Source organism: Triplophysa rosa, linkage group LG1, assembly GCF_024868665.1.
Source record: "Triplophysa rosa linkage group LG1, Trosa_1v2, whole genome shotgun sequence".
Lineage (NCBI taxonomy): Eukaryota > Metazoa > Chordata > Actinopteri > Cypriniformes > Nemacheilidae > Triplophysa > Triplophysa rosa.
This window is the reverse complement of record NC_079890.1, coordinates 34,890,296-35,112,291: the sequence shown is the minus strand read 5'-3', so window position 1 is coordinate 35,112,291 and position 221,996 is coordinate 34,890,296. Positions and strand designations below refer to the sequence as shown.

General features: G+C 37.9%; 13 protein-coding genes across 22 annotated transcripts in view; 6 read left to right on the top strand and 7 right to left on the bottom strand.

Moving 5' to 3' along the window:
• Positions 1–1,106: 1,106 nt before the first annotated feature.
• LOC130552765 (inactive ubiquitin carboxyl-terminal hydrolase 53) lies at positions 1,107–47,446 on the top strand. Of its 2 annotated transcripts, none has more exons than XM_057331317.1 (18): positions 1,107–1,455; positions 9,408–9,642; positions 9,828–9,994; positions 12,022–12,114; positions 12,198–12,332; positions 14,560–14,673; positions 15,286–15,368; positions 15,466–15,565; positions 21,114–21,260; positions 22,605–22,754; positions 24,254–24,434; positions 27,696–27,845; positions 30,752–30,892; positions 34,155–34,857; positions 36,625–36,686; positions 43,531–43,582; positions 44,468–45,177; positions 46,436–47,446. In XM_057331317.1, exons 3-18 carry the CDS (start codon positions 9,851–9,853, stop codon positions 46,510–46,512), a joined length of 3,042 nt encoding a protein of 1,013 aa, XP_057187300.1. In that variant the 5' UTR covers positions 1,107–1,455; positions 9,408–9,642; positions 9,828–9,850; the 3' UTR covers positions 46,513–47,446. The 2 variants fall into 2 exon arrangements, with proteins under 2 accessions (XP_057187300.1, XP_057187311.1); XM_057331328.1 differs by lacking the exon at positions 1,107–1,455 and adding an exon at positions 3,198–3,304.
• Positions 47,447–47,593: 147 nt separating this feature from the next.
• Positions 47,594–79,144, bottom strand: frem1a (Fras1 related extracellular matrix 1a). The gene is made up of 37 exons (XM_057347650.1): positions 79,043–79,144; positions 71,210–71,658; positions 69,872–69,966; positions 69,471–69,784; positions 68,642–68,838; positions 68,232–68,555; positions 67,896–68,004; positions 66,709–66,840; positions 66,271–66,615; positions 65,885–66,027; positions 65,388–65,584; positions 65,133–65,223; positions 64,375–64,542; positions 63,136–63,344; positions 62,517–62,610; positions 62,171–62,423; positions 61,841–62,023; positions 61,015–61,200; positions 60,708–60,904; positions 60,325–60,547; positions 59,643–59,787; positions 59,211–59,352; positions 54,417–54,612; positions 53,949–54,213; positions 52,864–53,281; positions 52,580–52,781; positions 52,352–52,496; positions 52,148–52,277; positions 52,001–52,073; positions 51,526–51,672; positions 51,182–51,384; positions 51,062–51,109; positions 49,843–50,019; positions 49,532–49,663; positions 49,138–49,253; positions 48,715–48,800; positions 47,594–48,630 (listed from the first exon to the last, which is right to left on the bottom strand). The coding sequence occupies exons 2-37, from the start codon at positions 71,438–71,440 to the stop codon at positions 48,431–48,433; spliced, it is 6,516 nt and encodes a 2,171-aa protein (XP_057203633.1). The 5' UTR covers positions 71,441–71,658; positions 79,043–79,144; the 3' UTR covers positions 47,594–48,430.
• Positions 79,145–83,674: 4,530 nt separating this feature from the next.
• Positions 83,675–85,379, top strand: LOC130561515 (bone morphogenetic protein 2). Its single transcript, XM_057345913.1, has 4 exons — positions 83,675–83,977; positions 84,219–84,837; positions 84,918–84,992; positions 85,075–85,379. The coding sequence occupies exons 1-4, from the start codon at positions 83,716–83,718 to the stop codon at positions 85,202–85,204; spliced, it is 1,086 nt and encodes a 361-aa protein (XP_057201896.1). The 5' UTR covers positions 83,675–83,715; the 3' UTR covers positions 85,205–85,379.
• A 2,301-nt stretch (positions 85,380–87,680) lies between these two features.
• tspan5a (tetraspanin 5a) lies at positions 87,681–108,230 on the top strand. 2 transcript variants are annotated; one of them, XM_057337469.1, is made up of 11 exons: positions 87,681–88,024; positions 97,106–97,156; positions 97,442–97,588; positions 100,733–100,903; positions 102,101–102,226; positions 102,776–102,823; positions 104,033–104,149; positions 104,244–104,305; positions 105,296–105,389; positions 107,065–107,107; positions 107,213–108,230. In XM_057337469.1, the coding sequence occupies exons 1-9, from the start codon at positions 87,941–87,943 to the stop codon at positions 105,366–105,368; spliced, it is 879 nt and encodes a 292-aa protein (XP_057193452.1). In that variant the 5' UTR covers positions 87,681–87,940; the 3' UTR covers positions 105,369–105,389; positions 107,065–107,107; positions 107,213–108,230. The 2 variants fall into 2 exon arrangements, with proteins under 2 accessions (XP_057193452.1, XP_057193460.1); XM_057337477.1 differs by lacking the exon at positions 105,296–105,389 and having other exon boundaries at positions 87,682–88,024.
• A 649-nt stretch (positions 108,231–108,879) lies between these two features.
• Positions 108,880–141,703, bottom strand: rap1gds1 (RAP1, GTP-GDP dissociation stimulator 1). 2 transcript variants are annotated; one of them, XM_057341704.1, is made up of 15 exons: positions 141,348–141,703; positions 138,547–138,654; positions 135,250–135,372; positions 132,043–132,168; positions 126,398–126,544; positions 123,018–123,146; positions 122,782–122,907; positions 118,196–118,339; positions 115,856–115,987; positions 114,885–115,019; positions 114,643–114,768; positions 114,246–114,385; positions 113,226–113,352; positions 112,647–112,775; positions 108,880–111,183 (listed from the first exon to the last, which is right to left on the bottom strand). In XM_057341704.1, the coding sequence occupies exons 1-15, from the start codon at positions 141,349–141,351 to the stop codon at positions 111,056–111,058; spliced, it is 1,824 nt and encodes a 607-aa protein (XP_057197687.1). In that variant the 5' UTR covers positions 141,352–141,703; the 3' UTR covers positions 108,880–111,055. The 2 variants fall into 2 exon arrangements, with proteins under 2 accessions (XP_057197687.1, XP_057197697.1); XM_057341714.1 differs by lacking the exon at positions 126,398–126,544 and having other exon boundaries at positions 108,884–111,183.
• Positions 141,704–143,093: 1,390 nt separating this feature from the next.
• On the top strand, positions 143,094–157,041 carry slc1a1 (solute carrier family 1 member 1). 2 transcript variants are annotated; one of them, XM_057341882.1, is made up of 13 exons: positions 143,094–143,361; positions 145,550–145,690; positions 145,938–146,030; positions 146,156–146,270; positions 146,618–146,660; positions 146,762–146,863; positions 146,970–147,154; positions 148,093–148,200; positions 148,678–148,800; positions 149,702–149,896; positions 149,984–150,118; positions 150,716–150,958; positions 156,386–157,041. In XM_057341882.1, exons 1-12 carry the CDS (start codon positions 143,262–143,264, stop codon positions 150,954–150,956), a joined length of 1,581 nt encoding a protein of 526 aa, XP_057197865.1. In that variant the 5' UTR covers positions 143,094–143,261; the 3' UTR covers positions 150,957–150,958; positions 156,386–157,041. The 2 variants fall into 2 exon arrangements, with proteins under 2 accessions (XP_057197865.1, XP_057197857.1); XM_057341874.1 differs by lacking the exon at positions 156,386–157,041 and having other exon boundaries at positions 150,716–152,550.
• spata6l (spermatogenesis associated 6-like) lies at positions 152,569–158,856 on the bottom strand. 3 transcript variants are annotated; one of them, XM_057341895.1, is made up of 13 exons: positions 158,695–158,856; positions 158,395–158,532; positions 158,268–158,316; positions 158,139–158,180; positions 157,891–158,015; positions 157,435–157,518; positions 157,131–157,241; positions 155,198–155,312; positions 155,001–155,020; positions 154,689–154,852; positions 153,734–153,827; positions 153,525–153,616; positions 152,569–153,108 (listed from the first exon to the last, which is right to left on the bottom strand). In XM_057341895.1, the coding sequence occupies exons 1-12, from the start codon at positions 158,767–158,769 to the stop codon at positions 153,545–153,547; spliced, it is 1,089 nt and encodes a 362-aa protein (XP_057197878.1). In that variant the 5' UTR covers positions 158,770–158,856; the 3' UTR covers positions 152,569–153,108; positions 153,525–153,544. The 3 variants fall into 3 exon arrangements, with proteins under 3 accessions (XP_057197878.1, XP_057197897.1, XP_057197888.1); XM_057341914.1 differs by having other exon boundaries at positions 154,716–154,852; XM_057341905.1 differs by having other exon boundaries at positions 157,131–157,238.
• A 484-nt stretch (positions 158,857–159,340) lies between these two features.
• Positions 159,341–161,870, bottom strand: gabarapb (GABA(A) receptor-associated protein b). Its single transcript, XM_057334750.1, has 4 exons — positions 161,648–161,870; positions 160,579–160,657; positions 160,121–160,239; positions 159,341–160,042 (listed from the first exon to the last, which is right to left on the bottom strand). The coding sequence occupies exons 1-4, from the start codon at positions 161,735–161,737 to the stop codon at positions 159,977–159,979; spliced, it is 354 nt and encodes a 117-aa protein (XP_057190733.1). The 5' UTR covers positions 161,738–161,870; the 3' UTR covers positions 159,341–159,976.
• Positions 161,871–163,218: 1,348 nt separating this feature from the next.
• Positions 163,219–170,363, bottom strand: ctdnep1b (CTD nuclear envelope phosphatase 1b). Its single transcript, XM_057336073.1, has 7 exons — positions 169,738–170,363; positions 167,000–167,066; positions 166,662–166,780; positions 165,990–166,178; positions 165,760–165,871; positions 165,159–165,243; positions 163,219–164,723 (listed from the first exon to the last, which is right to left on the bottom strand). The coding sequence occupies exons 1-7, from the start codon at positions 169,849–169,851 to the stop codon at positions 164,663–164,665; spliced, it is 747 nt and encodes a 248-aa protein (XP_057192056.1). The 5' UTR covers positions 169,852–170,363; the 3' UTR covers positions 163,219–164,662.
• Positions 170,364–170,617: 254 nt separating this feature from the next.
• Positions 170,618–172,772, bottom strand: elp5 (elongator acetyltransferase complex subunit 5). The gene is made up of 8 exons (XM_057339626.1): positions 172,508–172,772; positions 172,368–172,428; positions 172,201–172,281; positions 171,842–172,053; positions 171,558–171,733; positions 171,381–171,476; positions 171,135–171,235; positions 170,618–171,014 (listed from the first exon to the last, which is right to left on the bottom strand). The coding sequence occupies exons 1-8, from the start codon at positions 172,560–172,562 to the stop codon at positions 170,906–170,908; spliced, it is 891 nt and encodes a 296-aa protein (XP_057195609.1). The 5' UTR covers positions 172,563–172,772; the 3' UTR covers positions 170,618–170,905.
• A 1,222-nt stretch (positions 172,773–173,994) lies between these two features.
• atxn1l (ataxin 1-like) lies at positions 173,995–185,648 on the top strand. Its single transcript, XM_057357725.1, has 3 exons — positions 173,995–174,129; positions 175,329–176,462; positions 178,627–185,648. Exons 2-3 carry the CDS (start codon positions 175,449–175,451, stop codon positions 179,872–179,874), a joined length of 2,262 nt encoding a protein of 753 aa, XP_057213708.1. The 5' UTR covers positions 173,995–174,129; positions 175,329–175,448; the 3' UTR covers positions 179,875–185,648.
• Positions 185,649–186,127: 479 nt separating this feature from the next.
• Positions 186,128–202,275, bottom strand: znf821 (zinc finger protein 821). 3 transcript variants are annotated; one of them, XM_057357928.1, is made up of 7 exons: positions 202,127–202,275; positions 201,854–201,958; positions 197,180–197,311; positions 196,149–196,261; positions 194,626–194,724; positions 193,425–193,588; positions 186,128–193,347 (listed from the first exon to the last, which is right to left on the bottom strand). In XM_057357928.1, exons 2-7 carry the CDS (start codon positions 201,891–201,893, stop codon positions 192,558–192,560), a joined length of 1,338 nt encoding a protein of 445 aa, XP_057213911.1. In that variant the 5' UTR covers positions 201,894–201,958; positions 202,127–202,275; the 3' UTR covers positions 186,128–192,557. The 3 variants fall into 3 exon arrangements, with proteins under 3 accessions (XP_057213911.1, XP_057214003.1, XP_057213824.1); XM_057358020.1 differs by having other exon boundaries at positions 201,841–202,275; XM_057357841.1 differs by having other exon boundaries at positions 201,854–202,275.
• Positions 202,276–207,422: 5,147 nt separating this feature from the next.
• Positions 207,423–221,996, top strand: part of ap1g1 (adaptor related protein complex 1 subunit gamma 1) — a 40,690-nt gene continuing 26,116 nt past the window's right edge. The window contains exon 1 of one of the 2 annotated variants that reach the window (XM_057336339.1): positions 207,423–207,520. The gene's annotated coding sequence lies outside the window, so the exon portion shown is untranslated. Of the gene's footprint in view, positions 207,521–207,676; positions 207,971–221,996 lie in introns of those variants that run through there. The other variant, XM_057336330.1, reaches the window with a different exon arrangement.

Below are 221,996 nucleotides of genomic sequence, written 5' to 3'. Positions count from 1 at the left end.
TAAACGTATGTGAAACTATGCAATGATACACATTTTACACAAATAAATGTCTTTGCCATATTGGATGTTTAATTCAGCAGGTGTAGTCCAGCTATAACGTAATAAATATATCTATTTTGTTATTTTATACTATAAAAATGGCTCTTGTCAGAGTTCACCCAAAAATGTAAATTCTGTCATGAAATACTCACCCTCTAGTTGTTCCAAACCTCTATGAATTTCTTCGTTCGGTCGAACACAAAGAAAGATATTTGAAAGAATGTTGTAGCAACTGACAGTTCTGGGGCACCATTGACTACCATATCAGGAAAAATTTAAATGGTAGTCAAAAGTGCCCCATGGACTGTTTGCTTTCATAAAATCCTCAAAACATCTTCTTTTGTGGTCAGGTTGAATACGCTGCATGATGGTACACAGCAGATTTAAATGTTGCCAAAAGATATTACTTTTGCATGACAGAGGGAACACCTAAATAAGAAATCGGAATTGAGGATTCTCATGCACACGAGGATTTTTGTAACAGAAGCAGAGACCTTCAGCAGCACTTACAAAGACAAACCATACAAAAAATAAGATGAAAAATACACACAAAAAAACCATACACAAGATGGACTATACCTGACAAAGCTTTAGTAAAACTATTCTAAATGTTGCAGTGACATTTCCCACTTAATGTTTATGGTATTGGCTCGTCCGTCTAAACATGCCATTCACCGCATCTTAAAACACATGCACAGTTGTAAAAAAAGTTATTTGCTCCACTGCCATTGAAGAACCATTTTTTGTTCCTCAGAGAATCTTTCAGTTAAGAGGAACCATTTATTTTCTACTTTTTAATTCTCTGAAAAAAAAACTTTTTTCACTACTATGAACATTTTGTGCAACATAAATTGATATGTCCTATAAAGCCCCACAAAGAACCCTTTATTTTTAGAAGTGTACCGCCACCCACAAAATGAGTAGTTGCAGTGTTTGGACAGAGCAGAAGAAAGTGTGAGAAAGCAGAGGAGAGTGTAACTCCTCCCTTCCCTCCTCCGTGCTGCATGAGTGCTGGGACAGACTGCAGTAAATACTGGAGCGTAGTGTGGAACAGAAGTGGGCGGGGTTTGACCTCAGCACCGAAACCAGCTCTAATCCAGAAATTCAGGTGCCTGCAGTCAGTCAACTCCAGAGCTCACTACTGCCTGTAACACACACACGGGACTGCTGCTGGGATCTCTCAATCCACAGTGTGGCGTTTTGGAGTAACTAGGAGAAGGGTGAAAATAAAACCAAGTCATACGAACTGGTGATTATAATGTTACGTTTGTAATCTACATATGAGGCGTCTGTCGCTTCCGCTTTAAAACGACCCTGCAGTTTGACGGCGAAATGGGAATATTTGATCGTCGCTAAATAATTTCACTGGAAACTGACAGGATTTGAGGAATACCGCTCGCGATCGTTGGTCGTAGGGTAAGTAGAGGTGCATGTTTGTACATTTTGTTTTGTTAAAACTTTCCTACGCCATGTTTCAGTTGTCAGTGCGCATGCGCGGAAATGCACCTGGATCAGGTATATCAGCCAGGCCAAGGGATTTTACAGCAAGACTGACAAAAATAACACTTCAAATAGTGTAAAAGTGTCCTTTTACACAATAAATCTAAAAGAAGACCATTTCGTTTTGCTAAAATGTTGCCTTTTAAAAATATATATAATGTTCCTTACGAACACTTGATACAAAATGTAAACTATGGTAATACAAATGGTAACGTTAGTTTGTCTGGCAAAGAGCGATTTCACTTTTACTATGGTAAAACAATGGTTAAATTTCTACGAGGGGGTATGGTTTTAACATTTATAACAATAAAATACGAAATAGAGACATTTACACGTCATTTGCATAAGCCTTTGTTTACATCACTTAGTATTTTATCTTGGTTTTTATATTTAGATGTAAAAAAACGAATGTTGTAAAGATATAAAAGTAAAAATAGTAAGAAAAGGTTATTTGTTGAGTTTAGATAATAATAACAATATACACTATTTTAATGACTGCTTACGTTTTCCTTTACAAATTTTAACCATGGTTTTATTGCAGAAACCGTAGTTCAATTATGGTATTTGTAGAAAAATAATAGTGACCGCAAATTTACCTTGATCTTACTACAATAGCCATAATTTTACCATAATATGGTTTTACAGATTGAGAACAAAAAACAATAGTTACTACACTTAAAGAAGTTGTCCTAGCATACTTTAAATCTTATATAACAAATAACCAGTTCTTCTTAAATAGTTTTTTGTGCTTACAAACTGAATTTAAATCTGTAAACATCAAAGTAATTAGCAAATTTAGAATTGTTTATGAAATCTTTGTTGTTTGTTTTTCAGAAGTATGTGTGTCAGGATGCAAACGTCATTCATTTGTTTATTCTTGGCTACAAACAGTAGATCTGATTAAATTCCTAATAGGGCTCTGCTGCACAAGCATTTCATTTGAACGTCACACAGCTTTTCATTGACTCTTTAGTAGTACATTATGAGAAATAAAAATTGCCATTTGCTTTGATTATCTTTGGATATTTATATGGTTAGTAGTATTTCTATGACAGATATGAGTGTTGTGTTGCCTTACTCCAACTCCAAGTATGAATTGCAGTAGTGACCAAACATTGCTTGTTTACTGTATTGTGAGAATAAATAACATTTATTTTATTTTCACCATGCATATGATTGCTCTGTTGTACAATTCTCTCCAAACCAGCAAATTAGAGACAGCGTACCGCACCACTTGCCATCTTCCACTGTCCTCAGTTCATCTCAGGAGAATTCTGTCTCACCACCTCCCATTCTTGTCATTCAGATTTGGCAAAAACGGACTCAGATCAGCCCGTATAGACACTCATTCACCGCTATATCTTGTTGCACAATTCGACAAGGTGTCTCCTGGTGGAAATGAATGGAATAGTTCAGGGAGGAGTTTCGTGGAAAGCTGGTTGTGCAGATCATGTAGCCCTTGTTTAAACACATGCTTTAGCTGTGTGGGTGTGTATGTTTGTGTTGCGTGACGCTCGTGTCTGCGTGAAGCACACATGACTGGTGTGCTTGCATCAGAGGAAAGGCTATGACTCTTCGTTCAGGCATAGCAATGATGTCATTTGTGAATCATGCTTACAGACGTTACAACATAAGCGTTCTTTTTTAAGGGTATAAATGGTCTTTTGTTGAAGTATGCACACTTGTGTAGTGTTAACTGGTCCGATGTTGTCATAATGATTACATTCATTCATTCTGTGTTGTGCATGGAGCTAGCAACGCCAAGGTAAGGGGGTTGATTCTGAGATACGAATGGTTACTGTAAGTGGTAAGAGATGTGTTGATGATGTCGCTGATATCACTGAATCGAAAAAAGACCTTTTCTCAGCATATTAGCCAGCTGCTTCATTTGTTATTGTTTACAAGGAATCCTCTTCAGAAGTGTCTGACTAAGCACTGCACTAATAATGGATGAAGTCGCTGAAGAAACTCTTGGAGGAAACTCAATTTTTCAGTGAGAAAATGAAAGGAAGGAGAGTTGTCGCCCGCATTGTGGCTTTGACATTTATTGGCGAGCTGTAGGGAAGAAAGGAAACGTTTAGGAAGTTGAGTACGCTTCACGGAGGATATTCCACTTCAGTCACTGATAAAAGACTTAAAAGTGAGGAGGTAATGTCTTTATGAATCCTGTTTTGTTTGAGAGGTTTGTCAGTGTTCATTATGTAATTGTTTTTTTTTTGCCGTTTGTGTTTTTAATGTGCGAGAGTCATTTTGTGACCTGTTCAGTGTCAGAGCGCTGCTGACCGTGTGCTGGAACGCGCCGCATGGCCAACAGGAAGCCCACACAGGAACCGGCCGCAGCATTGTTGCATGAAGCCAAAACAGCATTTTCAGATCCTCAGGGAATTCTGCCGCTCTCTCAGTGTTGTTTCAGGATTTTAGGAGCGTGTCGCGTTTTGCTTCGTCAGTGTGGCCCACCAGTCTTAATTTCAAAATTGTTATGGTGTGTATCAGAAGAGAGCGTGTATTATTCTTCACAGACTTGTGACAGTTCTTAGCACATGACATCTGCCTACTTTTAGGGCTGGGACATAATTAAATACTTATTTTTGCTTAATTAGCCATCTGTCAGTCTGAGCAACTCTTTCTCATACATAATTCTTCTCAGATTCTTAAATAAGTTGGGTATTTTTCATTTCACTTACAGGGAGGATTACGATACACAAACTGATGCATCATGACATTTCAGGTCGGTCAACTGTAGATTGTTGGGATCACTGTAGACATGTGCATTGGTTTGCATAATACGTTATTGCATGATGACTCGTACAACGATAATTTCGTCATTGCTCAAAGATGGGAATGTGTTGTTTTAGCTGGGTTGTGTTACAAAATTGTAGTGGTTAAATAGCACCGGTTATGAATCACAACTCTCCGCCTTATGTCATCTTTTCTGAAGAAAATACTGAAAATAGTATCCGGTTGCACACTTAAGGCAACAAAAGATGTTGATGTTCAGATGTTGTCAGGCCGTAAAGTAAAATCATCATAGATTTCAATAAAATTAGGCAGTGGTTTTGAAAAAATATATGGAACGACACAGTCGTGGCAGAAATATCTCTATTGGAAATTTGTTGTACCAACGAAAGTTTTCTGTTATATTTTCAAGTGTTATAATGTAGTAAAATGTTCTTTTGAGTAATTTACACCTGTAGGCACTTCATTATCCTGTAAATTTCTTCTCAGTTGGGTGCAGAGGGATCTGTACATTAGCATAGAGAAGATATTAGTAAATCAAAGCCCTGGATTAAAATCATTACAACACCCTGAGCTTCATACTGCAAATGAGGGGTTTATAATCTCATAAAAGAGCTCAAAGTAGCTCCTAATTTTATTCTATGTGTATAATATATTCAAGACTGAAAATAAAAAATAGCTAAGTTTAAGCATCTGTGGGGTAAAAGAGGAAGACATTTGTTTGATTCTGGTCTTTAGGCTATATATTAAGAGATTTTATGAAATAAATACATTTTTACACTATAGTACACTGTAGGGCAGTGGTTTTAAAATTAGGAAGTAGATCAAAGCTGTAATGAGAAGACAGGAAATGATGTTATCCACTGTTCAGACGTAATAGGTCTTTGTAGCAAGGGTGGGAATATCCTTACTAGTTACATCAGCTAAGAATCGATTGGTCGTAATAGCAAGTGCCATGTTCTTTTAGCCAGCTTTTTGAGTATTTATTGTTAATATTGTTTTTTGTTAATATACGTTTGTAAGTAAATATATTTGAGCATGAATGAAAATGTTGTATTTGTGTTGTATATTGCATGGACTGTTATTTGACACATCGCTTAGCCCTACCTTACAGTATATATTTCAGTACCATAAATACAGGAGGCAACGTGGCAAGTATTTAAGCCATGCATTCTCTCTCTCTCTTTCTGCTGCCTCAACCTCGCTCGTGCTGCCCAAGTTTGTGTCATGCATGGGATAAATGACCATGACCGCAGGCTTACGAGCTCGGGAGAAAAACCATCACCCATAATGTCAGCATTTTCCGCTCTCCAGTCCAGCTACATCATCACCTGATTGTGCGAGCTGTGATTCGCTCTGCGACACAGAGCTTTCTGTTACAGAGAGTGATGATAAGACCGCAGATGACTGTGGAGGTAAATGTGGACATGATGTCTCTTGAATTCTGCTGCAGAATTGAGAGGTGATTGAAATCTGAGTTCCTAACAGAAGTGTTCGTGAGCAAAGATATTAATATTAACAAGATGTGCCACTTGCGTAACGATGAATGGCGAGGAATGCAACGCTCAATATGGCCGCTCTAGCGAAGGAAGTCCCGCCTTCTAGTAAAACGAGCCAATCGATAAAGACTGGCGATTCTCTGGGGCAGGGCTCTCGGTAGTCGCTTGCCAGCCTGTGCGCAGGTGCAGTAGATGAGGCGACCTCGAAAAACGTGATTTTAAGCGCAATTCAAGCTTAGCTAAGTTATGATACAGTTCGTGTCATGTTTAATTATTGATCGGAAATATGCGGTTTTAATTGATATTTTAGAAATATCTGCCTTCCCCCATTCAAGTAGATAGGATTGTGTACTTGCTGCTGACGTAAATAGCTGCAAACATGGCCGCCGAGTGGCACGACTTCCGTAAACGGACTTTGTCGTGAGTCATGACAGTGTGGATGTAAGTCAGTCAACTTCTTGTCAAAATTAAAACAAAGAAACCGTGTTCTTGACATATTCAGTGGCCACTCCCCTTTTTGAAATAGCCAGTAGTATTTAGTTCATACCTCACAGCATTTTTATTTCATGGGGAAATGAATATTTATTTTCTTTCCCACTGTGTTTACATGTTGACACAAACTATGAATAGATTTTAAAGCATGTCCTGGTGCACATCATGTTCTGCCAATTTAGTTGTGGTTTCCCCAAGCACATTGATTTCAGAAAGAAAGTGAGATGTGTACGTGTAGGTGCATCTCTAGGGTCAGGCTCTGACATAATCCTGAAGACAAGAGCTCCCTAGCAACGTTACGGCTTAAGTGATCACACTGGAATGCTGTTGCTATGGTACACAGGGTACCTCTGAGCTTTTAGTAGACCTTGTTGCCAAGTTTTGCCTTGTTACTTACTGTTTTTGTTAAACCCCTACCAAAGAAATACTACTGTTGGGTTACTGGTCAAACTGTGCTCCTTTGGTCACCCTACAAAGTGGTTTCTAAATTGTTGGAATACCAACGTGGATAAAATGCTGTCGGACGGGTTTCCAATTGCGTGTGCGTGCAGACGCGAAGTCTGTGCAAAATGGCCTAATTCATTCAGACTTTTTTACATCTAGTGTCTCCTTGGGCGATAACTCATTTAAGTGTTTAATGCTTTAATCTTCTTATGCTGCGAAACATTTACTAGCATGTCTATTGTTTACATTTATGCATTTGGCAGATCCTTTTATTCAAACCAACTTGCGGTGCATTTCATCTATACGTAAATTTTATCAGTAGCTTTTTTTTGTTAAAGAGATATTATTTAAATATTATGTGACTGAATCTAAGCTGATCAAGAACTCACAATAATAAATAATCTTCCACCTTTCTTATTTATATTTATCGTATTTTTGGCTCATTTTTAACCAAAACGATCCGTCGTACCAGACTTACACACCACGGTCTCTGCCAAGAACAAACCATGAAACCAAGTGCGTGTGTGTGTTAGTTTTTCATCTAATCTTGGTACTCTGTGTTCTGTTTTTATTTTGTTATTAAAAGAATGTTATTGCAACATCGTCCCATTAAAAATCCCTTGTATGTAAAGTTTATCGTCTTGTTAAAGGTCCAGTGTGAATTTTTTTGAGGATCTATTGACAGAAATGCAATATACAGGGATGTGATTTTTTTGACCTCGCTGGGATCACCCGCATAAATTCGATTGATTTTAATTCGTGGCGGGATTGGGGGTTTGGGGATGTGCGCGTGGTAAACTGGCCAACAGGATCCTTTCTACGCTCTCTACGTCATGCACACGGTTGTTATAACCGCAGAGCGACCGATTCATTCAGAAGAACATCATTTTGGGAGTTATCTTTATGTTTCCAGAGAGTCCAAACAGACTAATAGAAGCCAAACATGGCTGTTTTGGTACTCAAAAATGTGTGGGGTGTCATGTCATTTTTAATTAAGTGGGGAACTGAACAGCGTTTTGTAACGTATACAGAAAATCCCGAGTCTGGAAGTTGAGACGTCTATATGATATGATTTAACATTAAAACATTATCTATATACAGAGACTAAAATAGGCCATTCCGTGATTGGATGGCTTGAAACTATACAAATGGCCGATCTAGTCACATAAACGCGTTGAAGACTCTACTGAAAGCATACATTTAAATTAACTAAAACCGCAACATGCATCGTTTGCAAAACCTGCAGATTAATTCGGAAAAAACGCTCTATGAATGACGTAGATGCGCCATCTAGTGGCTGTGTATGGAAGTCTCTTGAGGCCGCAATATTGTTTACTTTTTGTGTTCAATTATTGTTTAAGGAATTATTGCTGATTACAATAAAATTTAAAGTAGGCCTAGTATAAACTACTCAAGGTCAATTGTAAATGCCGTCTTATTTTACATTAGCATAAGAAATTTGCACAAACCATCAACCTATTGTTTTAAATATTGTTTAGGTGACTGTTAAACTAATAAACATTTGAACTGATATTTCCAAAATTGGCAGACGGAATTGGGAAGTAGTTTGTTTTTGCGTTACTAAGTGAAAATATCTATTTTTGGCAGACAGTTTCCTGTTTTTAATCATGTAACATTTAATTGGTAACATTAAAGACTATTTATGGGGAGGGGGGGGTTGAGCGAGGGTGCGTGCGGTCTTCCTTCTTTTTTGTCCTTGGCCGATCACATGCCTGAATATAATATACAGTACATGACAATGTCTTCAGTGGTGTATAAAGACCTTACATAATGAAGCGTTATGTTTTTATTACTTTAGAATGAGCTATTTCTATGTACACACAACGCGATTCTCCTTGCATGGCCTAACTATTTTGTGCACACCACAGAATATGTCTGGGTCGTGTTCATGATGTAAAACTCACCCGGCCCTTATATGCATCAGTCAGGGTGGTGTTGATCAATGTGAAACTCACCTCAGTCATGTTGAGGTGTTATGGGTGGTTGTCAGGGAGTGCTGCGCACTTGTTAGGGTGTTTAGTCGTTGTTAGGTGGTTGTTTTCTCTGGCTCTCGAAGGCATTCTGGTCTTTTTCTATTCCATTCACAAGCTTGGTAAGGCAACCTCTTTTCAGCAAGCGGCATCATTTTATGTCCATATTGTACAAATGCTGAGCTGCAGGTTACGAGCCAATGTTGTTTTTATGTCAATACATTGCCAAACTATTGAAGCTTTGAATATCACCAGAGTATTAGCATTGGCAAAATAAATTTAACTGTAAAGTTTCGCATGTTTTGACAATGTAAGAAACTACAGCCGTTGCATATGTCGTGCATTAAATGTTACATTATTGTCAGTTTGCTTCTATTGGATAAACAGATTGCTCTGATAGTATAAATAGGTTGTTCAAAGTATAGTCATTACAAAAAGCTAAACAATACCTTTTCCAAGCTGACCTAGTACTGACTTGTGCACAGTTTTCAGTATAGCCACGCCTCCTGCGGTGACACAACTCCTCTGTTTTGATAGTTCAGGGGCAATAAATAGAAGTGGCATTATGCCCATTGCACTTGCAGAGCTGTTTCGTTTAGTGGCTCGAATTGAAGGAAGCAATTGACATCTTTTAGATTTCAGTCTATTATGAGCTGAAAGAATGTAAAATGCTGAATGGATTTAAAGATGTCCCTTCTGTCCACAGGTTGAATTCTGTTGAAACCCAAGGCTGATGTCCTCAGTGAGCAGCGTCTTTGAGATGGATGAAGGTTGACTGATTCTCGCTGACGCCTCGTGTGCTTCATAACTATGCTGCAGGTCACCAGAGGCCTTACGGCCACAATACCCCACAACAACCCGCTGAATTCCCCAGCCTCACCCAGGGAATGATCAAACCGCCCTGTCCGGGTCATACACTTCACAAGACCTCTTTCATACCGGTCAGTAGCTTCTATTCGTGGCATTACTCACCGATTGATTTTGAAAATAGATCTTAAATACTCAAGTTAACTCAATGCCTCTTCAATGTAAACAGCACTTTTGCATTGATTGGTGACATGGCATGGTTTTCTACTCGAGGGTTTAATTCAACTCCACCTGCTTTAACAAGAAACTTTATCTGCAGGAAGACAGATAGCCCAAAATTCAATGGCATGGGTCAAGTTCTTCAAGAGACCGGGGGGCAATCTTGCCAGGTCGTACCAGCCCGGATCTATGATGTCTCTGGCCCCTACCAAGGGATTGTTAAATGAGCCGGGCCAGAACAGCTGCTTCCTCAACAGTGCAGTTCAGGTACTTTGTAAACCCTAAGCCAGAGTTGCATAACCATGTCTGTATTACACGCATAGTAACTTCAAACTTAGTTTGAATTTTTTGCTATTCAGAATTTATCAGTTATGTTTTAAAATTACTTGAATGGAATATAACAAAATTATAATATTATTCAGTGCCGTCGTGGTAATGCCATGCTTTTGGACATGTACTTTGTATTTACCATAGTAAACTGTAGTATACTATATTATTTACTCTAGTAAGATTTACAGCTCAGGAATATTATAGTATTTACTATAGTAAAAACTAGTATAATTCCTAGGTACTCTAATACTTACTATGGGAAGTTTGAAAAACACTAAAGGATACTATAGGATTTACTGTTGTAAAATTTACAGTACAGGAATTGTATTACAGAACTATAATAATCTGTAGTAAAAGTACATATACAAATACATTTTTGTAAGTGCCGACATGAACATAATGACATCACACATCATCATTAGCGCTTATGTGGTCAGGGTTTTTCCTGCATAGAGAAATTGTAGGCGGCCGCCTCCGTCAAATGTCGTGCCGCCTCAGGCTCTCGCCCAAATTATGTTGTGAGTCTTCACAAGAAATGCTGCGTGCATTTATCACACTGTCATTTGTAACTGCAGTTGCAACATTACGCCACAGTGGAGGCACTGTTTCGTTATCAGCACACTGAGGCGTTAAAAAAGAGTTGCAGAACAAGAGCCAGCCTGTGTTTCACGGCTGTTTGTTTTGCATCCAAGTACGTTTCATTTCTTAAAATGTCTTAAATTGTGTCTAATGTCTATGTGTCTAATGTCTAAATGTCTAATGTCTTTAGCTGTGCAGTCGGATCGTTGAATCAGCGTGTACTGTACGCAGCGAGTTCACCAGTATGAACGCACATTGCGTTCAGAACGACTCGGACATGAATGACTCATTTGAACCGATTCATTTAAACTATTGAACTTTTCATTCACTAGCGAATATAAGAGATCATTGAATCATTTAAAATGAACCACAGAGAATGCAAGATGTGAATGAGCTTTGCTTATTTAGTAAGACTGGTTAATTCAGTTGGCTATTGTGGGCTGAAAAGTTAGTTGAAAATGATAAAAAAAGATTTAGTTGATAAAAAAACATTTCTGTTTGGTTGAGTAAAAGTAATGTTTTATATAACTTAATAATTGTCATTTTTATCTAATTTTATTAGAACTTTTAATATGTCAAACGCGAAGTCACTTTGGTTAAACCACTTAAAGGTACAGTAGGCCTACGTGTGTGTGTACGGCACCACCTCCGTCCTCATTTTGAGCCAGGAAAAACCCTGGTGGTATATCGTATTCATGAACTGTTTAAGTTTTCACTAACCAAAATCTGTTACATAAGAGTTACAGTAACAGACTTTGTCACATTCTCTATCTTCACATCAGACTGTCAACTCCTCCTCAGTGCTCACTCAAGACAGCGCCCTAAACAGTGTTCTTACACATACCAAATGTTTACGGCACCCATGTAACTCCACCCATCAACCCCCAGATCTCACTCCCAGCGGACGCTGTCATGCTCCCGGCCTCCGCCAGTTCCTGGAAGCTTTTTCCCTTGAATGGGCTTGCCGACATTATGATTAAGTGCATCTCTCTGTTATCTTGTTCTTGGACTCATCACCGTGGAGTGAGGTCATGCTGACGGTATGCTCAGACTAAGTTGTCTGGGGCCGAAGGGAAAGACACATTGCTGGTCCAAACGCGCACACAGCTCTTATCCCCATCAATTGTCAACCGAGTGTCATTTCCCTTAAGCTCAGTCCAGCGAGCAAGGACACCGAGTCATATTTAACTTCCATGAGTTTTAGGAACAGAATGACCCAGGGAGAAGTAATGGCAAAGAAAACATGGCAGATGGCTGGCAGATATTCAAACTAAGTTTGAGATATTCAAGTCTTTGTAAGCAGCTTGTTAGGTTTTGGCACAGATCTGGAGTATACGTATGGTGTAGAAATCCAACTCATCATCTCCCATAATTCCTTTCATTAGGTTCTATGGCATCTCGATATCTTCAGACGGAGTCTTCGCCAGGTCCCAAATCACTACTGCTTAGGAGACTCCTGCATCTTTTGCGCTTTGAAGGTATATTGATGACTAATCAACTTATATAACAATACATAAATATGTGTTTTGTGCAGAAATTCATAGTCTTGTTTGTTTTGCAGGGAATTTTCTCTCAGTTCCAGCAGAGTCGAGAGCGAGCGCTGCCTTCGGATAACCTCCGCAACGCTCTGGCTGAAACCTTCAAGGACGAGCAGAGATTTCAGCTGGGCTTCATGGACGATGCTGCCGAGTGCTTTGTGAGTGTCTTTGTGTGCGCTAGGACAAATGTCTGTTCAATGCATACAATGTAAATCGATCATTATTAGGGTGGTCATCGATTCCCGATCATGCCGAACGTCACATGCAGAAACCGGTCTCGTTGCATCCGGTTCTTTTGTATCCCCTTTTGTTACATATAGAGCCGTTTTACTCAAAATGCCTGCAGGAAGAGAGACCAAATATAAGCTTAATCAATGTACATAATACATGAAGATTGATATTTAAAGAAAATGTTATTCTTCTTTTCAGTGTTATTTGAATGTAAAATTTTAATAAAATGCTAAAAATGAAAACAAAAGCAGGGTTACCTCAAAAATCAAAAGATATCACTGTTATTTCATAATGCTGTTCACATTTTCTCTGACAAACGGATGTAGCAAAACCTGTTTTCCGGTTCGGTCATAGGACGTTTGACATATACCCTGTTAAATAAAGTTGATGAGAATAATTACGCTTATTAGCATGTCAATATTTGCTGATAAATGATATGACACATACTACCGCCAAAAACTGGCTTAAAAAGTCAATATATTGTTTTTTCCTCATGTCTTTGGACATAAACCTGTGTGCTACTTTAAAATGCATGTAGAGGCCCTTGCGTTTTGCGAATTTTTTTACAATTTTTTACAGTCCAACATGTTTAATTCTCAACCATTAATGTTATACTATGCTCTTTTCCAAGTTTCTTTTTTTGTATTTGTATGTACTGTATATATGAATAATGTCCAGCCCGAATGCTTCAAGATTTAAAGGGATAGTTCACCCAAAAATCTGAATTCTGTAATCTGTTTAGTTTGTGTTTGTGTACCTGTATGACTTTCTTCTGTGGAACACAAAAGAAGATAGTTTGAAGATGTTGGTAACCAACAACATTGACCCCCATTGACTTCCAATTTATGGACACAAAACCACTGAGACATTTCTCAAAATATCTTCTTTTGTGTTCCACAGAAGAAACGACGTCATACAGGTTTCAAATGACATGAGAGTTAATGATGACAGAATTTTGATTTTCGGATGAACTCTCCCTTTTATATGCGCATTTCAGATTATTTTCCTTTACATACAAATGGACAAAAAGACAGGCAAGCTCATATCATCATTTCAAGCCTTCAAAACTGTTCACTTCGTGCAGTCAAGGCTGCATAAGCATCCTAACGTTTGGTTCGCTGGAAAGGCTGATGTAAGCATGTTGGCTCTCAGCCGTGTGTGAGATTTCTCTCAGGCTGCCTAATTGCAGTAAACCTGCTTAGTGCTGGGACCTGTAATCATTTTCTGTTTAGCACAGCAGGACTATAGAGAGTCAGTCATTACTTGAGTAAAGATCCATTTACAGTACTACCCTAAACAACACAATCAATGAAGGCTCTCTATCAAACCTGAGGTGCAAAGGAAAGCCAGTCAATAACAGCTTTTGTCTTTTTCCTCCATGCTGCCCTTTTGTTGTGATGTAGGGCTCGACTGTACAAAACAAACCTTATTCTTAATCTTTACTGGAGAAACATCAAATTAATCTCGCTAAAGGGCAGGTGGTGGCAGCGCTGTCGGGGTAAATGAATGCGTCGGTGGTTCTTGCATCTGAAAGGGTATGTTTAAGCAGATAATAGGCTTGCCGAAAATTACTCAAGCTTAGCATGCGTTCGCTTAATGTGAAAGGTATCATTGTACCGGCCCAGACAAATCTAATCTGTTTCTCGGGTACTGTGAGTCGAGGAATTGTTGTTGCTGGGTTTGACTGCGGCATAGTAACATAAATGTTTTTTTAAGAATGGCTTCCTCTAAAATTAAAAAAAGAATCATTGTTTACTTTACCCTCTTGATGTTCTACACTTCCATGTACTTTTTTTCCGAACACAAAAAATGATTTTTTTTAAGGAATCTAATACATTTCTGTATATTAAAGTGAGACTAAATACCAAAAAAGAGTCTTCTTTAAAAATCAAATATATGATGTTTTGCAACATGAACATTTATTTTTCGCATTTGGGTATTTAGCGGACGCTTTTATCCGAAGTGACTTACAAGAGTAAAACAAAGCAATACACCATAGTAATACAATATAAAACTTGAAATATCATAATGAAGAAATATTTCACAGAATTAAATTGCCTGCAATTGAAGGCATGCTTTGTTTTTGGTTCAGCATTTAAGTGATTGCTGTAAATCTCCCATGCAGCACGCAAACACGTTTGCCTTTTTTCACAGGAGAACATCCTAGAAAGAATTCACCTGCACATCGCACCTGACAGCGAGACGGACGCCTGCACGTCCAAGTCCTGCATCACGCATCAGAAGTTTGCCATGACGCTTTATGAACAGGTATGTCAGCCTTTGTATTAATCCGTCTCGCACGTGTACGCACACGCACCACTCATGTGAGTAATAGAGAATTGATCACTGTCCTACACCGGTGGCTTTCAATCAGTCGAGTACAGTGGGCGGATTACACGCAGGGAATACTAATGCAGAGAAATTTGCACGTGCACCACCTCCTTTGGATACATGGGCCCGAAGTATTAAAATGGTGGTACCACGCTGCGGTAAAGCTGTCTGACGGTAATACCATTTTACTTGAAAACTGAATATACACACCATGGTGGCATAAAGTCATCACTATTTCCATTCCACAGGAAGCAAAAGATGGTAATATAACCGTGATATGTAATTAACACATATCATGTTAATACCGTGGGTCATTTTTTAAAGGATGGATGATTCATTTTTGCCTTGCCGTAAAAAAGAAACGATGGGTATTTCCCTCACGTTGTACATCATAGAGCTTAAGTGATGTATGAGCGTAAAAAAATAGATTGAGACATCAATTACGTCACATTGTGTAATTAAGACCGTACATCATGTATTATAGCAGAAGTGACTTGCAATGAATCACTTTGTGTGCAATGAATCAATGAGTGTGTGTTTGGCTTGCAGTCGGTGTGTAGGAACTGTGGTGCATCATCTGACCCTCTACCCTTCACCGAGCTCGTGCACTATGTGTCCACCACGGCCCTCTGGTAAACATCTCGTCCAAAGAACATCCTTTTTTGATTATGTATTCCAAAACTGCGAACTATGTCATTTAGTTCTCTCACGTGCTTCTCTGCTCTTCAGCCACCAATTTTATGATAGGCGAGATGAACGGATGCGTCCGGACACGTTCGGAGAGCTGCTGCAGGCCGCCAGCACAGTCGGAGATCTGCGAAACTGTCCGGTAGGTGAATCATGCAGATCCACGTTGCTTGTGTTTGTCATGCTTTGCAGATCTGGTTTATTTTGTGACGGCATACAAAACTACACTTCCGGTCCAACGTTTGGAGTTCTATTTATTTAGGTTTTTTCCACATTTTAGAATTATATAGTAGTAAACTCATCAAAACCATGAAATAATGGTTGTAACTGTGGAGAGTTTGGTTGCAAAATGAGATAACTCCCGTTTTTAAAATTGTTCAAAAATCATGTTTTTAATATTGTAGCGAGTTCGTTGTTAGAAGGAAGGAAGAGGACAAGGTTGGCGAGTCTGACACAGCTTTATTCAAAAACCAAATGAAATAGAGCACCCAAAGTAAACAGTAGAAACGTCCACGGCTTCTCTCTCAGCCTGGCTTGTGTCGCTCGGAAGCCAGCGCAGGTCCTCCTGGCTGACTGGAAGGTTTGGGTCTGTGGCAGCTTGTGTTGAGTCCGTCTCTCCTCTCCCATTGTGCCTTCCTCTGGTGCTTATATCCTCTCTCCGCGCCCTTACTGGAACGAGACACAGGTGTTGGTCGTCTGTAATTACTCCACTCACTTACCGCTCGTCTCCCGGCTCTCTCTCCTGCTGCACACCTCGCTACACCACGCTCCCCTCGCCACATACCCCCACCGCCTGACTCAGGCCGGGGAACCGTCCGGCCTGCAGCCCCCCCATTCCTGGAGAGGAAGTCGGCTACAACCATTCGCGCCCCCGGTCTGTGGACCACCTGGAACTTAAAAGGCTGCAGCGCCAGATACCAACGGGTGATCCTGGCGTTGGTATCTTTCATGCGGTGGAGCCACTGCAGGGGAGCGTGGTCCGAACAGAGGGTGAACTCCCGGCCCAGGAGGTAGTACCTAAGGGTGAGAACGGCCCATCTGATGGCCAAACATTCCTTTTCAATAGTGCTGTACTTAGCCTCTCCCTTTGAGAGCTTGCGGCTAATGTACAGCACTGGCCGCTCCTCACCCCCCACCTCCTGTGCCAGGACAGCACCCAGGCCTCTGTCCGACGCGTCAGTCTGCAAAACAAAAGGGAGAGCGAAGTCAGGAGAGTGTAATAGCGGCCCGCCACACAGGGCAGCCTTCACTTGGGAGAACGCCTGCTGGCACTTCTCTGACCATTGGACCGGATCTGGCGCCTCCTTTTTAGTAAGATCAGTCAGCGGGCTGGTGAGGTCCGAATAGTTGGGCACAAACCGTCTGTAATATCCCGCCAGCCCCAGGAACTGTCTTACCTCCTTTTTGGTCTTGGGACTCGGGCAGGTCGCAACGGCTGCGGTCTTATTAATTTGCGGCCGCACTTGCCCGTGCCCCAAGTGGAAGCCCAGATACCTAACCTCCACCCGCCCAACCGCACACTTCTTCGGGTTGGCCGTGAGGCCGGCCGCCCTCAGCGCACCCAAAACCGCCCTCAAGTGTTGGATATGCCGCTGCCAGTCATTGCTATAAATGATGATGTCATCCAGATAGGCAGCGGCATATGCCGTATGGGGACGGAGGATACGGTCCATGAGGCGCTGAAAGGTGGCCGGCGCCCCGAACAACCCGAACGGAAGCGTTACAAATTGGTGCAAACCGAACGGCGTGGTGAAGGCAGTTTTTTCTTTAGATAATGGCGATAGGGGGATCTGCCAGTACCCTTTCGTTAAGTCCAATGTCGAGTAAAAACGAGCCGTGCCTAGCCGGTCCAGCAACTCATCGACCCGTGGCATTGGATAGGCATCGAATTTCGATACCGCGTTCACCTTGCGATAATCCACACAGAACCTGACCGAGCCGTCCGTCTTGGGAACCAAAACTATCGGGCTCGCCCAGTCACTGTTGGATTCTTCTATTACCCCCATCTCGAGCATTGCCGCTAATTCCGTCTGAACCACATTTTTCTTGTGCTCAGGTAAACGATAAGGCCGGCTACGAACCACGACGCCCGGCACCGTCTCGATATGGTGCTGAATGAATTACTGGGCATTAAATCGGTCCGTACCAGCGTCTTTCACCCTCAAACAGACGGCTTGGTCGAACGGTTTAATCGCACGTTGAAAACCATGATTCGTAAGTTCGTACACGAGGACGCCAAAAATTGGGATAAATGGTTAGAACCCCTCTTATTCGCTGTGCGTGAGGTCCCGCAAGCCTCCACGGGGTTTTCCCCCTTCGAGCTTCTCTTTGGACGCCAACCCCGAGGGGTTTTGGACGTCCTGAGAGAGACTTGGGAGGACGGACCCTCTAACAGCAAGAATGAAATTCAACATGTCCTGGACCTGAGAACAAAACTCCATACACTGGTGCCGAAACCCGGGAAGGAAGTAGGAGGGACACCGCCGTCATGCAGGCAGCATCGGGCACGCCGTTTGCGGACATCATCGCATCTCTCGCGGTCCTCCACCGCGAACAACACCAGGCCCTGCTGGATCTTCGGAGTGACCACGAGCTCCGATTCCAGACCATCTTCCAGGCTCAGCGAGAGGACCGCGAGAGCTTCCAGAGCTGGATGGGCCAGGGGGTTCGGGCAGAGGCGACCGCACCCGCGACAACCGCCGCGTTCCTGCCGCTATCGAAGATGGGGCCGGAGGATGACCCAGAGGCGTTCCTCGACCTCTTCGAGAAGACGGCGGAGACTAGCGGCTGGCCCCCGGAGGATTGGGCGAGGCGTCTCCTGCCTCTGCTGTCGGGGGAAGCGCAGCTGGCGGCCCGGCCACTGCCCATCCAGAACCTCCTGGTCTTCGACGACCTGAAGAGGGCCATCCTCCAGAGGGTCGGCCGCAGCCCGGAGGAACATCGGCAGCGATTCCGGTCGCTGGGGCTGGGCGAAAGCGGCCGTCCCTTCGTGATGGCCCACCAGCTCCGGGATTCGTGCCGCAAATGGCTGCTGGCTGGGAACGGTGACGTCGAGGACATCATCGACCGCGTGGTGCTGGAGCAGTTCATCGCCCGGCTTCCCAAGAAGACGGCCGAGTGGGTCCAGTGCCACCGCCCGACGACGCTGGACTCAGCCATCCAGCTGGCGGAAGACCAGATGGTGGTGTGCCCCGGGGTTGGCGAATCCCTTCCGGCTGTCTCTCTCTCCTCTAAGGAGGCTGTTTCTCTCTCCCCCTCTTCTCTCTCCCCCTCTTCTCTCTCTCTCTCTCTCCCTCCTGTCCCTGCACCCAGGTCCCGGGCTCCCGGTCCACCACGAGTGCCGCCGCGGCGACGGTTCCCACCGGCCGCGAGCTACCCGAGCGCGTACCGTGCTCCACCCCGCGGAGTCCCGGAAGGCAATGGGTCCAATTTCTCTCCGCGCCCGTCCCGTGCTCCACTCCCCGCCACTCGGATGGCGGAGACGCCTGGGCCGGCCTGTTGGCGCTGCGGGGACCCGGACCATTGGGTCGATCGGTGTCCAGTGATGGAGGTCGGGACGATGATCCGGGTTCCCGACACGCCACAGGCTGCCCCCGGTCAGAGCGGAGAGTACCAAATTCCTGTGAGTATAGGGGGAGGTACATACCCGGCTCTGGTGGATTCCGGTTGCAACCAAACCTCCATCCATCAAAGCCTGGTTCGGCCCGGGGCATTGGATAACAGCCGCATGGTTCGGGTACGGTGCATACACGGGGATGTGGTGAGATACCCTTTAATCCCCGTCTTTATTCAATTCCGGGGAGAAAAGCATAGAGTGGAGGTGGCGGTTAACCCACACCTACGACACCCGCTGATCTTGGGAACCAATTGGCCTGCATTTACGGAATTATTGGGGTACTTGTGTGCGGGTGTCGCTTGGGGTCCAAAGACACAGGGAGTCGGCGCGGTTGTACAGGCGGGAGAGGCTGTTACAGGGGAAGCGCGCGGTTCCGAGGGGCGAATCCTCTCGGAACGCGATGACTTCCCTCTGGAACAGTCCCGGGACGAATCCCTCAAGTTCGCCTGGGAACAGGTTCGCTGTGTAGACGGCCAACCCCTCCAGCCTGACCAACCGCGCTCCTACCCTTATTTCGCAATTATAAAAGACCGGTTGTATCGAGTGGCCCAAGACGCTCAAACAAAAGAAGATACAACCCAGTTGTTGGCACCAGTGTAGCGAGTTCGTTGTTAGAAGGAAGGAAGAGGACAAGGTTGGCGAGTCTGACACAGCTTTATTCAAAAACCAAATGAAATAGAGCACCCAAAGTAAACAGTAGAAACGTCCACGGCTTCTCTCTCAGCCTGGCTTGTGTCGCTCGGAAGCCAGCGCAGGTCCTCCTGGCTGACTGGAAGGTTTGGGTCTGTGGCAGCTTGTGTTGAGTCCGTCTCTCCTCTCCCATTGTGCCTTCCTCTGGTGCTTATATCCTCTCTCCGCGCCCTTACTGGAACGAGACACAGGTGTTGGTCGTCTGTAATTACTCCACTCACTTACCGCTCGTCTCCCGGCTCTCTCTCCTGCTGCACACCTCGCTACACCACGCTCCCCTCGCCACAAATATGTTATCATGTTTTTATCGTGTTTTATTGTGTTAGTTAGCTGTATTTTGTTACAAAACAAACCAACTGCAGTTTGATTGATATTAATTGGAATGCACAATAAAAAGACATGATTTTTGAAAGTAATCTCATTTTGTAACCAAACTCTTAAAATTATGTAGGGACTAAAAGCATCCAAAATAAATTAATACCATGTTATGTTTTAGCATCTTCAAAATTGTCTCCCTAAACAATTGTACTTCTGGCATTTTTACATTCAGCTTCTCGAGGTCTCACCCTGGGAAGCTTTTTAAAGAGCATTAAAGGAATTTCTGTCAATGCTGGACTCTTATTGTTTGCTTTTTATTTATTATTTGGTCCAAGTAATCCATTTCAAAAATATTTTTTAAATAATACATTTTGTTTTCAAATGAACGAAGTTAGTATGTTGGCACAATTATATTTGTGTCTACAACAGTAATTTCAAACATTAAAATATACACCTACTGTATAAACGCCTATAAACATTTTTGTCAAGTGTGTCTGAACTTTTGATTGGTTACAATGCATTAAAATGACGATGATCAGTGATCACATGCAAATGAATAAAATGTTATCGGCATTATGTAAGCTCACACACCTTGTGTGTAGCACATTCAAGTGATGAAAAGCAGTCGGATGACACATGAGGCGGTTTCTTTCCTCTCACATATCAACACATTCTGCATTTTTAAAGAGCCGGCAGGAAGTCACATGGTAGTACAGTAACTGTGAGAAGCTGCAATACATCTCACTTAAGTAATGCGCTGAACGGTGTTTGTTCACAAATAAAGTCTTGGTTATACAGTATGTACACACTGTTTAGTGCAAAATTGTCAACATAATTAAAGCGTAAAAAGGTTTGTAAAATCACATTCGGAAAGCATGGAACGTCAGCTCTTGTATAGCGATGAGTGCCATATGTGCCGTAACAAAACCGAGGACATCTGATTTTATGAAAATGATTTTATCCATTTTATGAAACACTTGAGTTTACTGGGTGAATCATAAAAGTTTCTTTAAAAAATACGCACATCATTATTTATTTTCTTTTTTAATCTTTACCCCGTCAATAGAGGGACTGTGGCCAGAAGATGAAGATCAGGCGCGTGTTGATGAACTCTCCAGAAATAGTGACCATCGGGATGGTGTGGGACGCTGAACAGTCTGACCTCACGGAAGATGTCATCCGATCTCTTGGATCACACCTCAACCTCTCAGGGGTAAGAATGCAACCCTAAATATTCTCAAATGCTCTGCTCCACCTGTTTAAGTTTTTAATTCAGCAAGATGCTTGGACCTACAGTACAGGAGGTCATGAGCCTGCTGTAAAGAGCATCTTTTTCAGTCCTAAAGTAAACATGGTTTGATGGGTTGGTTATAGGACTTTTTAATGGTTAATTCAGATTTTAAATGTATGTTATGTACTTATTCATCAAAAGTGCTTTGTTATGGAATCGGATTTTAAGAGATATACCATGGTACTGTGTGAGTATCATATTATAACAAGTACTTCATAGAATACAGTGAAATTGCAATGATGCATGTCCAAAAACATGCCATAGTACTTATGTTGTGCAGAGAATTTACAAGAAACTACATGAATATGTCAGCGAATGTCACATTTTTATGGGGACCTCCTATAAAAAAATCTCATTCCTGAACATCACATAAAATATAAAACTCATCGGAACCCACCACCCAGCTTAAACGGCTATAAAAAGAGCTCCTGACGTCACCACGGTTGCTCTTTGTTTTTCTATTAATTTTTTTGGTAGCCTCCCAGCTGGCGCTGGTGTCATTGAGGCTGATTTATATCAGAGACTGAGAGCATATGTGCAAGATAAAGCGGGAGTTTATCCTCTTTGTCAAACTGGCGTTGTGTAACTGCGTCAGATGCCGGTTAGCCCACGCCGGATGACCAGAAGTCGCTGCGGTGGAAGGTCACTTCTTTGATCACCGGGCCCATGTGTGGGAGTATACAGCTGCGTTTGGGACTTATTTACCACCTGCCGCTTTTTCGTCGATGTGCCGAAGCGGATGCGTGCGTGTTCTAGGTCACCACTGTCTTCTAATGTGAACCAGATTACTTATGTTGTCTTGGTATCAAAACCTACAAGTGAGCAAGATCTCAAGTGCTTGTTCTCAAAACAAGCAATGCAAAATAGCGTTCATTCTTGACGCCCACTTCCAGTACCACCCTCCAGCATTGGATTAGTCTCAGTTGAAACCCCCGGACAAGTACAATGCCTTTGATTCACTCCCTGCTTCTCCATGTGATGGTGGAGAGGAAAATAGCTTCCCGCCTGCGCGGGATCCATTGTTTCACGGGCCTCCCGAAGAAAACCAACTATTCAGGAACCAGGGGTGGAGGAACAAGTGTTGGTTACGCAATGTCTGCTTTTATTGAAACTTGCATACTTCTGAAGTCTGTCACCTACTTCTTGCTTCTCTGCTGGGTGACACAATGAGTTTATTCATAGTATGACAGCGCTGTGCATCAGTTGCATAAGAAATGCTGTATGCTTGCTTTGTGTTATGGTTTGATTGTTTGTGTGTTTTTGCAGCTGTTTTACCGTGTCACGGATGAGCGCGCGAAGAAGAGCGAGCTGCTGTTGGTTGGCATGATCTGTTACTCCAGCAGACATTACTGTGCCTTCGCCTACCACACCAAATCCTCTAAGTGGGTTTTCTTTGATGATGCCAATGTCAAAGAGGTGAGAAAGTCACGGAAAATCAGCCCCCACCTTTGTGTTCCCAATTCAGTGCTCGACAATGTAGATACCATTGACAAATTTGATAATAAATCTCAGAAATTCAGGTGCATTAGGAGTCAAATTAAGGTGCATTAAGGAGAAAATTTGCTTTCTTTAAATTAATTTCTCCATTAACAGAAAACCTAATGTCTCAAAATAATGTCTAAAATGTCAGTTCTTTAGATTCTCGGACAAAATGACCTAATGATGTTTGTATGAGATTCTATTCTTCTATTTTACTTTTCTGGTAATTGAAAACAAATAAAATATCTATGTAAATATTACACGAAAAACATATTTTTCTATTGGACATTTCTGGTAATTGAAAACAAATAAAATATCTATAAATATTACACGAATAACTTATTTTTCTATTTGACTTTTCTGGTAATTGAAAACAAATAAAATATCTGTGTAAATATTACACGTAAAACTAAACTAAATGATAATTGAAATGTTGCCTCAGCAATTGGGTCACTAAAATGATCAACTGAACATAAATTAAAACTAAACCTGAAATAAAAATATACTTATATAGCAACTTGCTATATAAAAATAATCAAACTGCCAAAAACGTAACTAAAATCAACATGAAAACGAAAAATATAAAATAATACAAATATCCATTGTGGCTCTTAAGGCAAAATCTAAAATTTACGGTATTATCATATACAGTATGTAGTATTAACACAATATAGGTTGTCATGGTTATTTATATCAAGGTTATTGTCAAAACCTATATATTGTGGGACCCCTTGTTACCATCTTTTAAAACTGTGTTATATCAAAGACTTCTGGCTGTTTTTAAATCTGAAAAGTGTGTGCGTGTTTGGCTTTCATCTCTTCATCAATCTATCAGTAGTCTGGGGCTTGTGCTTGCGTCTGCACTTCAGTTCTCACTGGGCTAGGGGGCCCGTTGCCTTCCGTCAAGATGGATCACCCCCACACAAACACAATATGTGCACTACACATCCAGCATTCTGCTGCTAACCTACAGCACACTTTCATACTTCATCAAGACTAATACAATTTTATTAAGTACTGTTCATATTTAAACTGATATTAAAGAAGTAATCCACCTATTTCCTCCCAGTCTCTCCCTCTCCCTCTCCCTCTCCCTCTCCCTCTCCCTTCTCCCTTCTCCCTCTCCTCTTCCCTCTCCCTCTCCTCTCCTCTCCCTTCTACCCTCTCTTCTCTCTCTCTCTGCCTCTCTCTCTCTCTCTCTCTCTCTGCCTCTCTCTCTCAAGAAGTAAAGGTCCATCTGTTTGCCCGGTGAGCCTTAGGTACTACAACTGTTCTGCGCACAAATCCCTACCTGAACCATCCTGAGGCATACACGCTTTCATGTTTAATTATAATGGAACACCTTAGATGCAAAGTTAAACCACGGTGTAGTTCACGTTTTACCATTCATTTGTACAATAGCTTTATTTTAATAGCTGCTGTTTATTATGTGATAGGTTGGAACCAGGTGGAAAGATGTGGTCGCCAAATGCATCAAAGGTCACTTCCAGCCTTTACTTTTGTTCTACTCCAACCCTGGCGGCAGTGCTGTGACCACAGATGAAGCCCAGCGGCCCAGCAGCACCACCAGCACCACCTCCACCCAAAACAAGAGCTCAGTCAATGGAGACGCACCAGGTACAAAACTACATGCAGTACAGGCTGCATGCAAACAATGTGTTTGGTTGGTTTTCTGTGTCATTCAACACAAAGCAAGTTGTGTAAACCAACGGTTCTCAAACTGGGGTCCCCGGACCCCCGGGGGTCCGCGAGCCATAGCTTGGGGGTCCGCGAAATAATTTGCAATAAATTGTTATGCCATATCGTTAAAAAATGCATAAGTACACATGGGAACCACTGCGCCAATAAAACAAAAATACGTTAGCTTTAGGCCTATCAAAACTCTCAAATGATTGTATCACGTAAATCTGACACACATCACTCACTCGCATCACTTTGCTCAGGACGCACTTTGCACAGCTCCTGCTGATGTTTAGCTAGCTAGTGGCGATGGATGCCTATTTAAGACTGTCCACTTCATCAAGTGATGCTAAGCCCAAACCAGCTAAACTGAGAAGATTTGTCGACAATTATCTCGAGCTTGGTTTTATTCAGAACAGCGATGGAAGGCCAAAATGTTTCGTGTGTCTTCAGGTGCTAGCTAATGAAGCCATGAAGCCGGCCAAGCTAAAGCGGCATCTGATGACGAAGCACCCGGGGCTTAAGGACAAAACAATGGATTTTTTCTGCTGAAAGAGTGAGGAATAAATGTTTCAGAAAACACGACTGGTGAACCTGGCCACAACTTCAGAAAAAGCACAGAGGGCTTCATATTTGGTGGCTCAACGGATCGCAAAAAGTAAGAAGCCACACTCAATTGGACAAGAACTTCTTCTTCCAGCGGCAGTTGAAATGTGTGAAGCTGTGCTTGGGACAGAGGCAGCTAATAAACTCAAATGACTTTCAAATGACACCGTGAGAAGGAGAATTAAAGAACTCTCGGCTGACATTCAGTCACAGCTACTGGATAGACTGCGTTCATGTGAGCAATTTTCTATTCAGCTGGACGAATCAACAGACATTTCCAGTGCAGCTCAATTGATTGTTTTAGCGCACCATCCCTGGGAAGGAGACATTTTGGAGGACTTTCTGTTCTGCAAGGAGGTGCCAGGCAGGACAACAGGTGAGGAAATATTCAGACTGCTGGATGCTTTCATGACTGAAGCGAGACTGAGTTGGGAAAAATGTGTGGCCGTTTATACGGATGGCGCAGCGGCGATGACCAGCCGAAAGAGTGGAGTAACGGCGTGGATAAAGTCTGTCAATCTGAGGATTATGGCGACTCACTGTATGCTACACCGGCAAGCACTCGCTTCCAAAGACATGGAACCAGATCTTCACTCTGTTTTGAACACAGCTGTGACTGCAGTTAATTTTGTGAAGTCAAGGGCACTGCAATCACGTTTGTTTGGACAACTTTGCCGGGATATGGATGCTGGACATGCTATATCACTGTGAGGTGCGATGGCTCTCTCGTGGTAAAGTTTTGCAGCGGGTGTTTGAGTTACGCAGAGAAATGGCAGAGTTTATGAGAGAGGAAAAACCCAACATCGCACAGTTTTTTACAGACCCGGAGAGTATGGCCAAGTTGGTATATCTTGCCGACATATTCAACATACTGAATAGCCTCAACCTCTCCATCCAAGGAGGCCACACATCCATCCTTGAAGTCAGCGACAAAATCACTGCCTTCATGAAGAAAACAGTCCTATGGAGAAGGAGGATACAAGACGGGTTAACAGACATGTTCCCCCAACTGAGTGAGTTTCTCCACACAAACAACTTGTCTGTGGCCACAGTGAGGAAGGTTGCGACCTCACACCTCACATCACTGAGCAAGCACTTCAGCTCATACTTCTCCAATGTGAACACTGATGCCTGGGACTGGGTGCGCGATCCCTTTGCACCAGCTTCAACAGCAAATGGCCTGACAGGTAAGGCAGAAGAGCAGCTGTTGGACTTATCCTGTGATAGGACATTGAAGGCCCAATTCCAGCAGGTTAATCTGGCAAACTTCTGGCCCTCCCTCTCACATGAGTGTCCCGAACTCACTGCTGAGGCCATGCAAATATTGCTCCCTTTTCCTACAACGTACCTCTGTGAATCATCATTTTCCCCTTTGACTGCAATGAAGAATAAGTACAGGGCTCGTTTACAAGTGGAGGATGATCTTCGAGTCTGTTTGTCAACCATCACTCCAAGAATAGGTAAGCTATGTTGTGAGAGACAGGCTCATCCTTCTCACTAATTTAGTGAGTTATTGATGTGAGTGATGTGTGAATTGATTTGTGTGTTATAAGACTTTAATAGAGCCTAATGCAAATGTTTGTAATGTCCATATTTATAAAAATGTGAAAATATGTCATCCTTATAAGGCTTGAATGGCCCTACCATGTAAATATTTATTCCTTTCCTCGAGAATGTGTTGATTTTTCAATTGCTGGTTTTATATAGTTCCTCAAAGCGCTTTAGCCATGAAACTTGAAAAATTAACTGTGTTCATTGAGACTTTGCCGGTCTTGTTACTGTTCATTTTCTGAAAGCTTTAAGATCTGGTATTAACATTTATTTATTCAAATTCAATTTAAGTTCATTTCTATGAAACTCGCCTTAAGTATTTAGGTTGAAAAGTTTAAAATATAAATAATTCCTACGGCATCTAGGAGTACAAATGTCAGTAAACATGTTTAATCGGCATGAGGATTATAAGGGGGTTCTTGGAAATTTTTCTCCCCTGTAAGGGGTCCTTGGCCCCAAAAAGTTTGAGAACCCCTGGTGTAAACCATTGAAACTACTGATATGCGGTTTCATTCATTCGAAATTTGAAACGATTTGTGATAGTTGTGATTTGAGATATTTTTTAACATCCCCAATAAAAATACTTTATTTCAAATGGTAGCTGACCAATGGGGCTCAATGTGCTGTAGTATTGGAAATGTTGTGATTATTGCAGGAATGGTACTGTGGTTTTTGTCTTCCCAATTTTATTGATATAATCTTGGCGCGCAAATGACAGATCAACACTGACTAATGTTAATATCGATTGACACTTATCGATCGTTGTTTGCTATTTATAGAGTCGGAACAGTCTGTGATGTATTACAATGCTAAACTAGTGTAACTGCTGTTGACCTTAAAGATTTAGAAAACAACTCGGTCTTTAGCTCTTCGTAGTTGAACCACTAACAACTTAACTGTTTATTTATTAAAAAGTATTATGTAGTTCTACCCTGATTTTTAACTAGTAGTACTTGACTTTCGTTTCGATTACTTTCGATTCTTTGGATTCTTTCTTTCTCTCTCAGAATCTTGTCATTTTGTTCATTCTCACTTTCTTAGGTACTCCTGTACTGGGTAGTAAGAAGTTGGAGTTGACTCGGGAGAATCTGACTGCGTTCTTCTCAAATCATGGTACTCTGAAGCCAAAGTCCCAGCCGCCCTCGGTGTTCAGTCGTGGCAGTAATCAGACCAGCGTAGGCAGAGGACCGGGTAAAACAATCACTCACAAACCTACACAAACTACAATTATATAAACCTACTGTCTACAGCTTTAAGTGTATGGTACTACTGTATATTTCACAATGACTTACAGATGACAACTAACACTGTTTAACATGGCATTGCAAGATCTCTATGCATCCGAATTTGGTTCGTCTTGGTTGACGTGAAGGCGATTTTCTGCTTGAGAGGTCTGATGTGCAATTCAGACCATACCGGATATGCTGTGCAATTGTTATGCATGCAGTCGGTTGTAATTCATGGAGCTTCGCCGCTATTTATGACATCATTTTCTTTGCATGCTTTGTGATTTAATACGATTAATTAAACAGCCCTAGTTACAGTTCATCATAGGTCATCCTCTAGAACATGTTCCCACTCCAGCGTGTGCTAAAAACGGAAAACGACAAGGTAATCAAGAATAACGCTACCTTGATTTACCTGCGTCAGACCTCATCCTTTTTTCATGAACATTGCAGTGGTCAAAACGTTCTCTGCTGGAGGCAACACTGTTCCCCCGCCGAGTGTTTTAATGCCCCGAGGATCAGAAAGATGCACGGTGTGTTTGCACAGAGAAAGACTTCATTCAGACGTATTACCTTTTACGCTAGAAGCCCACATTCCACTCTTAATACAGGCCGTAATAGCTCGATGCATCTCTCTTTTATTGTTCAAGTTCCTCTAAAGAGTTTCCACTAAAAGCTCTTAGATCATCTCTGGTAATGGCTTTCTGTCCTCAGGCAATAAAAATATTTCTTTTGGCTCTGAAAATTGCTGATAAAGCCTCGCAGAATGACTTTTTCATCATAGTCTGCAGCAATTTAGGAGCACGGCTGCGTTTTTAAATGAATGCGACGCTAATTTACTGCTAGTTTGCGTTATGTTTATTTCGGGGATAAAATTACATTTGTTTTGATAATATTGTGATGATATGCAGTAGCCTCGTGAAATCTGTCATACTTTAGCCACACATAAAAAGTATTATGTGTATTGCATGAAACACAAGATCAAACCAATTTGCATGTGTAAGCAAATGATGCTTGAGGTTTTCTGAGCAATTTTGTTATCCGCTTAAACAACTGAAGTTATTTTAAGATTTAGTAGGCTTGTCTCTAAATACTTCATCCTAATATTTGACATTTTATGATTTTAAATGCTAAATTCTTTTGTTGGGGTGTTTTGGTTGACAAGTGTGCTTGTAATTTCCGGCCTCAAAATAAATGAGGTTTCATTGTTTGATACAGTATCTGATGCAATAATGTTCATACAGTATAGCTTAAAGTCCTGGTAAAATAAAAAATGACATTGCCTATTTTTTTATGATATATTGCAGCGTTTATGGTAAATAGTTGATCAATGTGGGTGATTCTCTTTTTAAAATTCGTGTGCCCTCATAATCTTCAGTTAAAATCTGAAAACTTCTGTCCAGTAATGACTATGCATCTTAAATGACGTATGTTAGACGGCTTGGGCGGAGCATCCGTTAACTCCTCCCCTTCAACTGGCAGTCTGCTGCCAGTTCCATTTCAAAATGCAACGGCTGTTTTATACATCCAATCAAATCGCAGAGACAGACGAAAGCCACGGCCACTATTTTTCTCATTCGAAATTCCATTTCACTCGGAAATGCGTCAAAATACGGAAGTAAAAACGAACGTAACTTCCGGTTCACGGGGACTTTAAACGGATAGTTTGGCCAAAAATTAAAATTCTTTCATCGTTTACTCAACCTCATGTCATGTTTGGAAAACCTTTATGACCTTTTGTTCTGCAGAAAAAAAGATGATGATATTTTGAAGAATGTTGGTATCCAAACAACATTGTCCCCCATTGAATTTTTCCTAGTATGGGTAGTCAATGGTGGCCAAGAACTGTTTGCTACAGGCATTCTTCCACATATCTTTCTCTGTGTTCATCAGAACAAAGAAATGTATACAGATTTGGAGGGAGAGTAAATGATGACAGAATTAAAATTTTTGGGTGAACTGTCCCTTTAAGTGTCCAAATACGTAGGCCACTGTAAGAGTCAACTTTATATAAGTTCAGTAGGAGATCTTCAAAGTATGTATACTGAATGTCATACTGGATGTTATTACAGCTGCGTGAACCCGATTTGCCTCTCCTTTTTTTCGGCTGTGTTTCGTAACCCCTCACACTAATAGAATATTATGAGTATGGCTATGGTTAGGAGTGCTGGACCCCTGACTGGATATTGCTTTAGCTTTAGCTTTTCTGGAAAATAGATTTAAAAACTACAAAATTCTTATGGGTTCTTTGTATCCCACTAGCTACAGTTCGACCTTGGTTATGAGACCGCATCATGTTTGAGGGCAAGAAAGGTCTCTTTAATTTTCACTGTCCACTCTCTTTCTTTCTATCTCTCTCGCTCATGTAACACTTCATTGCTTTTCTCCTTCAGCGCAGCAAAAATCTGAAGCACACACACGCACAGCAGTTATCGTCCTTATGCGCGGCTGTCCTTCCCAGAAGCCTCAAGGGTATATTTAAGTAGTGCAGAGGCCACACTTTCTCACACCGTGCCCAATGATTCTTAACTTCTAGTGTACTCTGAAGCTTTATTTGAAGGGTGCTGCATATGGATTTTTACAGCAAAGCCATAAAACACACTTGACACATTTTTTAATGGCCGCATTAACATTTCAGAATTCCTGTATAGAAAAAAAACGCTATGTTCAGACTGTGACGTATGATCGTTTATAATTTTGGATAATGAATTCAGGCTATATAGTTTTAATACATCCGTGGGACCTCCATAACCGTAGAATCTCATTTAGAGGGGAGAAATGCTTATAACAATAACAATATAGCTGGTAAAATGACCACAGATCTGATGAAAAAAAAGTGAAATGTGTGCAATGTACTGTTTGTTTTCACAGTGAAGATGAACTTTGATCCTAAGAGTCACTTCAGAGAGATTTTGAGGGAGTCGAAGGAAGGTCGTCCCTTCAACCTTATCAAGAAGGATTCTGACAGGTCACAGGGCAAACCAGAAATACTGAGAACGCAGAGACAACACGGTAAGAGAACAGACTCACACTTGACAGTACATCATGACTAAAAGGGTAAAGATTTTTGACTATACAACCATAAGTGCTTTTTTCCAAGTGCTACCTACACTACCAGTCAAAAATTTGGAAAAATGTACGCTTTTTTTATTGATATTTTTTCCACCTTTTAGAATACAACTAAACTCGTCGAAACTATAGAGTGGCACAATTGTAACTGTGGGAATTGTTGCAAATAAAAACATAAAAAATAGAGATGCACAATACTACATTTCTCCATCGATACCGCTAGCCGATTAATCAGAGTGATAACTGCCGGTGGTTATATTAAATCGCAATAACTAAATTCTTAACATTTTCAAATTCACAAATTCATTGCATTTTCCCAACCTCTTTTGATTGACAGGATGTATCGGCCCTGATCATCGGCTGTTTTTATCTGCTGATATCCAATGTGCGAAAAATTGCTTTAATCGGCCGATACCAATTATTGGCCGATATATCGGTGGACCTCTAAAAATAAATCAACGCTATTTTATCTCATAGCATCTTCAAGGTTGCCACCCTTTGACTAGAATTTGCAAAATCGTTCTCTTGGCGTTTTATCATTCAGCTTCGTAAGGTCTCATCCTGGGAAGCATTTTAAAGAGCATCGAATGGGTTCCCGTCTGATCAAGGCTCTTATTGGCTGCTTTTTCTTCATTATTTAGTCCAAGTCATCCATTTCAAAAATACATTTTTAAGTAAAATGATTGGTTTCTAATGAAAGAAATTGATACATTGGCATCAATTTTAAACCTTTAATCATACACCGTGAGATTTGTGAGATTATCAAACATTTCAGTCAAGCGTTTCCAAACCATTGACCGGTACTTTACATATTACATTTTGGTGTGTATGTCACCCTGCATAATGGACTTTGAAGTCCCACGGTTATGAAAAACCTGGAAATATTTAAGTATTGGAAAAGTCATTGAAATCTAGATGACTCATTAAAATTGTGTGTCACATTGTGGAAAGGAGTTATTTTTATTACCTCTCATATAATGTATTATGAATATGTAAAAATATTATTCAAGTGACTTCTTAGTGTGCGGTTTACCCAAGCAGAAGTGCTTTGCATGTCTACAGCCACTTTTGCTCTCTTGTGCTTTGTAATACCCCTTTAAAGTCTTTAGACAAGCGCAGATTTATGGTGGTGACACTCGGAGCTTTTAGCAGAGCTTTGGAGTGGAATAAACTGGCTGAGTGTGATCTGCTGGTGCTTATGTAACCTGGGGTCAGCGAGAAGTGTTAAAAACACAGATTACTTCAGACGTGAGTCCACTGATCTGTGCGACTGTCACGGCCTGTGCTGTGGGCAGCAAGCTCTACTAATGCAAAGTCATGGGTCTTAATGGGTAATACAGTTATAGTTATATATATATTGTATTTAAATGGAGTTATGCAATAATATTGCCATGTGACTCAAAAAGATGCTAAATGCTCTCTCTGCTAAAAAGAATCTGCTAAATGAATAGAAGAGGTTAGTAGATCAAACTGAACATTTTTATTTAAGCTACTGTATGTGTTAATGTGGTGGTTTGTTAAATGTGTACAGATGCGTATGGTCATTCCCAGTGGCTCACCACACGGGTCATGTGACGTCCGTTACTATCTCATTAAGTTGCTCATAAGCAGTAAAATCATAGTTTGCAATACAAGCTGCTTGACTTTCCTTCACCATTTGTGAGCTGGTACATGTTAAATGACTTACTAATGGATCTTTAAGCCTGTAGCGTGAAGATCTTTGACCGCGCTGCCTTCCTCTAGTTGAGAGTTAACTATGTAGGCTGTTTGAGAATTAATCTGAGAAGGCAATTTGCATTTTCAATGTGTATTTTTTTTGGTTGCTGCATTAATGAGATCCTGTTTTTAAGGCTCATACTGCATAGCGACGTAGTGAACCTGGCAATGGGGCACAACAATTTGAGACGCGCGCTGCTGCAGAATATCTATGCCAGCCCAATATCAGCAGTGTTCTGCCCAAAAAGAGTCACTTTTCACTTTCACGGATAGAAAGGTCAAGCGGGCTATTAATGAAGGGTGCATTTGTGGGAGATGGATGGATTTTACCTGTAGACTAACTTAAAGCATTTGTATTTGAGCAATGACGTTGAGGATGGACTGTTTACCAGGATCTTCAACAGGGGGTCTGTTGTTGGTACTTCGGGGGTCCTCCGGTTATTGTTATAGCTGGTAATACTTTACATTAAGGTTCCATTTGTTAACATTAGTTAACTACATTCTTATACTGTATACTTATATGTGGGTTGTTGACAAATAAACCGTATCATGCGTCCTATGGTGTGACAGCAAAAATGTAGAAAGCAAACTGTTAATGATGTATTATTTTATTTTATTAAAATCTATATTTATAATATAAAATGGGAAATTAGGTACATTTATTTAGAAATTAATAAATTTAGAAATGTATCTTCATTTTTTTCTACAGTTTTGCTGTCACACCATAGGACTTTTTTTGTTTTATTTGTCAACTACCCATGTGCTACTTTTAACAGCACTTATTAATCTTTATTAGTTATCTTTATTAATCTTTATTAATCTTAGGTAATGGTAGTTTCAACATATACTAATCAAATAAAAGAACAAAAAACAAGTTGTATCTGATAACATTAGCTAATGCACCATGAAATGACATGAAGGAACAATTGTAGTTGTATTAACTAACATTAACAAAAAATAATAAATGCTGTAAAAATATGTTGCTCAATGTTAGTTCATGTTAAAAATGCTAAGCATTAACTGATGTTAATGAAAGAGACATTATTGTAAAGTGTTAACAAATCATTCAAAAGGGAAATTAGGAGGCGTCAAACAAAAATGCGATACGTTAATAATAAATATGAATTAAAAATAAAGAAGTAACATTCCCACATTAAAATCGATGAAAAAATTAAAATATACGATACGTTAACAATGAAGGCATACTATGGTCAAGGTTAAAATCTTTGGCCTGAATAAGTTTGAAGTCCACCGTTGTACATAATTTTTGTTAAGTTGAATGGTCCCAGATCTCTTAAGTCTTTTTAAGACTTGAAATAAAAATTCTGTAATTCCTTGTGGGTTGCATTGAAGATACATATTGTCCCAAGAGTTGGCTGTTATGGGCATCTTTCTAAATTATGAAACAAATCAAATTTTGGGATCGAATCATTGTTATATACTGTACTACAACATATGCATAAAGACCAAACTGTGCTTTTTGTTTCAGATTTACCTCCGGAGAAGCCCTATTCCCGTTCATTGTCCCCTCCAGAAAACGGTTTCAAGCATCTAGAGTCTCGACTCTACAGCAGTCAGGGAAGGGGCCCAACAAGGACCGAGTGCTCCCCCTTTAACAACAGCCAGCCCGACCGTCGGCCACGCTCCCAATCCCAGCCTCGCGTCCCGGTCCATCCCCCCAGCGGCGGACACTCCCGGAGGTTAGATCTCTACAACGGCTACGACACGGACAGCAGTCAGGACTCTCGCACCTATGGAGGGTCCCGCAGCCGATGGAGGCCGATGCGGGAGGCGCTCAACGTCGATAGCGTTCTCAAAAGCGAGAGTAATCAAAACTACCACAACACTCGCAGACAGACCTCGATTCAGGAGAGCGGGGAGTTGACGTGGGCCCGGTGCGAGGACCGCAAACCCAAGAGTTTAATGACCATCTATGAGGACGAGCAGAGGCAGGATATGGGCAGCAAGAGCTCGCTGGAGTCAGAAGGTCGGCCGCCTCCGGAACAGGAAAGGGTCAAGGGAACGGTCAACAGTCTCGTCTTTCGAAATGATAACTGGAAGATGCAACGCACAGAGTCTGGATACGAAAGCAGCGATCGTCTCAGCAACAGCTCGGCTAACCTGGACTCTCCCGTGGTGGAGAATTTGGGCAACAAAGAAATGCACTCAGTACCGGAACTGAACATGGCATGGTAAGAACTAAAGTAATTCAAAACATTCGCATTTAGCAAGACACATTGGGAAATGAATGTCACAATGAAGGTGACCTAAATATGATTATAATGAAATGATCAGTATGATTTTAACTCTAGTTGAATTATTTAATAAAATTTATATGATTAGTTGTTTTTTTTAACCTTAGATATTGATTCAAATTTATTTTCATCACTTATATCATGAATTTTTCTTTATTATGTGTCTCTATTATGTGTCTCTGTTAAATATGATTTAACAGAGGTGCGTGACAAGTATTAACCATACTGTATATGTTTTCTATGTTGCTTGAAATTGGGATGAAGGTAACATCAAGTTTTTTTTTGCGTACATTTGAATGGCTGTATTGGTTTAAAAAAACAAATAATTTTGCGGGTCCACCAGACAAAAACATCATACGAGGGTTAATGATCTAAAGCAATTTACACATCCCTAATAAACGGTCTTATCTCCATGGTGTCCTAGTTAGTAGGATTTCTTGCTTTAAAGGTGCTGTGTGTAATTTTTAGGAGGATCTATTGACAGAAATGCAATATAATATACATAACTATGTCTTCAGAGGTGCGTAGATCTTACATATTGAAGCGTTATGTAGGGCTGGGCGGTATGACGGAATATTCCGTTTACGCGGAATAAAATGTCAACCGTAAGAGATTTTTCTATTCCGTTGACCGTTATGATGAGAAAAAAACATGTGAATTAATCTACCCATAACAAATTAACAAATCAAATATTCTTTTGACCTTCTTTCAGACTGTAATTTCGTGATCCGCTCTAGTCCGGCGCGTTCTCTCTCACCCGCATTGCTCGTGCAGGGGTGCAGGGATCTGCGCGTGCATATAAAAAAATGCTCATTCTCACGTATTTCAGAAGTCAGGCTGCTTTGTAAAGCTGTTAATAGTTTTAATAAAGGTTAACTTTAGGTGAGCCGAGGCGAAACTTGCGCAATGATGCTTGTCGCGTGAGCGCTTTTAATGTGATGCGGTGCTACCTCCCGTTTTGGGAGACGCATGTGGAGTCACCAAAGACTCGCAGTGCAAAGACAAGCAGTTGAAGTTTACATGAGTATCAAATTTTTTTATACAGCAAAGAACACTTCCCAAGATGTAAACACTGGTACAGCAGCACTTCCGATTAAATTTTTTAAAGCTTACTGATGTCTGTGTTTTGTTGGCGCACGTGCTTTAGTTCAGCCTACAAAAACCAACCCTCCTCCCCCCCCCGCACGCGCCGTATGCTTTCGGAAATAATCGTACAGCTGTATCTATCTTTTATAAATGTGATCGAACTAAATACTCTTCGAAGATATGAAGTATGCAATACTACTCTATAGGTACTCAAGATTAATGTGAGATTGGCAGAAACCGTGTGTGTTAGGGTCACTTTAAACTCATATCTATGAATAGTCAATTGAGAAAAAATGAAAACGGTCTTTGGGATGGTCTTTTAATTTTTTCCGCAGCTGTATATAGTTAAATCTTAAAGAAATCTGTTTAACGTTTTGATTTGGTTATATATGTCCCGTTGGTTGTGTTTTGTTCAAATGTTTGTGCAATGTTTAAAAAAACTGAAACGGGAAGTTCTTCTGGACCAGCGTTGTCTCCAAAGTGGTCTACAGAGCTCAAAGATACAACACCATTAAAATGATATTTTTCGCCATGTGATACTTTAGCGATGTGAATTCTCTAAAATCTTCACTTAGACAAATGTATTGTTTTTGAGTTCAATGGGTTTTTTTTTTTTAGGGCTTACCAGCGGAGGTATGAAGATTCAAAGGCAGACATCTCACCTTCGTCCATCTTGTACGGTAAACGATTACACTTCAGAATAATAAGAAACACCAGACTAATGTCACATCAGAATTAGAATCATGGTATTATTAGCTTCTGGCTGGATGGAAACAGATTATGCGTAACAAATAGGAGGCTTTGTGTACAGAGTGTTTATGTCCAGGAAAAGTCTTGTTGTCCAATGTTTAACTTTGTTCAGCAATGTAATATTAAATAAATGAGGGAAAAGATTGCATCGAATAGATGAAATGAAGTTATACAGTATTTGGTGCGTGCCATAAATTATATAGAGTAGCAACGAGTATAAATAAATTACATTAAAAAGATTTAAGTTCCATTTTTAAATAGGAATCTAAAATTGACTGAATGTTACCAAACCAAAACAAACAATTCTTTTAATTTTCACATGATGGAGGCTGTTGTATTTTGCATAAATGCGAGAGTTTTCCTGCTGTGCCCAGTCAGACAGAATACTGAACTACGCTGTCAGGGAGGTGGCATTTGAAAACTCGCCCAAATAATATGCCAACGTGTGCCCGCGCCACCCCATCATGGGCTGTTATCAGACAGATAAACTGCTGAAGCGATGGGTGCAGATGGGGTCACGCTTGAGGACGAATCATTTGTACCGCTTGTCAGTGCCAAGAGGTGTTTGTGCATGTGTTGTGATGCTCGGGTGGGGGTCAGTTTACCCCAGCTGAAAGTGCTTTATGGGGACTTATGGCCTAAAGAAGGGAAGCAGAAAGGACAGCTCTGAGGGACGTGTCCTCTGTTTTTACATCGGCGTGAGAGTTGGTGTTGGTGGCCGTAGGGAGTAATGACCGAACATCTTCTTTTGAGTGGCGAATTTAAATGAGGGATGAACTGGTAATGGTTTTTGGGATGTATGTAATGTTTAAGATTTTTTAATCTTTTTTACTTAGCAATCTTGAGTTGGAGAGACATAAATGCACATTTCGAGCTTCTCTTCATTCCTGTTTTTTTTTCCAGTTGCAGTTTCAATATTGTATTGACAGCCCTTTCAAAATGCGTCTATTTGGCATTAGTTCAAATGCGGTGTCGGCTATTTATTGCCTCTCATATAACGCACTCGACTCATTTCAGTGGCCAACTTGAATTCTTTTGAAAAGTGCTTAAATAAGATTGAGGGAAAGATAAAAGAAAAAAATACAAATACTCTTGCCAATGGATTATTACATTGTATCTTAAGGTATTTGTACATTCAAGGCACATTCATATGTACTATATATATATATATGTATGGCATTAAATTAGATAAACGCTCATGACTGTGAAAAGACAACGTTTTCTAATACAAATAGAAAAAATAGTGTTTTTATTTAGAGGCATGTTTATCTGACCTTTTTAAAATGTACCCCAGAACATATTTTAGAGTTTTCATCTTGTATTAATCTTAGATGTTGTTATTATTATTATTATTTTTCTCTGAATGTTTCTTTTGCCATGAAAACGATGGTGTGGTGAATAATAAGAATTCATTAATAATAGTTATATTAGCATTACACTAACAAATTAAATGAACTATATACTAACAATACCATTAACATTACATTAACTATTCATTGAAAGCAAACATTTCACAAACTAAAGTTTGGTAGGTTTTAGAGGAGCAATGTGGAGATTTTAGCGGCATCTAGCGGTGAGGTTGCGAATTGCAACCAACGGCTCACTCCACGCCTACCTTTTTAAGCACTACAGAGGCTGACACGGTACAAAGATTTCACGTCTTTGCAGAAGGAGATAACGTATTTACGAAACACGCTCTGTAGAGCAGTTTGTCCGTTTAGTGCTACTGTAGAAACAACATGGCGAATTCCATGCAAGGAGACCATGGCGTATGTAGATAGAAATAGCTCATTCTGTCAGAGCCGATCGCCTCGTGGGCAGTGCTCTGACATGTGGTGCGGTTGCGCATCGGGCGACCCGGGTTCGATTCCCGTCTCGTGGTCCTTTCCCGAACCCACCCCCTTCCCTCTCTCACACTTAACTCTACAAATAACGCAAAAATGGCAAAAATACATCTTCATTTTTTTTTTATTGCTCATTCTAAGGTAATTCTGTGTAAAAACACAACGCTTCATTATGTAAGGTCTTTATACACCTCTGAAGACATAGTTATGTATATTATATTGCATTTCTGTCAATAGAGCTTCCAATATAATACACACTGGACTTTACACAATAGAACAGTAGATTGTAAGAACAGCTGAAAAAGGTTTTGATGTCATGGTTTGACATTACAGTTGAACATTGCCATTACAGTGTTTACCTTTCGTATGGCGGCCCACCATAGTCTCCTTTGTTCCGCCACAGTCTTAAAACGAGCCGAATTTTCTTATAACAAAATAAATATTTCTTTGAATTTCGTTGAATTCTGCACCATTGTTTCGTTGCTGTGCCATTGTTCACAGCTAGACGAAATGCGTCCCCCTCTCTGTTGCTTCAGCGCAATGTGGGCAGCACACATCCAAACACATACTACAGTACGAACGGACGCTCGCTACCGTTTCAGCTTTCGCAGTTGAAATGCAGACACGCGAACTGGCCAGGATTTGAGACGTTCAGCCATACTGAATACAACATCGTTTGAGCCAACAGATAGCATTACCTCATGGTGTTAGCATCATTATGTTCAGCGTCCATATTATTTCCAGCTAAAATAGCACTCTGTAAATAGGGACATTTGACAAACACCATTTTGTAGTTTAAAATGAGCAGCGCGTCTACACAACGGAGCTGAAGTCAAGTCCGACTGAAGCCCGTCGTGTTTTTTGTACCTCCGCATTACACAGGCTGTTGCAGCGATTAAAATAGTTCAGTTTTGTTTTTAATGGCAAATTATTAAAATTTAGTTTCGTTTCTTTATTAAGTTAATTTTGAAAAATGTTTGGAATATTTTTTTATTGTGGCTCAGCCAGGTGCACAACGCGTCAAAAATGTTTTTTTGTGGCTCAGGTGCAGAACGCATTGCCAACTGCGCTTTAACACGAATTTGAATTATGATGTGAATGACGCTGTTTAAAGTGTTAAAATAGTTTAGAATAAACAAATAGTTAACAAGTATTAAAATACTTTAGTTTTGTCTTTAATGGTAAATTATATTTCGTTTCGTTTCTTTATTAGGTTAGTTTAGAAAAATGTTTTCAGCATTTTTGTTTGTTGCTCAGGCACAGAACGCAGTTTTATTGCCAACCGCGCCAATTTGAATGATTTGAAGGCATGATGGGCATGAGTCTGCTTAAATTACTCCTTTAGCTTCGGCTGTCTCCGTAAGAAAAAATATATATACGGGTGCGCGACACACGATTACATGCTGCCCTTGTCCCTAACTTGTTAATATATTTGGTTTGTCAGACATCAAGCAACGCTACTCCGAACGATCGGCGTGTACCGCAAGAGAAATTGAATGGGCTCTATCTCTCTCTCTCTCCTCTCTACCTATAGCTGGTGTGTGGTGAGCGCACTGGCGCCGTTGTACTGTGGCTGCCGATGTATCATCCAGGTGGATGCTGCACACTGGTGGTGGTTGAGGAGAGACCCCCTCATATGATTGTAAAGCGCTTTGGGTGTACAGCAATACACAGAAAAGCGCTATATAAATGCCTCATTCATTCATTCAGAAAGCATCTGTCATTAACTGCTCTCGTGTTACTTTGATATAAACTGATAGGTCTGCGCAACACATGCATACAGTTGAAAACATAATAAATCACAAACTTAACTTTACTCTGTTGTGTTGAGAGAGTGTACGCTTTTCTTATGGGTTAACTCTAAACAGTCGCCGCATCATAATAATGTATGCATGCTCTGTTCCGGATAGTAAAGTGATATGCCATGTGGGGGAGTGGGACAATGGCACTGTGAAAAAGACCCGATGCCCCGCCCACGTTTTAATATATGGTAATAAATAAATTAGTTCAACTGTTAAACACTTTTTTGATGGCTCATGCTCTACATGTTTTGACTGTTCGTGAACTCCCATTTTACCATGTGTTGTTCCCCATTTATATATGGAGCCCATGATTAAATTACTACTATAGCTATTGTATTCTTATAGATTGAGTCATTTAAATTTGCTCTTAAAATGCACCAGATTGCAGCATTTACCTTTAAAATATGCAAAAATTTCTTACGGGGGAGCATGCCCCGGACCCCCCTAGAGGAAAATACGTTTAGCCCACATAGTCTCACTAAATTCTGTGGGAAACACTGCATTATGTAATAAAAAGTGCGCTGTATTGTCAAGCCTCGTCAGATTTTTTTTAGTGACCGTCTAATTTCCTCCACGCTCTCTTGTTTGGTGTTCATCCTGTGCTTAGAGTTTTCAGTGTGCCCGCTGTGCTTTGTGTCCTGTAAGATGTTTGAAAAGGTCAAGTCAGCGAGAGCTGCTGTGCGTTCAGTCTCAGCTAAACAGACTTCTGACTGTTGTTTGGTTTCCTTGGTTATACAGACAGACCCCAGCCATTCTTACACACTGCGTCCTTAAAGCGTTTGTAAAGGCCAAGACGCTTTAGAGACCAGTGCCTGTCTGAACATATTTCCACCTGTTATCAAATATTACTTGAATGCACCAAACTCTTTCAAATTGAATCAGGAACGTGTGGTGTTTGTTATTTTGAGAGCAGTGCATTGTTGTGATATTAGGTTTATTGTTCAAGAATCAAAATCTAGTTGCTTTACGAGTTTGCAGCTGTATGAAGCATTACAACTTTGAAGAGATGTTCTCCGTGTTGCATTTAAGGCTAGCCTATTGCACTGTGGAAAATATTTATTCTTTGACATCGGTAAATATTTTTGACAGGGCGAGAGATCCAGTTCAGTGATATACATATTGCGATATATATTTTTATACTATATCCCACGTGGAATCTTATTTCAATTAATTTTAGTTATTTAACACTAACTAAAATTACACACAATAATGAACATCTGTAATATTTATAAAGTAGTTTCACTTGTAGTGCATCTTTTGAATAATGTTCATTCCTCACATGTTTAGGGCTTTAGCAAACATTTAATAATATTATTAGTATTGTATTATTATATAATTGAATGAATCAGAGAATCAGGTTTATAATACAGTGCTTTACCAGCTGGTGTCATAAGACAATGATTGTTAATGTGATAATTGTGTAGTTTTGTCACCCATAATAATTGTTTACTTATATTAATATTCATTTTTGAGTCAGTTGTGTTTAATCCAGGCGTAACAACTCCTGACCTGTATGATGTTAGTAGCAATGAACCATGTATTTTTTACAGTATTAACCATTTCGTGTTGTTATTTGAATTTTTTTCTCATATTTTTCAAAGAGGAATTCAGATGCTGAAGCCGTCCACTTTATTGAGATAAAATAATGAGTAACGTTTGTTAATATTAGGAGGCGGAAATACATTTGTTCATGTTAGTTTACTAATGTTTTGATTGAAAAAATGTGTTTGCTGTAATTGCTGCTGTAAAAGTATTGTTCGTTGTTAATTCATGTCAACTAATGCACGGTAGATCTCTAATGTCAACGAACTGAATATATTGTATATTGTATTGTGTTACTGATATGTATTTATCAGCCTGATAAGATTGCAAGTTCTGGGCATCAAATGAGATTCTTTACATGGGGCTTAGCAGCTTTAACATGACAGGCCTGGACAAAAACTGTAGTCTGAAGTCCAATCCTCTCATAATTGCACGCTGGCAAAGGGATTAAGTGTTTATGCGCTGGGAAAAAATCAGAAGGGAAAGCAATGTGTGCTAATACAACACACAAAGAATCACATGGAACCACTGTGGCAGAGATCAAAAGCAAAGTGTATGACTGAATAGTTCTGTTGCCTGTTTTCTTTTAACGCTTTATGTTAAGTATAACTGAAATTGATGAGGATCAGTTTCTAGACATTGTAGTATTTATTATTACTTGCAGGGAAATTGCGCAACCACTATTGTGTACTTAAATTAAAGTGAATTACTCTTACATTTTTAGAAAAGACACTTAGGGCGTGTAGTCGTGCCCTCTAGTGTTTGTAGACATGTTCGTCCTCTTATTTAGATTCTGTTATTAGTGATTGATTTGATTCGTTTACCGTTTAACATCCATATTTTACCCCACCGTGGTTTGAAACAACCCAGCACTTTTAGTATTACATTTTTCACGTAGAAACATCTTAACATCGTGACGGCAGGTTTTGCATCAATTTGGTTTTATTGGAATTTGTGCTGAAATTGTAAATCTTGCCTGAGAAACGTTTTCGGTCGTGATTAAAATAAAATCAGCATTACGTTGTTTGAAGAGTTTTCACAGCGGTGGCGGCGGTGCCATGCTTGACAAATCTCTCTTGTTGCGTGTGAACATGTTTCTGGCATGCAGCTGTGCAGTCATACTTACCCACGTTATCCATATTATGAAAACTTTGCACTCTTCCCCTTAAAATCCATGTTTTTCTGACTTACTGCCCACTTGGCATGGTAAGGGCTCATTATGATCCAACCGTAGGGAGTTGACACAGAGGCTGGTTTGAGCCGGATGCCTAGCCTGGGCCTCTCTGCTTGGGTTTGTCTGGTTTAGACTCGCAGGCCCCCACAGAGCATTGGCCGCCTCACACCCCGCTGTGATATTTTTTCACCGAATCCAGACAATCCTCCAGCCCTGACCCTGTTATATAACATGTCTGTGCTCAGAATTTACAGTCTGATCTCGCCGGCCGCAACACATCTGTCAGAATTCGGTCTCGTTCGATGTGTTTTTAACAGTTCCTTCAGTGCAGAAACATTTCAACATTGTAATTGTATTAATAACTCGATTATACTACAGTATAAAGTAAACATTTACATTTTTATCTTGTTAGGTGACCATCAAAAGAGACCTCTGGGTCACTCCACGAGTCCTTATATTCCACGGTAAGATGTTTAAATAGCACGCATATTGACGGATGCATTAACTTTCACAACTGTAAACAAAAAAAATCACACAAGGTGATGTAGATCTTTAAAAACACACTTAAAAGACTTTTAAGTGGATACGTGATGTTGCTTTTGTTATTTAACACAAAATCAAACACACGGAAATCAAAATGACCCATACTGTGTTGAAATTCCATAACACAGATTGTTTTGAGATCTCAGAAAAAATAAAGGAATTGGAAAAAACGGAGACAGTCAAACACAGACTTTGTAATTTTTTTTTATTGGTTAAATAATGGGTAAATATTGGCAGAACTCGCAGGCAAACATTAAAAGTGACAATAATGATTTAGAAAAAAATTAAAATAACAAAACATGGAGGGAGATATGAGGTTTTCGCCCAACGGCTAAGATAAACAGAATACATAGGTGAAAATCCTTTCATTTTGTTTTAAATATTTTAAAAGTAATTTTAAATATTCATACATTTGCAATGTATAAATATTTGTACAGTTTGGTTTGATATTTTGTGATGTAATTAAATTCTTACATTGCCGTTTATGCCTTACTATAAATGTGCAAATAGTTTTTTGGTGTTATGTCATGTTAGTGTCGATATAAATATATAATGATTATTTAAAAATGTATATAAATAAGTTATACATTTATTACTTATTTATTTATATATATATATATATATATATTGTTTATATTATCTGTTTTAAAATTACAAATTAATATTTGCATACAATGAATACACATTACTAACACAAAATGCTACTGTTGAGGTCGGTAATGGAAGTATGAGAATACAGTTCATTTCTGTGTTTTTATGACAGCAGTTCTGTTGGATAAATCTACAACATTTGTTTCTTCCTGCAGAAGACAAGCACTCAGATACAACCCTGTTAAGGAACGGACTGAAAATACCACAACAGAGCGCGTAGACGTAGTAAACGGGAACCCCACTCCACCTTATTTAACCAAAACCAGCAGCTCCGAGTGGAATAGCTCGGATGACCTCGCTGGCCCCTTTTCCGAGCAGGAAGATTCCTCCTCACGCACCGATACAGCTCCTCAAGTTCCCGCTCGGAAATCACCCCACGCCACAGCTCCACCGTTACCTCCCAAACCCACCGTTCTGACTTCAGAGAACCGCCGACGCCTCGCGCAGGATCCCTCTCCGCCCAGCCCTCATCGTCTTCCCCGGAACGGATCGGCTCCGTCCCACGCCAGCCTGCAGAAGTGGCTGGAAAACTCATCCGACTCGAACATGCTCTCATCAGACACGAGCTCCAAATCGGGTTCGTCTGATCAGGAGAGGAATGATCTCTCGGCTAGTGAGGGTGAAGAGAAGTTTACCAACGTTCCTCCGTCGGGCTCTCCTGTCTTTCCCACCACGTATTTTTCTGTGGATAGCTGCATGACGGACACGTACCGTGCCAAGTATCATAAAAAGAGACCTGCTGTTTATATGGTGGCAGACTCTAGAGATCACACCTCATCTGGTGAAAGTGATTATGGGGAGGGAGTTTCACCAGCTCCTTCTGAAACACTGACAACACAGCACTCCAGAGCGATACCGGTACCAGGTAACATCAATCTCAGATACGCATACACATGTTAATGTGTAGAGGTGGATGATAAACTGGTTAGAATGATTATGTCAGAAAATGGTTTGCAATTACAAACTGGTTTTCAGTTCTGTTTTAGTTGCTAAACACACCAGCATCACATTCTATTCGACGATTTTAGTTACAAAAGCAATACTTGTTTGCTCTTGTTTATAGTGCTACAGAGAGAGTACCTTTATTTAATTTAATACATTTTTTAAATTTGAGTTTAAAATCAAATAATTAAAATTATATTATATCTTTATTATTATATTATATTATATATTATAAAAATGATATTGTTTTATTTTAATTATATTTACTTATTTCATATTCGGAATCCAAGCCTTGCTAATGTGTGTTGTTATGTATACATTCACTGTGTCCCAGTTTGCATACTATTCGTCCTAAACAGTGTTCAAATTAAACTATCGAGAACTTTAAAGACACTAAACTGAATTAATAACCGTGTTAAACACATAAGAAATAACGAAAGAATGATGAAAGAAGAAAAGCTGAAATGCAATTGCAAATGCAGTTGTATTTTGATGTGTGCCATTATGCATATTAGTTTCATCATGAAGTTAACTTCATGCTGTGTTTGTTTATCGGTCTGGCTAGTGGCTAATAATATAACTATTTATATTTTATTTATTTTAATGTTAATTTGTATTATAATTTTTTGTCGATTCATTGTATTCAATAAACGATTTGTTGAATTTTGTTGTGTTCATTTTATTAAATAAATTTGTTAAATGGGTCATGTAACTTTCACACGTTTGAAGAAACCGTATGGGACATTGACATCTAGTGGCTGAACTTGGTATCGCAGTCTAAATTCGAAATAATGGAGAGGCAAGTTTAGCAAAGTATCGGTTTCTTTTGCTTGTTATCAGAAATAATCTGCCGGAACTCTATTTTTTGCGGACGTGTAGCGGAAGCGGCCACAAAAGCGTGCATGCGTAGTAACACTTGTTCATGTTGTTGCTTTAAAACCGTCTATTCTTGCATACTTCTGAACTCTCATATACTCTCGTAACAAAAACAGTACATACTTTCAGAGCTTAATATAAGGATTCATAATTGATATGGATGTAACCTTGTGTCTGCCCATATTGCAATCTTTTATTGTGATTATAGTAACACAACACGCAATGCAATAGAATATTACTAGTATTTAATAATGCAAATTTAACATATTTTGTATTTACACATATGCACTTGTATTGTGTTTCAGTTCATGTTGCCAGTAAATCCACTGCAAAATGGAACCTTGTTTCTGTGAAAGGCTTGGATGAACATGGCTACCTATGACGACACATCTCATCCGTGAAATACACAGTGGTAACGAAAGCATAAAATGACATCCCTCTGCCTTTGACATATGGATCAACGGACTTTAAATTGCCTTCTTGTTTCTACATTTTGAAATTATGCATTTGAAGAGAGGGTATGTAACAGTACACAACTTACGTTTGCACATTTTCAAGCCAAAAAAAACGTTTTCCTGAAACACTCCTTAGGCTACTTAGATCTTTGATGTAGGAGGACTTAAGACTAACAAAACTAACACTGAAAGTTTAAACCGTACTATAAAACGCCCATCATACAGTTATTTGATGCTTCTTGTTTAGTCTTGAATGTTTTAATGGGTTTTTTTTCTTTTTTAGTTTGGGGGCAGAGCTGGTAAAATGTCTGATTGTATTTTCAGAGAGTGAAGCTGCTACACGTACTCATGTTTAGTAAGAACTGCCTTTGAAAAGAGAAATGAAGCCTGTCTTAATATATTTGATGGCCTTGGTTTGTTGGTTTGGATCTTATTTTTTATGAAGTTCCCGACCACTTTGGATAATTACATCCTTTTGTTGAGCTCAGTGTATTTTGACCAATGTGCACAGAGATTTATAGTCGACACTGGAGAATTAAATATACGATTACTGAGACGAATTTATACATTGTGTGAAAATGTTCAATTCTGAAATGATTTGGGCATACCAAAGTGCGTTTGTTTTTTCTTTTCATATTTGGAACAGAACAAGTTATACATTTGATATTTTTGTTTGGTTTGTATAATGATGTTTTGTATATTGTTAAGCGTACACCACTAAATATAGTGCCTTATTTTGTACGTAAAGATGGGATGATGATGTTTTTATCTGCAAACTGGTAACTTTTTAAATTCTTTTGTATAATGTAGTTCATTTGGGTTGATTAAGACCTTTTAATAAACTGATTTATTTAAGCATAACATCGTTTTTGTCGTGGTTACGACTCCATGTCATAGTTGTCATTTGGAGCATAGTGAATGTGGAAATCATAAATTGCATAATTTCGTACAGTCACTGTAATTGTAAAGAAACTAAAAGCACCAATAGCACATTTTCTAGACCCAAAATGTAATTTAATTTGATGTTAAATTTTAGGCGTACAGTCATTTTATTGATTTTTGATTTTTCAAGATAATTTATACATAAGATAAATTATACATACATGTCACACAGGTAGTTACTGTAAAAAATAATTTCTTGTACATTGTGATTTTGGTTCCATAACATTAATAATCTCAGAGCTTACAGATCACACGCCGTAAAATATGTACAGTAAAGATACATACAGTATTTAAAGTGTAAAATATATTTACATTAAATGACAGCCCTCAGTGTTAGCCAAAGTAGTCATCAAAAGCAACCATTTTTAAAACGCAGTTACAGCATATGACATTTCATGACCATATATTTTGGAAAGACAATTAAAGGGATACTTCACCCAAAAATGAAAATTTTGTAATCATTTACTCACCTTCGAGAAAGATATTTGTAACTTATAACCAGACAGATCCCCCCCCCCCCATTGACTACCATAGTAGGAAGAAATACTTTATCATTTGTTTTGTTCTGTTGAACACAAAAGAAGACATTTTGAAGAATGTAGGACCGCAAACAGTTCTGGGCACTTTTGACTACCATTGTATTTTTTCTTCTATGGTAGTCAATGGGGGGGAAACATCTGTCTGGTTATTAGCATTTGTCCCAATATCTTTCTCTGTGTTCATCAGAACAAAAAAAATGTATACAGATTTGGAACAACTCGAAGGTGAGTAAATGATGACAGAATGTTTGTTTTTGGGTGAAGTATCCCTTTAATATGTGCACCTAGTAGTCGTATGGTTTCGGTTTCATCCTCTCAGGTTGTGTAATATGGCGCTATGACTAAGTGTTTTGTGAGCGTTGACTCATGTTTTAACATTACACACGTAGCGATGTCCTTTTCCTTTCTTGCAATCTCTCATCTGCCATTTTGTTTTCCTCCAGACCAGTACACACTTTCTTGTTCCCTTCATCTTTTTTGGAGGGTTCCTCCTCCAGTTGGTGTAAGTAACAGGCTCTCCACCGACCCACTCCCACCTGCCTTTGCTTTCACGGTCATTTAGACCTGTGGATGATGAGAGAAACATGTTAAATTAGAAGTATTATGGGATATTGAACCCTAACTAATTTTAAGGCCAACGTAAATTACCAATCCAAAAGGGTTTTCTGTCGCCGAAGTCCCAAAGCCAGTCCATATCAGCTTTTGACAAAATACTGACCAGGTTTCCATTGAAGCTTGGGGAAAAAACATTTAGTTGCAAGTCAAACATTGCATGTGTTTTCATTTTAGTCATTAATAGTTATAGTTAGTATGAACAGCTTTTGTGCAGTTTCCCCCATTTTGTATATTAGATACTTTAAGCCTTAAAGGAACAGTTCAACCAACAATGAAAAGTCGTCATTGGTGGCCACGAAGAACTGTTTGGTTATAAGCATTCTTCCTTTGAGTTCATCAGAACGAAGACATATACAGATTTGGAACAACTCGAGGATGAATGATGATGGAATTTAAATTTTTGGGTGAACTGTCGCTTTAAATCTGCAGGTTGATCCTTTTTAGCACTAGTCTTACCTTTCTCTGCACGCCCGTGCTGCGCCGCTCCATGTGGCTTTGCGTTCTGTGCTCAGAAAGTAACAGTAGTTGTTGTGGTACGTCCATCCTGGAGAACATTTCTGTGCTTTCACAGTCTGGATACGTGCACAGAAGAGATGAAAATGTAAAAATCATCTCATAATAACAATAAATAGCAGTAAATGAATTGGACGCTTTAGAGACATTTCTCAAAATATCTTATTTTGTGTTCCACAGAAGAAAGTGTCATGAACAACATGAGGGTGAATTTTAAAAAATATGAATTTATTTATATTTTGGGTGAACTATTCCTTTAAGATACTGATTTTCTACACATGATGTCCTAGAGCATCATCGTCACGCATTGTACATATTAAAGTGTGATGGTAATGACCTCATTTGTAGGTGTCCAGGGCCTCCAGGTGTCACCATTACAGCGTAAGAGTTGACCTGAGCTCTCATCGTAATGAAGAAAGCCAGTAAGTTCTGGGCTACAGGGTTTAGAAGCAGGTTTAGATGGGATCTTCTGTAGGTATAAAGAAATGTGCGTTGATTTAATTTCCATTTTTTTAATTGATCTACTGTAACATCATGTGACAAACAGCAAAGGTTTGTTTTATATAAGAGCAATACACATTTAAGTTCACATATGCACAAGAGCATTTGGAACTGTTACATAAGGAAAACTAGGAAAAAAACTCTCACTTGTGTTTTAAAATGTTGTAGAACTTGAGTGTTTGTGTGAGCAGCCGTCTGTAGTTTTGCCTCTCTGACTGGAACAGAGCGCTGCTGCCCCCTGCTGGTCACCTTCACCTGAGCCTTTCTTCCTGTTAAGGACGCTGTGTTGTCTTCCTCCACTGCCAGCGACATGATCCCATGATACTGTAAAGTAAGAATATAATGATATTATTTCAAAACAAAGGAATTATGATACGTAAAACACCAACTTTAAATTGACACCTTGATGCATGAACACATTTTAATTTAGTATGCGTATCAGAAGTTTTGGATAAACAGCCGTGGAATCGATTAAGAGACCATTCCACATTTTCATTAAATCGGCATTTCTAGATGTATTGTGTCCATTCCAGTTCCGTTTCTGTTGAATTTCAACAAAATCAAACCTCAGGAGTGACAAAGTCATCCAACAGCAATGTGAACAAGACACACAAAAAACTGGGATAAAAATCCAGGTTACACATAAAAAAATGGATATTTTCCTAAATACATGCACAAATATTACTGTTGTGTTACTTAGAAGTAGGCCTGTCAAACGATTAATCGCATCCAGAATAAAAGTCTGTGTTTACATAATGTATGTTTGTGTACTGTGCATATTAATTTAGTATTTATAAACACATACATGTACACAACATGTATATATTTAGAAAATGTTTACATGTATTTATTTATATATGCCAATCATTTAAATCCCATGTAAATGTGTATTCATATTTTATTTTTTTCTTAAATAAATGCGCATGTTTTTATAAATACAAAATTAAAATGCACAGTACACAGACATGCATTATGTTAACCCAAACTTTTATTCTGGATGCGATTAATCGTGATTAATCGCTTGACAGCCCTACTTAGATGTAAATATGACCTTGTTTTCTTTATTTGAGGTCTGAAAAAATACATATATTTTCTGTTATTTTCACCTGTTTTCATTTTCTGCAAATGAATGCAAATAGAAGCAATATTTTTATTTGAAATTTGGGAGAAATATTGTTAGCCGTTCACAGAATGAAAAGAACATGATCATTTGACCTAAACACACACCTATAAACAGTCAATTTAGAAAAACTGAAATTGGTCTTTGAAACGGTCTCTTAATTTATATCCAAAACATGCTTGTACATAACCTACAATGGCAACATCTACATAATGTGACTCTTTTCATTGTTTTTATTCATCTTACTTTAAAAATGGCATCGGATCCTTGGCGAATAATTTCCGAAGGTTGCACCTGTGAATCATAGTTTCAGATTAGTATTCTGACTATCTATTAGCACTATAATTTTTTTTTTTTTAAACGTACCACTTTGACATTTCCATTGACTCGGAGCCTTTTCTTTGTAGCGACGGGAGTCTGAACTATTAAATCACCATCACCTCTGATATATCCCTGAGAAAAAGGCAACACCTCCACCTGGATTGAGCCGTGTTGAGGGTACGACCCCGGCTTCATCTCTGAACCTTGGAGGTCAGTGTTCACTTTGAAATTGTTTTCATGGCATTGCCCTTCAGAATGCGATCAAACATGCAACAAATCATTAGGACACTTCTAACAACATTACCTGTCATCGTTTATAAATATGCAACAAAAATGTATTCAGAGGTTTTCAGACGAAGCTTTATTCCTGTAATGTTCAATGGTCTCACCATTTTTGTCCATTATGAGGATGGTGGCTTTTGTGGTCCCTTTCAATACCGCACCCACTGGGAATGCCAAATTCACCTCGAATTTCTCCTCGGCCTCTTCCAAAGAGTCCTGAACTATCTCTGTTCTCCATACTCGACTGCTCGCACCTGGGGGAAAAAATCATTTGAATCTTTGTTATTTGTATACATCTCAATTTATTTCGTCAATTGTTTAAAGTAGTACTTTAACCAAAAATAAAAAACAATACAAAGCACAAAGGAATATATTTTGAAGAATGTTGGTATCCAAACAACATCGGCCCCCATTGACTTCCATTGTATGGCATTTTATTTTAATATCTTGGTTTGCGTTCCACAGATGAAAGTCATATACAGGTTTCGAACGACATACGGGTGAATAAATAATGACAGAATTTGGATTTTTAGGTGAACTATCCCTTTAAGTAGTTTAATACCAAGTAGATGTCCAACATACCTGGGTCGAACTGAATTAGAGATGAGGAAGCAGGAATAAAATCTTTTCCAGCAGATGCTGTTAGTTCTTTTACCTATGGGAAATAAAAAGTCTATAATATAAAAAATGTTTTAAGAAAAACACTGCAAGTCAATGAATACGCTATACCTGTACAGTTACAAAAGATGAGTCCTGCACATTTCCTCTCCTCTGAATGTTTAGAGAAACCGATCTCTGACTCTCACATATCACATAATCGCTCATGGTCAGCTCCACACTGGCCCAGCTGAACTCCAGTCTGCAGACGGGAAGGATATTAAACACTGTTCCTTATCATTTATTCATTATTCAGTACGTGAGGATGTACTGTACTTGTACGAGGGTCCGGTATTGCCCAAAGCATCAGAAACCGAAAACTCCAGACTGTCAGTCAGAGCATCCACAGCCGAGTTTATAATGTAGAGAATATTCCTTCTGTTCAGGTCCCTTTGAGAGAAACGCTGCCTTACAAACTCACCTGTAGTTCATGTTAGATTTTACGAATGTATTATACGACACAAATATCGAATAACAAATGTTTTCTCCCATTTTAATTCTCACCGTTGGTTGAATTTTCCAGGTACCCGTGGTAAGGTGCTCTGAGGATGTGGTATATAAGACGGTCGTCTGGCGAGTTTGTATCGTGAGCTTTGAGCTCTCTAGATGAAATAAAGATCCCATAACGTCCATCTTTCATCACCTCTACTTTCCACAGAGTTTGAAGCGTTACGATCTGTGGTGCGGAGCTGTCTAGAGCTTCGATCTGTGGTGGACACGTACGCGAATAATTACCATTCAAATTTCTACAGTCAATGAAATGCTAAATCGGTAATAAAACAACTAACTTGTAGTGTGAAGAAAGAAGGCTCGGTTTGCACTTTTCCATCCACCAGAAAGCCTCTGTCTGTGGTATCGGAGGCTATGAATGTATAGCGATCGATTTGAGAAGATCCACCCGAGTGTCTGTATGCAACATCCAGATCATGAATGCTCTTCTGGGTGAAATTACTGCCTGTGACCAGTGGATGGCCCTTCAGGAGCAGCTGGCCATACTGGGGAGGTTGGAGCACTTTGTAGATCAGGGCGGTGGGTGGGGTGTCGGGGTCAGACAGGAGCAGAACATCAGGAGATAAAGTTATGGTGGACCCCTGAGGAACCTGCAGACCGGCATTATGCACAAGGGTGGGCAGAATCTTATCAGTCAATTCCACAAAGATCTCCAAGGTTCCATTGCGGGTTGTTTTTCCGTTACTGACCACAAACCTGCAGAAAATGTAGCCATAAGGATATTATTAGTAAAGACAACACATCATTAAGATACAGTATTGATAACCATTATGTGGTTAAATATCGTTAACCATTATGATAGTCACAAATGCAGAGGAACTCAAAAAGTAAATAAGTAAAATAAAATAATATAATATAATATAATAACATTTTAAAAATAAAATATTATTAAGAAAATATTATTAATAAAATTAAAAAATAATTCAAAATAATTCAAAAAATATATATATAATATATAAATAAAAAATAATAATAATTAAAATTCTAAATGAAAATAAATAATATATATTTTACATAAATACAATTATTATTAATTTTTTTTGTCAAGGAATTGTGAAAAGAATACATTAGTGTTGAAGTTACTCTTTCTCTTTTAATGTTTTCCCCAAATTTTAGAATGACAGTAAACATGTCAAAACTACAGGTTTTTTTTTACAGATTTTTCACGTAATGATAAAAATGACAAATTACAGAAAAAGACATTTTCAAGAAAACATGTAATTTAACAGGAAAAAGCTGTATATTTCTGGCACCCCAGCAGGAAATTGTGAATTTTTTACTGCTTAAATCAAGCTTTTGTTTAATGAAAAATTATAATTTAGACCATTTCGTCAGGAGTGGTTTATAATGTATCAGTGCTTACCGCAGTGTCTCTTTGGGTGAATCTGCTCTGTTGTCGTGTACGTAGCACACCAGGTTTGCAGCTACATCCAGCTGACTGAAGGACCGAATGTGCACACCCGTGTGTTTGATGTACTCCACGTGTCCATGTGCTGGTGGTACAGCGATGACGTACAGAAGTTCCTCTGGCTTATCAGTGCCGTCCACAGCCAATAACACATCTGTGGTGAGGACAACTCGCTCCCCACGACCGGTTTTCACAGGCTTCACAAACAATACTAGATCTCCTGGAAAGCAATCACAGACAGATGGGATGTTGCTACAACTATTTTGCTTATTTTTAGGTCACTTCCAAATCAAAAAATTTGGTTTGCAACTTCAATACAGAAGCGGCCTAAAAATTATGTCCATGTATTTTCATGCGTCATATACAGTACCATAGGGGCACAGATGGTATGTTTAAACTGGTAACAATGAAGTCCCAACTCACCTTTCTCTAGTTCTTTGACAGTAATGTGGAAGTGCTGAGCAGGAGAGCGGTTTTTGCCATCAAACAGATGGAAGACAAAGAAGTCAGTAGTACGAGCTCCAGGTTGGCCGGTGTGAAGGTAACGCAACAGGTTCATGTCCAAAACCTCCTGAGAACAATTCATTCCTGCAGATAGAGTCACCCAGTCTGTGCCTCCCTAAGAAACATCAGAAAACAAGTATGTCAGGAAGGGAAAATGAAATGTGTCTCAATGGTCGATAAGTTTTCAGTAATTTTTATCCATTAGAAGGTGTGACCTGATTGGAGGGACAGTGTAGCACCTCAGAGTAAAAAACATTTAAAATATAATGATTTCTCTACATTTGATGAACACTAAATAACTGTAAATGAATGTTGTAGATGTGTAGTCTGATAGAAATCAGTAAATCAATTACTAAGAAAAGAATTCTTGTTGTATGCAGTTGCCACCTGGACTGTATGTATAGACCGTTTCATCGGACATGCGCGCCGGTACTTAAGTTAACTTCCGGTCTGTGTTTGGCTAGTGTCAAATAATATAACTATAATATTTTATTTAATTTATGTTAGTATTTATTTGGATTATTATTGTATTGTATAATAATTGTATTAAATAAACGACTTGTTGAATTTTGATGTACGTTCATTTTATTAAATAAACAATTTGTTGAATGCATGGATTAAAGTTCTCCGTCGCTACGACGGATTTCCGTTAATTGCAGCGAGTCTACCACGGATTTCCGTCAATTGCAGGGTTCCCGCCTGTCCTTAATATCATAAATTCACTTTTCATGATTTTAACCCTTTGACGCGTACGATCACACCGGTGTGACAAGAACATTCAACGCTATGACTGGCACTGAGCCAGAGACCGACTCAATCCTGCTACCTATCACAACCAGGCTCGAGAGAAGAGAGAATTTAAAAAAAATAACACTGTGCGACATAGAATAATAAGAATATGTGCATTAGACAGAGCTACGTGCTTGTGTGAAGTTCGTTTGTCGTTGTGCTTGTTTGTGTGTGACATTAATCAATAGCGCATCGCTCGCCGACACTGAATCCTGTTATTTAATTATGTCATCTGGCTGTGTGTCTGAGGGAATGAAGTGCACAATTTAACATACTACACAAGTGTTGGTCTAGGATTTGTCTGCGTCTGCACTCTGCACTATATGAGGATATGAACACATGAACTTCATCTCCAGAGTTGCTAAGAGTTTATTTTACCAGCGTTGTACTGTTTGAGTACGGAGCCCGTCTGATCACCCCTCGGAGAAAAAAAAACAAGACCCGCAAATCCGTGGCCACAGTTTTGTAATTCGTTCCCTCAGTTTACAAAACCGTGCTCTCGGATTAATAAACTGTACCCACGAGTTTACAATCCGTGCTCTCGGTTTTGTAAACCGTCCCCTCAGTTTTTGAAATCTGTACCCACGCTTTCGCAATCCGTGCGCACGGTTTTGCAAACTGTAGCCTACTCGCGGAATTAGCCTCTGTCTGTCAACAGAACAAGCTCCTTCCTACAGGAACATTAACCAATATTGTATACTGTTTTATATATAAATTGTCCTAATGTGTTTACACACGAGCGGGTGGCGCATATAAAGCATGCGTTCATTGCCGCGTTTCACTGGCATAAAGTTGGTTTGACATTAAACTTTCGTGAATTTAGGGACCATCTCTAAAGTACACATTAAAATACCCTTTTCCAACTTCAAAAGCATTTAAAGGGAATGATTTATAGCCACAAAACTAACTGTACAGTGTTCATGTGTGTGTCAGCTATTATGCACAACTTTTAGATTATGGAGTATTAAAATAAACCATCAAATCATATGTACATATTCCTATACGTATTGCTAGTGAGCTTTAAATAATGGTATATTTGTGTATGAGACCATTATACACATAGGAATGTTTGCATGTGATTTGACGGTTTATTTTAATACATATCAATAATCTAAAAGGTGTGCATTCTATCTCACACACACATGAACACTTTACAGTTAGTCAGGGAAGTCATTCCCTTTAAATGCTATTGAGCTTTAAAATGTGTATATTTATGTATGAGCCCATACAGCAGTGAAACACATAGGAATATTTGCATTTGATTTAACTGTTTATTATAATAAATATAAATAATCTAAAAGGTGTGCATTATATCTGACACACACATGAACACTGTACAGTTAGTCTTGTGGGTATAAGTCATTCCCTTTAAATGCCATTGAAGTTGGAAAAAGGTATTTTAATGTGTACTTTAGAGATGGTCCCTAAATTCACGAAAGTTGAATGTCAAACCAACTTTATGCCAGTGAAACGCGGCAATAAACGCATGCTTTATATGCGCCACGCACTCGTGTGTACATTAGGACAATTTATATATAAAACAGTATACAATATTCGTTAATGTTCCTGTAGGAAGGAGCTTGTTCTGTTGACAGACAGAGGCTTCAATTCCGCGAGTAGGCTACAGTTTGCAAAACAGATTATGAATTCGTGGGTACAGATTTCAAAAACTGAGGGGACGGTTTACAAAACCGAGAGCACGGATTGTAAACTCGTGGGTACAGTTTATTAATCCGAGAGCACGGTTTTGTAAACTGAGGGAACGAATTACAAAACTGTGGCCACGGATTTGCGGGTCTTGTTTTTTTTTCTCCGAGAGGTGACCAGACGGGCTCCGTATTTGAGTGAAGCTATCGTCAAAAACATATTAACTCGGGCGCCGTCTTTCCGACAAGTCGTCAAAATAAAAGTCCAGTTAAACTGAACACTCAGACGAAAAAATACTGTAGTGTACTATAGTATGTGCTATGGAAAATTGTAGTACCCTTGTAGTAAATTGATAAACTAGAGTAAACGCATAGTATACTATAATAAAGTTAAAAAACACTAGTATCTAGGAATTTTACTGCAGTTTACTATAGTAAATACTGTAATATACTACAGTAATTAATGTGGACAAATATACCACTATTGTATAGTAAAAAATTAAAAACACAGTAACGTTACTTAGAAATATTAAATAAAATGTAGATAAACAAAAAGATTATATATGGCCTTAATTTATCCATCTGTATGTAACATTAATGTCATTTGTCAGTTACCTGCCTATTCATGATGAACTGCACTTGCACATTTTTTAATGATGACAACAGACGTTTTATACTTGTGCTACGACTAGTGTTGTAGTACTCGAGACCGGTCTTGGTCTCGAGTCCGGTCTCAACCATTTTGTGATGGTCTTGTCTCGGTCTCAACGGTCTTTGGTCTCGGTCTTGTCTTGGTCTCAGATTTAGTGGTCTCTGGATTTTTTTTCAAGACCACAACTGTGGGGGAATTACAATAAAATGATGGTGCATTGTCTGATTTAAGTGTTAACATTATTAATGTGATTGGATGTAAAACTTTAATGCCCGGTTTCACACACAAGGCTTAAGACTAGTCCCACACTAAAATAAAAGTTTGATCTGTCTTAACTGGAAATAAATATCCCTGACATATCTTAAAATATGTCGTTGCCATTGTTTTGTCTCAAGATGCACACCAGCAGTATTTTTATCCAAGGCATTTTAATAAAAGTGACTTAAATATCCTAATTTAACTAAGGCATCTTTTAGAATTTTAGAGAGTACTAGTCTTTGTCTTGACTCGGTCTGCCTTGGCCTTGTCTTGGTCTCGGCCATTCAACGTCTTGGTCATGTTTTGGTCTCGACACCCTCTGGTCTTGGTCTTGTCTTGGTCTCGGTTTAGGTGTCTCGACTGCAACACTAGCTTGGCCTGTGCTACAAAACCCCTGTAACACCAGTGTTATGTAAAAGTTAACGTACAGCCCTGCCACTAATAATATTTACTGCTTGCCTTTGTTCTATAGCAAGAGTATAACCAACTTCAGACACTAGGTAAAACGCTTAGAAGCAAACTTGAGCACTCGGAATCCAAAACAATTATACTGACACTTCATATGAAGTTTTTTTTATGTTCGTACAAGTAGGCTATGACAAATGTACTTGTCCGAAGGACAACCACATGACAACGCTTAATGTCAAGCCCCGAAAAACATGCACTGAAGTTATGTAGATGGTTGATTATTTATCAATGTAAGTATGTTTTCATAGATTAAAAATAGCTTTTAAAATACGCAAACTGGCAATATGAAAGCGATTTAAAACATCTCCCCTTAAAACACTATATTGGTCTTGACTATTTAAATAAAGTGTCGGTTAAAGGAATATGACTTGGCCTTATAAGAAATTCAGTCAGAAGACATTTTTTCACTTTAATCCATGTGAATGGGTCCTGTAGTTCGGTCGCGTTTAAAGAAACCGTGTGGTACATTGACATCTAGCGGTTGAGCTTGGTATTGCCGTCTAATTTCAAAATAATGGGAGAGGAGTTTAGCCAAGTAACGGTTCTTCTCGTTTTTTTTGTTGTTGCTTCAGAAATAATCTACAGGCACTCTATTGTTTGCAAATGTGTACCGGAAGTTAAGTGCATGCAGTAACGTTTGTTTATGTTGTCACTTTGAAGCCATCTATATTAATGACAATTTGATACAAATATGACGTAATTTAATGTTCAACTAGTTTCACTCTGTGACACAGCAGGGTTTTGAGTCATAGCTATGCACTGCTGACAGACGATGAATGGTTCAGAGACTCTAGAACACTTTAATGGCACTTTTCGTCCAGTGTGTGACTTACTTAACTGTTAATTCTACAAAAAAATTGAACTTTGTACCATTCTTCCTAGACATTTTTGAACTCTGACCTTAATCTGAAGGACACTATGAGTGGGTACAGTCTCAAAGACGTAGATGATGTCACAGGAGGGAGTGTCTTTATCTTGGGCACTGAGTACAGCACTTGAGAGAAGTCTAGACTCTCCGGCCTCAATCTGAATCCCAGTGTTCCTAAAAAATAAAATAATCAAAAACAGAACCACAGACTGATTTACCTAGTCAGAAAAGGGCTGCTACCAGTTGTACATTTGTGATTCCAGCGTTCTGGAAAAAAACATTGCTATTCATCAGACCAGTTTTGGAGGAATTCGGTGCCAAGAACTATTTTCAACCATCCATTTCCCTTTCATTTTAAGGACTGGTTAGGGTTTAGAGTCAGGATTATTCAAAACAAAAAAGAAATAACTTATTAATGGATAACAGGAAGTATTCATTTTCTTTAATGATATACAGCATGTTACCGTATAATATGTGGTTCCTCGTCATTGACCGGCAGCACTTTCACATGCACACTTCTCTGGAGCTGGTGTTTTCCATCAGAGAGCTGAAGGATGAATATATCCGTCTGACTCTCAGAGTCATCGTGCATGTACATCACACTCATACCTAGAGTAAAACAATAACTTTATGTTGTGATATACTGTATGCATCTCATTTACCATACATAATCACATCGCAGGAAAATTCCTAATGGAAAGAAATTGTTTACACATTACACTGTTGTGACAAAAAAATCGAAAACTGTTTTATCATCTTTGGTGTAGTAACATGTTGCCTAAAATTTGCAGAAATGTTCTTTTGGCATTTTTTTCATCCGGCGTCACATTACAACTTGACCAATGGTTGGGTCTGTGTATAATATAATAAAAATGACATGAAAAATATTTTGCCTTGGGTGGACTTGAGTCCCTATTTGAATAAACTCTATTTGTTTGTTGCCTGGTTGTCTTATGTTGGTTCAACTGATGAGAAAAAAGATGGAGAAACAGATTGAGAGGAGTTGACATGTGACATTACTCGGATTGAGTTAGGCAGCCCAAAAATTGCATAAACTCAAAAACAGCTGTGCAGCAAATTGGCTTGAAAGTCAACTTATATATATATATATATATATATATTGCAAATCCTTAAAAGATTAAGTACCGTTCCTGAGATCATCCATTGTAAAGTGTTCTATTGGTATCTCAGATCCACGCTTGTTCTTGAGTCTCTTGTGAAACGTCACATCATTTCCGTGTGCCGCACCCATGATGGATCCATGTTGGGGCTGCTGGATAACGCTGAACGTTAAGCGGTCTCTAGGAATGTCGAGATCCACCGCGTCGATTACAGTTGGGTCCAACACGGTCATGTCTCCCTCTCTGACCTTAAAGAGAACATTTGTCCTGCATGCTCACACGCCTGAAACGACTACAGCAATGCTACCCAGATCAAAATATTCACTATGTGTTTACTGTACTTATTAAATCAATGAAATATTTCCTTGCTTAAGATATTCATGTGTCAAGCGTTTTCCTTAGACTGACCGTGATGTTCCTAGCCAGTAAGTCTGGAATCTCATCATTGGTTGGACTGATGATGATGTAAAATGGGACTGGAGACGACTGCTGTTTTCCGTCAGATACACGCAGCATGAACTGGTCAGTGGTGGGCTCCATCCTCTGGTGTCTGAACTGGACATAGTTAATGTGTCCGTTCAACACATCCCTGTGAGTAAAAGAAGCTAAAAGAAAAACAAATATTCCTACCATCATAATCATTCTTTTACTTTATTGTAGTTTTTAAACAACTTTATGAAATGTCACAGGAATCACAAGACAGGATTGCACTGACCAATACTGATTCCCATGTTGCTCTTTTCAAAGCCAGGGCTGGGTAGAATGTTTTCTATGTATCCAAACTTTGGAGGAGAAACTAGGATGAGCTCCAGATCTTCTGCACGGGTGTCCTGGTCTGTAACTCTCAGATGGGTCGCTGTGATAGAAGCTGACCCACCCTCATCCACTACAAAGAGTTCTCCTGATGTATGAACAGAAGATACATTTATCACAGGTAACAAATAACAATTGTTAAACTTTGATATATTTTAAACATATATACCCAAAAGGTGTTTGGACCAGAGGTATTACACGTTTGTTTTCAGTTTATAATTGTTTTGAAATAGCATTATTACATTCTTTTTTTATTAATATTAAGTTTCATTAGTGCTTTTGTCATTTTATTATATTATTATTATTATATTTTTATTTATATTACATTATTTATTTTTTTATAAATTTACATTAATTTAATTTCAGTGAATCCATTTTTGCTTAATTTTGGAATAATTGTATTGCTTTCCATTTATTGCTGATTCAGCATTTCAATTAACAAAAATGTTTTAATAATTTAAGTTTTAATGAAGGATAATAATATTGATTTGGACACATAAGACAGACCAAAAAATGGTCAGCTTTAAAAAAAATCTCTAAGTTTGTCAGGTTGTAAATACAACAGATATAAGTTAGGACAAAACTGTAAGCATTAACGTTAAATTGAGGGTTTAAACGTGTCATTTTTCTTGCAGATTTTGTTATGTAAATGGCATAAACATTTTAGAAATCAAATAAACACTGTTAAGAGAAATAAAGCACGTCAGAAGGAAATGTGTTTCCATTACTAGCAGCAATAGATGGTGGTTGGTTGTCCACAGGATAAACGGTGATATTAAGATCATAAAGCGGCAGGCTGTTTTGTAGACGAGGTGTTTGTCCCCTGCCATTACAACATGAAGGAACTGACTCTCCATCAGAGATCACAAATGTAATGATGTCATGGCGAGGCTGTAGCCCAATCTCTTGTCCTTGAGTACAAAATAAACAAATTTGTTTATGCAATTTATAATTATATATTTAAAATAACAAAACACATTCATCTAAAATGGGACCAAAAATGGCTTGCATTACTAGATCACTTATACAAAACTGATGCATGTAAATTAAAATATCACCTGTGTGCCTATAGGAAATTACTCCAGCAGTTATATCCGCTTGTCTAAAGCGATCCACAACGATGCCGTTCCTTTGAACAACCCCATAATATGGTTGCTGGGCGATCATTAACATCAGTGTGCTGTCGTCACTGTCAGGATCTGTGGCACAGATGTACTCTATAGTGATGACCACTTCCTGTCCCTCCGCGCAGGATAAAACGGGTTTTAACCCTGGGACTAGAACCGGTACCTCGTCGTTGATCGGTGTCACCTGTGAAAGTAAGTTTGTCAGACTTCTCCAGGTGTGTCTGTTATGATCAAATGTGATGCAAAAGTATTGCGAGATACTGTAAATCAATGATACCTTGACATGTAGCACAAAGTCGGCAGTATTGATGCCATCAGTGGCGATGAATTGAAAATCATCTTGTTCTGTCTCAGAGTTGTCATGGAGATACCTGTTAAGAAAAAAAGTTAACACAGAGCAACACAAATCTGTCATAGCAAAGCTTTGCCATGTACCGTGTTTGTGTTAAAATGCACATTATTCTTTAAAGATGCATAAAATGTCGATGAATATGTTCATTTTTAAAGGGATAGTTTACCCCAAAATAACATTTTGCTCATGTCTTCACCCTCAGGTCAAAACTTGTGACACAAATGAAGAAGAACACAAAAGAAGATATTTTGAAGAAAGTTAGTAACCAAACAACATTGACCCCCTATTGGCTTTCATTGTGTGGACACAAAACCCCTGAGACATTTCTCAAAATATCTTCTTTTGTGTTCTGCTGAAGAAAAAGTCATATTCAGGTTTTGAAAGACATGAGGGTGAATAAATGATGACAGAATGTTTATTTTTGGGTGAACTATCCCTTTAAATACCATTTTATGTGTCAACGTAGAATGATATTAGCATCTGACACATTGAACCACTATAGTACTTAAAGATTAAGGATATTATGAAACACATCTGATCTGACCTAACTTTTTGGCTTTTCAGATCCCTCATTGTAAACATGTGGCCTGGACTCATGGGTTTGCCGTCGAGATAAATATTTCCATGCTGAGGTTTTCTCTTTAGCTCAACATGCAGAGAGTCTTCAAGTGAATCCTGATCAGTAAGACGCAGGTGATCTTCAGTCACCCAACACTCTCCTCCCTCATCCACCGTCAGCTGCTTCACATGCACCTAAAGGTGACAAGAAACACCTTCACATCATGTATGAGCAACGAAGTGTCATGTCTGTAAGAAATTAGATCTTATTTAACAAGGTGAGATCATAATGATGTGTGAAATGGCAACAAGCTAATGTATATAGATGTCGGTAACTTTTGCCTGTATATCGCCATCTCTGGTTGAAACGTAAAATTGCAGGTTACTTTACGTACTTTTGTTTACGTGTGTTGATGTCAAATGACGTCAAACGCACAAAATCAAACCAGACAGCTGCGATTATAAATCATTCTTATAAGCCAAGGCGTGTTCAAGGTGTTCTGAATGTTTAGCACATTGATGGACAATTAAGATGTTGTTTAGTTGTTTGGACTTCCTCAGACTAAATATGTCACTTCCTGCAATGCAAAATAAAATAAAAATATCACTTTATTATAGACAATTGCACACCTCTCCTGAGTAAGCAATAAGTAATGCAAGAACTGACCGAAATGTGTATGTAAGTTTGATAGAAGCATCTGCCAAATGCATACATGCAACTTTCATGTCCAGAATGGTGCAGAAGAAGTTTTATATAGCTATGTCAAAGTTTACTAAACAAACCCATTTAACCATTAAAGGGATAGTCCACCCAAAAATGAAAAAACTGTTATGATTTACTCACCCCTCAAGTTGTTCCAAACCTGAATACATTTCTTTGTTCTGTTGAACACAAAGAAAGATATTTGGAAGAATGTTAGCAACTGACAGTTTTGGGGCACCATTGACCTCCATAATAGAAAAAACTGTTTGCTTTCCTAAATTCTTCAAAATATCTTCTTTTGTGTTCAACAGAACCAAAAAAATTGCAATCATTTTTCTATGGTAGTCAATGGTGCCCCAGAACTGTTTACTAACATCCGTCCTAATATCTTTCTTTTTGTTCAGCCAAACAAAGAAATTTATAAGGGTTTGGGACAACTTAATGGTGAGTAAATGATAGAATTTTCATTTTGGGGCGGAGTATCCCTTTAATGTAGTTTTTTTCTAGATTGGGTAGATGTACCTCTGGTGCCAGGTTGTCCACTGGTAGAACTGTTATGTTGAAGCAGATTCCAGTCGTCGTGCGGCCTTGTTTATTGGTTACTGAGAGGACAAACTGGATGTGCTGGCTGTAGGGTCCAACGTCCAGGATGGGGGGCATATAAGCTACTTTCATGTAGTTGACTGCATGCTATATAGAAAGCTTTAGGTCACCTCAAAAATATATATATGTATACTGTTTGACTGTGTTATTAAAATGCATAAAAAGCTTTAGCCAACAATACACAGTAGTGGCCAAAAGTGATGTCTGATAAAAAAAAAAACGAGAATAATCTTTGGCTCTTATTCAAATATATTATAAATAATTTAAGAGTTCGTATGCGTGTTGTGTAGTTGTGCATGAAGTGTGAGCTATAACTGAGCTTTAAGAATTTAAGGAGGCTTTGCAAAAACGCAACACCTGAGCAGATATTTTTGAGTCAAGACCCAGCAGAATGAGTGCTGTAGTGAAATATTAAATGACTGATAATATTGTAGTCAATGTATGCTTTCTTATTTTTTACATTTTTGTATATTAGAATAAAATCTATTTTGCTCAATACGCTGTCGTTTGCCTTTTTGACTAATCATTTTGTCAAATAACAACGTTCACCATGTCTAGTATTATCTCCATTTTGTAACATACTTCTCAAATTTCCATGGTCTAACGTTGTTCAAATATTCCCACCAAACATCACTTTCGGTCTCTACTTTACGTGATATGTGTATATACTGTTTTACCTGAGTGAAAAGTCTTAACATTGGAGCATTACGGTCTTTGTGAAATTTTGGGATGCTGTCAACCAGAAACAATCTTCCTGCATCTGACTCCCTATAAAATAAAACCTACATGTTAAACCCAAACGCCATTGACTTTCAATATGTCCTCTTACTTTATGTGACGGGTCAAATCCTCTTTTTCTTTTTTTAATGAACGTCTCTCGTGGACTATATGGTGTTCTGTATTCGATTGTGATGGACAGATGAATTTTGTACCCGTGACTGGAGCTGTAGAAAGGCGGGGTGGTGACGGTGTATGTGAGCTCACTGTCTGGTGACTCCAGATCAATAAAATGCAGCTGCTGTTTGGTCAAGTAGATGACGTCTGTCTCATTGACAACCAAGTGTCTTATCACACCTGCTGCCTCTTGTGGAGGTTGATCAGGGACGGGCTGGATTTGTATCACAATCACCTGCAAATGTTACTTTTATTAGAGAAAAATCCCTTGTGAAATCACAGCCCAGTAGAAAAAAGATCTCTGTGAATTCCTTTTGAACAAACGATCTTTTCTGATTACTAATGCGCTCTCGTGTTCAATCTCACGGTTGGTAAAAAGGGACAAAGTCAACCATTGGTTTAAATGAAACTAGAAAATGTTCATATTTCATGTTTTACCCAACCCTGAGTTTAAACGATTCAAAATGTGTGGTGAACAACCCAACATAAGTTCATTTGAACCCAGTTTGTGGTAAATCGATGTTCAGGACATTACCTGAGGGTCTGAAAGATTGGGAGGATCGTGAAAGTCGGACAACACCACCTCAAACGAGTCCTCAAAAATCTCATTGCCTGAGTGGCGATAATAGATGATGGAATGGAAGAGGTCTTTCTGGAGAAAACGGCTCACAGGGTAACCTGTGCAAAGAACACAATCTCATTGTGACCATTCACCAGAACATTGCTATGTGACAAAGCATTGTGAGTGTTTTTAAATGCGTTTCGACTTTAAATGCTGGGTTGTTTCAATCCATGGTTGGGTAAAATAAGAACGAGCCCAACCGCTGGTTAATAAATGAACATAAAAATGACCCAACAATGGGTTGAAACAACCCAGCACAGATTAATTTAAACTGTTTTAAAAATGCGTTCCTTTCTTACCTGTTATTCCAGGACCGGGCATCTTCACGATGTCTCCTGCCTGGGGAGGTCTGGTGACGTTGAACATAATGTAGTCATCGCTGGAGTCCATATCACAGGCCTGCAGGATGGATCCTCTCAGAAGAGCCGTCTGACCTTCAGAAAGCTCCAGCACCATATTGGTAATGAAGAAGGGTGGGCTGTCATCTTTGGGCAGGATGTTGATGGGAAACTTGTGTCTAGTTTGATGCAAACCATCGGTAATCCGGAAGACTATGTAATCTTTAGTAGTGTCGCTGTCATCGTGGAGGTATCGTACCACACCTTCCTTAACATCGTTTACAGTGAACATAAAGCTTTTTCCACCTAAGATTAAACACAGAATTGCTGTTAAAAGTTCAGTGCAATGGGCATAGTTATAGAATAAACAAATTGGCAGAGGTGAAATATATTGCAAACCTCGAACGGAAAGTCTTCCATGCTGAAGGCCGTCCACAGTGATGATTTTTACTGCTTTCAGGTTGTCATTGTCAACAATCTGCAACTGATCCCATGTGATAGGACGAGACTGACCTTCCAATAGACTGAGGCCTGTTCATGTGACAGAGAATGAATGTTTTAGATGTTTTTGGTTCCCTTAATTTATACATTTCTATGACTAGTGAGGAAAAAGATATAGGTGAAATTTCCAAACATCCCTAAAACTGCGGGCTGTTCTGAGTAACAAAACTCTGTTGGACGACACTTTCGTCACTGATTCGTAACAGACCTGTTCATTTAAAAGGAAGTCCCATTCGTTTATTTATTTAACTTAATTAATTTATTGATTTATTTAACAAGCTAAATTATGAACAATTAAAAAATATAACTTGATCAACTGGTTCATTTGGACTGTTGAATATTTGATATCATTACCCTTTTGCTTGAGGTCAGTTAAACCAAATGATTTGTCCAATCATTTGATTTGACAAAATTATAAAAATTATCGCAACTTTTGGGTGTCAGTACAACAAAAAAACCTAAAAAGAAGTTGTGTTTTTTTACAGTGTATATTGATTTGTTTTGAGTATTTTTTTAACACCCTTAATCTGCATGTGTTCGTGCAATCAAAAAAATAAACATGAAATATCCTCAAAAATATATGGATCATCCACATGCAACAACGTTTTGACCAATTGCCTCATTGAAGCTCGCAAATTTGTTAGTTGCAAATTTGTTTGAAAACGAGACGCTTCAATTGTGGTGTTGCTTTATGTTTGAATTCATTTATTTTTATTTATCAAAGAGATGTGGATGTTGTTGAAGCTTTAGAAGCCCTAAATGTCTGTTTACAATAGATAAACGGATACATTTGAAGAAATTCTACATGATTTGGATCACTTTTTGGCGGTTTATCATTCATAAAAAGAACGATATTAGTGGTTTTAAATGTGGATTCTAATATATTTATCAATATGGTTGTCTTTATTGCTGTGAATTGTCTAAATAATAACCTAAAACCTGGTTGATCTTGACTTTAAAGAAGATATATTGGTCATCACTTTTCAGGTGTTTTGATAGTGAAAAGATTCAATATGTTATGTAATGTTGTTATGATAGCAGCAGAATAAATATGGTTTATTATATGTAGAATGATGCTTACATACCCATGTTCCAGGACACTCGAGGTGCATTAGTATCAGCTGTCCTGACGGAGATGTGTACCATCACAGGCTGACTTTTCTCAAAGTAGATATCATGCACCTCAAACTCTACCTAGAAGAAATGACAACCTCCTTCTTTATACAGTTAAATACAGATCAAACAAAAAAATTGCTTCAATCCTAAAGGCTCCTTAAGTGCTGTATAATAATTCTGTTTTTATAGTTCAAAAATAGGTATTTAGTTGTTTTGGTTTGGCCCATTAACCTTGCCGCAGTTACTACTAAATAAAACCATGCATTTGCCTCTGAATAGATTGTAAATGTTTAGATCCTAGGTACCTCGTAGTTCCTGCGCTGTGTGTGGCTGGAGTTTGGTGGCTGGTAGCCGATCAGCATGTCATTGAGATCCATCCAGGTGAAGGAGGAGATAGGTTTAGTGTGGTCGGACAAATGAGTAATGAGACCCTGAGAAGGAGACTTTGTGATGTTGAACACCAGTCTCTGCTTGGGTGTCTCATCATCCTCTGCATCCAGCGTCGCCGTGGACAGTGGAGTCAGGATGAACTGGTCCACCTCCAGGATGAACATAGACATAAAGGCAGGCTTGGGTGGCTGATTGGTCACAGCGTCTTTAATGGTTACTGGGATCCAGGCCTGCTCTGACTGGATGGTAAATGGGTGGAACAGCTGTCAAAATGTACAAGTTTAATCTGCATTAATGGGAAAAAGCATTCATTTAGGATTTAAACCTGGATTATGCTTCTGCTCCGAGTGTCTGTAAGGTCCAGTCTAATGGCGATGTAGTCGATATCCGGAGACGGCGGGTCAATGTGATGGTATCGAATGCCCATCATGAGGAAATCACCGCAGGGTACTTTAGTGATTTTTAACAGTTTCATGCCGTTTAGACAGTCGTCACTTTTACAATGAGCTCTGGCTTTATTGTCTGCAGGGTAGACAATTTAGGTAAAAATGAACAAATGAAAAATATAGAAATGTATATATTTAATAAAATAAATACAAAATATTACAAAATAATAAAATAAAATACAAATTAATAAAGTAATATTTTTAAAATATTTAAAAACATGTAGTTGTTTAAATGCTCCAAGAAATCAGCACGCCCATCATGTTTCAAATTACTATTCCAAGTAAAGATAATTTGATTTCCATTATAGCCCAGTTCCTCTTTTTGTATATTTTTATACTTATTTTTTATACTTTATTTCTTAACTCTATTATAAGTATTTTTTCTTCATTAGGCTGCTACTAAGACAAATAATAATCAGTTAAAAAAATATTTTATTGCGGTAAATTCGATAGCTTTGAAAAATGATGCTTTGTTTTTAACCCAGAAATATTTCTCAACAATCTTCTCTGTTGAGTAGGTTAAACATTTGTTTGCATAGACTGTAAAAAAACTGTAATTTATGGTATATATTTTTTTTTTTCACATGTTTTTTAAACCGTCAAATTACAGAAAAAACATGAAACATTTTACGTTAAAACACGGTTCTTTTACAACATATTTCTGGTGCCCCGGCTGCCGATTTGTTTTGTTGTTTTTGTTAGTTTTACCCAGCTGTCTTCGTAAAGGAACAAAGCTGTCAGGTTCATCTCCTCTCGGCCCGTCTGGTATCTCAGGCTCGCCGGTGACAAGTTGACCGTGAGCGGGTACATGTGTCTCCAGAGTTGTCAGCTGAACTGTGCATTCGATACTATGACGATGCTCATAGTGGAAAGACACTATGTTACCATCCAGAACGTTGGAGAGGCCGTAGAACTCCGGTACCTCGAGGTTCTGTGGTCCAAACTTAATAACATTACAGTCAGGCTCCATGATTTCAATGTGTAGATTGAATACCTCAGTGTAGGTTTCTGTCTCTGTAAATCTAACAACAAATCATTTCAATTTACACATTCTTGACAATGACAACGAACTATTAAAGTTGGCATAAAATAGCATGAACTAAACATACCTGTATAGACGAAGTTTAACAGTATCCTCTTTTAAAATTGGACATCCGTTGTGAGTGTATTTCACTTCATCGTCCAAAAAGTGACAGTCAAAAACCTGTCAGATGAGAAACAGAACTAAAACTGTATACTGTAGTTATTAAAGAAAAGGGAATACAACATTGAAAAAAATCTGTAAAAAAACTGACATTTTCTGTCAGCTGAAGTGACAGAAATATACCGTAAAATAATAGTTTCTTCTTGTAAAATTACGGGATATAAGGATATAGAATAAATAGTGTTCCAAGTTTTTCTTGTAAATTTGTTTTCTGTAATTTTACAGTTTTTGACCGTGTTTCAAAAATAAACTGTAAAAAATAAAATCTTGAAAATTTCTGGCAGCTGGGTTAATACAACTGTAGTAGTATAAACCCCCAAAGTGCTGGGGTGCCAGAAATAAACTGTAAAATAAAAAATATATATTTTACAGTTTTGTAAATTTGCGGTCTTTTCCTGTACTTTTAAGGTTTTTTTAATATTTAAAAAATACATACAAATCTGTAAAATCTGTAAAAAATAACTACAGTGAAGGCTTATCCATAATCACATCCAGCAATGTCAGTTGTCCTTTTGCGTACTTCACTTTTGGCCACTACTGTATGTTAATGAAATTATGCACTATGCACACTTGACTGCTACAGTAGGACAAAAAAAGTGTAGTGTCATGGTGAGGTTTGACAGCTTTCATCTTCCACTGCTCTTTAATGAGGGTCACAGTTACCTCTAAAAACAGATGTTTGCCATCTTCTCAGATTGATGACTAGCAGGCATGTCCCAGGTCTGTCAAAGGTTATCATTTTGACAGAACAATGTGTTGATGACAGGCCTAGCTGACTTTAAAGTAACACAAGTGTGTTTTCTCTTGTGCACACCAGTGCCCGTGTGACCGAGAGCTAAAAGCCACATAATAATGAAACTGAAGACATTTGTTGGATTTGTTAAGCCAAGCATCAGTATTACCTACATGAAAACACTATAGTGTACTTTAGTGTATATTATGGTAAACTGTAGAATAATGTAGTACATTAAACTACTTACTACACTTTGTTGCAGTAGTATTAACTATAGCGAAATGATAACCTGAAGTATACTATAATATTTACTTTGGTATGGTTCCAAACACTAGCATCCAGGAATTTTACTACAGTTTACTATAGTAAATAGTATAGCATACTACAGTATTTTTCATGATTTTCACATGCTCTCAGAGTAAATCTCTATTGAAATAACTAATATGTTGATCTGATGGGCAATACAATGAAAGTTTATTAAGATATTGACGATGTGGCAAAACTTCTTACCAGTGGATAAAGTGTGCCGACCCGTTGTGTAATGGGTTCATTCAGCACAACTTCCACCTTGCATGCATCTTTTCCTCTGGGAATATTAAACTGTAGCTCTACCTCCTGTAAAAAGACAGACTGGCCTCTCTTCACCTTAAGCCCCCGATTGGTCTTCACCAGAGAGCCCTGAATCTGGTGTAAAAGTCCAAGAAAAAAGAAGGACAAAAGTGTGCTGTCCTTTAGAGCCATTCTGTTGAGCTTGTGTGGATCAGGACCTCTGATGTTGCAGTGGATGTGAGGGGGCGGATGAATCTGTTTAGGTTGTTTGGGTTTGCTCTGTCTGGTGAATGTTGTTATTCAAAGTCATCTCCACACCTCCTTAATGCTGATTCGTGAAAGTCGTAAGCATAGCTCAAGGGTTTTCGGAAACAGCAGTATCCGTGGACGATGGACGATGGAAGTAATATCTGAAATGATACGGAATATTATTTAAAAATAATCAAAGGTTCATGTACCGTTAATAAATCCAAAATAAATCTGAACAGGGTGACCAGGACCCCGACACGACACTACTTATTGCACAGCTATTTTCCAAATAAATAAGGACACAAAAATGACATGTTTATTCAAGTTAATAAATAAAAAATAATAATAATACTTTCATAATTATAATAATAATAATAGCAAACGAATATAAATAAGTAAATAAATAAATAAATAAATTATTATTATTTTTAATCATCATATTGAACAAATAAACTAACCAAATTTGTAATTGCATTTTTTTCATTTGCCAGCTCATTTAAAACTTAAAACTAAAGAATTTCTCGGTCACTTCTCTTTGACGTGTTTGTGGAGTGATCGGGAACAAAACTACTTCCGATCCCAGTCCCACAGTGGTGAGATGTCAAAGGACAGGATGACCTTTGACCCCAGGCAATCTTCAGGCCCTAAAACGATCAGATAGGAGATGAATGCTGTCTCATCTGTCAGCACTGAACACTATGCTAAAGAGGGTTCAGTTTTCCACCTGCACCTATATGACCCACTAAAAGCACTGAAGTGCACGAAAAATGGATTCTACCTTGCAGCTTCATTCATCCACAGCCTCCAATAATCTTTTCATTCATTTCTATCATTGATTGCAGTCATATGATTCACAATAATGAACTCATAGGCACCAAGCATCTTCCAAAAATATTTTCCAGACTCTTAAACATAATTAACTCTAACAAAAAAGTCTCGTATATTAAACAGATTTATTTTATCAAAACAAAACTAATATCAGTTTTTATTTTGCTACAGTTGCCTTCCAAATCTGCTAAAGGCAAGGAAATAAAATCGCCATATAAATTAATACTTAAAAACATCTGGAAGCAGTCCATCTTTGTTTAGCCACTAATGTGTTTTCTTTTAAAGGCCTCTGCCCTTTTCTTCCCGCTGTCTTTATCCGTTGAAAAACGCAATTTTCCAAAATTGTTCCACAGCCTCAGGCATAACAACAGCCCTCAGAGCCTCTCAGAGCTTAAGAAGCAGGACGGTCAGAGTTAAACTTAAAGCGGCATGAAATTTCATGGAGGGACAGACACGGTCTATTCAACAAACTCTAGAACACACAGGCATTTCTAAACAAAAACAATTTCTCATCAACTACTTTTTATTCTTGTGCAATCAGACGAGGCAGAAAAGGTTTATAAATACCAGATTTATCTCAATGGTATATTAGTGTATTTTAAAACGTATAAACGACGACTGAATGAATGATCAGATAAATGATCAGACACGATGAAAGAGAAGATCGCAACCAGTTGACAGGTTTTAAGACAGAAAAGTGATGGTCTACTAACATGTGTTTTTATATGGCTTTCAAAGCATTTTAAAAGCAGAGTTTTTTAATGCATATGGCTCCTGCGTGTGGATGAAACTGTTCCAGAATATAATATAGTGTCACCTTTTATTAATGCACATTTTTATTTCTCGTTTGCAGTTAAAATGTGAAAAGAAGAGATAATAAGAGGTTGTAATAAGGGATTCAACGTGTCACCTTAATCATCATGAAGAAGTGAAACATCTTAAACTCTTGACCATGTGGACACCTTCATGGAAACTAATATTTGAAAACAGATGTGGTAAATACAATATGTTCCCCGTCTGATTCCCAAACCCATGTTTAGTCGTCTTCCAGTAAAGAAACTTTGTAAATGTTTTTCTTTTCAAAGCACACAGCTGTCACCCAAAAGTGAAAATTCATTTTCTCACCCTCTTGTCATTTCAAACCTGTGTGACTTTCTTTCTTCCGCAGAACACAAAAGAAGATATTTTGAAGAAAGTTGGGAACCGAACAGCGCCGGCACCCATTCACTTTTATTGGCCACAAAACCAATGCAAGTGAATGGGTGCCAGTTAACAACATTCTTCAAAATATCTTCTTTTGTCTTCTGTGGAAGAAAGAAAGTCATACAGGTTTGAAATAACAAAAGGGTGAATAAATGATGATTTTTTGGTTTGTGTTGAATGTCTCACAAACATCTTTATCTTAATCGTACTCAAATAATCCTTCACTCATAAAAATATAAACCACATTCTCAGACAGTTGGCTTCTTGGCCTCTTCACTGTCAGGAATGATTATACGTGCTGAAAACAATTACAGGTCTGTATCGCAAGAGAGCTGTGATAACGGATGTGTCTTGGATCAGAACTGTATAGCAGATATGCAACGCTGGAGACATCAGAATAGCCTCACTCATCACATTACCTTTAGAGACGTAAATGAGACTGGCTGAGATGGAAAAATGTGGTCAGACATACCAGATACAGAGAGAATCAGATCACAAACGGTTCGAGAATAACAGACAGTTTAGCTACCGAAAGGATTCTGTATTGCAAACATCTATAATGGTTAAAAAATCCTAATATGTCCTCCAGGAAAAAGGAAATTGAATTTAGTCGCTTTGCATCAGCATTGTGTCTTTAAGATATTACCTAACTCAATCCTTGTGATGTAAGGAGAAGAAAACAATGCATTAAGACCTCAGTTACAGTAATGCTTCAGACCCAAGATGTCCATAATAAACATTATTACAGTATACTTTACATGCGCTTCTCAAGCTATTGTCCAAGAAAAGCCAAATTCCTTCAGCTCGGTGTAGATTAACACCGGGAACTTTTCACATCAATGTAACCCACCCCTGACCAACCGCTCCATCAGTCCAGTGGGCACGAGTCGAGTAAATGTTTGACTTTTTCCAATGCCCATGAGACTTAAGAAGCTGATTATAGTCAACAATTCTGTTCGGTGAATGTATTGCAACTGGTATAAATCAGTGCTGTGTTATCTGGAAGAGGACTTTAAAAGTGCTTTCCCAAAATGACCCAGAACAATGATAAGGATTTTCTTAAAGAGATAGTTCACCCAAATATAATCTACAGTATATATAATTATTTTGAGAAATGTCTGGTTTGGTGTCCATACAATGGAAGTCAATGGTGTCCAGTGTTGTTCGCTTATCAACATTCTTCAACATTTCTTTTTTGTGCGTTTTGCAGAAGAAAGTCATACAGGTTTGTTGACATGAGGGTGAGTCATTCTTCTTTTTGGGTGTACTGTCCCTTTAAGGATCTACCTACAGTACCTATCTGATTAATGACTGCTTGAGGTCTCTATTGTGTTCTGTGCTTGTCGTGCACCCCATCAAAACCACATCACTGCATTCCCAACCTTCCGCTGGAAGTGTGATCTCAGAAACTGTCAACATTGCTCTCAGGGCATGATGCTACATGTTCTACAGTCTGTGATTATATGTTTCACCCCTGTTTGGGATGTTCTCTGCAGGTTTGAAGCAAGTTCAACAGACTGTTGAAGGGATCGCTCATGGGTTCAGGTAAACACGAAGTTGTAATGAGGCTTGACTGGGATAAGTTACAGCCAAAGTGCAGATTTGAGAATTTCAGCGGTTCAGTGCAAAGGTGAAAAGTATATTTGACTCTTACTCCCATGTGGGTCAATATCTGAATATAATGATGTCATCGGCATGTCAGAACAGCTGTTGGGCTCAGATGTGGAGCTGCAGATGTAAACGTGGAAGAATGTTTAATGTAAATGATATGTTTAAATATATTCTGAATCCTTGGTTTTTTTATAGTTAGTCTTTTTTTTTTAACTCAAAATCTACACAGTATTCATAATACTTCATATTTAATCAAATTTCCCATAAGAAAGTAAAAACACATCTTCAGTATTTCAAAAACAATGAGATTAAATGGAGAACAAATGAACACTTTTGCCCTGCGTTTCATGACATTTCTCCTGAGAAAAAGACTAAGAAATCTCACACATGAGTTTCAGAAGAGATCTCAATAATCTCACAAACTGAGCTCAGATTTGCCATATCTGCAATCAAAAGTCAAGATTATTGACGAACTCAATATGAGCTCAAACATTTCTCATCAAATTTACCCAAATCCAGATTATCTCAACAATACATTTATTTTACACATCCATACTTTTAATGTACAATTGACTCATTTGTTTCTGTTTTTATTTCTCTTTTTAGGAGAATATCTGAGACTAAGACAAATTCGTACGTTGTGAAACATACAAAAACGTACGATTTCAAGAAAAAAAGCCATAGTAAAGCCCCACCCCTAAACCTTAAAATAAAAAAATAAAAGAAATAAAGGCTAGTAAACACCACCTGGTCACACTAAGGTCACTGGCGCAAAATAAATCGTACTAAAATGTATGAATGAGATCGTAAGAATTCCTATGAATTAGCCAAAATTAGCCACAGCGTAAAATAGTTCAGTTTTGGCTGCGAGATTGTGTTGTCTCCCTCTTATGATAAATAAATCAAAAATATACCTTAAGTATCTTCTACATTATGTTTACCAAAATGAAATTGTGACTATACAAAAACACAAGATAAACACAGCGATATTTTCACATCAGCCGTCAAAGGCCACAAGACAAAGCATTCATATCAGTCCCAAGCAATCAGGACTCCATTAAAACCATCTGATTTAAAGTACGAGGTCACTGAGGTTTATTTGTAGTGACGGGACATTATTTTAGTAACATTTTTTGTTCATTGTGATGAGAGCTAATGGGATGAGAAAATCAGTTTCTAGTTTAGCCAAGATTCCCATCCTGATGTTTTTATGTAGATACAGAGGTGATTAAGAGGCTCCAGTCAGGAAACCCCAAGGCAAACCGGGTGGGTGGCCTGCACCCTACTGCACTCTTTCTGCACTCTCCCCTGCTTCTATTCAAACATGTGGGGGCAGTTTTCCTGTCATCAAAACGTGACAAACTCAAGAGCGAGAGAATAAAATGAGCAGTGACAAAATGTGCGGTTCGTAATTAAGAATATAAAATGAAGAGCAGAACGTTTGGTTTTAAATCTCTGCTGAGCGAAATGTTTTCTCGCCAAAATGTGCAAGTCAATTTAAATTGTTTTTTGCTAACACTCAACAACATTAACATTTTGCTGTTGTCCTTCTGAAACCCTGTATCTCCATATTTTGTTGATTTTTATTTTTTGCCATAACAGATTATTACTAGTCACCCTTTTTGTTTGTCACTGGGTCTTGCAAATATCTAACCAATAAAAAGTATTATTAAAAAGTGCTTGTCAACTTTAACAACACAGTATTTTATCATTAAAAAAGTTAATTAAAAGCTAATTCGGACATACGAGGTTTCAAAAAACAGTGACGATTTGTTAATGCATGAGATGTCATGAACCAGCAATGAGTAATCACAGTGTTTTTTAGTTTTGGTACATTTATAAATATTCTGTTGTTTATTCTTAGGTTATGTTACTTAGAAATGTCAAATTAATTCTTAAATAGGCAATTTCAAAGTTAAATATGTATAAATATACTGTATATAGAACTTAAAGAACCCGAGATTACAACATTCTATCTCATAAGAAAAATACATAATCACATATGAGATCTCTTTAATATCTTGATTATTTCTCCAAGACGTCAATGAGATGAAATGGAGAGCGATTGAAATGTTTACATTTCTCAAGTTTTTTTCTTAAATAATACCCAGAATTATACCTTATTGAAGATTTCCGTATGATCTCGTAAAAAGTACCCAAATCCAGATTATTTTACCTCTGTAACCTCATTGTATATTAACACTACAGGAAACCCTCAAAGTTATTAGAATAACTTAAAAGGTGAGACGATACAAACTATCATTTCCTTCCAGTGCGCTCACTGAAGCGTACAATTTCTAAGTCACACGGGAAAAGAGAGTTCCTCTCTTTACAAGTGGGCATTCTGTACAGCTGGGAATGAGTAGAGACCCTGGCTGGAGCCTGTAGAAATCCACTGCCTTTCCTCACTGCGCACTGCTTCTCTTCTCACTAATGACAGGGTAACAAGCAGCCAACTATTTCCAAAGCAAAGATGAGCAGGGGGAAAAGAGAGGGGGGCACAGCGGCATCTTCGCTCTCTAAACAGCTTTGGCCCCCATTTGGCAGGATACCAGCACGGCCTTCCTCAAGTGCTGAGGACTACCAGATGAAAAAAAAGTGTTTTGTTATCAGATCGGGTCTCTGTTAGTCTAAGCTTGGGAAAGAAAAGGAAGGTTGCGCACTAGTATGATTTATATGGTTGAGAAGATGAGAGAGATGTTTAAAGCGACTTCACTTTGACCTTGATAAATCGATGGTTCTGAGAAAAGTTCTACTCAAGAGTGACTAAAAAGGTAGTCGTGTGGAATCGTTCTCTTGGGAGCCCACCCAAACAACATGAGCCTCTAATTCACAAGTAGTAAAGTTGGGCAAAGTAGAACTTAGGAAGTTCACAACTTATTAAATCGCCTTGGAATGATAAGGTTCTGACATTTTTGTCAAAATTGAGTTATTCACTTATTTACATTATGTCATGTTTTTTTCTTTACGTTGTGTACATTTTTTAGAAAACAAAAAGGTTTTATCTACCATGTCAAATGGCATGTAAAAACTTTGAAGCTCAATATCTCAAAACGGCTCAGAATGCAGATAGAACCTTCTAATTCCAAGGCGACAAAATGTCTAAACTGATCAATAAGTCATGGTAACATATGTTTTTACATTGCATCAACTCACAAAAATAATTGAAGCCATTTCGCCTTTTTACTAGTTTTTGGTGTATATTATACAGTATTACAGTATTCTTAGCGATTTAAGATCCAACTTAACCAATTTTCTTATTTTTTATTATAATTTGAACTGAAGTGAGGTGTACAGCAAATTTGATTGTATTGCATTTCATTTAACCCCGTAGTGTTCAGGTCTGTGGGACCCCAAAAAAGATGATATGATCAGTTGTTTTTTTCATCCTCAGACGTTTATATTTTGTGTACAATTTCCCAAGAAAGGAATATGACACATTTACAGAGGTAAGTGACAAACATTAACCAAAATGATTTCTATGTTGCTTGTAATTGTGATAATGTGATAATGTAAACGTCTTTTAAGTACTTTCCCATAAAATTGTAAGGCTGTATTGATTTAAAAAAAAACACTGGCTGAATAACAAAAACATGAATAGCAATTTGTCTCAAGAAAAGTGAATATTCTTAAAAAAAGATATGAACAAACTTCTGTCACATATAAACACAGGGTAAAGGTTAAAACATTTGGTACAAATATACACAGAATAATGGTTTATTTTAGGTGGTTTAGTCTAATGGTTTAGTTTGTTTAAATATTAACTAGTTATTAAGATTTCTTTAAAGAATGCATTAATTCAATAATACAGTGATAGTGTAAATTATATACCAGTTGGCACTGGTTACACATGCACATGCAAATACAAAGAGCACATAACATGCGTGACTACATGCTTCTTACCTGAAATGCACTTCCCAATCCACAACTTTTTGTGTTTTTCCTCTGACCTCCCTAGCGCTCCACTATCCCAGAACACTCCAGTTCTCTCCACGCCAACTGTCCAATTGAGCACAGTCCACAGTCCTGCACAGAGATGGGTGAGAGACGGAGGAGGAGGGTGCTCTGTGCACACTCAGAGGAGGGGGTGGGATTGTCCTGCTCAGGAGGCGTTTAGGGAGGAGTGAGGTGGGGTATGAAGAGGCGCCTGACAAAGTGAGCAAAAAAATGCAGAGGCAACGGAAAAGAGAGAAGCAAACACAAACAGAGCGAGATGAAAGAAAAGCTCCCTGACAACACCATTAGATAATGAAAGATTGTCTTCCGTCAAAGTGCTGTCGAGATGACACCGCTGTAAAATAACATGTTTGTTCAGCGGGACCTGTTCAAGCATTTTGTAAGAGTCTGTAAATATTTGACTAATTTATTTTTTTAACGTTTCAAGATTTTGGTGAAATACTGTTGGTTCCATCTGGTAAGATTTGAAAAGAAGTGAATTTTTTTTAAGATGTAAGATGCAAAGATTCATCTTTTTTATGTAAACAAATGGGCAAGTTTGACTATGTTCTTTAAACTACTCAACTCAACTTCATTTATATAGCTCTTTTTACAATTTTCATTGTTACACAGCTGTACATGAAACATATTGACTATAAGCAAAACATTAAAGTTATGCAAGTAAAAACAAAAAAAGATGAACACACACAGAAAACAGACACGCACACAGGTTCATGAGCACCCACAAGCAAAACACGGACTCACAACTCCACACGCACAGAACACAAAATACACACATACTAACAAACGCAGACACACACATGCGCACGCACGCACACACAATGTGGTTATCACAGAGAAGCACACATTTAAGATAAAGGAGAGAGAAACACATGTCAAATATTAAACGGACTATAAATTCCTTTGTAATAAAAAAAATAATTAAGCAGAATGTTACATTTAAAGTGATATTAATCAATTCAAACACTTTCAATTCTAAAGCTGATGTCAGCAGCCCCACCGGTCAGGCAGATAGTGCAAAAACAGTATGCAAACGGTGGCGAGGAACCCAAAACTCGGGAGAACCCAGGCCCGACCACCCTGGCTAAAACTGCAGCGTCTCTACAAACTCGACAGTGCTTGCACAACTAGGCTTAAATAAAAAAGAAAATAAACATAGTAAAAAATAGATAATAGGTTTAATATTATCATAAATATAATAAATAAACTAAAGGTCAGATTACTTAAAAGTTTCTCAAATCATGTATCGTGGATAATCCATGGATCATCGGTGTACAAAGAAATTGGACATTAAAAAGTCCATATGTCTAAAATACATAGGAAGCAAAAATATAATAGGGTTAAATTGTAAAGCATAAATAATGCAAAATTCACAGTTAAGCGGGCATTGAATACTCGGTAAGACCCACTGAATGTGGCAATTTTAGGATTTTTTAAAAGTACAGATACATTTTGTAGTCTCCGGATTCATATGACACCAAAGTATAATATAAGAATGATAAAAACTAGTGTTAAAAATAGCGTTGATATGCAGATTTAGTTAGAGTCGTATTCAATTTTCAAATAATTCATTAATATCGCCGAACTATACAGTAGATTTATTTCTGTTTATTTTATTAGCACAATGCCCTAGCCATTGACATTCTGTCACTCAATAACCATCTCTGTTTCCTGCACCGTAACCTCTGACCTTCCAATCACCGTCTGTTAATCTCTGAACTCAAGTTTAGTCTTCAAGATCTAACTAAAGCGTTGTGTAAACCGAATAGTTTCCAGCGGTAAGACCTAAATAACATTTTACAAATAAAAACAGGCATGTATAACTTCACTAAATCCATGCCACAGCTGCATCCAAACTCCTAGTATGTAGTTGTTTAATAGGCACATGTACACCGAGATGGTTTTCTCTTCCAGAGGCATTTAGGTACACAACTGTTTTAAGCTATAAATGCAACCAGGCCCCCCAACACAGATAAGTACTTTAGGATGGTACAGTACAGCATCTGCTTCAGTTGTGTATCACCTTATCTACACCGAATGCACTTGTATGTTAACATTTATAGTCTATGAGCGGCGAAATGTAATTCTAAAAGTTTCCCAACACCAATAATCTGTGGTTGTTACTATATAGTGTGAAAAGAGAAGAGGTCTATGTGAAGTCAAGAAAAGTTTTTCCCTAACAGTCAAGTTGCCACGACTGCACAGTTTTCATCAGGCCTACATAAGAATTAAACTAATCCCTCCAAAAAAAAAACCATAACATAGATTCATTAAAGCTTGTGGTCAAAGTTGACTTATTCCATCCAAGGTTAGGAGATTGTGTTCACTGTTCATATACTAATTTTGTGAAAGACACTTAATTCCTGGCAAAGCCCGTGGTGATCTCAGATGTTATACTATTAAGAGTATCAGCATCTCTTTGATCAAAACATGACTGATGATTATATGTAATGTTCATAACAGCATTACACGTACACAACTATTCTTTCATGTGTTTTCTTCCAAGAAGGTCAATAAAGCCCCAAGATCAGGTGACATTAACTTGAAAGCATTTTAACAAAGAACATAAATATGACCTTTGAATTTACCTCGAGGTAAGGAGATCTCTGTCAGGCAGACCCTTCTTTCACGATAACTATGGGGTTTGAATACATTAGCACGAATGTTTAGGGGGAACATTAATATACTGATCATTATGATATACTGATCGAAATGATACAGATACAATACTTTTTTTCTGTTCAAACAGTTTGCCTGGTTGGATTTAAAAGTTGAATCGTTTCTAAAGTAGCTGCATTCGAAGGTTTTGATACCTCATATCAAATGTAGTGTAAAAGTGGTGAAATATTTAAAACCACCATTTTTCATAACAAAATGTACATTTCACATTTGTTTTTTATAGGCTATTTATAGCAGATTTTATATTTTAAAAGCCTTCGGAATGTGGATACAAACATTCATAACGATAAAATTAAAATGATTATTGGTGAACCTGCAAACATATTTTGCATTTCTTACCATTAAATTCAAGTCCTTGCTACCTCCAAATTCGTTTTTGAAGTTGCTTTTCAGCCTACATAAAGTCGAACTATAGCGACATCTATCGGTCACTTGTGAATCGCAAAAATAAAGTTGAAACCAAAAGCTGCATTACACTTTTGTGCCAAGAAAATTTCATGCATCAAGATGTACTTGAAAGTTGAAAAGTGTTACTTATGTAGAGCCTGAACGAAACATGATGTTCACTCAGTACTACAGCCAGGAAAAAGAACTGAGGACACAATGCCTGTCAAACAGTGTTAATTTCGTTAACGAAAACTATGACGAAAAGTATTCGTTAACGACATGTTTTCACTGACGAAAACGAGACGATAACTAAATAAAAATGAATGCATTATAACGAAAACTGTAATAAAAATATACTGACATTTTCGTCAACTAATAAAAACGAGACGAAAATATTCTTGTCCCACCTGGCGGACATCAGTTTGCGCGCATGTGCTGCTTATCTCATATAAACGGCAGAGAGAAGTCTCTGGGAGAAGGGGAAGCACACACATGTATTCTGTGTCTCCACGCGGTTTACAAAGCGTCTTATTTTCCTTCACGATCGCCGGTAAAACGCCGCAAACTTGAAGCGCGACTGCAGGCGAGTCACCCCGAAACACATTACGAAGGCAAGCACAAAGGTTTTTATATGCCTATGTTAACTTAACACGAGCTGCTGCATAACGTGAAATGCAACATAGATTCAGCCAAAAGAAACCAGCGCTGTCCTCTACCGATTATAGAAGTGATGAAGTGAGTCGAACTGTACATTCCAACCAAATATGTAACATGTTTGCATGACTAAAGAAATGTAATACAATTTATATAATGTCTTTTTGAAAGCTATTCTCATTCATTGCTGTATCAAGCAAAGACAGTGCGCTCTTTCTTCAAAGAGGTATGCCATGAGCCAATAGCCTTTGAGTGTGAGCCGTGTCAGAGCGTTTCATTGGTTGAATGAACACGCCCTACTTAACGAGTCAATTGAGTCAAATGGGATTGAACGAACTGGAACATGTCGTTCATGGTCTAATACTCTGCGTTCCAGCAATGCATATATAGTTACTGGAATTTTCTGAAAAATAAAGATAATGACCTGGTTTAATTTGATTCTAAGGTGAAGTAAATTATGTCAAAACAGTTGAATCTTCGTATGGAACATTTAATTACACCAAGTAAATGATTTAAACCATTTAGATTTTAGTAGACTAAATATAATGTATATTTATTCGACTAAAATGTTTTTCATATTTCGTCGACTAAAACTAGACTATAACTAAAATGATGGGGTTGACTAAAATGTGACTAAAACTAAATTGCATTTTCGTCAAAAGACTATGACTAAAACTAAATCAAAATTTGCTGTCAAAATTAACACTGCTGTCAAATGGAGTGTGACATTCCGAAGGCCTCGAATGCTTTTCAGTGTTTGGCTGTTGGTTGCATGAGCTGTGAATCCTCTCCGCCCACTAATTACAAAGCTTGGGTTCTGTTGTCCTCGCTGTTTGCTAATCTTGTTGTGCGGTAGAATCAGGGCTTACAGCTTTCCTCGGCAGTTTGGGTTTCTCAGAATGAGGTTTTCATGCTTTCTTGCTCTTTTAGGAATAGGTGGGCTTTATGGTTTCCTGTCAGTGGATGATCCACGGGAGGAACTGGAGCACAGAGACTTTAACAAAGCGATTTTGGAGATGTTGCACATCAATAAACTGTCAACACCTCAACAGGCAAAGCCACACCCCTATATGAAGCAGGTGTATGAGTCCCTGGACACACAGGTGAGAGAGCTGAGCGCTGCTGATGGGACTCTTGTGCAGAGTTTCAGGAGCATTGAAGGTAAAATCATGTACATTTTCTTCAACAGAAACTCAAACATCAAATGCAAAGCAATAAAATGTTGCTTATAAAAATGTGCTTATATTTGACTAGTAGGAACCTGGTCGAAAAATCGTAATTTTTTATTAACTGCCTATATTCCTATAGGAATTGAAATAAATTTGCATGGAAAAAATCATTTGTTTGCGGTCTGACTTTTGGACCCCAGTACATTGAAACCTGTTCTTTTCTTCCCGACAAGACTCAAAGTACGGTGTTCCAGGTTGGATCTGGTTCAACGTGTCTCACCTAAGCCCATCCATGAAGGTTGCCGAGCTGGTGCTGCTGAGGAAAACTCTTCATCCCAAGCCACTCAGTGTGACAGTCACAGTGCACAGTATTTCGCCAGAAACAGGTCAAATGAGCATTAGTGGACCTCTTGTGGAGCAGTTATTGAGCTTGAACCACTTACCTCCATCCGGCTATGATGTTTTTGACGTGACCGCTGCAATAACCCAACGCCTGCCCCGTTCAGACGCCTTGGGCTTCCAGCTTCGCTTTGGGGACGAGAGCGGCAGCTTGGTTCTCCATGAGGCCCTCACGCAGAGCCTCTATTGCCTGAACGGCAGCTCTCTCAGCCAGCCGCTTTTGGTGGTTTATAGAGCCAAATCAATGGAGTTGAGAGACGGCGCTGAGCCCAGACAGAGGCACAACTGCACGGCCGGCTGCTCAGAATATAACAAAGAGCGAATGCGGTTGAGGAATTTGAGACGTGCTACTCGTGCTCCCTGCAAACTGCATGTACATCACGTTAACCTTCATTCGAGTCAGTTGAGTCAATGGCTTCTACAGCCATCTCATTTCAACATCAGTATCTGCAGGTGGGGTTTGTTTACTTTTCATACATCCTAATGATTGTATGTAACACAAACAGATGGTATCCTTTATTGAATCTTTTCAGCGGTATCTGCTCGAAAGAGATGTCAACGCCATCCATTACTTTCCATAGACATAGCAAAAATGATTTACTTCAAAGGTAAGTACATTTAACATTAACCTCTTGAATGCGAGTCACACTTTTGGATAACCTTGAAATTCTGTCTTGAAATATTTCCCAGATCAAACTGCATTCCTCAAGGGCTGTCTTCTCTGCTTGTGATGTACAGCATCGGCAATTCTGACATTATTATAAAGGAGATAAAGGATATCAGAGCAGACCGATGTGTGTGTCTGTCAACCTCTGCGTAAAAGTTCCTGGAGACACATATTACTAATACTTCAGTTTGTGGATTTTAAATCTATTGTTATGTCCATGTACCTGAAAACAGAGGTACCTTCAAATTACCTTCATTATTATTCATATTATAGGTGTTATACAATTAGAGGAAAAGAGAACAATATACTATATACTGTTATGCATCTTTTTCGGTATAGGCTACTTATTTCTTTTTAATAGCCTAATGATTTTTTTTTTACTGGAGAAAACATTGTACTGTAGGTGCACTTCTGGCCACATGATGTCACAAAAGAGCAAGAATAGTGGGTCATGTCTATTCAACGCCATTGTAAATGTTTCAATTTTCAAATGTTTTTACAGTTTATTGTAAATTGTAAGTTTATCATTGCTGTTCAATAAAAAACCTGACTTTCAACTGCCTTTGTATGAACATTAAAAATATTCAATATCTTGCTTTAAAATAGTAGAAAACAGACTAACAGAAATGGAATAAGTATATCTTGTTATACTTTATGCATATGATAAATAATAAAAGACGCAACACAATTTTAAAATCAATTATTTTTGCTTTTTTTTAGGTCACTCATTATTTGAGACAGGGGTATCTGCAGGTCGGAGAAATGGGCGTGCCTAAAGGTGGAGGCGTGCCGAAAGGTAAGGGAGTGCCGAAAGGTCTTTTCAATTGGTCGCGAAAACTGCCTGGTCCACATCAGCTTAAACGCTATTGGCCTACATCTCTAGCCACTTTTTCACTGTGGTGTTTTTGTATCGAAGATTTTAAATATGAAACCAAGAATCTGCAGTCGATTTATAAAGATATGAGAACAGCTTGATGGCAGCAAATACACCTCAAATTGGCCGCTGCCTCTAATATCACATTAGGTGGTAATAGGATTAATAGCCTAGTTTTGGTTACATTTCATAATGGGCAATCTGATTGTGTCTGATGAATCTATTTGTTTCGAGACGAATCATTTAGACCGAGGTCAGAGTTTCATTTACAGTTGTATGTATTTACTAGTTAAACGTAGTCTTGGAGCACTGCCTGTGTACGTTTGACTGAATCGTTTTCCCTATTGTGCAAAGTACTTCTTATACTTTACAATAAAATGTGTTTTGTATCATATTTTATTTGATTAAAAATGAAAATAATCACATCCGATTACCTAAACCATATACGTATATTTAAAATGAAAACGAAAAAAGCAGGTGTTAATATTATATTGCTTTTTATTGTAAATGTAAAATGAAGGTACGTGGGATGCACATATTGGATTTGAACTATTTAGAATGTCTATTTTACAAATGTCTCTAAAATAACACTTATTACAACTGCAGGAGCGTTTTAGTTCAAACTAATTATTTAGTATGATTTAGTATACTGTATGTAAGTTAAACAAAAACATGCAGAAAAAGACTGAAATACTCATAAAACATAACGACAGCTGCTTCTAGATGAGTAAGAGCTATTTTGTTAGGCCTACCTTCTGTAATTTATTATTAAGCAATTAAGTAAAAATACAGACTTGTCTGATACATTTTTATTTAGTTTTAAAGGGCTTATGATCACAACTTCACAAGTTTGAAACCTTTGCATTACACACCTTATCGCGATTTTCCTGTTTAAAATGAATGACGTGTGTGTGTGGTTAACGCTGATTGGTCAACTCAGCAGGCAAGAAAGAGCACATTTGACCAATGAGAAACCTTTCGGCACGCCCATTTCTCCGACCTGCAGAGACCGCTACTAGGATTATTTCGGTGTTCTGGAAATACCGCACTGATCATTCTCGCGCCCCCATCGAGACTGCGACTATTTAAAAGTTTATAAATCATATCATTCTAATAAAACAGTACTGTGACTTCTGACAGGACGTGAAGGGCGGGGTATTGTGGTGGGGAAAGATGCTGGGTTCCACGCTCTTTATTACTCGCGGGAATTTTCGCGTGAGCTGACAGTTATTTTCAACCTTCGCGGAAAACGAGATTGACCGTTCGCGTCAATACTCGTCTTTGAATTGACTTTGTATGTAATTTTTACGCGTTTGGTGTGAGCCCAGTGTGGACGCAACTGCTGATTGGTTCCCAGCGCTGTCAATCAGAAGCAGCCATGTCAAGTCGAAGTCCCTTTATGGATGTCCTCCCACACTGCGGCCATATTTGCACAGTTGCTCAGTCATAGGAGACCAAGTCCTATCTACTTGAATAGAGAAAGACAGATATCTCTAAACTCGCCAACTAAAGTCACAAGAAACCAGCATATTTCAGATCAAATATTAAATTTTACATCTACTATAGGATCAATTATGTTTCGTAAACTCAGATTTCTGAAATAAACACATTTTCCCGTTTGATCCAGCTACTACGCATGCGTACAGGTTGACGTCACTACATCTCGATTGATGATTGGTTGTTTTTACTGGACTTCCTTCTCTGAAGCGTTGCACGTTACTATCATTCAAAGCAATAGAACTGCGGCATCTTGTTAGTATATGTAATCTTTGGCCAAACGTAGAAAAAACCGACGCGAACTCAAAGGGGTCGTTATTTCGAGCTTTGCAATAAAACCGTCAGCTCTATTTTACGTGACAGACGGCTCCGCGTATCGTTTTATGCCATTTAGTTGCGCTGGTGAAGTTGCCATTATGTTGCCTTTATGTGGATAATACCATTACCAGGATAGTTTGCCGTCCATGTTCTAAGAACGGAATAATCAACCTGCTTCGCGTTTTATTTGTGTCCCAAACATGATGTCAGGAAAGCATTTCAAGGGTCAAGAAGTCAGCTGCTGCATCAAATATTTTATATTTGGATTTAACATTCTATTTTGGGTAAGAGCACCGTACGTCTTTGTTCACAATAGTTATTGCATGTGGATAGGGGGCATTTCGCTCGCGTAATCCGCGCGTTACATTCAAATCCTTTGTTCGTTAGTTTGCAATGCGGTTTTGTCGATTAAATAATTGTTTTATTATTTTACGACTGTTGAGCGTTGAACTGTAAAAACGCGCTCTCCTTGCATATGAAGAAGTGTTTTTTTTAATCTCAGATGTTCATGACAGCAGCCTGGTCAAGTGCGCTCTACAGATAGCTAATCGGCTTTCTCGCTGTAAATGCATTGAGCAATAATGCATCTGGACCTCCGAACAGCGCTATGTGCTCTACACGTATGGGTCGTGTAGTAATCACCAAAGTGACAGAGACGACTTCCTTGAATTTTTACGCAATGAAATGTCATATCTTTATAGGTAACGCTTTAGATTACGGCCCGCAATGTACTGCATAATTAAACAGGATTTACAGCGTAACTAATTGTAACAATAATGTACCTCTACAGTACATATCTGTAGATAAAGGGGAACAATATGTAAAATTTGGGGAATAAAGGGGCAAGAGTTGGGAAAATTGAACATATATATTTATGAGGGAACTGCATGCCATATAAACATCCAAATCAAACTGCTCTTGAAATTGGTTATACAGTAGTCTCAAAATGTCAACGTTGATTTCGCACGTTACACATTAAAACTCATTAAAATAACTCATAATTAAAAGAAATGATTTGTGACAAACAGTCCTAAAGTCAATCAAATAAAATTAATCGTAAGGTCAAAAGTCAAATTTACAGTTGACAGACAGTCTGCGTGCTTCATTCTTGCTGTTTTGCTTTGCACAAAAACGGAACACATCATTTCCCCTTATTTTACGTTTGCTATAATAATGAAATAAGAACCATGTACTTAATTAATGTCCACAGTAGCTTATTTATGGGTACATTGTAATTACAAAAATGTAGTGTGTGTTCACCCTAAGACTGTTGTATAGCATACTGAAGGTAATGCATACCACGTTATATTAAAATACTTACCCCTTAGTTTTAAAATACTTAGTATAAATGTTTTTTTTATTTTTCTGATGTCTTTATTCCCCAAACTTTGCAATTGTTCCCCTTTACCTACAGATATGTACTAGATGTACATTATTGTTACAATTAGTTACGCTGTAAATTCTGTTTAATTATGCAGTACATTGCGGGGCGTAATCTAAAGCGTTACCTCTTTATATATAGTTAAATATATCTTTAAGCCACGTTCATTTCACATTGTGAAGTAATGCGTAATGCATTGCTTTATTGGTCGTTTACTACAGAGCATCACAGCTGGAGTCGTGAACTGGCAACTGTGTGTACTGTAGTGTTATGATTTATAAGGAACTGCCAGTGCCGATCCTATACGTCTGGGGGCCCTATGCAAACCTTTGTGAGGGGCCCTTGTCATAATAGTTAAAATTAGATAAGCATAACTGTAAACTATAAGAAATAAAAATAACAAATCAATCAACACACTTAAATGAATTAAAACTGAACGACAAAAAACCTTAAACTGACAGTAAGAACAATTAAGTATAAAATTAAAATAACATTTTAATTCACATGTAAATAATCCTTTACCTAAAGTAACACATGGCTCTGGAATGAGTGATTAACAAAAATAAAACATGATAAATATAGTTTACTCAAGAAAGCTAAGCATACGAAAACAACTCAATTATGCTATTCTCTAAATGTGATGACACAAAATTACATATTATCACGGGCAAACAAAATACAGTGGTTTGCATTTTAGCTGCGATTGTACAGCTGGTTTTGTGACTGTAAGTCATTCCTGTAAATGCTATTGAAGTTAGAATATTAATGTGTATGTAACTTTGGAGACGTCCCTAAATTCACGAATATTGAACGTCCACAGTCAAACCAACTGTATGCCAGTGGACATATACTGAATTTGTAAATCTGTAGGCCTACTTGCATAATTTGGAAAAACACATGCCGCCTTGTTCTTTTGCTTCACGTTGTTGCCGTTTTTCCGCTACAGACGGATAGCTTCGTTTTGAAGCCATGGCCATATGTAAAGACGCATCATAACATTATGCGCAAATCATCACGTGCGTGCACTGCATGATGTCACAGTACAGTACTTAAAGTAAAAGTATTAAAAAGGAAATTTCCAAATGATTCCTGTACAGTTTGTAACAGAACACTCCGAAGACAGAAAGTTGAATCTGCGTCTTGTTTACTTTATATAGTGTTTTTGATTCCGTACTCAAGGAGGCCCCCTGGTGGTGCAGGGGCCCCACTCAACTTGCGTAGTTTGCGTTTAGGAAGGATCGGCTCTGGTAACTGCCATCAAGCTTCTCACATATTTTTAATGGTTTTGATCCAGTTTATTGCATTTTTTATTCGATTGAACTTGTTGTTTATCGTTATTAAAGCAAAATTACTTTTCATCAGTGAAATTGCATTAGTTTAAGGAACACTCTGGACATGACACACCACACTAAAATGGGAATGTTTGGGTCATTTCCAGTTATGTTCACACCCATATGATGTTTCATTTCATAATTTATTTGCGTTGTAGCAGCAAACAGAGAGTTTATTAAGCATATATGAAGAAAAGCACATCATCACTGTTTACATAATCAATTCGCGAACAAATTATTCAGTAATGTCACTTATTAAGAAGTGCTAAAAGTAAAATGCATGTATGAAGACAAGTAAAATGGCACATATTTACAAGGAGGATAGGCACATATACTCTATATATATAGTGTATGTGTAGTATCAGCAATTATTGTACTAACTAACACATCTCAAATTATTTCCCTGTCAATGCACGCTCAGATTCGAGTGTGAATTTCCAAATTGAGAGTGATTCAGGCTCTGCTAGCTTGTTCATTAAGTCAAAGCACTTCTTTGTTTCTGCTTGACATTTTCCTGGCCATACAGGGTTTCTAAGGCTTACGTAATTTCCTTTACCTTCAAGAGATTCAAGTTCAAGTTTTTTTTTTCATTACGTCTTTGCGGGTGATGTCAGGAATTATGCATAAGAACACATCTAACTATAAAGGTTGTGCATTTATATTTTCGGATATATTCAGACCTTGGTTTCAATTAAGCTAGAAATTGTCCCAATTACTTTGACACACAAATGCGAAAAGAGGCTGTTGTATATGCTTTGTATGCCATACAACTACTTATCAAGAAACTAAATTGTCCTTCATGGTCTCTCCCTCTATTGAAATGAATAGAGATCAAATTAATAAATCCAAAAATCCAAAATTACTTCAAATTACAGTGCTGTTATAAATTAGATATTTACTGTCATTTGAAATCGTATGCATTGCCCTTGTAAATTCCTTTTATTCTTTTTTCTCTCAAATGAAACAAAATAAGTTATAATGCAATGAAAATCATCTTAACGATTTTGTGATTTAGATGTCGGTCCCCAGCTTGGGATGCTAAGGTTTCATGCTCGTCCACCAGCTAGACCAGCACAAGACCAGCATTGATTTTATATTTTCCAGAATATCTCGTCCGACCGCTATTCATTTAATAAATGTGCTTAGTGTGAAGTTGCTAAGAACTTTTTTTAGTAAAGAGAAGTATGTGGGGGACGCTGGACCCACAATCACAGTTCTGTTGCCCCAAGTATTCCATGCACACAAGAACTCTTGTGTGAGACGTAATCGCGGGCACTGCAAATAAAAAGATTGAGGATTATAAGAGACAAAAGGGCTTATTTAGAGTAAAACGCTGTGAATGTTGTTTTGAGTTGTGGAGGTTTTCCAAGCCTACGCTGGCTTGAGACATGCAGCGTGATCTGACAAAGGGTCCTTGGCCTCTCTGAAATGCACAGTTCATATTAAAAAGCAATAACAAATGAAATAGTTTAGTTCCTTTGTAACTTCCTCTTTGTATAGCTTCAACAATATGTTTTGAAGGGAACTGGACATAACACACGTGACCAGCTGATTCTTTTTGGATACTTCGTTCATGATTCTTTAAAGGACACATCGTACGAGCACTTTCAACAAGTTGGTATGATTTATTAGGGTCTTCATGAAATGTCTGGAACATATTTTGCTTAAAAACACTCAATGGCTGTGTAAACAAAACCCTTTTTGCATGGTCAAAAACAGCTATGCTCACAGCAACCCGTTTTGGTGTATGTCTCTTTATATGATAATGAGTTACAGCGAACCCCACCCCCCTTCCATCCAACGTGTCAACACACGTGTAGTACTGCCATGGCAATGGTTTAGCTAAATGATGTTTCCTGAACTCCTCTGCGGTTAGTTTCGTTTTAAACGTCTCAAATCATTCGTCCTGAGACTAAAAAATCAGTCACAGCAAACAGCGCATCCTAGTAATGCGCTCACGTTGTGCGTGTATGCTTGCCTAAAATTGACGGAATGTGCACCTGCAGATCTCAAAGGAATTACGTGGATTTTAGTGCTTGTCATTCACAAGTTATACACACACAACGTGAGAGCATAACTAGTATGCTCTGTTTGCTGTGACATTTTTTTTAGCCCAAGGAAAAATGATTTGAGACGTTTAAAGCGAAACTAACCACAGTGTTCGCCACTGTTCATTAGCAAAACAATAGTGACAGCTTGCCGCAGCTAAACATATTAACGCACATAATGTATTAACATACATACAGCTAAACTCCAAGTGCCCATTTGCCAAATAACATATAAATATAGAGTAAGTTTAACACTGGCTTTGAATGTTCTATTTAGCCCGTGACTGACTTAGCTCCGTTCGCTATCATATGCTAACGTTATCCTCCTATATATACGATACATTTATGTCAATTCAGACTGTTGATAAATATTACTCACATCGGCAGCTTTGTCTCGTTCAGTTGGTCTCGATCCCTCTTGAGGAACAATTTAGAAATTAATCCTGCTTGTACTGTCCCAGGCTGATAAAGCACCATGGCTTGAAGTGAATCGCGTAAACAAGCAGGTTTTTACTTATGGTTTCTGAGGGATTTCCACTAAAAATAAAATAAATCCACTCCTGTCTCGTCTCTTCCGAGGTTGGGACTCTAAGCAAAGACTTGTGTTTGTCTGTGCAGCCAACTACATTACATTTTGCAAGTTGTCCACGAACTTTAGCCATGGCGTCACGTACACCGCTGTTGCTTGTGAAAACAACAAAGGCGGCAGGGCCATGGGTGGAATTGTGTAAATTAAGGGGCGGTAACATTATAATGTTATAAATGATAAATTATCACTGTCGAACAAGGTCCCTATAGTCTGCGACTTACTTATGGACCGTAAATTCGATTTTCTTTGTCTGACTGAGACCTGGTAACTATGATAACTTCCGGCCCATTTCAAACTTACCATTTTCGTCCAAAACATTGGAAAGAGGTTTTGCAGCTCAGCTACATGACCATCTCTCCAATAATAGTCTGTATGAGCAATTTCAGTCAGTTTTCTGTCCACATCACAGTGTGGAAACCGCGCTGGTTAAGATCTCTAATGACCTACTCTTAGCTGCTGACTCAGGACTTCTATCCATACTTATTTTGCTTGATTTGAGTGCAGCATTCGACACAATCTCGCACAGTATTTTATTGGATAGACTTAAATCCATTGGAATCCTGGGAACCGCCCTATTATGGTTTAGATCCTACCTCACGGACCGTACCCAGTTTGTACAGTTGAAACAGTTTACTTCAAAACCATCCTACGTCACTACCGGGGTCCCGCAGGGCTCAGCTTTGGGTCCGCTCTTATTTATTATTTATTTAATTCCCCTAGGTAGTATTTTTAGGAAACATGGAATTCAATTCCACTGCTATGCTGATGACACTAAGCTTTATCTGTCTGCTAAACCCGCTTCAAACTTCCCTCCACCTATTCTCTCAGAATGTGTAGCTGAGATTAAAAGGTGGTTTACATCCAGTTTTCTTAAATTGAATAGCAGCAAAATGGAAATTTTTCCCGTTGGTTCGAAAACCACTATGATTAAGCCGAAATCTCCTTCAATGATCTGTGACGATTTACCAGTGTCTGTTTCATCCCAGGACAAGACCCTAGGTGTCATCTTTGATAGCACCCTGTCATTTGAACCACACATAAATAGGGTAGTTCGCTCTGCATACTTCCACCTACGAAATATAAACTTTCTTCGCCTGGCTCTTACAGCAGAGAGTACAGCGACATTGGTTCATGCATTAGTCACTTCGAGTATCGACTACTGTAACTCTCTCCTGTACGGTCTGCCGTCAAAGCTCCTCCACAAATTACAGTTGGTCCAGAACTCTGCCGCACGAATCATCTGTCGGACCCCTATAACTGAGCATATTACTCCCTCATTACAACATCTACATTGGCTTCCGGTTAACCATCGAGTTAATTTCAAAATCCTACTTCTTGTCTATAAAGCATTAAACAACTTGGCTCCTCCGTATCTAGCAGAACTCCTACACAACTACACTCCAACTCGCACTCTCAGGTCATCCTCGCACTTAACCTTGTTCTTCCTCGAACTCGTACTACCATGGGTTCTCGAGCTTTTAGTTATGCAGCTCCTCACCTCTGGAACTCGTTACCGCAGGACGTTAAGAGTAGCGAAAGTCTTTGTGTTTTTAAATCTCGTCTTAAAACATATTTTTTAGGCAGGCTTTTCTGTGATTTTATATCTGTTGTAGACTGTCTTAACTGTTCTTAATGATGATTATTATTATTGATTGTTCCTGTATGGTGTCCTTGAGTGTCAGTAAGGCGCCTATAAAAAAATGTAGTAGTAGTAGTAGTAGTAGTAGTATAATAAGAGCCTCCCTCTACTTCACAACAGGAGCGAAATCTGAACGGCTCGATTTCTCACATGCTTGCAGGGAAAGGCACACCAAAACAAACTTACTGGGTTCTTGTTTTTCACGTTTTCTGAGTTAGTAGATGCACCGGGGACCCGATTGTAGCACTTAAACGCAGAAAAAGTCAGATTTTCATCCGATGAGCCCTTTATGAGACAGTGGTTACATCACAATAATTATTAAGTGGGTTGTTCCGTTTGCTCCCAATATAGCATCAATTCATCTTAGAAATGACATACACAAGATGACAGAGGGAATTTTGTTGTAGAACAGTGGCCAGTGTCCTGACTCGCTTCTCCAAAACACCCGAAAGTGGCTCAATAATATTCCAAGGCTGGTCACTATCCAAGCTTTAGGGTTGCTCAACTTCACTTTCATTTGCTTTGGAATGTTGGGTGTTCTTCGGGCCGTTTGCTATATTACCCTTGGCTGTAGATAAACCACAAAGACTGTCATTTCACAGATGTGAAAGTAAAATAATTTGTTCTATTTTGAACTTCTATATATGTCTACCATTATGTTGTGTGGATTGCAATATTTTATGTAAAGCTGTGCCATTGCCCTGCAAATTCAACATTCACACTCTGCTGAGTCTTGTCATGCTGTCAGTCTTTCACATTGCTGTTGGATGACTTTGTCACTCCTTTTTGATTTTGTTAAAATTCGACAGACACTGGACTGGAATGACCACAATACATCCAGAAATGCTGATTAAACAAACAGTTGGAATGGTCTCTTAATTTTTTCTGGGCTTTATATGTCTGTGTATATGTAGGAATTTATAAAAAACAATAAGGCCATCAAGGCTACACTATATTGTAAATTTAACATTGATATTTCTCTTTTTCTGAAGAATTTCGGAACATTAAGGTCAATTTGACATTCCAGTAAATGAGGACATAAGTCTCATGGGAGGAAGAGCAGAAGTCAGAAACTATGTCAGAGTGCAACACAAGCGCACAAAACACTGTTGAAATTATTAAAGAGTGCAAAATTTGAGACTTCTGATAATGATGACTTGCTGTTCGGTTAAGATGAGTAAATCTGACTTACTGTACTTTCCATGTTTTTTTTCTGATATTCACTATTTAGTTGTCATACTAGGGAGTGAATGTAAATAGCATTCTTGGTTTATCTGCTGATAGACTCAGATAAAGAATTGCATTCCTGTTTACTGACACAGAGACCCAGAAGAGTTTTCACAGAGATAAATCCTTCGTCTTCTTGGAAATATAATGGAATTGGTTTTGTTTTGTAATATGAAGTACAATACAACTTTTAATACTTTGGGTATCCTTTGTTGAGCTCTGACTGATGTTTCTCAGTTATTCCAGCCGTTTTCTCAAACCTGCACAGTTTCTTTTAAACTCTTAGTGCCACGTGTTTATTCCCATACAAAAGGTTCCTAAGGTTTAAAGGGGTCATATGGCGCGAATACGTGTTTTTCTGTGTCTGTGGTGCGTTATAAGTTGCCCACGCATGTATTAGACATGTAAAAATGTAACCAGACCCCCACAAATCTACGTCAGTTCGTGGTATAAAGACCTCCAAAATGTATACACAAGTAAGGTGGGCGTACCTGTCAGTACAATTGCTTTGGAACCTGATGTTCCCAATATGGTAAGAGGCGTTACATTTCCTTCACACGCTTGCAGTATTCCACCAATCACTACGCACTGGTTAACTGGCCAATCACAGCACACCTCGCTTTTCAGAGCGATGAGCTTTGTAAAAAATCTGCTCGTTTCAGAGAGGCGGGGCAAAGAGGAGATACAAACATGCACGGTATGTGGAAAATACAGCGTTTTTGAACCTTAAATCTTGTTTACACATTGCATTACATCTAAAACAAACGATAATATTTGTTTTAGCCGTGTCATATGACCCCTTTAACAAAACTGCTTTACAAAATGTAGGAAATGGTTCTTTAGACTGAAATGCTCTTTGGGGAACTCAAAATTATTCCCCTATAGCATTGCTGTAAAGAACCATTTTTGGCACATTTATTTTTAAGAGAGTCTCATAAGCGATAGGTCAAATGGGTTGGGTTTTTTCCTTTTTTCACCCAACGCTTGTTTGAAACAACCCAGCAGTTTTTAGAGCGTACAGTATTCTAAACATGACTTAAAAAAGCAATAGCCAAGACTCGTCGGCTCAAATAGAAAAAATCCTTTTTAAAGAATGTGTGTATATCAACATTATTTCAGTTTATTCATTAACATTGCTCTTGTTTTGTAGTTGCTGGGAGTGGCGTTCCTGGGAATTGGATTGTGGGCATGGAGTGAGAAGGTGAGAGAAAACATTAGGCATAACCTTATTTCCAGTCCGCTTATTATGTAAGTGAAGCGTGAAGCCGAGCCGTTGAATGTTCTTTACAGTAAGTGAAAACTATAAAATATTTGCAGATTAGTGCCTTCTGTAATTTACATTTATGCATTTGGCAGACGCTTTTATCCAAAGCGGCTTACATTGCATTATACTATACATTTCTATCAGAGTATGTGCAATCCCCTGGGATCGAACCCATGACCTTGGCGTTGCAAGCGCCATGAGCTCTCTCTTTCTTGTCCTCAGGGAGTTCTCTCTAACATCTCCTCCATCACTGATCTGGGCGGATTTGATCCAGTGTGGTTGTTTCTGGTGGTAGGAGGTGTGATGTTCATCCTGGGTTTTGCCGGCTGTATCGGAGCCCTGAGGGAAAACACCTTACTGCTCAAATTTGTACGTGTTTAAAGCTTTAAAGTTCTACATTTAAAGAGTAAGACTTTTATCCAGGAGTAGGACAAAGATGATGCTGAACTGAGACAGAGCACTGATACAGTATAAAGTATCGCAGGCTCAAAATGAAAATTCTCATAATTTACTCAACTCAACTCAACTTTATTTATATAGCGCTTTTACAATTTTCATTGTTACAAAGCAGCTGCACATGAGACACATTGACTACAAGCAAAACAATCAAAGTTGTACCTGCAAAAACAAGAAAAGGTTGAAACACAGAAGACAGACACACCCACACACAACACGCACACGCACCAACACACACAGACACAGAGACACACACACACACGGATGCGCACGCACACACACACAACACACACACACACACACACGTACGTACACAGACAAGTACGCACACACACACACGCTCAGTGAGAGCACACATTTAGGATAAAGGAGAGAGAAGCACAGGTCAAATATAACAGATAATAAATTCCTATATGCAATATTAATTAAGTAAAACTTTAAAATTCTAAAGCAGCCCCCCCGGTCAGGCAGATAGTGCAAAAACAGTATGCAAACGGTGGCGAGGAACCCAAAACTCTAATCGAGAAAAAAAACCTCAGGAGAACCCAGGCCCAACCAGGGGATTCCAGTTCCCCTCTGGCAAAAGCTGCTGCCTCTGCACAAGCTCCAGAGAACTTGCACAACAAGGCTAAATAAAATAAATAAACTTAATAATAAAATAAATTATAGTTTAAGATTATCATTAATAATCTAATAGCATTTGAAGTTTTGTGGTGAAGACATGTCAAGAGACCGCGTCCTTCTTTATCCAGCTCTATCATCTCAGCTCTTGTCAGGTCCCCACTTCCCATTCTCCGCTCTACCATCAGGTCAGGCCATGAACTGCATCCTGCTCGCTGTGGTAACCTTGGAACAATGAGACAAGACTGGCTGAGAGTAGAGTACTGTTCTGTACTCTTTGATGCAACAAGTACATCAGTTGTGTTTTTGGTTCCGGTTGATCTAACTAATGCAGCCTAAACCCTCTGAAGATTTATATTATGGAAGAGTAGTGTATGCAAGATTAAAAAGATGCGTCTTTAGTCTAGATTTAAACTGACAGAGTGTGTCTGCCTCCCGGACAGTGCAGGGAAGACTATTCCAAAGTTTAGGCGCTAGATAGGAAAAGGATCTACCACCTGCACTTGATTTTGAAATTCTAGGTATTACCAACTGACAGGACGCCTGAGAGCGTAATGCACGTGAAGGACTGTAATACAAAAGGAGTTCATTCAAGTACTGAGGAGCTAAACCATGTAAGGCTTTATAGGTAATAAGCAAGATTTTAAAGTTAACGCGATGCTTTATAGGTAACCAGTGCAAGGTTGACAGAACCGGGCTAATATGTTCATACTTTTTTGTACGTGTAAGAACTCGAGCTGCCGCGTTTTGGACCAATTGGAGTTTTTGTAATAAGCCTGCAGGGCAACCACCTAACAGTGCATTACAGTAATCTAGTCTTGATGTCATGAATGCATGAATTAACTTCTCTGCATCTGAGATTGACAGCATATGACGTAGTTTAGATATATTCTTAAAATGGAAAAACGCAATTTTACAGGTGTTGGCGACGTGGCTCTCAAATGACAGATTACTATCGAATAGAACGCCAAGATTCTTTGCTGACGACGAGGGTTTTATGGAACATCCGTCAATAGTTAAACAGTATTCTTGGTTGTTACTTATAGCAGTTTTCGGTCCAATAAGTAACACTTCCGTTTTGTCCGAGTTCAGTAATAAAAAGTTGTTACTCATCCAGTTTTTTATATCGACTATGCATTCCATTATTCGATGGAACTGCTGTGTTTCATGAGGCTTCGAGGAAATATAAAGTTGAGTATCATCAGCATAACAGTGAAAGCTAACTCCGTGTCGCTTTATTATATCTCCTAGAGGTAGCATGTATAATGCGAAGAGCAGAGGCCCTAAGACTGAGCCCTGTGGTACACCGTACTGGACTTGCGATTTGCGTGACACCTCATTGTTTATTGCTACAAATTGAAAACGGTCGGATAAATAAGATTTAAACCATTTCAAAGCTATTCCCTTAATGCCGACATAATTTTCGAGTCTATGTAGGAGTGTGCTGTGGTCAATGGTATCGAATGCAGCACTAAGGTCTAGCAGCACCAATAACGAGATACAACCTCGGTCAGACGCCAATAGCAGATCATTTGTAACTCTGATCAAAGCAGTCTCTGTACTGTGACATGCTCTAAATCCAGACTGGAATTCTTCATTGATGTCATTCCTTTGGAGGAAGGAGCATAATTGAGTTGAAACTACTTTTTCCAGAACTTTAGATATGAAAGGTAGATTCGATATAGGCCTGTAGTTCCTTAGTTCTCTAGGGTCGAGTTGGGGTTTTTTGACAAGGGGCCTTATAACAGCCACCTTATATGCTTTAGGCACATGTCCTAATGTCAGAGATGAGTTAATAATACCAAGAAGAGGATCTATAATTTCTGGGAGCATCTCTTTCAGTAGATTTGTAGGTATAGGGTCTAGTATGCATGTTGTTGATTTAGATGATCTAATAATTTTAGACAGCTCATCTTGATCTACGGTATAAAATAATTGCATTTTCTCCTTAAGGGCGCTGTAGTTAGTTTGTTCAGCGGGTTTCACTTCTGATTGCATTGTTATAATTTTTTCTCTAATATCTTGGATTTTATATGTGAAGTAGTTCATAAATTCATCACTGCTATGCTGATATACAGGATCAGAAGTCACTGACGATTTATTTTTTGTTAATTTAGCCACCGTGTTAAATAAAAACCTAGGGTTGTGCTGGTTTTCTTCTATTAGTGATGAAAAGTAGGCGGATCTAGAAGTTATTAGGGCTTTCCTGTATTTTCGAATACTATCCTTCCATGCTGTACGAAATACCTCTAATTTAGTTTTCTTAAAGTTGCGCTCCATTTTTCGGGCCGCTTTCTTTAGAGCCTGAGTGTGTTCATTATACCACGGTGTGGGGCTGCCATTTTTAATCTTCTTTAAACGTAGTGGAGCAACTTTGTCTAGCGTTACCGAGAAGGTGTACTCATCCTCAATGATTGGTGTTTGTCGCTCTCCCAGTTTTCTGTGTTTTTAGGGATCATCTTCTTTCTGGAGTTGACTGCCGGTGTCTTGGCCTTTGTCTTTAAAGACTGGATTAAAGATCAGCTCAACTTTTTCATCAACAACAACATACGCGCCTACAGGGACGACATTGATCTGCAGAACCTCATCGACTTCACTCAGGAATATGTGAGCATCATATCACAAATAAACATGTTTTGTATTTCATGCCATGGGTTTCATTTCATGGTGTAAGAATCATTTTCAGATTAAACGCTTAGAGACACAAATACATTAGAATATCAAGCGAAAAGAAAAATTATTGTGTGTGTATGTGCACAGAAAACACAAAACATAAAACCACAGACATACAGTACACGTATAGTTTTTATAGCAACACAGCCTGTTTCTATATGATTAGCTTCCTATTCACTGTCAACACACACCAGGTGCTTAATGAGATCTTTGTCAATTTAGGTTTCACAGTTTTTAATCTTAAAGAATTATTTTAGAATAGCAAATTGCCAAACTGAGAATTTAAAAAACTGTTTTGAATCAATATCTCGTGACATGAACAAAAAATGTGTGATTATTAGGAAAAGAGCAAGAAGCCATTATCCGCAGAGTTATTCAGACACTGTCATGTTTGTTTTCTCTGCTGACCTTGCACAATAGGAAAGACACAACAAAATACTAAATTTAAACATCAAATGCTGATGTAATAGCATGATGTAATGTTTTTTTTCTGGGTTTTCTTTACATTAATGTGTATCAACCACATACAGTCTGTTGCTTTTTTTCTATGAATTTACTTTCAGAATTGTATTTCATACTATTGCAAACGATACTTTTACAGCACTTACATTTAATTTTAGTCTTTACAATAAATATCAATGTAATAATACCTTTTGTATGCAAGTTAATATGATACATATATAAATAAAATAAATAAATAATACTAATATATAAATATAAAAACACTTCAAATATGTTGTTTATTTTTAATTCATGATTCAAATTCAATATAGTTTTACTTCTATAGTGCTTTTCACGAATTTGCATTATTGCAAAGCAGCTTCACAGTAAATACGTATTAGTACAGGCAGTAAAGAGGAAAACAGTATAGAAATGTGGAAATTCCGTCTAATTTCAATTTTGCGTTGTTGCAAAGCACTTTTACATTAAACGCATATTAATACAGAACAAAGTGACAACAAAGAAATAATGAAATATATAGACGACATAGGATCATTGCAAATTTTGATGAAACTAACTGAAAAAAATGTCCGTTTGTAAGCGGACTGTTATATTCATATCGCTATTGTCATATTACAAATTTAACGATGTAATGCCGATTCAGTCCTGGTTCTATTTATTCCCTGGCAGTGGGAATGCTGTGGAGCATTTGGAGCAGACGACTGGAACCTCAACATGTATTTTAACTGCACAGACACCAACCCCAGTCGAGAAAAATGTGGCGTGCCCTTCTCCTGTTGCACCAAAGACCCAGCGGTAAAATACTGTTCGTTCAAACATGACCACGGCAATACTATATTTTTCCACATGTACCATTGTAATACGTGAATGTAAAACATGGTACATGAATATGGTGGTATATCTTGGTAAAATATCAAGCAGTTCTTTTCTTGACCTCATTTGCATGCCACTATAGTGATGATTTAAGAGCGACACTGAAAGCAAGGGAGGAAAGTGTTTTTAAGGAACCAATACGTAGAACAACGGAAGGGAGAATTTAAAACAGGATCTGGCCTACGTGCGCTGAGTTAAAATAACATGTTATGAGCTATTAACTCATAACAAATAAACATCTGATGACGTTAAATGCTTAAATTATGAGTCCTCTATGAATGAAGTGAGATAGCATGAAGGAAAGTCTATTGCTGACTGCTTCTTAAAATGAACCAGCATTCCTTCAGCTTTTGCCATTTCTGCTATTTCTAGTTCACGCTGGAACTTTTTCTTGGCAGATAACATGTTTGCTTTAAGATGATGTGTGACTGTTTTCTATTAATCATCTGCGTAAATCATCCTTTTTTCCAGGAGGATGTTATCAACAGACAGTGTGGTTATGACGTTCGAGCTAAATCGGTGCGTAGCAAATCAAATCCAATCCCTTTATTGTCACTCAACCATATACACAAGTGCAACAGTGGGTGAAAAACTTCCAACCAACATGGCAGTATGACAGATATGAGACAGAATTGTAGATTACAAGTAACAAAGAATTACAATACTTTACAATAGACATTTTCCTGTACACATTTACACAATAAACATTTCTGTACAAGTGTTTAACCATAGTATAACGAATGACACATCATTTACATGTAACTACACAGCAACAAATGTACACACAATGTGCGTAGTGTACAGTGATTGGTACGTATTGTGGTATTACAGTAAGACGGTGTATAAATTGGTATGGCTGTGTTAGAGTTCTTAGTGGTTGTGCATGCTAGTGGGGAAAAAGTGCAGTGCTGATGAGTAGATTGCGGGAGACAAGAGTTTAAGGGGAAAGAAGCTGTCACGTAGTCTGCTGGTGTGGGTTCTAACGCACATCCATCTTATTTTTTTCTACTGTAATCATTTTAATAGGGCAAACATAAAATTTCAACTAAAGTCTTAATTCAACAAGATCTTATGTCCTTCATTCAAAAGTCACTTTTTTTCTTATTTAAGGCTATACACTACAAGACTTTTGCTCAGATTTTGCCCAGATTTTCAGTCTGGACTTGTTGCAGAAAGTCTGTGCCAGTCTGCAGATTTGATCAGTTAGTGTGTTTCTATCTGAGGCTTTCGAAAATGATGTCTAGTTTAAAAACTTGTCTTGTAGTGTATTCCAGCCATTAGTCTTGCAAGTGATCATTTGCATCTTTATCATGTAGCTTTACCATTTAAATTAATTTGTTAAAAATGATTAAACCACTGCATAATTTGCAGTTTTTCAGACATTCCGAATAAAAATAGTTTTATAATTTGCATTATTTTAATAAATAAATCAATAAAAAGATGCAATGTTTTCAAACCTAAAATCCTGTAAAAACATCATTTTTAATAATCCCAGATTTCATGCATCTTTTAATGCTCTCAGTCTTTCACATTTTTGTTGGACTTTATGTCACTGCTGAGGTTAGATTTTTTCTTTTCGAATTTAACACACTGGACTGGAATGGTCACAATACATGTAGAAATGCGGATTAAATACACATTTGGACTAAATACACAGTCTCTTAATTTTTTCCAGAACTGTATATAAAAGAAAATGGTCCTGATTTGAAACATTTGTTCCTTCATTAGGATGCCGAGCAAAAGATGTTCATTCATCTCAAAGGCTGTGTACCACAGTTTGAGAGGTGGTTGCATGACAATCTGACAGTAGTGGCTGGAATCTTTATAGGTATAGCACTGCTACAGGTAAGCTCACTCTGATCTGCTGTTGATCACCGATCATGGGTCATTTGATCAATTATTGTTTCCCTTCATTAAAAATGATAATACATGTTCACAGATATTTGGAATATGCCTTGCTCAGAATTTAGTGAGCGATATCGAAGCCGTGAGAGCCAGCTGGTAAGAAAATACAAACTCATTCACACGTTCTTTATCTGCACGTTCGCATGATGTAACGGCACACAGTTTGTCCATGTCACCTCAGTGCTTACTGATAACACCGCAGTGTGCTATTAACATCTTCATTCACACTACATGTTAGAGCTTCTCAAAGTGCTGGCCAATATGTTTGTTATACTGGGCTTATAGTTAAACCATATTACTGTACATAAAAATAAATGATAAAGCGAGAGGTATCCCATAAAAATAGCATTCTACATGTGTGATCTCAACACATCCAACTCCGCTAGATTTTTCATCTCATGCATTTATGCTTCAGCTTTCAAAAGGGTTCATTTGTTTTATTAATAAAATGTTATTTAGAGCATTATTATACCCAATCTTGCTCAGCGTAATGTTTTTCTCAATTTTTGAGAAGTGCCATCTTGTGGAAGCCGCAGAAAACAGGCTGACGTATCAAAGTTGCTCATGCTCTCGCATTTAGGTTTAAAACGTCTAGACAAATCGATTTGTTTTATTGTATTATGCAGCGTCTAAAAAGTGCAGATATAATACATATTATTACATTTACTTTTAGCGGACGCTTTTGTCCAAAGTGACTTTCAGTGCTTTCAGTGTAATGCTCTACTAATTGAACACAATATTACTGTAAAAAAAGTAAAAAGCAGAACTTGTAAAATACTGTAAAATAACAGTAAAATAAACATGTTTTTCATGATTTTATTGTAAATTTGTGGTATTTTTCTGTAATTTGACATTTTTTACAGTATGTAAAAACAGATTTTTTTTTGTAAAATTACGGTTTTATTTTACAGTTAAGCATAATGCTTTAATAGACCCTAGTTAAAACCGTTTCTTTTTGGTTCCTCACATCTTTGAGGGTTTATATCTCATGACACCCCTGCCGACCCCCTCTGCTCCGCCCTCTATGATCATAACCACACCAGCTCACCTCACGACTTCACTTCTCCTCCCTCATGCTTTCATCAGGGTGCCGCCCCCCTCTTACATCGTCCACCGCCCCCCGCCTCACTCAAGCAAGAAAGCCTCAGTGTACTCTTGAGGGAGACGCTCGCCCGGCGCGGTGGGTGTGAAAGTGTATGCCTGCTTGTTTTGTCTCTGGTCTCTGTGTTTTCTTCTAGAATAGATAAACTCGAGTCTGTTTTTCCTCCGTTGGGAGAACATTCTCTCAATGTCTTCCTCCCATGACAGTAATCATTCATGTAAGGTCGAGGCATACATTACTAATTCATCGGATCAGTTACTCATAAACACATTTGTCATAAGGGTCCATTTTTGTCAATGGCCCACTTTCTTGCCATGATAAGTTACAACAGCATTAGCAAATGCACATTTCTCTGGGTCGATGAAGCATCAGCTAGACGACTGAAGACTTGCTCAAGGTTGCTCAGATGTTCTTCCCAGTTATGTGAATAGATTACAACATCATCTATGTAGGCATCACACTTTCTGCATTTAACGCTGTAAGGTGGCGGGAGCATTTCACATTCCAAAAACCATCACAGTGTATTGAAGAAAATTGTCAGGGGCAGATATTTCAAAATCAGTTTTAGAAACTTTCTCTTTACCTTACCCTGGTTTGCAATGGTAAGCTTATAGTAATGCTTTTTAAGTTGAACCGTTGGGAATTTGCACGAAACGTCAGTGTTTTATACGTCATTTAACCTTCATCAAACGTAATAATACACAAGTGCGATCAGTACAACACCCTGAAATTTCATGTTTTAAACATGCCGACAGAGAGGCAAAAGGTTCGCTTTAAAAAGTCTTAAAGAATGTGACGCCAAATTTTGGGACTGTTTTTTTAAATTATGTGATTATATACTTTAATACAATATTCCCCCAAACACTCAATGTAATGCAAAACAATGGAGACTATATAGACAAGACATCATTATATTATTATTGTAGATCATATCCTAAATATAAGTAGGTATAGTTAATACTATCATCATGATACAAAAAGTTCATTTGCAAAAACTCAGTTTGGAAAATGTTTCCAAAATCATGTTTTTTTATTGTGCATTCCAAGTACTATCAATCAAACTGCAGTTGGGGTGTTTTGATTAAGTAATAAAAACTCGAAACAAAAATAATGTTATCTGTTTTTGCAAATGAACTCTTCATATATACATTTAATTGTTAGTCAGACGTTTTTTCACTTGGCTTTTTTAATGATAACATAATTGTTTTCTGAAAGTTAATCTTATCCTTTAAATTGGCACCATGTGACAATTTAGCGATTGGCTGCTGATCGGTATAGATCTTTATATGACTGGACTTTCTTTATACGCTATGTCCCAAGCCAATAATGAAAATAAATTCATATATATTTTATGACCGTAATGAAGGAAAAAACTTGTCCTATAGTTGTATGATGCTTAACCTCGCAATTTCAGACCAGAGATGTCACAACGAATGGCATTGTCTTCTTAACCCTTCCTCTTGCTCTTTCACACTTCTAGCGCTGTTTAGTTCTCAGACTTGCTGTTTTGTGTATTCTGCGTCTGCAGTATTCACCGCATCCCTCATAATAACCCTGACATGCCAGCTGGTCGCTCAACCCTTCATTCCATCACACATCAGCTGTGTTCACCCGGCCCTAGTACAACCACACTGTAGATTAGTGTTTCTAAACTTTTTAACCCAGACTATTTTCTGATTTTGGCCTTACATAATAGAATGTGATGTTTGAGTTTTGTTTTATATTTATATTCGTCATCTCTTGTCTAATGCAGTTTGTTCACGTGAAGTGGCAGCTAGTCATTCAGACACTCACAGGTAATAATACCAAAAGATAAGATATATTCATCGATTTCTCAGTTTCATATAATAGAAAGCGTAATGATTCAGTTGGACATTGTGATTTTTTATCTCTGTGAACAGATCTATGCCAGCATGTTAAACGTAGCAGCTGAGGAACACAAGATGCCAAGTGCACTGGATCACGAGTGGGCGTGGATTTCATTTGCACCATCTGTAAATATTTTTTCTAGAGCGTTTCATGTGTCGATATGTGTTATAATTGTGGGAACGTATCTGTGTATCCGAATGTGTAGGTGTGTAAGTGTATCTGAGGGTCTATGAGATCTGTCACATTTGGCAAAATGTGTCTCATGATATGAAGAGTTTGGTTGCAAAATGAAATAACTTCAAAAATCAAGTTTTTTTTATTGTGCATTCCAAGTAATATCAATCAAACTGCAGTTGGTTTGTTTTGATTTAAGCCATAATAACTTAAAAAATACAGCTAACTAACACAATAAAACACATGATAACATGATAAAAACATGTTTTTTGAAAAATGTTAAAAACGGAGTTATCTCATTTTGGAACCAAACTCTTCATATTATTTTTTAGTTTATTTAGATCTCTACCAACCTGCACTCAAGTAACATATTAGATTTTGCTCTTTGCAGTTAATGCACTGGGATAAGCATATAGATTTGAAGAAACTCATTCTGTTTTGAGGTAATATTAGGGCAAAGGCATAGTCAGGAATTTATCAAAGTTATATTTCTGTTAAATAGTAGTCAGAGGCCCTCAAAAATGTTACATTTGTTTTTCACCCACAAATTTCTTGTTTCTAAAAATTCACCATAACAGTATTTGTATGTGATGAACTAATTGTAATGTAAAGTTTGTTGCAAATATCAGTGTTATTTTAGCACTTTTACGATACCAACACAGCTGTATGGTATAGCGTTCTATAATGCACTAAATGGCACTTGTATGTAATTGTACATCACTAAACAGCTTTTAAAATATTCTTTGTCTTTATTTTCTGGAAAGGTCGTTCTGATGCAGTGCATTTGTAAATGTTTTGAGAACTTAAACCTATATTAATGCTTATAAGTGGGGAGTGAATATTTGGTCTTAAGATCAAATAAACAGGTTTTATAAATCTAAAGGTGTCTTACGTGTGTGTTAAATATGAACAGTTTTGCTGTGTTGCCAGTTATTTAAGCATCATGCCATGAATCTGCTTGTTGCTCCAGCAAGAAGAAATATTTTTTTTTAACATTGATGTGAGAAAGTTTTTCTGTTGTGTGTTAACCTCAAAATCCTTTAAATATTTAAAGGGATAAAGAGAGCTTTAATTGAAATGAATATAATTACATAACTTTAAACAAAACCTCAGGAGCACCTACAGATGTCAATGAAAATTCTCTATACAGAATAGAACAGCAATTGAGCTCTCAAAATAGGCAAACATTGCACTTTGTACACACTTCACGAACTTTTTAAACAGTATTATAGTAGTTAACCCTTACAAAAATTAGGTACAATTCAAGTATACCTGTAAGCCAAGTCCACTTTTTAGTACATAAAAGTGTCCTTAATTATGCTTTAAGTGTAACGGTGATAAACGTACACTTCGTTCACAACTAGCCTATGTTTAATTTTGTTTTTGAGAAATACATAAGAAGTGTATATAAACTGTATACTAATAATGGGACACAAACCTTTTTGTAAGTGAAGATATTTAATGTTGCAGGGGGCTTTACAATAAGTTCAGATGTAAAAAAAATAATGTCAGGGCTAGTTTATACTACTTCATCATTCGTCCTGACATTGATCAATTTTGACTTACCCATAATGCATCACTTTCCACTGCTGCTTTAATCCACTTTGGATTATTATTTTATTATTCATTCACCTGCTGATACAAATGAAATAAGACATCACAGTTTTCATTCAGTCTAAAGGTTTATAGTATACAATTTAAAAAAGTTTGAGTTCATTCTGTTCACTAATTTGTTCTTCTGAGTTGTTAGAAATCTAGAAATAGCAAATGTTTTTCAACATATAATGAGCTCTAAAATATATATACAGCAAGATACATTTTTTTGAGACCATTTAAAAATTATTTTCTGTTTCTCTGAATTGACTATTTAGGTGTGTGTTTAGGTCAAATGATCATTTTTGTTTTATTCTGTGAACTACTAACGATACTTGTCCCAAATGCCAACTGAAAATATTGTTTCTATTTGCATTTATTTGCAGAAAATGAAAACTGGAGAAACGGGTCAAAATAACAGAAAAGATGCTGTGTATTTTTTCAGACCTCAAGTACTGCAAAGAAAACAAGTTCATGTTCACTTTTATGCAATACAACAGGTTTGATTTTGTTGAAATTCAACAGACTGAAAAACTGAACTGGACTGGCCAAAAGACATCTAGAAATGCGGATTAAATAAAAATGTGAAATGGCCTCTTTCCGCGGCTGTACAATTTCCACTATAATAAGCACGCATTAAAGGTATATAGCTGACAAATCAAGGCAATAAAGAATTGTCACCAGCAATTGTTTTAATAACTTTAAATCTTTCAAATGTACAATTCGTCAATGACATTTACAACAATAACTTCGGTTTATATTCGTAAGGTTGTTACTTTAGATATACTGGATTGCCATGTGGTTCCTCAAGGGTACAAATATAATAAGAATGTATTAACTGACATAAAATGGGCACATAACAGTGATGTTCACAGTATCAGACATGCAGGGAGATGCATGTTTCTAAGATACTGGACAACGTGGGAAGGCGGACCGACATGCAAAATGAAAGCTGTACCACAGCATCAAACATTCACAAAGAGTGTTTTCTTATTCTATTCTATTATTACTCAGATACTCCGCTCAGCGTTACAGCCGGTATCTGAAGTTTATTTCCCACGATGTCTCAGGTACACACATGTACACACAAAAACCCGTGCCAGCCCTTACACATCAGCAACACACTTGTGTTTAGCAAACCCAGACATTGCTAAAGTTAACAGGACCCAGCCAAATATTTTTTTATCTTCCGTCCAGACCCAATAAAACAGCAATGCCACAGAGGGCCATAGGGGGCACCAAGTGGTATCCAGCCCCCCAGCATCCACCAATGACGGCCCAGCTAAAGACATATTGGCAGTCATGCTAGTCACTTCCAGATCAGGAATGTATGTTTTAGGTTAGTTAAACTGTTTTAATAATGTCACTTCTATTGACTTCACTTAGGAGAAAAAGTTATAAAAATCTTGCTTCTGAGGATGTCAGGCAAAACACGTAAGCCTTAGTCCTTGGTACCAAGACACATTACTTGTTCATACATCCCTATGATCTATTTTTGTAAATACAACAGACTAATGAATCTGATATGGAATGAGCTCTTTTCGGCATAGATATGAATCACGAAGAGGACCTGGAGGCCAAATATGAAAGGATCCCCACCGGTCCAGAGGTCTCTTATACAGTACAAACACATTTTGATCTCTATTCTTAAATGTATAAGGAAAGTATAAAGCGAGGAGGCGGAGTCAGTTATCATATGGGCATGGCTTGAATGGTACACAGATACATCAATTAACCGGACAGTTAAAAAAACATGCACAAGTTCGTTGGTATGTAAGATCTTACAAGCTCAACTGCACTATTTTCACAGCCAACATTTCATTTTTTACTTGATTTATAGCGTCGTGTTTTTGTTCATCACAGCTATGGTCTTAAATATTTTCCATTCAGGTATGAATCTATTGCAGAAGGTCGTCTCTAAAGTATGGCCGCCCTTGGGTAATGCGTCTCTGTATGTTTGGAGCGAGGGTGGAGGCGAGGGCCTGGAGCAGGGAATGCAGCGTGGACAACAGCTTGGCACATGACAATGAGAGAGATGGTGTGTGTGTGCACGCGTGTTTGTGCGGATGGGAGGCAGGCAGACAGGCTGGAGATGGAGTGAAAGTCTTTTAGCTCTGTGCTGTTAGCCGCTGCTCTGTGAGTGAGGCCTGGTGGGCCACCGTCTTGTTCTCATGCGAGCGTAGACCGGAGACCACGTCGATGAAGGCCAAGCTCTGCACTTCTTTATGAAGAGGTTCTGAGATGAGAGAAGAAAAGTAGAAAATGTGTTCATTTCATCACTTTAGAGCAGCGCTTATAATCTGTGGGTTGTGGCTCCCCCAGTGGGCTGTAGCAGTATTGCAGGGGCCATAGAATGGAGTAAATATATAAAAATAAATATATATATATATATACACAGCTGCACAAAAAATTCCATTCCAAATTTTAATTTAATCAGCATTTCTAGATGTATTGTAATTTCAACAAAATCCAACCTCAATAGTGACAAAGTCATCCAACAGCAATGTGTAAGACTGACAGTATGACAAGACACATGAAAACTGTGATAAAAATCCAGGTTATCGCATAAAAAAAAATGTGTACTTTTTAAATACATGTACAAAAACCACTATTGTATTGCTTAAAAGTGAATATGAACTTTTTTCTTAGCAGTATTTGAGGTCTAAAAAAATATAGAGCATCTTTTTTAATGCAAATAAATGCAAATAGAAACAATATTTTTATTTGAAACTTAGAAGAAATATTGTTAGTTCACAGAATGAAACATAATATAATTATAATTTTACTTAAACTCATACCTACAGTATAAATAAGTTCAGAAAAAAAACTTAAAATTATTTATTAAATTGGCTCTTAATTTTTTCTGCATCTGTATTTAAATATAATATTTAAATATATATAAAAATAATATATTTGTAAAAAACATTTTATATCACCTTGCTTTTACTAGAATATGATTTGCAAATGTTGTTCTCATTTTTATTTCACAAGACACCCAGAAACCCTTCCAAACTGGTAATAAATGTTTAGAGATTTCACTTCATATTTTTATATAAATTCTATTCATTCTTTTTTTACAACCATGACAAAAAATATGGGGGCCTTTGTGTATTTGGGGGGCCTTACGCCTGTTTCACACCGCACGCGTAACCAGTGCGTAATTTTTTCGGCGCCCATGTTAACAGATGAGAGAATTCATACCATACGCGTAAGTGACTTCCAAAAACACTTTGTCAGGAGTTTTTTGGCCAAAGCCACAACAGCACATTCAAAGGATTTATAATACAAGTATATCTTAAATGTTATGCTTATATTGCGTATGTGTGGGAGAAAAGCGATCGCATCAGAAGTCAATCACTCTTTCCTATGGTGAGTAAACCCTTTAGTGACTCGAACCGTATCCTTCAAAGCAAGATGGCTTTTTATTTATAACTTGTACAATGTGGATCTAAAAGTGCATGAAACGGGCGAATAAAACCAATCTAAATGAAACAATCTACATAAAATAAGCTTGTTGATGACGTTCTGTAAGATATTTTGCTCATTGATGTATTTAAAATAACGTAATGCAAAATTGCATTGTTGTACTGTGGTACCCAGGCAGCGCAGTGTGCGTTGCATACGCATGCGGTGTGAAACAGGCGTTATTCCTCTAACCTTCATTAAGTCTTACCTTCCCAATGCATTATAGAGACTCACCTGATCCCATGACAGAACAGATGAGAATCATAGAGTTGTATTTGATCTCTGGTGCGCTGCGCTCATCTGTCAGCAGTTTGTGGAGAACCTGCACCACGTTGAATCCAACAAAATCCTTTTCTGCACAGTCTGAAATCAAAATGATGGACGAATGACTGAGCTGGCAAAATGATCTCAATTAGCTTAAAATACAACACGAACAGAAATTTGGAAGTGTCTCACTAAAGGCTTAAATGCTTCAAGTTCTAGACGAATATTTTGTTTAAAAAAAACAAGCATCCTGCATATCTTGAAACATCTTCAATATCGTTGAAAAAGGATGCATCCAGGGTGCCCACTTTAATAATACTACGGCTCACATTCTATGCAAACGTTTTAGACAAACTTATTCTTCAAGTATCAGACTATCCACCTCACCAAAATGCTACGGACACTGAACATTTTAAAAGGATGAACTCGAATAAACCAGCCCACATTTTGTTATTCATTTTATAAGAAAAGCATTCCCAAGCATTGAATGCAAATACACGCATGAATCATCGCCTCAAAAAAATCTACACAACGTCTTTCATGTTTTACCAAGGTCAAGAGCTGCGGTGACTCCCAAGGCCACCAGAGCTTCATTCTGCATGATCATGTGTTCACTTGTTGCCATGGTTACCAAATGCTTAACCCCTCCACCTTGTGTGACTGTTCGGACCACGTCCTGTTCGGAAACAAAAGCAGTCAGAACCTTGCAGAAATGCAAATCGGTGACCGACTAAATGGCTCCAATGACAAACCGCAAAACCCGTATTTTATAAAATCAACTAGTCAGGTACTGCATGAGGGGCAAGACTGAACCAATGAGATTCCCCAGTGGGCGTGGCCAAACAGGGTGACCGCACAGAAACAGATACCAAGTGACTTTAGTTCATTGCTTGTTTAGTCGCGACATGCCAGATTAAGATGATATCTTCGTAAAGATTTGCAGTATGACCAGTGTTGGGTGTAACTAGTTACTAAGTAATTATAAGCATCCTGCATATCTTGAAACATCTTCTTCCTGCATATCTTGAAACAAGAGTACTTTACTAGTTACTAAGTAATTAGTTACTGTAATTTAATTACTTTCACTTGAAAAAGTAAAGTAAGGGATTACTCTTATTTTTTCTCTAATTTAATTAGTTACTTTTGATGTAATTAAACTAAATACTTCGTGTAATATATGTGTGTGCAATAGTGGAATTGACATCAAAATTCAAAGTCTAACTTTAAAATCTGTGCTTTAATGTATAATTCTCACATTTGTAATACTTTGGTCAGTTAATAAGAGTACTTTATGTACTTTAATATTATTTATTTGAATGAATTAAAAGAGCCCTTTCATGTCTATCCTTGAATCACTTAACTAATCATGGTTGATGTAGGATATAGAAAGTAATTAGTAATAAGTAACTAAGTACTTTTTGTAGAGAGTAATTTGTACAGTAATCTAATTACACTATTGAATATGTAATTAGTAACTAGTAATTCATTACTTTTTCAGAGTAACTTACCCAACACTGAGTATGACAGATAACGATCGTATCAGAGCGTGTGAGAGAGAAGCGTTCTGACCTTTGACTTGCTGTGTCGTATGAGAGCGGACAACAGCCGGTTAGATTCTCCCATCACACCTGCGTGGTCTTTAGCTTCACACCACTCCACCAAACGCTCCACCAGCTTTGTGTTGGTCCCCAGCTGCTCTGCCGCGTCAGCTGCAACACACACACGTCTGAACATACACTACATCTTGAAAGCATAGAAGAAATCAGTGGCATATTTATTTGCAGCGCATTAAAGGCACGCTCTCAGCAATAACAATACCTATAAAGATAATGTAGTAAATGTCTCATAGGGCTTAAAGACTAAGACCATTTTTTCAAATTGTCCAAATTCAGCAAACTAGTAGTATGTGATAGATTATTCATATGTGGAAAACTTGTTTTCTGAAACGTGGATTGTGAATAAATACTCTGTGTGTCGATGAGCATCCGTAACGTTCCCAGCAGCTTGAACTGAACTGGAGGCATTTCAGACTTGAGAAACTTCAGCACGACATCTGACACACCGGCCGAGAGCATCTTCGACTTGTTGACCACTGGAGAGAAGATGAAGATTTGTTACATTCAATGATGTTTTTTAATAACACATTATTAAAATGCTTACAGCGTGTAGAGACTGTACATAATTGATTGTGTGAAACTTCAGACGGACCTGGGATAGCCAGATTTCTCAGAGCGCTGAGAGCTGCGTGCTGGACCGTGACGTTTCCCTCATCCACATGTCTGTCTAGCAGTTCCAGAAGCTTCTGTACAATACCAGTGTCTACCATGTGAATGCAGTTTCCATCTGAAAAGAAAAAGCAGGACATTTATGTAAAGGGGGGAAATGTGTGCATTGCACCGCAATACAAACATTAGAATACAAGATACGCTCCATGTAACCAAAGCCAAAAACGTGTGTAAATCCCAGCTGGATTTATTATCATTAACTAAAATGAAAACTATTAAAACATGTCTGTTTATTAAAATATAATAAAAATGTACGTCGAAATATTATTGGAAACATTTATATTAAATGAAAATTAGAAATGTTGCCTGAGCAATAAATTAAAATAAGTTTACGCTGAGACACTAATATTAATAACTGGAAATAAAACTAAAACTGAAATAAGAAAAAAAAAGCTAAATAATAAATTAAAGAAAGAAAGAAAGAAAGAAAGAATAAAAAGACAAAAGCACACGACTAAATTGATAAAAATAAAATTTCCACGAAAATAAATAAAATATTAATTAATTAATTGATTAAAATAAAAGCAAATAAAAATAAATAAAACAACATTTCTGACCATAGCTGCTTGTATGTATAAACATCCAACGGCTATATCGCTGATGCCAGCAAAAAAAGACTTCATTAAGCAGCGGTTAACCAACACTTACAGTATGAGAACAACAATCCTATTATTTATTTTTACCCAAAATATCTGCAAAAGCAGATTACAGCAAATAAGATAAGATGTAACAGAAAAATAACAGTACGATAAACATCTGTGCAAGAAAAACTAAAACCCTATTAAAACCCTATATTCACCATTACCAAATCCTTTTGAGACAGCTGTCAAACAGTCTTTTTTTGTCATATGTACTGTACAAATGTCATAGTGCTAAGAACTGTTTTTAAATTACCATTGCGGGCAAAGTTAGCGATGGCGAGGGCTCCAGCTAACTGGAGCTGGTGGTTGTTGGAGGGCACCCATGAAAGAACCCTTTGAAAGACGCTGCCTTTTCCTCCCTCGAACAGCTTCTGCATCGATTCATCTACAGAAAAACAGATAACACAAGACTGTAAACACAGCTCTCTACTAAAATGGGGAAAAAAAACTGACGAGCTCAACTGGATGATCAGTTTTAGTAGTTGTGACCCATGATGAACAGTTCAACGATAACCATACTTGCATGTGCCGGTGATAAACCAGCGTTAGCCATCTACACTAAAAAAAGAACTATCGCTGCTGTTAGTTTTACTAAACCCATCCTTATTCACAGTACATTGAGAATGCAAGTAACTACATTAACTTAATTGACGTAAATTTATACTAAACATTTACTACTTTCGGCTGTCGGCAAGTGTTTGATTGGTCAACTTAACATTGTTGAGTAAAAAAACTAAAATACCTATTGTTCAGTTACCTATTGTTCAGTTTACTTCATATAAACAAGTTAATTCAACACGACTGGTTGAGGGGGATCAGTTCCCAGCATGCTTTGCGTAAGAATGCATTTAGCCAGTAAATTTTTATTTATTTATTTTTTTAAGTGATTTTCTGTAAAGATAAAGACTTGTTTGTGTTTAATGTTCATTTATCTTTGAAATTTAGAAGAGTTTGATGTATCTCTGAGTTTAAGGGTTATCATTGTTTAGAAGAGCGGTACATGTGCTTGAGGTTAAAAGCGCGCCCATGATGGGTTTTGCATCATTCAATGAGCATGAACTGTGCTAATGCCAGTAGTGAGATGTCTCTCATCTGATTTGCTCGTTGTGTTTACAAGCAGTAAGTCTATTTTTAATTTATGTATGACAACAAAAAGTACCATTGGTAAGAATAAATATTGCGTTTAATCAACTTAAAATTACTGGTATGATCTGAATGGTTTGGATTTACTTAAGAAATTTAGGTAAAGTTGACAAAACTTTTTTTTGTTCATAGCACTAAATTGTTAATTGTAGAAACTACTCAACACATTTGTGTGGAACCACTTGATGCTACTTAATGTAAATCTAACTAATTTTCTTTGTTGTTGTGTAAATCCAGTTTCACCTTGAAATTTAAACCGGTCTAATATGCATTGAGCATACAGTACAGTAAACTGACAAAGAACAATGGTAAAGATAGTAGTAATTTAGGTCTTTTTTAAAAACATTGAGTCTATTTCTAATGAAGAGATGAATGAAAATGCAAAGCACAATTCAATGTTCATATTTGTGTGGTTGGATTAGGTCTCACGAGGCATGAGAACATCTCGTTCTTGGATGTGAAAACTTACTGAATGCGGAAAAGCCTTTGGTGAAAGTCGGACTAATATTCCATAAAATATTTAACTTGTGCTTAATATTGATGAATACGAATGCACATCTACCAGAAAAGCCACCCATTTCTTAAAAAAGATGTTTGACATATGCATGACTATATAGCCATGACAGTGAGGAAATTATATTAAATTCTGAGAGAATCTTGGAAGCAGTTCCATTACGTCTTTATGATTTATTAATACAGGCCGTATTGTTTCTTTATATATAAAGTCTATGATCCCTGTTTAGCTAGCTATATTATATGCACACTGTAAAACAAATGCTGCCTTACATTTTTAAGAACAATCAATTTTGCTTTACAAGTCAATCAATTTTAATTATTTTAAATTCTGACCAGTGGAGACTTGCTGTAATTTATTAAAATAAATTGCTGTAATTTATTAAAAGCTTGCTGTAATTTATTAAAAATATTTTAATGAGCGGAAGTAATGTAAAAAACATAAAAAAAGTAAATTACAAAATTACCAGTAAAGCCAATTGTTAAATACTTAAGGCAGCAAAAATGTGTTACAGAGTAGCTATTTTAAGTAGGGCTGTCAAACGATTAATCGCGATTAATCGCATCCAGAATAAAAGTTTGTGTTTACATAATATATATCTGTGTACTGTGCATAATAATTTTGTATTTATTAACACATACATGCATATATTTAAGAAAAATCTAAACATTTATAAACATTTATTAATAATTTCAATTATTGGTAAATATAAATAAATATATTTAAATATTTCCTAAATATGTATTCATGTGTATGTGTTTGTATTTATAAACACAAAATTATTATGCACAGTACATAGATAAATATTATGTAAACACAAACTTTTGTTCTTGGATGCGATTAATCGCGATTAATCGTTTGACAGCTTTAATTTTAAGTTTCTGTAAAACTTTGCTTCAAACCATTTAATTATTCACAAAAGAGCGAATCGAGTACCTCCCAACAGCAGAAGGACCATGAGGTCAGAAGATGTCTTGAGCTGAGCAACATCCTCCTCTCTGTCACCATCCACGGTCTGATCGACCACCTCCAGAAGACACTCCACCAAACCAGCTTCAACCAGCTGAAGCTTGATCACATCTGAAAAACACAGACAGATAAAAACTCTAATTACATCTAACATGTCATGCATCTATTATTATTTTGCCAGATATATGCATGTAAGATATACACTATCTTTCACTTATAGGGAAACCATAGAGTAGAGACATTAATGATGAGTCATTTTGTCCAATCAAATGCTCTTTAAATGAGGAAGTCCCCCCTAATCTTGACTACATTTACATTTCTACATTTTGCAGATGCTTTTATCCAAAATTAGTGCATTAAAGCAATACACTTAAATTCTAGTGTATGAAATTTAGCGGCATCTAGTGGTGAGGTTGCGAATTGCAAGCAACGGCTCACTTCTTCCTTCCAAGCACTACGGTGGCTGACAAAGGGCTAAGATGACGTCACGTTCACTTCTTTGCCAAAGGAGATAACATATTCATAAAAAACGCCCTGTAGAGCAGTTTGTCCGTTTAGGGCTTCTGTAGAAACAACATGGTGAATCCCATTCAAGGGGACCCGCTGCGTATGTAGATGGAAATAGCTCATTCTAAGATAATAAAAACATAACACGCTTCATTATGTAAGGTCTTTACACACCTCAGAAGACATAGTTATGTTTATTATATTGCATTTCTGTCTATATACCCTCCAAAAATTTACCCACAGCACCTTTAATCAGTACATGTGCTCATTTTTAAGACCCAAAGCCACGTTTATACGAAACCATAAGATTTAAGTGCGGTAAAATGGGTTAAATAATCGTATAACCCAAAAATCAGACAAAGAGATATAACAATACATCATGACACACTTTCCAAAAAAAAAAAGAGAAATTCTATTCCTGAAACTGCAGAATAACCCATCACAGAGCTAGTGAACAGCCCAGAGGGAAATATTGAGCACGGATGGATGTCTGAGGTGAGACATATGGCTGTCACACGAAGCGTTTGGCTTGTTTTGAAAGCCTCGCAGTGTTCAGGTACAGCACAGCTCAGCCTTTCTCCCTCTATATCACTCACACACATGCGGGCACGTGACTCTGTCGGTTTCGCCCGTAGCGCTGTGTAGTGGCTGTAAGTAGGCCGTTGTCTTGGAGACTGGCAGGATGGGATAGTGGCTCAGTGCAGAGAATACTAACAGCCCGAGCGATGCTTTAACAGCACACTGTCAATGGGTCCAGCCCTCCGTCTCCCACGCTGCTCTCTCGCTCACTCCATCTCTCTCACTTTCATGAAAACTGACATTAATTCTTTGTGTTATTTATACATTACCGTACAACACATTTCCCTCTTCACCTAACAAAAAGCTTTTATAAGAAATAAAAGATAACTGCTTTTTGCCTCGAGTTCCATTTGCCAATGGCACAAAACGTTAATAAATAAATAGATTTCATTTTAAAGACTAAATAAATGACAGTGTTTTCTTAATCCACATTTTTGTCGTGGTTTCTATTAAAAACAAAAAGTCCTTAGACTAAAACACATTGACATGGAAAATGTTTGTGTTCGGAGAATACATCTTGGATAAAATGTTTGTTAAATATATAAATGTAAAAGAATAAAATCTCGAAATTGTCTTCTGCCATAACAAACGTTTTTTTTTTCTTCTTTTTAATATATTAATTTATTATTAATTTATTAATAAACAAGACACTAGGACCACACAATACTGAAGAACAATGCAATATGCGATACGATAATGCTTCTGTAGTTTGTAAAGTCAATTCAGATTACATTACATTCAGATTACGTTTTATAACCTTTCTGGGGAAAGAAAGCGTCACTACAAATGCTGAACACATTTGCGTGTCAATCTCTCTGCTATCTGCACCGACCTAAGACGTTGACAACACGTAACTCTTTGAAGTAATAAAATCAGTTGCAATGCAATACACCTATGTGCAATATTTAAATAATTTGTTTATAAAATATATTTTTAACCCTAAACGCAATGAAAAAAAACATTTTTGCAGCGTATAAATACACGCATATAAGAATCTTTTATTAAACATCTGAATTTCCGCCGATCATACAGATCATTCAGGTTGTGCCTCCTCTCATCTCCCCCTCTTCTTTTAGCACACACTTCAATATCATCTTAAACCGTCACACGAGCTCAGACAAAAAGAACAGCTGACCACGGCTGGCAGTTTCGCAGTCCAGACCACAGCTGTCAGCAGACCCCCAGAGCTCTATTTTGAGGAAAAGATGGTGGAGCCAAAGGCAGAACAGATGAGTGATAACACTTATTAACCACAGAGAAAAGCAGCAGAGAAATCTCACACATCTGCTTAATTGTAGCTTCCTCTCCCATGAGCAAACTGAGAGCAACAGCTCTCTGAACATTGAGACTTTCCATCGCCAAACCAGACAGGTTCTGCGTTCTTGTTATTAGAGATGGCACTCTTTATAGCCTGCCTGGCTTTGATGTTCTACCTCACAATAAAAAATAAATACATATAGCTGCAAGCAGAGATGATGGGCCCAAGAATGATAGTGCCATCGCTACATGAAGCACAGTGGGCAAATGCACCAATGCAAGGACAATATGAGACCACTTCAATGTCTGTTGTAAGTGACATTCCCTGTTGCCTGTTGGTGGCGCTATGACTGTGGCTCAGAATAACCACATCAATGTGATCAGATCCCATGAACATACATCGAAATTGCTCAATGTGCACAGAAACTATGAGGAACTTCGTGTTTTCTCTATTTCATTCTAAATGTAATGTATGCATAACACCATGGCAACAACAAGAAACCAAAACTATCAGTTTGCAATTTATTATCTTCAATGTGTGGTCATCATGTTGACCAACTTTGTTCACAATCACATCGATGACCTGGGAGGAGTATTTAAAAGTTTAAATACGCGCACTTTTAAAAAAATCCAAAAGGGATGACTTCCTGTTAGGTGAAGCTAATAAATGTCAAATTGAATATATTTTCCTATACATTAACTGCCAATGTATTAAATATATACTTGAAAATATATATCAAAATACATTGTTAATATATTATGGTTTTACAATAAAAGGACATTTTTCATTTTTTTGAAAAATATAAGCACTTGGTTCCAATACATGGGAATGTATTATTTAATACATTGCATTATATTTCCAGTATATTCCCATATATAAAAGGGGTCATATGGCGCGAATACGTGTTTTTCTGTGTCTTTAGTGTGTTACAAGTTGCCCATGCATGTATTAGACACGTAAAATTGCAAAAATGAAAGTGTCGGAACAAGAGATGCATTCTATCTAAAAGCGAATGCTCACCCAGACCTGCCTGAAACGCCTCGTGTAACCACACCCCCACAAATCCACGTCAGTTCGTGGTATGATTTGACTAAGACCGCCCAAATGTATACGCAAGTAAGGTGGGCGTACCTGTCAGTACAATCGCTTTGGAACCTGATGTTCTAAATATGGTAAGAGGCGTTACATTTCCTTCACACGCTTGCAGTATTCGACCAATCACTCAGCACGTTTCAGAGAGGCGGGGCAGAGAGGAGATACAAACATGCACGGTATGTGGAAAATACAGCGTTTTTGAACCTTAAATCGTGTGTACACGTTGCATTACATCTAAAACAAACCATAATATTCATTTTGGCTGTGTCATATGAACCCTTTAAGGTTTTGTAAGACCTAAAACTCCTCAAATTTAAATAGTAATAATAATCCTTCATAAAAACAATACTTTCAGTGCTTGGAGCCTAAAAACCTATTCATAAATCTAAACAGAAGATTTGGACTGAAAATTGGGTTGGCTCACACAAAGTCCCAAATCGTTGCAGGAAACACATGCATTCATTTGATTAAGTCTCAACAGGTGGCACAGAAGCTCTTTCTACATAAGTAACACTGCGTCTTTCATCTGGGAGATAAAGTCTGAACAAAGCCGCTCGGTCAGGCAGTCAGTGGGTCAGCGGGTCTGCAGTCGGCCATTTGTCAGTGTTCATAACCAACCTCAAACAATGCCTATACAACCCCTTAACCTCATGCAGCATAAACAATACTTAAAGATGCAATGTGTGAGAATAGGGAGGTTTTTTTTACAGAAATGCCATATAATATACATAACTATGTGTTCAGAGGTGTATAAAGACCTTACATAATGAAGCGTTATGTTTTTATTACCTTAGAATGAGCTATTTCCATCTACATACGCAGCGGGTCCCCTTAAATGGAATTTGGGCAACAGTAGCCCTTAAACGGACAAACTGCTCTACTCGACAAAGCGAAAACATGACGACATCTTAGTTCCGTGTCAGCCACCGTAGTGCTTCGAAAGTGAGGGGGGAGCCATTAGTTGCAATTCGCAACCTCACCACTAGATGCTGCTAAATGTCATAAATGACCTTTAACTGATGCAAAACCAGCGCTCGTTTCATTTATAAAAAATGGATGGATCTCAACTGGTTTTCAATCATCACGTTATGCATGTAAACAAAATGAGACTTACCATTCTCAGCAAGCGGAGCCAAAACCTCAAAGATCATCTCCTTCTTGTCATGTTCAACTTGTTTACGAAACAGCCGAACCAGCTCCTCTGCGATATTCGTCGAGGCGAACTGCTCCTTGCTTGACTCTGATCAGAGAACAGTCAACAGAAATGTATTACGCATTCATCAAAGTGAAAATATAACGCACAACGATACAGAGAAACACGGTTTGGCTGGCTTTATCGTGAACACTCACCCAGCTCTGCCAGGTTCCCAAAGGCGATGAGACACATCTCTGTAAGCGCCGTGTTTTGGGAATGAACTCCCAGGAGTTTGACCAGTGTTGGGATCACACCCATAGTGATCAGCTGTGCCTGCAGAGAATCTAGAAAAAAACAAAGCAATCAGATTTACTCCGTTCAACTTTCTCAGGCAATAACATTAATACACTGACAATACAGACGGTTTCATAAGAACTGCAGAAAGAGCTAGCACGTCACGCAACATAAACTGCTCCGGGATTTCACTTTTGTGCCTTGCTGAGACCAGCACAGAAAATGTGGACTTGACCTGAAAATGTAATAGATAAATCCAAACCTCAGAGGACCGCAGTATAGTAAACCCCTTACCGAATATATCTCATGATCATTTATTCCAAAAACAGATCCGAACTTAAAAATGGCTGGTAAAAGCAGTCACCTAAAAGAAATGTGAGTTTATTATACGACGCAGGTTATGCATGGAGATGTGGGCAGCACCTGCACATTTGGCACCATCGATGTGTCAGAAAGCAGATGTTGACCCGTAAATTGAGCAAAGCAAAGAGGAGACTGCAGCTCAGACAGCACACATCTGTGTTTAAGCCCAAGCATAGAAAAATCACGGGCAGATCAGACGTCAGATTTTTCTTTTTTTTTATTAGAAAAAGGAGATTAGAAGAAATGAAATGAGGAACCGTGACCATGGAGAAGAAGAAAAAGCAAAGGCATATGGTGTTGAGACTGGCTCCGAAAAACATCATTAAAGATTCATGCATTTAATCACATTTAACAAACACAGTCGAAATGCTTTCCCTAATATAAAATGTTTTGCTTTATTGCTTTGTTGCTGAGCTTTGATGGTCTGTGCAAATGGCATATCAGAGCAACAAATAGAAGTTGAAAGTATCGAATGAAAAAGCAAAAGCATTTGCAGAACTGGACAGTACCACGTATTAAAGAACTCACAGCAAAAGCAAAGTATTTTTTCTCTCGCCCAGCTCTTTTCGGCAAGCAGCGCTGTCAATCACTAAAAGACACAAACAATGAGCTATCTATCCAAACTGGATTACATAGAACAACTGTAAACACATCAGACTTTACATTATATAGTACATACTGTTTGTCAATAGCCATGACTATATTCACAATCTAGCACTGCCCCGTGTGTAAATATATGTATAAATAAATGTTTCAGATTTTTTATGCATGTATCAGGATTTAAAAATCAAATCGACGTACACAAGAGATTTACACAACAAGGCTAAAGTACCTAAAAAAAGGCGTATGCATTAAAAACCCAGGGTGATTGCTTATGTCAGGTATCATGGTGTCTTAGTAAATATTATGAGAGAAAAACAAATACACTTAGTATGAATTAGCATCTGTTTCATGCTACAACACTTGCAGACAAAAGACAGAGAAGTGAGAGAGAACCAGATTGTATAACAGACTAAAGGCAAGCAAGAGCGTGCGTCCCGCTGGCTGTTCCAGTCTATTAAAATCATCTCCGATCCTTTATTTCATCAGGCAGCAGAAAATGAAAAAGGCTGATATGACTTTGCTTGGTTTGCCTCTGGACACGATGTGTAATAGATCAAAAATGCAATTCTCATTTCAAGCCCTGCTGGCTAACAGAGACGAAGGGAAACTGGATTCGGTCTAAGAACATCAAGTCACAAAGATGCAAATACGCTTGATGCCAAACATTAAATATTAAACAATGCACAGCAGTGCTGTATAACACAAGGTCGGACCCTTGTGTAACCTACCCGTCTTAAAACTGTAAAAGTATAGAAGTGTCTTACACGTTTTTCACATATGCATGTATTGTAAAGTCAGATTTAAAGGTAAAGTGTGTATTTTAAAACATGGTTACAATAAGGTATACTCTCAAAAATGCTAGATTATTTGAAGTTATGCATGTTAGGATGATTCAGGTGGGGCTATGGTTCACGGCAGAACTTTTTAAGAGACATAAATCCTAACAGGAATTTCATCAATGTAAAACCTCATTCTGCGTGATCCCGTTGTTGTGCATACTTTGTGAAAATGAATAGGTTTTATATGCTCTACATAGCAAAAATGAGAGTTTGAACAGCTAGATCTGTAAGTGAATCTACGAAATTTTCATGTTAAGTGTCTTAATATGATCATCATTTTAACAATTACAAATATTGCAAGATGGAGCCAACGCTTAAGGTAGCAGTTTAGGAAATAATCATGCGTTTTGAAATTTTATTTGATGGTGCAAAAACGCACTTTATCCTTAATATTTTGCAATAACACAACATAGCACAACATAACTAAGAATCACCACCACCGCTAGCATCAGAGGAAAGACCGGTTTAAATAAATATTCACCAAGACAAAAGCAACATGTGGCCATTTAACAAACCAATCATGTCACTTTAGTTAAAGACATTGATCATATTTAAGACTTTAAGAGAAGTTAGAGTTTCTTAGAGTGGTCCCCTACAGATATCACCATTAATGTTCAACCACGAGGTCTTTAATACAAATCAGACGTGCAAAAAACATATAGTGATATAGACGGTTTCATCAGACGCACACGCTTGGGCCAAAATTAACTTCCTGTGTGTGTTTTGTTATAATATAACAATTTATTTTATATCAATATTAATAGTAATATTTAATTGTATATTAATTGTATTAAATTCAATTAAAACTAATAATTCTGGAAGTTAAGTTTGGGTCACATGACGTTTGTTTATGTTGTTGCCGCTGAAACGGTATATAATACACAGTAATAAATATATATTTTGGTAATATAAAATAAATTAACTTGCCAGTTTTCTTATATACTGTATACACTCTGAAAGCCATAGAAGAATCATTTTTGTATGAATGGTTCCATAAAGAACCTTTAACATCTGAAGAACCTTTCTGATTCACAAATGGTAGTGGAAAAAGGTTCCTTAAATATAAAAAGTAAAAAATGGTTCTTTGTAGTGGAAAAAGTTTCCTTGAATATTTACATTTAGTCATTTAGCAGATGCTTTTATCCAAAGCGACTTACAGAGAGTTCAGGGAGATATGAAGGAAGGAAGGAAGGAAGGAAGGAAGGAAGGAAGGAAGAAAGAAAGAAAGAAAGAAAGAAAGAAAGAAAGAAAGAAAGAAAGAAAGAAAGAAAGAAAGAAAGAAAGAAAGAAAGAAAGAAAGAAAGAAAGAAAGAAAGAAAGAAAGAAAGAAAGAAAGAAAGAAAGAAAGAAAGAAAGAAAGAAAGAAAGATGGTTCCTCTATGGCATCACTCATCATCATTCTACACGTTTATATTCTTTGAGTGAACATCTCAGACTATACCAATAAGGGACCATTCAGATATATTGCCGTCTTGTTTTGGGGGATCGGTCATTACCATTATCATTGCTATAGTTCATCATCATGCCACAAAAGACAGTCAAGAGCTTCCCGGCGGCCGGGTCAGTGCTTTCGGCCAGAGCTTTAATGTGCTCTGCAACTATCTGAGCACCGCCCGCTGCATCAACCGCACTTCTGCCCTCATCTGCAAAACAAAGAGGTCACATCAAAAAAGAAAAACATAAAAAAGCAACAAATGACACAAAGAAACAACAACCTGGAACAGAATGACAGAAAAGGGGTTGTTAAGCGTGGGATGGGTCGGCATATCTGTGAACATGGCGTCCTTTACGCTAGTGGTTCTCAAACTTTTTCGTTGTAAGGCCTCCTTTGTGTTAAGTGCATCGCTTTGCGGCCCCCCATATAAAGACGTATAATCTTAAACTTAGAATTTTAATTAAACCAAAAACATTCAGTTATACAATGCTGGAACCTCAATTCTTTTGGTTCGTGGTGTCATTTTTCTGATGTTTGATTGCATAAAATCTATGATAAATTTCTATATTTCATAAAATGCCACAAAATCTGTGGCCCCCCTGGATCCATCTTGGGGCCCCCCAGGGGGCCACGGTCCCCAGTTTGAGAACCACTGCTTTACGCAACGTAAAATGACATGTGCGAGACAATGGAAAATAACTTTTTGGAGATAAAAGAGGAGCAAAAAAAAGAAAAGCGGTCTGCTGGAAATCCCACTGCATGGATGCTGAATCCACTGGCGGTTTGCTCCAGCTGTCGAGGTGTCATGAGGAGCAAGCGTGACATACGGCAAAAGAAAATCAAAAGAAAATCACTTTTTCAAAAAGAAAAAGTGCAGTAGAAGCACATCATACTAAATCCAGACTGCAGCAATATTACCAGGAGGAAGGTCTTAACATGTGCACTTAGATATTACATAAGCAATGTTATTCTAGGACATCCTGAGAGATGATTGGGTTTGATTCGACTGAAATGAGACTCAAAACTAAACTGAAACTACACATTGACAGTCCTGCAGAAGTTATATTCACATTTAAACACATTGTCAGACACTTTTATTTGAAACGACTGATGGTGTATTCATGTCATTTTAATTCATTTAACTTTTTGTTTTTCACTAGAGACGCACCGATATATCGGCCAATAATCGTTATCAGTGAATAAAAGAAAATTTACAGACTATTGGCTGTCGGCCGATAGTTCAAAAACAGCTGATGATCAGAAACGATATACATCCTGTCAACCGAATGAGGACAAGAAAATGCAATGAATTTGTGTTTTGTGTATAGAAAATATTAAGAAATGTATAATATTAATAGTCATTCTATGAATTAATTACATTCAGAAAGTTAGGAAATATAAATTTAAACTTCAGAATTTAGTTAATGCGAGTTCATATAACCACCATACTATCGGCAACGGTGGAGACATATCGGTGTTACCGGTGCATCTCTAATTTTACATGTAAACTGAAGCAATAGTTAAGTAAAAATCTGAATTGCTCTTTTTAGCAATGACTCAAAATAAAATGTAATCCTAAATGCAAAAAAGTGCAACTACTTTTAATAGTTAGACTACATCAATAGCCAAAAGCGAAAAAAAAACACACATCCATTCCAAAACCGTAGAGAAAACAGCATGCAAAGCTTATGATATTTTATAAAAATACCAAAAAATAAATTATACATCGTTTTGTGCATTAAATCTTGCTCATCGTCGGAGCCTGTGGCCGTGTGGACAGTTCTCCAGACATGTAGCGCATAGCACGCAGGCGACCCGAGTTTGAATCCCGACTCGAGATCCTTTCCCGATCCCCCTGCCCTCTCTCCTCATCGCTTCCTGTCTGTCACAACTGTCCTATCCAAAAATGTAAAAGCCCCCCAAAACAACTTACCACGAAACTTTATTCTGACAACTAGTTATTAGGTTTAGGGGGCAATTACTTTTTCACATAGGGTCAGAAATGTTTGGATTGTTTTTTCCCTTAATAAATAAAGCCATCGTTTAAAAACTGCACTTTGTATTTACTCTGGTTTTCTTTGTGTAATATTAAAATTTGTTTGATCATCTGGATCATTTAAGCATGACAAATATGCAAAAAAAACAAAAAATCAGGAAGGGGCAAATACTTTTTCACAGCACTGTATGTGCTTCAAAACATCAAAATATTATCTCTAATATAAAAAGATACATATAGCCGCAGAAAAATTAAACGACCATTCCAAATTATCATGTAATCAGCATTTCTAGATGTATTGTGGCCATTCCAGTGTCTGTTGAATTTCAACAAAATCAAACCTCAGGAGTGACATAAAGTCATCCAACAGCAATGTGAAATACTGACAGCATGACAACATCGTGATAAAAACAAAAACATTTTTTTTGAACTTTTCCTAAATATACGTACAAATAGTATTGTTGTATTGCTTAAAAGGGAATATGAACTTGTTTTTGCAGTATTTGAGGTCTGAAAAAAATACAGAGCATCTTTTCTGTTATTTTGACCTGTTTATCCAGTTTTCATTTTCTGCAAATAAATGCAAATAGAAACAATATTTTTCTTTGAAATTCGGGAGAAATATTGTTAGTTCTTCACAAAATGAAACAAAAACGATCATTTTACCTAAACACCAGTGGTGGGGGCCATACGCCATATGCGCTGTTTGCGTATAACGACTTCTAAAGATCTATATTAGCGTATACCCACTTGTTCTCCTGCTTAACGTCTCCAAGCTGCGTTTGTGGTTGCTTTCCCTTTAACTGTATCGCGTTCACAATTCGTTCATACAATTGGTGCATTTCTTAAGAAAATGCACAATATTTCTTGCGGCCCCGCTTCCGACAACCACATCAAGCGCATCATCTTCAGTGTCAGTGACTGAAAGAGTCCCGCTGAAGCCGTCAGGTAATATTGATAAATCTGCTCACTTTTAGTCAAAGCTGGTTTAAAGGGTGCTCGCCGGCAGTGGCTCCTCTCATCTGTTTCGGGCCTCCGGCTCGAGAGAGATCGACACTGAATTCAAGGGTTCTCTTGTGCTGCTTTATCTCTTTATGATATTGCCATGCATCGCAAATCTTTGATATCTGTCACAACTTTTAATACTAGCTTTCTTTAACTGACACGGGATTAAATGAAACAAACACTTCCATAGCCCTATAGGCCTAATGTTTAAAATCGCACAAGTCCGAATCCTTATATTTTCTCTGTAACCTCATTCCCTTTACAGTCGTTTTAAACCTCCACGTTACGTTTATTCTACATTCAAAATAATGTAGTCTGTTTTTTACCGCAACGTTAACTTCATCACACATTAACATCTTCCCCTTAAATTGTTAACAAGTATTGACACCGAGATCGCAGTGATGACAAAGTTACAGCTGTATTCTGTCAAATCTTGCATGTTTTTACATAATCTATGTGATGTGTTAAAAAGATGTGATGCTTTGTAAAAAATATTGTATTGTGGTCAACAGTACTGGCATAGACCAGTTTTTTTTCCAACATTTTCCACCAACTTATTTTTTTCCAATTCTATAACTTCATATTCAAAGCATAAGTGAAGAATTTGCTGAAAAATTCAATCAAACAAACAAACTGACCCCTGTCTTTTAGCCATTTGAGGTCGGGGTTATGGTCGTATAGTAGGTACACCACTTTTTTTGTTAGGACTACACCACTGCTAAACACATTGCTATAAATAGTTAATCATTTTGAAATGGTCTCTTCATTTTTTCCGTAGCTGTATATCTTTAACACTTACAGTCTCTTACTTCCGACAGTATGGATGAATGATTTTTTTATGACATCACTCCGCACTTTTCATTAGTTTCCCAGCTATGAGGTAAACTAAACACTTTTGGCTATTTCAAAAAGAAATGCAGCAATGCATTTCAAGGGCCTTTCACATCAAACCAATTCATCCCAGATGCTTCATACCACAGATTTATATGTAAATCTGTATGGCAGGGTTTCCAGTAAGCTCTGTAAACACTTGACAGTATTTGTGAGTCAGTTTAATTGGTATGAACATTCGTCAAGGTTTGTTTACGCTGATGCATGCCCACGCATAGTAGGACAACCACCCACTCTAGTTCACTAAACAGAGAGATTGCTTTAGATCAGACTTCGTTCTGTTTTCTGTGATGCTTTAAACACTTTATCAGAGCAAACCAGAGAAAACAGTCAAATTAAGCACCTACATACAATAGTGAATGATCTGCAAATAAATACTTTGGTTTGGTTTAGATGATGTCCAGTAATCGTGTGGCGGTATCAAATTTTCATATTACGATCATTGCTGGTCCTTTTATCATGGTATACTGTATTATCATGTTATTACATTACATCTTCATTATAGTTCTTAATAATTTTTGCTTTTTTAACACCAACTGATTCCTGACTTCATTGCGGGGTTTACAAAGTTGTTTAGTGAAATGTGTGACTGTTTGAACACACCTGTCATCTCCGACTCTCCGTTTCATATGGGATCACATTCAGCTGCCCTGTCAATCATCTTGAAACCCATCTGTGTCCATGTGCCAAAAGCATGCATAAAAATGTTTTTCGCATGACCGCCTAAGTTTACACAGAAGATATGGATGAAACGGAGCACTGGATCTGTACATGAATGCAAGATCTCTTTTCATGGCCCAACTGAGATGCAACGGTCTGGACAAACCAAATTCATTGTTAGCCAAAGGACGGCCCTAAATATCTGAAACCCAAATTTGATTGATTTGCAGTGTGAATAAAGTCTTAGCCCCACCCATCCATTACCCATCGCCAGTGTTGGGTGTAACTAGTTACTAAGTAATTAGTTACTGTAATTTAATTACTTTTCCCTTGAAAAAGTAAAGTAAGGGATTACTCTTATTTTTTCTGTAATTTAATTACAGTTACTTCTGATGTAATTAAACTAAATACTTTGTGTAATATATGTGTGTGCAATAGTGGAATTGACATCAAAATTCAAAGTCTAACTTTAAAATCTGTGCTTTAATGTATAATTCTCACATTTGTAATTAATAATACTACTTTATGTACTTTAATATTATTTATTTGAATGAATTAAAAGAGGCGTTTCATGTCTATCCTTGAATCACTTAACTCATCAAGGTTGATGTAGAATATAGAAAGTAATTAGTAATTAAATACTTTTTGAAGAGAGTAATTTGTACAGTAATCTAATTACATTATCGAATATGTAATTAGTAACTAGTAATTAATTACTTTTTCAGAGTAACTTACCCAACACGGCTGAAAAAACGGCTGATTCCTCATCTTCCTTTAATCATTGGACTCCGTTAAACTCTTGGGAACGGCATTCGGACCGTTTCTTATCCAGAAAACAACTTCTGCCCGTTTCCCTCAATTCTGCTACATATCATAAAATGTTTAAAACTGCTCAAACATGCATGTGCTCCCTATATAGACTAAAGACACAATACCACCAAAAAGTTTCCTGCATTCCTCCTACAGATAAGTTACTGCTCTTATATCACAGGCCACAGAGTCAGCAAGAGTTTTGCCAGGCAATTAAAACTAGCTATCAATGTCATGTCAGTCACATGTCAGCTCCCCTTCAAATCACCCAAAAGATGTTTAAATATCTCTGTGAAGATGGACCCGGGCTTGGAATGGCTGACAAAGCAATAATGGGCACTTACGGCTGTCGTAGCAGATGTTCCCAAGGGCTCGGCCCGTCTGGAGCAATATTTCCTGGTCCTTACAGTTTAGCAGCTGAACCAGCGGAGGAATGAGCCCGGCTTCGACACACGGGCTTCTCATGAATTCTGCGGAGAAGCACGTTCAGATGAGTAGACATAACAAAACTAAAAAGACAATCCGGTTGATTCTTTAACGTATTGAAGTTGACCAGGTAAACTCCATTGTGAATGAATTTGTGGTATTTCAATAGCATATAGCAAAGTACAAACATAACCATATGGCAGGAGCATGATATGATTATTATAGTAAATCAAGGGATAGTTCATAGAAAAACATAAATTCTGTCATCATTTACTCACCACCAAGTTGTTTCAAATCTGTATAAATTTCTTTGTTCTGTTAAAGGCGGGGTGTCCGATTTCTTTTAGCCATTGTTGATGTTCAAATCACAGAAACAAACACACCCCTACCCCCATCTTTCGCTTTCGTCAGCGCTCGGCTCGGCTAATGTCCGTACTGTGCATTGTGCACCTTACTGCTGATTGGCTACAAGGTTGTTTTGGTACTCGGCCCGACTCAATCGTCTAAAGCGTAATTCGGAAATCGGTTACCCTGCCTTTAAACACAAGAGAAGAGGTTTTGAAGAATGTGGAAAACCAAGCCATTCTGGGGCACTATTGACTACCATAGCAGTTTCGTTTCCTACTATAGAAGTCAATGGTGCCCCAGAATTGTTCGGTTACAACATTGTTCCAACAATATCTTCTTTTGTGTTCAGTGCAACAAAAAAAATATACAGATTTGGAACAATTTGAGTAAATGATGACAGAATGTTCATTTTTGGATGAACTGTACCTTTAAGAGTCAATATGTTTGTTCTATATTTCAAAACAATAATAAACTTATGGAAGAACTTCTATATTATCAATAGTTTTTTTGTGTCATACAAATAGCAATAGAAAATTCCATCAAAGTATAATTCGCAAAATATCTTCTGTTGTCATTTTACGAAGCATCTCACCCGGAGAAGCTTTTTTAAATAGTACTGAAATTCCCATCAATTCTGTGCTCTTATTGGCTGCTTTTTCTTCATTATTCAGTCGTGCGTTTCTAAAAAAAAATTTTAAATACAACTTTACAATTTTGTGATGAAACTAATGAATTTATCAGCACAATTTTATTTACGTATAACAGTTCATCCTCAAGTGACCCTAAACTTTTGAACGGTACTGTATGTCCTTAAACTCCTCAGGTATCTGTCCTAACACAGACTGCTCGGAAGAAACACAGATGTTTGGAGAGGAATGCTGACAGCGGGATGCCAGCAGGAGCTGCCAGAGATCTGGCACACCAGCAGGCCACTGTCATTAGCCAACTAGCAAACTGCTAAAAGCCCATTCATTACTGTAACCTTTTTATCTCCGCCGCTGTCCATACACTTCCAAACGGCAGCTCTATCCTTCTAAAGTGCAGCTTGTACAATCAGACTAAAAGCGTGAGGTAGAACACTGACTATGCACAATTGTATTTTTATGTGATCGAGCTGTAATTACAAATGTGGATGTAGAATCGTGGTGACGTTGAGAACAGAAATCTAGGCGAAGGTAGTATTTGCTGTTTTAGTCTCAGCTTATTTTCTTTGACGATATGATGCCGTAGACTAATACAAAGTAATTTGTTCATTTCAATTTACTTCATTTCAACTACATATAAATAAAAATCTATTTTCTATAGAATTTAGATCTAAAGCTTCAATCTGTTCATTTTTGCCTCTATAACGCCATTTTAAAATAGCAAATCGTACCAGACAATAAAGTTTGGTTTTTTATATACTTGCTAAATAACTCATTTTTGTTTATTTTTGACAAAAACAGTTAGGGATTGTAACATGAAGGTAAATAAAGGTACTGAGACTATTATTATAATATATTATAATAATAAAAATAGAATATTCTATTTAGTCTATAAATATAAAGAAAATAGATTAGAGAATGCAGAGTAAAGGTAATTACATAATAAATAAAAATACAACCTATCCATCCACGGATAAATAAATGGCTCAGAGAGTTTCTAGTCAGAATGACATCCATAAAGCAAGCTGGATAAATATATTGTTTATAACCGCGTCAACTTGAACCAGCCAAACTGTTATTAAAGGGATACTTCACCCAAAAATGAAAATTCTGTCATCATTTACTCACCTTCGAGTTAAACAAATCTGTATAAATGTCTTTGTTCTGATGAACACAGAGAAAGATATTTGGAAGAATGCTTATAACCAGGCAGATTTGGCCCCCCATTGACTCCCATAGTAGGAAAAATTACTTTATTTAATTTACTTTAAAAATTACTGTACTTTTTCCTACTATGGTAGTCAATGGGGGGCAAAATCTGTCATCAGAACAAAGAAATTTATACTGATTTGGAACAACTCGAAGGTGAGTAAATGATGACAGAATTTTCATTTTTGGGTGAAGTATCCCTTTAATGTCTTGTCTATGAATGGAGATTACAAATGCTTCAAAATCAATCACTTACGTATAACAGTTTGAAAATTGCAAATATTAGAATCACAGAAACAAAATGTAAAATATATGCCTTAACATTTAAATCACATTTGTAATAATAATGCAGTCAAGTTAGAATTTTGATAATATTATACTAAAGACTGTTTCACCAGACACAAGTTAACTTCCACTCTGTGTCTGGTTATAAAATAACAATTTATTTTATACCGTTTTTCCTCTGCTCTGAGGTTGTCTGATTCTGCTGTATGTGTGAGGCTATCATCTGCTTCATGCCGTCAATAGCAGTAATAATGATACGCATGAATGGCCACAGCTTTAACTGCAGCGTCAGTAAAATCAGAGGAGAAAAAAACAGCGCCCACAGCAGAAACAAATATACAGCACCATGAGGAAGAATAAAAGATTTACAAATGTAAGGTTTCTATTACCAAGAATGCTATTCTTATATCAAATAAAGCCTGTATTATACATTTCATATAAGATTAGCATACTGTTCATCAAAATGTGGCAGTTATATATTCTTACCGTGGCCAACATTTCATAATGTGAGTTCGACTAAAACGAAGGCAACAAAAGGTTTAAGCATATACAGTATAACATTGCAAGAAAATGATGAAATAAGATCTGCGAGACAGTATCTGTGAGAAATATGTACGGTAGCTAGGTAAAAGTACGTACCATTTTTGGCCATTTCTGCAATAATGTTGGCTACTTTAGCTGTAGAGGAGTTCTGTGCAGACAGCAGACTGGGCATTACTGAAAGAACACCCATCTCCTGGATCTTTCCACTAGTCTCAACATCTGTACACAGAATGGAGAATATCTGTTATTCATACGACACGACAGATTTCGAATTTATTATTTTCGAAAATTAACTGGTCAGTGGTTTGACCAATCGGATGTAAGAAAGCCCTGTGATGTGTTAGGTTGTACCTCTTTTCTATTTTAAAACGGAGAGGGAGAGCATCCTGAAATAAAAACTACAGTATAGACGGTTTTAAAGCATCAACATAAACAAACGTTACTGCGCATGCGGGCGTTCGTGGACTGCCCTTAACTTCTGGTACACATCCGCAAATAATAGAGTGCCTGTAGATTATTTCTGATAGCAAGCAAAAGAAAACCGACCCTGCGTCGGAAATCGCCTACTTCCATACTATATAGTAGGCGAAAAAAGTATGAGTCACGCATAGTATGTCAAACACCTCAGTATGCAAAACAGTGGGCGAGAAATACCGGGGTGGTCTACTCTATCCCATGGTGCCACAGGAGCTGAGTAACGGTCAAATTTCAAAAGTAGTTCAAATAAATAAATGGAAGAAAAGTTTAACGCGGATCTCCGTTTTTAATGTAAGTGCCAATAAATTAATTTCTCGTGACTAAATTATGTTTTTATCAGTGCCTACGTACAGGTTAAACTTGTCTCTCCAATATTTAGAATTTAGACTGCGATACCAAACTCAACCGCTAGATGTCAATGCCCCTTAATTAACAAAATTCAACAAATGGTATATTTAATACAATTATTATACATTAAAATAATAATATAAATTAATAATAACAAATTAAATAAAATATAAATAGTTATATTATTAGACACTAGCCAGACGGATAAACAAACACAGACCGGAAGTTAACTGCAGTCCAGGCGCGCGCAGCCGATGAAAAGGTCTATAGTAAATTGTGAATGAGAGTGACCGTTAATGCCACGAATGCACGTTTATGCACTTGTGTTTGTTCTTGTTGACAGTTATTTTTGTGTTTTTGAGAATAAACAGATTAAATTAATGTTATAGACAGTGGTGCTTTATTTTAAATATATTAAATAATTTTATTAAACGTAATAAGCGTTAAATTAAATAAACGAGGCAAACAGTTGTTTTGTTCTCTTTATTAAAAACTAATACGAAAACGTGACAAATAAGGTGAAAATAAACTTTACCATTTTATTAAGCAATCCATGAAGCAACTCAGGTGTAATATAACCGTTATGTCGAATGTCCGCGACAGTACTGTCATACGCAGGTTATATTACATCAGTGTCCGAAATCGTTCACTTATTTTCATTCACTTCTTCCCCATATAGTGGACTCAAATGTCATTCGCAATATAGGGAATAGTGAAGGAGTGAGCGGTTTCAGACACAGCACTTGTATTTTATCTATTTATAATAACTGGTCCAAAGCGAATCCACTCCGAGTGGGTGGCAAGGCGAACTGAAGATCGTTCCGGTGTTGTGCCGAAAAATGACTGCTGCCAAATTATGACTCCCCCATTCCCCACTAACATTAGGTGTTAGGATTAGGTGTGGGTGAGGGGTTAGGATTAGCTAATCCCCATCAAAATCAATGATGTGTTGTGCCGAATTTGGACTCCCCGCCAGTTTACGACTCCCCTCATTGATTTTACTGGGGATGGCTGGGGATTGGCTAATCCTAACCCCCCCCACACCTAATCCTAACACCTAATGTTAGTGGGGAATGGGGGAGTCATAATTTGCCAGGGAGTCTGTTTTCGGCACAACACCGGCATGAGAGTTGCACGCTCTGGGCTTCGGCCTCCGCTGCGCTTCATAATTTAATCTGACACTGCGGTTATCGGCATACAGTTTTTGCAACTGTTATGACGCGAAACGTCTCAGAGTGAGGTGAGATGAACTGACAATCGGCCTCGTCCTGGAAGTTTGCGGTTATGGTAAGGGGCGTAACATTTCCGCCACACGCTTGAGGTACTCAGCCAATCATAACGCACTGCTCAACTGGCCAATCAGAACACACTGCGCTTTCCAGAGCGAAAAGTTTTGTAAAAATCGACGCGTTTGGAAAGGCAGGGCATAGACCCCTTTCTCGCCGACGTCACGCTTACTCTCTAGCTGGAGGCAAAACAAAGGGAAAACTGGAGGTGGCCAATACAAACCAGCACAGATTGGGCTACATAAGGAGTTTAAAATATCATCTTGTTGTGTTGTTTAGTGCCACAATCGACAGAATACAGTCTCCGATTTGATATTTTAACACATACCTGCTGCCACTGCCAAACAAAAACACGGACGACAGCTGTAGTTAAACACAATAAAACTAGCGGACTGAACTGAAACGATCATCAAAAATGCTCTCGTTTCACTTCATAACACTAAAAAGCTACTGTCTTTTGTTGGTGTGGATTATGATTTGGGTATGTGTCTAAAAATATCTCACGTATTCCCAAATCAGAAACTGGGGAACAATGTTATTTTTCAAGTAAATTAGCATTAGCTTTTGAACTCATAGGGTATGCTCGCTAACTTTGCTAGTTATACAACTAGCAACTATCGGCCAGAAACTAAACATAAAGGAAACCGTTTGTCATCTCTTTTTCTTTAGTTGTCACAAGTGCATTAATATAAAGGGAGAGGGAACAGTGAGAATGCTCATGTTATGTATCAGGTTTGTGTTCAAGTAAATGCATTTGCTAACGTTTGCCACTGTTAGTACACGCAGGCATCTTTAGATTTATACTCTCTCAGGTTATATTTACTACACACGCTTGGTTTCTAAAGTTAACTTTTTCAAAAACAATCGCGGTCCTAGACAGTGAGTGACCTTAAATGTTAAAACTTAATCAGATTTTTTCTAGTCATTGTCAAAAAGCAAGCAAACAAAACATGCTACGTAGCATTAGAAATGCGGTCAGTGGGATCTTTCTGCCTCCAGCTAAGCTCCGCCCACAAAAACGCGTCACAATGTTTGCTAACAGTAAAGGCGTCTATAGAGGAGCTAGAACATGTAAGGTATGTAAAAAAATGTATCTTTTTTTTCCTCCTTAAAACATATACACACATTGTATTGCACCCAAAACACAAGTTAATAAGTTTTTTATCATGTCATATGACTCTTTTAATATATACAGTACGATATAAGAGGCAAAAAGAGTTCATTATCTTACGTTCTCAATTATTCATTTAATCAGAAAATGAAGAGGGACAATTTGACTTACTATTGTGGGCCAAAGCTTTGAGCAGACAGTCCAAGCAGCCTTCGATATTGTCTGTAGCACTGTCTGCCGACGAGAGCTTTAGCTTCTTCAGTGCTTCACTTAGGTTATCTGTTTATGAAAAACAAACAATGCACACATTTATCCTTTCAATTATTTATTATTTACACAAATGCACACAATTGTGAGAAAGATTCGTAGGGTGCATTGCCATTGCCATTTTAGAGATAAACGTATTATTCCGATTATGTAACTAACAACAGTAAAATGACCAGTAGTAGGAATTGTCACAGCTCTAGTTATGTCACAATTTTAAGCTCTTTTACGAAGTACAAGGGTCAAACTAATATCATGAAAGCAAAAAAGCCTGTTAGTATGAAAGGTAACCACTTGTCACAATGAGGATGGCTGAAGTAAGTGGAGTCTTGATGGTGTGCCATTACCGCTTAATAGATGCCTACAAATCATCTTAAAAGGAAGGTCAACAGCAGCAATTGATCAGATTTAATACTCAACCACTCATCGACCTCCTGCTTAGTTAAAAAGTAAAACACAAATGCATTGTTAAAAGGCCAAATTTCCCAAGAACTACACCAGCTTGACCAGACTGGACGACCAGTTTAAAACAGCTGGGGCCAGCAAACCATCTTCTAATTTTTTCCAGGAAAACAAATAAATTAATAAATCAACACAAAAACTTTTACGGATAAGGCATGTTTGTCACTTTAACTGATGCACTGTTTTATTAGGTTTCACTGTGCACGGCTACGGTTTTATAATTCATTAACACAAAATTAAGCCAAAGTTGAAACCATTTCATAAAGGAATTCAATTAAACTAGTTGCGATCTTGATAGACATCAAATGAAGTTGTCAGTCTGCATTTAAGTACCAGGTTTACTGAAAAATAAAATTTTCTATATAGAAATTAGAAAGAAGACTGAAAAGCAGGTTATCACAAAACTATTTTGAAGCCATTCTGGCCACAATAATTAAAAAAGTTTATTTTAAAAAGACAAATAAATGTCATTAGCATTTCGAAAATAAGCTTTCTTATGTCCTACGTAAACATGATGAATGATATATATATACAGAATGCATTTATAAAAAACTGTCATATAACACTACAGAGATGCTAATACATGCTATTCATCACAATACATGCTTATCATCAAATTGAGCACAACAATACGAAATTGACAGACATAGACATGTATCTAGTTTGTTATGGATTTGATTACTTACAAGAGTTAAGAGGGACACATGGGGAGCTTTCAGATTCATTAATAATAACACTAAAACACATCCACTAGCACACAAATATATCAGCCTGCCTTCCATCAGAATGGTCACTGTGTGTCTACTTACATGAGACTTCTTTTTGCATGCTCTTTCCTTTTTATATACATCATCATATTGTCACATATGTACAAGATGTGCAGCACAGAAAGACATATAACATTTACAAATCTCGTAAATAGTTCACTTGCGGCATTTTGGTGTCAACTATTACATCACAGGCGACGCGTTCACACAACACTGCCACGCATAACTAGGGGTGTCTGAGAAACACAAAACTGTGCCATTCTTTATTTTGATATTTTGTGTCCACAATTGCTGTCTACTAGGTAGTCAGTGAGTGTACTGGGTGTAATACACAGCTGGTGAGTTCAGCTGCCTTCTGCCATACCAGCAGTAGCACAGAGTCCTGGCTCAGCATCATCTGCTGCATATGAGCCACTAACACATTTATTTATCTACTTTATAACCAGTTATTATTAGTAACCTAGTTACTAAGTAATTAGTTACTGTAATTTAATTACTTTTCCCTTGGAAAAAGTAAAGTAAGGGATTACTCTAATTTATTCTTTAATTTAATTACAGTTACTTCTGATGTAATTAAACTAAATACTGTGTGTAATATATGTGTGTGCAATAGTGGAATTTAAAATAATACGTGCTTTAATGTATAATTCTCACAATTGTAATACTTTGGTCAGTTAATAATACTTCTTTATGTAGCTTATATTATTTATTTGAATGAATTAAAAGAGCCGTTTCATGTCTATCCTTGAATCACTTAACTAATCTAGGTTGATATAGGACATATAAAGTCATTAGTAATAAGTCATGAAATACTGTTTGGAGAGAGTAATTTGTACAGTAATCTAATTACACTGTTGAATATGTAATTAGTAACTAGTAATTGATTACTTTTTCAGAGTAACTTGCCCAACACTGTTTATAACAGCCTTGCTCTGAAAATGGGCATAATCTAACCAGGCTAGAAAATATAATAGGACTCAGATCGAAAATGATGGATGCTGGGTGATGATGCTGTCCATACAGTGCATCTGTGAATGATCCACAACGTTACATCACAGCCTGCCTAAAGGATGGGCGCTCCAGATGAGCAAAGCACATAACGTGACGCCTTGAACATGAACGCACTCCGGCTGTGTCTCATATCCTAGTAAGCCGCATTTTGGATCCCTTTGGCGTGTTCCGAGTCACACAAACACGCACATATGAAGACTCGCAATGCGCCTATGGTGCCAAAAGAAGATGCTGCCTGTACTAGATAGTGAAGAGTATGCTACTGGGTTTAAGACACACAGCCGGCGAGTTCAGCCTCCTTCTGCCATCCTGAAGAAAACTGCCAATGCCAATGAGCCACTTCTTACACATGTATGTGCCATTGAATCATTTAAAACCTATTTATTGTATGCACTTCATCTTAAGTGAATCAAGAGTTTGTCATGTCCTTAATGTGTGCAAACCATCTTTGGCTTTTTTCTAACTCACCCATTTGGATAGAGTGTGCTCAAGTCCAAACGGTCTCCAAATGTAGTCGTTGGACGACTACTACTAGCTGGTTATCGTTAACGTTACCGGATCGGTTTTGGTTCGCTTGTCGGACAGATATCCGGGCAAGGCCCACCTTAACCCACGCTACTCCGGCGAAGCAGCTTCTCCACAGCTCCAAATGCTGTCAAATGCTTCTGGAGAGATGCACACACCCGAGAAAAACCCCTCTGTGATGCTGTCGGTTGTTGTGTATTTTTTCTTATCCGAAGTGATGAATGTTCGTGTACATCAAAATAAAACCGTTTACGCTTCTAGTGCACTTCCTCCTGACTAGCGAGCGCTGCGATTCTCTGCACTGAAGACCAGTGTGCGGTGAAGACTCCGCCCTCCAAGCTACTGATTGGCTGTGACCGGCGCAGGGTGCCATTTTCTGGGTGTTGATTGGTTGCAAATGTTGTCGTATTACAAAACCACGCCTACTTGATTTTGATCCCACCCGAAGGCTGATGACGCTCATAAACATGAGAATTTATTTTATATAGTTTTATATTTATGTATTTTATGTATGGTCTATGGACACACTAGGCCTCAAATTGTTTTAGATACGCGCATATACTAGAGATTACGATACAGCGCGAGAGGTTTCTAAATAGAAGCGCGAGATTTCGCGTTCATTCACTCAAAAATAACTAAAGGAAAGGGTGGAACGGTTAAAGTTGCTCTGATGTTCCGAGTGGTTGCTAATTAGTTGCTGTGTTGTTGCTAGGTTGTTCTGGGTGGTTGGTAGAGTGTTGCTATGCAGATTAATGTCGTCGCTAACATATTTTAGGAAGAAGAGAAGTTTTGAGAAGTTTTAAATAGAAGAGCATGATGTTGATTTCGGAAAAATAAAAACTTGCAACTACGCCCTCTGCTGGACATCTTGTCAAATAAATTATGAACGTAAACATTTACAGTAGCAGTATTTTGTTTTGGCTGTACCCAGTATCCTGACCAACTGACTTATACGGTCACTTACTACGTTTTTTTTTATTATATATTGAATTTAAATCACAACTTAAGTCAATTTTGTAAGAATAAAATAAATGAATATTCGATTAGCAAACGTCGAGAAATTATTAGATGTCTGTGATATGTCTTATAAAATACGATCACAAATATGTAATGCAAGCAGTACGACAGCACTCCACGTGGTGGCAGCATTGCAATAGATAAAACTTTGGCAAGGGTCTGCAACAGTGAGCTCTTTGAAATACAAACGTGCAGTTATTTGTGTTTTTAGTTAAAGAGGTGTGAATTAACCGTGCAATATAATGTCCATGATGTGTTTTACATTTTTTCATCCAGTGCAGAAAAAAAACAATCCAATAAATTGTAATGATTCCCATTATTTATTTATCATAAAACAAAAAAAATATGCAAGTTGTTTCTTTTTCCTTAAAAGAAGATACCGATGAAAACGAAATTCAGCAAAGCAAATTCCTGAACGTGTTTTGGCTTTAATCTCGGTGTTAAATGTTAATCTGACCTAACCTATAAAGCATGGGAGGATTTCTAATGTTTAACTAGAATTCGATTATAGTGTTGTAATGTACCAGTGAAAACAATATAACCATAACATTATTTAACAATACACGTCACGTCAGCATCATCTGATGCATATGATATTTCATCCTTTCTAAATCCCATTTGTTTTACACCCCAGTCAATAAATTTGTATTCGTATTCGTAACGAAGGTAAATCAGAGGTGGTGTGGCATCACCCCTCCCAAACAGCTTCACTTCAAACCTGCTGCTGCTGCTGCTGCTGCTTTACAGTATATTTCTCATCCTTCCTTTGTGCATCAGATCAAAGGATAGGAAGATCTTGAACCTAGATCCTTCGCATTTCCATATAGTCTGTGTGCCATCATGGATCTGTTGGGGAAGAAAGAGAGGAGAGGCAGGGATGTAAAAGGCGTGCTGAAGAGGAACTGGCTTCTCTTGGCGACCATCACTTCAGTAATACTGGGTAAGATCTGCGCTTTAGTGCACTGACGTCTACCGCATATCTTTGCATTGTGCATGATAATATCTATAGGCATGTATATATATATATATATATATATATATATATATATAAAACATGCATGTGATCACATCACACGGTCATGTGCACCGTCGCGCAGTCTTGCGACACCTTCGTTTTATATCGAGCGCTATTGCTTTATGCGCTCGCTTCTATTGCATGTCTGTGGCATTACATGCGGTCAATGGCTCGTTTGACAGTATCAACATTACACTGTTTATATTGGTCACTGCAGATTTCGATAGGTGTGTTCATGTGTGAATGAAATGAATGAAGGCATTGATCATTCATGTGTGCGTGTGTGTCCCACCACCACATATTTTACTACTGCCAAAGAAACGTGACCAGACTGTGACATCTCTCTGTATTCCTCCTAGTGCAAACAATGACATAATACATTATTATTATAATCGCATACAATTATAGTTTAAATATCTGATATATACATAAACAAATGAAATATTATTAAATATAAATATCAAGTGGGGTTAAGGGTGATAAAAGTTACTGTAGGCTATATATTTGTAAAATATTGAACTTTTTTTGCTGTCCATAAAGAAATGGTAGGCAATAGTTAATTTAGTCATATTAAACTGTGGGTTATAGGTATGTTAACTTTTTGTGAAATATAAAAAGACTATCTAAGCTAAAAAGCCACAAACGTTCATTTTAGGAATTTTTGATGAACTTCCAATAATATGCTAAAACAAACGACAACAACAAAACTATAAAAACTCATGAGACAGGAAAAATGACAAGTTTACATATTTACAAAGAAATATCAGTTATAAGACAAATGTCCAGGTTATAAGTAAATTACAGAATTTCTTTTATGTACAGTATATTTAGTTTATTTCAGTATAACACAAAATGTCTTTTTCATTCTGAAGAGAGAATTCACAAAATTGAGCTATTTGTTGTATTTTGGTGTGCCAACATACACAACTACTGCTGAAGAAAACAAGAATTTTCCAATTTAAGTTTTGACCTGTAACCTATAATATATGGCCTTCGGTGTCTGTGACATCTACACCCATACACAACCTATGGAAGACTGCTTGACAAGCGTTTATTCTGAGCATTATTTTTAAAAAGAAAAAAAGCAGATATTCATTTCCAATAAAATCTCACTATTGTTCCATTAGGCAATTAAGCAGACCTAATAGATTTTTTCCTATTTACTCTCAGGACAGAGAAGAACTGACATTTATAAATAACAACACTGCTTACTTAAAGACTTCTTCTTCTTTTGGAATGTAATGTATATGAGGATATATGATATAGGACTTTACATTACCCTAGGACCTCTGTTAAAAGCAGAATTTTGAATTTTGGCTTGGATCGCAGATGAGAAGTTGGCACAGGCAGATGGATATCAATACAGTCTGAGAACCTGCAGTGCAATCCTACAGACCTAATTAAGTTTATTGGAAAGCTTTTAGTTTTTGATATCTCACTATATCCAAATCTATCATAAGAATGGAGAGGGATTAAATTGAACATAATAAATTCGACCAAAGTACAGTACAGCATTTCTATTATTCAGCAGATCCTGTAATGATCAGAAAATATCGTGCACCTGATGCAATAATACTAAATGTAGCAGAATTATGTCTTGTATCGCAATGCATGTACATCAAAGCGTTTTACATACAAAATAGATGATCACGTAGTTTTTAATCATTTTGATTCCTAAATAACAACAAATTAAAGGGATAGTTTACCCAAAATAAAAATATTCTGTCATTATTTAATCATTCTCATGTGGTTCAAAATCTGTATGACTCTTTCTTTTTTAAAAAGAAGATATTTTGAGAAATGTCTCAGTGGTTTTGTGTCCATTCAGTGAAAGTCAATGGGGGCCAGTGCTGTCTGGTTACCAACATTCTTGGAAAATCTTCTTTTGTGTTCTGCAGAAGTGAGAAAGTCATACAGGTTTGGAATGACAGGAGGGTGAGTATTTTTTTATTTTGGGGTAAACTATCCCTTTATCGAATGTTTTAGTGGTTATGAGATTGTGGATTTGTGTTCAGATGTTTAAAGCATCATATAGATTAGGTTCACTTGGGAGCTTCTCCAATACAGTCAGTCTGACATGTTCTTTAACTTTCTTTCAATCAATCTGTTACAGGAATAGGTCTTGGAGTGGTGGTACGGGACTATGCCTCTCTGTCCCATCTTGGGAAGCAGTACTTTGGCTTCCCTGGAGAAATCCTGATGAGAATGCTAAAGCTTGTCATCCTGCCTCTCATCGTCTCCAGCATGATAACAGGTATTTCTCATCCTCTGTGTCTCCTGAAAAACACAATATCTTCATTTATTACTGCCAGGATGAATTCAGAGGCTGTAAAGGCTCTTATCTTACTAGTGTCATCTGTCCTTTTCGATTATATGAGAATCTCTCACTTACTACTAAAACCACTTTACAACATGACTTGGCTTTGTTTATCATACTTTGGTGACGCTGATAAATGTCAAGTTTGCTATGTGGAGAATTACCATACAATCTTATGGCCTAGGAGTGGCAGCATTGGACTCTGAAGTATCAGGCAAGATCGGTCTTCGTGCGGTACTTTATTACCTCTCCACTACCATCATTGCCGTCTGTCTAGGTGAGTCGCAGGCACATGCACTTTATTTAATAAATGTTAAATCAGTAAACTTAAAGACATATACAGTATTGTGTTGCAAAACCATACTGTAACTGATTGTCTAATAAAATTGTTGTGCTTATAAGGAATCCTTCTTGTGACGACTATTAAACCCGGGGTCTCTCAGAATGCTGATCATATCGACAGAACAGGAAGCACTCCAAATGTCACCACTATTGACACCCTGCTGGACATTATTCGGTAAATATGGACATTTAATGGCCAATATCAGTATTGTTGCATTACTTTTGAAAATTGATCAAATGTTATATTATTATTATTTTAAAATGTAAAATCGGAACTATACAAATATATAAACTGTTCAGAAGTAAAAGAAACCTTTTTTTGGGATAGTTTGGTTATCAATTAGGAGTGGAAGATGCAGTATTATTACACTTGGCCTAAGTGACAGAATACTTTTTGGTGACTTTGTGTTTTATTATGATACGATGTGATGTGATATATGATGTGATATGATATTAGATAACACATCAGCATGCACATCAGCGTTGACTGTTTAGTGATTTGGTTTTCTCTTTTTATTAAAGGAACATGTTTCCAGAAAACCTTGTGCAGGCCTGTTTTCAGCAGGTAAAAGAGCCATAAACAAAGACATGAAGCCATTGTATTAATATATAATATATATATATATATAATACGTGTCGAAATAAACATTATCTGTCTTTTTTTAGTATAAGACGCAACTCAAAGAAATTGAACCGCCAAAACCCAACGTAAACGCAACTACGACTACATTTCCACCATTTATAAATATTATCACAAATGTTGCACAGGTGAGAAACAATCATTTTTGGCAAAGACTGCTTCATTGAAATAGTATAATAAATATCTGTTATAATCTGTGTTTGAAAGCATTGATGTGTCATCTTTATGTTGCAGAACTTGACCAAGGACTACAAGATTGTTGGGGCGTATTCAGACGGGATTAATGTTCTTGGTCTTATTGTATTCTGCGTGACCTTCGGCCTGGTCATTGGCAAGATGGGTGAAAGGGGACGCATCCTACTCGAGTTCTTCGATGCGCTGAATGAAGCCACCATGAGACTCGTTCAAATTATCATGTGGTTAGTAATGACACGGTTTAAGTTATATGAGACCAGAATAGCATAGGCAGGTGGATTGTTTGACCAAGCAACAACCCAGAAGACAATAAACGTGAACCTGTAAGGGTTATTTTGGACATTTTGAACATGTCTTGCATGCTTTTAAATAATAATACTATATTATTGTGCAATATATGCTGTTTTCATTAAGTATACTTTGTGGCACTTTAGTATATGTACAGTATATGAATCCAGAGATGAAAGGTATAGGCAGTTTTTATTGTTTGAGAGGTACACCATTTATACGGGAATCACAGGTCTAGACTTTCTATATTACATTGAGATTCAAAAACAGTAATATAACGCAACTGTGAAATTAACGATTATTTATTATTTAGAATATGACTTTTCCACATTTATAAAAAGGCTTTTAATGCTTTCATGCATAGAGGTCACTACAGTGAATAGCTACAATATCTATTCAAGATTCAAACAAAAACAAAACACAAACATCTCTTTGGAAAATGCATGCAAAATAAGTCAAATTTTAGAGTTCAAATAAAAAAATCATAAATTCATGCATGAAAGGGTTATAAGATAGGGTTGAAACATAATGTGCAATATTACGTAAGGTATGACTGGACGAATGAGGTAATCCCAGCAAATTTCATTTAATTTCAAAATAAAAACATTTTGATATATATCAAAATATCTGTAAACTAGCTAAATAGAATAAATTCATCCACACCAAACAGAGATATCGCTAAAAATAAGGAAATTTGGGATTATGTTTAGATTCAACGAAAGTTAGACTTGGCCTTGAAAGCAACTACATTGTATGATGTAAAAAGGAAATTTGTTGGAAAAGATAATAGCGTTTAAATAAGTTGCTTTACTTAGGTGGTGTGTAGTTATCTGAAATATAATTTCAATTCATCTTCATTCATTTTATTTTGCAGTTACATGCCTGTTGGAATTTTGTTCCTAATTGCTGCCAAGATCATCGAGGTGGAAGACTGGGATATCTTCAGGAAGATGCTCATGTACATGGTTACAGTGCTGAGCGGGTGAGCAGTCTTTAATGTTCTCTTGTTGATCAGCAGCGGAGCAGATTTACGACCGGCCGTTTACCGTTCACATTCGGTTCAATAACTGCTCTGTCCGCGCACAGATAAGGTTCAAGGCCATTTAAAATTGCTCAAGCTGCAGATGTGGTCATAATGCATTCCATAAATTCCCAAATTTCCACTAATTTGAGTGATATAGCCAACCGAGCATCAGTCAGGAGATTCTATTGCTGCAGTTAAACAAATGCCATCTGCACTCATGTGCAACAGCCAGAAAAGACAGGTTTGGGTTGAACATTGCTGAGTCATACACGATTATTTGAAGACTTAAGAGGACATAAATCCAAATGTCCTTGGTAAAATACTCTTGGATGCTTTGAAATAACACAGGAGCTTTTGTTTCTATTAAAGTTCAAGTTGAATAAGTTTATTCTAATGTTTTTTGTTTTCAAATCATTTTTTTCTGCGTCTCCACAGACTAGCCATCCATTCCCTCGTATTTCTTCCTCTCATATACTTTGTGGTCGTGAGAAAGAATCCGTTCAGCTTTGCTCTGGGAATGGCACAGGCCCTGGTCACCGCACTCATGATTTCTTCAAGGTGAGTCAAAGAACTGGATCTTCTAGGCGTGAAAATAAAAGTCCTTTAGACTTTTATGCAAATAAACAATGGTTTTATTACAGTAAAAGTTTATTAACCATGCTTTTTGGTATTTTTGTAACCACAGTTTTACAACAAACACCATGGTAAAACTTTAGTCACTGGAGCAAAACCATGCTTCATTTGTAGTTATGGTTTAACTATAACCATGTTTTTTGTTGGTTTGTTTTGTTTTATTTGTTGTAAAACATGGTTAATGTTTGTAAGGGCAAACCTGGGCAACTGTACAGTTTAATGATTGGTTAAGGTTAAAGCGCTTTGGCACACACATGAGTATCTCTGTCCTTCTTAAACCTTGTATCTTCTTGTTTCATGATTATTATTTTTTTGCCATGAATCATTATTATTAGTCACCCTTTATGTTTGTCACTGAGTTTTGCAAATATCTAACCAATAAAAAGTATTAAAAAGTGCTTGTCGACTTTGACAACACAGTATTAAATCAATTAAAAAGTACAACGTTTTTACAGTGCGAATTTGGACATCCGAGGTTTTAGAAGGACAGCGACGATATATTCAAGCAATTCTATGAACTTCAAAAGTTATTTAAACATTTTAAGTGGACTTGCATTTCCAAATACTTTTTAGGACCACTGCAAAGGCAATAGATGTGATTAATGATAGCTAATAAATTCCTAAAACGCTTAGAAAAATCCTGAGAAAAGGTCTTTAATGTTTTGTTGTGCTCAGCATATTTAAGCTGTTTGCCGCAGTAATGCTCCTGAAAATATAACTTCTGACTTTTATATCTTTTGGAAGAAACTAATTGCTTTGTGTCTTAAATTCATAATGTTTCAAGAACTGTGAGGGCTTTCATGTGATTCTGTACATTGCATTCAAGTTCGGCCACCTTGCCAGTCACCTTCCGGTGCGCAGAGGAGAACAACAGGATTGACAAGAGGATCACCCGCTTCGTCCTGCCAGTCGGTGCCACCATCAACATGGATGGGACGGCACTCTACGAAGCTGTTGCTTCAATATTCATAGCTCAGTTGAATAACTACGCCCTGGATGCTGGACAGATTGTCACTATAAGGTCAGTGGAATTTGAGCTTTTTTATTTATTAAGTTGCTTTGTAAATGGGATGGAGACCCAAATAATAATTCTATGGCCTGTTCGTAGCATCATGTCAACGGTAGCCAGCATTGGTGCAGCAGGAGTTCCAAATGCTGGACTGGTAACCATGGTGATAGTTCTCACAGCAGTGGGCCTTCCCGCTAGTGATGTCACTCTCATCGTTGCTGTTGATTGGCTGCTGTAAGTATCTCTCTTTTCATGTCCAATATCTTCATCTGACATCATCATAGAAATATATACATAGATGCCTCATTAGCAACTGTTTCCATGAGTTGCTATTATGTAGTCATCCGCCATATTGGAACAGTCCAAGCCGGTCTGTGATGACTTAAGGGCAACTCAGCTAACCAAAATATGTTCTAATAACGTTCTGAATGTTCCAAACGTTCCATTAATGATGTAATGACCTTTTAACATATAGGAAACGTTAGCCATAGTTCTAGGAACACATTTCTGTCTAAAATGTTCAGTCTTATGAAGTTTTTGCATGTATGATTATCACAGGTTATGTACTGTTGTATAGACACAAACATACTTGCTATACTCTAAAATAGAGGCGAAGGCATTAGCTAACATAACATTAAAAAGTTACCATAGTATAAAAATACTATGTATATAAAAACACAAACCACATTGTGGGATTGAAAATTTTCTGTTTTCTTACTGGATAGTAGTAGTGCATGGATCTACTGTAGAGTGCACATAATACAAACCACTGCATGTTCGGCGAAATAGTTGGATATTGATGTTTCATCCTTAATGTTTTTTTAAAATCAGTGATCGCTTCCGTACCATGATCAATGTCCTTGGAGATGCATATGGTGCTGGAGTAGTCCAGAAGCTGTCGAAGCGAGAACTGGAGAGGATGGACCTCATGTCAGACGTGGATGCTGTCAACCCGTTTGCACTGGAGACCACGCTGGACGATGACGAGTGCGAGAAGAAATCGTACGTTAATGGTGGATTCACCATTGACAAAAGCGACGCCATTTCCTTCACTGAAACCTCACAGTTTTAGAGGTAAGAGCTAGCGGAGAGTTCGGAGATGTAGGAACCATTCATAATCATTCATGACAAAGACTCATTACAGGAGACATGACTGAGTGCAGACATTAGCAATACCTGGCTGTTCAGCTTCCTTCATTTGTCCTATAACCGTGCCCTCAAACTCATAGAGAAGCGAGAAAAAAATGTCAAGGAACAACTATGTGCTTCCGCAGTTCATGTTTCTGAGAATTATGCAAATTTATTTAATTTTTCTTTATTAACTGCTGTTGGTTACTTTCGGTTTTTGTACTAACCAATTGCATTTTAGCCTTAAGTGAAGTTCTAACGTACTTTTGTAGATTTGTAGTCTGTGCAATATGGGCTAGTTGCACAATATGGCGCAGGTGAGCTTTTGCGAAGACAAAGTCCGCAAACTAATTTCCGGTCGTATAACACTATCGAGTTGTTTTGGCTTAACGAAGTGCTCTGCGATGTAAAGAGGATCTGTCATATCGCTTATATATTACTTTCATCTTTTTTATCTAAAAAACACCCAGATTTGCCGGCCAAAAATCCTCCGTTTCCCATACAGTGTTATACTGCCGGAAATTACTCTGCCGACTCTGGTGTCCCAAATGCTCACTGGCGCCATCTTGTGCAACTAGCGAATTGCACGTGTATTGATTTGATTCGAAAGAAAGAGATTAGTGTACAGTGTGCATAGCAACAAAAAGCATGCTCCTAACCAGACAATGTTTTTCAAACACAAAAACGCCTGACTGTTGCTTTAATTCCATTTGTTTTTGTGATTTAAGTCTTGAATTCTGTATTTGCACTTGCTACCGAAAACCAAATGTTGATGTGTGTCTTTCATTTCCAATTAGTGCCAAATTGAATGTGTCAATATGATGGAAACATTTTATACAAACATTTCAAATGAACGAAAATATTGCATGATGAAAAAAGGAGTACAGAAATGGCCTTAGAGTGAAAATCAAATCCGTACACATTTTCAATACATAAACAATTTGTTTTGTCATAAATAACATTGAAGGTGGCAAGCCTTAATTGTTTCTTCAGCAAGCCACTGATTCTAATATTTTTTATTTAATTTTAATGAAACTGTGAATACAGATGTCTACAACTGAGTGCCAATTTCATGCCATTGAGGCAGTTTTATATATATATATATATATATATTTTACATTTTTATTTCATTATCATTCTGTTTTACATTACAAATGAGAAAACACGATCAATGTTAAGTATTAATGGTCTGAGTTTGGAGTTCTGAAACTGAATTTTCACCGTAAAGCACACTAATATATTACTGTACAGTACAGTAGTCAAATTAGTTCATACTGTAAAATTCAACAAGTACTGTATGTGTATCCACAAATCAATAAAGACAAACATCTGAAAAATACCCAAAATTGAGTTTTTGAACGATTTTTTCTACATTTATGCAACAAAATCAGATGCTATTAAACATGTGTCAGCTCAACCTGTCTTATTGCAAAAGCATAATTCAATGTTTTTAATGCCTAATAAATAACAATCAGGAAAATATTGTAGGATTACCTATTGTGACATTGTTCAGGACACAGCCATGCCTATTATCACTTCCTGTTACAGATATTACGATGGATGTTCTTCATTTAGTCCTCAACGGGAAAGGCAGTCCAAGGGGAAAATGCATTAATAGTATGCTATACGTCACACCTGAGGCTCGCTGACACAAACAGAATAAATCTTTTGAACCTGATGATCAACCAAAGCACTTGGTGCATTTCAATTGCTAATAAAAGCATCATCTGCATGTAAATGGTCAGACCAAAGAGGAAGGAATAATAATTTTCCCTGGTCATTTTTGATGATTTTGAATTTGTTTTATATTATTTGTCTTTAATATACATGATATCATACAGAGATATCGCAACAACACCTAAACCTGTCACTTGCATGTGCGCTACTGCTGTGTCATGAGAACAAAGGATTCATCCTCTTCAGGATTGTATTTTTAGAAAACATATCATCTGACCATTTATTGTCACCAAAGTCTGTTTTGATGTCACTGAGCTATAATAAGAGCACCAACGCAAGGAATACGTGATTCATTTCACCACACTACAAAACAAAAGCACACACACAATGGAATATGATGCAATGATGCTCTACAAAACCTGTGAAAAACAAGAAAAGTAGTCAGCACAGTATGTTGAGCTAAGAATACTACCAATACAGTCAATTTTCGTACTGTTATAAAGGCTAAAGGCCTGTTCACACCAAGAACAATAACTGTAAAGTTAAAAAAAAACTTATAATGGTGGAATCCACACCAAAACTTTATCAATAACTATACAGAGGAATTATATCATTGGGATCACTTTTCAGAGCAATTTTTTCAGCTGACAAATGATCAAACAAAACCATTTACATTTAAAGGGCTCATGCATTTAATATATGAAACTGCAGCATGCAAGCTTAGAATAAACATAACGTTATCGTCATTTGGTGTGGACACTAATATAGTTTTCGTAATGCTCTCTTTGATAGCTATTGTTTAAATGTTGTATGTGGTTAAGCATTATATACATACTTTATCCTTCACACTGGTGGTTAAAATGAACATGAGTGGGCCACAATAGATCTCCGCATTAGCACTTCATCTATCTCAGACTCACTGGCACCCTGGCATCACAACAGAAATGGATGAGGAATAATTCACGGCACAATCAGCGCAACATTTCACTGCAGTTAATAACACAGCTATGTGTGTGTGCGTGCGTGCGTTTGAATGGTACTCACACAGGCCAGTCTGTAAACTGCTTTAGGAGATGTTAAAAGGCTCTGAACTCGTTCTTGAACCTCCTCCCACACACCAGAAGAGCCCAGGAGAGATCTATGAAAATAAGACATATTGAAAATAAATAAAACATACTGTAGCATGTGAAGATTTAATGATCGTCTCATAAGCACTACAGTGAACATCACTGCACTGTTTATCTCTAGATTTTTATATTTATATTGAATAAATGTGGTGAAAAATGATGTTTTCCGATGAAATGTGTTTTATGTGCATACCTGGGTGTTGCTATGCAGTAAATAACTACGGTTCTTAAAGCATTTTAAGCATGTTGAGTGATGGTTGCTAGGGTATTTTGAGTCGTTGCTAAGTGGCCAAACTCAAAAAATAAGCCCACCTCCAAGCCTCTCTGGTGTTTTTTCATATTTAGATTACATGGTTTGTTTCAATCCCCAACACAAACTAGGAGCAATTCTGCATGGCAATTTGCATACCATCCATCCTAAAGAGTTTTCAAAATAGAAACAAGTACATACCTAATCTTTTTATGTTGAAATGAGCATCCTTAAAATTCCCATATGGTCTACGGATACCGACGAAAATTTGAATTGAAGCAGACTCTAACACCCACAAGTCACCACGAGAGAGAGAGGAGTTTTGTGATGCAGCACCAAATTAATACATTCAACAGTATACTGAATGTATAATAATAAAGTTTAAAAGCAAGGAGGAGTTTTATGTGTGTGATTGTTAACAATCACAATGTGTATCTTCAACAGTCAATTCTGTTACGTGATAGTAGCCTATGTCACAGGACCACATACTCTTTTGCAATACACTAAAATGTAACCTCTACAAAACAGATCTTTTAGGGCATAGGGTAAGTAAAAGGAATTGGGATGCAGCATATGTTATTCTTGTCAACAGATAAGTGCTAATCCATTCATGCAGATCTACCTGGAGAATACACACACAAACACACACCCATTGTGCCTCTGGCTTTCCGTGCTAGAGTGACTTGGGCTGGAAGAGCCCTCATATTCCTTAAGGGAATGACGCTGGCCCACTTCCTCAGCGTAGTCGAGGAGATCGTCTGTATCCGAGGAGTCCCCATCAGGGACCTGAAATAACAACATGTTACATTTTCTATGGGAAAATTCAATGACTCTAACATCAGTCAATGTAGTTAAGTCTAGTTTAGGTTTATTATTTTTATGTGTTTAGTGTATATATAGAGAGAGATTATTACAGACAAAAGAAACAACTTACAAAAGGACTGGAACAGATTCCTGGAGGCAAAATAACAGATACATACAGGGAATATAGTTAACATTTGACATTCTGTTGGTTATACAAAACAGAACCTGTCACACATCACTGGACTTGTGAAAAAAACGTGTCAAAGTGCCACAGTCTGCACGACTATCAACTCTGAACCAAATACTGAAAATGAACAGTGTTTATACCTGCTTCTTTTAATCGAGAAGTATAATTAGGTGACAGACTTCCTAATCTTCTATCAAAGTTCGGTGAACGATAGAAAGAGATACGTCCACCTGTCCAGGAGTCCTTCATCTGAACCTGCCGTTGTATCAGGAGAGAAAGTTAGAAATATACAACCATCTGTGTCAGCAACTCAGAAGGCGATTTCTCATTTCACACTAGGACAGAAAAATCTACAAAATGTATTTATAAAGCACAATAAAAACAACAGTAGTTGACCACCGTGCTGTACAATATCATACTGAAATTAGCATAAAAAGTCAAAAAGACCGCAATGCAATGAGAAAAAAAAGGAATAAATCAAACACCAATAAATGATGAGGCCTCAAAAACTTTAGGAACAGTTATATGCCTGTGAGAAAAGATATGTTTTTCACTTAGATTTAAATTCAGATTCTGATTAAATTAATCTGAGGGAAACCGGAAGATTATTCCACCGTTTTGGCCCAACAACTGAAAACGCTCGGTCGCCTCTCAACTTTAACCTGGATCTCGGGACCATCAACAAACTTTGTTCAGAAGACCTCAGAGATCTAACAGATGTATTTAGATGTAAGAGTTCACAGAGATATTGAGGAGCTGATCCAGTCAGAGCTTTAAAAACAAAAAGTACTTTTTTTATAACGGACCGGCAGCCAATGCAAGAGCACAATACAGGGGTGATATGATCAACCTTCCGGGTGCCAGTCAAAAGTCTGGCCGCTGCATTTTGAACCATCTGGAGTCGATTGATATTAGACTGATTTATTCCAATAAAGAGAATTACAATAATCAAGCCGAGATGACACAAATGCATGGATCACTCTCAAACTCTGGAAAAGATAAAAAACTCTTGGCTTTAGATAGCAATCTTAGTATCCCTAACACCTCTGTTTACTGCAGAGACATTGGTATTCATAAAGTGTTTCAGTATGCATTGAAGACAGCGCTTGTCTCAGTTACAAATTACTCTCTTTTATCGTCTGACCTTTGTTGTATATGTCTGCTTGTACTATTAGATCTTTGTGTGGCCTTTGTCGAATAGGTCCTGTAACTTTGTCGCATTTAAGTTTAGCCAAGTAACGGTCATAGGTCACCCAAAATCATACTCGACATACTTTTAACTTGCTAGCTAATGAAATTTACTTGTTATTTCTTTTGCTTGTTTTCAGAAATAATCTACAGGGACTCTTTGTGGATGTGTACCAGAAGTTAAGTTTGGGCCACAAAAGTGTGCATGCGCAGTAATGTTTTTTATGTTGTTGCTTTCAAATCGTCTATAATCATTTTCGTGCAAAGACATTAAATAATGTAATAATCTATTATCATGGCTGGTATTACACACATTATGTAACTGGATAATGCTTGGCATATCAACATTTATCTTTCGTGTGCATTGCCAGAAAAAGAAGGGCTTCCCCAGTTTCTCTTAAGGTTTCTAATCTCTCTTTTAACTAAACATCTCAAGTTTATTTTCTTGCCACACTGTCTTTTGTTGGCACATTTCTGCTAATTTCATGCTAATTTGAATCTGTATGTATTGTGAAAAGCATTAGCCTGGCATACACATTACATAAGCATTCACTGTAGGTGTCTTGTACTTTAGATCCTGCTGAGTGAGCTTTTGTGCCCTCTGCTGGCTACCACTGTTTTATCCAAAACCATTTGGCACAATAATTACAATAATTTACAGTTCACTGAATGCTGAACGGGTCCCTTGGAGACCTCTCAAGACCTCAAAAAATATAACATTGATCTGGTTAGCATTACTTTGTCTTGTTTAAAATTTGTAACATTGTAACTTGTGACTCCCACTAACACATAAATCTCTTATTATAATAATAACATTATTATTTAGCAGAACATTGATCATGTCTGATAAATTATAAAGTTTATAATATACATCAGGAACTTAACCTGGTCTCTGTCCTGGAGTCCTGTTTGCCTCCTGGGAGCAGAGAATGGATGTATTTGGGATACAGCGCTACCCTGTCGGGCCTTCTTTGTGCTTTTTCTTGTCATTGCCTTCTAAAAAAAAAAACATTCAAACAAGCAAACCTTCTTTGCACACTTGGGGTCTTGTTCTTAATAATGCTGCAATATTGTATATTATGAAAATAGTTATAAAATTAAATTGAAGTTAATTGATCAAACTAATATTACAAAGTATTAACCCTATAATCTCATTTCTTATTTTTGTGCTCAAAATCTGTATTTTTACCGCAGGAACACTGTGTGATCCATCTCTATTGTTTATTTCACTGATCGTGGTCTTTGTAGAGAACTCTAACCTTGGAGAGATACCCTGTGATGAATAAAAATAAAGAATTTAGGCCCGGTTTCACAGACACGGTTTACCTTAACCAGGACTATGCCTTAGTTAAATTAAGACATTTATGTCGCTTTTATAAAAATGCGTGTGAAGAATACATTACTGGTGTGCATCTTGAGACAAAACAATGGCACTGATATATTTTAAGATATTTCTGGGCAAGTTATATTCAGTTAAGACAGGTCACACATTTATTTTAGTCTGGGACTAGTTAAGCCTTGTCTGTGAAACCGGGCCGTAGTGTTGTTGAATATGATACACATTAAATGCTTTTCTAAACTTGCAATGTGATTTAAGTAGCTAGATCAATTCCATTTGTGTGCTCAATAATAAACATGGACTTACAGGAAAAGTGGGATCCCGTGTCATTAATACCTCCCTTTGTACTCCAGAGAAAGACGGCACCAACTTCGGCTCTGGGAACAGAAAACTTCGGGCATCTTCTTCAAAACTGGCCAGTATTCTTCCCGCTGTAAAATGTGAATTTTGGGAATGAGACTGAGAAAACTGTGGTCTGTAATTGGTTGAATATATAAAGACATAAACAATGGGTTGTCATAACAATGAATGGAATCAAAGTAATGCAGTTGTACATGGGGGCGTCAATTGAATGAGTTCAACTTTCACAGTTTCACCTGGAGAAGAGAAAAAACAAAATTTTAAACTGAAAGATTAAAAAAAAGAGAAGGTAAGCAAAGGAAGAGAAAGGAGATGCAGCTCACATTGCAGGAATTCAGCTATTGCTGCAGGATCAGTTGCACACTTCCACAACTACAACAAAAAAGTGAGAGCTATTACTACAAGGATTAAAATGAATGCATATTTGAACAAAGTAAATAATGACTTTACCTTTTCAAACCTGATTTTCTCACGAATAATTAATGGAAAGACTGCAGGAAGACATGCAGATTTTCTGTATTGATTCATTAGACACACACTGACGTAAACATCATCTTTGGCTGGTAAATGGACCCCTGGACAGGTTATCTACAAATACAGTCAGAATACAGAGACGTGACACCAGCTCGAACTGCAAAGGAATTTTTGTGGGCGACAAACCACCACACTTTCGATTAATAATACATAGCCTGCATTCTCGACAGTTAAAAGTTAGGTTAATAATCTTGACATTTTTTGATAGATTCTCACCGCTCTCAGGTGGAGCTCAACGATCACTTTAACAGCTTTGTGGGGCATCTTGGCCTTTGTTGTTACAGCTAACATAACGTGCTATTTCCATCGGGTTCTTTCATAACATTGTCAATCGAGAAGAGCGTCGCGTTTCTATGGTATCCAACATAATCCTTCTCAGTTCTTGGGAAGTTCGAGGACTTTTATTTTGAAATTCGTCGCAAAGGGAAATCAGATGGTAACACGTCAATGTTTTAAATGGATGACGTGCTGACTTTTGCTTTTAGGCCTTTGAAGTTATTTTTATTTTGTTCCTTTAAAGATAAAAACACATAAAAGTGTATTAGCATCCATGTCTTGGTGTTGTTCCCAAACAACTAATAATATGCTCGTTATTAATTATATCTACATTTTATTTAGAAAGAACTGGCAATAGAATTTACCTTTGTGTATTTAAATCCTTGAAATTTGAGTGTTGACTAAACAATTTACATGGTAACTTCATTTGTGTTTCGGGTCGTTTATGTAAAACATAATTGATATGTACATATTAAATATTGATATGTTACACAGATGTGTATCTAACTAAAGGGTAAAGTTACCCTGGCAATTACATTGAGCACAACAATCTGAGATGTTTGAAGCAAAACGACAACAGACAAAATTGGTGTATGTCTGGTTTATATGATCTGCATCAAGGGTACCAGAATAAAGGAGGATATAATAATAAGATAAAAAAAAACTGCAAATAAAACTTGCACTTGAGATCAACAATTCAAACATAAATCAAACAATCTAATCTCTAAATACAATAATAAAAGTAATTCAACATAACAGCATATTAGAATTTGCTGAAAACAGAACACACATCTTGATTTTTCAGCGGACTGGCCAGCTAGTATTGGACTGTACATGCTAGTTACAAACCCTCAAGAATGAACAAAAATTCATTTTACAGTCAGAAATATATGAAATAAGATTATCCGGAATGGTCTGTGCATTATACATGAAAACTACTGCATATACAATGGACATTTTTCAAATGGGGAAACTACCGTGCGTGCATCAGTATTAATGGCTAAATTAAATTGTCAATGTATTGTGACACCATTGTGTGATGACCTAATATATTTTTATCATTTGTATTAAACACCAATATTGAATCCCAGACATAATAGATGTATGATACAATGAAAGCAGAAGTGCATCTGATGCTTCAGTTCTGAAAACTCTAGGCTGCCAGCATGTCTATATATTGTTTCAAAAGGAAGAAAGGAGTGCAGTTTATTTCCCTTTGGCTTTATTCTCCATACACGCTCTCATCACTGTAGGCGATGTAAAGGAAGAAGTCTTCTTCATGGTGTTCCTGTGTGTGAAATAAATGTAAGATTAACTATATGACATATATTTACAAAACATCTAAATAAAAGAGAGAGCAAAATACCTGGTATAGCTGACCCATTGTGGCAGAGGTTGGGGGAATGACGTTGTTTACGAAGAAGAAGAGCGCATCCTCGGCTCTTAGGTGGATTCGTTTTCGAATGAGAAAGTAAAACTGGCCCACTTAAAATACCAAACATAAATACAACATGAATAAAAATATCTTAATGGGTTCTTATAATGCGCGAACATAAAAATGCTCACTACAAATACTTTTTTTCCAGTAACATTGCATTTTACATTTATATTTACATTTATGCATTTGGCAGACGCTTTTATCCAAAGCGACTTACATTGCATGATACTGCACATTTGTATTTGAGTTTGTGCAATCCCTGGGATCGAACCCATGACCTTGGCGTTGCTAAAGCCATGCTATAACCACTGAGCTACAGTAAAGCATATACTTTATATTCTAATGCTGTGGATCATTGTAAATGAACTCAACAATATTCCACTTACCTGTTAAGTCAGAGGGGACGAGGTATTTCTTCTTGTCTAGGTCACCTATTCTAGCTTTAGGGGCTTTTTCCACAATGACCTAACACAGAAACAAACAAGAACATATGGTCTTATTGTTCACAGTAGGGATGGTAGTGTACAGTCTTGACAGATGAAACTGATACTGTTGGTTTACTTTATGATAAAATTCACACATTTCATGGGTGATTTTCACCCCTGAGCAAAGAGGATCTGAGAAAAGCTGTTCTATTTTTAATAATGAGGCTGCAAATGAGGAACAAGATAATGGTACAAAACAATTAATCCACTGGTCAAAAAGATGACATTTTCAAATCAGTTTGTTGTGGCATAAATGCATACATTAATGTTAATGTTTGGTCAAAAGACCATATTTATATTTAAGGTTCATGAAGCCATGTTTACAATTTTTTTAATATATTCAAAATTCCTACTTTATGTTAACAGATCAAGCTAGCATTTGTTGCAAAGCAGATATTACCATTTTGTTTCACTGGTTTGTTGTTTAAAAGATAAACTAAAGTTTGGGAACGTAAACATGTTGACTGTATATCACATTCTAGGCTATTTTAAGATACACCATAAACACCATAATCCAAACTATTTTGACACCATATAAACCAAAATAATAGTAGCAGACGTCTTTCACAACTAACGTTACTTTGGCTTAAATCTGATGAGAAATAAAACAAAACACCAAACCTACCTAACTTGCGTTACATTATTTCAAAGCAGATTAAATATAAGTTAGTGATATATGTGCGCTTAAATATAAAATTAATAAGAATAACATGACCGTCATTTTAACAATTGCCAGAGAGATCAACAAGGCCTTCGACAGTTTCGTACCTCGTATTCGAAAGCTGTTTATGTTACTGTAACTAAGGTTTATATATGAAATATAATGTCTATTTGATCACAAATTAAGTTAAAAAAATACCCCGCAGACATCACGCGTTTCAAGTTGTAACGTTACTGTGTTTTGTCGTTGAGTTTTAACGCCAGTTTATGTTTAACTGTTACACATCGCACGGGATACAAAGCGACTTACAGGAACCCTGTCTGGATACTTCTTCCTAATTTTCTCTCCCTCTGATCGTCTCTTCTCAAAAGGATGCTCTTCTTTGTATTGAAACTTCATGGTTGCTAAAAGGACCAGAAAATATTATAGATTTGTCCTGTACAAACAGAGTAACCTTAGAGATGTAATCTAGCGTGCTCCACACACAGCTGTGTTTTTCCCCTCAGTGGCGCATTAATACCGTTGCACTTTATTTACGTTATGTGTTTATATATAATAATTAAACCAAAACACGCATATACCTGGAAACCACACATTCGAAAAAACATTAGAAAACGACAATACTTATTTCTTGGTGACATGTGAATTTGTCAATATATAACTGTGGTGTGCATGTGAGTGGGGACTATTTTTTCAGGCAGCGCTCAGGTTAGTCAGTCATATGATCCTTTCCTTACACTTCCGGTACGTGACAGTGACGCATCTTTGCAACAGTGCCGCCATATTGGAAAGGGCAAGAATGTACGTTAATCACGTACAAGTGAAAAGATGAGCTGCGTTTTTTCTGGGAAAAAATAACTGCAACTGTTATATTTACAAACCGATTTCAATGCTTAATAAGATTGAGTTTTAACAATTCCTTATGAGAACAACATTTTCTGATTATAAATATGTGAATAGAGATATCACTCAATAACGTTTACATGCCTGTATAAATCCGTTGAGACATGTAACCGTTATTGTACTCTGTTACTAAAAGGAAGATAAAAACAGTTTCCTGTTCACTTGTGTTTTATAGGGCAGTCTGGCCCTCCCCAATATGGCGGAGCTGTTGACGTAAGACTCAGCCGGTCGGATTTAGTGAGAGCCCTCAGCGGTCAATGCAAGTTTATGGTGACCCAGAGGTCATGTGGTTGATATTAAACGTTTGGTTAAACTTTATATTAGGTGTCTAAATACTGGGTACTCGCATAGGAAATTCCATTTGCTGCATTGTGCTTACTGTGCAAATACATGTCGTTCTGGATAGGTTTAAAGGGCTAGTTCACTCAAAAAATTTAATTGTCATCATTTTCTCACCCTCAGGTTGTTTCAAACCTATATAAATATCGTTGTTCTTTGTTCTTTTTAACACAAAGAAAGATATTTGTAAAAATGTTAGCAATTTTCAGTAAAATATTGTATCTTTTTTTTTGTTCTGTTGAACACAAAGTGAAATATTTTTAAGAATTTAGGAAAACAAACAGTTCTGGGGCACCTTTGACTACCATTTAATTTTTCCTACTATGGCAGTGAAAGGACATGATGCTGAGTGAATGATGACAGAATTTTCATTTTTGGGTGAACTATCAATTTAAGGTCAAAAGTGTAATTACATTCAGATTCTTATATACAAGTATGTACACTGTAGTATGGTTTTATGGAAGGGCATAGTAGTTCCAAATATATGACCAAATATGTGTCACTATATTTAGTCACTATATAACGATGAAACTTCTCTTTATGGGCAACCAGCATATGCTGCAGACAAAAATACTTGTAACAACTTTCTTACCACTACAAAGATACAAAAATAACAAATGAACAGTTTATGAGAGTGACACGTTTTTATTAGTAACGTGCACAGGTCTCTGGACTTGTGTCCCAGGAAGCTGCCTTGAGACTTAACAAGTGTTAAATGTATGACAATAGTACTAACATTATCTGACAAGTGCACAGAGAAACCAACAACGCCTTAAAGTGACAGTTCATCCAAAAATGAAAATTCTGTCATCATTTACTCACCCTCATGTAATTTCATACCTGTATAAATAAGAGAAAGATATTTGGAAGAATGTTAGTAATTTTTAGTTCTGGGACATCATTGACTACCATAGTAGGAAGAATTCAATTGTAGTCAAAGGTGCTCGAGAACTCTTTGTTTTCCTAAATTCTTCAAAATATCTCATTGTGTTCAACTGAACAAAAAAATACAATATTTCTTATTATGGTAATGGACGATGTCCCAGAACTGAAAATTGCTATAATTCTGCCAAATATCTTTCTCTGTGTTCATCAGAACTAAGACATTTATGCAGATTTGAAACAAACTAAGGGTGAGTAAATGATGACAGATTATTCATTTTTGTATGAACTATCCCTTTAAGTAAAAAAGTGTGTTTGTTTGCTCAGTCAACTTTTCAATACAATGAAGTACAAGTTTTATAAATTCAAGTCTTATCATCATTACATTTTCATGAAAGAAAAAAATAACATTTGTAAAAAGGCTTCCACGTGGTAGAATTTCAGAGATCAACCACATACATTCTGTAGAGAAGAATTTGAGCGAATATCTTTAAATCTGTCATTTTGCTTTTCATACTCAATATCCTCCCTGATAAACATGATAAGTTCATTTACGGGCCGAGAATAAAAGAGGAATAAAACGCAAGAATTTGCTGCAGATCATGGAGAAAAGTTTACAACAATTTCCCCCCACATCCAAATAGGGATAGGTCTACCACACAAGTCATTAAAACCCATGTCTTCCAAGACTGTACCTCATGAACATAAACAATTAAATCTACTCCGCTGTCGGGATCCTTTTCATCGATAGTGATTCCAGTGAACTCTACTAGATGTGCAGAGTGGGCTTCATTAGCCAGTCTTTTTAAACCACCTTTAGAAGTGAGGTATGATGTCCAAAGCTTATTTTTCTTGCAGACTCCATGAAATATTTGAAAATAAAAACAGCAGGCGTCCTCATACACACTTTCCACAAACATAAACTCACGCACATAATCAGCATAGGTCACGCTGTAAGGCAGAAACTCCATTTCGACGAGGGGAAAATCTAGCCTAAAAAAGGCTTCCCGATGCCTCAACGTTTGTCTTTTCAATCAGGTTGAGAGACTATCCCATTACCGATACCCCTTAAATAAGGGATTTGCTCAGAAGTGACGAGTCAGTCTTGAGAGAGACGGGACAGGCAGATGTCACATAGGGAAGCAGTTCGAAGGGAAAGTTATATGAAAAAAAAGTTTAAGAAATCCCTCGGTCAGCTGATCACCAAAGTCGATGCTGGTGGAGATTTCTGCTCAGGACAGATCGAACGTCTGCGGTGAATCTGAAGAGAGAAACATATCAAAATGGTAGTATAGTATGCAAGTTTAAAGGTCCAGTATATGAAAATTGCAACCAACACGCCCCGCCTCGAAGCACTACAGCAGCTGACATAGGGCTAAGATTTTTCGCTTCTTTGCCGAAGGAGATAAAGTATTTACAAAACATGCTCTGTAGAGCAGTTTGTCCATTTAGGGCTACTGTAGAAACAACATGGCCAATTCCATGTATGGGGACCCGCAGGGTGTGTAGATAGAAATAACTCATTCTTAGGTAATAAAAACATAACGCTTCATTATGTAAGGTCTTTATACACCTCTGAAGACATACAGTATGTATATTATATTGCATTTCGGTCAATAGATCCACCAAATAATGACACACAGCAACTTTGAGTGTATACCATGAAAACTTTGTTTGGTTACTTCTTGATCTTTACCTTAGTGCATCTAGCATGGGCAGAAGGTTAAGAAGTGCTGTGTCGCTAGGATCACTAAACCATGACTTTATAGGTATTGCATTATCTGTGGGTCAAAAGAGAAGAGAAATTCAATATTAAAAACAATTACATAGTATAGGTGAAACAATGCTTGCATTTACAGAAAAGAGTGACACTTGATTTTAAAAGTGGTCTTTAAGTGCTTATTGGGGAAGGGTAGAAATATAAGACAGGCTAATGACATCAGCCAAAGTTATTTTACAGGCAGAGTCAGTTATAACATTTTGATGATTACCAAGACATTTGTTTTCTTTGGAATACCGTACTACACTTGATGAACCAACTACAACACAAAGTTTCCTTTTAAAATAAATATATATATATATTCCAAATTCTTACTTTTCCAAAACTTAGCAAAATCATTATTTTTAATAAAACAATTTTTACAAAATGCTGAATAAGGGTAAAATGTTCCTTTAAAACATGCTCAGAGACATCATGCTGAGAGACCAGCTGGCCACGCTGCTTGTACACAGCTTAATCCTTAGATAAACCAGAGACAAACACTACAGACTACAGTATAGGATTGTTATTTTCTTACCTGGATGACTTCGATAAGCTCCTGGCGAGTTGTCAAGAATAACTATACTTGATAAGTCATTGTGTACAACAGACAGATCTTTAATATAACTTCCTGAATCCAGTGTACAGTGCTGCAAAAGGACACAAATGAAAAAATAAATGAAATGCATTTTATTAATGATGTCTGTGTTTCTGTATTTCACAATGGCAAAAAGCTTTTACAAATAACACGATCAAAGAAGTGGTTACCTGTCTGTAGTATCTTCTTTTCAAGATTCCCTTGTTGTTGTCCAGTTTATCAGCTACTGCAGAGCCATAGATCTCCATACTAGCAGTGAACACAACTAACTCATACCACTGACTGACCACCTCCAAGAAAAAGTCAACATGCGGCCTTTTATGTACAAAAAATCTGACCGGGTGTTTGTCTATTACCACCTGAAAAAAGAAAAGGACACATTTTCTAATTTTCCAAAAGCGCATCAGAATTACAAGATTGTAAACTACACCAATCTATAAAACCATCCTTTAAGCCACTGGGTGTGTGAACTGTGAAATAATATAAAGTTGAAATAACGACTGTATTCGGAATCTGGGAGCTAACCTCCCAAATCTGATTTCGATAAACATTTTTGGTCAATTTAATTTCTGACATATACAGTTTGTAAGTTCAACATTATTTTATGGGTTTGTCTATTAGGATTTTTCCTGACTATCACTAAATACCCAAAATAAAAATTTAACTTCTATAAAAGCACCTATACTGACAAAAAATAATAATTTACGCACCTTATAAATATATTACAGACTTTCCAGGCTCAAAATCACAATTCAATAAATTCCTGATATTGTCTTACATGGCATTTAAAAAAAAGCATATTATGTTCACTTCACTCTCTATTTAAAAGCATATTTTCTTACTTTCAGGATAAAATCTGGCGGCGTGCCGGGCCGTACTGTTGGTCTAAGAACTCCATCGTGATGAGAATGGATCAGTGTCTCGTCAAGATCTAAAACTAAGATCTTTCGCTTCACGTTGTCTGAGCAGAAACACAGACACAACCGTAGACGCATTAACACATGACAAAATCTGCACATGCAATACACACAAACACACCCAACACTTTACAGCCACAAGTTCAAAAACAAAATGCTGAGCACTTAAACAGTCAACGACAATTCAGGCTCAGTTTGGGCACGGCAAAAGCTGTTCGTTATATAAATAGCATTTATTTCATGAGAAAATGAGAAATACTCACGGAGTCTATTTCTGGAGATGGGTGACAATGGTAAAATGTCATACCGCACTGTTTGATACTGGATTATCTAGAACAGGAAGGAAAGAAAACAAGAAACAGTCAGTAGTTAGTACACCAAATGCACAACACATGCAATATATACCTGAAGACATTGGCTGCATCCGAAATAGCATACTTCCTTACTATATAGTAGGCAAAAAGCAGTAGGCGAACGAATAGAATGTCCGAATCGTCAGTATTCATAAAAGAGTAGGCGAGAAATACCCGGGTGGTCGTGGACTATTTCTCACGAGATTTGGACGTGCGTATACTAATGTTGCGTCCGAATACGCCTACTTACCTACTATGTAGTAGGAGAAAACAGTAGTTGAACAGAGCAGTATGTCCGAACCGTCAGTATTCATAAAACAGTAGGCGAGAAATTCCCGGATGGCTTACTGGTTACGCCCAGATTCTGTAAGCACTCAGCGACGGATACTTGAGATGCTCTATATCCCATGAGCCCCCCGGGACAGAATACCATGCACAGCCTGCAAAACAGTCTCAGCCGACTTTCATGTACAATTATACATGTTGTTAATTATTGTAAAGCTAACGTAACATTAACATTGACCTTGCTTTGTTCTTAAATTGACGGTGCTTTATATTGTCCATAGTTTTAATTCATATACGAAGCATTAATATTGAGCTTATTTTCAGCAGTTTATTTACATTTGTGTTTTATATTTATATTTGCCCTTACAATATTATATATTGCTTAAATGTTTTTTTAACACGCAGATATAACAAAATATATGAATTATACACAAGATCATTATAACTAGGTGGTTTAAACGGATACACTTTGGCGCAATTCAACTTTCTAATCACCTTTCATAAACTAATTTATTTACGAATAAATTACGTTTTCCAAACGAAAAATGAAGAGACTTGTAAAAATTGTGTCGTTTTATGGACAAGGAAAGAAAAGAACAGATGAGGAGGAAGTGAAAGTAAAACATACTTGGCACATAAAAAACGTCACAGAAGATATTTTCTCAGGTTGTTTTTAATACTACAATAGAATGTATATTAGAGCAACATGGGTGTATCTACGTTAGAGACATCAACCAAAAAGGCAGAATACAGACAAAAGAATAATTAACAGCAGTTTACAGTCAATAAGCATTTTTCTGTTACAAAAAGAACATTCCACTGGCATAATCATTCTTCACAATGGTAAGTGTGAATGAGCCTGTTATTGCCTGAAATTTAACTGCGAAAACACATCGCAAAATCCCAAAGCTGCCGTATTCCTTTTAATCTGGCCCACACTGCACCTCATACTCTTACACTATTTTTTAAACCATTCATTAACAAAAAGGAATATAACAAATATATGTCTACGTTACGAAGTCGAAATTATACTGACTTATTTCTCATGAACTATTAGACATTACATTTATGAATTTGACATGATTCTACGAAAGCGACTTATTCAGTAGCCACATTCTATGCATTACAGACATTCTTTGTTATTGAACACATCACCTAAAAGCTGTATAACAAATGAATATTCAGTAGTAACGAGCTCAAAAATCACTACAGAGTACTGACAATACAAGTAGTTCCCTAGTCAGTACTGAAACATTGAGAACAACTTGTTCATGGTTCGATAACAGGAGAGGGCTTCATTTTGTGGATTTTACTCACAATATAACGAACTGAAACATTGCACAAAAACAGTAAATGGTTAACGAAAACAAGCAGGTGTACACCCAACTCACAGACCAATATTACAGTGAGCTTAAACTCAAATCACTTTCCCTTTCAGCGGTCCGAGACCCCTCCGCCTCAGCCCTGAGCCCACAGCTCACAATATGGATACTCTTCCTCTCTTTCTCCAAATCCCTCTCTTCTGAGCTATCTTTAGTTCAACCAGCTGTCCAGAAGTGTCAGCGGAACATAGAAGAGCACAGCCCAGTAAAACTGGCAGGGTGACTTTGAACAGGAGGCTGTGTATTCCCAACTCATTTTAGGCCTGCATAAGAATGCATTCACGCTGGTTCCAGACCCAACCGCACTGCATGAGTGTAAAACATGTCAAATGAAGTGCTCACTACTTTGCCACTTAAATCAACACCCCATTCAAGTAATGCTTTCATAATTGCAGCCCAATGACCATCTTAAAGATTATTATACAACTGGCTTACCAAACCCTGTCCTGCACAGATGGATTATAGCCTGTTTTCATAGCCTAAGTGTTTACATGCACTGAGCTGATGCATGCCACTCGTTTATTAGCTAGTTAAGGAATACAACGAGCTTCTCGGTTTATCCTACTTGTATATTACATTATTGATTTAATATGAAATAAATTATATCTTAAAGCCCCAAAAGACCGGTCTTAAGAGTTAAACGTGCTTTGTTTGCAAGGAGTCTTTGTACTTTACTACATACGTTGTTGTTATTACCAACCAAAACATTTGCCAGACATACATCTGCAACGAATTAGTTTTCACAAAATAAAAATGAATGCAGATTCAATCATGAAATATTACTTATCAACATCAGCAGCCAGCTGATATTTGTAATAAATTCATCTCGAATCTGTCATCATTACAAGACCTGGTTTTGACAGCTCAGGCAGGCAGGTGTCTGCTCCCCTTCATACACCTGCATGACAGTTCAGTGCGCATGTCACGCAAAAGTTTCTCTTTTGAAAAGTAAAGCAGTACAAACATTAGGGTCACACTCACCGTTCTGATATGTTTCCTGAGGATGTATAAGAAGAAGCTCCATATTCTGGAAGTGACGCCGAGAAAAGTGCGTACACCGAGCAGACACTGTCGAGTCTTTAGCATGTCAACCATCACACCAGAGTCCGTGGGGCGTGTTTTATACAACAATACAACAACGAGCACTATACACACACCTGTAGAAACAAGATCCTGCCAAACATTCACAACTTCACACGCCGGAGAGCGTCCCGAGCACCTGTTAAAAATAAACGTCTAGGAGGGTCTAAAAGTGCAGAGATTAAAAAGTGCGCGTGTAAAATAACACTCGGTGAAGGTGTTTGTCTTCAGAGAGGTGCTTCTATATTTCCAGGTCTGTTAAGTCTTCAAACGATCGTTGGCTAATTAGATGGTCAAACAGACTGGCTAACGTTAAATGTAACGTTACCGCTGGAGTGTCGGACAAATGTATTCGCTCTCCCAAAGGCCAAGAGAAGTCCGACTGCCACTCTCCTGCGACATTAAGATCACCACGAGCTTTCCTGACGCTTTAGAAAAGCTTCTGAAAGAAAACGCGTGCAAATTCTTACCGCTCACAACAGTTTAAAGCCAATACGGTAGAGCAGTACGAGCCGCCATCGTTTCTATGTCGTCACTTCCGGGGAGGGGAGTAAAGTTTGTGTTCACGTGGCCGTGGAGAAATATGTTTCTTGTACACATTTTTATCCGTTGTGTTGGTATGTTTCATGTTACTAAAAGTATAAATTGTAAGGTATTAAGTATATAACTACATTATTTCACAGAAGCTTTGTGAATCACGTCATGTTCTTTTATTTTATCGATCATAAAATAAGAACTACTTCATTTTATAATAACGGCACACAGTTTTTTACTTAAAAAAATATTTTTTATTTAAGGTGAAACATTTCTTGTTTTTTTAATTATGTGAAAATAAGCATGAAAACAACTAAGAATTTCTATAGAACTCATATTTCTAATGAAAAATATGATACTCAGTTTAAAACTACAGTCCGTTGCATGCTTAAGAATTTCATACCCATCATCACAAATATGTTCATCATATTCTGGTATCATGACCATTTTAAAGTATACAATAAATCATGTCCTTCGTGCCATGAAATGTAGCTGATATATGGCACTGTCACACAAGGATCTGAGCCGTCCTCATTTACACATCAAGATCATCATCTGGATCCTCTTCATCGAAGTCATCATTAGCATCAGGCTCGTACGTGATCCTTCCGGAGCCAGGGGTCGGCCTCAGGAGAGCTGACTTTCTGCGAGTTAGTAAAACAAAAGAAATTTGAAACATCAAGATCAGTTAAGCAAATAGCAATTCATTATTTCGAACTTTAACTTTACAATGTTTTTATAGAAGTGGAATAGAGGTCTCTTACTTTTCCTGGCTAAATACAAATGGCAGTGCCACCTTCTCCTTGGCTTCCTTTTCCTTCTTAGACAGGCGAAGATTAAAGGTCAAGTTTGATGTTGGGTCAGCCTGCTCATACCACACACACACAAAAGCAGTTGACATCATTAAAATATTAAATAAACACATTTAGCATATATATGTATATACCCAGAGACCCACTATGATCAACTGTATATAAACTGTGGCAAAAATTTAAGCGAAATTTGCTCACCTTGGGTTTGTCTGGCTCTGTCTGTACATGCCCAGGTTGATGGGGTCGTGTCTGTACAGAGAGGGCTGCATCCTCTGACATATCAAAGTACTCTTCCTAGTAATACACATCGAACAAATTCTTCAAAGAAGTTCATAGAACAATCATTTAAATCGTTTATGTAGATTCACGTCTCACCTCTTGCATAAGTTTGCCTGACTTTGTTCGTCGTGTGGTCTTAGCCACACCACAGTGCTCATTGTTTGCAGGTGCCACAGAGATAACAGCATTGGCTAAGTGGCAAACACTCTCTACAACACCTTGCAAATGCAAGTCTGAATGCAGGAGGCCAACAATTGTTTTTACAACTCCAACTGGTGGCCAATGGAAAAAGAATAAACATCAACACAACAGCTCAACTGGTGATAAGAGACAACCAAGTACGCCAATATTGAAAAGAGTTTCTGGGGTCATCCTTTCACCTTTCTTGAGCTCTTGAAGTCTCTGACAGATGACAACAGGTTGATGATGCCTTAAAACGAATGAGAGAGAGTCAACAATAAGCACTGACGCTTTGTTATACGGTGTGTTTTGGACAAGCCGAGTTATGTCACGAGTAGTGAACTGCTGAACCGTGAATGAGGATTTGCAAGTCCAGCCAAGGGGATCAGGATGACCCTTATGAAAATGAATCCTTAATACACAAAAACAGATGAGAAGAATTAGATCTTTTAGAGACAGCAAACAGTTAACCATGACAGTTTTCAACTAAAGAACTTTCTGTGGTTCAATTGTTCAAATTGTCAAATGCATAAAAGGTGAAGAATCAAGATTTACTCACTTTTGCACACAGCTGCTGTCCAAGCCAGCACGCAATTCCGCTTCAGAGGTCTCGAATCCCATGACATGCACGTCCTCGCCCCTTTAAATGATGAAAGGAAAGGCTATAGCTAAATATTATGGAAAATCAATCGAACATAATGCCGTGTGTTGTAAATAAGGACTTGCCTTTTTAAAGCAGCATTAATAAAACACTTCAAGATTTCCCGACCGGAGTATTTGACAGTATCTAAAAGAATCAACATCCATTATGGACAGTTTTGATGAAGTTTATTAAATCAGTTGATGTTAAAAACGAATAAGGTTACCTTCAATTACTATGAAGCCCCCAGACTCTGTTCCATGTACAATATTTAACAGCATGGCTTAGAAGTGGATGCTAACAGCTAAATAGCTTCTCGTTAAAATAAATAACTTATTTGGCTATCTGCTGCCCGTACCTTACAAAAGCTCGCGGCTTGATTAAATCGTGTCAACGTTGGAGTAGACAAATGTCAAATCTTTAAAGTTATGGTGATACATAGGCATCAAATGATGAACGAAGCTTTTCCATGCGTCTGGCCAAAGAGAAAACTCAATTTCCCACAAATACAAGCGGCCAATCAAACGACGCTCCTGTTCTTCTTTTTTTCTTCTTCCATTAATAGCTGTGCGCAAGATTAAAAGTTGCAATGCTACCACCTTCCGTTACATGGCGTAGGAGCTTATAGCTGTTTTAGATATAACATTCAATTCTTATTAAATTAGGAGTGGGTGTATGGGCACGATTGTCAGTTTACCATATCGGCAATGCTTATTTTGTTCTAGCATCTTATAATGAAGGCAATACAATACGAAATATACAATATGACGTTTAGAAAATTTGTGTCAGAAGTAAAATTGTTTTTCTAGCAGTTTATGTTTACTTATATCTTTAAAAAATAAGGTTTTAATGGCAAGGTAGCTCTCAGGATTTGTTTCTTTGTGCTGAAGGGTATTTCTCTAAAATGTCAAGTTGGAAATTGTCACGTGTTTTATATCTACATTAACATTTGATAATTTTGCAGACGTTTTTAAGTGACTTAAAATGTGATTATTCATCAAGAGCCTGGAGTAGCCGAGAAAACTATAAGGGATGTCAAACTAGATTTGTATAGTGTTACAAAAGATCAATAAACTGTAGCTTTTTTCCCGGTGTAACATACTGGTTTAGCAATAAATCTCAGAATTATAAAAAAACAGCAGTGCTCTCTTTTTTTGCACTGTCATGATCCCACAAGGGTTGTTCCATGCATTATCAATATAAACAATTGACATTAAAAGGAGACATTTAAAGGATATGGCTTATTTAACAGCTTTTTTCTTAAGCTATTAGTATTACAACATAGCACTGTATGCCAACAGCGCACATACAGTGCATATGTGTATCAAAGTAAGAAATCTAAGCATTTCAAAATCATTTCCGTTTAGGATAAATTGCATGTTTAAGACAGAATAACAGGTTTTCTCATAACCGAACTGAAATCTTTGATTTTTCTGTATCTTTAAAAACAGTGTAATGTTTTATGAGAGCATTTAATTTAAAATATTGGACACAAACAACATAGTGATTAAACTGACCAGCAATAGAAAGAGTATTATTGGTGTGTTCGACTTCACTTGGCGCTGCGCAGACCAATCGACATATGAAATTAAATACCGCGAGAGCTATTACATGGCAGTTCTTTCAAATCCTTCTCGCGGTACTTTGATGTCATATGGTGATTAGTCTGCGCAGTGGCGCGTTAAGTCTCACCCGCAGACGTCATCAGCGAGCGCCGATGCGCTTCAGTCTGCTGGCCTCTGGAATGGGCAGATATCATCATCAGCCCTCATTTTACCGTCGATTAATCGCACGAACTCCACCAAGAGTCTGTATTTTTGTACGTCCTCTACACCATGATATGCGGAGGTGAGTGTTTTTGTCGTGTGTGCGCGTGAATAAACTGGTGTTTAAGTGTGCGGGTGGGGCGATTAGCCCGTTAGCGGCGGGCGGCGTTAATATGTCCGGTGTAAATCGCAGCATTTGATTTACTCCCCCTTTAACTTCATCTACTTTAAACCACGAGCACGAGTTTATTTAAATAAAACCACACAATTGCACCAAACAGGTTTACACAAATGTAGTATTATATGTCTTAAACACAGTTTCAGGCTAATGAAGTTACAGAGTTTAATAGCAGCACACGGCTAACGCTTTAGGAGTCTTTATGAAAACATCACATAAAGTTACTTTAGCTCCTTGTTTCACACTGGCGAAATGTCATTACTCGCACGTTTTGACACGTCGGAGCTTTTGAATAATATTGTGTCATAAAATAAATCACATTAGTGCTAAGTGATGTATTTTTCTTGTGTTTATACCATTTTAAGTCGTTTAATGTCAGGATAAGGGGGTGTAGTTTTGCCTTTGTTGGAACTTGGAGTAATGTAGTAATTGTATCTTTTTTGGCTATTAAATTGATGGAAATTTTCTATTGAGAATTTTTTTATTTTCTTTTTGTGAAATTTTTCTGTCAAGTTTACTATATTAGAGGGAATGTCTGTTTCTTAATTTTCTTTCCCGCTATTAAATCAACCGTGTATGATTAATATCAGATCAACACAGTTATTCTGGAATAACTCTATTTTCAGTCTTTTGTCTTAATTTTGTTGTTATTACTGTCTTTATGGAATGATTTTATTGTAAGGTTTATCCCTTTAATGATGTTGTTCGTGATACTTTTATTTTGTAATTTGTAATATTTTTTTCTGTAAAGTATGAAGTAGTGGTGGTACAATAGAGATATTTAGAGACCATAATTGTATATGTTTTGGGTAGTGTTAAATTAATTAACACATTTTGCAAAAGGTTGCACAAGAATTGATTACAATGTTTATTGTAAAATAGATAATATGCATTTTGTGTGACAAAGTTGCAAGTACATAGATTTTTGGCCAGTGTTATTAGGCCAACCAGCAAGCTTATTGATATCTCGATCTGAATTGTATCTTATACTGCATTGGATAATGCAATATAGATGTATCTCTCTCTTATTATTTTTCTCTTATTATTTTTCATATAAATCTGCTAGTATAACTCGGTGAGATGTCATTTCTTTTTGATCTTAGGTAAGGTGATGGAAGAGGCCAGCAGGAGGTTCTCAGAACTCATTCCAGTGGTGCTATTTCTGCGGCTGTCTGGCTTTGTCCCTTTCTCTGTTAAGTAACAACGCCCATTCCGCGATCGCCATGAAGCCTGTCCACGAGCGCAACCAGGAGTGCCTCCCTCCCAAGAAACGGGACCTCCCAGTCAACAACAATTCCACCACAACCACCAACAACAGCAGTAGCATCAACAGTGGGGCGGGAGGAAGTGGCATGGGGGGCGGTGGAGGAGAAGAGGCCCCATCTTCACAAAGTTCTGGAGCAAGCGGAGAAGCTCAGAGCGGGGGTGGCGAGTGGATGCGTGGTCAGCCCAGCATGCATTACGGAGTGGAGGGTTCTGAGGGTCTCGTGGGACTTTCCGTAGACCAGTACAATATGCTTTATAAAGTAGCCCTACCCACCGGGACCTATGCCCCCACCAGCCTGCACCCCGTTCTCAGCCACATTTCTCCCGCTTACACCGTTCCCTCTCCAGTGTTACAGCACACGAGCGTTCCTTACCCTCCGCTTGGCTACACCCCGATCCCTCATTCATCTTTGCAGTTTGTCAGTTCTCCATACGCGGCGGCGGTCCCCTACGGATTTGTTCACAGCCCTTTGATACCGCCTCAGTCTGCCATTCCACAGCCCCACTCCGTTTCCCACCTGGTTCCGTACCAGTCGGTTATTCAGGAAGGAGTGGTCTCACCGCAGCAGCAGGTACCGGCTCACACGTACACCAAACTGGCTGTATCCGCCGGAGTTCCTCTGGTGCTCCCTTCTGAACAGGCGGTTGCGCAAACGCAGCTTGGGACTATAGGGATGCTGGCCGCTGCCGAGCTCAGCCCGAGAGGAGTGAACGTATTGTACCACCCTGGCGTCAGGGGCGTTCAGCCTCAAAGAGATATGCACAGCAGCCCACTGGAGCAGGACCGGGAGGTGAACGGAGCAGACCGGGAACATAGAGAGACCCATCAAGATGCAGTTTATTTTGCCAGAAATGCGCGACTGCTCCACGTAGCTCCTGCGCTGGAGTCGCAGGACAAGACCTTGAAAAGCCGCAGACAGGAGGGGAGGATCTCACCAGGCCAGCGCAGCACACCGGACATAGATCTTGAGGTATGGTTTACTGTATCATTTGTTATGTTCTGATACGGTTGCAGACTCGAGGGAAAAAAATAATAAGAAGCAACGAACCGTATAATCTGATAATAGGTTAGCAAAAGAAATAAGTGCTTTTAAAGTCGGTATAAAATGTAGGGTTTATGTGGTCCTAAACGTTATCTGATTATCAATGATAAATACAGGCTGTTTATAAATGAAGACTGATATGTGAGACATGTGGAACAGGTTTGGAGAACATGAGACGGCTTAAGAAAGTCGGGAAATATATTTGAAATGAGCTCCTTTCAGTATGGTGAAGTTGTGGTAGTATTTGGCTGTAACACTGTATTTAAAACTTTAAAGCAACGTTTTTCAAATAATTGTATTATTAGATGCAGGTAATTAAATATGTGTCATTAATTTATGATTATGATTAAGTGCACTGCAAACAATCCTAATTGTAACTTTTTACCTTTTGTAAATCACAAGGCCAAAAATAAAGCTCCAAAAAAATGAAGCGACCACTCTAAATTTGTCTTTAATGACCATTTCTGCATGTATGTATTGCACCCATTTCATTTCAGTGTCTGTTGAATATCAATGAAAGCAAACCTCAGAAGTGACAAAGTCACCTAACATCAACGTGAAAGACTGAGAACATGAAAATACTTGAAAGCATCGTCTTAACCCTTCCTAAAGGAACAGTTCACCCCAAAGCGAACAATTCTCATATTTGGAAGGATGCTTCTAAATCAAACAGTTCTGGGCCACTATTGACTACCATAGTGGGAAATTTTTATTTGTGAATTTCTTAGTTCTTCTGAACACAAAAGAAGATATTTTGAAGAATGTCGGAAAGCAAACAGTTCTGGGGCACTTTTGACTACTATTGTCATTTTTCCTACTATGGTAGTCAATGGTGGCCAAGAACGGTTTGGTTATAATCATTCATCCAAATATCTTTCTCTGTGTTCATCAGAACCAAGAAATATATTCAGATTTGGAACAACTTGAGGGTGAGTAAATAATGACAGAATTTTTATTTTGGGGTGAACTGTCCCTTTAAATAAATGTAAAAGCATTATGTTTTTTTTCTGTATTTGTGGTCTGCAAACAATGCATTTAATTTAATATTTTTTTATTTGGCTGTAATGTTGTCAATAATTTAAAGAGTGACACAAGAATGATCATTTTACCTAAAACACATTCCTATAAATAGGAAATTCAGAAAATTTGAAAATAATTTCGAGTGGTCTCTTAATTTTTTTCCAGAGCTATATGTATTTTTAAATATTTCTATATACATTCAAATAGAGATCAATATTACACAACCATCTTTGCAAATTCTTTTCCCTTCTAGGTGTCAAGAGGCAAAAATGATGTTCGGAGGGCATAGATATTTATACAGTTTTGCGTTTAATGCCTCCGTTCAATTAAACCATCAAAATATTAGTACTATAGTACAAAATGAAGATAACTGAAATGGGTAAATGTATTAATATTTATCTGACAAAATGATTTGGTGAAAGGACAAACGTTACAATATCAGATTGAAAGCGTTTTAGCCTAATATGCAAAAATATGCATAGAAAAACAAAACTCAGGAAATGAAGCATATGTTGTGCACAGTATTATCTGTTTTTAATATTTTGTTGATTCATACATTCTTGTTTTTAACTTAAGCAGTCATTCTCCTGGGACGCGATAAGTTCTGCACATGTGTTTCTATTTTTTTGCCAAGCATCGTTAAAGTGTTCTCAAAGTTGAGCTTCAGTTTACATTTGAAGCACAACTGCTCAACATGAATACACGTTTTTTAAATATATTTAAAAATATATTTTTAATAAAGAGCAAAGATGTACATTTCTAAAGTTTAGGCCACTGCTAGTGCTAACTGTATTTTTTAGATACTCCGGACAACAGCTGAGTAGTCCTGTCATTTAAGCATTTGCGGTGTTTTGCCTTTTTGTGGCAATTCTTCTGAGTCAGCATCAGTTACACCACTTCCTTCCTTTATTAGCTGTAGTTCGGGCGTGTTTGGGATTGAGCAACCACCAGGTTCCTGCTCTGATTTGATTTTTTTGATTTACCTTCTGCAGTATCTACTGTGGCTTAACTTTCTTGTTATCGTACAGCTCACGAGACACCTAATGACACGTCAACTTGGTTTTCCTCGTAGGTCCAGCAGGTGGTCGGACGACTGTCCTCTCCATGTCATGGAACGAGTCGGAAGGAGTCATCGCATGTCCCCCTGAACCTGTCCCAGAGGGGTAGAGAGACTCAAAGTGAAGCAAGAACAGCATATGCATCAAATCCTGCTGAATCCAGAGCTCATCAGCCGCAGATTGTTCAACAAGGCCACGCTGTGATTTTGGCCAACGGGCAGCCTGTTTTGGTGCCCCTGGACTACCATCACTACCAACAGCAGCATTACCCGAGTCAAGCGAATGACGTGGCGGCCCCGGCTGTTGTCGCTTCTCCAGCGACGTATGCGACGTATGCGAAAGGCGCGGAGGAAACAGCAGCGGTGATGGAGCCTTCACAGCAGCTTCCCGCCCCACCTGCCGGAACTCATCCTCAAGCACCCGTGCTCGCGCCCACCGGGCCTTCGCACTTCATGAAGGGCGCCATCATCCAGCTGGCTACGGGGGAGTTGAAACGTGTGGAAGATCTGCAGACTCAGGACTTCGTGCGGAGTGCGGAAATGAGCGGCGGGCTGAAGATCGACTCGAGCATGGTGGTGGACATCCGCTCCAGTCAGCAGAGGCCCGGTTTAGTGGCCCTGCAATTTAATGTAGGGGAACAACAGAGCAAAGTGACTATAGATGTACCCCCCGAACATCCTTTTTTCGTTTTCGGACAGGGATGGTCGTCGTGTTGCCCCGAGCGGACTGCACAGCTGTACGGTCTCACCTGCCACCATCTGCAAGTGGGCGACGTTTGCGTGTCCGTCACGCTGCAGCAGCAAACGGCGTCGCAGCAGAAACCGCAGCTGCAAGCGCAGGCCAGGACTCCCACCAAAGCCAACTCCACGTCAGGGGTCCCACCTCAGCCCATGGGTCCCCCTGCCCCCCAACACACACGGCCACAAAGCCAACTGAAGATGGAACGCATCCACAGGGAGAGAGACAAGGAGGAGCCCGCGCACGTCGGCGCTTCGAGACACGGCGACATGCCGCCCAGACCAAACAGGACTTCGGCCGAGCACACTCGAAGCCAGAGCAATTATTATTTGCACACCGAGGGTGGGGCCTCTTCCTTAGGGGCGTCCCAGAGGCGCTGGTCTGCCCCTGGCATCCAAAGATACAACATGAAGAACGAGGAGGGGAATCTAGCCTCAGCCGCCACCTCTGGCTCCTCCCGCCCATCCTTTATCTCTCAGGAGGTCAAACTGTCCATCGAGGGGCGCTCCAACGCCGGGAAGTAGCAACAGCCATAGCAGCAAACACGAAAGCGTGAGATTGTGTATGGGAGCGACGTGTCGGAGACGGGTCTAAGGATGCAAAATAGGCAGCGTGGAGGAGAGAATGTAGCCTCAGAATGTTTGAGATTTTGCACATATTGGAATATATTCCCTTTGCCGCCCCCTTTTCTGTGTTTCTTTGCTTCTGGTCTTAAGCAGAGAACGGTTGTGTGCCATGTCATAGTCACAGCATCTGCAATGATCTGCATGGGCAGCTTTATCCAGTAAATCACGTACCAAAGCCTACGTCGTCTGCGTGTTCCTGTGGGTGAAATATCACGTTTGGCAGCGGTCACTAACGCCAAGCAGTTCTTCTGAATTTTTTTTAAGAAAGGCCAGGGGATACAGCCATAGAGTCTTGACAAGGCTTTGCTCAGTAATAAATAGATATTTAAAACAAACAGGAAAAAATCCCAAAGGATCTTTGTTTGGTTAAAAATGGCAGGCTTCTTTTAACATCGACTATTTCCATAGACGCTCTGCCAGACTTTTATTCGCTAAGACCTTAAAACGTGAACAGTTTTATCGCGTTTTTAACACGTCTCTCTCTTTCTAGAGGCGTGTTTGTCGTCACCTTCCTACACTCTCCCCCTGTCCCTGCCTTTACTCAGGGTGCTTCTGTGGAGAACTCCTTTCTAGAGTATGAGAACAGTTAACCACCGCCGTCACATCAATCAATCGATCCAACAATGTTATTTTTACAATCGGTATCCAGAATATTTCATTTTCAGATGAAATCTAGCGCCCGTGTCGCACGCTGCACGGCATCACGCTTTTGTATTCGTCTTTAAGGATTTCTTTTTGCGTTCCAGTTTTAACCCGTTGGATTGATCATTACCAGCCTAGAAAACAGTCTGTTGATATTACCTCACGGTTGGAAGCATCCTTCATTCCAATTATTAACTTTTTTATCTCCTGCATTTTCTGAAGATAACACGTGGCGCCCGCCAAAATCCGCCCTGCTCGCGAAGCTAAGACCAAATGCCGAACAGGTTGTAGCTCCTTGCGAATGGCCTGTTCATGTGGAAGTGGAAGCGCGCAGGTTGAAATGAAGTCGTCCCTTTGGGAGCGGTGTAGACGCACTGCTGTTGGGTGTGGACGAACCCGGCTCAGTTACCAAAACAAAGCAATAGTTTCAGAAGACAAGGCTGGGTTTTTACACATTTTCATGTTTTTTTCAAATCCCGTACAGGGTGGTGTTCCTTGTATTTGCGGTCTGTTAAGTAGAGATGTTTTTAACCTTGTCTTGCACTTCTCTTGGTTTTGTATGACGCAGTTTTCCTTTGTGATTCTAACAGTTATTACAGGATGCATGTGATGATTTCGAAATGACGTTGTACATTTTTATTTGTGACCAGTTGTGTCTTCAGAGATGAGTAATATAAAAGCACACATTTTTCTTAAAGACTCACAGATCAGTAGCGCAGAGTTGTGGATCTGTTTTTACCCTTTACATAAAGATTTTGGTCCCTTACATGCATATTTGCTTTTTCCCGTGTCCGTTTCACCCATGGTGAAATCTCATTGGTCCAAATATTCACAGTAGATGAAACGTTGAATATGATTGGCTGTTTTTTTGTTGCAGCGGTTCATATTTACTTTCAGTTTGAACATTGAAAACTTTCACATCACGCCTGGTTAAGAGACTGTACGTTTGTCTTAAATGAGCTCTTTTTCAAATGAATTTATTCATTTCAAATCTGTGCTGAAGTTTATAAGGTCTTTTCATTGCTTTCTGTGATTTTGTGTATTATTGTACAGTATTTCATTCGATCTCCTCTGCAATATTTCCCATGAGCAGTTTGTTTAAACTCCTGCAGGTTTTGTATTGCACAGATACGTTCACCATTCACACTGACCTGTTACTGGGAATTGACTACGATGTGTTTTTATTCTTTAATAATGAAGGGAAATGGTTGTGAGTTTTTGTTTGTATATTCGGTGGTTTTGGGCTCAAGAGAAACTGACAGGCAAGGTTCACACTGTTTACAAATGCTGCAGTTTTAGTCTGTCGCAGTTACTGAACGTCTTCAAATGGATGGAATCGCGACTTAAGTGCAATTAGACCAAATATGAAATGTTAGGAAAACCATGTTTTATTTCAAACAGCATTCCAAAAGAGCCTGACATTCCCAATGTTCCTATCGCAGATCACAGGAGTTCCTTATCTTAGTTTCTCGGTCTTTCTACTTGTCTGATGTGACGTTTTTATTTCCTCTGTGGGACGGATTCTGTACATTTCCATCGTTGTGCATTGGCAGGATCGAGTTGATTCTTAACTTTAGACTTTCACTATCACTTCAAACTTTAAGAGAAGGTTCTTTTGGGTAAGAAATAATATCTATTTTAATAAATGTAGCATTAGCGTTCGACTGGTTAGTTTTACTCCAAACTGCATGGACCTCAATGATTCCAGACCTCTGACATGAAGTTCTCTTCAGCCTGATTGATGGAAAATGACAAAATCTCAATGCGTGTTCCAGCCAAAGCAGTATTTGGTTTTGATTTTCTTTGGTTTCAATCCATATGGTCTTTGCATTTATAAAGAATACAATGAACACCATCTGTTCCTTCTAAAGTGGTTTTGTGAGGTAACTCGTGGTATTTTGTTCAGAGACATCCCGTTCCTTCTATAAAGAGCTCCCACTTTCATGCTAGTTATAGTTTGGTCTTAGATCTAGTTCGCATTCATTCCATTTTCTTCCTGAACATTTCTGTGGCACTTTGGAGCTCTTTATAGCCTTCACGTTGGGCCAATCCTTGTTGTTCTGTTCACCGTGGACCATGCTGTCCACTGACGTCCTATGTAGTATTTTACTCGTAGGCAGGAGAGCTGAAATGTGAAAATGTTATACAAGTGAAAAGCAGTACAAAACCATTGCCATTCTTTAGCACAAGTATTAGATTTAAAATAAGCAATACTTGCCTCCAAATAGCCGAAAGATTTCAAGTGAGCTATGCAGTAGAGACGCAGACAGACACCTATGCGTGATCGATGCAAGATGAATTTGGTTTTACCATTGCTCCTTATTCAGTTTGTCTGCGGTCTGTTCACAAAACTCAAGTGAGTTTCAAGAAACCTCTATATCATGAATCATTCTTTATGTTCTTCAACAGGCTCGGTGACTTTTGTCATCCGCGTATTATCTTGCAGCCATGTCGCATATCTTGAAGCTTATCGTTGCTTGTTTGGTGCTGTATGTTGTTGTCAGAAACGGTGCACTTGTTTATTCTTTTCAAATGCGCACTGCCTTACCCAGCCGTCTTGGGTCAACCTTGATCTTTGTGACAGAGGCGGGCTGAGTTTGTCCCGTGCACTGTATACAGATTAGTCAACGCTATATCTGTGCCTTCCCGACGTCTTAACTGCACCCTGTCTGTCTTATTTAGCTATTCTCTTCTGGGTGGTTCGAGCCTCCTGCCGCTTTGTTCAATCGTTACGCTTTGCATCCCGCGTCATATCTCACATGCTTTAATCTGTGTTTCCTACAGATAGTTTACGTTCTCTGTATGGATGTGTGAAAATTAATCGGATCATGTCCTTACCTCACTTTATGCATGAATCGCAGCGCCCCCTTTGGCAAAGGTGTTTTGCGTCCCAATGAGGGTGCTTGCTTATTTCGAAAATTCTTCCGAAAGCACATACGAGAAACCACATCTGTTGACCAAAGTAAGAGCGTGTTGGAGCAACTTTAGTTTGGATGACGGAGCATCACATTCGCGAACCCTCTTGTTTTTCCAATGCGGCTTGTGGCGCAACATCCATTTAAATTTTTAGCTCGATTCGTCGATTTAACCCAAACAACCTGTGTCGACTGAGTTCTTCTATTGAGCTTCACCCAATCACGTATCATAGACGTTTATGCAACGCAACGTTCTGCACTTATTTCCCCTCGCCTGTAGTGTTGCAGCAAATGCTCTTGCTGTCACTTCAAAATTCGAAATCACGTTAAAACAATCAAAACAATTTGTATGTTTGTACAGATCTTTAACTTTTGTATAGTATTAGCTTGTCAGTAACGCCTTAAGATGCGCATCGTTCACGTTGATAGAATGATGCTTGTGACTCCCCTTCCCTCTCCACAAGGTCTCCTTCAGTTGTGGTTGTTTTTTGGAAGACCGTCTACTCCTCTGTAAAGGTTTTAATGTGGCTCGGGTTGCACTGACTGATTGTAAGATGATGTTGTTTTGGACTAGCTCATAATGTGTATCTCATTGAACACAATGTAAGCTTGATATAAAATCTGTAATGTATTATTTATATTTTGCTTTGGTCAGTGAAGAAAGCCTTGATAATAGTTGCTTTGCACTGTTGACACATCCCTGATTCCAACCCAGGGGAAATTTCTCCTCACTTGCATGGTACATACATCCAGAAAGAAGATGTACTGTTTCTTTTTAGAGAAAGTGTAAGGTATTGTAATTGGGTAAATCTCAAAAAGCTCTCAAGAATCTGTCTGGGTCATATTTCATCCCAAAGTATATCCATTTATATAAATAAATAAATTGGGCAAAAATTTAAATGTGTATTTTGCATATGCATATTTTGCATTCATTATTACATTACAGTAATGAGAATTTAGAGCATCGTAGAGAATAAAACAAAAAATTGGTACCAAAATGGCAAAAAATAACGTTTGGTTTTGGAGTGAAAAGTGATCCAAACTTTCTTTGTGAGATTCACCTACGGTTATTTTTCTGATTTCCTATTAACACGGCATTCCATCTCTGTAGTTATAGTTTGGGCAGAGAGTCCTGCTGAATCCTGGGAATGTTTCTAGAAAGTCTCCCCGTTCATAGTGCACCTAAAATGAGAATTTCACTCTGAACAAACATGTTTGTGAAGTGTGATACTGGTCGAAAATCGCAAGGGTTTAAGACAAGTGATCGGTTTTTGAGTGAGTTACTTAGCATCATTGCTTCTGATATATATATATATGTATATATACACGTAGAAAAAGGCTTTATACACTCAACGAATGGTGTATTGATTTCTGTATACGTGTAAAACCCAGAGAGAACGTGTGGCATAGCAGGCCAGAGTTAGTCGCGCGGGCTGAAATCAGGTTTTTAACGGTTTCAATGTTTTGATTATATAGAACCGATTATATACACTCAAATTTGACATTGTACTTCTTGGCACTAAGTGACACTGCTTTTAATGTGATGTGTGACCAGTTTTAAATGAGATGGCATCTTTCTCAAATGCATAAAAGTCTGCAAAATATATGCAATGATGTATGTGTAATATTCAATCCTCAAGTATAATCCAGGTTGTATAAACTTTGTATAGTACGTTTTAATATCGTATGGCCGTACCAATATGTATTAATTCTTCTCAAAAGCCTTAGAGTTGTCTACCCAAAGTGCTCCCTTAGACTACCCTACACCTACCTGAACTTTACAAAGCATTAATAACTATATTTTGTTGCGTTTTTATTTGTACCCTTTTTTTGAATAAAATAGATTTGTACTGTATATTTGTACCTCTCTGTGAACTACTTAGGGCTGTTTTGTTTTCCTGTTTTAATTCTATGTAAGGACACAAAGATATTGTATTTTTATCGTTACAGCTAACTTCTTGGAAACATTGCATTTATCATGTTTGTTAAGTAAACACAATATAATATATATTATATCTATATAATATTAACATGCTGGCTTGACGTTGTCTGTGTTTTTCTTAATGCATTTCATTCTGTCAGTAAAACACATACACCATGATCATCTGACCATGAGAAATCAATTACAGAATTTAATAAGAGATTTTAATCATTACATTATACAATAGTTGTTTGCAATATTTTTAATCCAAAATACATTTCCTCAGCCTAATAAATGTAAAACCTTTTTGTCAATAGCACATTATATTGAAAATTGCTTGGTTGCATTTTGCATATTCATGAAAATGATTATAAGCCTTACCAAGAAATTTAGTCTGTTGGATTTACAGGGAACTGACTAAATGTATACATTTCAGAAAAAAAAGATATTTTGAAGAATGTTGGTAGCCAAACAACATTGGTCCCCATTGACTTCCGTTGTATGTACACAAAACACATTTCCCAAAACATCTTCTTTTGTGTTCCACAGATGAAAGTCATACATAGGTTTTTTATAAGCATGAGGGTTTTTTTTATTGTTTTATATAGAAGACTGTTTGCGTGACCAGAAACTGTGCTTTTCATAGATAAAATAGAGACGGAGAGGCAAACTCTTAGCAGTAAAGTCAGTGTTTATTCCACATACTATTCCTGCGCTTCAATCTGTTAACCCAATAACAGAGCATGGCTTTCTCAACAGGACCAGATCACGACAGTGCTATTCTTATTAAGTTGCATTCATTTGAGCCTTTCTGAGATTGTAAACATCATGAAAATATCTAGGTAGAGTAACAAAAAGGCAAATAATTATTGGGCTCGTATAAATGCATCTAGAACATGTGGTTTACAACATGCAAGTCCCGTTGCCCAGCGGCTTACTGACCTATATGCACAAAACACGTATAAAAGGAAAACGCTTTAGTACATAACATGTCACATGGCAATGCATACCAATGAATATACTATAGTTTAGGAGTAATGCAGAGACTAAATAGGGTTACTAAAAATGTGAAAATATTCTTTTGTATTTCATCTTTAAAATAAACATTGCATCCTGCCTGCAATTCATTCTGGACTGTAGAGAACACGCTTGCAAGCTTTCAGAATACATTTGATGGAATTTGTCATAGAAATGACATTTGTGCACACATTAACATATCATATCAGTCCACATCAATGAAAAATAAGGATGGATCCCATGGCCAGCGTTATGTAGTCGAGGACCGATGGCTTGGCTGTCAAAAATTGCCTGAGGTTTGTGAGTATTCGAGTCCATTTACCATCATATGAAGTGCATAGTCATAATACAAAGTATCAAATGTTCTTGAGTACAGCTCTCAGTTGCATAGTGGCATGTGTAACACCTTTGAGAGTTGAACATTAAATATTTTTACTCAAGACCCCATTATTAATACTTTACAACAGCACATAACATGGGACTTTTGTCCAGTATATGTTTGAAGAGTTTGTTTCCAAAGTTAGACAACTCCGTTTTTAAAAATGTACAAAAATTATTATGTTATCATGTTTAGTTGTATTTTTTAGTTATGATGGCTTAAATAAAAGCCAACCAACTGCAGTTTGATTGATATTAATTGGAATGCACAATAAAAAAACATTATGTTATCTCATTTTGAAATTAAACTTTTCATATATAACATGGTTGCAGGAACTCTCAGCTGTTTAACATTGAGTATTTGAGGTATCTCTAAAGATGCTAAATAAAACCATTGTTTAAACACTGAGATGTGTTAATCACTGTAATGAAGAATTTGAATAATAAATAAAACGTATTGGAATGAAATATAAGTCATACCGTACATACAGAGTCTACCCTGTTCAAGAGGTACTTACAGATATACAGTGGTCCATTATAACATTACAGACCCTCGGCGTACGCCAATATAAAACACTGAGAAAATCATGAAGGTGATGTAACTTAAGATGTGAAAATCTTTTTCCTACCCAAGTTTTATGTGCAGTCTACTATAAGAAAGCTATCTGTTATTTAACTTCCCTGAAGAGTGTGAACACTGGCTCTGTGTTGCTTTAAACAGTACTATTCACTCCAAAAGTTCAGTTCTGGCATTATTTACTCAACTTAGTGTAGTTCCAAGCTCATAAACTGTTATTTTCTGTAGTCAAACTAAAAAAAATTAATAATCAGTAGTGATGAAACAGAGGGGTTTCTAAAATTGCTTGAATGCGAAACAGCATCTCAAAAACGGGGTGCGCTTGGTATGAGATGCTGAAAGAAGAATCTCTGCGATGATGAAAGACATCTTAAGACAGAATATCAAACTTGTACTAAACACTTATTGTGGCCGAAATAATTCAAGAAAAATATTATCGTGATATCCACAGATTAGTCAAATTAACTTCGCATTGAAACTCGCATTGAAAATATGTGTGAAGGGACTCGGGAGGTAAAGAGAGTTTGTAACCATTGTGGCGCTTAAAGTAATAATTCACTCAAAAATGTACCTTCTTTCGTCATTTACTCACCCCTCTTGTCATTTCAAACATCAAAAAGATATTTTGAAAAATGTCGGTTACCGAAAAATGGTGGTACTTATTCACTTCTATTGTATAGACTCAAAACCAATGCAAGTCAATGGGTACTGCTGTTCTTAAAAAAATCTTTACATTCTTCAAAATATCTTCTTTTGTGTTCTGCAGAAGAAAGAAAATCATAAAGGTGTGGAATGACAGGAGGGTGAGTAAATGATGACAGAATGTTCATTTTTGAGTGAACTGTCCCTTTAAGGCAAAATGTTAAACAGGTGCAAAACCAGATAGGCTACTGGCGCTGAATTATTTAGAATTAGGGCTGTCAAATGATTAATCCCATCCAGAATAAAAGTTTGTATTTACATATGTGTTCCTGGACAACAAAACCTTGTGGTCTTATGGGTCAATTTTTCAAAATTGAGATTTTTACATAATCTGAAAGCTGAATAAATAAGATTTCTATAGATATATGAGTTCTATAGATATATGAGAATAGGAGAATATCTGGCTGAGATACAACCGTTTAAAACTCAGGAATCTGAGAGCGCAAAAAAATCAAAATATTGAGAAAATCGCCTTTGAAGTTGTTAATCAGGGGCACTGTGGCAGACCATCAACTCACAAAAATAAAGTTTTTATATATTTAAGGTAGGAAATTTACAAAATATCTTCATGGAACATGATCTTTGCTTAATATCCTAATGATTTTTGACATAAAAGAAAAATCGATAATTTTGACCCACACAATGTATTTTTGTCTTTTACTAAAAATGTTCCCGTGCTACTTAAGACTGGTTTTGTGATCCAGGGTCACATATTATATGTCTGTGTACTGTGCATATTCATTTTGTATTTGTAAACACATACACATACATGTATATATTTAAGAAAAATATAAAAATTTATCATTTATATATATAATTTCAATTATCGTAAATATAAATAAATACATTGAAATATTTCTTATATATACATACATGCATGTTTTTCTGTTTATGAATACAAAATTGATATGCACAGTACATATTGTAAACACAAACTTTTATTCTGTATGCGATTAATCGCGATTAATCATTTGACCGCCCAATCAAATGTGCGGTATTAACATTTTTATATTATGATTAAAGGTATATTGTGGTATTTATTGTGGTACTATATACGGTATATTGTGACACCTCCACTTTGTAAAAAAATATACGATTTTCTCATTATAATAAACATAACAGCATATGAGCTTGGAACATCATGAGGGTGAGTAAAGAATAACAGTTATAACAATAACTGTTATTTTTGGATAAACTATTCCTTTAAATTAAAGTGAAACGAGTTTTATAAATTTGAATGCATCTGCCATTTTCATTCTTTAACACACATATTATCATTGCTCTATATAGGAGGGAATTAATGCTGTATGACTTTCTCCTTATTGTTTCATTGTTTGTGCATTCCTTAAAGGGTTAGTTCACCCAAAAATGCAAATTCACTCTCAGGTTGTTTCAAACCTGTTATATAACTTTGTTCTGATGAACACAGAGAAAGATATTTGGAAGAATGTTTTCACTTCTGGGACATCATTGACTACCATTGATGATCATTGATGATGTCCCAGAAGTGAAAATTGCTAACATTCGTCCAAATATCTTTCTCTGTGTTCATCAGAACAAAGATATTTATACAGGTTTGAAACAACCAGGGTGAGTAAATGATGACAGAATTTGCATTTTTGGGTGAACTATCCCTTTAAACCTTAACATCATTGCACATGTCAGAAACAGCACTAACATGAAACCAAACCAAATCATAACTGCATATAAATATAAAACCATAGCAAAACTTTCCAGTGACAAAGGCAACATTTTTAACACATTTTAAAACACTTTGTATTGTTGCCGTAAGTATTCCCGGTTCCAGCGCCCAACCGCACTGGTTTAAAGAGGTAACATACACATCATACAGTACAATGACAGCAGCAGATGAGAAGACTGGTTGGTTAGTTGAGACACAATGGAGTCGTGTAACATCCATACTCACGTCTCGGCTCAGCTGAAGAGATTTAAAAGTGGAAAAATGTACAAAAGGAAAGAAACAGGCCAATGTGACCATTAAAGGTGAGGCAGTGTGTCCTGATCTTAAAGATGATTTATGAAAAAGAGGAGTTCTTATGTTTCATGTTCTCAGGCCATGAAGATACTGGTGATCCTCACCATCCCTGAGTGCCCGTGTGTGAAGTAGAAAGCCTTTGGGAGGATAGAGAAGCGTGTCTGAATGTGCTTTGAAACAAAGGAACGTCTTCTTTTGAAAAGGGCAATGTCTCCCCTAAAGGCCCCCAGTGTCATCTTCTCCAAAAGTCGGGTGGTAGTCTACTGGGAAAATCTGCACCAGTGCAGGTTTGGAAAAATGGTTCCGAGAGAGTGCATAGTGACCAAAAACGTGGTGTTAGGGAATGCCGGTCTAAATGCTGGCTAACTAGACATGTGTTCGGACCATTTGGGAAAGTCTTGGCTTTGAAGTGCCATTGCATGAAAATAAAGTGTTACAGAACTTGTAAAGAATATCAATATTGTATGCGTTGGCATAAGGGACATCCAGTCAATGTTTGAGGCCATGCAGAGAGCCCATGGTGAGGTAGTTGGTTCTGTGAATATGAGCTAGCCAGTAGTGCTGTAGTACTCGAGTCCGGTCTCGGACTCGAGACGTTTTTTAATGGTCTCGGACTTGTCTTGGACTCGTTGGTATTTGAACTCGGACTTGTCTCGGACTTGGTCATTGGTCTCGAAAATGTTCTAGTCGGTCTCGTCCGAGTCCAGCGATATATGTTTTATTTTCTCCTTCAAAACAAAACATTGATAGAGCAATATTCTTGTGATCCGAAAACTAATGATCCGAAAACTGTTGCCGACTCTCGACTCTAGAACGAGAGCTGCGCGTGCTATAAGTTCTCTTTTCACACAGCAGTTCAGTTCAGTGTGTGCTGTTGTTGTAACTAAATAACTCCGGTATATTGGTTCAAGTCCGCGGGACTGTCATGCACGCCAATAACTGAATTAATTTGTGGATAATATTAAGTGTTTACGGGAGACGCTAAACGGGAACGATTCAGCTGAACTGGTTCCACCGGTTCAAATGAACGATTCGTCCGCGGCGCGAACCAGCGTCAATCATTCATCAGGCACGATGTCAGCGAGCAGCGGCATAATACAGATTGGTTTTACAAACCATAATAAATGTATCGACAGTGCGCTTAAAAGGAAACTTTTTGCAACAAAACTTTCCCCGAAACATGTGGGACAACATCCAATTTCGTAAGACACTTGCAAAGGCATCACAAAGAGAGGTAAGTTAATGCCATGTTTCAGAGTTAGCATTGCATTTGAGTATTTTAGAAAGTTTGGAAAGTAGGGCTTAAAGATAAGATTGATCGTATTTTTATTGTCATTGTGATGGACATGTTATTTAAGGATGGGCACCGACGTGCTTATAAACGTGCTTATAAACGAGCCGTTGAGCCTCTGCTCTTTCAAGCGGCTCCTCTATCGAACACGCACGGGCAGGCGCGCGCACGCACATGCACAAAAGTGTTCATTGCTGCACAACCTTGCTGTTAGGAGGGCTGATAAAAAAGTTCCTTAAAAAAGTAATAAACAGTTACACTTCGGCTTTGTGACTTTAGTGCTATACCTATATAGTAAAAATAAAATGACCTTATTTTATCTGCTTTTTGATCATTACAAACAATAATGAAAATGATTATCTTAGAATAGAAGATATGCTGTCTCTTGCATCACATAAATTATCAATAGTTAAGTATGTGGTCTTGTAGTCATGATTTTTTTCTGTCTCTGTCTTGACTGTCTCAATTGGACTCGGTCTTGACTTGGACTCGAACCTCTTTGGACTCGGACTTGACTTGGACTCGAACCTCTTTGGACTCGGACTTGACTCGGTCTCGACTAGTCCTGGTCTTGGACTTGTCTTGGACTCGACAATGGTGGACTTGACTACAGCCCTACTAGCCAGTAACCCAATCTCAGGTTTTGGGAGGTGAACGGGAAAACTCCAATTTTTCAGACTGGTGATTTGAATAGAATATGGAGTGTAGATCTCACTCTGAGGTCCATGAGCAACCAGAGGAGCACATCATGGAAACGTCTAACCGCTCTGAAGATAAATGCAAGTGTGAGTCATAAAAATGGAGAAGAGGAATCTCCAAAACATGCCTACAGACATTAAAACATTTTTTGGGAGTCTTTCATGAATGTTTTTGAATTTTATGTTACAAAAATCCATTAAGGTGCAGTCACACTGACTGAAGGTTTGCTGTTGGTTCTTATTAGGTGTTCTTCAGTACATCAAGAGCAAGATCCAGTGAGCTTCACCGCCGTTGTACCACCAACAAATCCTTGGTTTTATGTAGCCAACCCTTTGAAAACGAAATGACTTCACAACGATTTATCGCAAACCGCTTTCAGTGTGAACACCTGACAAGACCATAACAGTTACATCCAAGCTTTAAGAACGCAAATGCAGTGCTCACTATGGAAGTTTCATAAACAACCCATTATCCATATTGGAAACAGACATGGGGAAGGAAAACTGAAACAGATTCATATCGGCGGTCAGAGCCGCCATTGCTGCCGGGTCATGTTCGATCTGGTTTCTCAACGACGGGTCGATCTTTTCCAGACGTCGCTTGAGCCTCTTAGCCTCCCTTTCGCGTATCAACCGCGTCTGCCTCTTCTCGGGCGTCTCGTTGGCCCTTTTGAGTCGCATGGCCTCCCGGTCACGCTGTAGACGGCGGGCTCGCTGTTCGTCGGTCTCCTGCATCCTCTGCATTCGTTTCGCCTCGCGGTCTCGCAAACGTCGCATCTCGCGCTCATCCGCGGTCTCGCACGCCCGTTTGGTCTTTTTCGCCGTGCGCTCGCGTTCCAATCGCTGTTGCCTCATTTGCACAGGCTCGTTCTTTCTACGGACCGCCCATTTTCGCATGGTGGGCGACTGGGCGTCTACGAGTTGCTGGTAGGCTATGCAGCTGTTGCAGACTAACAGAACACCGGCCGGATACACGGGCATCGGGTTCAGAAGGTCCGGAAGAGGGGGCAGACCCGTGTTGGAGGGGCTGACGGGTGAAAGGCTGCTGTCGGACAGGGAAGGAAGAGGAGGTGCAGATGAGAGGAGGCCGTCTGGGAGTGAGTTCAACGCGGGACCAGGATTGGTGTTGGGGGTAGTCATGGGGCTTCTCAGTAGAGAGTTGGGCAACGAGCAGGCCTCACTGTTGCTATTGATCTCCATACTACTCGTGTTGAGAAACTCCTTCAACTTTTCCCTACAGTTTCAAACAAAAAAAGGTTAGAGCATCAATTCTTTAAAAACATAAATGTATGTTTGGCGTAATGAGCCGACCTGTTGAAGTTGTTGGTGTCCGTGAAGCGGGCGCCACATACTGCACAGTTGGACAGGCGGTCTTCTGAGTGGATGAGAAGATGGCGACCGAGAGAGCCCGGAGAGCTGAGAGCTCGTCCACAAACAGGACAGATGAAACTCTTACTGCCGCCCACCGATGTGTGCTGTTCACATGAAACATAAGAGATTTTATACATCAGTACTTCAAACTGAAAGACAATTCCCACTTCAAATGCTTTATTGTGTTCAGGTTTTGTTTGATGTTCATGTATTTCAAAATTAAACAGGGACATATTGAAGGACTTTTTTCTCAACATTTTTTCATCCTCATAGTGGGATTTATAAAAAAATTGTTTAAATATGTGCACACAGTCTTGACTGTGCATACACACACTTTAAGGATGAAATCTACTAGGGATTGGCCATATCGGTATCGGCCGATACCGATAACAGTAAAAATGACCATTTATCGGCCAATACCGATATGGATAATAAAATTCGGGCCGCTATATTATAGCCGATAAATCATAAATAATTTCCTCTGGTTAACGCTGCTCACAGTTAAAATACAGTACAGTACAGTCTTTCTGTCATGATCATTCACTTACTGCTATTAGCAAAACATTGTTAATGTAGCCTAGGTACAGAATTGGCTATGGAAGAACATCTATAATTTGTTTAGTAAATAAAAATATACCAGAAAGGTTTGAAGGTTAGAGAATCGTTAACTAGAGTAAAGTAGGCTTGGTACATGATTTTCAGGGGAAAGAAGAGAACTAATGGTTACCTTGTGTTCTGCAGTGAATATTTTCAAATAAAAGCAGTTGTCCACTTTTTTGTCTTTTGTTTCAGTCTTAGGGAATTTTATATTAATATTTAGATACTGTATATCGGCCAATATATTGGTCATCGGCTTCCAATGTTTAAGAATTATCGGTTATCATTATTGGCCAAAATTTACATATCGGTGCATCCCTAAAATCTATGCAAAGTTTTATACAGTACATGAGGCCCATTGCCCATGAGTTTACATCTCTGGCTCAGTCATCATTTTAAGACTTGTATATGCCCTTAAAGGGATGATTCACCTAAGAAAATTATGTAATTTAACTAAACATTTACTGTGTTGCCTCAGATTCAAAAATGTAGAAATGACTGTGAATAAAAAAGAAATAGGTTTTGGTATTGTAAGTGTCCTCACCTGGTAGACGTGTGAGATGAGCTGCTCTGGACTACTGAACTCCAGGGGACACAGAGGACAGACATAACTGCTCCCTTGGTCTGTGCCTTCCTCACACTCCTTATAGACACAACAGACCAACAAACAACAGGAAACATTGGACAAGCTCAAAAGTATCAAATCTACAGCCTGAATATAAGAAGGGTTAAGTGACCCAAGTTCATATCATTTTGGAGTAAGAAATGGTTCACATAAAAATTCCATCATTTATTTTGTTGTCTTCATGTCATTTCATACATGTATGACTTTCTTTCTGTTGAACACAAACATTGGATTTTAAACAACGTTACTGGTTGTGATTTTATGTGCACTTACAATTAAAGGAATAGTTCACCCGAAAATGGTCCCCATTGATTTGACCATAGTGATTTTTTTCCTACTATGGAAAGTCAATGGGGGCCATTCTTTGGGTGAACTATTCCTTTAATGTTTTGGTTTTAGTTTTTAGTCTTTTTAGTTTTGAAAAGACATTCATTAATTGGAGGTTTTTTTTACTTTAATGATGCTCCAGGACCTTACATCTGGGATGGCATGCAGGTGAGTCAACTATGAGAGAATGTTCATATTCCTATAAAAAAGATCACGAGTTTTCACTCAATGATCAAGACACAGCGATAAATCACTAGAGGAAATGATTATCAGCCTTAAATTCCAGTCTGTTCCTCATACTGAGCATCTGTATGACCTAAATATAGCACACAAATTGCATGGTCTATTTTTATTGTAGCGTCTTGAAAATAAATAAATAGCAGTAGAATTCTTCCAAAATGTCTTCTTTTGTATTTAGTGGATGTAGTGTTTTTAGGTTAACACAAATCTAGTGTTTGACTCATCACAGGTGACGATTCTGAGGGCTGTAGCCGTGGATGACTGATGCACCAGTGGTGTGCTGTATGGAAGATGTATGAATGCATAAGCTCTCATGACTCACTCCAACTGCCGTGTCAACAGGGTTGCTATAGAGTTATGAGTCCCTTTACAAAAATATCTATCACCTAGTTCTCTGGAGCCTTTAAAGATGACAACAATTGCTGATGAATTAGTAATGCTCTTAGATCATCTTTACAGCCAAAAAAGTTAGAGGATTATAAATAAGATGGAAAATCAGGTGCAGTGCCTTGCAAAAGCTTTAGATTCTTAAGCGTGTACTTGCTTTCTGCAATGTGCTACAAAACTGCCATTTCATTCATCTTTAAGAAGGGTAAAAATCTTAAATTAATGCAGCAGTAGCTTAAACAAAACGATGAATATCCAAATGATAAATTGGAACATTTTCTGACCCGAAACAATGTCTTTCAATAATTGTTGCATCTCTGTGCTTTTCCATCTACCCACAAATCATTAAAATTAGGAAATAGGTCAAGAGCTCAATAATTTTGCAAGACACTGTTCAGTTAAAAAACGAACAATGCCAAGCGTGCAGTGAGAAGGATCTCAAGGTAATCACAAACGGATACTTTCCGCATTAGATCTATGAAACTCGCCTCTTTGACATCCTCCTGCTGTATGCACCACTGGCTGCTTTTATTACTTGTCATGCTGTCATCCGCAGAGCCATTTGAGTCGTCGTCTTTGTCAAAATCACTGTCACCATCGTCTGGAAGATTGAAAAAAAACAACAACTGAAAGCTCCATCAAAGGCCACCTTATTTCTCTGCTTTCAAGTCTTCACACTGCATGGAAGAATCACAGATATCTTCCTACTTTTAACAAATTTATGAGCAATGAACAATAATATGATTTTTTGCATTTAGCAGATGCTAAATGCTTTATCAAAAGTGACTTCCAGCAGTTCAAAAATGAAAATTCTGTTATCATTTCCTTAGCCTCAAGTTGTTCTAAATCGGTGTCATTTTTTTTGTTCTGATGAACACAGAAATAGATATTTGGAAGAATGCTTGTAACCAAACAGTTCTTGGCCACCAATAAGAAGGACCATAGTAGGAAAAATTGAACACAAAAGAAGATATTTTGAAGAATGTAGGAAAGCAAACTTTTGACTACCATTGTCATTTTTCCTACTATAGTAGTCAATGGTGGCCAAGAACTGTTTGGTTACAAGCATTCTTTCAAATCTTTCTCTGTGTTCATCAGAACAAAGAAATGTATACAATTTTGGGAAACAACTCGAGGGTGATTAGTGCAGTGTTGGCTTGCTCACCGGGAGACTGCATTTATTTATTTATTTATTAGATATTATTTATTATAATGATCTTGCTTGGTCTATAAACACCATGCACTGTGCTGTGTTTTACCTTTCTGTGTTTTTCTTATTTGCTCCTGTAAAGCTGCTTTGGAACAATGCACATTGTGAAAAGCGCTATATAAATAAAATTGAAATGAATTGAATTGATTAAATGATTACCGAATTTTTACTTTTGGGTGAACTGTACCTTTAAACGTAATATTTTTAATGCGTGTTTTCCATGGGAAATTGAACCCGTGACCTCAGCACTGTAATAGCAGTTGATCTGCAGTAAATCTGTGTAGTTGTTTTTGAAGCTGGGTAGCTCACCACTTGTGCTGTCTTGCTCTTCAGGATCCTGCGAGTTGTTGCTATGGCATTCGCCATCCACAGTGAAGTCATTTCTAGCATCCATTTCAAAAGCGTGCTGAGGGCCAGAGAACCCAGTTGTGGGAAAAGACCCTGCAAGTAAAACAACAGTGTCTGAGAATGTGTACTTACAATTTTACATTAAACACTTTTTGAAAAGAGATTAAAAATGTTACATTTTGCAATCTGAGGACAATGTAAGTCACGCTTGCTGCGTTCAACCCTTAACCCTATTTGAGTAGAATTGATAGTCGTAGTGATGTAATAGTGTTGTTTGTCCAGCTTTAGTGATCACTTTTGACAGGCAACATATATTGAGATATTTCTATTTATGCAAAAAAGCAAAGCGTTTTAGATCATGTTAGACAAACTAAGGGAATACAGCTTGATATGGGGTATGAGGTTGACATGGTTGTTACCAAAAACAACTACAAAACAAAATAATTCCTGGACAATGTTTGAGTGTGAATTCTTGAAGCCCACATCAAGAAGCCATCCTCACAATAATTTAGACTTAAAGGAACAGTTCTACAAAAAAATACAATTTATTATCTCACTCAACATAATTTTTGTTTACATTTACCAATTTTACAAACGCTTTTATCCAAATTGACTAGAATATACAACTGTGGGAAAATAATTGAAAAAGTTAGACCATTTTCTGTTTTTCTGAATTGAACTATTTATAGGTATGTGTTTAAGTTTTTATTCTGTGAACTACTCACAATACTTCTCCTAAGTTTTAAATAAAAATATTGTTTCTATTTGCATTTATTTGCAGAAACTGAAAACTGGAGAAACAGGTCAAATTAACAGAAACGTTTTTTCAGACCACAAATACTGCAAACAAAACAAGTTCAGATTCACTTTTAAGTAATACAACAGTAATGTTTGTACATGTATTTAGGAAAAGCACAAAAAATGTGATAACCTCGATTTTTCACAGTTTTCATGTGTCTTGTCATGCATTCAGTCTTTCGCATTGCTGTTGGATGACTTTGTGTCACTGCCGAGTTTTGACACAGGACCGGAATGGCCACAATACATCTAGAAACGCTGATTAAAATAAAAATTTGGAACGGTCTCTTCATTTTTTCCGCGGCTGTACATTTCATCAGTATGTGTTCCTTGAGAATCAAACCCACAACGTTGTGTTGCTGATGAGAGGGTAAGTAAACAATGAAAATTATTTTTTTTAATGGATTTCACACACAAAAAAAACATTCTTATTTATGCAACATCATACGCTACAAACATGCATCCATGCATACTCCACCTCACACCAACCCCCCACATTACACCGCAAGGTTTCCCAGAGGAAACCGCCTGCCTCCTTGTTGTCCGTGCTGCTAATGTGAGAATCTTCTCCTCTACAAACCCTCCCTACACCCACACAGATCTGCTCTTCACTCTGTCCTCCCTCTCAGCATGCATCCCATTACTCCATTCCTGCCATCCACCAAACACTTTCTGCAAAGCTTATAATGTCCTATAACTGTCGTGAGTAACACTCATGTCAATCACTTTCTGAAGCACACGTGAGAGGTGCTTGCCATTACACTGCTATGGATGCTTTGTGAGGTTGCCAAGGTGTTGCTCTGTGGTTGCTAGGGTGTTGCCAGGTGGTTGCTTACTAGAGAGCTCCAAGATATTCTGGTCCCTAGATAGGACCAGATAACATAGTAAAATACTAATTATAAGTCAATTGATGCACTGTTATCCTTAATTATTTCTGTATTTACACATTTCCTGTGGATCGAACCCACAACTACGACAGCACATTGAGGTACAGGAGCACTAATAATAGCATATAATGTTGTAATAATAACATTGACGCTTGCCTTAGCTCAAGAAAAGCAATACATGACGTTGTGAAACAATAACCGCCAAAGGTCAAACTGGATTAGAACTGGGTTTTGATCACGTCATGTAGTTTTGATGCTTCAATCCCTTTTTGAGCTCAGACCTTTTAGGAATGCCTGCACCACATGGTGTTTACCCTTCGGAAAAAGCCATGGGATCAAATATTTTACCTCTAGTCACCAATGGTTGTCAAGAGGGAATCAAGAGTTGGACTTTCACAGCATACTCTGGACAGTCTCAAATTGAGGTCCGAAACGTGTTTGGATTCATCTACAAACGCAGAAGAGTTGAATGAGGAAAGAGGGAACAGCTAGCTCTATAGCAGTCAGTTTGTGATTGATGGAAGAGAGTTCCCCATCCCCCATTGCCGGTTCTGTCTGTACATCTGTCTCTCTCCACCCTCCCTCCATCTTCTCCTGTCTATCCACCCTCACCCCCCCTCGTCTGTGCCACTGTGATGTTATCTCTGAGTCCGTGTGTCTGTAGGCAGGAGGTGACGCAGTGTCTGTCTGAATCCAGACAAAGAGACAAACTCATCAGCCAACAGACATGAGAGAAAGGGTAAAGTCGGTTGGAGGGGGGTGGGAACACAACAGACAAAACTTAACTCGAATAGCAAACAATGAAAGTGCTCCTGAAATCGAGCCATCCTTCTACCGCAACCTTTACAATCCCCAGCCAAGCCTCTGTAAAAGAATGCTGAAATGGAGAGAACGTAAAAACAGCAACGATGGAGAGGACTAGGCTTCACCCAACCCACCTCAGTGCCTTGTTTGTTTTCTTGGGCTGGTGGAATAATCAAATCAGATAAAGCCAGACTCGCCTTTCAGGTCTCACTTTGAGAAAAGGAGTACTCCAGGCATGATGGGGGAACAAGATCAAGATATACTTTCCCACCGAGTAACTGGAAAAGCCCTTTTACCCAAAGAACAATACTGTACAATGATAAACTAAACCAAAATGATGAACAATTTGACCCGTTTCAACAAAATAAAAGGTGTAAGGAAGTAACTTCAACAGTAACATTCCAGCTGTTGAACTGATGGGACCATAAAGTCATACATCACTCATGTATGCGTTTGCAATAGCAACAACAACAAAAAAAACTTTCCTGTAAAGAATTTTCTAGTCTTCCGTCAGGTAACACCAATATTATAATAAAAAAAAGAGAAATATTACAGTAACACAAAGAAAGTTTATTTTATCTTTATAATTCAATAGTAGCTGCTGTTGACAATATAAACAACTGGCCACAACCACAGGATCCTCAGACCTTCAGTAAATTTCAATGACATGTCCAATCCGTTGTGATGACCGGATAATTGATTTAAACATCATCTAGAGCACAAAAGGAGTATTTTCAAGCCCATTAAATGTAATATTTCAGAACGAAGAATAATAAAAAAAAATGCCAAAACAGGCCTGGAAATCACAATTTCAAAAGGGTTCAGATATTTCCATAAATTGTAAGAAGCCCATTTGGAGAGACAGCGTATAAAAACAGCCCATTTTACTAAAATTGTTTACAATACTTTGACATTGCTTGTGTTTCCCATAAGAGAGTGCATTATGCGGTTAAATGCCATTATTGTATGATTCGTAGGTCTGTCGCGATTCCTAAATTCAATCAAGATTTTCTATTTAATTCTCGATTACAATTTCCAAGTATTCTGCAAATAGCAGAGGCATGGCAGTGCACAGACAAGTGTTTTTACCACCTAAATGTCTATTAGGGGTCAAGTTAATGGAAAGTAGAGGAATTCTGTGTTCTAACTACATTAAATGTATAAAATTGGTTATTGAAACATTTTTGTTTGCAGTTTCACATATACTGTGTGATATTATGTAATAAAGTACTATGACATTCTCATTTTTTGTCTGTGATGTTAATGTTGTCTTGGTCTATTTTTAACGTCTACCCTGATTACTCGATCATTAAAATATTACTCACTTATTGGAATATTCACTCAATTATAATTTGTACTATTCACCTGTAGTCAATAATGACAGGCTTGAGCTTTAAATAAAAGTATTTTACAAATGTTGAAGAGAGGGAGCCAACACAGATATTGTTGGCGAACACAAGACAGCTGGTTCATCTTTAACAAAAACACACAAGTTCACATTTCTGGTGTTGCTGACCATGATCATAAACTCCATGTTGTCATGGGGATATTAAAACTTCTTGACACACTAATTCACTTCATTTCTCTATATATTTCTATACAGATATGGTCAGTGATATATTGGGGATAACATCCCACAATACACATGCATTTCCCTGAAAATAATCCAGTTAAAATAAAGGCAGGCCTACGCTATTTTCAGTGAGACTATTTAATGCAAACCATATAGTATTACATGCAATATTATAAATAAATGCTATGCCAGGTTTAATAGAGATTCCTTCTGTATACATGGGCTTTCCAGGAAAGTGCTCTGGAATCAGTTCATAAACGTTAATCACATCAACAGAAATATAACAAAAACACATCTTCTTCAGGGCTTCATGGGTGTATCGGGTTTTGTGCATCATCACGCATATTTCATGGGTTTGTCATAAACTGAAGATCTACATGGAGCTTTAAATGAGATAACGTGGATAGTTTGTGAAAGCCTGGCCTTTGGCTGTTCCATCCATCGTGCAGTAAAATGCGGATGTAACACTTCATCCACAACACAAACACCACAATGTTAACATTTAAGTCTAGTAAATGGCTATTTAACGAGAACTAATGAATTAAAAGTGTTTACAATACCTGAGATACCTACAATTCACTTTGAAAGGGTTGGTCTGTTTTCGTCTTGACATATTAAACCCCACTCCCGAATGAAAAGAGTCGAATCTCTTCCACGATCCGACTGATGTGAAGATGCCTTTAATCCGGAGAAAAAAAGAATAAAAGCCTCTTCGGAGAAATGTGCAATTCCGTAACCAAAAATGCTGTAAACGCGCAAAGCTGAAGGAGCTGAAAGACGGCTACATTGGCCAGTGCAATTGTGATAATTAGACTCATAATTTAAGAACAGAGTAATATTGCGTACACGGACATCTTGGGTTCAGTCGGCGATGAAATCGCGTTCATGATGATAGATGTGTGTTTCGAAACATGTGAATCGAAGTAGGATGTGCGGAGTTGATGTGAAAGCCTGCGACAGTAGCCGGACACTGCAGAGACGCTGCCGACATTCATTTCAAGCGATGTATTGAAGTGAAAAGAAAGACTGTTTTCCTAATATGTGAAACAGTGTTATGCCTGCAGGGGGCGCTCGGCGGCTCAAACACCGATTTACCCATTATAAAACAGCGGAATCTCAATGATGTTTTTCGTTTCTTTCGGGTCATTTGACCTCATAAGAACATTTTTCCTTGACACGAATGATTAGTACTTCACATGTACATAAACTATCGCAGAATAACTCTTCTCATTTCTATACTTCTTCCGCTCTTCATTTACATTTACATTTAGTCATTTAGCAGAGGCTTTTATCCAAAGCGACATTAGGCTAAAATACACTACAAGACTTTTGCTCAGATTTTCAGTCTGGACTTGTTGCAGAAAGTCTGTGCCAATCTACAGATTTGATCAGTTAGTGTGTTTCTATCTGAAACTTTCAAAAAGTCTGCAAATGTATGATGTCTAGTTTTAAAAAAATCTGTTCAGATTTTAAACGTTTTGTAGTGTATTCCAGCCATTACAGAGAGTTCATGGAGCAATAAGCGATATGTCATACATGAGCAATAATACAATAGGTGCTAATACAAAGTTACTAGTTTCAACAAAAGCTAGACCACTACCTGTTGAGAGAAAGAGAGAGGGTTAGTGTATTTTTATTTTTTTCCCCTCATTTTTCTGTCAAGTATTCACAGAAGAGATGGGTTTTAAGTAGTTTTTTGAATGTTGTGAGAGATGTGGTTGACCGGACTGAGTTAGGAAGAATGTTCCACCAGGAAGGAGTTTTTTGCGATTTACTGCCCTTATGAGAAGGCAATACAAGACGCTGCTGGTTTGCTGAACGCAGGGTTCTTGATGGGGTGTAGGAGGGTGTGAAATGCCGGTGCAGATCCAGTGATAGTCCTGTAGGCAAGTATTAGTGACTTCAATCTGATACGGGCTTCAACCGGTAGCTAGTGGAGAGAGATGAAAAGGGGTGTCACTTGAGCCCTTTTGGGCTGTTGGAAGACTAGGCGTGCTGCTGCGTTCTGAACCAGCTGGAGCGGTTTGATAGCCTTTGCAGGAAGACCAACAAGGAGAGCATTGCAGTAGTCCAACCTTGAGATTACCAGGGCCTGGACAAGGAGTTGTGCCGCATGCTCAGTGAGATAGGGTCTAACCTTTCTAATGTTGAATAAGGCATATCGGCATGACCGCTGTTCATCAAATATGACTCCGAGGTTCCTGGCTGTTTTGGAAGGAGTGATTGTGGTATTTCCAAGTTGGATGGTGAGATCGTGTTGCACCGTGGGGTGTGCCGGAAACACGAGTAGTTCTGTCTTGGCAATGTTCAGCTGGAGGTGATGCTCTTTCATCCAAGCTGAGATGTCTTCTAGGCAGGCTGTAATGCGAGCTGCTACAGTGGTATCGTCTGGGTGAAACGAGATGTAGATCTGGGTGTCTTCAGCATAACGCTGATACGAAAAGCCGTGTGCCTGTATGATGGGTCCCAAGGATGTCGTGTAGATGGAAAAAAAGCAGCGGTCCAAGCACCGATCCCTGAGGGACCCCAGTGATCATGTGGTGAGCAGTGGACAGCGAGCCCCTCCATGACACCCTGAAGGATCTGCTGGAGAGGTAGGATTTGAACCAGCGGAGAGGAGTGCCAGAGATGCTTAGAGATGACAGGGTTGCTAGCAGAATCTGGTGATTGACAGTGTCGAAAGCTGCAGAATCAGGACCGAGGATTTAGATTCCGCCTTGGCTAGCCGCAGTGCTTCTGTGACTGATAGCAGAGCAGTCTCAGTGGAGTTGTTTGTTTCGAAGCCAGACTGCTTGTCATCCAGCAGTTTATTCTGGGATAGGTAGGAAGACACCTGGTTGAAAACTGCCCTTTCAAGTGTTTTTGCAAAATAAATGGGAGGAGAGAGACAGGTCTTTAACTGTCGGTAGTAGAGGGGTCCAATGTGGGTTTCTTAAGTAGGGGCGTGACCTGGGCCTGTTTGAATGTGGATGGAAAAGTGCCGGTGGTGTAGGTGTAGTGCATGTAGGAAGGAGCATGTTGAAAGTGATGAAGAAGTGGTCAGAAATGTGAAGAGGTGTGACTTTAATGTTATCTGTGGGGAAGTTATGGGTGTAGATGAGATCAAGCTGACTTCCTGATCTGTGAGTACCGGCTCGTGAGGTCGAACGAGGCGGTGAGGGTGTGAAAGTCAGAGGCATACTATTCTTCATGTTAACTTATGATGTGCACTTGTACAGCAATATAACCATAGAAACTCTTAAATACCTGAAATAAAAACATTACGATCTGTGAAAAAATAATTATAAATACAAAATATGTGGCCTACGATGTTTTAGCATACAAAGGTTTTTAAACCTAATGTACGCTGTCGCTGTGTATTTAAACTCATCCTAACCATATTATATTTAATTTAGATGTAACAATAATAATAATGATAATAATTGATTATTTTCTAGATATTGTCAGTAATACACCCATTGATACCTATTTAGTAAATGAATAACAAATGAATAACGCGAAAGGTTTGAAAACATTCATCGGATCATCACTAGCTTGTGAATGCCACTACAGCAGGGTTTTGGCCAGAAGGGATACAGCTACCTCCACTGGGCATGCGCACTTCAATATCGCATAATTTTTGTCACGCTGACAACAGTTAATTACTATTTTTTATTATTGTAAGGTTAGGTTTAGGGTTGGGGTAGGTAGGCATTAGCTACTGTAATTTATTTTATGGCGAGATTGTGCATCCCTTCCGGCCGTAGCTGGATCCCTTCTAGCAACAACCCCATACAGCATATCACCTGACCACCTGACCTATAAATGATATCTTCCTGTATGATATGCACCCGCCCCGCCCCCTTTTGTACACATCTCTTGTTAAGTATCCTACCATGTATTTTATCTCGATTTATACACGGCTCGTTGGAATGCTTGGTTCTGATTGGCCAGTCTTGACATTTGCAGGTTCGTTATTCCCAGATAACAACCTGTCAAAACTAATAACACACGGTAACCCGGATGCAGCAAATCATTTTGACAGACAAATTAAATATAAATATGTCTTTTAATAACATTTAATTTGTCAAAATGATTTTCTGCCTCCAGGTTACCGTGTGTTATTAGTTTTTAGAGGTTGTTATCTGGGAATAACGAACCTGCAAATGTCGCGGCTGACCAATCAGAATCAAGCATTCCAACGAGCCGTGTAATAAAAAATAATAATGATTTTATTAATTTTATGTAGGCTACACATCTGTCTGGTTGGTAGTTGTTTAGTTTTTTCAAATTGTATAGATGCACGTGTCTTCCTTTTTATCCTAGGTCAGACAAGGTAGATGGACTGGATTGAACTTCATTGATCACCATGAGAGCATCAGACTCAAGATTATTTTTAGACATAACTATGCATCTCCTAATTCACCCCAGTTCAATAGTAATATAAAAGATAGGTTGACCTACAACAGAAGCAAAACAATACATGAATTGCTATGACATTTGACATACTGTATTTAAAATAGCAAAAGCAATTCTTGTATTTCTTGTTTTTTTTTGTTAGTATAGATAGATATTGCAGAGGTGTGCTTTTAGGCTTCATAGAACAGTTAATAATCGAACAACTGAAACAATGAGGACAATGACTGGGTGTTAAGGGTTTGGCACTCTATCCACCCCTGTGGTGCAGTGCAGTTTTAAACTAAAATGTAAAATATTAATAGTGCTAGACACCAGTGGCACCTTGTGAGCATTTACCAAGCAAAGATGTTAAAACTATCTAATAAAAAGTGTGACAATATGCTCACTAGATGGCATCCATTGTCACCATTTGTTTGACCCAGCTACACAAAGGCTTCTAACAAAGTGACCTACTATGATGACGAACTTCTATAAGATAAAAACTAATAATAATATTATTAATAGTAATATTGTGGATAAATAAAATCTGTCTGTAAGAACTATTGTTCTTTTTATTATGTAATTATACTCCAACAATGTGAACGAACCTTTATTTCAAACAGCCTAAGAATGTGTTTTGATTATCTTTTTGTTACACTGTGGTATCAAATCTTGGTTTCTAAATCTTGATGCATTCTAGAGGGACAATCATTTACATAATTTATCAATTACATCTAGATTGGAATCATTAACACACCTTTTGGAAACCCAGTAGCCAAACGTCACCACAAAATACTCCTCAGGTCGATATAACGACCTCCGACTTACAAACGAGAACCAGTTGAGTGACTCCCAAAGGAAGTGCCACAATATGACACGCTGACGTCATCACTGACTGCCACGAGGTGAGGTGCAGAGACCGCATCACAGCTCTCTGGGCAAGTCATCCGCCAAACTGACACGTAGCTCAGCAATGAAATAAAAGTATATCCGCTACAGAGCTCCGCTGGCAAAATATTGTAACCAGCTTCTTATTTGTTTACATTATATACGAAGCAAGAATGTGCACTGTATTGTGTGTTTTCATGTGAACACACCTTGGGTTTTAAGTCGGGTGGCTACTTATTCTGTTTACTAAAATCACTTTTTACATCACGTTGAATTCCTGAAATTCATTAATCACATATTTCTTACGTTGTATTCTTTTTTTTTTTTTAACGCAAAAACACATTGGCCATACTCAAAAGCTCAGCATCATTTTACCAGAGCTGGCCAGGTTTCACCTGCAGACATGCTCTAACGGATGATGCCTGAAAAGTTATAACTATTTGTGAAAATGTTTAAAAACACCATGATTTCGCTTCTAAATGGAACCTAAGACTTTTTTGTATTTTTTTTAGATATGATTTAAATATGCTTTATAACTTTGCTCTGTACCAAACAATAATAAGAGATCAATCAAAACATCTCATGTTGAAAGGAATTTGAAAGGTAACTTTCAGGATCCAGTTTTGAGACCAAACTTTATTTACTTATTTTGTTTGTAATTTTTGTGTTGTTTACTACATGTACTTGTTCGTACTCTATTTAAACGTGGTCGTTTTTATTTTAAGTTTTGTGTTGTATTATGCTGACTTTTTGCGAAATAAATGACTGCAGAAGTTGTAAATCTTCTGAAAATCGAATAAAACATTCTCACATCCGCATTTCTTACACCTTGAAGTTGTGAGCGTCAGTATAGTGTAACCTTCCGCCTGCGGTAGAAGTGCTGAGGCTAGTACCGCCGCCATTTTGAATGTGTGCTCCGTTCCTCCTTCCGTCGATTGAGAAGATTTCACTTGTTTTCTGGTATCATAACGGCTGGTGAGTGAGACTTTATTGTAACCATAAACATAAAGACTTTATTCGTCAGTAGTGGGCTTGGAGCTGTCAAGTTGCCGTGTTTTGTGAGGTTGACTTTAGGCTGCATAGGAAGTGGAGCTCACTGACTGAAGCAGCTCGCGCGTGCACCGGGACGCTGTCACAAGCTCGAGCGCTAAACGGGCGCCGCTTGCTCTGTAGCGCGTCAAACTCTTCCTCGCACTGTATTTCCAAGAGCGATAGGACGCTACCGGGTGTGTCCGCTGTGAAATACTAGTTATATCCTCATTTCTGAACGTATCGGCTGGTATACCGTACGCTGTGAGCCGTTTATGTTTTCTCATTTAATCCTCCGTCAGATCGACGCTCCGTTTGAGGCCTGACTGGATTTCAGTCATTTAGCAACGGATACACGCAGCACTACATTCACCGTAATTTCTGGTTCGAATAAAGGTAATTTAAGCAAGTGAAAGTGCCTAGTAACGAGTTAAAAGTGCTAAAATGTTTTCATTTTTATCAAAGGCCGATGTAACGTTAGCTTTACATCACTGTTTTTCCTGTAGCCTAACAGCGATATTGGGTTGTAGCGCAAGGGATGGGGCCAGAATATTAAAAACATTGTAGCGGCATATTTCAATGTTAAAAATAAATCAGTCGGAGAGTTAAATAGACAAATGTAAGGTAGTAGTTAGGAGTCAAGAATGTAAGGTGTACGAAGTGTCACTTGCTGTGTTTTGAGGCTGGTTTAGTCACCTGACTTTTGTGCTCCTTTCAAGTTTATACCATCTCCAACATCGTCTATTCATCATGTCTTTTCAGCTGGCTGATTTGTAATGTAAATGTGAATGGTGTTGGTATCTTAACCTAGTGATCGTGGAGTAAGGTTACAGAAATAAAGGAAGTGACAGTGTGTTAGCATGTACCAAGTCAGTACTCCCAACCCCTGCTGCAGTTTGCATGGCTCCTGGATCATATTTGCATTCTCTCTTCATGAGTCTAGTTGAGTTTTTTTGTGGTTAAATTCCCACTTTACAAACAAACAAAATACATGTGTCTTGTAACTGAGCTGACATGATGATATATTTGTGGAGCTGACAAGTTGCATTTTATTTGGAAAAATATGAACATACTATCTCTCTCCTAAACTGATCAATGTGTCTCTGCCACTTCTCAATGAAACTTGGTTTCCAAGTCACCCCCTTTATGGGGGTTGTCATTTTTTGGCATTTCATTGGTTGCTAAGAGCAGCTTCATTGTGACCAACGCTGACTCTGGAGGCAGGTGCAAGGTAACACCCAGCTGAGTGTAGATATGGGGATATGATAATATTTTGCCTTGTATGCTTGTATTTGCTCTTGGGATTACAATAGTATTAGGAAAAATATTTTTTTAAAGGTAGTTGATAATACATATTTATATTATTGTAATGTTTGTATGATTAGGATACATAGTTACATGTTTGATGTTTCTTTCCCTGTTTAGGACATATGCTTAAAAATGGTTCTACCTGCTACTGTACTATATTATTTTTTTATGGGCTGTAGTAAGTTTTTCATGTTGTTCAAAAATATATTCATTCAAGTTGACTGTATAAGCAAACTCTTCTCTTCAGCTGTCAGTTATAAGAATAATATATTCCCCAGTCCAACAGAATTCTTACATTACCTGTCTTTCCAATTTTGCAGTTATATCGATGATTTTGGCAGGAGACCCACCTATGGCTACAAAGTGAAACAATGCTCTTATTATCCTGGAAGTTAAACATAAGGTCATGAATACTTTATTCAAGGTCATTTTGACAAAGCCCTAGCTGCTCTTGAGGTGTAGAACTATCCCACCCAGGGTCACCTTAATCCTCCTGTTGTACAAGCACTGAATTGAACTGTAAACTAAGAAGTGCGCTGATGTGTTTTGATTAACGCATTCATTTTGTAATTCGTGTAGGCTAAGACTGTGCGCCTATAATCCATAGTTCCTCTTACTGTCAAGGTGGATCATAACATCTTCCATAATTTATTTACTTGGTGTGAAGTCATGGATGGGAGTTATGACCATGCTTTTTTAATGATTGTTAAGGCAAGTTCCTCATTCATTTTACTTTGGCTTTACTGATGTCACAGTTGTTAATGCTGAATCACTAGCTGTCACGATGAGGTTGTTGATCTACTGTAGAATTTAGTCTGATACACAGCCATGATTCACCATAATGGAGAGGCTCAGAGATGACATATTTTTGTATGCAAAACCCGAAAGTGAGTTAGCATTTTAGGACTTCCGGTTCCATCGCTCCAAAGTTTATGGGTTTTTTTTAATGGGTTTTTTGTAAATCGCCCAAAATAAGGTGTGTGTTAAACAAAACTTCTAAATATTTTCATGTTTTATCTTATGACATAAAACACACCAATTATAATGAGCTTGTGATTTTTTTAAAGCCTTATTGTGTCTTAAAAACGGAGGTTCCCAGACAAGTTGCTAAAAGCGACTACTTCCTTTGGTGGGAACGTTAGACGTCATTGCGCATATAAAGCTCACAAATAATGCAACATGTGCACAAATCTCTTAAAACGTAGATGCGGATTCATTCACGGAGGAATTACTTACCAGGGAACACATTTTCAATAAAGTTTGAAAGATTTGTTGGAGGCTTGGTGGTGGTGACGTTGATATTGAGCGACCTTAAAGCGGCAGTCCGTAGGATTGGCCTCTTTGTCGCCATCTCAGTTTGTAATTGCTACTGCAGGTGATGTGCGGAGGTATTTCTTTACGTGAGTTGTGATTCGGCACTGCTCAACTGCGTGGATGAGTCTGATGTTTTGAGTCGTGGCCTGTGACAGTGCAGCGGTGAGAATCTTCACTGTACATCAGTAGCGCATAATAAACACAGATAACATGGCAGATGATATAACACGAAACAAATAAGAACATAAACAGTCACAAATAGCGCAAATGGAGGCTGTGTTGAAGTGTTTTGATATTATTTCGGGTGCGGGTCATTTCCAAACCTGCCAACACTTCCGTTTTGCCCGGGAGTCTCCAGTTTTGTTATTTCTCATGGAAACTCCCGTAACGCGAACCGGACAGAAGATCCCCGAACGCGGGTCTTAAATGCTGACAGGCACGGTCATAAATCATTATACACCATACAACTATATATACTATATGCAAAGCCTTGCCATCATATCCGGGATATAAGTAAAATCACAGGCTTCACTTGTCCGTGCTAATTCGTGCCACATGAAATACAGATGTGGGGAGGTCATTTCTAAATCACACGAGGTCCCCAGATAATACTAATCCCGTGCGAATAGGTCTTAAATTACATTTATCATAATGAACATAACAAAGAGAGAAAGAACAACCGATGAAACTGTACCCGTCTATATTAACACAACATGTGCTACGGTTTTTGTGTTATCTATTGAAATATTGAAAGTCTTACCTGTTCAGAAGAAATAAAGCCATGTCTGCATCCGTTTACAATCCTTTCAGATCACGGAGTTCACGCCACCTTTGAAATGCCTTGTCAATATTAATTCTTGTTTTCACACGAGTCCGATCACATTCCCTGTTTCTTTGTAAACTGTCATCAGTTCGTTCTTTCTTGTTTTTCACAAATGATGAATCCCCAGATGTCAACACTGCTTGGCGTTTAAAAGTAAAAGTACTAAACGCCGCCATAAATAATACTAAACGTTGTATGAAATCCTACCAAACAGTTGTGAGTACAAGCCACCTGTCACTCGCATCCACACGCGGTAGCAGCCGGATCCTCTTCGTTCAGTGTACGAATGTGACGAAGTGACGCATAGACGAAAGACACCATATAAGGATCTCCGGGAAAGTCGACCCAACGGCAAATTACAAACCATTATTACAAGCTTTCCGCCGTGGTGAATCCAGCAAGGGTAATGACACAGTTTTAAACACCATTCTTTCATGTACTTGCTCAATAATTGGTTTTAGCTAATTTTTACTCAAAAGAACTTGCGGACTGCCGCTTTAAGTGTCTGTTTATAGCATTGTGTTAGGTTTTTACTTCTGCCGAATCCGATTGTATTTCGGCTTCAAAGGTGAAACTTGAGGGAATATTGTAGCGCTCCAAATAAATAGAAAAGTAAAATCCTTGTACTGCAGGTGCGTAGAGCCAATAGAGTTTGTTACCTTTGAAGCCAATAAACAGGAGGATGGCTAACCGCACACTGATCCACTCAAGACTCAAAAAAGTCTACAAAAACATATTGTTTATATTATTTATATTTTTTATTTTATAAATTCAGTGCACTGAAGATAGCCATGTGCTGAAACGTTTGCTCGTGTGTTTGTTTTTATTCACTTGCACTTTGCACGATGCAATTTATAAAATAAAAAATATAAATAATATAAACAATATGTTTTTGTAGACTTTTTTGAGTCTTGAGTGGATCAGTGTGCGGTTAGCCATCCTCCTGTTTATTGGCTTCAAAGGTTTATTGGCTTAACACATTTTGTGTTAATTTGTAAAGATGATCTTGATAGACAAAACGTGTAAACATCATAAACCTTTGTTAATCACAGAGCTTATTTTTTGTGATCTTCCAAAAGTCTATTGGGAAAATGCATAGGCTTTCGGTCGAGGGAACCAGCGCGGGCGGCACTTACTTCCGGGTTAGCCTACAAAAATACATCATCTCTGAGCCTTTCCATTGTACAGCAGCTTGTTTGATGAGGAAAATCTTTTTTTTCTGGAATTCAGACTGTTTCTGTTTTGAAAATGGGAAGAGTAGCTCGGTGGAAAGAGATGTAATGGGAATTCAAGCTGCCTTTTTTGAGCTATCTAACCCAACATTACATCTAAGTGTATCTTTCATCTTCCCTGTGCTTTGGATCCATATTTGGTGTTTGTGAGATAAGAGGTGCAAACAAAAGCATTGGGAAGCTATGCAAACTAGTTATGACCGGGTCTGCTGTGGGACTTTGAATTTGCTAGTGATTCTCTGATGTCTATCATACGTATTTCTTTAATCTGCTGTTTTGTTTCCCAGAAGTTATTTTTCCTCCTTGGTATCATGTAGCATTTTCTTTAATTTAATGCACAGCTTTTTGTCTTTTTCTATTTTTAATGTTCAGCTTGTTTGCCGAAAAGGCTTAGTGTTATGGCATCTCTGCAACATAAGCAAAATTTGATGATAACGGTCTCGATTTTTTCATGAGCATTACATCTTGGCAGTACAACAAACTTTATTACATTCAGAATTTACCTTTTTATATTATTTAGCTTTCATTATTGACGGATGTTTATTTCAGTGTTTTACATGGTTGGTGTCTTGTTTCACTGACGTGACGAGATACTACAGTAAACGTACATGCTAAGAAACAAACAGATGTTTATCCTCATTTATTTAAATATATCCCCAATCCCATCACCTCCACTGTAATAATAACACCGTCACAGCCCTAGACCACCACAAACAACAAATGTAGAGGCGTTCAATAGAGAGCATCCTAAAAACTAGCTTATTTGCAGATTTAGTTAAGCTGGGGAGAGGGTTGGGCCGATAGACGATGCAATCGATCTTCACCGATGGCTGACAGACATCACGATGTTGAGCCGGCATCGTGATTCCAACAAACTCTCGCTGCTCTGTGCTGCGAGTGCAAATCACGTTGTAAACAAATATGAACAAGGCTAAAGGGGTATAAAACTCGCGGTGCACAGATGACACGCGTCTGATTTTATAACTGCCCAGCTCGCACTGTATAAAGACGTCGTGTCTCTCTGCGCAGCTCGCACTTAGGGGCATCTCACTTTATAACGTCACATCTTGTTTAAAGAAGACAACGATGTTATTGTCCATCTCGTTGTTTGACTGTAGACATTGTCTGATGCCAGTTTGGTAGACATCGCCAAAACTTAGCTGGGGCTGTTATTTGCACTTAGCCCTTGTGTCATCTGTATAGAGGGTATGCATTGACGTCTAGGGCTGCAACTAACGATTATTTTAATTGTCGACTAATCTAGCGATTATTTTTTCGATTAGTCGACTAATCTAACGATTATTATTTTATTAATCTAATAAAGATTTTTTGGATTACTTTATTAATCCTTTGGCAAACTTTGCAAATAAACAATAAGTTCTAGTATTTTCTTACATTATAAAGCAAATCATACTTTTTACTCCACTACATCTTATAAATAAATATTGTTGTTGTAACATTTTAATCCGTGTTTACATTAAAATCACCATCTTCTTTTAATTAAGTAGTTTTAATTTTAAAAGTAAAAAAGACAGATTTTTTATGTACTTAAGTACTGTATTAAAGGTGAAAAAAAAAAAAAACTTAGCTCTGTATTAGGGATGTAACGATTCACTCAGCTCACGAAGTGATGCGAGTCACGATTCTGATCTCACGATGCGATTTATTCACGATTTACTCACAATTTATTTTGAAAAAATGAGTTGAAACAAATTAGAAATGAACAACTTCCCTTGCATTATTTCTTAAATGCTTCACGTTTCTTTGTATGATAAAATAATGTTTTATTTCAAATAACAAAACTAAACTGCAATTTTATAACAAATTAATAATAGAAAAAGTCTCTTTAATATAAACAAACTAATACTGTCTGTGCTTTTCTTGGATTTTTTTGCATTTAAGAAATATCAGCATCCACGTTTAGGTTTGCAGTGAAAATAGCGGCCCCTGCTGTTCAAAAAATGTATTGCGATCCACCCCATCCTCAACCGATTTGAATCGTCCCTCATTATAACCGATTGTCAACCAGCTCACGGTGAATCGTTACATCCCTACTCTGTATTCTCTGGTAGGCTATATGAGACCAGTTTTTTTTTATTGCACTTATGCTTTTTGTTGTCCTTATGTTGTTCCAATTGCTTCCATTGTTTCCCTCATCTGTAGGTCGCTTTGGATAAAAGCGTCTGCTAAATGACTAAATGTAAATGTAAAAACATTTAAAAATGTGTTTATGAAATACTAGAGCATGATATATGCTCTGTATTTTTTTCCTCCAAGTAATATCCGACTCTATTTTCAGTCTCATAATGTAATTGAGTAAAAGTAAAAATACTACCATCTGTCACTGTTTATTGTACAAAACTATCACCGTATAAAAACCTCTAATGCAGAGTGGCGTTAAAGCGAGCCCGCGCACCCTGAACTCAGAATGATGCGCTTAATGCATTCGCTTCGTTATTTACAGTTATGCGCATCCCGGACACACAATGATGCGCTTAAAGCACCTACTCCTGAAGTCCCAGGGATCATTTTGCTCCCCAAAGTAAATAATAGTTAAAACACAACGAGAAGAGATGATGTTACATGTTTAACACATAGTGCGTTGCATCAATCCAATTTTAAAAAGAGTTATTTCGTATTCAGACCGCTTCCAGTGCTTCTAATAAGCTAAACTATACTCAGCGAGTAACGTTAACTCACAGTCTCTAGCAAAATACATTTTAAACTAAACCATAGACTATCATCTTGTCATTGTGAAGAATAATGAAAACATTGGAACATCTTGGAAAGAGTAGCGTCCTGACCGTCACCGTACACGCGCGTGCATGCTGACAGTGGAGATTGACAGACAGAACCAGCGGAGGTCAGAGTTTCTTAATTATGCTATATTGGTTTATTCCTCACATAAAGCTATCGAATGACATAAAAAGTGTATTGGTGGTTTCATGATAGTTAGTCCTTTTTGAAGCTTAAGAGTAATTTAAGCAGGGTCACAGTCTGCAAAGGTTCACTTACACTAACTTACACTAGTACTACAATAGCGTTAATGTAAATCGTTCATGTAAAGCGTAGTGTTAAAATAAAGTAATTTATTATTAAAGTCTACATCTACGTGCCCCTCTCCGTCCGTTTGTGATTGCGTGTCCATGCTGTGATGATCCCATTCCGGGGGTAACTTAACGTTAGGGGGAATTCCTCCGTCCACTAACTTACTGTGTCCGAGGCTCTCGATCGCTGTTTGTCGGGTGTATTATACTTTCTCTTGTTCTGCTGATTCACTTACACACGCCCGGGAACAGAAACTGCTATTACAGCAGATAAACGTATATAATACGACGCGTCGACGCATTTCACGCACGTTGCAGCCCTATTGACGTCATTTTCCCACGTGAACACGCTGGGACACGCCCCCCTTGAGTGCCAGAACACGTTCCCCTGTGTGGTAAAACACGCAGCAAAATGGCTGAGAAGAATAGGATAAACAAAGAAACCGGGACTAAAACACGCAATTATTTGCTGAAATTACACGCAGCTGGACTTGATGGTGATCCTTATGACGTCTCTACGACTTACATAGGATTCAGGTGTTCCTGGATACTGAAATGTTGCACGGAATTGAGTTTCCTGATATTGTAAGAAGTAATTTTGCTGAGTGTTTTGCCACCCAGGAGGGCGCACACTCCTGCGTGCTCACGTGGTGTTCACGTTGTAAAGTGACGACACGTCCATACCCTCTATAGAGTTTGCGAATGCTAATAAAGTGCCTGCCACTAATATAGTTACTTATTGGTGGAGCCTATTGAAATTAAAAACACTCACTACTGTTATGCTGGTTAAGTGTGTCTCGAATGCACGAACAATTGATTTAGTGTTAAGTGTGTATTTTCTGTATTTTCTTTCTCTAGTGCCTGTGTTTAAAAATGTCAAAGGATACATTTATGTCTGCACACCTGTTAACATATTTAACATTTATTTCGTTCCTTGAAGGGATAGGACATCCAAAAATGAAAAATCTGTTATAATTTAGTCATCCTCAGGTTGTTTAAAACCTGCATAAATGTCTTTGTTCCTTTGAACACAGAGAAAGATATTTGGAAGAATGTTAGCAATTTTCAGTTTTTGGCCATCATCCACTACCATAGTAGGAAAAAATATTGTATTTATTTGTTCTGTTGAACACATAATGAGATATTTTGAAGAATTTAGGAAAACAAAGAGTTCTCGGCACCTTTGACTACCATTTAATTCTTCCTACTATGGTAGTCAGTGATGTCCCGGAACTGAACATTACTAACATTCTTCCAAATATCTTTCTCTGTGTTCATCGGAACAAAGTAATTTTTGCAGTTATGAAATTACATAAGGGTGAGTAAGTGATGACAGAATGTTCATCTTTGGGTGAACTATCCCTTTATGACTTAGCTTTTTTACTTAATGCATAACTTTGTAATGACATTGTATATTAGTCTGTAATTGCTTATGTGTACACTTAATGATTTTTTGTAACCGACCTCTCTATATCCCTGCTTGTGTTGTTTTGCAGAGAGATGCTGAGAATGTCTTTTTTCAGCAGTAATTACTGTAGTTCCTCTCTTGTTGGAGCAGCTTAATTATGGGCTGCATGCTAACAGATTAAATGTGGCTGGTTCTTCTGTGATGGTGAGCCAAAAGCAGCTCGTCTCTGCATGGAGAAAAGGGAGGAATATTAACTTTGTTTTGCATCTTTGTGCTGTGCATGATGTAACTCCTCCCTGGTGTAACTAATACATCTTCTTTGTGCAGTAAACCACTTGTAGAGCTTTGTCTTTATAGTAGCACTGATTAGTTATATTTACGCCTTACATTTAATTTCCGGGTGACCCCACACATTCTTCACCTGTTCTCTGAGAAGACAAGAGCTTTTGAGGAGCTAATCCCTGTGCGGGGTGGATGTACTGTAATGTTGATCTGAGGAATGCCCTGTCCGCAGCATGAGTCACCTTCTTTGTCCTCTCTGTATTTTAGTATGTTCATTAGGGGTGTGACGAGATCTTGTGTGTCTCGCGAGAACACAATATCCTCACGCAATTGGCATGATTGAGTGCTGGGCTCGAAATTGCGACTATTTTAGTTGCATATGCTCCCTAAATTTAACCTGTGCGACCTAAAAATATATTTGGCAGCATTTGTGTGAGTGCACATTTTGTTGTGGTGCGACCTGTTTTCATTACTGTACAGAACACGCTAATAACTGCACAAAGTATGTGCGTGCTGTGAACTACAGAACACCTGTCGTTATAGACAACATGAGTTACCATCCCGCTGTGCTACTTTACCTCCGTTTCTCTATGGAAACACGCGCTAGACGGATGGGTTTCAACTAGGGCTGTGCAAAAATATAGATACATGTAACTCGCAATATTTTTTTTTTGATAGTGATACCTCTACTATCGATATATTTTTTTTAAATCATGTCATATACATACGGCCAAAAGTAAGTGAAAGCGAGCATGGCGAAAAGTATAAGAACGCTTCGAGCTCTCAGAGCTGATGTGAGGGAGGGCTTTGGTAATGAAGTAATGAGTTATATAAAATAATGCTGTTTGTAGGCTTCGCAAGTCATGACACAAGTCACTTGGCCACTGCAGTGCATTAGACAAAAAGTTTATTAAGAAAAGAAACCATGACATTTATGGTGCTTTCACGGATGTGACACCAGCATATTTACAGCACGGATGAACCCGAGGTTTTATACTGCCCATGTTCATTGTTTTAACTGTAATGCACCACAACAGCCAAGTGACTTGCGTAAGCCACCTTATTCCCCTGTGCTACCCACTTGAGGGGCGCAATCCACAGTTTGAGAACCCAAACCTCTGATCTAAAGGTCTATGCATCACACATCATGGCCACTCTGCAGAGGTAAGGGATGTTTTTACACTTATCCTTACAGAAAACCCCCGGTGGTGCACAGTAGTGTTGTCAAGATACTGGAATTTCTAACTTCGATTCAATACCTAAAAAAATATCGATATTCGATACCATTTTCGATACCACAGGGAATAAACTGCCATAGCAATAAGGCCCTAATAAGCAATAGCAATATAGGCCTTTTTAATTTTTATTTGAAGTTAAATTGAACAAGACTAGACAATGAGGTATATATTTTTACATTATTTATTAATTGTTAATTTTACGAATACATTTACTATTTAAAATCAAAGTTGTATTTGTCAGTATTAATGGACCAGACCCTGTTGAAAAAATAAATTGTTACATCGCAATAAATGTCTGACACAGAGTTCACTGGTTATCTTTTTTTCTAAAGTCAGGGCTGTACAGTGCGACATATATGTATGCACATACTACGAAAAAATCTGTCTGTGCTAAGAATAAATTTACCAGTGTAGCACGCTTGCGATACTGTTTTGCACGTGTTTTAGACAGAGCCGCTTGTTTGTGTGAGCTGTCTTTGCCTCGGTGCTTGTTTATGTGTGGTGTAAATAAATGGTGCACCGCTTTTTTAGTTGTTTTTGTGTTTAAAACTTGTTGTCCTGCTGCACTGAGTCCATATTTAGAGCCCTGTGATTTCCGCAATGTGGAAACGGAAGAAATTGCGGAGGCGCATTCTGGCTCTTTAAATATGTCACCTGCTTGTTTTTAGGGATGCACCGAATCTAACATTCTTGGCCGAAGCCGAAGCCGAACATGATGTGAAACACTTGGCCGAAGGCCGAATAATACCGAACACCGAACATGGTTTTTGCATTTCTTCTATTTATTAAGCTATTTTTTTCACTATTGCACAAACTGAATAGTCAAAATTTGCTTTTAAAAATTTGTCTTGCTTTTCAATAAAATACAATACAACTTAATATAAAATTGAGCAAAACAAAATACATTAAAACAAAAAATTTAATAGCCTATATTAATTAGGCCTATAACTGACTGGTAAAAGAATGTAATGTAAGTTACTCTGTACCCCTACAACAAAACACTTCATTAAAAACTGTCATTCCACATTAGGCCTATAAACTAAAAATACGAATAAACTAAAACTGTTGGATTATTATAGGCTACGTTGCAAAATGATTTTAAGAAAAAAAAACACCGAACGCAAGCAATTCTGACTGATGCTGACTGACAACCATATCAGTTCACGTCTCTCCCCCAAACTCCGCCCACAGAAGCTGACTGTTCTCTGGTGCACTCGTGGCCGGGATGCACAGAACATACTTTGACAAGTTGTTTAGTACAGGGAACTGTGTGCGCGCGACCACTGTATGATGTCAAAGGATGTCGCGAGCGGCGGGGCTACTGTCAGACAGCCCGCTCCCGTCTGAAATAGCCACAAGTTACCGACCGGTAAAGACGCTTTCATTCGTAAATTTACTTCCGTGCGGCAAGTCCCGTGCTGTGTCTTTCTCTGACACCTTAAAATGCTCCACACACACACTGCCAAAATGTTTGCGGCATTAATAAAGCGCACGTCTCTCTCTCTCTCTCTCTGCGCTGGTTGCTAGTTGATCGTTTCTCGAGTCATGTTCGGTAAAATTTATTCGGCCATTTCACATATTCGGCCGAATACCGAACATGCGTTTTTTGCTATTTTCGGCCGAATATATTCGGTGGCCGAACATTCGGTGCATCCCTACTTGTTTTGCGTGAATGTGAATGAGCTGTTTAACGCATTACTACACACGTGTGACGCTCGTGCATTTGTCTGCATCTCACTGTGTGAGGACATGAACTACATCTCCAGAGCTGATCTGAGAGTTTATTTCATAAGCATTTCACTGCTAGAGAAAATATATTGTCAACCACATACTCTTTGTGATGACCCGTCAAAATAAAAGTCTGGTAAACATGCAAAACAGAAATTTGGACAATTTCACTTAGGGGTGTACTCACTCTTGTTGCCACTCTTAGATATAATTAGACATTAATGGCTGTGTGTTGAGTTATTTTGAGGGGACAGCCTCAAAACAACATGAAAAGATATAATAAAATATTTACTAAAATGTGAGGGGTGTACTCACTTCTCTGAGAAACTGTGTATAAAATATAGGAGTGTAACGGTTCTCGGTAAAATAATTTAACAGCACGGTTCTCCACCAACGGTTCGGCACACGGTCCAACGCGCTTGGACCGCGGCTCATCTTAAACTGACGACGCATTTATAATATGGTTCGTTAAAAATTATAATGCATAAAACAGACTGACAAAGTTCAGCTAATGTATGTTTGTTGATAGATACACATGTAATACCTACAACAAATCAAATAACGTAGACAAATTTCAATAGGATTGACGTATACTGTAATATGATCAGTCATTTATGCTGTCATCATCCGGGTGTTGTGAGCGCGCGAGTGCAGGTGAGATCTGAACAGCACATGTTGCTGTTTAAACTACACTCATTCAAGCCTTGCCAATTTAAACATTTAAGTGCAAGATGATGCACAAGAAAACTTGCTTGCGTGCTGTGAGAAGATCCGAAGCGCGCATAAGTCTTAGACATGGCGCAAATATTGAGTTATTTTTGAAGCGCTTAAACGGACAACTTCACACACGAAATAGGTCAACATGCCCCTCTTGTCGAGTATCTTAACAAACATAGTCAGTTATGTCTTAAGTGAATGGACGAAAAACAACGCATGTGTACAGTATCAGTGTACTGGATCGGTTTCATTCCTCTTAAAGCGACAGCAGCATATTTCTGCTGTCTGTTAAAAGTCAAGGAAATCACTCACTTCTTGTGACTCAATAGCTTCTGTAACTTCAATTATGATTCATCTTTATTTAATTTGTACATATGCAATGTTATGTTTTATTTGATTACTTTAATTTCTACCTTAAAAGGTATATTCAGGCAAAAGGAGCCCCAACTAAGTATTGAGTGCTGTACATGCTCATACTTTTTATGTTCATACTTTTCAGTTGGCCAAGATTTCTAAAAATCCTTTCTTTGTATTGGTCTTAAGTAATATTCTAATATTATAATATTAAGTAAAAATTTAAATCAACTCCGTAAAGACCAACTTTACGGAGATGCAGATTTCATTTTCCAACAGGACTTGGCACCTGCACACAGTGCCAAAGCTACCAGTAACTGGTTTAAGGACCATGGTATCCCTGTTCTTAATTGGCCAGCAAACTCGCCTGACCTTAACCCCATAGAAAATCTATGGGGTATTGTGAAGAGGAAGATGCGATATGCCAGACCCAACAATGCAGAAGAGCTAAAGGCCACTATCAGAGCAACCTGGCCTCTCATAACACCTGAGCAGTGCCACAGACTGATCGACTCCATGCCACGCCGCATTGCTGCAGTAATTCAGGCAAAAGGAGCCCCAAATAAGTACTGAGTGCTGTACATGCTCATACTTTCATGTTCATACTTTTCAGTTGGCCAAGATTTCTAAAAATCCTTTCTTTGTATTGGTCTTAGGGCTGCAGCTATCGATTCTTTTACTAATCGAGTATTCTACTGATTTTTCCATCGATTAATCGGGTATTCGGATAATAAGTACTTTTTCTTTATTAAAAAGCAATACTAATTATACAAGAGAAAATAAGACAGGTCTCTTAAAATGAGTAAAACAACTAATTTGTTTCCTTTTTAGAACAATTAGTTTTTATTGCTGAAATAGCATACATTAATATCTGTGAAAACTAAACCCATTTAGTACATTCCATTGCCATATTAAATTCAAAATGCAATATAATACAAATATATAAATAAGAAACATGAATAAAAATGGAA

What these genes read in the sequence shown, in the direction of transcription:
- LOC130552765 (XM_057331317.1), top strand. Translation starts at nt 9,851, where the DNA reads ATGGCATGGGTCAAGTTCTTCAAGAGACCGGGGGGCAATCTTGCCAGG. An exon ending in GTGTCCACCACGGCCCTCTG is followed by an intron (nt 15,369 to 15,465) that starts GTAAACATCTCG and finishes TCTGCTCTTCAG; the next exon opens with CCACCAATTTTATGATAGGC. An exon ending in GAGATCTGCGAAACTGTCCG is followed by an intron (nt 15,566 to 21,113) that starts GTAGGTGAATCA and finishes CCCCGTCAATAG; the next exon opens with AGGGACTGTGGCCAGAAGAT.
- frem1a (XM_057347650.1), bottom strand. Translation starts at nt 71,440, where the DNA reads ATGGCTCTAAAGGACAGCACACTTTTGTCCTTCTTTTTTCTTGGACTT. An exon ending in TCCTTTACGAAGACAGCTGG is followed by an intron (nt 68,839 to 69,470) that starts GTAAAACTAACA and finishes TCTACCCTGCAG; the next exon opens with ACAATAAAGCCAGAGCTCAT. An exon ending in CTGAAAAGCCAAAAAGTTAG is followed by an intron (nt 62,611 to 63,135) that starts GTCAGATCAGAT and finishes TTTTCTTAACAG; the next exon opens with GTATCTCCATGACAACTCTG.
- LOC130561515 (XM_057345913.1), top strand. Translation starts at nt 83,716, where the DNA reads ATGAGGTTTTCATGCTTTCTTGCTCTTTTAGGAATAGGTGGGCTTTAT. An exon ending in GAGTTTCAGGAGCATTGAAG is followed by an intron (nt 83,978 to 84,218) that starts GTAAAATCATGT and finishes CTTCCCGACAAG; the next exon opens with ACTCAAAGTACGGTGTTCCA. An exon ending in TTCAACATCAGTATCTGCAG is followed by an intron (nt 84,838 to 84,917) that starts GTGGGGTTTGTT and finishes GAATCTTTTCAG; the next exon opens with CGGTATCTGCTCGAAAGAGA.
- tspan5a (XM_057337469.1), top strand. Translation starts at nt 87,941, where the DNA reads ATGATGTCAGGAAAGCATTTCAAGGGTCAAGAAGTCAGCTGCTGCATC. An exon ending in TCGACTTCACTCAGGAATAT is followed by an intron (nt 100,904 to 102,100) that starts GTGAGCATCATA and finishes ATTCCCTGGCAG; the next exon opens with TGGGAATGCTGTGGAGCATT. An exon ending in ATGACGTTCGAGCTAAATCG is followed by an intron (nt 102,824 to 104,032) that starts GTGCGTAGCAAA and finishes TTCCTTCATTAG; the next exon opens with GATGCCGAGCAAAAGATGTT.
- rap1gds1 (XM_057341704.1), bottom strand. An exon ending in TGGGAACCTGGCAGAGCTGG is followed by an intron (nt 122,908 to 123,017) that starts GTGAGTGTTCAC and finishes TTCTCTGATCAG; the next exon opens with AGTCAAGCAAGGAGCAGTTC. An exon ending in CACCGCAGCTCTTGACCTTG is followed by an intron (nt 112,776 to 113,225) that starts GTAAAACATGAA and finishes TTTTGATTTCAG; the next exon opens with ACTGTGCAGAAAAGGATTTT.
- slc1a1 (XM_057341882.1), top strand. Translation starts at nt 143,262, where the DNA reads ATGGATCTGTTGGGGAAGAAAGAGAGGAGAGGCAGGGATGTAAAAGGC. An exon ending in CATCATTGCCGTCTGTCTAG is followed by an intron (nt 146,031 to 146,155) that starts GTGAGTCGCAGG and finishes TGTGCTTATAAG; the next exon opens with GAATCCTTCTTGTGACGACT. An exon ending in GGACAGATTGTCACTATAAG is followed by an intron (nt 149,897 to 149,983) that starts GTCAGTGGAATT and finishes GCCTGTTCGTAG; the next exon opens with CATCATGTCAACGGTAGCCA.
- spata6l (XM_057341895.1), bottom strand. Translation starts at nt 158,769, where the DNA reads ATGTTAGCTGTAACAACAAAGGCCAAGATGCCCCACAAAGCTGTTAAA. An exon ending in AATAGCTGAATTCCTGCAAT is followed by an intron (nt 158,181 to 158,267) that starts GTGAGCTGCATC and finishes TCTCTTCTCCAG; the next exon opens with GTGAAACTGTGAAAGTTGAA. An exon ending in TTTGTGTGTGTATTCTCCAG is followed by an intron (nt 153,828 to 154,688) that starts GTAGATCTGCAT and finishes TTATTTTCATAG; the next exon opens with ATCTCTCCTGGGCTCTTCTG.
- gabarapb (XM_057334750.1), bottom strand. Translation starts at nt 161,737, where the DNA reads ATGAAGTTTCAATACAAAGAAGAGCATCCTTTTGAGAAGAGACGATCA. An exon ending in AGTATCCAGACAGGGTTCCT is followed by an intron (nt 160,658 to 161,647) that starts GTAAGTCGCTTT and finishes TTTCTGTGTTAG; the next exon opens with GTCATTGTGGAAAAAGCCCC. An exon ending in CGTCCCCTCTGACTTAACAG is followed by an intron (nt 160,240 to 160,578) that starts GTAAGTGGAATA and finishes TGGTATTTTAAG; the next exon opens with TGGGCCAGTTTTACTTTCTC.
- ctdnep1b (XM_057336073.1), bottom strand. Translation starts at nt 169,851, where the DNA reads ATGGTTGACATGCTAAAGACTCGACAGTGTCTGCTCGGTGTACGCACT. An exon ending in AAAGAAGATACTACAGACAG is followed by an intron (nt 165,872 to 165,989) that starts GTAACCACTTCT and finishes GTCCTTTTGCAG; the next exon opens with CACTGTACACTGGATTCAGG. An exon ending in AGCTTATCGAAGTCATCCAG is followed by an intron (nt 165,244 to 165,759) that starts GTAAGAAAATAA and finishes TTTGACCCACAG; the next exon opens with ATAATGCAATACCTATAAAG.
- elp5 (XM_057339626.1), bottom strand. Translation starts at nt 172,562, where the DNA reads ATGCTGTTAAATATTGTACATGGAACAGAGTCTGGGGGCTTCATAGTA. An exon ending in GACAGCAGCTGTGTGCAAAA is followed by an intron (nt 172,054 to 172,200) that starts GTGAGTAAATCT and finishes TTGTGTATTAAG; the next exon opens with GATTCATTTTCATAAGGGTC. An exon ending in CAGAGCCAGACAAACCCAAG is followed by an intron (nt 171,236 to 171,380) that starts GTGAGCAAATTT and finishes TGGTATGAGCAG; the next exon opens with GCTGACCCAACATCAAACTT.
- atxn1l (XM_057357725.1), top strand. Translation starts at nt 175,449, where the DNA reads ATGAAGCCTGTCCACGAGCGCAACCAGGAGTGCCTCCCTCCCAAGAAA. An exon ending in CACCGGACATAGATCTTGAG is followed by an intron (nt 176,463 to 178,626) that starts GTATGGTTTACT and finishes TTTTCCTCGTAG; the next exon opens with GTCCAGCAGGTGGTCGGACG.
- znf821 (XM_057357841.1), bottom strand. Translation starts at nt 201,893, where the DNA reads ATGTCAAGACGAAAACAGACCAACCCTTTCAAAGTGAATT. An exon ending in CAACCCTTTCAAAGTGAATT is followed by an intron (nt 197,312 to 201,853) that starts GTAGGTATCTCA and finishes TTTTACTTGCAG; the next exon opens with GGTCTTTTCCCACAACTGGG. An exon ending in GACACCAACAACTTCAACAG is followed by an intron (nt 193,348 to 193,424) that starts GTCGGCTCATTA and finishes TTGAAACTGTAG; the next exon opens with GGAAAAGTTGAAGGAGTTTC.